The sequence below is a fragment of the Dermochelys coriacea genome, chromosome 23 (assembly GCF_009764565.3).
Source record: "Dermochelys coriacea isolate rDerCor1 chromosome 23, rDerCor1.pri.v4, whole genome shotgun sequence".
NCBI classification, from domain to species: Eukaryota; Metazoa; Chordata; order Testudines; family Dermochelyidae; genus Dermochelys; species Dermochelys coriacea.
In genome coordinates this window covers 5,510,722-5,790,556 of record NC_050090.1, presented here as the reverse complement: position 1 = coordinate 5,790,556, position 279,835 = coordinate 5,510,722, and the positions used below count along the sequence as shown (strand labels likewise).

The following is a 279,835-nucleotide window of genomic DNA, read 5'->3' as shown; positions in this document are numbered from 1 at the left end:
AAATGATGGTGGAGGGCTGGGGCTGCTAGAGATAGGGTGAAGAATTCCTTCCTCCTTCGGGGTCGACTCTGAACCCTGCCGGTGACTCATATTGCTTTGTGTGAGCTGTAGGACGTTACAACCCTAAGCCCCAGTATCTAGTCACATGCAAGACTGAACTGCCTGGAGTCCTAGGCCTTTGGGAAGCCAAAAATTAAAGAGAGAAATGTGCCAGCCCTTCTTTCGGAGAGGGCTCTGCTGGCCAAGGCCTGTAAGCTGTGTCCAGGGGCTGAGTTGCAGTCCTGCCCCTTCAGAGTGCCCCACCAGCGGGGGGCATGGTAGGTTTAGCAATCCAGATCTGGAGTCATTTAACTAAGGGTTTCCTGAGACATAGCCCCCCCTAAAATCTCCCCTGCATTTCTTAATGCTGACAGATTCCACCTATGGTTTTCGTGCAGACCTAGTGATCAAACCATGGTTCTGATCATGCCCTAAATGGCCCCAAATGTGCGACATTTACCCCAGCTAGCTGATGCTGTGTGCAGAAAAGAGTTTGGCTTTCCAGATAGGTGCAGGCCTAATGCTCCCATGCCAAAGAGATTGCCCAGGGCATGTGTCGGCAGAGCACCCCAGAGGGGTCTAGCCAGGAACGACTCACATCAACCACTGGCTCAATGGGCCATGGCTGTGAGTTCAAATCCACCAGCTCAGGCATGTCACTGCGACCTGTCTCTGTCGTGACGGGTGGGGTTCAACTGTAGGGGAAGGGAATCTGGGGGCGCTCAAACTGGATTTGGAAATAGAGTAAGTCACATGCCCACTTGTGCTGGAAGGGGAGGAGGTCTTAGGGGCTGCAGTGAAGGGAAGGGCAATTATGGGGAGGGGGATGAGTAAGGGTGGGGAACATCCACTGAGATGGAGGGAACAGTCCATCCCTCTCAGAGCTATTCTGTCAGGCTACATCCTCCCCATGGTGTGGTCTTCTTCAGCAGAGGCCATTGCACTGAGATGAATGGACCCCCTCACATCTCTCCGATCCTCCTATATTTCCAGGCTCTAGATCCAGCAAAGCCGTCGCGGTGGGTTAATGCACAGACGGCTCCAGGACTGGCCCTGGTTGAGTCTCACTCCGAAGTCAGCAGGCCTGTTGAGTCAGTTGTTTGCAGTGTTGGGGTAGCCGTGTGGGTCCCAGGATATGAGAGAGACAAGCCGGGTGAGGTCAGATCTTTCACTGTCGGGGTGAAGTGATGGAGGCAGCTACCAGCATGGGTGGCGGGTGAACCCCCATTTCGAGGAGGCTAATGTGCTGGCCCCGCCACTTCTGCCTGCCGGAGCCCTGAGCCTCTCCCCCTCCCCGAACACACATGGCTGGAGTGCCCTGACCCATCCAACTGTGCTGGGCCGAGCCACCAGCCACCTCAGCACCAGGCTGAGCCACTGGCCACAGCGTCGGGCCCAGCTCAGTTGCAATCAGTTGAGAGAGCCCCCCACCTCTGGCGTCAGAGTGGAGGTGGGCTTTGGGGCAGAAGATGGGCAGGGCTGTGGCAGAGTTTGCCCTGGCTTATGACACCAGCCGCCCATGGCTACAAGCGTGGCTGAGACACTGTCACGTGGCCTGTAGTCCTCCAATTTTGAAGATCCCGGCCATGTCCAGGTTATGAATGGCACCCGTGCGGTGCCCCGCGGCAGCGGGACCCATGTCTGTGCCAAGTGCCCTACCCCAGCGTGACAGCTGTTGGCTTGGCGGAATCTCCTTACCATGTCGATGGACCCTCGCAAGGTTTATTTGTAAGCATTTTTTTTTAGATTTTTATTGATTTAAACGTTAATAGTTGGAAGAAATTGGGGGGTGGGGGGAAGGGTCCGGACCATTATTTAATGACAGTGGACGTTGAGATTCAAAAAAGTTAAAGCTTTATAACCATTAAAATACAAGTTGTCAACGTCACATGTCAGAATATACCAAGTAGACCTTGTTAAATCAACGGCTCCTGGCTGGCTTTGCTTTTCATTCACTAAGAGAGACAAAGGGGGGAAGGGATATCTGTTGTTGGACCTACTTCTGCTGGCGAGAGAGACCAGCTTTCCCGCCCCACAGAGCTCTTCTGGGGATGGGGGACATACGGAAGCAGAGTGTGTAGGCTACATACAAATTGGGACCGATTATTTAACACATTGGAGGTGGTCATTTGAAATGACGTGAGCAATTGGGGTGAAGATCAGGGGTGCTGGAACAGAGAGGGCTGGGGAAAGAGGGGTCCACAGCCCCCCCCATTTTTTACTGGCAGTAAGGGCAAGCGATGAGAGGAGTGGGCGGAGAGGAGCGAGTGCGGTGATGGAGCCTAGGAAGGGGCAGTGCGAGGGCGGGAGCTTGGGAAGAAGGGCAGGGCCTTGGGGTGTGCGGAGGTGCGAGGGGGGGCTCAGGGGATGTGGCAGTGCGAGGGTGGGGGTTCGGGGGAAGGGGCAGCAGGAGTGTGGGGGCTTTGGCCAATGGGTGGTGCAGGGCTGGGGCCTCAGGGGGTGCGGCAGTGCGAGGGTGGGGCTCAGGGGATGTGGCGGTGCAAGGGTGGGGCTCAGGGGATGTGGCGGTGCAAGGGTGAGTTTTCGGGGGAAGGGGCAGCAGGAGGGTGGGGGCTCTGGCCAATAGGCAGTGCAGGGCTGGGGTCTTGGGGGGTGTGGTGTGGCATGTGGGGGCCTATGGCCCCTCACTTTTAGGGCGCTTCCACCGCCTTTTGTTAAGATGGTTACGCATAAAGGGTTTGAAGCAGGCAATCAAGGGTAGCCGGCAGGGTGGTGGGTCCGGCTCGTTGTACTGTAATGAGCCATGAAACCAGCGTCCCTGGTAAGTCCACGGCTTTTCGCATCTCGCGGACTTGTGAATGTTAAGTTCCCCCACTTGTCTTTTGCAGGTGTTGGGCAGGTTTCCCTGGGGGACGAGTACCGAAATACCAGTGAGGGAGTGATCGCTTTGTGCAAAGTGTCTGCCCCCGGGGATGCGATGTTTTCATCTTGCAAGTTCATTCGAGAACTTGTTCGTTCGCCAGCCTGTCTGCAAGAAGCCTAATTCAAACATCTAAATCGCTAGATTTTGACTCTAATAAATTCTCAAGCAGCCTTTTGCTTCCGTTGCCTATCTGTAAATTTAGCCTGTTATCGATGGAAATATCTTTCCCTCGGTTTGCGTGTGTACCGTGAAATAGATGTTTACAGATACTTACCGCAAAATATCTAATCCTTGCAAGCCGAGATATCGTGTAATTCCACCAATCATGGGCCTCGCTCACTTTACATCTAATTTGTATGCAACAGTTTCATTGGCTATGTGAGGGAGACTGCACAGATCGCAGATTACTTGGGCCAGTTGCCACATACACGGACTTGTAGCTACCAGTTTCAGGCAATATTTTAGTGGCGAACTCGCTTGGCCACAGTTTATATTGAGAAGTCTTTTCTGTTTAAAGGTTGATTTTTTTCCCTCAAAGTGCTCTAAAACACACATGCTTATGCGGTTTGTCTTGAAATCTGTTATTCCTCCTGGAGGTCTGGGGTGGAATTAGTCACCAAAATTTGGGGTCGTTTGAGAAAGAGGTTCCGGAAATACAGCCCCATCAAATAACAGCTTTACTTGAAGGTCACAGAGTCTATCAAATTTTTTGGCGCTCACCTGGCTTCTACAGCTCTAATGACTTAATGGGATGAGATGGGGAGGGTAAGCTGCGAAATGCTCACCTAGGACAGGTCCCCTCACTGCCTCAGTTTCCCTAGCTAGATGAAGATACTGACCAGCCTCACAAAGGCTTTGCAATGCATGACATTCCCTTCTACCCTAAAGGGGATGAAGATACAACAGGCCAGCGCTAAGTGCTGTCAAGTGGCCCCCTTTAATGAGACTAATTGCTACATGTCCCCCAGGCTCCAGGCATCTCCCCACCAGGCCGGGATCAGCTCCAGGGCAGGACCTGGCTCCTCAAGAGTTGTCACCGCAGGGGAAGCCTCAGGGCCAATCTATGCTGGGAGCTCACATTGGCATGACTACTTCTCTCGGGGGGGGAGGGGTGTGCGTGTGAAAACTCTGCACCCTTCGGAGACGTATTTAAACTGGCCTAACCCCTGGTGTAGACAGTGCTTCGCCAATGGGAGAATTCTCCCACCACTGCTGCCGCTTCTCGTAGCACTGTAGCATTTTAAGCATCGACACACACCCTCAGCCGCAGTTCAGCTCCTAAGGGCATGGCTACACTGGAAACTTCAAAGCGCTGTCGCGGGAACGCTCCCACGGCAGTGCTTTGAAGTGCGAGTGTGGCCACACGCCACCTCCTGGTAATCCACCTCCACGAGGGGATTAGCTCCGAGCGCTTGGAGCCTGTCTACACTAGCGCTTTAAAGCGCTCAGACTTGCTGTACTCGGGGGAGGTGATTTTTCACACCCCCGAGCCAGCAAGTTAAAGTACTATAAAATGTAAGTGTAGACAAGCCCTAAGACAAGGCACACACCGATGCCTACAGGGTGGGGTGGCCTGCTAGTTAAAGCCGGACTGGACTTAAGGGGACCTGGGTTTGAGGCCTCACCCCGCCCGGGACTCTCTGCCTGACCCTCACACTTCACTCAGGCCCATCTCTGAGGTCTCCCGTTGGTTTGGGCCCTGGGTCTAGGGTCCTGCTCTGTAGCATGGGGCTCATGGCCCGTCCATGAGTGACCCCTTTCTGCCTAAGGAGGTCACAGTTTGGCCCAAAGCACCCCCACGTTTGGGGCCAGGCTTTGAACAGGGCTCAGCTCTCCAGAAAACCTGGCCATGGATTTCGGGTGCCTAACGGGTGCTGCTGAATCCTTCTGAAGATCTGCCCTCAAGTGTGAGTGGCCCATGTTTTCACTCCCTCGGCCGGCTTCCTTCCCCTCCTTTCCTGCTGCCCTTGGAGCCAGCGGTGTGAAACCAAACCAATCCCCCCCTGCAGCACCCACCTTTACCTCCAGGGGCGGGGCACTTTCAGAGAGTCCCAGACCACCAGGGAAGCCCAGCCAGCCGGTGGTGCCTTCAGCTTGTCGCTGGGGGTTGAGCTGGAACGTGCCTTTTAGACAGACTCCAAGGGGTGGAGACTTGCCTCCGGCCATAGGGCAGTTGTGCCGATGCTTTGTTTCCATCGCCGCGACGAGCTTTCCCCTATTGCCAGTCTGAATTCGGCCAGCTTCGGCTCCAGGCGCTGGATCCCCCTCTGCCCTTGTCTGCTGGATTAAAGGGCCCTCTGCTCTCAGAGATCTCCCCCCGTGGCAGGGACTGGGCAGAGGCTGGCCCTGTAAAGAGTGTTTTTTCTCAGGCTTTCAGCTGATCTCCCGCCATCCTCGAAGCCTCCTGGCATTTTCCTCTCACCCCAGCCTGAAGGGAGTTTCTGGCCAGTTTGCAGCTGATCCAGGGTAGCCCTCTCTGACAGCCTGGCCTGCCGCCTCATATCCCAGCTGCTGCTGCTGGTCAACCATTTATCCACAGCTGCGGAGGTAGCTCCTTCATCCTGCCACAGCCTCCAAGCGGGGAAAGACAGAGTCTCAGGACTTATAGACCCTGACCAAATCCCCTCGCAACCTCCCCTTGGGCAACCTGAACAAATCAAGGTCTTTGCCCTCTGTGGAGTACAAGGCATCTTCTCCGAGCCCTTTCCAGTCGGGAGCATCCAGGCCGGGTACGGAGCCATGACTGGGCATGGCAGTCAGTAACAGTGCTTGGAGAGCCCAGGGGGATACGCACCGGGGACAGCCGTCCTACAGGCTGAAGGACCATTTCCCCTGCTGTATCCACACAAGTCCAGTGAGGGGGCCCATCACTTGGGAGCTGGATGGTCCTGCACTGGAAAGCAGGCGACGTTAAGAGAAGAAATAAAACCTTTAGCGCCCGATACTTTGTCCTCTTCCTTACATCAGTGCGACTCCACAGCTGCCAGTGTGGTCACGCCCCATTCAATGGGGGAGCCAATGGGACTCCTGTGGAATTACTGCTAACATCTGGTCTACGCTGAAAACATATCCCAGCGTATAGTGGTTAGGGGTGTGAAACTGCCCCGGCCCCTAGCCGGCACAGCTCTGCCACCAAAACCCGCCGTGTGAATGCAGCTGTGTGGATGGAAGAGGGCTTGTGCCGGCACAGCTAGCATGGTTCAGGGAGGCGGTGTTCCCACACAGCAGAACTCCTCTGTCTGTCAGCGGACACTGCGTCTTCGCTAGGGGGCTCTGCCTGATCCCCAGCCGGTGTCAATCGGCCGTAGCTCCATTGGAGTCAATGGGCCAGATCCCAGCCAGTGTCAATGGGCCGTAGCTCTGTTGGAGTCAATGGGCCAGATCCCAGCCAGTGTCAATCGGCCATAGCTCCATTGGAGCCAATGGGCCAGATCCCAGCCAGTGTCAATGGGCCGTAGCTCCATGGGAGTCAATGTGCTGGATCCCAGCTGATGTCAATGGGCCGTAGCTCCATTGGAGTCAATGGGCCGGATCCCAGCTGGTGTCAATCGACCGTAGCTCCATTGGAGTCAGTGAGCTGGATCCCAGCTGGTGTCAATGGGCCGTAGCTCCATTGGAGTCAATGGGCCAGATCCCAGTTGGGGTCAATCGGCTGTAGCTCCATTGGAGTCAATGGTCTGGATCTCAGCTGGTGTAAACTCTCATAGCTCCACTGATGTCACTGGAGCACCACCGCTCTAGACCAGCTCAGGATCAGGGCGTAGGTGTGTAAAGTGACTGGTTAAAAGTAACCTTCACCTGCAGGTAAATTAGTAACTTCTCACTGAGCTGCCGCTCCCTCCCTCCTGCTGGGGAATGGGAAGAGGAGACTAGGGGAGGGCGGCTGTATTGGATCCCTTTGCTGCCAAAGCCAGGAACAGAAATCCACATTTAGGCAACGAACTAAGGCCTTGTTCCAAAGTCCCCTGGAGCCAGCAGGCCTCCTTCCATCCGGTGAGCTGTGCATCAGGTCCCCTGCATGCTCTGATAGCCGGGGTCCAGGGGTCTGAACTCTCCCGGCTCCAGTCAAGCCAATGGGCCAGGTGGCTGCTCAGCACTGCAGAACACAAGAGCCCCTCTGAATGGCCCTTCAAGTGCAACATCCTGGCTCCAGCCCTGGGGCGAGGACTGGAGAAGGAAAGTGCAGCTTATGCCCCTGAATGGGTGATAGTGGGGTAACCTGCCTCCAGGGGATTTGGCCCCTCTGGCGCCTCAGAGCAGGAGGGGTTAGAGCCCTTCCATACTAAAAAAATCCTGACTGATGTTCTCACCCTCTGTGTAAGTGTCGGGTCCTCTTGTGAATCCTGCTCTGTTCCTGGCCCGGCTGCTGCCCTGTGGTGGGGAGTTCTGCAGGCTCATGGGACATGGGGGAGAAAAGTACGTGAAAGCCACGATGGGGCCCTGAGTCTGGTGGCTCAGCTTGTCAAAAGAGCCCAGAGCCCACGGTGAGCAATGGAGCATCCCTCCCCCCACACCCATGGGGAGCAATGGAGCATCCCCCTTCCCCCCCGTCCCATAAGGAGCAATGGAACATCCCCCCCTCCCTCTGTGGGGAGCAATGTAGCATCCCCGCCACCCATGGGGAGCAAGGGGAGCTAAGTGCTCTCGAAATCCTGGCTTTGGGCATTGCCAGTGGGGTGCCCGGAATAGGTGGCCATTCCCCCCAAGGTTGCTCTGTCCCTTTGAAATGATAAACTCCAGTTGCTGCCTTCCCCAGTGAGCCTCCTGCTCCGGGGCTGGAGCTGATCGCTAACTATCAGAGAGCAGGATGGGACCGATGTGTGGGGAGATTAGCCCCACGTGCTCCTGAAGGGTTCTCACACCTTCCTCTAAAGCAGCTGGGGCTAAACCCTGTCAGAGACAGGACACTGGGCTAGATGGGCCTCGGGTCTGGTTCCTAGCAGCCCTCAATGACTGACGGGAGACGGACCAATGGGCCAGAGACTCTTGAAATCAGAGGGTTAAAACTTTCCCTCTGTCCTAGCCGGTCCCTCCCTCTCCTCTGGTCAGAGCAGGGCTGCTCCCTCTTTCTCCCAGTGCTGAGCTCCCACCTACCCCCAGCCCCTTCTTTTCTCATCTGTGCTGCTGACTTAATCCCCACCAATGGAAGTCCAGTGGTGGGAGCGAGCACAGGACAGGGGTTAGGAGCCTGGCTTCAGGGATTTCCTTACACACTCACACACCCCAAACTCTCCCATCACCCCCTTCCTGGTGTGCTCAAACCATCCAAGATGAAGAATATACCTAGAACCAAGAATATACCAACATGTCATCTGAAGGTTCAAGTGGTGTATCAACATCTGACCAGCCCAAAGCACAAATCCAGCTACCTACTGAGGAAACAGCGTCTCCACAGCCTTCCCGATGTTTGTTGGTCAAACTTTGCTCATTTATTGAAGTTACAAAAGATTGACTGGCGCACCTCTTGCAAAAAAGCTGACGTAGAAGAAAAGCTTCCCAATGCTATAATTGGTAAACGTGGAGGAGCTTGGTTTGCCAGGCTGATCAGCAAAACCAATGCTGACAAGCTGCGTGAAGAAGCTACAAAACACCAAGCCTCTGGACTGCATGGATATGCAGAAAGCCTGATAAACCAGTCACTGTCACAGCCAATTTTAGAAGTACTTTATGAGGCTGTTAAGAATGCTGGAAACACGACACAGTTTATGGGAACACACAGGGCTGTCACATCATACTTCCTATTTAAGCAAGAGATACCACACCCTACAAACTGGAGGCCAATGTTAAATGCACTGACATTTGTTAACCCTGGAGTTAGACACTGATTCCAAACAAGACCTGCAAATGCTCACTATCTTTCTGTAAGAAACTTAACTGACTGGTTAGAAGCATGTGGTGCGACAGTGAAAGATGCAGCAGTTGGAAAAGTGAAGGACTCTCTCACAACATTCAGAAAGTGTGCCTACATGGCTGATGAATGCACCCATGCAAATGGGCACCAAGTATTAAGTCATTGTGTATGTTATCTTGATGTCAGTGTAGCCAGTAGATGCATTTCTAGATGTTCAGGTTATAGAAGACACATAGGCTGCATTTGTGACAACCCACATCTTAGAAGAGTTAAAAGCTTGTCAGTGGGACCCCAGATGGCTGCTTGTGCATTTGATGGAGTTAGAAACTTCTCTGGAAGACCTGGTGGATACAAGCTTCACGCAGAGAAAAGTGTAACCCTCATCTCTCCTAGCCACACTGCAGAGGACATCTTAACTTCAGTACCCGGAAAGAGAATGGAGCAAATAATAAAGCAATCAGTTTGCAAACATCTAGAAGATAATAAGGTGATAAGAAACAGTCAGCATGGATTTGTCAGGAAGAAAACATATCAAAGCAACCTAATAGCTAGGGCCCTACCAAATTCAGGGTCCGATTTGATCAATTTCATGGCCAAAGGGTTTTTTAGTTGGTCAGTTTCACATTTTCAGATGTTTACCTCTGAAATGTCATCGTCTTGTAACTGTGGCAGTCCTGACACGAAAGGGGGCCATGAGGGTCACAAAGCTGTTGTAGGGGGGTCGCGGGATTGCCATCCTCACTTTTGCACTGCCTTCAAAGTTTCCTGCAGGCAGGGGAGGTTCCCAGAGGTGGGTCTGATCTCCCCTGTATGGCTGGGGGCTCCTAGCTGCTAGTCCCAGCTGGGCTGGGGAGGGACGGGACCTTCCTCTTCCCCTGCATGGCTCTCGGGGGAGATCAGACCCAACTCCGGGTACCTCCCCTGGCTGCAGGAAACTCCGTGTCTGTGCTGCCTTCAGAGCTGGATTCTGAAGAGCGCGGAGTTTTCTGCAGCCGGAGGAGGTACCCCAAGAGGGGTCTGATCTCCCCCAAGAGCCATGCAGGGGAAGAGGAAGGTCCCGTCCCTCCCCAGCCAAGCAGACTAGCAGCTGGAGCCCAGTGAATGGTAGGATCCCCCAGCTGGGGTGCCCCCAGCTCTGCTCATCCCTCTTCCCTCCAGTAGCTAGATTTCACAGAGGTGGTCTGATTTCATGGTCCGTGAAGTGTTTTTCACATACAGGAATTTGGTAGGGCCCTACTAATAGATTTCTTTGACAGAGTAACAAGTCTTGTGGATGGGAGGAAGCGGTAGACGTGGCATATCGTGACTTTAGTAAGGCTCTTAATACTGTCTCGCATGACCCCCTCATAAACAAACTAGGCAATTATTACCTAGATGGAGCTACTATAAGGTGGATGCATTACTAGTTGGAAAATCATTCCCAGAGAGTAATTATCAGTGGTTCACAATCATGCTGGAAGGGCATAATGACTGGGGTCCCACAGGAATCGGTTCTGGATCTGGTTCTGTTCAATATTTTCATTAATGATTTAGATAATGGCAGAGAGTACACTTATGAAGTTTGAGGACAACACCAAGCTGGGAGGAATTGCAAGTGCTTTGGAGGATAGGCTCTAAATTCAAAATGATCTGGACAAACTGGGGAAATGGTCTGACGTAAATAGGAAAAAATACACTAGGGACAAATGCAAAGTACCACACTTAGGAAGGAACCATGAGTTGCACACATACAAACTGGGAAATGACTGCTTAGGAAGGAGTACTGCGGAAAGGGATCTGGGGGTCATAGTGGATCACAAGCTAAATATGAATGAACAGTGTAACACTGTTGCAAAAATAGCAAACATCATTCTGGGATGTATTAGCAGGAGTGTTGTAAGCAAGACACGAGAAGTAATTCTTCCACTCTACTCCAGCTTCAGCTTGAGTATTGTGTCCAGCTCTGGGTGCCACACTTCATGAAAGATGTGGACAAATTGGAGAGAGTCCAGAGGAGAGCAACAAAAATAATTAAAGGTCTAGAATACATGACATACAAGGAAAAATGGAAAGAATCGGGGTAGGCTGTTACAAGGAGGAGGGAGAATTGTTCTTAACCTCTGAGGCTAGGACAAGAAGCAATGAGCTTAAATTGCAGCAAGGGTGGTTTAGGTTGAACATTAGGAAAAACTTCCTAACTGTCAGGGTGGTTAAGCACTGGAATAAATTGCCTAGGGAGGTTGTGGAATCTCCATCATTGGAGATTTTGAAGAGCAGGTCAAACAACCACCTGTCAGGGATGGTCTGTATAATACTTATTCTTGCCATGAGTGCAGGGGACTGGACTAGATGACCTCTTGAGGTCCCTTCCAGTCCTGCGATTCTATGATCTACTCAACAAGCACTAATATGAGCTGCAGAATCTTCAAAATACATTTAAAAAGCCATAAATGTAATGTCTTCATTACCCTTTTTTTTTCAACAGAAGTCTAAAAGGACTGAACGTCTTGGAAGAAATAGAAGATGCTCTGGGTTTGAAGTTTAAATTAATCCAACCAGAGAAAACCTGCTGGCTTTCTCATGACTGATCCTTGGATGTTGTCTTAAAAATTACTGCAACCATTACTACTGGCTTTGGAAAGTATCTACCAAGATGGGACAGATCTAAGTCATGAGACTGGTGGGCTACTTTTGCTACTACGTTCAGAGAAGACTATCACCATTCTCTCTCTTGTAAGTCTACTGTTGAAACCACTTGGTTTAAACAACGCCACCCAGGCATCTGCTACTACAATAGCAGATCTCTGTCCAGTAATAGAATCCGCATTTGGATCAATCAGAGAGTGATCCATTGACAACATACTGGAAGAAGCAAAGACTTCCATCCAGAAGTTGACTAATGAAGGCACTTATATTGACTCCTTAAGTGAAGAGGACAAGAAGTGTTTGTTAAGCCAGCTGAAAAAACACAACAGACTTGATTCTTACAAATCTACAACAGCAACTTCTGGATTCTACTCAACCTCTAACTCGCTTTTACAGATCCCTGTCTTATAAAATATGGACAGTGGAGTGGAGTGAGGCACTACCAGCAATGGGGCTGCCATGTGCTGAGGACAGAATAGAGAATTTGAACACAGAGTGGAATATCCTATGATGAGTGAATGAAGATTTGACTTCAACTTCTTCTTTATCACTGGTGGCTCAATTCGATCTTTGTGCTACATTTCCTGGGATGAAAGAAGTAGGAATTCATCTCTTGCTATTCCTAGTCATACAGCTACAGTTGAATGCTCTTTTTCCATCACTGAATAGAATTTTGTGTTCTGAGAGAAGTCGCCTTCTGCCTGATCAAGTGAATGAACTAATGAGCATATCAATTGAAGGAATGGAAGGAGAAGCCACCAAAGATGAACACACTGCATTCGAGAATTTCATTAACAGAGCTGTGCAAAATTACCACCCGAAACCAAGAAGGATGTAGAGAGAGTGCTCCAGAGAAGGCTTGAGTAGCCAACTTTCATTTGTGTGGTGATTTTAAAATATGAGTTAGATCTAACAAAATGGTCGTGAAACATTTTTCAGTTTTTACTGTGGTGCCATACAGCCCATCTTCGCCCTCACGGTCCCACTCCTCCTCGGCCCTCACCCCCCTGTAAATTCGACCCCCACCCCCAATTCAGTTCCTGGGGAAAATACTGCGTGGCTTCGGCCACTGATCTTGGCATACTTGTGGCACCTTAGAGACTAACAAATTTATTAGAGCATAAGCTTTCGTGAGCTACAGCTCACTTCATTGGAAATGCATCCGATGAAGTGAGCTGTAGCTCACGAAAGCTTATGCTCTAATAAATTTGTTAGTCTCTAAGGTGCCACAAGTACTCCTTTTCTTTTTGCGAATACAGACTAACACGGCTGCTACTCTGAAACCTGTGATCTTGGCATAAGTCAGTTGCGCACTAAGGGCTTTGTGACCCAGCAGTAAAGGGTCCAGGGGATGGGCCACAGGCTGAGAGTCACAACTCCTGGAGGGCATTCCCAGCTCCGCTTCCCGGTGGAACCCTGGGCACCTTATTTCTGAGCAGCGTGCTTCGGTTTCCGCATACCAGCCCCCCGCTGTGAAACTGCAAGGTGCCTATGGAAAAGATGCAACAACAGCATCTGTCTAGTACTGGCAACATCTTTCTTTCTTTCTCTTTTTTCTTTCTTTCTTTCTTTCTTTCTTTCTTTCTTTCTTTCTTTCTTTCTTTGACACAAACCCCCTCCGCCCTTGCAAGGGTTAATATAAATTGACTTCACCTCCGAGACTGGCACTTGCACTGCCCAATGAGCGCCCCTGCGCCACCCCCTCCCCCGGGCACCGGCTCGGCGCGACTGGTCCCCACCGTGCGCCCTGGGCGAGGTGGCTTGGGGAGGTGCCGGGGCTCTGGCGGGACGTGCTATTGAGCTGCCGCGGGGAGGGAGAGAGCGGGATCCCGGCGAACTCCAGGGTGTCCCCCCCGCAACGCTCTTGCATCAATCCACCCCCGCCCCTTCCCCAGTCACCCAGGCGCTGCCAGCTCCAGCCGGGCGGGGGAGAGCGCCCCTTTAAACTTCGCTGCGCGCTTGGGGCAGCGGGGCTTGGGGATGGAGGCGGCGGGCGCAAGGCGGCGCTTGGCAGGAGCGCACAGGTAAGGGCTGCGTGCCCCGGGGTGCCGAGGAGCCGGGGGGCGCTGGGGAGTTCGGGGGGCGCTGGGGCCCCGGGGGTCTGGGGGGGGGGGGGGGGGGGTGGATTTCGGGGGGGGGGGTGTGTCGCCGAGGAGCCGGGGGCGCTGGGGAATTCGGGGGCGCTGGGGACCCGGGGGGCTGTGGATTCGGGGGTCGCCGAGGCCGGGGGGCGCTGGGGAGTTCGTGGGGCGCTGGGTTGGGCCCGGGCAGCGGGATCGCTTCTGCAGGGCTCTAGGGGGTTAGCAGGGCTCGGGCTGTCTGCGTTCCCACCCGGTCTCTTTAGCACAGCTAAATCCAGCCCAGGGACCTCAGAGATACTAGGTCACACTAGGGGGTCCGGTCCGTGTCCCAGGGATCAATCGGGATTCTGGTCTCTTGTGTATGGGTCAGTTTGGATCTTGATCCCCATTTCCAGCAGAGGGCATCAGATATCTGGTCTGTGTTCACAGGGATCAATCCGGACTCTGGTCTCTGTACTCAGAGATCAATCTGGATTCTGGTCTGTGTACACAGGGATCAGTCCGGATTTTGGTCTCTGTATGGGTCAGTTTGGATCCGGATCCCTGTTTCCAGACAAGGCTCTCTGGACCCTGGTCTGTGTACACAGGGATCAATCCAGATTCTGGTCTCTGTCCATGATCAGTTTGGATCTGGATCCCCCTTTCTAGCAGGGGCCACCCGGATTCTCATCTCTGTGTATGGGGGAGGTCAGTTCAGATGCTGATCTCATTTCACATGGGGCTTAATCAAGTTTTGAATGGTGGCTGTCCCCAGGGTGGAGATGAACTCTTCCATCAGCTTCTCGTGGCTCCAGTCCACAATCGCTCCCTTGACACAAGCCATGCTACTGCAGGGCAATGAGATCTGGGTTGGGCCCCGTTGATGTTTAGTTTAAAGGGGTGCACTTCCAGAAAAGGGAGCTGCCATTTATGAGGGGTTGGGGGAACTGAGGGGGTGGGGAGGGTTGAAGAATGGGGGATGGAGGCTCTCCAAACCCAGCGTCCCCATCTGGACCCCAACTGTGTGCCATGAGGAGGCATGCTGGCAGGGCCTGGGGGGCACAGGTGTGGAAAGCTTGCCTCGTGGATGAGCCTGGCCTTCTCTGGGGCTGTCAACCAGGCACCGCTGCCAAGTGCTGGCCACCGGGTGGGATTAAAACAGATTAGAATTCACTGCCAAAACCTGACTATCCCAGCTCATGGGGTAGGCATGTGGGGTCATACCCCTCCAGAGGGGCAGGGGCCCCCAGATCCTGGCACACACCCAAATGCCAGGAAAGGGGCTCAGACCCTGCAAGAGAGACTAGAATAAAGCCTTTACCTTGTAGTCAATGGAGTTTCTCTGGCTTTATACCAGAATCGGGCCCAGAGCAGAATCAAGCCCCTGCTCAGTTTCCTGGCCCTTGCCATCCATTAGCATAATGAGGATGGGGGCCCATAATGAGGCTGGGCGGGGGACTGTTCAGCGCTTGGCTCCCATTCCCAATTGCAGCTGGGCTTTTTAATCAAATCAGAATCTTTTTATTTAGTTTATAAATGAGGAGAACGGTAGCCGCAGAACACGGCTCTGCCAAGGGGCCAACATGGGAGGCAAAGCTGGGCTGGCCAGGGTTCAGGCAATGAGTCATGTGTATGAAAGAGACTGAGACCAGAGCAGAAGCCCCCCTTAGAGCTGGGAACAGAACTCAGGTGTCCTGGCACCCAGCCCCCGCTGCTCTGATCACTAGTCCCCACTCCCCTCCTGGAGTAGAACCCAGGAGTCCTGACTCTCCGTGCAGTGCCCTGTCCCCCCAGACCATATTGCCAATCCTTCACCTCCAACACATGGCTGCGTGATTTGGCTGGGAGCTGGGGATCTTCACATACGGAATGGGGAAGGGGGAGGAGACTTCCACTCCCAGGCCTTGGTGTGAGAGGGACTCTAAGGGCTGGAGTAGACTCTGGCCCGAGCACTCCCTTGTTTCCCAGGGGAGGGGACTGGGCAGGATTCCTCCCTCGGAGATTGATGGCTCTGATCCTTTAGAAGGAGCTGGAGGTTAGGGTGAGGGGGAATTGGTCTCTCTCTCTTCTGGGTTCCCAGCCCCTCATCCCCCCCCCCCCCCCTCGTACCCCGCTTCAGCTCGGCTCTCTCTGATGTGAGTGGCCAGATGCTGGGAGACGCTGAGAAGTTAACATTGATTTTTTTTTTAGCTTCCCTGGTGGCTTTTAGCCAAGTAAATATTATTGCACAGTGTCCAGGGAGCTGGCAGGTAATTGATTAGACGGGAACATGGAGCAGCTGGTTTGCATGGCTGGCTCCATGCTGTTCCTGCGGCTGATTTCCTCCACTGCCACCTCCTCAATGGTGGGGGCCTAAGAGAAGTAATGTCTAGGGGTTAAAGCACAGGATTGGGCATTAGGAGTTCCATCCATCTCCTTATACAACCATCCATCCATCCATCCACCATCCCCACATGGACCTGTCCATCCATCTCCTTATACATCTATCTGTCCATCCATCTCCCTGTACACCCATCCATTTATTCATCTATCCCCATACACCTCTACCCATCCATCCCCAGATCTACCTGTCCATCCATCTCCATATACACCCATCCATTTATCCATCCATCCCCATACACATCCATCCATCCATCCATGCATCCATTCCCATATGTACCTGTCCATCCATCCCATACACATCCATCCATCCATCCATCCATCCATCCATCACCTTACACATCTATCTATCCATCCACCCATCCCCTTATATACCTGTCCATCTATCTTCATATGCACCCATCCATTTATCCATCCATCCATCCCCATACACCTCTGTCCATCCATCCATCATATATACCTATCAATCTCTCCATCCCCATACATACCCTGCTGTCTGTTTGTAGTATCTGGGGGTGTACATAGGTTACATGTTGAAGCAAAGCCCATCGACATAGAGCCATCAGCTGGCTGGCTTTGCTGGCGGGTTCTGACCTGGGGCGTGCTCACCGGGACCCCTTTGCTCAACTCTCATTGATCCCTTTTCACCCAAGCACTTTCTGCTACTCCTTGCTGAAGCATGGGGCAGTGGGGCCTGTGGTTAGATCACTTCCCTGGCAGTCAGGACAGTCCAGAGGCTAATCCCAGCGCTGATACTCAGAGGCCGTGGGACCACAGTAAACCACATGCCCTCTTTGTGCCTCGGTATCTCCGGCTGTACAACAGGGATAATGATAATTGATGAAATTCCCCAAGACGCTGACAGCCCTCAGGAGATCCAGCCATTGGGACTCTGGGGAGCCGTGTCATAGAGTCCAAGTTGGAGACTGATCAAGAGCCATCTCCAAGCTAGGTTAGGAGTTTGCCCCCTGCTACTGCTATGAGGAGGCTGTCCCAGACCCTCCCTCCTCTGATGGTTAGAACCCATCTCCTTTCCAGCCTCCATTATTCCTGGTCAGTTTATCCCCATTTGACTCCCTGGGGTGCCCTTAACCTTTGCAAAGTGCTTTGGGATCCCCAGTGGAGAGGGGCTCGCAAAGTGCCATAGGGCAAGAGGAGACAGGAGTTTCTTTGCTGTGCGCATGGTGCTCGTGTCATGGGCCATTGTCCAGGGACGCCCCCTGCCCCCCGCCGGCCTCCATGGGTCACGACTCCTTCTGCTTGTCTGAATGACCCTCCACAGGGGCCCAGGGTCTGGGGCTGGTTCTTACCAGACTCGAGCCCCCCGGTCCTTGGTTCCAAAGAGAAGCAGCCATATAGCCACTGCTCTGGGTATTCTCCCCGCTGCCGACCCAGCATCCCCAACAGCCAGCACCTGGGCCAGGCATCCCAGGGCTGCCCTGACTCCGGGTTTCCACAGGGCAGACACTGGGGGGCGGGTTGGAGTGGCCCACACTAGGGGAAGAGGGTCTTTGCCTCCCCACTTGTGGCTGCTGCACTGTTTCTGGGTCAGATCCAGCAGCCCACTCCGGGGCTTGGCTCTTCAGTTCTGCTGCAGGGGTGTTCAGCACAGGGGGTTGCAGGTTCAAACCCCACTGTCAGCCCAAGCGGGGCCAGTTCCCTCACCACCAGGTCTCCAGCAACCTTTGCTGCTTTCTCCATGGGCATTCTGGGCAGGGCGGGGTCCCCCGGGTCTGCCAATCCCAGGCAGTCCCACCCACCCGCTGCATCTCACCAGCCTATCCCGGGAGCAAAGTCCAAGGCCAGCTGTGATGCTCCGCTCCCTGTGTGTCCTGAATCTCAGACAGGGACACACAGGGCCTCTCCCGGCCAAGCCCCAGGATGTGTCATTCCCTTCCCCAGCCATAGTGATATATCCTGGTGTCTGCACCAGAAGGACTAGCAGGGGCCAGACACTGTGGTCACATGCGTGGGGCACAGAGGGTCTTTGGTTTTCCCACCCCCTAGGGCATCTGATCCCTTTAGAACAGTGGTTTTCAACCTGGGGTCCTCACACCCTGTGTCTAAGATTTCCAAAGGGGACCGCACCTCCATTCAAAATATTTAGGGGCCCGCAAATGAAAAAAGTTTCAAAACCACCGTACCAGAGCTTCCGCCCTCTGTCTCGGTACAGGCTCCCCGCCACCAGAGGGTGACATCCCAACCACTTGGGGAGCTGCTTCTCTTCCGCAGGGGGTGTCAGCCCCAGGCAGCGTGCCCAGGGTGGGGGGACCTGGTAACCGTGGGGCAGAACCTGCTGGGGGAGTCCGCCTGAGTAATACCCTGGCTTCCCAGCCCTCAGCCAGGGCAACACCGGCTGCTGACCCAGAGCTGGAGGGGTGTCAGCTCTGCGAGGGCCACCTCCTTTGAGGTGTAAAGCCCCAGGGTGTCTGGGGTGGTTCTGAGCTCGTCCAGCTGGCACTGGGCACCGTACCAATTTCCCAGCGCAGCTACCCCCAAAAAGGGCTAGGCAAAGCTGGCCAGGCAGCAACCCTCACTCAGGCTGTAGGGGATTGTGCCTTGGCTGCTGAAGGGTGAGGGTTCAAATCTCCACACACACATACCCCCCACACTTGTGGGTTTGACACTGTCTGGATTTCCTCTGGGATTCATTTTTCTAGCATTATTTCCAGGCCTTTGTCAAGAGGCGGGGTTGTTACAGGACAAGGCCAGTGGGAATTTGCTACCCAATTAATTAGACCCCTCTCAGAGCCTGGGAAAGAACCCAGGAGTCCTGACTCCCAGTTCCAACCACTGGCCCCGTCCCCCAGTACTAGGGAAGAAGACAGACAAGTGGCCTAGAAGGAGATGTTCCCCTGGATCTACCCCCCCAGGCCAGCCCCCGCAGGCTAACAATGCCTTGGGAGTGCGAAGAAGCCAGGGAAGGGTTTGCACGGGGAAGCACGGACCTCGCCTGAGGTCTGGCGAACTCAGGACTGGGATGGGCTCATCGGCTTGGGAGCTGAGGGAGCTTCTGGCCCATGTGGTGGGGGGGCAGAAGGGAGGGTTGGTCGGGGACAGTGATGCCAGGCTGGGGCTGGCTCTTTCTTTAGGCCTGCGTCCCCCCACAGGGAGCTGGGGGGAGAGAGCGGCTTCCCGCTCCGAGGCCCCAGGGCCCCCCAAGCACCATGGGAACCATGGTTATGTCAACACCAGTCACTCTGTGGCAAAGAGCCTCTGGTCTCTTGTCGGGGCAGCGGAGGGGAGCAGCACTGGGGGCTGGGGGTCAATGGCCCATCGACACCTCCCAATTGGTGTGAGCTTCCCCAGCACCAGGAAATGCAGCTATTCCGAGAAGGGTGCGGATGCGTAATGAAATTCCAGCCTCCTGCAGTTTCAGCAGGAGACAGGAGACATCCTGTCCTCAACTGGGCTGCAGGACAGCGGTTGAGCAGTTGCTGTGCCCCACCCCAGAGGTGGCTGCATCTCAGGAACCTTATTAGGGTGACCAGATAGCAAATGTGAAAAATCAGGACACTTTTTTTGTGGAGGAGGGGGGGTATAGTTGCCTATATAAGACAAAACCCCTTATATCGGGATGGTCCCCGGAAATCCTATAGACTGTTTGGGAGGAAAACCTCTTATTGTTGCCCCCCCGTAGAAGCGGCCTGCTCCCCTGCCCCCAGGCCTGTCTGTGGACAGTGTACTGGAGACACTTCCCCGCCCCGATCTCCCTCCCTCCGGGGAGCTTCCTCCCACTGTCAGGTCTCAGGCGCTGTATTTATCCCGGGCTCCCTGCTGAACGTCCCACCCACCCGAACCCGGCTCACTCGGTCAGGGCCCTGGATTACAGCAGGACGACACGTCTAATGTGCCCTATATATAGTCCCTTCCCACCAGCTGCTGCTGCCTGCAGGTTCTCACGGGAACCAGGTCCTGCTCAGGAGGGCGGGGGGAAGCAGGGGGGGGTGAGAGCCTTGCATGAGGGTGGGATCTATCTGTGTCCATCCCTGTGGCATCAGATCCCTCTGCTTGAGGGCTGGGAGGGCAGAGCTCATGGCTTTTCCGATGGGGGATCTGTTGGAGAGGGGGACAAGGAACAGGTGCCCTGGCCTCTGCTCTGCAGCTGAGACCAGCAGGGAGCCCCATTGCCAATCCATCCGGGTTGCTTCTCCCTAGGGCGCCTCTCCCCGGGTGCACCCCAGCTCCGCTGGAGAGGGACAGAGACAACTACCAGCGCCTGCAGGATCCCTGAGCCGGATGCCGCTCGCTGGCCTCATGTCTGCACTGCAGCCGAAGCATGTGGAAGCCTCTTACTCTCTTCCTGCTGCTTGCATCGCTCCAGGAAACAGTGGAGGTGAGACTGTGCCCCAGTGTCCCCCGCCAACGGCTGGCACTCAGCTCAGTGCCCCCCCAGATGGCACCTCAGACCCCCATTATTCCATCTCAGTGCAATACCATCCCCTGCAGTAGCTGCACTGCAGCTGGGAGTGGCGGCCCCACAGCCAGCTCCTGCCCCACTCCCCACAGCTCCCCATACAGGGTGAGACTGAGGCTGGAGTAGCCAGGAGCTCCCCCCACCGCCAGCTCCAGTCCTGCTCCCCACAGTGCCCCCTGCTGGGAGAGGCTGGGACTGGAGTATCCAGGAAGTTGTATTTTCCCCCACGTGAGCCCTGGGGCTGCAGTCTAGTCAGGGGAACAGGGACCCGGCTGCGCCCCAAGCGCTTTGCCCTGACACCCATCCCGTTGCAGGCGAGCTCCTCAGAGAAGTCAGCCAAGGATACGTTTGCGGCCTGGAGGCAGTACCAGCAGGACTGTGAGCGCAGCATGGCCGAGGAGCCGTATCCCGCAGGTGAGAGGAGTGGGTTGTTCCTTCTGGGCTCGGGCTGGGGTGGGGCCAGTGGGTCTCATGAGTGCACCCGGTGCTCGCTCGTGCATCCCAGCCCCTCCTCTCGGCACGTGCTGCCATGTTTGCGAACCCACATTGTGTGTGCTTCCATGGGATAGCGTGTTGGTGTGGCTCATATGTATGCCTGAATGTCGTGTCTATGTGTGTGTCTTCTTTTGCGTGGGCATGCGTGTGGTTGGCATGGGCATGGGGGAGCTGCCTGGATAGGGGGTGGCTGTGCAAGCGCGTTTCTATGCATGTGTGTGATTTGTGTATGTCTGTGTTTGCAGAGGCGAGTTTGTGCATGTGTGGTTTGCACATGTGCATGTGATTTGCACGTCTGTGTTTGCAGAGGGAAATTTGTGTGTGTGTGAGTTGCACACGTGCACATGATTTGCACATATTTGTGTAGGTGAGTTTGTGTGTGTGGCTTGCATATGTGCGCGTGACTCACAGGCACTGACTGTGGTTTTTCCCAGTGGGTGCTTTGCCCCCACTCCGCCCTGAGGCCCCGCCCTCACTTGGCCTCTTCCTCCATGACCCCCTCTCACTCCACCTCTTCCCGCCCCTGCTCTGCCCCTTTCCCGGAGGTCCCCCCGCCCGCCACTCGCACCTTTCTGCCCCCCAACCTGAGTGTCTCCCGCCAGCTACTTGCTGCTTCGCGGCCAGCCCCTGTGCCTGCTGAACAGCTGATCAATGGCCAGCTCCCAGGGCAGAGCCACTGTGGCTGGTGGGTGCTGACCCCTGTTTTTTTCTGTGGGTGCTTGAGCCCCGGAGCACCCCCGGAGTTGGCGCCTATGGCGTGACTTGCCCATGTCTGTGGTCGTTTAGGCCTGCTTGCCGTGCGTGGGTCACACATGCGTGAATGTGATTTGCACATGTGTGCCTCCGTGCTTGGCGTTTGCCCGGCTCTGTGACGTGCGAGGGTTTTAAACAGCCTCTTATCTTCGTCCCCTCCCAGGCCTGGTGTGTAACCGGACCTTCGACATGTACGCCTGCTGGAGGGACACGCTGCCCAACACCACCGCCATGGTGCCCTGCCCGTGGTACCTGCCCTGGCATCACCACGGTAAATATCCCTTCCTCCGGGGCTCCTTCCAGCCACACCCCCTTCCCCGCCCACCCCCTTGGCCCGCCCTGCTGGGACCCACTCCCTGGGTGGAAGCCGTCCCTGAGCTATGGGGCCCGATTCTGATCTTAGCTACATGCTGGTGGGGCTCCAGGGTAGGGGCCTGGGGCTGCCTTGCAGAGGGCCAGGCCTGCAGGTGTCAGCTCCGAGCTCAGGCCCACGCAGGGGACGGTGACGTTAACCTTTGCGTCCCCACACCCCCATGACGGAGGCCGCGGGGGCCACTTTAAGGGCAGGGCGGGGGACCTCTGTGGGCGGTGGTGGTGTGGCTGTGGCTGACCCGCCCTGCCTGCGACTTGGCTCCCTCTGGTCTCCTCCCCGGCAGTTCGTGGCGGGTTCGTGATGCGGCTCTGCGGCCCGGCTGGCCAGTGGGTGACGGACGAGTCGGGGCTGCCCTGGAGGGACCACTCGCAGTGCGAGGATCTCAGTACAGACCACCCCTTCCAGGTCAGTGCCCCTGCCAGCCACAGGCTGCTTCCCAGCCTGGCTTTCAGCCCTCCAGTCCCAGCTCCCCAGCTACGCAGCTTTCTCTCCTGCTGCTCCCACTCAGGCTCCAGCTCCCTCCTGAGCCAGATTCCCTCCGAGCTCCTGCTGGCTCCGTCCCTCCAGCGCCGGAGGGATCTGTTGGCTGGATGCGCCGCTGGACGGAAGGAGCCAGCAGCTGGGGCCCCGCTCTCAGTTTGCAGATCAATGCCCGTGCCAGTCCCTGATTGTCCCAGCTGGGGGCGCCCTCCCCTGTAAATGCTCCGAGTGGCCGGGGTGGGGCGGAGGGAGGGGTCAAAGGAAGGGGCAAGGAGCCCGGAGCTGACCCTCCGCTGTGTCTCTTTGCAGAAGCAGGTGCGGCTCCTGGAGCAGTTCCGGCTCATGTACACTGTGGGCTACTCCCTCTCGCTGGTCTCTCTGCTGCTCGCCCTGGTGCTGCTCCTGGCTTTCAGGTACTGCAGAGCCAGTGGGCATGATGGAGTTCATGGTCCAGATCCTGATGTCAGTGGCTCTTGGGGAAGTGCAGATGGCCAGGCACTGAGGTCACTCGGGATTTGCACCCAGGTCGCGGGGCAGGGTACAGACCCGTTGGGTTTTATCTGTACTGTCTGTCTCTTAAAAAAGCAAGTTTCCTTTAGTAATGAAGGGCCTGATCCTGGATTGGGCCCGATGGGGTGCCACTCCCCAGTCTGACCCTCCCTTTACTGGAGGAGTCACTCCTCCATTTGCTCTTGGTTTGCTCCGTGTGGATGGGGCGCATGGAGCTGGGCCTGCAGAGTTACCCACTATAAAACCAGAGTGAGCGAGACTGGGATCAGGCCTGGACAGCTCCTCTTGATTTTTAGTTACTGGGCTGTCCGTTTCTGGCATTGGCCAGTTTCACTCCTGGTTAGTCAGTGTCATGGCCAGGGCCCCAGCACTGGGTTACGTGATGCACAGAGCCCGGCGCTGTACAGTCCAGCTGTCTTCGTGCGCTGGCTCAGTGCTTGTGCACATCTCCCTCGAGGGCTTGCTGCACGTCTCTCTCGGCGTAAGGGCCCAGCCCGGGGTCGGTGCCCGGTGACGCTTGCAGGCGCTCGGTGTAGACGGCCACAGCTGATTCGTTTCAGTGCTGCCCATGCAGCCCTAGGCAGCCCCCCATCCCCCTGACTGATGGTCCCACCCCCTCTGCAGGAAGCTGAGGTGTACCCGCAACTACATCCACGTGAACCTCTTCCTCTCGTTCATGCTGCGGGCCGTCTCCATCCTCACCCGGGACGCCCTGCTCCGCGTGCGCTTCTCCAAGGACCTGCAGCACGAGGGGGAGCTCTTCCATCTCCTCGGAGACCAGGTACTGCCCGGCCCTGGGCATGGCTCCAGCAGCTTCACTCCCAGAGGGGGAAGATCCAGCCAGCTGGGCTGAGGGCTGAGCCCCTTTCTGACCCTGGGGAGGCGGGGCAGGGGGAATCCCTACCTCCAAGCAGGGCACTGCAGGGAGCACCCCATACATTGGGAGTGAAAGCCCGGGGACCCCCAAGATCAGCAGCTAGGCAGTATGGGGCATATCCCAGCTGGCTTAAATCAGCATTGAAATTCCTGGAGCCGCATCAGCTGTGATCCAGCCCCAGAGGAGCTCTGGCCCGTTTACACCAGCTAGGGACTTGGCCCCAGGCTGATCCACTCCCAACAGGTACCGTGGGCAGTGGGGTTAGGCGTGGGATCAGCGAGGAAATCCAGGGGTGGGAGGGATCCACCTATGTATCCGTAGGGTGTCCCCCCCACAGAGGAAGGGGAATTACTCAGAGCGATGGGATGAAAGGCAGTATAGGGAAACTGGGGCTGGATTCTGGGCAAAGCTTCCTGACTCGAAAATCTGTGGGGCAGGGGAGTTGCCTCCCCAGAGAAAGGGCTGGCTGTGACCTGATGGGGCTCCTCCATCCGCCACCCTCCAGCATTCCCATCTCTCCCTCCCTCTCTCTCCTCTTCTCCCCGCTTCCCCGGGGGCTCAGGCTGCCGCCGGCTGCCGCCTGGCTCAGGTCCTGACTCAATACTGCGTGGGAGCCAACTACTACTGGCTATTGGTGGAAGGGCTCTACCTCCACAACCTGCTTGTGCTGATGGCCATCTCGGAGGAGAGCTGCTTTGTGGGCTACCTGCTTGTCGGATGGGGTGAGTGGGGCTGCGCGGGCATGGCCGGGAAGGGGCATGATGGAGGTACTGCAGTGCTGGCCGGGACATAGGAAGACCCCTCTGATGACCCTAGGCCAGTGGCGGCCAGCCTGCGTTGCTTTCCACAGCTCCCGTTGGCCGGGAACAGCAAACCGCAGCCACTGGGCTCTGCGGGCGGCCGCACCTGCAGACGGTCAATGTAAACAACTGTCTCACAGCCCGCCAGTGGATGACCCTGATGGGTCGCAAGTGGCCCATGGGCTGCAGGTTGCCCACCACTGCCCTAGGCAGTGCAGGCTGGGAGCTGGAAAGGACCCCAGGGTATGTCTGCATCTGGCAGCCCCCTGAAAGAATCCCCTTTAGATGCTTGCCCCAGCCTGGCTCTGCTCCACTGCGAAGGGCAGCTGGGGCTCCACCCACAACTTCTGTGGTGTTTCACAGCAGGTCTAGGCATCCCGGTGGGTAACGCGCCGGAGTCCTGTCTCCACTACCACTAGCACTCGCACCAGTGGCAGAGATGCGCCCACCGGAGAGGAGAGGGAAAATCCTAGAGTGCATGACACTATACACAGGGGGAAATCTTGCGGGTGGAGCTGGAGAACAAAACCCTAACTGCTGCATCTGTCTGTCCATCTAGGAACCCCCATCCTCTTTGTCATTCCCTGGGTGATCATCAGATACCTCTATGAAAACAACCAGTAAGTCCGGCCAGCGAAATCTCTCCAGCCGGGGTCCAGCACAGAAAGAAAGTGCTTGGAAATCCTCAAACTTGGGGTGACCTTGTCAGAGGGGTCTCCGGGGAGTAGGGCAGGAAACGAGGGGTTTGGTGCCAGGAAACATTTTGAGGGGGAAAGTTTAAAAATCCGGTTTTTGTTTTCTTCAAAAACGTCCAGGTTTTCGTTGAAAATCCAAACCCTGATGTTTAAAAAAGGAACGAGTTGAGGATTTCAGCCAAAATTTCTCAGCCTTCAGTTGCCAAAAACACGAGGGGGGAAATTGGCTAAAAACAAATGTTTCCATTTTCATGGAAAAGTCACTTCTTGTCCAAAACCCCATGTCGACTGAAACACCCTGAGTGACTCCAGCCCGAGACGGACACCGGTTTCACCACCCCGCTTCACACCCATGTAAACGTGTGCGTGTGACCTCGCTGCATTCACAGCGCTTTGCGACCCCAGATCCACGCGTGAGCATCGTTTGTAGGGCTTGACCCAGCCATCTCTGGTGTCTCAGATAACAGGCTAATTCTGCTAGCCAGCGCGAGTAACAGGTCCGAGGCTCTTACGTGCTCCAGCCAGGGGTCCTCAACCTTTTTCTTGCAGTCCTGCATGGCAGGACTTCGGCTTTCTGCCCCGGGTCTGAATGAGTCAAACGCCGACCATGCTTGGCGGACCCCCTGAAGCCTGGTTGAGAACCACTGGCTCCAGCCACCTGATTTCCCCCCTCCCTCCGGTGTATTCTGGATTTGGGGTTTTTTAGTCTCCTTCCTCTGAAGCATCATGTACACAGCTGGAGATGGGACCCTGGACTGGGTGGCTCAGGGCGACGCTGAGAATTCCCTCTCAGGTGCTTGGCTGGCTGGTTCTTGATCAGGGTCGGATTTGGGGTGTGGAAGGAATTTGCCCCCAGGTCAGACTGGCTGTGGCCTTGGGGGACTTTTTCCCCTTCCTGGGCAGCATGGGGCATGGATTGCCCAATCAGTCCCCTGACATTGGCAGGGCCCCCATGCCCATTGGTCCCTGCTATTCTCTGCCGGTGGCCCATGGGCATTTAGTCTCCTGGGGGCTGTAATACTTTGATCTAACGGAGGTTGTCGGGCTTGGGGCGGGGGCAGCTGGGTGGGGTTTAGTGCTCACAGGAGCTCAGGCCGGATGATCTGATGGCCCTTTCTGTCCTTAAATTCTGTGGCACTGGCGGGGAGCAAAGGCCGGCCCTCAGCGGATCTGGGTCACAGACAGAACTGTGCTCACAGGGGGAGAGAGAAGATTGGTGCCACTTGGAAAGCTGCTAAGTCCTGTCACCACCCTACCTGGCTGTGCGGGTTCCTCCCTCCCAGCCAGTTTGATGTGAGTTGGTTTTCCAGGTGCTGGGAGAGAAATGATAACATGGCCTATTGGTGGATTATCCGCTGCCCCATCCTGCTGGCCATCCTGGTGAGTTACAAACACCCACTGCCCTTCAGACAGCCAAGAGGCAGCTACTCCAGTCCTGGTCTCGCCCAGCAGGGGGTGCTGTGGGGGGAACTTCTGGCTTCTCCATTCCCAGTCTCACCCAGAAGGGGGCGCTGTGGGGCGCAAGGCGAGGGTTCTGGCTGTGCGGGGATCTCCCGGCTACTCCAGTCCTGGTCTTGCCCAGCACACGGCGCTGTGCGGAGCGGGGTGGGAACGCTGGCACCTGCGGGGTGATGCTTTCTCCTCCCCATGTATAAAGAACCACTGTCCCTCCCCTATGTAAACACCAGCCCTGCTTCAGGGGCTCCCAGCTCATCCCCAGGGCAGAGGGTACTAGTGGGGAGTGGTGCCCCCTGACTTCCCCGTGGGTAACTTACGCTCTCTCCCCCAGGTTAATTTTGTCATATTTGTCCGCATCATTAAGATCCTGGTCTCCAAACTCCGGGCTCACCAGATGCGCTACACGGACTACAAGTTCAGGTAGGCAGGGGCTACCCCTTGCGGCGCCCCCAGCTGGGTGCCCTGGCTCCCTGCAGCAGCATTGACTCTGGCTCTTAGATTTGGCAAGCTAAGTGTGGTGGTACCACTTCCAGTGGGACAAATCCAGGGAACAGGGTAAGGGCTCACTAGGGACACTCTTCTCCAGCAGTCAGTGCTGGCCTCAATATCCCAGTGGGGCACTAGGGGGCACTGTGCTACAAGGTGGGGTGGGGGCTCACTCGGGGTCACTCTCCCCTCGCAGTCAGTACTGACCCCCGGGTTCCAGTGGGGCATTAGGAGGCGCTGTGCTGGAGGGTGGGGTGGGGGCTCAGAAGGGGACACTTGGGATGGGATCCCCAGGTACAACCTGGAACTGTGGGACCGTGGTGCCCCCTTAACTCTCCACCCAGCACTGTCACACAAAGCTATGCCAGTGGCAAACAGCAAAACCCCTCAAGGCATCGAGATCACTCAGCCACCAGCCTGTGGAGCCTACACCCAACCAAACTGCATGAATGCTCCCTGCGTCACTCATGAATCCTACAGAGAGAGGCACCAACCAGTCACCCCAACCTGGCACTCTAGAAATATACCAGCTCAAGACGCCCTTGGACAGTGCAAACTCATTAATTAGTTTGCCACTTGGTCAGAGGAAAGTGGCCAAGCACCAGCCTTTGTAATCTGAGCTGAGATTCCCCAAGCACTTCAACCGAAAGCACACTGTTCTAGGTAAAATATAAAACAGATTTTTTAACTATAGAAAGACAGATTTTAAATGATTATAGGTTTCAGAGTAGCAGCCGTGTTAGTCTGTATTCGCAAAAAGAAAAGGAGTACTTGTGGCACCTTAGAGACTAACAAATTTATTAGAGCATAAGCTTTCGTGAGCTAGCTGTAGCTCACGAAAGCTTATGCTCTAATAAATTTGTTAGTCTCTAAGGAGCCACAAGTACTCCTTTTCTTTTTTTAAATGATTATAGGTAGCAGGCAGAGAGATCCAAGTTGGTTACCTAAGAAATAAAAATAGAAACGCAGTCTAAATTCGAACTTTAACAAACTACGCAGGATTTGAATCAGTGTCTCTTGATTCAATCCTAACAGATGTTATAGGCAGTTCACAGCTCCTCAATACAAATACTGGGTTCCCTTCCAGCCTGGGACCAATCTCCCCAGTTCAAAGTCTTTGTCTTCCAGATGATCTTCCAGGTGTTGAGATGGGGGGAGGGGAGGAAGAGGCCAAGTGATGATGTCACTGTCCCTCTTTTATACTTTCTTCCAGCTATCCCTTCTGTGACATTGGGGTTAGACAGTCTCCACTGAGTACATCAGTGGTTCTCAACCTTTCCAGACTTTATACCCCTTTCAGGAGTCTGATTGGTCTTGTGTACTCCAAGTTTCACCTCACTTAAAAGCTGCTTGCTTACAAATTCAGACCTAAAAATACAGAAGTGTCACAGCACATTAATACTGACAAATCGCTGACTTTCTCATTTTTACCATACAATTATCAAATAAATCCATTGGAATATAAATATTGTACTTACATTTCAGTGTGTAGTACATAGAGCAGTAGAAACAAGTCCATCATCTGTATGAAATTTTAGTTGGTACTGACTTTGCTAGCGCTTTTTATGTAGCCTGTTGTAAAACTAGGCAAACATCTAGATGAGTTGATGTACCCCCTGGAAAGCTCTGCGTGCCCCCAGGGGTACATGTGCCCCTCGTTGAGAACCACTGGTGTCAGGGCCGGATTAACTCTCCTGTGGGCCCCTGTATACAAGTCCTTTTCCTAATTTAAAACAAAATGGTCACAATTATGGCATCGAGGCTATTAACGCTATACTAAACTTGCCTTTTAATTAACATAAAGCCGTTCTGTGATTACATTTCAGTCTTAAAACATGTAGAATATAGTTAAGTTAATTCAAAATAGCCTATTTCTTACCTTAGAACAGCTTTTATATTAGTTTCTTTCTGGGTGGGAGTTTGGGTGCAGGAGGGGGCTCTAGGCTGGGGCAGAGTGTTGTGGTGCAAGAGAGGGTGAGGGGTGCGGGTTCTGGGAGGAAGTTTGGTGCAAGAGGGGATTCTGACCTGGGGCAGGGGGTTGGGGTGCAGGAGGGAGTGTGAGGTGCAGGCTCCAGCCGGGAGATGCTTTTAAAATGATACCTCACAAGGCATTGCACAAAACACATCATAATCATCTCACAGTGGTGAATATGGGGGTTCCAGCTGGGAGGTACGGAGTGTCACAGCACCCTTCCCTGGCAGTCAGTGCTGGCACCAGAGGGGCACTAGGGGACGCTGTGCTGCAGGGAGTGAGACAGGAGCTCAGTACAGGGTGCTCTGCCTTCATAGTCAGTGCTGACCCTATGCCCCAGTGTGGTGCTGGGGGGCGCTGGGCTGCAGGGAGGGGGCAGGGGCTCAGCAGGGGACGCTGTAGCAGAGAGGGGGCAGGGGCTCAGCAGGGGGTGCTGTAGCAGGGAGGGGGTGGGGGTTCAGCAGGGGGCGCTGTAGCAGGGAGCAGGGCAGGGGCTCAGTAGGGGGCGCTGTAGCAGGGAGGGGGTGGGGGCTCAGTAGGGGGTGCTGTAGCAGGGAGGGGGTGGGGGCTCAGTAGGGGGCGCTGGCCTGCAGGGAGCAGGGCGGGGGCTCAGCAGGGGGCACTGGGTTGCAGGGAGCAGGGCAGGGGTTCAGCAGGGGGCGCTGGGCTGCAGGGAGCCAGGCGGGGGCTCAGTAGGGGGCGCTGGGTTGCAGGGAGCAGGGCGGGGGGCTCAGCAGGGGGCGCTGGGCTGCGGGGAGCAGGGCGGGGGGCTCAGCAGGGGGCACTGGGCTGCGGGGAGCAGGGCGGGGGTTCAGCAGGGGGCGCTGGGCTGCGGGGAGCAGGGCGGGGGTTCAGCAGGGGGCACTGGGCTGCGGGGAGCAGGGTGGGGGCTCAGCAGGGGGCGCTGGGCTGCGGGGAGCCGGGCGGGGGTTCAGCAGGGGGCGCTGGGCTGCGGGGAGCCGGGCGGGGGTTCAGCAGGGGGCGCTGGGCTGCGGGGAGCAGGGCGAGGGCTCAGCAGGAGGCGCTGGGCTGCAGGGAGCCGGGCGGGGGTTCAGTAGGGGGCGCTGGGATGCAGGGAGCAGGGCGGGGGTTCAGCAGGGGGCGCTGGGCTGCAGGGAGCCAGGCGGCGGCTCAGCAGGAGGTGCTGGGCTGCAGGGAGCCGGGCGGGGGTTCAGCAGGGGGCGCTGGGCTGCAGGGAGCAGGGCAGGGGTTCAGCAGGGGGCGCTGGGCTGCAGGGAGACAGGTGGGGGTTCAGCAGGGGGCGCTGGGCTGCGGGGAGCCGGGCGGGGGTTCAGCAGGGGGCGCTGGGCTGCGGGGAGCCGGGCGGGGGTTCAGCAGGGGGCGCTGGGCTGCGGGGAGCAGGGCGAGGGCTCAGCAGGAGGCGCTGGGCTGCAGGGAGCCGGGCGGGGGTTCAGTAGGGGGCGCTGGGATGCAGGGAGCAGGGCGGGGGTTCAGCAGGGGGCGCTGGGCTGCAGGGAGCCAGGCGGCGGCTCAGCAGGAGGTGCTGGGCTGCAGGGAGCCGGGCGGGGGTTCAGCAGGGGGCGCTGGGCTGCAGGGAGCAGGGCAGGGGTTCAGCAGGGGGCGCTGGGCTGCAGGGAGACAGGTGGGGGTTCAGCAGGGGGCGCTGGGCTGCTGGAAGTTCGATCTCATGGCCAAGACACAGAAAGCCTGGTCCATCCCCCAGGGGCTGTCCCATGACACCGTGGGAACCAGGAGTATCAGCTGGGTGCCCTGCACTGCGTGGTCTGAGAACTGGCCCTGCCACCTGGGGGGCTGGGAAGACGCCAGGCTAGGATCCCAGCCCCGCTGGGGAAGACCCACACCCTGCGGCTGGTTCCCTTGGCATTGTCCCCGGGGGATGGCTCTGGGGCTTGGCAGGGGGGCAATTCATCCTCCCTCCCCCGCTTCCCTATTGCTCTCTCCCAGGTTGGCCAAGTCGACGCTGACCCTGATTCCGCTGCTGGGCATCCATGAGGTGGTGTTTGCTCTGGTGATGGAGGAGCAGGCCCAGGGCACGCTGCGCTATGTCAAGCTCTTCTTTGAGCTCCTCCTCAGCTCCTTCCAGGTAGGGAGCAGAGACGGGGACCCCCAGGGCTGGTGGGGTGGGGTCTGGGGAAGAGGGGTGCCAGGGCCACCCTGCCCCAGAGGCACAGCGGTGAGGGCACAGGATGCCCTACGCAGCAGCTGGGCTTCAGCTTTGGGGATTGTTTGCAGGTGCCCCCCTTAGCCTGAGGCCCTTAGCCAGAGATGTGTCCCCAGCATCCCCCACTCAAGCCATGTGGGGCACTATAGGGTCAGCCCCGCCCCATGGCACCCAGAGGCCTGCGGGGCGCAGTGCTGCCAGCTGAGTAGGGAGCCGGCCGAGGGCAGTTCCACGCTAAGCAGCCATGGGATCCCATCTGGGCATGGAGTCTCCCCAAAGGCAGCCACACCCCACCTCTCCACCCCTTGTGTGTCCCAGGAGAGCTGGGCCCAGCCCTGCCTTTATCTGCTCTTGTCTTGCAGGGTCTTCTGGTGAGCATCCTCTACTGCTTTGTCAACAAGGAGGTAGGTTCCCCCCAACACACCCCAACAGGGGCTAAGCCGTTTCTGATTCCCCTTAACCCTTCATACGCCACAGTGCTGGCTCCTGGGTGAAAGGGTGGGGGACAGCGCCCTTCCCAGAGACTGGCGGGTGAGGGATCACGAGGTGCAGGCATGCCACAGGGAGCTGGCAGCAGAGCTGGGCTAGGGAGTGGAGGCAAGGTATTGCACAGCAGCTGATGCATTATTATTTATGGTGGGTGGAGGGGCTGATGGTCTCAGTGATGACCCCTTTGCAGGGCTAAAGTGGATCTATTCCATCCAGATCCTCCGCTGGTGTAAATAAGCAGAGCTCTGGTGAACTTCAAGGGAGCTCTGCTCATTTACACCAGCTGGGATCTGGCCCCAGTGACTCCAATGGAGCTATGGCCAATTGACACCAGCGGGGGATCTGGCCCATTGACTCCAATGGATCTATGGTCCATTGACACCAGCTGGGATCTGGCCCCATTGACTCCAATGGAGTTACGGCCCATTGACTTGACTTTAGCAAAGCTTTTGATACGGTCTCCCGCAGTATTCTTGTCAGCAAGTTAAAGAAGTATGGGCTGGATGAATGGACTATAAGGTGGATAGAAAGCTGGCTAGATCATTGGGTTCAACGGGTAGCGATCAATGGCTCCATGTCTAGTTGGCAGCCGGTATCAAGCGGAGTGCCCCAAGGGTCGGTCCTGGGGCCAGTTTTGTTCAATATCTTCATTAATGATCTGGAGGATATCATGGATTGCACCCTCAGCAAGTTTGCAGATGACACTAAACTGGGAGGAGAGGTAGATACGCTGGAGGGTAGGGATAGGATACAGAGGGCCCTAGACAAATTGGAGGTTTGGGCCAAAAGGAATCTGATGAGGTTCAACAAGGACCAGTGCAGAGTCCTATACTTAGGACGGAAGAATCCCATGCACCGCTACAGACTAGGGACCGAGCGGCTCGGCAGCAGTTCTGCAGAAAAGGACCTAGGGGTTACAGTGGACAAGAAGCTGGATATGAGTCACCAGTGTGCCCTTGTTGCCAAGAAGGCTAACAGCATTTTGGGCTGTATAAGTAGGAGCATTGCCAGCAGATCGAGGGGCGTGATCGTTCCCCTCTATATGGCATTGGTGAGGCCTCATCTGGAGTACTGTGTCCAGTTTTGGGCCCCACACTACAAGAAGGAGGTGAAAAAATTGGAAAGAGTCCTGCAGAGGGCAACAAAAATGATTAGGGGGCTGGAGCACATGATTCATGAGGAGAAGCTGAGGGAACTGAGATTGTTTAGTCTGCGGAAGAGAAGAATGAGGGGGGATTTGATAGTTGCTTTCAGTTACCTGAAAGGGGGTTTCAAAGAGGATGCATCTAGGCTGTTTTCAGTGGTGGCAGATGACACAACGAGGAGCAATGGTCTCAAGTTGCAGTGGGGGAGGTTTCGGTTGGATATTAGGAAAAAACTATTTCACTGGGAGGGTGGTGAAGCACTGGAATGGGTTACCTAGGGAGGTGGTGGAATCTCCTTCCTTAGAGGTTTTTAAGGCCGGCTTGACATAGCCCTGGCTGGGATGATTTAGTTGGGATTGGTCCTGCTTTGAGGAGGAGGTTGGACTAGATACCTCCTGAGGTCCCTTCCAACCCTGAGATTCCATGATTCTATGACCCCAGCTGGGATCTGGCCATTGATAGCGAACCCCTTTCTTTGCATACAGCTCACTTTCTCTCCATTTACAAGACACAGTGGGATATCAATATCACACCATCATTTAACTTCACACTGGTTTGTGTGAAGCCTCTTGCACTGCTATGGCCTCCCCCTGTCCCTCATGAACCAAGGGTCTCATTCTGTCCCCTGGGCATCAACTGACCCCCGCTCCTGCCTCCTTTTTTCTGCCCTGCTCCAGGTCCAGTCTGAGATCAGGAGGAAGTGGCAGAGGTGCCAGCTGAGCGCGGACCTGCTGGAGAAGCATGGCCACAGCTGCAGCCACGGGCCGTCCTGCTGCTGCCAGCATGGCAAGGCCTCTGAGGTGGGCTGCCCTCGGCGCCCCAGCCACCCAGGGAAGAGGGAGGCCGAGGCAGACTCCAACTGCAGCTCGGAGAACTCCATGGGTGGCTCCCAGCAGCAGCGCCTCCCCTACGCCGGTACCATGGGCAGTAAATCCTACTGCTACATCCCGGTCCAGACACAGCCAGCGGGCAGGCTAGGGGGCAAGGAGCTGCTCACCGGTGCCAGGGAGCCTGGGGACAACAAGATCTTGGAGAGCTGTTGCTAAAATCAAACTCGGGGCCCTTCCCACCTGCTGGCCCAGGGGCCAGGAGAAAGGAGCCGGGTTGTGGACTCCTTCAGACTTTCCCTGCCTTGGGCAGGGGGCAGCCACTGAACCACTAGGGATGGAGGGAAGGGGGTGCTGAGGGTGGGGCATGGTGCACAGGGCCTGCAGGACCAGCGGACCCACACCACCTGGTATCCTTTCCGCAGGGCACGGTGCCCCCCTGGAGTGCCCATGGACAAACGACGTGGGCGTGTATGAGTCCACTGTGGCCCACAGCTGTTGCCGAGACTATGGGGATGTCCAGCTGGGGTCAGTGCAGAGGCATGTCTCCTTGGGCCTGAGATGGCATAAGGGCCCTGCTCTCAACCTCCTGTGTAGAGGAGACTCAGGGCACAGCCAGAGAACACTGCACTGTGGCTATTCTCCACCCCCACACCAGGGCCCATAGGGGGTGGATCGGGGCACGGCCAGAGAGCACTGTGCTGTGGCTTTTCTCCACCCCCACACCAGGGCCCATAGGGGGTGGATTGGGGCACGGCCAGAGAGCACTGTGCTGTGGCTATTCTCCACCCCCACACCAGGGCCCATAGGGGGTGGATCGGGGCATGGCCAGAGAGCACTGTGCTGTGGCTATTCTCTGCTCCTCCCCCCAGGCCTATAGAAAGAGTGTGGAGCCGGAATCCACTGTGCTGTAGCTATCGGGCCCTTAGGACGTGGAGCAGCAGTTGGAGACCTCAGGGATGATCTCTGACAGAGAATAGGGCCAGGCAGGGCCTAGAGAGTGCACTGGAGCTTAAATCCACCTCCCGCCATCCTTGCCTCAAGTGCAGAGATGGGGAAACGGACCCCTGATGTGTGTCCACCTGTTTTGAATGGACTGTGGCTCTTGGCCTCGGTGACACCTTTTGGCAGCGAGTTCCACAGGTAAACTGTATGTGGTATTAAAAAAGCATTGATTTTCTTGTATGTGTTGCCTTTGAATTTGATGGGATTTGAACCCACAGAGGTGTGGGGTGCTGCCTGTGTAAGTGCAAGGCTTATAGAGTTGAGTGGGAGGAGAATCCAACCCAAAGTGTTGGGGGCTGGTCGCCACTTTATCCCTGTCTCCTGCTGGACCAGGTCGATTAGCTTATCTCGCCTGGTGTCCTCCCTCCTGCAGTAGCTCAGACAAGCAATGGGCAAGCCTGCGACCAACCCCCACTCTATTCGTGTGCCGTACTCCAGAGCCTCAGACATGGGGGCGGGTGTGTGGAAGAGCTTCCAGAAATTTCACCTGCCCCTGCTGTATTTAATGGAATAAAATGAAACCATGGCGACAGCGTCTCATTGCCACGGCAGCAAAACTGCAGCAACGAGGCGTGGTGCTGCCTTCTACCTCACCCACAAGGCAGGGGCTGCATACCTCCGCTGCGGGGCCATCTGATCTGGGTCAGGATGGGCCCTGCTGGCTTTAACCCAGTGGCTGGTCAGACAGAGGGAGGATACAAGGCCTACTCCTGGCATCCCGGGGAGCTCCATCCTTAGCTCCAGCAGCAGAGCCTGGTGGGGGGGAGCTGGGTTTGGAGGAGGTGGGATCTAAGCCTTGTTCCCCGGGTGTGGCTCACAGCTGCAGTGCCCCGGCAGATTCCCAGCCGTGGCTCTCCGGTGTCCTGTGCCGGCCACTTCCCCGTCCCACCCACCCGATGATGGGACAGTGGGCCCCAGGATGTGGGATCTGCCCTGCCATGCCCCCACCTCGGAGGGGAAACTCCTGCCTATAGATCGAGTTCAATCCTTGAGGGGGCCATTTAGGGATCTGGGACAAAAATTGGGGATTGGTCCTGCTTTGAGCCAGGGGTTGGACTAGGTGAGCTCCTGAGGTCCCTTCCAACCCTGATCTTCTATGCTTCGAGGTAGCCCAGTATAGGGAGGGGCTGCGAGGAGAGGGCCAGAGACTACAGCCCCCCGGATGCCCCTAGTTGGACCAGAGACTACAGCCCCCAGAATGCCCCTGGTTGGACCAGAGACTACAGTCCCCAGAATGCAGTGCGGGGCGGCGGCAGACGCGCTGGGAACCCCTGGGCGTGCAGAGGGCAGGAGCGCCTGCGCAGTTTAACCCGGAAGCGTTGGGAGGAGGAGGAGCTGCTGCTGGGGGAGGGGGCAGCGCGCCTGGCCCCTGTCCAGGGGTAAGAGCTGGGGAGCGAGGAGAGGGGTGGGGGCTGTGGATAGAGGGGGAGGGGCACATAGGGATGGGGCTGGGAGGGCAGGCCGGGCTGGGGTTAGAGGCTGTGGGGGTGGGGGCTGTGGCTATAGGGGATGGGGCTGTGGATATAGGGGATGGGGCTGGGAGGGTGGGGGAGGGGCGCATGGGGATGGGAGGGCAGGCCGGGCTGGGGTTAGAGGCTGTGGGGGTGGGGGCTGTGGATATAGGGGATGGGGCTGGGAGGGTGGGGGAGGGGCGCATGGGGATGGGAGGTTAGGCCGGGCTGGGGTTAGAGGCTGTGGGGGTGGGGGCTCATGGGGCTATGGAGCGTCCGAAGGGATGAGCTGTGGGGGATCTGGGGCAGAGGGGAGGGGCTCCTGGGGAATGGGGTAGAGGAGGGGGATAGGTGAGGGAGGGTCTGACTTTTGACGGTGAGTTACAAGGACTGCGCCCTTACGTGTGTGTTGCTCACTGAGCATCCTGTGGTCAAGGCCCTACCAGGCTGGCACTTCCTTGGTGGCCTGCAAGCCCCTTGCTACCCCCGCCCCCCCCCCCGTGACCCGGTCACTGGTTTCCATCAGTAATGCACGGTGTGGTGGGGAATTGTGCCTCCTGAAACCCGAACCTCCCCTCACCCCTGCTCATTGGTAAGTGGTTTCCTGCTGGTGGGCAGCGAATGAGATGGGGATTTCTCTGTCTGGTCTGGTTCAATTTAAGTGTTTTGGGGAAAGGGCCATCTGTTTATACAGCGCCTTGTACAACGGGGCCCTGTTCTTGGTTGGTCTTTAGATACGACCGTACTAAGCATCATGATTACTAACAAGGATCCAGTTGTGAAGCGGCACCCAGAGAGCCATCCCATTGCAGGGAGGACCCCCTCTGTACAACTCTGGGGAGACCTCACCTGGGATCCTATTCTGCTTTGGGCACCTCCTTACCAGAAAGCTATTAATGCATTGGAGGGAATTCAGCCATAGGGAGCTGAAAGGATAGACGTACGGGGCAGCGACGCTGAAAATCAAATATTTGGCTTGACTAAATGAAGACTAAGACCTCAGTTTTTCCTACAGCTCCATGCGGATGAAGGGGTCTACTGGCAGGGAGTTCCCTGCAGGATTGGGGGATGGAGAGCAATGGGGTCTAGTGGATAAAGCACTGGGGTGGGAGTCAGGATAACTTTTCCTGGCTCTGCCACTGTTCTGCTGGATGACTTTGGGCCAAGTCACAGCCCTTTAGGTGCCTTGGTTTCCCATCTGTAAAACGGGGGAAAGGATTCGGACATCCTCTGTAAAACAGTTGGAGATTTACTCATGAAAAGTGCTAAGTAACAAGGTGGGATTACGAATTAAACCCTGAAGTGCTGAAATGCCCAAGGAGGGAAAGGACTAATTTAGGCTGTTACAGATGGGTATAACGAGTGGTAAGGGGATTAAATGAAATTTAGGTTGAGTATGAGGGGAAGCTTCTCACCCATCAGACGTTTCTGACTGCGGAGGCCTCTCCCCAAGTGGGGCCTTTAAAACTAGGGCTGGGCAAAGCACTCAGAGCAATTGCAAGGTGCAGGCCTGGAACAGGAATGGCTCAGGTGTGATCAAACTCACTGGTCTTCCCATCCTATGCTGAGGCTGTCCTAGGGAGTTTGAAACCAATCTTCAAAAGGCAGGGCTGCAAAGGTGGGTGGGCTCCCCGAAGGGATGTCATCGCTGTGAGCCACGGACTGTGCTGAGCATGGTGTGGTCCAGAGCCCTGTCATTCTGAGGCTGGGGCGCTGAGTAGGACCGAATGCAGGGCTGTGTGGAGCTGGGGCAGCTGCTGTTTGTCTGTAAATGAAGCTGTGGCAGGGTGTCAATTTGCCCCACAGTAGCTAGGGAAGGGATGGTGGGTGGATTACACAGAATACTGGCACTGAATTTTCCTCAGGCCAGGTCTACACTGCAGACCTATGTCAGTGTAACTATATCATTCGGGGTGTGAAAAATCCACACCCTTGAGCCACGTCACTATATTGACCTTAACCCCCTGTGTAGACAGCACTATGCTGACGGGAGACCTTCTTCTACTGACATAGCTACTGCCTCTCAGGGAGGTGGATTAACTGTGCCGACGGGAGAACTCTCTCCTGTTGGTGTAAGAGCGTCTTCACTTAAGTGCTATAGCGGCACAGCTGCATCGGTGCAGTGTTTTCAGTGTAGACGTGCTTTCAGCCAATTGGAGGGGCTGTACAGTTACCTGTACACCAATTGTGCAGTTCCCTGAGCAGGGGCTGCACACCTGGGCTGCTGGGCCATCTGGTCTGGGTCAGGATAGGCCCTGCTGGCTTTAACCCAGTGGCAGGGAGGATTGGCTATGGAGATCTGATTTGCATGACAGTTATGTGGTTGTTTCTCAGTAACTGTACAGTAATTATATAAATCCTGGGAGTCTGGAAACTGACCTCACCCTCCTGTCCATGTGCCCATAACAAACATGGCCTCCTCCACTTCTGGCAACCCTCCCCTCCCTCTCAGCTTCTTGGCCATATTCCCATGACAAACATGGCTCCTCCAGCTTCTGTCAGCCCTTGTTTGGCACTGCAGTGCCCCCTCTCATCTGAAAGTACATGTAATCCATCCCCCGAAAAAGTGGTCTTTAAGCTGTTGGAGTGGAGAGTGTGAAATGGAGCAGAGGCAATGTGGTGCAGTGGTTAGAGCAGGACACTTGGGTTCTTTCTATTCTTCTGCCGCCGAGGCAATGTCACTTCATTTCTGCTCATTGATTTCTCTCATCTGTATAATGGAGACCCCAGTTGCCCTACCTCCTGAAGCCCTTTGCCTGAAAAAACACTACCTAATGTTTAGTAGTGTATTGATCAGGGTGGGATCAAGTGGAGCGCCAGGGTCCAAAGTGGGGTAGCCATGTTTGGTGAGGACGTATGGCTGGTGAGTTCTCGGGGCAGCAGGCAAGGAGGCGAAAGGAAAGAAGCTCAGTATAACAACTGGGAAGTGAACCAGGTAACAGCCTTATGCCAAGCTAACCTGCATCTTGGCCTCAGAGTTCATTCAGCTTAGGACATGGGGGACATTAGCTGCTCAGGTACCTCAGTAATGGCACAGGCTATGAGCTTAAACAAGAATCAGCGGGATAGAAATGCCATAAACAGTTCCTCCACCCCACCCCATGAGTACAGGGAAATTAGACTCTCTTGTGTGTGTGCTTCCTCCTTCACAGCTCAGCTTGCTTCGTCCATGCCCCACAGTTGGGCTGGGGTTTGAAAGGTGGGTGCTGCCCCCGAAGCATGAATGGGTTGTGTAGGCCTTACACAAACAAATCAAAAGAGCTTGAAATGTTCCTGGAACCCAGCTTGTATTTCAGACTAGGCAAAGGTGCTGCCTTCTGGCTGAGTCCTGAGGCGCTCAAGCTGGATGATCTGAGGGCGTTTCCTAGTAGGAAGTGGGTTTTCTTACCGGAGGCGGGGTTCGTACGCGCACTAACCCTCTGGTTTGGCCTGAGGTCATGAGGTTAGCTGGAAGGAGGAAGGCACGCTGATGCTAATGGGTTGCCCAGAAAAGCTCTGGGGAAGTGCTGGCCCAAAAGGGGAACCCACTCCTCAGTTGGAGGAAGGAGACTGTCCAAATAGCAACCAGCATTTGCTCTGCTTCAGGACCTTTGCTGCAAATACTCATCAGCCAGGCCTGGCCAGCCTCCTGCAAGGCAGGTATTATCCCCTTTTATAGACGGGGAAACTGAGGTTCAGGGACGGGAAGGGGCTTGCTCAAGTCGATGCCATAGCTGGGAGCGGAACCCAGGAGTTCTGACTCCAGCATATTCTCCCGGAGCTCGGAGTCGAGCTTGTGAGTTCATTTCTCCGGACATTTCTGCACCTAGATGTCCTTTTGGCCTCTTCTGCTACTGCAGCAGGTGGGGCACTGGGCTAGCTGCACCATTGGTCGGTTCCAGTTCAGTCCTGATTCCAGCAGTAGCCTGTCCTATTTGGTTCAAGAAGAGGTAAACCCCTCCTCCCCCACTATTCAACTGACCAATCAGATAGCACTGTACCATTCTCTCCCACTGGAGAGGGAGGATACTCTCCTTCCTACCCTCAAAAAACTGGTGTTGAAGGGTTCCCTGAAAATACCTGAGCTAGATCAAACTGTTTGGCAAATGCGCTGGTACTCGAGGTTCAGTAGCCCTTGTGACTTTCATCCTAGTGGATGCTTTCCTTACCCTTAGTGCCTAATCCCTTTCTGAGTTCTTTGCTTCGGTAATACCCTGCTGCAGTGAGTTCCATAGGTGAATGACACATGGTGCGTTAAGCATGCTCAGAGATATGCCCTGGGGTTACCATTTTTGATCTCCAGCTTTCCACCACCCCTCTGCTTTCCAGCCCCTGTGTGCTAGATGCCTGGGGAGCTGATGGGGTGTGCAGCTGCGTGCATCAAATGGGTGGGAGTTCATAAATGTCAAATTCCTACCTACGCCTTGGCTATAAAACAATTGTCACCTGGCAAGGAAAGGCCTCTGCTGAGCATCACAAGACCAGCCCAGGTTCAGCAGAGTCAGACGCTCCCGTAGGTGTGGCTGGGATTGAGGCTAATCGAAACTCTGGGCTAGGATGATCTTGTGCAAAGAGGTGGCATTTGGTGTCATTGTGCAGTTCAGGGCAGCTGAGATACTGAATAGGGAGAGGTTTCAGAGGAGAGAGAGGATCCCTTTGCTTTGAAGCGTCAGGCCTAATTGCAAGGGGCATGACGCTATCCCTCCATCTGGTACTTATAACACCCTCTTCATCACAGTCTCTGACGTGTCCAGGGGTGGGTTGTCTGAATGGCTGGCTTTGGGTTGAGGAGAGGTGGCCGCACGACCAAGGCTTTGAAAACACAGCAAACCATGAGCATTGTTCTAGGACTGCAGCAGAAAGCGCTACACCTCTCACGCTGCATCTGCTGCTTTCAGCCACCCCGTTCCTAGAGCCGGGAGCCCACTTCTCACTGGGTGCCCAGCTACGGAGAAGCAACGAGATGCTGCAGCAGTGGGCACCCTGGAAATTCATTGATTGCTGGAGCTTGGGGGGACCTGGGCTGAGTTTGAGAGCAGAGCTGGGATGCTCAAGCAGCTTCCTGTCTGATCTAACTATGCCGCTGGCTACAGGTGTCGGCAGCCAGCTTTTGTCATGGGGGGACCCACTGTGGAGTGGTGGGCGAGGAGCCAGGTGTGGAGAGCAGGGCTGGTAAATCCCCCTCATTTGGAAGCTTAGGGCGTCGGCTCTGCCCTTGCAAGGTCTTTTGGGGGGGAGTGTTTCAATTCTTAGATCTATGGAGCCCTCTCCTCTCAGGCATCCCAGACACTCCTCCCTGAGCTACTTGCCTGTGTACCAGGGGCTGCTGTCCCTTTAAATGCAGCTTGTCAATCAGTGCAGGGAGGCAAGGGAACATCTCAAATTGGTAAGTGAAAGTGCAGAAGTGAAACGCTCAGGAGGCGTCTAAAGGCAAGGGAGACTGGCAGATGGCACCATCTTGGCTTAAAGGGGCGTCGCAGAACTCACTAGCCCGGTCCTTAACCCTGCTGAGATCTCGTGCCTTGTCATAACTCCTGGCGTTCGGAATTTGGGGGTCCAGAATACTGCGTCTACGCTAGGCTCACTTGGGACCATCTTGCCTCCCTCACCTGCTTTCCTCTCTAGCCTTCCTCTCCAGCCCTATCTGCTTCTCGGTTCCTTTCCTCTGAGTTGCGGTTCTAATGGCACAGGAGCAGACCTGGCTTGGAGGAAAGTTGGGGATGGAGGAATCCCAGAGAGCAGTGAAAATTCAGGGTAACTTTGAATTGGACTTGGAGAGAGGAAGAAAACCAGTGAAAGGAAGCGGGGATGTTGGAACGGGGGAAGCTGGCACAGGGGGTGTTGTATTTGGGAGTGGTTGGAGGTGTCTTCTAAGGCTTTGTTTGTATCCTGTTCAGATTTTTTCCTGACTAGCCCCCCTTGGCAAACAGGTGGATGTGATACCTACACAGTGACCTCTTCAGGGCTCTCTCTTTGTTACTTGCCTACCATGCTGGGGAACTGATCCACCACTAAGGGGTGCTACTGTAATAACGAAAATCTCAGGAGAGGGCACTGGGTCTAATTCTGGCTCAGCCACGGACTTGCTGGGGGACCTGGTGCCTCCAAGCTGGGGTGTGAGGATGATGAATTTTTTGCAGAGGTTTCTCTAGAAGCATTGGCTGGGCGCTGAAGGGGCTTGGGTGGCAATTCTCCATAAGCTGGTGTTCAGGCCGTAATTGACCTGCTCCTCCTTTCCTTGCGTATCTTTATCTTTGCTTTGTGGCGACCCTGAACCGCAAGCTGCCAGTGTCTCCCCCTTCCACAGAGCTGCTGTGCAGCTCCAGGGGCAGCTTGTGCCCCGGACCCATTCGCAGTCTGTGCCCTCTTCGGGTGAGTTTCCAATGGAAAGATGCCCAGAGAGGGACACCAAAGTCCCAGACTGACCGGGACTGAAACCGTGCAAAGTTCCATATTTGCCAACATCTCTCCAGCCAGGCCGGCCTGGCTGCGGCTCTTCCGCAACCCCTTCATCATCCCGGGAAGCAGGGGTTTCTTTGGAGCTCAGAAGTGTGCCCAGACATGGGCAGAGGGGGGGTACAATTAAGACAGGCACAGAAGCCTGGAATCCTCCTTGTTCAGGGTACATCCTACCTCTGGCTCTGCCATTTCTGTATGGCCGCATTAGAGGGATTGGTCTGATGGACAGAGACTGTGTAATCCCACCGGGGGCTTGTGTATGGCCTAGAGAGGGAAAAGGAGATTTTACTGCTGCCGGCTCCAGGAGGTCAAGTGTTTACAGAATGAAAGGACCAGGGTTCTAATCTGGGTTCCCTCTGTGCGTGGGTGGGATGGTGGCTATAGGTCAAGGGGAGCTAGCTGAGGTGTGTGCTGTAGAGGTATCTGCCGGGTATTGCCGTACAGCTGAGATTTGGGGGCTCAGGCAGTGGATCTAGCTCCCTGTGGATGTAGTATGAGCATAAGCAGTATGAAGGTGGCGTCAGCCCTGAGGCCAAGGAGCGTGTCTGCTGCTGCAGAAAGGCTGGTAGAGGAAGGAGGACACCCCAGGATAACGGGCTGGAGGATTCTCCGTTGCTTGGAGTCTTTCCAGCAGCTGGGGTGTATCTATTTCTAGCTCCCCCAAAATTACTATCCGCTGGGTACATTCTCTACTCTGGGTTATGAAGGAGATCGGGCTGGGTGATCCGAGCAGCCTTCCCATCTACAATTAACGTGCACTGGGCCAGCATGCAAGTGCTGAGTGGATCACACCTCGCCATCCTTCCAGGCTGTCTGCAGAGTCAGGTGGACGTTGCGGCATCAGGTCACGTGTGGACCATGAAGAGATAAGGCCCCCCAGCTTTCCAGGGGAGGTTTGCCCGCTGCGGGTCCCCAGCTGGCTTGCCAAACCGAACCAGGGAGCTCCAGGAAACCGAGATGGGGAAAGACCCTAAAATTTGGATGCTGCCTCTACAGCCCATGGAAGCAGCACTGGGGTTTGGTCTGTGCCGCTGTCCCGGGCCCTCTGGGCTCCTGCTTCCAACTCTGCCCTGACCCAGGAGCGCTGAGAGGTGCGCATGGCTCACAGTGGGGTTCGTGCTGGAGATTTTCACCTCGAGGTCACCCGACCCAGCTCCGCGGTGACCCCCGGCCTAGTGAGGCTTCATCCGAAGCCAGAGGGTGGCAGGCAGACCCTCCCTGGCAGGGCGGGTGTTGGCAGGGCAAGCTGTGTCTCCAGGCTGGCGCCGAGGCCAAGGAGGGGGCGTTGGCGCTGGATTCTCCATGTGTTCAGCTACTGGGATAATCCCTCACCCTCCAGCGGCCCGGCCCGGCCCTGCGCCTGCTGCCAGGCTGGGGAACAGCGCCACGCTCCCTAAGCGGGAAGCCCCTGGGTAGGCTGAGGTTCTGCTGTCATCCATATATGGGCATGCCCCAAACTCGGCCTTCTGATTGGCTGCCAGCTCCATGCATATGTCTGTCAACAAATGGCTGGCGCGGGCGGGCGCGGGGGGGGGGAGGTCGGGATCAAAGGCCCCTATTGTACTGTAGGGACCGGCGGGCCCGAGTGATGGGGACGCGGCCCCTTTAAGGACCGGGCGGCCCCCCCCCCCCCGGCAGCCGGAGCTCGGCGGCCCTTGGGGGGCAGATGCCGGCACAGCCCAGCCCTGGGTGGCTCCGGTGCCGACCCCCCCGCCCCCTCCCCCCGCCCGCGGAGGCTGCGCTGCAACCTGTGGCTGGGCGGGCCCCAGCAGGGAGGGGGCCGCAGCTGGGAGCGGGCGCGGATCGGACCCCCCCCCCCGGCCTTGGGGGGCTCGGGTAAGGGGGCCTGGCGGGGCGGGGGTTGGGGGCGCGCTGGGAGCTCGGGCTTTGAACCCTCCCCGGGGCCCGCCTCGCGGGGCACACGCCGGGCTCGTAACTCGCCACTTCCCGGCCTGGGCCTGTTGTGCCGTGAGGGTGCAGCTCCCCCCACCCCCCCCCCGAAGGAAGATTAGCCCCATTCTACAGGTGAGGGGGGAAACTGAGGCACGCGGCGACTAAGTGACTTGCCCAAGGTTGCCCCCCTGGGGGGAGGGGGGCGCTGTGTGGTGGAGCACCCAGGACTCCCAGCGCGGTGCGTTATCCGCCAGACGCCCCCCCAGCGCCGGGGGCTGGGTCCCTATTAGCCCCCTGCGGGAAGCTGAGGCAGACCCAGCTGGATCTCTGGCATGGGCCTGATCCTTGGGGTTGGTTTCTTCCCAAATTCTGGCTTTTAGTACCAGAGCCAGAGTAGCAGCCGTGTTAGTCTGTACTCGCAAAAAGAAAAGGAGGACTTGTGGCACCTTCATCAGATGCATTATGAAGTGAGCTGTAGCTCACAAAAGCTTATGCGCTAATTTGTTAGTCTCTAAGATGCCACAAGTCCTCCTTTTCTTTTTGCGAGTACCAGAGCCGTTTGTTTGTTTTTAACTTCAAATGGACCCCCCACCCCCCAAATCCAGTCTGCTTCAGAACCAGGGAAAGGGGAAGGGAAATGCATTGCTCCTCTTAGGGGAGGGATGCCCCAGCTGGAGACCCTGGGTCCCTCAGGGTGGGGCAGACAGGTGCAACAACCGGCCCCTCTGAGCTCGAAAAGCAAGTCAGCTTGGGAGAGGCAAGGGGGAAATCGGGCAAGGTCTGAGCGGGGGCCCAAGTCGTACCCTCATCCCCCACCCCCAAACCACTCTCCTGCCTGCAGCATGGCACCTCCCAAGTTTTAGGGTGGTGTGGATGAAAGGGCCCAGCAGATAAGCCCTTTGGGGGGCAGGTCTGGGGCCTGTCCCATCTCCTGTCCATCAGGATCATGCTGCTCTGTGCATGGTTAAAATAACGCTGCCTGAAGTGCGGGAGTCAAACCTGGTTCTGCTGGGCGGGGGGGCGGCTTGGTGTTCTGTGGGGCAGTTTTTGCCCCTGTCCCAGCTGTAGGAGTCAAACAATCGCCATTCAGCTGAACATAGGGATAGCTGCAGGCTGGCTAGCTAAAGGATCTAGTCCCCAGCTTCAGAGCCAGAGCCAAAGCCAGCCCTACGCTGCCCCGGGTCAGGCAGAGCCTCCGCCATGGGTCGGTTATTGCACGTTCTCCGCTCAGGTTTCTGGGAGTGTCTGGTGCTGGCCGTGGCCATGCGCAGGACTCGATGCCTTTCTCCGCTGCTCTGATCTGTTATGGCAGCGCCTGTCTGTGATCCAAAGGGCGCCGCTAGCTATGCTCCCTCCAGAGCCCAGTGGAAGGCCGGCTTGCAGGCTGCTCTGGCCAGTGGCAGTGAGTCCCATGGACTCCTGTTGCTGAGGTGAGCATGGTCTGTGGACCCTCAGCATAACAGTACCTAGAACCACTGTGCCATACCTCTTCAAAGGCTTGATGCCCCCATTTTACAAATGGAGAAACTGAGGCGCAGAGGGGCAGTGACATGCTAAGAGTCTCACTTTGAGTTGGGGCAAAGCTAGGAATGGAACCCAGGAGTCCTGGGCCCCATCCGCTGGAGCAGTCTGCCTGGCTTGGGGTGTTGGTGGGATGCTCCAGCTGCCCCAGTGGCTCCCCAGCTCTTGCTTTTAAATGCTTCTCTGACGTCTCCTTCTTTTAATTCCAGTGACAGATCAGACTCCTTGCCGCCCTCCCCCGGCCTGCCTCTTCGGCTGATGCCCATGGCTGTCAATGCTGCATGGATTTCTGCATCCCCACCCCCCCATACACACACCTGGCAGGCTGGGTCTCTGTCTTGCTGGCAGTGTAACCCACCGCACAGGGAGGAGTTTAACTGGCCGTCTCTGAGTGCTTCGGACGCGCCATGCAGCTGAGTGGCCAAGGGAACCTGGGCAGGTGCCTTTCCTGGCTCCCATGTATTCAGATTTGCCACCTTAAGTGTCACGTTGACACGGATTTTTTTTTTTGGCATTATGTTTTCTTTCTTGGAAGCCCATCCGTGCCCTCAAATCCTTGCTTTGAAGTCACCTTTCTTTGACTGGCCCAAGCTCCTGTGAGGGCTCCTGGCTGCTACCCCTTGATCCGCCTGAGTTTATGAGAGGAGACGGCTACTCAGTAGAGCTTTGTCCCCGGCTCCTGCAGTGCCCCCAACCTGTGAAGCGTCAAATGCAAGTTTCTTTTCCCCAGTCCCACCCCTCCCTAGCAGGGGCAGGATAGTGAAACTGAATGTGTAATGAAAGGAATTTAGGTTACACCTGATGAGCTTGTGGAACTCATTGCCACATGAACCCGTTGAAGGCAAGTGTTCGGATGACTCCAGACAAGGATTGGGCATCTGTGTGGATAAAGGCACCGCCTACAGATAGATATGGTAGGATATAGGTGCAAGTTTTGGAGGGGTCTAAGATCTGGTGCCTCAGAGAATTAACTGATCATTAACTGATGGGCTGGTGGAAGGAGGAAACTTTCCCGAAGCAGCTATTCCATAATCGTCCACTGGGGGTTTCTTGCACCTCCCTGTGAAGCAGCCGGTGTAGGCCACTCTTGGAGCCAGGATACCAGGGTAGATGGGCTCCTGGTCTGATTAATTCTTCTGTGCGTCTCTAGCCCCGCTGGCCCAGGGAGCGGGTTCTTTGTTCAGTCTGTCTCCTAGGAACTCGTCCCAACGAACAGGCAGCTGCCTCAGACACGGGCATTTGGTTGATGTGCAAATCGCTTCTGCGACCATGCCCGGGATAAGTGAGGCTCGATGCGGCCTCAGGAGCACAACCCGACTTCAAACCGCCTCCCCTCTCTCCTCCCCACCTGCCTGCTCTGGCTCCCCCAGAGGTACTGAAAGAGCCAGTTGGTTCTGGTGGGTCAAAGCGCCTCACCCCATCTATGGCCCGCCCCGCAGGAACAGATTAGGCCCAGCGGGCAACTTTGGCTGCTCCCAGTATTTTATTTTGTCAAATGAAGATACCATCAGGTCAAAGGATAACTCACCCCCATCCTTTCCCCAGCATTTGGAAATGGGGGTGAAGACATGGGACTTGGGGTTCTGTTTTTGGCTCTGGGATGGGGGGAGTGGGGTCTAGTGGTTAGAGCTGTGGGGGCTGAGAGTCAGGACTCCTGCCTTCTTGGCTCTGGAGGGGGAGTGGGGCCTAGTGGTTAGTCGTGGGGGGGCCGGGTGTCCGGACTCTTGCGTTCTACTGGCTCTGCCGTGGAGTCACCATGTCCCTGCGCCAAGTCTTGTCTCCCTTCCCTTGTGGATCGTGCTGGGCTGTGCTTGCGCTCGCTGGAAGCGAGTGACTTACTCCTCTGGACGTGTAGGGAGCAGCATCGACTCCAAGAAGAACCCAGCCCAGCCACGGGCAGCCTCAGACTGGCACGTAGCTGGCGCTGGGCCAGTGCTCTTGTCTGGTGTCGCTTGCAGGTGGCCAGCCTCTAACCACAGTCCTGTGGCGGGGGGGCTCTGTGCCTGGCTGTCCTTGCTAGCAAGAGGTCCCTGGTTGGGGTTTGCCCAGGCGTGGCCGAATGGGTAGAGCTGGCATCAGGGAGGGGGCCCTGTAGCCTGTCCACCCTTGGGGGCATGGCCTGGGATTCTGTCCCGCCTCCCTGGGGGCTTTAGGCTGCAGAGGAAGGGATGCAGCCCTCCTTCATACCTGAATGCATCCTGGTAGGGGGGCCGCAGGCTGTGGGCATGAGCCCCTGGGGGCAGGTGGGAGCGCTTCTCCAGGGGCAGACTGCGGGCATGAGAGTTGGGGTACGTTCTCATTGGGGCCTGAGTTCCTGCCTCATCCCCGTCTGGCCTCTTGACCCCAGAGAGGGGGTCACAAGTTAGGCAGGGTCTGCCTGGTTAGTACGTGGGTAGGAGGTCGCGGCTGGTGCTCTCCCCTGGCAGTCAGTGGTGACCCCAATGCCCCAGCGTGGTGCTAGGGGGCGCTGTGCCACAAGGAGTGGGACGGGGGCTCTCCCCTGGCAGTCAGGGTGAGCCCAGTGCCAGCCCCAAGGGGCGCTGTGCTTCAGGGAGCAGAGTGGGGGCTCAGTAGGGGGCTCTCCCCTGGCAGTCAGGGCTGGCCCCGGTGCTGTGCTGCCAGAGACACCATCTTTCCGATAATACGTGAAACTGAGACCGTGGCCATTTAAAAGAAAAACCCATTGCATTTTTTGCGCTAAGTGGAAGGATTAACCCCAGTGTCTGTGCAAAATTCAGACTTGTGCCTCTGGGAGCTTGTCCTGCCATTTCAGTTTGATGGGGGATACTTCACTTCCTGTCCCACACAGCTGTCCTGTGGCTGTGTGTGGTTAAACAGCTCCCATGTTCCGCCCCAGAGGCAGCTGCATTTCAGTGGTGATATGTACTGCCTGTAACCAAGAGCAGGACTTGACCTGAGAGGCACCATGGGGACTTTTGGAGGGTGAAAGGCCCCATAGTGCAGGGAGATGGGGTGGACAGCATGTGTGGGGTAGGAGGGCATCTTCTGAGCTGTTAATGCCTGCAAAGTGCTCATTGCATGTGAGCTTCATTACGGTAACTTTGAGCTGCAAGGGTTGATTGCTCCCAGCCCTGTTTTGCACATTACTTGCTGTTCTAGCTCTGGGCACTGTTTTTTTTCCCTCATGGTAGTGACCAATCCTGTTTTGCTCTTGGCCTTAACGGTTTCCTGTGGCAGAGAGTCCCGCAGGCTCATGGCACACCGTGAGAACATGTATTCCCTCTGCCCCCTTAGGAACTTGCTGCCTTTCCATTTGGCCAGCTGCCCCCTCCTCCTCGTCTCAGGAGACTGGGCGAATGGAAGCCCCCAACCCGCTTCCCCTAGCGTGCTTGTTCCATCTTGAAAGGGGACGATCCCAAGTGCCACCCCTCCCCTTACAGAAACCTGCGCTGACAGCAGAGACCTGTGCTGTGGCAGAAGCCAGGCCTATGGGCAGCCGGGGGAGGGGGCAGGGGGTTCAGCAACGGGGTTTGGTGCTGGGCCAGGACACGTCGGTCTCCCCTCCTGCTGGTGGGCTGTGGTGGAGGCTAGGTGGCATTAGTTATGGGCTGGCTCATACTCCTAGACCCTTGAGTCTGGAGTGGGCGAACCCCTGGGCTGGTTCCCAGGCTGGCAGACCGATTCGTTTCCATCCAGCCTTGCTGATCAGTGTCTGTCTCTCCCTTTCCCCAGGTGGCTCCGAGCCGGTGAAGATCTCGGCGTCCGGCACCAGAGCGCCATGAGCTAGGGGGGCACTGCCTGTGCCATGAGCCCGGGATGGATCAGAACACCTTCTCGCACATCCAGCTGTGGTGCCCACGGCCCTTCGGCACCTACTCCCAGAATAAGCCGTGCGGCGGCAGCCTGGTGAAGAAGCCCTTTGGGGACTTTGCCTGCAAAACCAAGGAGGGGGAGGAGAGCGGGGAGGCCTGCTCCGAGAACACCCCGCCTGCCCCGGCCCCACCGCCTCCCCTGGTCTCCTCCAGCCCCAGCCAGGGGGAGGAGGGCCGGGTGCTGCTGGACACCTGGTACGTCATCAAGCCAGGGAACACCAAGGAGAAGATCGCCTTCTTTGTGGCCCACCAGTGCAGCAGCAGCAGCCGCGCCAGCACCATGAAGGTCAAGGGCAAATGGGGGAGCGACAGCTCCAAGGCCAAGCGCCGGCGGCGCTCGCACGACCCCAGCAAGGGCAAGCCGTGCCCGGGGAAGGATAAGGAGGGCAGCAAGGAGGCGGAGGACGTGTACCTGTGCCCGGAGGCCCACGCTGAGCCGGGCGGTGACACGGACCTGCTCTCCGTGGCCGAGATGGTGGCCCTGGTGGAGCAGCGCACAGCGCTGGCTCTGCAGAGCTACTCGCGGCCTTGCCCTGGGGGGGCGCCGGCAGCCCCGCCCTCCCCCGTGGTGTTCTTGTCGGCGGATCAGGAGCAGGCGGACGGGGAGAAGAACGTGGTGGGCGGAGGGGGGGGCCAGGACTGCAGCCGGGTGGCCGAGGCGGTGGCCCATTTTGAGTCACAGCAGGAGGAGCGGAGCATCCTGCGGCAGAACGGACTGTGCTCCGAGGCGGCCGAGTGCGTGACCAACTCCCAGCATAGCCCCGGCGAGGTGCGCATCGCCTTCCGCATCTCCAGCAGCCGGGACCCCCGCTCGCCCCCCGAGGTGGGCTCCGGCGCCCGCCCAAACTGCATGTTCATGAGCTGCGGCACCGGGGGCCCCGCCACCGGCTCCGGCGCCCATGCCAAGGACAAGATCACCTGCGACCTCTACCAGCTGATCAGCCCCTCCCGCGACTCCCTGCCCAACAACGTGGACTTCCTGCTGTCCAGTGCTGCGCCCAAGGGCGATGGGGCCAGCGAGCCGCCCGACTTGGAGATGAGCTGCAGTGAGAGCCAGGCCTTGCCGGGCAAGCTGGACGCCGGCCCCGAAGGCAGGGCTGGGGAGAAGCTGGGGGGGCCGGCGGCAACGCCCCGGGACTGCGTGGCCGGCTTCCACGTGGACGTGGTGGTGACGGGCGTGGTGGATCAGTGCGTCTTCTTCGGCAAGGACAGCACCAAGAACATGAAGGAGGAGACGGTGTGTCTGACGGTGGGGACCCCCACCCCAGATGGGCTGTGCTCCGCCTGCGAGGATCCGCCCCCCGGCCAGCTCTTCTTCCTTCACGCCCAGGCCCCCCGGCCCGAGGACACCCGAGAGGCTGCCGGCTCCCTCCTGGATAGCAAGAACAACAACGGCGAGGGGGGCGTGGAGTGGCCGGACGGGCCCGGGCTGGAGCCGGCGGCCTCGGACACCTCGTTGTGCCGCCTCTACCGGCACGTTTCCCACGACTTCCTGGAGATCCGCTTCAAGATCCAGCGCTTGCTGGAGCCCCGCCAGTACATGCTCCTGCTCCCCGAGCACATCATGGTGAAGATCTTCAGTTACCTCCCCACCCAGTCGCTGGCCGCCTTGAAATGCACCTGCCACTACTTCAAATCCATCATCGAGACGTTTGGCGTGCAGGCCACAGACTCCCGCTGGAACAGGGACCCGCTGTACCGGGACGACCCCTGCAAGCAGTGCAAGAAGCACTACGAGAAGGGGGACGTGTCTCTCTGCCGCTGGCACCCCAAGCCCTACCACCACGACTTGCCTTACGGACGCTCCTACTGGATGTGCTGCCGGCGCACGGACAAGGACACGCCGGGCTGCCGGGTGGGGCTACACGATAACAACTGGGTGCTGCCCTGCGACATGCTGAGGGACCGAGCGGCCAGGCGGGAGGACGGGAGGTGAGGTGGGGCGGACAGGCACTGGGGCGGGAGCCCACGAGGTCTCGTGTGTGTGTGTGTGTGTGTGTGTGTGTGTGTGCGCGCGCCTGTGTGTGTGTGGGGTTTGGTTTGTTTGCCTGGCTGTCTGGTGCTGATCTCGGCTGCAGCCCATCCTAAAAGAAATTGACTCATCCACCTACAAAACTATACAGGCCCGGGGCCAAATCGCCTCTTCCCCCAGCCATTACAATATCCAGCCCCGCCCACCTGCCTTGGGCAGGGGGTCCTTGCTGTGCCCCGGCTTTGCAGCTTGTTGGTGGCTTCGGGGAGAGCAGCTGTGAATTCTCCTGCTAGCCTCGTGTCCACCCCTTCTCATCTGCCGCTCCTACCTGCTTGGTGAGCGCTGGTAGGTTATCAGCGGTGGATTCACCCCCAATCTCCTTCCCCCCTTTCCGGAGCAGAGCTCCCCTCAGCCCATCTGTCCTGCTGCCAGCGGGCACGTGGAAGCCCCCACTGATCGGAAGGAGCGCGTGATCGGAGCCAGGCTCTGCTGTCTGAAACTGTGAAACCCCCACCACCGCTAGGGCCCGCTCCTCCCATGCCCTCGTTCGGGCGGCACCGCACCCATTCTGATCACTGATTAGCCTCTCCAAGAGAGGGCTCCCGGCCCTGCGGGCTGGCATGGCGAGCGTCACGCCGGCTGGGGGTCCTGTTTCCAATCCAAGCCATTCACACGAACACATATCGGGGGACAAGAAATCAGCCTTTGGGGAGAGAGAGAGAGAGAGAGAGAGAGAGGCAGGCCCATTGCTGCTTGGTAGAACCCATCACGAGGCCGGCCAACCCCGCCCCTGCTCAGAGCCAGTGAGTGGGTCACAGCAGCAAGGGAGCTAGAGGGGATGGCCCCCCCCCCCGAGAGAGCCCCTTTTGTCCCCATCCCTGCCTACATGCGGCAGCCTCTCTGAAGCTGAGTGGCAGCTTGTCGTGGGTTTCTTAGATGGTGGCCACCAGTTGACTTTGCCAAGCTGCTCAGACACCTGGGTTCTCAGCGAGAGGGGGTGGTGGCTGCTGGCCTCCCTCCGGCCATCAGTTGGTCCCTCCCCTTTTCTTCTCGCCAAGTTGCTTGCGGGAAGGGGGATTGTCTGTGGGGTCGGCCCCAGCCTGGCCCTGGTCGCTATTGGCCAGTGTCACTGGCTCTTTGGAGTTCTGTCCGGTAGTTCTAATCCCCATATGGACTGGTGGGCAAAGGAACCTAGCTCTCCACTCCCCACATGCCGGAGTGGCCCAGTGCTAGGGGAGGGTGGGCATTTCTGTAACCGCCGGGCCAGCCCCACAGCTGGAATGAGTTGGCCTGAGCCTGATGGCTTCAGTGGTGCCAAATGACATGCCAACTGGGGGTCTGGCCCTCGGCCTCCCCACCCGTGCCTGGAACTGGGGCTAATCGCCAGAGCAGCCTTTCACCCTGCCTCTTTGCCCCCTGGGGTCCTGATTCCTTCCCCCTACACACGGCCGTATCCCCTCATTGTTCCAACCCCATCCAGCTGGATGCTGGGCTCCCACTAACAGGGTTGGGGACGCTTCTCCCTCACCTGCTGACTGTTCCACTCCCTCCCTTTTTGCAGCCTTTTAATTTGAACCCACAGATCTTATCCCCTCTCCTTCCCGCCCCCCACCACAAGTTGCCTTGAAATCCTAGCCCTACTCTTTTGGCTTACACATGAGTATGGTGGGGTCGCACCAGTTCTTGTGTCGCTGGGCTCGTGTGGCCAACGGCTACACCTCAATTCCTGGCTAGCATCATGGTCCAAAATCAGGGGGCCATTCCCTGTCTTCCCCATCAGGCCCATTTGCATCCCCACCCCCTTGCCCTAAGGAGGCTGTCGGCCCGTGGTGCTCTAGTCCCCAGGTGCCGATCCGGTTCCGGATCCCCCGGCCCGGGCACAGCTCTGCCTGGTATTTATACACCTGTATCTGTGCATGTGTGACTTTTCAAATGACTGTTGAGTGGAAAAAAATTAAACAACAGAAAAACTGACTCGGGGAGTGATTTTTTTTTTTTTCCCCTCGTCCCATCCCCTGTCAAAAAAGGGCTTTTGAAAGATAGAGAAATTGCCTCCTCCACTTAGCTGGCTCCCTCCTCCAGAATAAAATGAATCATGTCCCCCCGTCACCCAGCCATGTGGCGTTAAAGACTGGTAATGCATTCACCATCTTAATGCCGACTTTTTCCTAGGATAGCTCTTCAGAGCATGCTTCTGCCCCATTCTTCCACGCTTGACAGGGTTAGCGGCGTTCAGAGTTGTGTCAGAGGCAGCCCCTGTTGAAATGATGCAGGCAGTCCAGCCGTCTGAGCTCTTATTTCAGGCTCTCTGCAAACTCAGGCAGCGGGTGCCTCGCTTCCCCTCAGGTCACATGTGGGAGGAGCAGCTGGAGCTGTGGTGCCATTTGATGCAAGAGGCAAACTGGTGGGAAAATTTGGATAAGAATGAAAAAAAATTATTTTGGCCAATATTTGCTCTGGGAAATTTGGAACACCCTGGGGAAAGCGGAAAGCACTGTCGTGCTGCAGTGCCTCATGGGAGTTGTAGTTTGGGTACTTCCTGCTCCTCGTCCCTGGGGATCCTGGCTGGATGATTGCTTCCAAGATGCACCATGGTCATGGAGGGGGGCCGCTGGCTGCAATGCAGGAGATGAAGTCCAGTTGGGAAGTCTGGCCCATAAAGGGGAATGGGCAAACGAGGCAGCCTCATGTGGCTCCCATGAGCCTCTCACTTTACATTATTTGGGGGGATGGGTTTTTTTGATAAACCAAATCTAAGTTGCCTGCAGGAAGCAGATGCCTTTTGTGAACAATTACATTTACTTCTTAACCAATTACCCGTCCAAAAACCAAGATTTTGGGGAAATTTCTAAGCCGCCCTTGTGGTCAGCGAGGTCTGTCCCTGCCCCCACCCTGGCTAGATTTTCACTTCCCCTGCGCTCTGGGAAATGCCCCCTGTTCTCAGTGTGTTGTGGGGGGACTTGGCTGTCCAGGCTGGGCCCTTGGGATGATGGTGGGAAGGCGCTGGAGAACTAGCCGCGCTCGTCCGGAGCTAGCCTGCATCCGCATTGCAGGGCGTGAGTTGTGCTAATGTGAATGTTAGCCCAACTGGTGTTTCTCAGGGTAAGCTGTCACCCGCCCTCCTAACGTTTGGCCCGAGGAGAAAGTCACTGCAACTTAAAGCTGCCAATTCAAAGCTGATCTAGGCTAGGTTGCTTCCCATGTTGCTCCAGTGGCCAGTGAGACTCTCTGCCACATGATGCTACAGAGGCCCAAGAGTTGAGGGGGATCCTGAAAAGGACTGGGAGCTTATATGGCTAACAAGCATCTCGAATTAGAATAGCAAATGCTGAACTAGTCCCCGAAGGGCTGTGAACCAGCCTGCTTCCGGGCAGGACCCAGCCACTGCTAGGGGTCCGGAGGGAATTCCCGGAGGGCAGGTTATCCGCTAACTGCCCCCCTGGAAGGATCTTTGCACTTTCCTCTGGCCACCGACAGGCTGGGCAGCCCCTGGTCCGATGCAGCCTGGTGGCTCTGCTCACCTGTGGGTAGGTTGCCCCAGGCTGGCTGGGCGCACAGGGTCTGGGGCCCAGCTTCATAAACCCCCTCTCTGGTCCTATTATGCCCAGCAGTTGCTGGACAGGGTGGGAGAGGCCTTGAGGGATTGGAACGCCTGCCTTATAGGGAAAGACGCCAGGAGCTCAGTCTGTTCAGCTTAACAGAGAGAAAGTTAAGAGGTGACTTGATCCCAGTCTAGAAGAACCTACCTGGGGAACAAAACTTTGCTCATGGCTCTCTTCAGTGTAGTAGGCAAAGGTCCGGCAGGATCTGAGGGCTGGAAGTTGAAGCTAGATGAATTGAGACTGGAAATTTTAACAGTGAGGGTAAAGGGCCATCCCTAAACCGTGTAACATTTGGGGAGCGATTTTCCAAGCTCCACTTGTAACATGGAAAGAAACGTGCAAAATTAAGGACACCCCCTCCAGGTGTTATCTAATGTATGGACAGCCCCTCATTAACCAATTCGCAAAAAGAAAAGGAGGACTTGTGGCACCTTAGAGACTAACAAATTTATTAGAGCATAAGCTTTCGTGAGCTACAGCTCACTTCATCGGATGCATTTGGTGGAAAAAACAGAGGGGAGATTGATATAGACACACAGAGAACATGAAACAATGGGCCCACCACATACACTGCAAGGAGAGCGACCACCCAAGATAAGCCATCACCAGCAGCAGGGGGGGAAAGGAGGAAAACCCCTCATGGTGACAAGCAAGGTAGGCCACCTCCAGCAGCCAACAAGAACACCTGAGGAATGGTGGGGTGGGGTGGGGTGGGGGGGAGAAACAACACGGGGAAACAGCCTCACTTTGTGCAATGACCCATCCACTCCCAGTCTCCACTCAAGCCCAAGTCAACCGTATCCAGTCTGCAAATTAATCCCAATTCAGCTGTCTCTCGCTGGAGTCCGCTCCCCAAGCTCCCCTGCTGAAGGACAGCCACTCCCAGGTCCACAATCGAGCGACCAGAGAGACCGAAGCGCCCTCCAACTGGCTTCCGAACGCTACAATTCTTGACGTCTGATCCGTGTCCACTCATTCTCCCACGCAGAGACTGTCCAGCCTGACCAATGCACATGGCAGAGGGGCATCGCCGGCACACGATGGCACACATCACACTGGTAGATGCGCAGGTGAACGAGCCTCCGACAGTGTGGCCGATGCGATCAGGCCCCACGATGGCGTCCCCCAAATAGACCCGTGGACAGAGCTGGCAACGGGCCCCGCCGCAAGGACAGGCTCCTGGGCCGGTGGTTCTGCTGTGCGGTGTGTGGTCGCTGGTGAGCATTTGCTTCAGACTGGGGGGCTGTCTGCAAGCAAGGACTGGCCCATCTCCCAAGATCTGTGAGAGTGATGGGTCGCCCCTCAGGACAGGTCGCAGACCCCTGATGATGCGCTGGAGAGGCTCCAGTTGGGGGCTGAAGGTGATGGCTAGTGGCGTTCTGTTATTTTCCCCGTTGGGCCCGTCCTGCAGCAGGTGACCCCCGGGCACTCCCCCGGCTCTGCCAATCTGTCTCTCCACCTCAGCAGGTGGGTACTGTAGCTGTAGGAATGCATGACAGAGACCCTGCAGGCGCCCGCCTCCGTCCGAGGGGCCGGAGCAAACGCGGCCACATTGCAGAGCTTGGCCGTAGACAATGGATCGTGCGGTATGACCCTGATGAAAGTCAGAGGCATGCAGGCAGGAACAGTGGTCAGCAGGCCTCCGATATAGGGTGGTGTTTATGTGACCATCGCTTATTAGCACCATAGTGTCCAGGAAGTGAACCTCCCGCGCGGACCGGCCCAGGTGGGCCCATTGTTTCATGTTCTCTGTGTGTGTATATCAATCTCCCTTCTGTTTTTTCCACCAAATGCATCCGATGAAGTGAGCTGTAGCTCACGAAAGCTTATGCTCTAATAAATTTGTTAGTCTCTAAGGTGCCACAAGTACTCCTTTTCTGTTTGCGAATACAGACTAACACGGCTGCTACTCTGAAACCTGTCATTAACCAGTTGTACAACTTACCCTGGGGCGTGGTGGATTCTCTGTCACTGACCACTTTTAAATCATGGTTGGCTGGTTTTCTAACAGATCTGCTCTAGAAATGGTTTGGGGCCAGTTCTGTGCTACCCAGCAGGTCAGGCTGGGAGATCACCATGCTCCCGGCTGGCCTTGGAGTTGAGCAATCATACCAGGTGGTGCAGTTTCATTAGGAAGCGCAGGGTCTCTCTGGAGCACAGACCACTTGGCCATTAGCCAGGCTGATGGCCTAGAGCCATCTCCATGTTCCTCCAGGCTCACAATGCACTTTATGTAACTGCCCTGGCACCCACACGCCGCTCATCTGCTTCCAAGGCAGTGGGCTTCCACCAGACGTGTCCCTGAGCCACGCTCCAGGCTCTTGAGTATGTGCTGTGGACGGGTGGAAACGGATGAAAAAGGTTTCTTCAGGCTGGGTCTGGCACTGTGGCTGGGCCTGGCCCCCGTGACGGCTCTGCCAAGGTTCCTAGGGGGTGGAAACGCCTCTGGGCTCCTTGCAGAGCAGGCACGGCCTGAGCCGTGCGCCATTTGGCGTAAGAATGCAGCCACCTGTTTTCCATGCCGAGGGGTGGGTTTGGCCTTTGGAGATGGCACTACCCAGCTAAGGAGAGGGCAGCATGCCATGCTGGTGCCTGCAATCTCTGTGGGTTACCTGGCCTGTCTCACAATCCCCTTCCCCATCTGGGCTCCAGAACCAACCTGGATCAAAGATGATGAGGAGTGGCGGGGGGTGGACTATTTCTAATCTCCCTACCAGTGGACGGAAGCACGTGGCTGCATGGAGTTGAGGCATCTGCCCTTGCCAGGCTCACGTGCCGTGCTTCGGGCTGGGCATGGGGAAAAGTTCTTGCCCCTGCTGTGTGTGGGGTGGCGGCAAGCGACCTGTGGGGGTTGGGTGCCCTGATTCATCACGGCATCAGCTGCGTGTCCATCCGCCCACCTCAAGGAAAACGGGGTCCTGGGGGTGAATGTGACGGGACAGCGGAACGAAGGGGGTTGGGGACTGCTGTGCGACGGGGGTTGAACTGTAGCAGCTCTGCCTCCCCATCTCCTGTCTAAGGCACCGTGCCCCCTGGGAGATGAAAAACCCTCCACTTGATGTGACAGTTCTCAGGGTACCCAGAACAGTGAGTCACCCCCCCAACTCCAGCGTGAGGGAGCCTGGCTGATGGTAACTGGGTGTGAGCAGCTCCAGCCCCCTCCTCCGAGCTATGCCAGCCCTGGCTTCACCCTGCAGGGTAACTCTGGGTGCACCCGAGTCCCTTTGCTGCATCCCTCCTGTGATATCCAGCCCATGGCTCTGGCTATCCCCAGGAATCCCAGCTCCTCTGCCCCCAAGGGTGCAGCATGCCACAGTTTAAGGTTAAACTACCACTCCGGTGATGCACAGCACTTGTAATGAACCCCAGGAAGGTTGATTTAGGAAAGGACAGAGGTTCCACTAGCAAGAGAGTGAGAGAAACAAATGGTTGCAACACAAAACAAAATCATTCAATGCAAACGGGGTCTTCGCTTTTACCTTTCCTAGCTAATACAGCAAGTCCCGCCCATCCCAACATTCAGGCCGTTGCAGAGCTGGCTGGCTCCCCGAGATCCAGACTTGCAGGAAAACCTCGCTCCCCAAGCCTCTCCTCAGTGAATGGATGCAGAGGGCATCTCCCCACGCGGTGTTCTACTGAACAATTGTTTGTCTCTATTCACTGGCAGATCCTGTCTGGTGCAATGTTCCTTTCCACCTCCACATGGTATTGGTTATTTGCAGTTGTCTTCGGTGGCTTTCTATTGACTGTTCTGGGTTGGGGCTGTGGCAGACCATCAAACTTTGTGCTACATCACCAGCAGTGAGCCAGGGAGGGTAGCCGCTCCCCCCAACAGGCCTTCACTGGGGGATCTCACTGTCCCCATCCTCTTTTTCACTGTAAGACAATAGGGGGGAGGGATAGCTCAGTGGTTTGAGCATTGGCCTGCTAAACCCAGGGTTGTGAGTTCAATCCTTGAGGGGGCCATTTAGGGATCTGGGGCAAAAATTGGGGATTGGTCCTGCTTCAAGCAGGGGGTTGAACTAGATACCTCCTGAGGTCTCTTCCAACCCTAACCTTCTATGATAATAGAAGGGCATAAATGTCAGTATAGTGACACTACTCTTCAACTCTTAGACTCATAGAGTTTAAGGTCAGAAGGGACCATTACGATCGTCTAGTCTGACCTCTTGCACAACGCAGGACACCGAATCTCACCCCCCCACCCCTGTAACAAACCCCTCACCTATGTCTGAGCTACTGAAGTCCTCAAATTGTCGTTTAAAGACGTCAAGGTGCAGAGAATCCTCCAGCAAGTGACCCATGCCTCATGCTGCAGAGGAAGGTGAAAAATGCTCAGGGCCTTCGTCAATCTGCCCTGGAGGAAAATTCCTTCCCGACCCCAAATATGGCCATCAACTAAACCCTGAGCATGTGGGCAAGACTCACCAGCCAGATACCATTGAAGAATTCTCTGTAGTAACTCAGATCCCACCCTATCTAGTGACCCATCACAGGCCCTTGGGCATATTTACTGCTAATAGTCAAAGATCAATTAATTGCCAAAATTAGGCTATCCCATCATACCATCCTCTCCATAAACTTATCAAGCTTAGTCTTGAAACCAGATATGCTTTTGCGTGCACTGGTCCCCTTGGAAGGCTGTTCCAGAACTTCACTCCTCTGATGGTTAGAAACCTTCGTCGAATTTCAAGTCTAAACTTCCTGATGGCCAGTTTATATCCATGTATTCTTGTGTCCACATTGGTACTGAGCTTAAATAATTCCTCTTCCTCCCTGGTATTTATCCCTCTCGTCCCTACACACATCCTGCCAGGATTGTGAGCATTGATAAGTTGCCAGCTTTTAGTAGAGACTTCCCATGTTACCCTTTAGGAGCAAGTACCTTGCAAGCAATGTATTTGATGTAATGAGTGTGTCTGGTCTGAGGTGAGAGTTTGCAAAGAACAGGGGACCCTTTGGCTCACCCTTGACCATGGCACATTATAGCCCTCACAGGTCCCTGATCCCCACCCCAGAGCATTGCCAAGCTCCTAGGTGCTCTCAGCTCCCCTCTCTGTATGGGCCCCCATCATTGTCACTGAGCCTCATACACGGAGGGGGGAGGGATGGGTAGGTGGGTTCCCTCCCAACAGCCCTATGAGCTGGGTGATTCTACACAGGGAAACAGAGGCTCAGAGCAATATAGTGGCTCAATGTCACAAAAGGAGTGTGCAGGAGAGTAAGGATTAGAACCCATGGCTGCTGGGTCCTAACCCAGCCATCCTACGCACCCCTTTTGGGGCTAAGTCCCCATTTGTGGCAATTAGCCTTCCACAGCAGCTGAGCCCATAGATCTGCCATTCCCTGTAGGCACGTCAGAGCCAGCCTGCCCTTCACCTTGGTTTACTCTTTCTTACATGGGCTGATTTTAGGCTTTTCTGGAGCGATAAAGGCCAAGGGGATTTAGGGGGGCTTTTCCTGGGCGCAGCAGAATTGTTTCAATCAGCCCTCAGGGCTCTTCTGCTTTGTATAATTCCCTGCCTGTTCCCCACACGCCCAAGCCACAAACATAACCTGCACCTTGTTGTCTCCAGATGACCCGAAAAAACTTCTCCCACTGCCTCAAGGGAAGTCTGGTATGAGCCTCAAGATCTGGGAGGAGAGGAGCGCCTCAGACTTTGGGAAGACAACGGCGAATTGTAGATGTGTCCTGAACTGCAATGTAGCATTGCTGTGCCCTGTATAAACAGCTGCTGTGTTGCACTCCAGAGGTGGCTGCATTTCAGTGCTGGATGAAGGATGTCCATATAAACAGCTGGTTCATCTCACAAAGAGATGTGCCATCCCACAGAGATGGCTGCATATCAGTGGGTGGGGGAGCAATCCCTAAACATGCAGGTGTCATCTGTACCCACTAGTCAGTATTGTTTGGCTAAAAGTGTTTTGAGATGGAGCATTAGCAGCCAACACACAATTCACATTGCCAGCCACTGAAAGGCAGCCACCTCTGAGGTGCGTTTTAGCTCCCTTGCATGGAGAGATCACACTTCCCAACCCCATCATTTTGCCAAAGAGAAGAGGCTCTTGTTAGATCGGCTGTGTGGTGGGAGAAGAGGTAACTAGGGCTCCCCTGGTGGTGTCCCATGCTGGGCGTGCAGGGATTGAGCTTTTCCACACCTGGGTACAGAAGAGGACAATAAAATGATGAGGAGGATGGAACAGTTTCCAGACGAGGGGAGGTTAGAAAGACGGGAACTATTCAGCTTCGAAGAGATGACTAAGGGGGGATATGACGGAGGTCTCTAAAATCATGCCTGGTGTGGAGAACATGAATAAGGAAGTGTTATTTACCCTTTCACTTACCACAAGAATCAGGGGTCACTGGAGGAAATTAACAGGCAGCAGGTTTAAAACAAACCCAAGGATGTACTTCTCCACCCAATGCACAGCCAATCTGTGGAACTCACTGCCAGGGGAAGGCCAAAAGCATAACAGGATTCAAAAAAGAATGAGATAAGCTCCTGGAGGACAGGTCCATCAGTGGCTATTAGCCAAGCTATTAGCCACAGTGGCTATTAGCCACAGCCCCATGCTCTGGGCATCCCATAACCTCTGGGACTGGACGACAGGGGTGGATCACTCGATAATGGCCCTATTCTGTTCATTCCCTCTGAAGCATCTGGCACTGGCCACTGGCAGAGGCAGGATACTGGTCCAACTGGCCCTTTGCTCTGACCCAGTCTGGCTGCTCTGATGTTGTTGAGCACAAGAATGCAATGACACAGGACTCGGAGGTGTAGCTGTGCATGGCCAAATCTCCCTAAGACTCATGATCCTTGTGCGGGATGAGTCCAGGGAAGCCAGAGCATTTGCTGGCTGCTGTGTATCAGCAGGGCAGGTGGAAGCTACTATCCTCTCCAAAGCCAGTGTGGCTTAGGGGCATTTAAACGCCAGCCACGTAAGTAGAGAGAGGCAGCAGTGGGAATACAAAACTGGCACCAGGGGATGGGATGCTCATCCTCCCAACATCCGGGCCTGGGGGGTAGTGATGGTGTGACAAAGCAGGGATTTCCTGTAATATTGGTATGAAGCCTATGCGTGCCTCAGTTTCCCCTAGCATGTATATGGTTACCTAGTTGAGGGGAAAGTGATTGTTTGCCTTGGGGCAGGCTAAGGGACACCTGGGAACTTACCAAGGAGGTCAGATAGGGAGAGACACAGAGCCTGGCCGTGGGGGGGTCACTCCAGCTTGGCTGGCCCTGGGCTGAAGAGGCTGGACGATGTTTTAACCTCCATGTCTCGGCGCTGCTGGGCTCCAGGGACCAATAAACCTGACTGGTCTGCCAATACTGCCAAGCATCCCTGCAAGTGCTGCCGGGGCGTCAGTCCCCGCGGGGGGGACAAGACTCTCCCAGGAGCCTGGCTGGTCCCGCTGGGCAGAGCTCGTGGGGCGTGGCAGGAGGGCTGGAGCCTGGGGGTTCAGTCTCAGAGGTGGGGAGGCCACATGGCCGGCCCTGGAGGATAAGTGAGACCTCTGGGGGGCCTGGCCCACTGACAGGTTCCTCCGAGAGGCTGTTCCAAAGCTGGGACGTAGCCCCAACCCCTGGGGCTCCATGACAGATGGCTCCAAGCCAGAGCCAAGGCCTCCAAAGGGCATGATGGATCCTGCAGGGTCAGAGGCCAGGAGACCTTGCCTCTCTTCTGGTTTGATTCCAGCCCAAAGGGCCAGAAGCTGGAAATTGGGTGGGATGAGTTTGTTGGGTCTCACCCACGCATCCCTGTTTTCCCCTGGCCCTAGTCTCTCCCCACTCCATTATTTCTCCTCTGTCCCATCCTAACAGCCCTGTTCGCTTTCCTCCCACTGTGCGTGTGGGGGGAGCTGCTGCTGTGGACAGTGGCAGCTGCTGATTCCCCCACCCCTGTGGCCCTGGGCGGCTCAGTGGGCGTAAGGTTGAGAAACTAAAAGGCAGCGAGTAGGCCCAAAGCGGGAGTCAGTCTCTGAACACCTCCGAGGAGCTGCCCCTAGTACGCACGAAGCTGAGGGAACCCTGCTTGCTGCCAGCCGATGGGCGACACTGCTGCGGGGCCGAGTGGGGGGACCCAGAGTCTACGGGAGGGGAGAATCCATTCCCCAGTGTCCAGCCTGGGTTTAAATCCCCCAGCAGCATCAGGGCTCCCTTCGGGAGATGCTTCTGCAGCCAGAAAGGCTCCAAGCAAACAGACTGTCGTGCTGCCCAGCAAGGACTGAATCCACCTGTCAGCTCGTGTCTTATCTGGAGATCGTCAGCTCTTTGGGGCAGGGACTGCTTTGTGTTTGTACAGCACCTAGCGCAAGGGGTCTTAGCCTGGGACTGGCGCTCTAAAGCGCTACAATAATCCGTATAATAAATAATGATTTCAAGGAGGCAGCTGGTTGCACTTGGGTCGGCCGTGGCACGGTTCTGGTCTGCAGTGTAAACCGAACCGTACCATGTCTGGTTATCCAAGCGACATGCTCCTCCGTTTCAGAACCAAGCTGTCCGGTACTAAGGCCTTAGCCTGCCTTCCCAGCCTGCCCCTGGGCCTGGAGAACTCCAGGATATCCAGCCTTCCTTTCCACTTGCCCCCTCCCCTCGTTCTCTGGCACTTTTGGATCCATGAGCCGGTCTGCTTGGGACATTTCACTGTGTCAGGGAGTTGTCAGCCTTTAGGGCTAGAAACTTACGTTTCAATGGAAGCCAAATATCTCACTCCATCCCATGACTCCGGGAGCTGATGCTTTAAGAGACACACCAAATACCAGGGGACCTGTGATGAAGCCACAAGCATTGGCCACTTGGCAGCACCCTGTATGTGTCACACAACCTCACACACTGTGCTCTTGGCCAGGTAAGTGAGGGGCAAATCCTGTGATAAAGCCTGTTATACAGCCCAGGAGAAAGGTCAAATGCAGGGACCACCCTCAGCGGGACCCATCAGGTTAGAACGTGAGCGCTACTGACCCGGCGACATCAGTGCTGCAGACGGGCCATATGCCAGTAGCAAGGGGTGTGGAGGGTCACTCCAGCTGCTGCCAGGTAGGCTCTAAGCACTGTTTTCCTTGCTGGTATATTGAGGGGCAGGGGCACCCCCTATCTAGTCACTCATCAATCCCTGTACGCTCCCCTGCCCCCAGCTTTCCAGGCCCAGTTGCAATAGTCGGTCTGTCCTTCCATGTGCTTGCTCTCTCCATATGGACCTGTCATCCATGTGCACCCATCCCCAAGTCATCGGGGCCCAGTGGGGCGAGGGGCCAAACCCTTGGATGCACTGCAGAGGGGAGATTCAGATCCATGGGTGCGTTGGCGGGGAGTCAGACCCTTGGGTGTATGGCGGGGGGGTCAAACCCATGAATGTGTTGGGAGGGGTCAGCTGCATGGCAGGGGGGAGGGGTGTCAGACCTTGGGTGTATGGGGTAGGTTGGACACATGGGTGTATTAGAGAAATGAGGCATTGGATCCAAGGGTGTGCTAGAGATGGTCAGACCCATGGGTGTGGGGGAGTCAGACCCAGGATTGTGTTACAGGAAAGGGGTCAGACCCATGGGTGTGTTGGGGGGGTTAGCTCCATGGGTGCATGGCAGGGCTCAGACCCATGGGTGTATTAGAGGAATGAGGCATTGGATCCAGGGGTGTGCTGGAGATGGTCAGACCCATGGGTGCGGGGGAGTCAGACCTAGGGGTGTGTTACAGGAAAGGGGGTCGGACCCATAGTGCACGGCAGGGTTATACCAATGGGTGTAATAGGGGAAGGGGGGTCAGACTCATGGGTTCAGTGTGTGTGTTTGGGAGTTTGTACCCAAGGGTGTGTTGGGAGGGGTTATGCCCATGGGTTTGTTAGAGGAAGGGGGGTCAGGCCCATGAGTGTGTTGTGGGGGGGTTCAGATCCAGAGGTGGTTTATGGGAAGGGGGGTCCGAGCCAGGGCAGGGGGTGCAGTGAGGGAGTAGGACCCAGGGGAGCGTTAGGGGAATGGTGGGTCAGACCAAAAGGTATGGTGGGGGGGGGTAGGACCCAGGTGCGCAGGTGGGGGTCAGACCCAGAGGTGTGTTAGGGCTGGGGGTGGTCAGACCCTGGGCTGTGCTGGGGAGGTGTTGGACCCAGCGGTGCATGGGGGGAGGAAGGGGTTGCACTGTTTAATATGCCATTATGTGATGAGGTGTCCTTACCTGGCCCCGCCCCATTGTGGGTGTGTCCTGTGGTAACCCCACCCCCAAGGGCGTGTCCCCGCCCCAGCAGGCGGCCGGGGGCTTTATCTGGGACCCGCTGCGTGGGGGCGTGGCTTCAGTTCGCCACGCCCCTCTGGCGGCGGGCTCCCCTCGGGTCCTCCCCCCGTGGGCGGGGCCTGGACGTGCCCCTCCCCGTGGGCGGGGCTCGCTGTCTCTCCGCCGGCGGCGCCATGCGGAAAGGGCTGGGTGTTGGGGCCCGGCGCGGCCGGGGAGGGGGGGGCCCGGAGCCCAGCGCCCCCCCGCGCCTCCTCGTCCTTCTGCTGCTGCTGCTGCTGGCGGTCGGCGCCGGCCTGTACCTGGGCTGGGGGTCCGGGGCCGGCGGGGGGCAGCCGCGGGGCCCGCCCAGCGCGCAGGTGAGGGGCGCGGGGCAGGGGGTGCGGGCCTGGGGCAGGTGCCCGGGGGCGGCGCAGGGTGTCTGGGGGCGGGAGTGCGGAGCATGGGGGGCAGGGTGCCCAGGGAGAGGCAAGAAAGTTGGGCTAGGGAGCGTGGGGCGTGGGGGGGCAGGGGAATTGGGGTATGGGGCGTGGGGAATGGGGGGGCAGGGGAGTTGGCGTGTGGGGCGTGGGGGGGCAGGGGAATTGGGGTATGGGGCGTGGGGAATGGGGGGGTAGGGGGTGTGGGGCGTGGGGGGGCAGGGGAGTTGGGGTAGGGGGTGTGGGGCGTGGGGGGGGCAGGGGAATTGGGATAGGGAGCTTGAGGCGTGGGGGGGGGGTAGGGTGCCTGGGAGGGATGGGGTGTACCTGCAGGACGGGCGTGGGGGCAGGGTGCCAGGTAATGGGGGTTGCAGTGAGGCATGGAAGGGGCAGGGTGATTGGGAGGGATGGGGTGTGGGGGCAGGGTGCCTGGGGGTGAGGGGGTGTTGCAGTGAGGCGTGGAATGTGCAGGGGGGGGCTGGGCAATGGTACAGCCATGTAGAGCTAAGATGGGGTGCAGTGTCGCTGAGTCCTAGGGGATGCTGATATGGGGCTGGCAGGCTGGGGGAGGCCCTGGGTGCCCAGAGCCCTCGGAGAGGCAGTAGCAACACCAGTGCTGGCATCTCCCCCCAACCCTTCCCTCCACTGACTCTAGTGGGGGCAGGAAGAGGCCCTTGAATTCTCACTGGCTCTTGTGCTCTGTTCTCAGTCACCCTAGCGGGGTCGTGCAGCACAGGGGGACGCAGTGGGAGGGCACCCCCCGTTCGCAGCTACTGCCTGTACTGGGGACGGGATGCCCGGCGAGCCCTAGTCACGGTGCAGAGCCCCATTGTGCTGGATGCTGTACGAACATGAGAAAGGAGACAACCGCTGGCTCGAGACCCGGACCACAGGACCCCTCTGCTGTCGCTTGGATGCCCTGGGTCTGTTCCTGGTGCCGGGGGTGTTTTGAATGGTCCATTGGATTCCAGCGCTGTTCCTCTCCGCAGCTTGGCCACAAGCCCCGGAGCCTCTCCAGCAGCCAGGTGAAGCGGCTGGCCTCCCTGGTGGACCTCCGGCGCCTCTGGAACTCCTTCCTGAAGCCCATGCTGATCGAGCGGTACCCGGGCAGCCCCGGGAACAGGAAGGTGCGGCAGGTGAGTGTGGGCTGTGGCCGGGCGAAGCCTTGGGATGTGTGGTCCTTGTGCTGTGCCAGAGATTGGGGCACATCCCGGGCTCAGAGGACACCCTGGAATATGGGACCCCAGAGTTAGCTCAGGCCCTGAAAACCCAAGAGGTTTGCACCAGCTGCAGCCAGTGGCTCAAGTCCAGGAATTGCTCTAGGGCAGCTTTGTCTGGTTTCAGGCTCCGGTGCAAATGACAGCTTTGCCTCCCTGCACCGGGGACCCTGGGCAGTCACTGCCATTGGTGCGAAGTGGGCGCGAGAGACCAGCTAACTCGGTATCCGCATGGCACTGGTGTTTGTGATTGCACAAGGACACGGCCCTGGCTGCAATGGGGCAGGGTTAGTCTGTGACCTTGTCTACGCTACACAAGCGCTATGGATATCGCTTTACTGGTATAGCTGTCCCAGCAGTGCCCCTAGTGTAGACCCAATGGACATTGACAAAAGAGTTTTGCCCGTGTAGGAACAATTTCCCTGAATGACACTATGCCAGCAGAAGTGCTCTTCCATGGACAGCTGCATCTACACGGGTTTTTTTTGCCAGTGTAGCTATAGCAGCTAGGGGCTGTGGTTTTTTTCTTTCCACACCCCAAACAACAAAGCTGTGCTGGGTTTGTGGAGTAGCCCCGGCCTGAACTAGAGATGCAGAAGATCTTTGGGGTTGGGTCTGCAGGACCTCTTGGGGAAGCTACGCCCTGTTTGAAGTGGGTGCCAAAAGCTCAGTGCATTTTGGAAGCGTCTGTGCCAGCGACAAGTCCATTGCAGACCCAGCATGTGGGGGTTCAAGCCCTTGAGAACTGGTTTTCCCCTTCTGCAAATATTTTTGCAAGTTCCAAATATTTTCCTGTCTCAAATCAGGACAAAAATTTCAGATATTTGCAACATCCCAAGACCTTTTCTTTGCCATTTTGGGTCAATGGAAACGGTTCGTTTTGATCAGTTTGCCACATTTATTTTCAGTTTTGACCTTTTTTCAGTCTGATTCGCCGAAATTTCAGAACAAAACTTTATTTTGAGCCAGAAAACGGGACTGTTTGAAGAGGTTGAAACGTTTCATCTGCACAGTTGAAACATTTTTTCAAGGTGGGAGTGTTGTCGAGCCTGACCCTGTGTCGTGAAATGTGGATGTGTTGATGTTTTTTGATGGAAAAATTATTTGTGAGAAATGTCCCAACTGGCTGGTGCGGGGGAGAGGGGAGGATACTGGGGATTTGGCTAGTTCCCCCCACCATCCGATCTCCTGATGAATGGACCCGGAGGCAGGATCGGGGGGACCGTCCAAGCCCCCCCAATTACTGAAGCCTGACAGTTCTCCTGCTCTGTGGAGATGGCTTCAGGGGGTGGAATTGCATGGAGAGGAGAAGACAGGCTGTGGGGTAGTGGGCCGTCGGGAATGCAGACAGCCGGGAGCTGGTGACCATGAGAACAGCTGGGTGCAAAGGTCCCAAGATACCTAGATGGGGTTCTGGGGCGGAGCTCATGGTGCACGTTGGTACCAATGGTGTGGGAAATAGGAAGGAGGCTGGGGTCGAGTCCTCAGTACCAGCTTTCTCGGAGAGGCTACTGGTTCCAGGCAAGCAGAGGGAACTTCAGAGTCTCACTGCCTGACAGAGAAGATTATTTCAACTTCTAAGCGCCACTTTGGACGAAAGAAGCTAAGTTGCCAAGGCGTGAGAGGCAAAGTCTTGTCTTGGATCCAAACCTGGCCAGGAGACAGGAACCAAAGAGCTGATTAAGGGTATGTCTACACTGCAATAAGAGACCTGTGTCATGACGGCAGCTGGCCCAGCTCAGCTGATGCGGGTTGGAGCTGTGGGTTTATAAAATTGCCGTGCAGATGTTCAGGCTCTGACCCCATGAGGCGGGACGGTCTCGGAGCCCAGACTCCAGCCCAAAAGCGAACATCTACATGGCAACTTTTAGCCTTGCGGCCCGAGCCCCAAGCGCCTGACTCAGCTGGCCTGGGTCACAGTGTAGACTGTTCCCTCATCTAGTGATCGTGTATTAATTATATTGATTACGTATCTTCCCAACCACCATGCTGAGGTTTGGTGGGCTCTTGGCCCAAAAGCAGGCCCAGTGTGGTTAGAATCACTAAGATCCGATGTGCATGGTTGCGACAGAAGTTCCCTCTAAGCTGCGTGGCCGCCATCTGTATTTTCTCACCGTACTACTGTCGGGGGGCCCTTGTCCCGTAGTTCACTAGGCTTTCTACCTGAAGCTTATTAGCATATATGTTAATTAGTTGCCATTGAATTCCTATGGTTCAACAGCTGCTGATGTTCCTGTCTTAAAGCTGGTGGTTACCTGTCAGCTGTTCAGGCATTACAGGGTTCTGTCTGGTGAGATCTTGGTTGGGGGTTAGCATCGTACGCTGAGGCTTCTTGGCCCGCATGCCTTGTTTAGCTAAGCTACTGTCTCACAGGCCAGAGGCTTGTATGCTCATTGCTTATACCTGTGGTGTACCTAGCAAATACTTGTAGGCCACAAGCCGTACCTCACATGATCAGTTTCGGTCAGGGCTAAAGGTCCCGTGTTGTTTAATATCTTTGTTAATGATCTGGCAGTTGGGGTAGTGGCAAAATTATTGAAGGTAGCCAGGAGTAGAGTGGACTGTGAGGAATTTAGCGAGACCTGAGCCAGCCTGGGGGGCGGGTGATGCAATGCCGAAGGAATTCACTGGTGACGGGCAGCGTAACGCATGCTGAATGCAAACTCCTCAGACTCTTCCCGGGTGCTAACCCAGGTGGATCCACTCAGGAATGGCCCCCATCTCATGTAGGATAACACCCAACAACATGGGTCCAGAGAGGGGGGACAAGTTGAGCAGAGCCTGGAAAACCTCTTGGGTGTAGCTGGGACCGATCTGGATGGTTACTCTGGAGTGGGACAAGCAAGAGGAGTCATGGTAACAATCTATCAAGTCTGGTAAAAGGAAATACTGCTTCCTGTGATGTGTGATTAGTCAGTGGAATTCATTGCCACAGGAATTAACCAGGGCTCAGAGCTCAGTAAGATTCACAAAGGAACAGAACGTTTGTATGGAGAACAAGGATATCCAGAGCAGTGGGTGGTCAGTACCAACAATCTAGTAGAGAGAGTGAACCCACGCCAGGGCTCGAGCCAGTCTCTAACTCGGGATGAGCCCAAACACGGGAGGCAGATTATCCCATGTTGGCTACTGCAGGGTTCTGTCGCCTTCCTCTGAAGCAGCTGGTGCTGGGCAGCGTCAGAGGCGGGATGCCAGGCTAGGTGGGCTGCGGCTCTGACCCTGTCAGGCAGCGCGTGGGGTCTGTCTTGGAGCATCCTAGCCCCATTGCACTGGGCAGATCCCTTTGGAGATGATGAGCATCTCTCCGACCCTGCCCCTTGCCTTAGAAGGGTGAGACAGTTTCCCAGCCCCCTGGCCTCCCTGCTGATATCCCCAAAACCGCTGACCCCTGATGCTCCTCCCACACGGCACCTGATGCTTTCTCTGTCTTGTCCCAGTTCGTTGTGGATAGCCTGGCCACGCTGGCTGCAGGCTGGCGGGTAGAGCTGGACGCCTTCGAGGACCAAACCCCGCGGGGTGTCGTAGGCTTTGCCAATGTGGTGGCCACGCTGGACCCCACTGCCGGGCGGCGCTTGGTCCTGGCCTGCCACTATGACTCCAAGTACTTCCCCCGTGACCGGCAGGGCCGCACCTTCCTGGGGGCCACCGACTCGGCCGTGCCCTGTGCCATCCTGCTGGAACTGGCCACAGCCTTGGACGCGGAGCTGCTGAAGGCCAAGGAGCAGGTGAGAGCTTCCCAGGTTGGGGGTTCTACTCTTGGCTTGGGGAAAGGAATGGAGTCTAGTGTGTAAAACCGGGGGGGATGGGAGCCAGGACTCCTGGGTTCTATCTCTGGCTCTGGGAGGGGAATGGGGTCTAGTGCTTAGAGCAGGGAAGCTGGGAGCCAGGACTCCTGGGTTCTATCCCTAGCTCTGCTGCTGTCCTGGGTGCAGTCCCCTCACCTGTCCCGCAGTGCCAGGTATTGAGCAAGCCCTGTGTCTCTTCCCAGGGCTCCGAGGTGACGCTGCAGCTGTTGTTCCTGGACGGCGAGGAGGCCTTCGGGGAGTGGAGCGAGAGGGATTCCCTGTACGGGGCGCGCCACCTGGCTGAGCACATGGCCAAGGCTCAGCACCAGCTGGGCACCAGCCAGCTCCAGGCTATGGTGAGAGTCACCTGCCTGTCCCTCTAGGGAGTTCTGCATGGGGGATCTTTCAGGCTGGAGGGAGATGGTGGGGGTGCCTGTCCGGGGTAGGCGGGGGGCTCAATCTGTCTGCACTGGATCTTGTACCAATCCCTACCTCAGATCCTCCTGGGGTGACTGGGCTCCTACAGATTTAACCCCTCGTTGCCTCCTTGCAGAGCCTGTTTGTCTTGCTGGACCTGCTGGGGGTCCGTCACCCGACCATCCAGAACCACTTCCCCCTCACTGCCTCCTGGTTCGACCGGCTCATTGGCATCGGTACCAAACCTTCCTTTCTTCCAGGGGTGGGAGGGGGCTTGCCCCCCCAGGCACCTGTAGTGGGACAGCTACCCCCCCGTCCCTCCCCCCCATCGCCAGTCCTGATGGTCCTGCATCTGTCTGACAATGAATAAAGGTGCCTGGGTTCTAGCCCCAGCTCTGGGAGGGGAATGGGGTCTAGTGGTTAGAGCAGGGGGGCTGGGAGCCAGGACTCCTGGGTTCTATTCCCAGCTCTGGGAATAGCTGGGAGTTGGGGATTCAGTCCCCGGGGCTGTGGACCTGGCCTGGACCTGTGGATCTTTCACCAACACTTTATTTCCCTCAAACACGACTTGTCAGGTTTGAAATCCCCCCTCCCTCCCCGGTGTTTTCTCCTGCTCCCGGAGACAGCAGCATCTCTATGTCCTCAGGGAGCTCTGGTGTGAGCGGCCAGGTGTGGCCCCCTGTGGGGCTCGTCCCGCCGCGCCCCCAGCCTGGCAGGTCCCAGGAACCAGCCCATTCCTCACCCTCTGCTTTGTGTCGCCCAGAGAAGCGTCTGCACCGGCTGGGCCTGCTGCAGTCCCACCCCCGGGAGCAGACGTACTTCCAGCGGGAGCCTGCCTATGGGCCTGTCGAAGACGACCACGTCCCCTTCCTTCGCAAAGGTACCTGTCCTACCCCTTGCTACCGGGCGTCCAGGCGTAGAGCAGTGTGGGATGGACAGCTGGGGAGGCCTCCCCGGGGGAGCCAGGGCAGAATGTGTGCACACAAAGCGTGGTGAGACTCCCCCAGGCTCCCGCACAAGCCTGGCCTCATGAGTGGAGCAAGGGACTGAGACCTTGGTTCAGGTTCTGGCTTTGCCACTGCCCTGCTGGGTGACTTTGCTGCTGTCTTCCTCAGTTTCCCCATCTGTGAAGTGGGTGGAATCATTCTGACCCCCTTTGTAAAGTGGTTTGGGATTCCCTGAGGACAAGGGCTATGCAAGAGCTAGGTGTTATTTACAGGGGTAAAATGCTTTATAGATGATGTTTGCCTGCCTGGCACGCTTCACCCCAGAGGTGGCTGCATTTTGAACTTAAGCTCTGGGATCCTTGGGGGTGAAAGACTTTATGAACACATCATTGCTGTATAGCCACTTGGCCCTGACTCGCTTGATGTCTCTGGCCAATCTGGTTCCCATAATGCACTTGGCCAGCTGCTCATTGCTAGGTCAGGGGAGCACATGGCTCCTAGATATAAGGTCAGGGCGTGCCTGAGGGCCTGGCTCCATCTGAGACAGTGTGTGGGTTTAGAATGTCGCACGTCACCCTCTAGTGGCTGGGCCACATGGGGATAATAGTCTACTACTGCTGACAATAGTGGAATTACTCCTGTAGCCCCAGCAGTGGAGGCTGGTGCTTGCAGTGATGCAGATCCTGAGTTGGATCCCTGCTGAGTATCCATGTATCTGTCTGGCCGCAGGAGTGCCGGTGCTGCACCTCATCGCCACTCCTTTCCCGTGGGTCTGGCACACGATGGAGGACACAGAGCAGAACCTGCACCCCCCGACCGTGGAGAACCTCTGCAAGATCCTGGCTGCCTTCCTGGCCGAGTACCTGTGGCTGTGACTACCCAGAGCCTCCCATGGCGAGGGGACCAACCCCTCCCTGGGCCTTACAGGATCCTTCGCCCTTCCTGGGCAGAGCTCCATGGGGCCAGCGGCCAAAACACCCTGGGGACCAGGCAAGGTGGCTTGCGGGGGCCCGGGCTGTGGCAGCCCCGCAGGGGCTTGCAGAGGTGTTACAGTGCTGGGAGGATGGGAAGGGAGATTGTGCTGAGTCTGTTCCGGGGCTGCAGCGGGGCTGTGGCCGGCCCAGGAGTGAAACCTTTTGCTTGAGCCCCTTGAGGCTGGGCCTTCCTGGGCTTTACATGCCCTCCAGAGCTCCAGCCGCCGGGGCCTGGACTAGCCTCTTCCCAGCGGGGGGCCTGGATCCCAGCTGGTTGCGTCCCCTGGGGTCCACGGCTCAGAAGCAGGAATAACTGGGCTGAACCTGGACTGTGCCAGGGGCAGGATACAGGGGGCTGCGGGGGGGCCAGACCTACGCTCTCTGCAGCGCGGCCTCCAGCTGCCGGCCCATCAGGGGGTTGCTCCTGTTTACAGGGCCCATCCAGCCCTGGGGTGCTGGGCTCCCAGCCTCGCTTGGGGGCTAATCCACTGTTACTCTCGTAACAAAGAGCTGCCCCATCAGTGCTGCTGCCCCCTTCCCATAGCGCCCCCACATGCTGGGCAGCCCTGGAAACTGTGGGGATGGGACGCTGCTGCTGGCATGGCTGTTCCCTCTGCTCCGGCCCCCTCCCGCCGGTCTCCAGCCGCAGCCCCAGCTCCCATCACCGGGAGCAAGCCCCAGCTCCCCTTCCCTTCCTGCCGGGCCTGTCTGTGTGTGACCCATGTGGAACCAGCACCGCCTTGGTTTCTCTCCACCTCCTTCCTCTGGACTGAGAGGTAGCACAGCCTAGTGGGCAGAGCACTTGACTGCACCCATGGGATCTGTTCCATGCTCTGACACTAACTGGCCCTGTGAATTTGGGTAAAACCCTTTCCCCTCCCTGTGCCTCAGTTTCCCCTCCCACCCAGTGTCTAGTTAGACTGGGAGCTCTTAGGGCAGGGACTGTCTGTCTCATGCTCTGTGTGTACAGCACCTGCTGCAAGGGGGCTTCTTAGTGCTAATCTGACAGACCATAATCACACCCTCTGAGCTCGCCCAGCCCAGCCCAGCGGTGGGGGGGTAGTTATGGTTTAACAGGAGATGAAATGATTCCTGGTGCTTCAACTTTTTATGGACTGGAAGCTGGTTTATTTTCACTGCTCAGTAGCTCCCAAGTAAAGCAAGTGCTAAGCCGCAGGGGCACTGGGTTAAAGGCAAATTGCACTTGAATTAAAAACCCCTTTGTGGGACTCTGCAACCCTCCCGCCGGGTCCTTCGCAGGCTGGTGGGTGAGAAGCGGGAGGCTGCCCCTTGCTGGGGGCCGGAGGTGCTGCTCAAGCAGGTAGAAGCCGCGGGCGGGGTCAGCGATGGGTGCAGGGGCTGCCCCGAGGCTGCAGGGACTCAGGCTTCAAACTCAGGCCACTGGCTTATGGCCTCGTAGAGAGCGTTCCTGGGGCATTCGGTTGACTTCACATCGCAATGCCCCTTCAGGGTGTAGGTTTCACTCAGGAAGCCCCCGGAGACAGCACATTGGATCAGGCTCTTGGCAGCGGTCGGGATGATGTCGGGCTGTTTCTGCAGGACACCAGCAGCCCCCTGTTAATTTCACACACCCCAGTCCCTCTCTGCTGTTCAGGGGTTGTGAAGGTGGCCTGAGTAAATAAACACCCTCTGGCCACGTTCTTGATTGGCCATTTCACAGTCTCTCCCCCCCAACCCCCCATTGCGTCTCCCCCACCCTTCCACGCACACATTTGCTTTGCCACGCTCCCCCTCCTCCTCCCTTTCCTGACCCTGTGCCCCAGCCCAGTGCCCCACCATGGTAGAACCAAGAGCAGCTGTGGACTTCCTAGTTCCCCTGGGGGCCTAGCAGGGAAATCTGTACAGACGGGACCCACGTATTGGAGATGCTGCCCAGGAAGCTGGTTCCCAGCGACTTGTCGTTCCAGTTCTTGGCATGGGCCCCCCTCGTTCTCCAGCCTCTGCCCTCGTAGACTGTCGTCTTTGCCGGTTAGGAAGCGGTGGGCAGAGCGCAGTGTGAGACCCGCCCAAGCATGTCGGCCGCACCCTCCCCTCCCCATCCCTCTTGGCAGCTCCCCCAAGGTTGTCGCTGGCCCTGCCCGGGTTTGAACCTGGGACCATCGGAGCTAGAAGCTCAATCCTCTGCCATGGAGCCAAAGACCCACTGAGGAAAAGGACTGGAATCGAGGGGCCCTAACCTGTATTGCACTGTTTGGCCATTAGGTGGCGCTGTGTAACACCCCTTATGGAAGGCACCGAGGGCCTCACCTGGACAGAGCTGGGGGTCGAGTGAGGGCTGTAACGGGCCCAGATGTGGGGCAGCAGAACAGCGCTGGGAGCTGCTGCCCTGCTGGAAATTCCCAGCTGGGTTTCCATCCCCTGATGTCACCATCTCAAAACGTTTCACGGAGCAAAATCTCTGGCCAGCTTTTTGTTGCGGGGCGTCAGGCCAGCTGCAGGGAAACACGTCAATAACGCCGGCACGGGGCGGTGTCACAGACGAGGAGGGCCCTGCGGCGTCTGTCAGCTGAGCTCCTGGCACAGCCCAGGGGCTCCCTGTGGCCCTCCATCCCCCCCCCCCACCAGCTCCATCACTTCCCCCCCTATCTCCCCCTGCCAGGGACTCTATGCCCCCACCCCCCTCCCCTCTTGCCAGGGTCCCATTCTCCCCCCACAGCTGGGGCTCTGGGCGCACCCTCCCCAATTCCATTTTTTCAGCCAAAAATATTAAATATAAAAATCAGATCTCTTCTCTGGAGCATCCCTACGGTGACCAGACAGCAAGTGTGGAAAAATCAGGGCAGGTGGGAGGTAATAGGTGTGTATATAAGGAAAAGTCCCAAACATCAGGACTGTCCCTATAAAATCAGGACATCTGGTCACCCTAAGAATCCTCCCTCCCCCAGCTGTCCCCCTGAGTGTGGTCTCTGCGGCTCCCCCACCCCCCAGCTACCTCGGTGCAATGGCCTGGAGTCTGTCTATCTGCTGAAAGGAGACCCCAGTCGCACCCCGCCCCCACTCACTTGTAGCTGATGTCAGACCAGCCCTCTTGTCCATGTGGTAGCTCTGGATGCCCCTGACTTCCCGGCTGCAGGAGTCCTGTGAGGTGCAACGGTTCCCTGCCCTGTGGTGGATGATGACATAGGGCACCAGGGTCCTCAGCGGGTCCCTGCTTCTTGGGGCCTGGGCCTCCCACTGGGAGCAGGAGATGATGGGGGGGGGCAGCCTGTCCCATGAAGGGGAGGGGAGAAAGGGTTGGATTAATGGGGGTGCCCCCACCTGCCCCAGCCTACACAGCAGGATCGGGCCCAGAGCTGGTGCTTTGGGTGGGGCTGGAGCCGTGGCGGTGGGGTGAGGGCCAGCAAAGGCTGCACACAGTGCATGGGGGATGCATAGCCCTGCATTAAATGTGACGGGGGTAGAGAGAGGCCTGGCCAGGAGCCTGCTCACCCCGCAGCAGCACCCGCCGCTGGCAGCAAAGGGGTGAACGGGGAGCCAGGCCAGGCTGGAGGGAGGCCAAGCAAGGGCTGGGCTGGAGATGGCGGGTGGGGCTGGTGCCCTGAAGTCACCCTGGGCTGGGGAAGCTCCCAGCCAGGGTGTGCGGCTCTGAACCCGTTTGTCCTCTATCCCCTCCGGTCATTTGCATCCCTCCAGCCTGTCCCCTCCACCCCGCAGCCTTTCTGCTCTCTCTGCATCTGGGAGGCCCCTGATCCTTCTGGTTTCCCACTGCTGACCCCCCTGCCCCTCTGCCAGATCCTTTCAGAGGTGGGGAGACCAGGATGGAGTCCAGTGCCCCAGGAACTGGAAGGTCAGAACATCTGACCGTGAGAAAAGGCTCATTGGGTACAATCAGACTGGGGAACTCCCTGCCACTGGCTGTCACTGGGCCAACAGCAGGATCCAGCAACGGATCAGAGATTTCTATGGGGAACGAGGACAGCCAGCGTCACAGTGGGTGGGACTGGATGGTCTCCTGCCCCAGGACTTGGTGCCGCTAACTGATGGGAACAGAAAGGAAATTCCCCAGTAGCCAGGTTATTCCATCATGAGCCACTAGGGGGTGTCTGGTGCCTCCCTCTGGAGCATCTGGCACTGGCTGCTGCTGGAGCCGGGACACCGGGGTAGATGGGCCCTGCTCTGATCCAGGGGGCGATTTCTAGGCTGCAGGGACATTCCCAGCACAAAATCTGCTAACGGGGCCTTGGTGGGAGCTGGGGACCAGCTCATGTTGTTACTGCTCCCCCCTCCCCACCCCTTTGCCCCTGCTCTCCCCCACCCTCTTTCTGCCCCTGCTTCCCCCTCCCCAGTCCCCTTTCCCCTGCCCTCCCCAAACCGCCTCAGGGCCAGGTAGTTGGTCAGTAAACCGTCGTGGCGGGAGCCCAGCCACCGAGGAGGAAGGAGTGGGGGGGATTTCACCAGGGGGCTGTAGTTGCTGAAGACCCAGCCGAGCTCGTGCAGCAGGGCTCAGGGCCGACAGACTGCGCTCTGAGTGGAGGGAGCGATTCTGGCCTGGCAGCGCAACCCTAGGGGCAGAACCTTCATCCCAACGTGGGCAAGGCTGGGCACAGAGCACAACCTGGCCGGGAGAGTTGGGGAACACTGCACGGGGGGGACAGCATGTCAGCCACCGTCCGTGCCGCCATTTCCTGCTCCAACTGATCCAGACACGCCGCCTGCCCCAGCTCCCCTGAACTCCACTGCAGGGCACTAAGGCAGCTCCTGGAGATCCCAACCTAGATCTGGGCCCCGTCGTGCCAGCTGCTGTGCAGATACACAGAGACTGGGAGGGGGCCCCATCGCACCGGGTGCTGCACAGACACACAGTAACTGAGCTTGGGGCTCTGTCATAACAGATGCTGCAGCGAGAGCCAGTCCCTGCCCCAAAGTTTCCAGCTTTTGTCCTGATGTAACTGTGGGGTGGTGGGGCTGGTTTTGCTGATAGTTATACCAGTACAACAGCAGTGTGTGTGCGATGACACCAGGATATAGGTGCCTGGTACCAGGGTCAGACCCGTCTACCCTTCTCGTCCAGGAATAGTTCTAGCTGGGTTGCAGGGCTATAATTGTACCCCCACCGGGGCTGTAATGTGTTAGCTAGCTGGTACAGTTACACTCCTATAGCATTTGTGTGTGGATGCAGCCGGCCCATGGGGTGACCTTGGCAAAGTCCCGGCCCCGCCCACTAACTCAGTTTCCCTCTCTGAAGTGGGGATAATGACACAGCCTCCCCTGCACAGCGCAGTGAGATAGAATCATAGAAGATCAGGGTTGGAAGAGCCCTCAGGAGGTATCTAGTCCAACTCCCTGCTCAAAGCAGGACCAACCCCAACTAAATCATCCCAGCCAGGGCTTTGTCAAGCCTGACCTTAAAAACCTCTAAGGATGGAGATTCCACCACTTCCCTAGGGAACCCTCCTAGTGAAATAGTGTTTCCTAATATCCAACCTACACCTCCCCCACTGCAACTTGAGACCATTGCTCCTTCATCTGCTGGGGAGAAGGGCAGTCGAGTGCCAGGTGCTGTGAGCCTCATGGCCCCGCATGGGGGGGCTGTAGCCGCCCCAGGCTAGGAGATGGCGGGAGCTCCGTGTAGCTGAGGAAGGGGCGATGATGGTGTCACCGCTTAGGGCAACTGCACCGGTCCTGCCCCTCCGTGGGCTGGCCAGGGCACCTGCCCTGGGCTCCTGGCACGCCAGTCGCCGCCTCTCGGGGGCGGGACCTGCCTCACTCTCCCTCCTGCCGGGTGCTCCAGGCTGCCTGGTTTTCTGTTGGCACGGTGATATCCCCAGCAAGTCAGACTGGCTGAGCCGGCTGCTTTCCTGCCCCCTACGAGGCTACAAGCCCCGTGAGCTCCACAACTCCGGCCCCACCAAGCTTCCCCCAAGCAGCTTACGGTGACAGCACTGCCGAGAACACGGGTTAAACCAATCAGGGAACCCACCCGCCTGCTACTGGGCTTACCAGGGATCCCTCCCCTGACTCCAGCCAGGGCTCCGGCCAGGATGCAGCCCCTCAAACCCACCCAGGGGCTTTTCAGTGCTTCCAAGCTTGGCACAGCTTCTGCTGCAAACACGTCCCCTGGGAATCTGTGAGTGCCACAGGCTGGTTCCTTGATCTGGGAACAGATCATTCGCAGCCAGTGGCTCACTCCTCAGGGCATCGCTTCGAAAGGCCAGGGGCAGAGGTGGGAATTTGCATCCCCGCCTTGGCCGGTCGGTTGTTTTACAAGTGTCCTGTGATGGTCCTGACCCTTCCCAGGGTTTGCTGGAGTCACATCTCCCCCAGAGGAATCACATCCCATCCCCCCAGACTCCAGACCCATTCGTGTTTGTAATACAATGAACTCCGAAAATACCCACACTTTGTCCAGCCTGCTTTGTGCAGGGTCTGGGAGGGAACGGCTGTCACTGGCCCATCTCCCGCTTCAGAACTGGGTGGAACCAGATGCTGTCTGGCACCCTTGGGGAACCCATTGACTTAGTGCCTGGACAGGTTTCTCCCCTGCCTGGCGTTTCTGCCATGGCCTGTCACAATGTCACGTTTCGATGTTGCGTTTAAAAAGCATTCTGCCATCACGAAGCACCCGGCCTTCACAAACCTGCCCGGTCGGCTAGCAGCCTCCTGCCCCAGTTCTCTCTAGAGCCCCTGGGCCGATCTCTCCCACACCCCTCCTTACCCTGGGTGCCCCCAAATCTTTTCCTTCCAGCACCCAGTTTATTTTCTTGACTTGTGACACGGCTTGGCTGCCTTATTAACGCTGAGGCGTGTCCTGCTCCATCACATTCTTCGGGTCTTCCTTGCACTCAGCCAGCTTCCCCGGTGCTCCCAGCATCCCCGCAGCCAATAGCTCCTGTGCTGGCCGATGAGTGATTCCACCATCCTCCACCCGTTTCTGACAACCCCACGTCTGCACCGTCTCCTCGGCTCCTTCCCCTCGCCCGCCTTCACCTTTCCTTGCAGCGCTCACCAGCCACCCGTTGACTTCCCCATTCTGCGGCTTCCCTTTCTGAGCATTTTCTGTCACTTCCTTAAGCTTCTGATTAAAAGCCTCGCGCGCCCGATGCTGAGCTGCCGCCCCGGGTCACGCTTTCCCCTCTACTCTCTGGTCAGCCTCAGAGACAAGCAGCGCACACGTGTGATCCCGCGGGCTGGCCGTACCCGGTGCGGCCCCAGAACCTCAGTGCATAACAGCACATTTCTTTACAAACAATCCAAGCGCTCCTTTACTACTTCGGCCATTCTTCGCCCGCATTTCACTCTTGATGGCATTAACGTTTCTCTGGATCTAGTCTTACATCTCTTCTTCAAACTTTTCCCCTCCCCTGTAGGCCCCTAGACTGTCCCAGTCAGAGTCTCCCCACATGGCTAGGTCTTTACTCCCAACACAGAGGTTGTGACCCTGCCCTGTTCGGTTCCAGCCAGTAAACTTGGGTCGGAGGATACCCCAGGGAAGCAGATTTATTACCAATTCAGCTTCAATCTTACTTCCTACTTAAAGAGACCTCAAGGACCCAAGCACCGGCCAATATTTATTAGTTATTAGTACAGCAAACAAACAGAAAGGCAGATCCATTACCAAGTCTGCTAAACCAAACCTTGCAGCCGTTGACGTAAACGACAGACTGATCCCCGTAATGTCTTTTGCCACTGCTTGCGTACAGCTTGGACTACTTATAGGTAATTTAGTTCCAGCTTATCACTTCCTCTTGCCCAATGCAAGACTACAAATCCATCGGTATCTGGTAAATTTCATAGACTTCCCAGCACACAATCACACATCTGCTGCTTAAACATAAACTTTTACCATCACTATGTTATTTATACATTTTCATTTGTTTGCGGTTGGTACATTTCTCGCACAGTCGCGTGGCAACGCAAATAACAGGGCGCTAGACTAAAAATTTTAGCAAATTGGCATTTTTCACAGCTGGTGAGAGTTTAGCAGCATTCCCAAAGCATCTTGGGAGTTTGGGTCACCAATAGGCCTGAGGTCTGATAGTAATTTGGCCTCTATCAGTCAACAAACCTTTGTACTAGTATAACGGCATCCCCATGGAGGGGTTGGGGGGGTGCTGTAATGTTTTAACTAGACCGATACAGTTAAAATCCTCAGGCTTTTGCATACAGACATGGCTGGCCTGCGGAGTGACCTTGGTTAAATCATGTTCCCCTTGTGTGCCTCAGTTTCCCCATCTATAAAGTGGGGATAGTGATGCCAACTTCCTTTGTGAAGGGCGTTGAGATCTGCTGGAGAAAGGGGCTAGCTCAGGGCCAGGTGTTATAACTAGGGAGCAAGAGGGTCTGTCACTGCCCCAGGCTAGCAGATCGTGGGAGCTCTGCAGAGTGGAGAGACGGTGGCAGACATGGGCAGCAGAGGGCGCTGTGCTGGGCTCCTGTGGGGCAGGTTGGTGGCAGAAGGGGAGAATCCAGCAACGCACCCAACAGCCAGTTTCCCCGATGCCTGCCCCTGTTGTCCCCGATGCCTGCCCCTGTTGTCCCCTTTACTGGGCAACACAGTATGGGTAGGAGTTGAGCAGCACTAGTGGTGAAAGAACAGATTAAGGACTATTTAGAAAAGCTGGACGTGCACAAGCCCATGGGTCCAGATCTAATGCATCCAGGGTGCTGAGGGAGTTGGTTGATGTGATTGCAGAGCCATTGGCCAATATCTTTGAAAATTTGTGATGATCGGGGGAGGTCCTGGACGATTGGAAAAAGACAAATATAGTGCCCATCTTTAAAAAAGGGAAAAAAGAGAACCCAGGGAACTACAGACTGGTCAGCCTCACTTCAGTCCCCGGCAAAAACATGGAGCAGGTCCACAAGAAATCCATTTTGAACCACTTGGAAAAGAGGAAGGTGATAAGGAACAGTCAACGTGGATACACCAAGGGCAAGTCATGCCTGACCAACCTGATTGCCTTCTATAATGAGATAACTGGCTCTGTGGATATGGGGAAAGTGTAGGGTTGTGATATATCTTGACTTTAGCAAAGCTTTTGATACGGTCTCCCACAGTATTCTTGCCAGCAAGTTAAAAAAGTATGGATTGGATGAATGGACTATAAGGTAGATAGAAAGCTGGCTAGATTGTGTGGCTCAATGGGTAGTGATCAACGGCTTGATGTCTAGCTGGCAGCCGGTATCAAGTGGAGTGCCCCAGGGGTCGATCCTGGGCCCAGTTTTGTTCAACATCTTTATCAATGATCTGGATGATGGGATTAATTGCACCTTCAGCAAATTCACAGATGACACTAAACTGGGGGAAGAGGTAGATATGCTGGAGGGTAGGGATAGGGTCCAGAGTGACCTAGACAAATTGGAGGACTGGGCCAAAAGAAATCTGATGAGGTTCAACAAGGATAAGTGCAGAGTCCTGCACTTAGGAAGGAAGAATCCCAGGCACTGCTACAGGCTGGAGACCGACTGGCTAACAGCAGTTCTACAGAAAAGGACCTAGGGGTTACAGTGGATGAGAAGCTGGAAATGAGTCACCAGTGTACCCTTTTTGCCAAGAAGGCCAATGGCATATTGGGATGTATAAGTAAGGGCATTGCCAGCAGATCGTCAGGGTGGGAGACCACGCCCCTCTCTACGATACTTCCGGGGTATCTTGGTTCAGGGGAAAATTAGCTCAGCGTTACTGGTTCAGGCCTGCAGTCAAGTCGAGCAATGGTAGAGAGTCTGTTTGTCCGGGGCCTTCATTCAGGGCAGGGCTGCCGTCGAGTAGGGGCTCTGGCCTACAGTCAGGGAGGCAGAGCAGCAGAAGGTCCATTTGCTTGGCCCTTGATCAGGGTGGAGCAGCAATCAAGTAGGGGGGCTCTGGCCTACAGTCCGGCAGAGCCGTCGCAGTCTAGGGGAGGTTAGCTCTCTGGTGGGAGAGTCAGCACAACCATCTGGCATCCTGATTCAGGCGGGTGCCAGACCAATCAGGCCTCCTGACAACGAGGTGGGGAGGCTGCCACTCCTAACGGTGGGATGGCGGTGGTAGGGGAACCCAGGCCCTCTCGCTCCACTGCGTCCCAGCCCAGGGCCCTAAACAGCGGCAGAGTGGTCCGCCACTGGGTCAGCGGGGAAAATCCGACCGCAACACGCTGGCCGGCTTGTAGTCAATAACACAGCTGAACCCGATTCGGCTGCCCTGGGCTCCTTGCTACATGCCCAGTCCATGTGTACATGGGTTCCAGGGTTGTTGTTCACTTTGCTGGGGTAGATGGCTAGTGGCAACCCCACCAGCTCCTCGGAGTCCCCGGCGTCTGGCAGCTCCGGCACCCCTCTGGCTCTCTGTCAGGATAGCGCTCTCCATTAGCGGAGCAGGGAAGAGACGTCCTGCTCCTCCGGCAGCTCTCTCCCAACTGAGCTGGAGGGCCGGCCTTTTATAGTTCTGCTTCCTGTCCCGCCCCTCTGCTTCCGGCAGGTGGCATGTGGTGGGAGACAAGCCTGCTTTCTGCAACCCTCCTGCCCCCAACAATCCACTTCAGCAAGTCCCAAAATCAAATCCACTTACCGGGGCCTCCTCTCCTCTTTGCGCTTCGCCAACATCCAGGGTAGAAAAGAGCTCCTGGCCTGCATGCATCTCTGACCTCCGAGTCATCTCCTGCCTCTGGGTCCCCCTCCACATCCTCGTCCAAGATTTCCTCCTCCTGGCTCGGTCCACTCTCGACTGGAACGCGAGCCACTGAAGTATCCACAGTGGTGTTAGCAATGGAGGTGGGGTTGCCGCGGAGTATCATGTCCAGCTCTTTGGAGATCCAGCAGCTCATAGGAGCAGCACCGGAGTGGCGGTTTGCCTCCCGCGCCCTGTGGTAGGCGTTCCGCAGCTCCTTCACTTTGATCCTAAACTGCAATGTGTCCCGGTCATTGCCCCTTTCTGTCACACATCGTGAAATCTGTCCGTAGGTGTAATGATGCTGGTTCTGGCGGGACCCAACTGAGAGTGCCAATTCAGGACAAACTGCTTCAAGCAGGGCAGTTACAGCCGAAGGCTGGGGGTTTTCCACCTCTAAGGCAAACCAAACCAGTCAAACAGAGCAGACTTTGGTCTCACCCCACTGGCTCACCACAACTCACACAAGCAATTCCCTCAGACACTCCAGTTTCCTAGTATCACCACCAGTACCACTTGTTATGGGGACAAATGGTTATGAAAACCAATACCCCAGTAAAAGAAAAAAGGTTCTCCTGATCCCAAAGGACCAAGCCCCAGACCCAGGTCAATATACAAATCAGGTCTTATCCCAAATCACGCTGTTGCCAATCCTTTAGAATCTAAAATCTAAAGGTTTATTCCTAAAAGGAAAAAGATATAGATGAGAGCTAGAATTGGTTAAATGGAATCAATGACATACAGTCATGGCAAAAAGAAAAGGAGTACTTGTGGCACCTTAGAGACTAACAAATTTATTAGAGCATAAGCTTTTGTGAGATGCATCCGATGAAGTGAGCTGTAGCTCACGAAAGCTTATGCTCTAATAAATTTGTTAGTCTCTAAGGTGCCACAAGTACTCCTTTTCTTTTTGCAAATACAGACTAACACGGCTGCTACTCTGAAACCTGTAGTCATGGCAAAGTTCTTGGTTCAGGCTTGCAGCAGTGATTGAATAAACTGCAGGTTCAAATCAAGTCTCTGGAGAACATTCACAGCTGGGATGCGTCTTTCAGTTCTTGGTTCAAAGCTTCAGTGTAGCAAAGTCCCTCCAGAGAGATGAAGCAGGATTGAAGACAAGATGGAGGAGCTGCAGCAGCTTTTTATAGTCTCTGGCCATGTGGTCTTTCTTTCTTTGTCCCAAAGACAAGCTGTCCATCACGTGGCCTGGAAAAACCTCTGAGTTCTGTCCATAGGCAGGTCCCTGCATACCTTGCTGAGTCGCAAGGTGTGTCTGCCTTCTCTCAATGGGTCAATTGTGTAGCTGATGGTCCTTAATCAGCCATCAAGCAGCTAGGCATTGCATTCGATGAAATGAGCTGTAGCTCACGAAAGCTTATGCTCAAATAAATTTGTTAGTCTCTAAGGTGCCACGCAGGGAAGAAAGGTAAGCAGCAGGATACGGACCCTGGACTTCAGGAAAGCAGACTTTGACTCCCTCAGGGAACAGATGGCCAGGATCCCCTGGGGGACTAACATGAAAGGGAAGGGAGTCCAGGAGAGCTGGCTGTATTTCAAGGAATCCCTGTTGAGGTTACAGGGACAAACCATCCCGATGAGTCGAAAGAATAGTAAATATGGCAGGCGACCAGCTTGGCTTAGTGGTGAAATCCTAGCGGATCTTAAACATAAAAAAGAAGCTTACAAGAAGTGGAAGGTTGGACATATGACCAGGGAAGAGTATAAAAATATTGCTCGGGCATGTAGGAAAGATATCAGGAGGGCCAAATCGCACCTGGAGCTGCAGCTAGCAAGAGATGTCAAGAGTAACAAGAAGGGTTTCTTCAGGTATGTTGGCAACAAGAAGAAAGCCAAGGAAAGTGTGGGCCCCTTACTGAATGAGGGAGGCAAGCTAGTGACAGAGGATGTGGAAAAAGCTAATGTACTCAATGCTTTTTTTGCCTCTGTTTTCACTAACAAGGTCAGCTCCCAGACTGCTGTGCTGGGCATCACAAAATGGGGAAGAGATGGCCAGCCCTCTGTAGAGATAGAGGTGGTTAGGGACTATTTAGAAAAGCTGGACGTGCACAAGTCCATGGGGCCGGACGAATTGCATCCGAGAGTGCTGAGGGAATTGGCGGCTGTGATTGCAGAGCCCTTGGCCATTATCTTTGAAAACTCGTGGCGAACGGGGGAAGTCCCGGATGACTGGAAAAAGGCTAATGTAGTGCCCATCTTTAAAAAAGGGAAGAAGGAGGATCCTGGGAACTACAGGCCGGTCAGCCTCACCTCAGTCCCTGGAAAAATCATGGAGCAGGTCCTCAAAGAATCAATCCTGAAGCACTTAGAGGAGAGGAAAGTGATCAGGAACAGTCAGCATGGATTCACCAAGGGAAGGTCATGCCTGACTAATCTAATCGCCTTTTATGATGAGATTACTGGTTCTGTGGATGAAGGGAAAGCAGTGGATGTATTGTTTCTTGACTTTAGCAAAGCTTTTGACACGGTCTCCCACAGCATTCTTGTCAGCAAGTTAAGGAAGTATGGGCTGGATGAATGCACTATAAGGTGGGTAGAAAGCTGGCTAGATTGTCGGGCTCAACGGGTAGTGATCAATGGCTCCATGTCTAGTTGGCAGCCGGTGTCAAGTGGAGTGCCCCAGGGGTCGGTCCTGGGGCCCGTTTTGTTCAATATCTTCATAAATGATCTGGAGGATGGTGTGGATTGCACTCTCAGCAAATTTGCGGATGATACTAAACTGGGAGGAGTGGTAGATACGCTGGAGGGGAGGGATAGGATACAGAAGGACCTAGACAAATTGGAAGATTGGGCCAAAAGAAATCTAATGAGGTTCAATAAGGATAAGTGCAGGGTCCTGCACTTAGGATGGAAGAATCCAATGCACCGCTACAGACTAGGGACCGAGTGGCTCGGCAGCAGTTCTGCGGAAAAGGACCTAGGGGTGACAGTGGACGAGAAGCTGGATATGAGTCAGCAGTGTGCCCTTGTTGCCAAGAAGGCCAATGGCATTTTGGGATGTATAAGTAGGGGCATAGCGAGCAGATCGAGGGACGTGATCGTTCCCCTCTATTCGACACTGGTGAGGCCTCATCTGGAGTACTGTGTCCAGTTTTGGGCCCCACACTACAAGAAGGATGTGGATAAATTGGAAAGAGTACAGCGAAGGGCAACAAAAATGATTAGGGGTCTAGAGCACATGACTTACGAGGAGAGGCTGAGGGAGCTGGGATTGTTTAGTCTGCAGAAGAGAAGAATGAGGGGGGATTTGATAGCTGCTTTCAACTACCTGAAAGGGGGTTTCAAAGAGGATGGCTCTAGACTGTTCTCAATGGTAGCAGATGACAGAACGAGGAGTAATGGTCTCAAGTTGCAATGGGGGAGGTTTAGATTGGATATTAGGAAAAACTTTTTCACTAAGAGGGTGGTGAAACACTGGAATGCGTTACCAAGGGAGGTGGTAGAATCTCCTTCCTTAGAGGTTTTGAAGGTCAGGCTTGACAAAGCCCTGGCTAGGATGATTTAACTGGGACTTGGTCCTGCTTTGAGCAGGGGGTTGGACTAGATGACCTTCTGGGGTCCCTTCCAACCCTGATATTCTATGATTCTATGATTCTAAGTCCTCCTTTTCAACTTGTCTGGGGTGTCACCCAGAAGCATAGTACAAGTTTGAACTACAGACAGTAGAGAGCCAATACTTATAACTTAAAATACAAAAATGATACAAGCATATAGACAGCATAATCATAACCAGCAAACCATAACCATGCCTTAGACACCTTATTTGACCCCCTTTATACAAGATTTGGTGCCACTACAGAACCTTGGTTGCAACAATGTTCTATATGGTCCCAGTTCAAGTCAATAACGTCACAGTAGGTATCATAATTTCTACGTCCGGAGTGCAGCTGGGACTGCACAGCCTCCTCTCTCCAAATGCTGATGAGGTCCAGCAGCTCAGCATAGCTCCAAGCAGGAGGATCGCCTGGTGCGGGGAGCGGGCCTGGCCACCTGGAAAGATGTGCTGAGACCACTGCACGCATCACCAAGCAAACAGGAAGGGGACTTTCAAAATGGCAAAGGAGTTTACGGGGTGGGGATGATGGATGGTCACCTGAGGGCAAGGCAGTAGAGTTCAAACCGATGACCAGAGAGGCGAGAGCAGGCATTGTGGGACACCTCCTGGAGGCCAATCGCAGTGCCGTAATCGACCTCGGTGTCTACACTGGCACCGCAGCCCTGTAGCCCCGGTGGAGAAAGTTTTTTAAACTGTGCAGTGCTTTTTTTAAAGCACTGCAACTGCACTTTTTCCGCGCACTAAGTGGCTTGGCCGTGTGTACACCTCACCACTTGCAGCGCAGAAAGAATTACTGTGCAGAAACTTGCCAGTGTAGACAGGGCCTAAGGAAACAGTGCCATGACTTTAAACCTCCTGTTTACAGGAAAAAAACAAGGATGTGTTTTGGAGTGGAATAAAAATGCACCTTTTAAAAATGCTGTAACAGTTTTAACACATAATGAAAATTATATTAAGCTTAAACATTTTAGATTTTTGTTGCATTATCAGACTGGTTTTGTTCTTAAATGTTTGCAGCCCACAGGCTGAGACATAGATACATGCTTCTGAGTTTGTTTTGGGTCTAGAAGCTGTATTAAAAATAATGCTTTATAAAAACAAAAAGGTTTTTTCGTTTGTACTTTGTGTTTGTAAGAAGACAAAAAGCATTTTAGTAATAAGTTTGACAGGGGCATTTTTGAATTAGCAAGTTTGTTTTCAAAAGATGTCTAGTTACCATTAAGCAAAAGCCAGGGCCGTAAAGTTAATTAAAGGAAACAAGCATGTAGATTTCAAAGCCTCCGGGTTACAGAAATGTGAATGGCCATATCACCATTTACAAAATCTTTTTATTAATTGGTTTCAGAGTAGCAGCCGTGTTAGTCTGTATTCGCAAAAAGAAAAGGAGTACTTGTGGCACCTTAGAGACTAACAAATTTATTACTGTATAAAAGAATACAAAAAGAGACCCAAACCAAAACAGCTTTACATTTAAATTGTAAAAAAAGCTTTAAAATCAGGGTACAGTTAAAACCCTCATGTTTTTAAAGTATGGATTTAGACAAAAAACAAGAAAAAGCAGCTTATGTGAACCAGGTAACTATTTCTTTTTTTTTTTTTAAACAAGAGGTAAGGCATTTGCTTTTTCTTACCGCACATGATTCTTTTTACATGTAAACCAAAATCAAGCAAACTTGTGTCTGTTTTTCCCATCTTTTGAATGTGCTTTTAAAATAAACCAAGCCAAATGGTAAGAGAGGTTCGCTTTTTTCCCATCACACATTAATCTTGTTAAAGTGCTTTTAAATGTAATCCGAGAGCAAGCAAACATGCTTTAGGAATGCCACGTGTGAAGCAGGGAGAGAAACATGCTTTCTTGTTATTTGAAGCTGTTTTACAATATAACTAAATATTTTATTAGAAATAAGTAAAATACAAAAGCTTTGTGTAGTTACTCTAATTAACTGCAAGGTGTGCTAACATAGCTTTAGGTTTATTAAAAAAACACACAAGAAAACCAGCTTATGTGAAAAAGTTCTGACAGAGATAAGGGGCTTGTTCTGTTCCCAACATACACACACATACGTTCTTCTTCTTTTCTCATGTTTTTTTGAAATGTAAACCAGGACAAAGAAATTTGCTTTAGGCCTGTTATATAAAATCTGCCTGAAGCAGTATTTAAAAATAGCTCCCTTCCTCTGTTTAGCTAGCATGTTCTGTGACAAAAGTTGTTTCACTGTAAAGATGGCCAGAACATGTATGAATTTAAAACAAACAAGAACCCAGAGCAGATTGCTTTTTAAAAGACACCCTTTGAACTTATTAACAGTGTAAAATAAAGAAACACCTTGGGGTTAAAACCACAGGCAGTTTACAAAAGTAATTTGTGAAAGATAAATTAAGTTTTTATTGACTTAGAGATTTTAGTCTGAATTTTTTGTTGCATTATCAGACTGTCTTTGTTTCTAAATGTTTGCAGTCCATATGCTGAGACCCAGGTACAAGCTCTTTTTAAACTGTTTAAATGGACTTAACATATAAAAGAATGCAAAAAGATAAAGCTGTTTTTGTTTGGTTAGCTTGAAATTGTAAAGAAAGCTTTAAAAATCAGGGTACAGTTAAAAACCTCACGTTTTTAAATAATGGATTTATAAAAAACACAAGAAAAAGCAGCTTATGTGAACCAGAGTAGCAGCCATGTTAGTCTGCATTCGCAAAAAGAAAAGGAGTACTTGTGGCATCTTAGAGACTAACAAATTTATTTGAGCATAAGCTTTCATGAGCTACAGCTCACTTCATTGGATGCATTCAGTGGAAAATACAGTGGGGAGGTGTATTTTCCACTGAATGCATCCAATGAAGTGAGCTGTAGCTCACGAAAGCTCACGAAAGCTTAGTCTCTAAGGTGCTACAAGTACTCCTTTTCTTTATGTGAACCAGTTAGCTTTTTTGTTTAAACTGGAGAAAAGGTATTTGTCGTTCCCCCCCCACACATATTTCTTTTCTAATGATTTTTTAAATGTAAACCAAAGGCAAACAAACTTGGAAGGGTTTTAAAATAATAAAAGGAAACATAAAAAGACATGATTAAAGGTTTTTTTTTTAAAAAGTGTTAGTTTGCTTTTCAGAGTTTTGCCCAAGTCAATTGACCAGAGTACAAAAATATAGTGTTAGTTTGTTTTTAAAACATTTGCCTACGAGTGCTTTTGTATGATTTCTTGAAGATGTGACCAAGCAATGCAGTGGCTCCTGCCCCTTATGAAAATTCCTAATTAATTTAATAAACCTTTCCAGAGGTTTTTTAAACACCTGATAGAAAATAAGAGAAAAAATATATTTGTGGTATAGAATTGAATGCTAATTTTTATCCTGGCTACAAAATTTTGTTGGCTGTATTTTTTAGAAACCTACAAAAAGGATCACACTCTTTATTAAACCCCTTAAGTGTTTTTAGCATAGACATAGAACCCCACTGGCTTTAATCCTTTTTAAATTTTATCTGATGAATATGCATCCGATGAAGTGAGCTGTAGCTCACGAAAGCGTATGCTCAAATAAATTTGTTAGTCTCTAAGGTGCCACAAGTACTCCTTTTCTTTTTGTGAATACAGACTAACACGGCTGCTACTCTGAAACCTTTAAATTTTATGGGACTTTTCCCACTGGGGCTGACAGACGAACAACAGAAATGATTTTAGGGGTTTTTAGAGAGAGTTCCCTGTTTTAAAATTTCACAGTTTAATTAGATTCTGTAAACTCAGCTCCTTGAACTTTTTCATGGTCCAAGCCCACGAATTTCACAACTGTTAGGGTAGAAGCATCCAGCATTCTTTGTTTACTTCTCCTCTGAATGCTGGTTTCTACCGGGAGAGGGCCCTACTACAGTACATTTTATAGCCTGTGGTCACAAGTTGTTATATCTACTGGTAGCTGATAGGCACAAGAAACAGCCCTCTGACTAGTTTCAGAGTAGCAGCCCTGTTAGTCTGTATTCGCAAAAAAGAAGAGTACTTGTGGCACCTTAGAGACTAACAAATTTATTTGAGCATAAGCTTTCGTCAGCTACAGCTCACTTCGTCGGATGCATTCGGTGGAAAATACAGTGGGGAGATTTATATACACACACAGAGGACATGAAACAATGGGTTTATCATACACACTGTAAGGCGAGTGATCACTTAAGATGAGCTATTACCAGCAGGAAGGAGGGGGGGAAAGGAGGAAAACTTTTTGTGGTGATAATCAAGGTGGGCCATTTCCAGCAGTTAACAAGAACGTCTGAAGAAAAGGAGTACTTGTGGCACCTTAGAGACAAACAAATTCATTTGAGCATAAGCTTTCGTGAGCTACAGCTCACTTCATCGGATGCATTCGGTGGAAAAACAAATATGCATCCGATGAAGTGAGCTGTAGCTCATGAAAGCTTATGCTCAAATAAATTTGTTAGTCTCTAAGGTGCCACAAGTCCTCCTTTTCTTTTTGCGAATACAGACTAACACGGCTGCTACTTTTAAAGCCAATGGGGTTCTCTGTCTATCTGTCTATCTATCTAGTGGGAAAGATGCTTGGGGCCTGTTTTTTTAGATAAGAATAAGGCAGTTAAAGGGGGTGGGTGGGGAGGGGAGGGGAGGGAGATGGCTCTTGTTTAAAAATCTTGGGTTGATAGGATTGGTTCAGGAAAATGCATTCTATGATACAGCTGTAGAACAGTTTCTGATTGGTCCGCCCAAGAGGCAGAGATAACCATGCTGGGGGCTGTGAACCTTGGGAGCTCCCTCTTTTCCCGGGGGCAGCCGCAAGGGTAAGTTCTCTTCCCCCCCCTCCGCCCCCCCCTGCAGCTAGCTATACTTTCCTTGCATAATGACAGGTTTCAGAGTAGCAGCTGTGTTAGTCTGTATTTGCAAAAAGAACAGGAGGACTTGTGGCACCTTAGAGACTAACATATTTATTTGAGCATAAGCTTTTGGGAGCTACAGCTCACTTCATCGGATGCTCACGAAAGCTTATGCTCAAATAAATGTGTTAGTCTCTAAGGTGCCACAAGGACTCCTTTTCTTTATACTTTCCTTGTCTCACTAACCAAAGAGGATCTCTTGCTGTTTTCTATACTGTCCTTCTCTCAATAACCAAAAAAAGGATCTTTCTCTCTTTTGCACAGCTCTGTGTTCCGCTTACTAACAAAAAAGGATCTTTCTCTCTCTTTTTGTTTTCTGTACTTTACACAGTCCTGTGTCACTGACACAGGATCTCTAGCTCATTTTTCGGCCATGTGATTTCTTTCACCCGACCTTCTCAACCTTCCTTTAGAGTTTCCTCTTTTCTTTAATTAGCCTTTGCTTTTTAAAATTTATTTCAATTTTTTTACTCTTATTCTTTTTTAGTCCCAACAAAAATAACCCTTTGCCACATTCTTACTAATCTATAATAATCTATATACACACTCCTCTCTCTTGTTGCTTTCTATAGTTTCCTCTCTTCCTTCTATTTAAAATAACCTTTCTTTCCTTTTTTCTTCTAAGGCTAAGCAATCTTTCTTTTCTTAAAACTCCTTTCCTTTAAGGCCTGTGTCGCGAGGGGGCGAGGTCTCCTGCCCTGACAGCCTGGGAGGGAGCCGCGAATGCCCCCTGGGGGCCAGAACCAGGACACCCCTGGCAGCAGAGGGGTGGGGCAGGAAGCGGCACTATAAAAGGCCGGCCCTCCAGCTCACATGGGAGAGAGCTGCCAGGTGAGCAGCACGTCTCTTCCCTGCTGTGGAAGCACAGACCTAAGGGAGAGCGCTATCCTGAGAGAGACCCAGAGGGGCTGCCAGACGCTGAGGACGCCAGGGAGCTGGTGGGGCTGCCACTCGCCGTCTACCCCAGCGAAGCGAACAACAACCCTGGAACCCATCGCATAGGTGGCGAGTTATATCTCCACATGGTGCCTTGGCACCAGCAATATTCAGAGCCCAGGGGCCCAGCTTCACCAATATTTGGGGCTGGGTGTCCCCCCCCGGCTCCACCTGCCGCCCCCTGTGCCTCCCCCGAGTGTCTCCCAGTCCCCTCTTGCTGCCCCTGGCCCCCCGTGCACCTCCCAGGGCCCTGGAGCAGAGCATCCCTGCCCCTGCCTCTTCCGTGCAGCTCCATGCTACCTCCCTGCAGTCCTACTGCCCCCCATCTCGACTGCCAGGGCAGATTGACTGAGCCTGCCCTTCCACCTCAGACCCTTCCCTTTTCTGGCGGGACCCTCCACCAGCACAGGGGGACCCCTGCCCACAGTCATCGCTCCTGCCCCATCCTGGGCAAGGAGGCAGCCCCATCCCTCACCCCCAGTGAGGCTACAGTCAGAGCCACAGCAGGGGAAGAGGCGCACGCAGCACCCCCCATGGGGGAGGCGAGGGAGATTCCTGGACCTGAGAGGGGCTCTAGGAGCACATGCAGTGACAGTGGTGGGGGTGAGTGTGCTGCTGGGGGGGGCAAGAAAGGGGGGCTCCTCCCCCAGAGCTCACTGCTGCCATCAGGGAAAGGGCTGGGGGAGTCCTCCTCTCTGGCCCCTGTCCCGGAGCAGCCTGCCTGCACCCCAAACTCACCCCCAGCCCTGCCCCACCTCAGAGCCCACACTCCCAGCCAGAGCTTTCACCCCCCCACCGCACCTTCAACCCTCTACTGTAGCCCTGAGCCCCTCCAACACCCCAAACACCTTATCCCCAGTCCCAGCCAGAGCCCTCATCCCCCCACACCCCAACCCTCTGCCCCTGCCCTGAGCCCCCTCCAACCCCACAAACCCATCATCTTCAGTCCCAGCTAGAGCCCTCATCCCCCAAACCTCTGCCCGAGCCCTGAGCCCCCTCCCACCACAAACCCCTCATCTCCAGTCCCAGCCAGAGCCGTCATTCCCCCGCACCCTAACCCTCTCCCTGAGCCCCTTCCAACACCACAAACCCCTCATCTCCAGCGCTAGACAGAGCCCTCATCCCCCTGTACTCCAACCCTCTGCCCCAGCCCTGAACCTCTCTAACCCCCCAAACCTCCCAGCCCCAGAAAGAGCCCTCATCCACGACACTCCTACTCTCACCCGGAGCCCCTCCCACACCCCAAACCCCACAGCCCTCATCCCTGCACCCCCTCCCATCCCCAAACTCCCTCCCAGAGCCTGCAGCCTGCACCCTAATCCCCTGACCCCAGACATCCTTCCCCACCCAAACTCCCTCCCGGAGCCTTGGGCAGGTGGGGGGGGGGGTGGAGTAGGGGCAGGTTCTGGGCACCACCAAAATTTCTACAAACCAGCCACCCCTGAACCCATGTACATACGGACTGGGCATGTAGCAAGGAGCCCAAGGCAGCCAAATCGGGTTCAGCTGTGCTATTGACTACAAGCCGGCCAGCGTGTTGCGGTCAGATTTTCCCTGCTGACCCAGTGGCGGACCACTCTGCCGCTGTTTAGGACCCTGGGCTGGGACGCAGTGGAGCGAGAGGGCCTGGGTTCCCCTACCACCGCCACCCCACCGTCAGGAGTGGCAGCCTCCCCACCTGGTTGTCAGGAGGCTTGCATTGGTCTGGCACCTGCCTGAATCAGGACACCAGATGGTTGTGCTGACTCTCCCACCAGAGAGCTAACCTCCCCTAGACTGCGACGGCTCTGCCGAACTATAGGCCAGAGCCCCCCTACTTGATTGCTGCCCCGCCCTGATCAAGGGCCAGGCAAATGGACCTTCTGCTGCTCTGCCTGCCTGACTGTAGCACAAGCACGCAACCTTCCCCCAGCCAAACACAGAAAAATAATACAAAATAAATGTTCAAAAGGGCCGATGGTGCCAAAAATGTACACGACCGGAAACAGGGACGGAGGGCGGGACGTAAACGCTACACGGGGCATGGAAACCTGTCAAAAAGTACATGGTGATAAAAGCTATCGAGCGGTTAACTACTCACATGGCTGGGCAGGGCAGGCGGCCAATGGGGAAGAAGCCATGGTTGGGCATGATGTGTTCCACCCCGCTCCAGGTGGGCTCTGGTGCACCAAACCCCCAAAGAAGGGAGGCTTTTACTAGGGCAGCTGGGCAGCTCCAATGACTGGGTTCTCCCTAGTGCACATCAGTCTCATGCTGTACAAGAATGTCCGTAGGCTGGAGCGGGCTGGACGGTGTTTCTTGAAAGCATTGAGGATGAGGATGGTCTGTGAAGCCAGGCATCTGACGGAGGACTTGCTGTCCTGCTGCAAGCCTTTGAGGACTAAGATTGAAAGGAAGGAAATGGAGGTCAGAGCCACGGTGCTCTGGAAAGCCCTGGCAGACCAAGCCAGCGCTGTACCTCTCGGCCCGCGACAAGGAGGCAGCAGGCTGGGAGGCGGGAGGCAGGGGACTAGCGGGAACAACCACCAACCCTCACTAAACATCCCCGCCGCCCTCCACAGCTGGGGGAGCCCCCAGACACAGGCAAGAAGTCACAATGAACCCCATTCACTCACTATTTCTAGGACTGCCCCGTCCCTGCAGTATCTGATCTGCCTCATCCCTGCCTGTATTTACCCTCCCCCTTCCCCCCAGTGCACGGATGGCCACTTAAGCCCAGAGAGGGGGAGATTCACAAAGGGGCTTGGACATTGTTAGGCTACGCCTAACTTCGGGTGCCCTGCTGCCCTCCAGGAAATGCCGAGGAGGGAGCTCAGCCATTCTCTAGCTCAGGTTGGGGCCCAGCTGTGAACCTGCTCTGGGAGTGAGGAGCCTGAGCTATGTCACCCCCCCTCCCTCTTTTCCCCAACAAATGTGGAGGAGATGCTGCTCTGCCCTGCACTGGCCCAGGGGTCCGGGCACGCAGCAGGGAGGTAGATGACCGGACGTCACCTCAGTCTCATTTGGAGCAGTGGCTTGACCCCAGGCACTCCACATGGAGGTGACTGCCCCAAACACTGGGCTAGTGAGTGCAAGGGGGGGAGGCAGGACCCCACCTTTGCTGTGTTGAGGGGGGCATCGTCTGCGAAAGCCAGGCAGCTAAGGCCCAGGCCGCAACTCTGAGGTCAGGGCTAAGAGCCTGGGCACATGCCAACTAGCAGACAGGGTGAGGGGGAAGCTGATCAGGGGTTTGGGAATCTACATTTTGCAACCCTTTTGGGTCCCTCCCAGGATCACATTGCTGGCATCGGAGATTGAATCCAGCCCGCAGCCCTGGGCCATTCGTCCCCCTAGCGCTCAGTGCTCAAAGTGGGTACCACTCACCTTTGCAGATGGCATCCCACTTGTCCTGGCTCCTCTGGTCCAGCTGCTGGGCAGTGAGCCCTACATACACAAACAGCTCGTCACATCCCTGCATCCCCAGCGAGAGTGTCAAAGCGTCTGTCACCCTCCAAGCAGCGGGGCTTTCCCCTGCCCCTCGCTGACCAGGACGCGCTCCTGAGTCCCCAGGGGAAAGGACAAGTCCCCAGGGATGGCTGTGGGGCTGGTTGCCAAAGGAGAGCATAGCGCCTTGAGCTTCCACTACCAAGAGCCCATGGTGGGGTGGGGGGAGGAGGGGTGGGGACGGCATGGGGAGCAGTGGGGCTAGAGGGGGCCCATCTGCTGATCAGAGCAGTTTGGGGTGAGCTTGCTCCTGCGGGTTTCTGACACCCCTGAGCCTTCATTCGGCAATCAGCAGCCCAGGGGTTACTTCTCGCTGCTGCCAGGGACTGAGAGCCTGGGACTGGATCCAGCCCCCCTGCTAAAGGGACCCCTCTGCTCTGTGGTTACCTAGAAACCTGATGGCCGCTTCTCTAATTGGAGCCTGTGGGTTTTCCAGAAAGGCCATGGTCTGGCAGAGGAAGGTTTCTGCCCTCCCCTTGTAGCATGCCACCTAGGAGCCAGAACAAGGGAGCACAAGGTTATTAAAGGCCTTTCCATCCTGCAGGCCAGGTTCCAGGTCTGTGGAGTGTCCTGCTTTCACCCCTCCTTCCTGTGCCGGGGGAGGATCACGCAGAGGGACTACACCCCGGGCAAGGTGTGGTCCCGGGGCCGGGGCTCGGTGTGGGCACAGAGCTGGGCAATGGAGGGCTCTCTCACCAGGCAGTCACAGCCTCGCCAAAGCTCCTTTTGCCGGCCGAGGACACCGAGCTGGCACCACCTTAGGAATTCCACAGCACTGCTGAGGGTGTCCCAACACACCTGCAAAACAAGAGGGGCCGGGGCGAGCCAGCCACGGTTACGGGAGCTGGAAGCCAGGGCCGTCCCTCGGCATACACGGCTGCGTAGGGCACCATGAAATTTGGGGCACCAAATTGCCCCAAATTTCATGGTGCCCCTAGGCGGCTGCAGCCCCGGCGACCAGCCCTATCCCTCGGCCAGGGCCCCCGCGGGCTGCGCCCACTACAAAGGGCAGAGCCGTCCCTGGGGGGGGTGGGGGGGCGGCCCAGACAACTCCCTCCACCCTGCCTCTTCCCCTTCCCCCCTGCTCCGTCCCCGGCCCGCCCCCATTCCACCTCTTCTCCGCAAGCCTCTTCCCCCAGCGACCCCACACTCACCGGCAGTGGCAGGAAGTGGAGCAACCCGGTCCCAGCCCGCTCTACTCCGAAAGGATTGCTCCCCGCACTCACCGGCGGAGGGAAGCGGAGCGCCGCGGCGGGGAGCTGGCAGAGTAGAGCGGGCTGGGGCCAGGCTGCTCCGCTTCCCGCTGCTGTCAGTGAGTGTGTGTGCGGGGGGATCCCTTTCCCCAAACCCCCTCCCTCGAGCGACATGGCTGGAGCCGGGGCAAGGGAAGCAGAGCGGGCTGCTCCCAGCCCTCCGCTAATCCCCCAGGCCACTCTGGGCCTGTGGGCCCCCCAAACGTGGCCCCCCCCACAGCTCCTGCCTCCCAGACCCTGGTGGCAGGGAGGGGGAGGCCTGGGGCCCCACACAGCCCCACCGCGGGAGGGGGGCTGGATAGGGCACCCAAATGGCTAGGGACGGCCCGGCTGGAAGCCACTAGCCTAGTTACCGGAGGCCGTGCGCGCTGAACGGCTCCCGGCCCGCGGCTGCTCGCGGAAGGGCAGTGGTGTGGCTAAGGCAATGGCTGGAGACCTGACTCAATTCCCAGCTCTTCCTGCAGGAACTCAGGCAAGTGGCTTAGGCCCAGGGGCTACAAAGGGATTTAGGTTCCTAATGCCCATGGGCGTTCAATACTTCTGAGGCGCTAGGCCTTACGCTGTGCCTTAGCTCCCCACCTCATGCGGGGTAGGAGGGTGGATCCATTACTGCTGGGGGCATTTGGCTCCCAAGCGATGGGGGCCGTGAGAGCGAGCCTGTGCACAGACACCTGGGGCGGGGCGGAGGGGGGGCTTGGGCATGTCGTGGCCAGTAAGAGCTGTCCGGGCTGCTTGGCCAAGGGCACATTGGGTCTTGGGCACCATCCGGAGGCTGGGTAGCTCTGCTCCTGGTAGAGGCCATGGCCAGGGTTGTGCTCTTCCCACCAGCACAGCCAGGGGAATGTGCAGAGGCCTGTGGCTATAGGAGTGGTGAGCTGGCCCCTCCGCCCACCCAATCTCTCAGCCTGGCTGCAGGGGGGGGGAGTGTTGGGCTCAGAGGTGGCAGGGAAGACTCAGCAGTTGGGTGGGGCGCCATGGTCATGGTGCTACTGGACTCAGCGTTCATGTGATTTTGAGCACCTGATTGTCCCAGCACTGAGCACCTGCCCTCTGCTGGCCAGACCCTTTAAAGGGGGGTGTCGCACGTTGCCCCCCCCAACACATTACTGGTCACTCTGTAACGATCTCAGCTGCAGGCTCCAGCTCGTGGCCTCACCTGGGACACATTGGGACGCTCATCGTGCAGGAGAAGAAGCTGCGGGACCAGGCTCCGGAGGACGTGCTCCTTCATCTGCCTCTTGTTGGGCCCCCTCACAAGCTTCAGCAGGTGTTTAAAGAGGGTAATGGAGAGCACCCGGAGTTCGCTGGACTCCTGCAAGAGACGATGTGGGGAGGAGATGTTGTGATGGTCATGCTCACCCAGTGGGATGAGCACTCACTGTGACAGAGATGTCTGCCCTGCAGGGGGTATTGCTAACTCACCCCCAGTCGTACAGGCACAGCTGGGGCCAGAGTCTCATGGGCATAGCACCACTGAAGGCAATAGAGATGCAGATTTCCACCAGCTGAGGGGCTGGCCTGGTAACTTCTTGGCCAGAGAGAGCAGTAAGGTGGGGTGAGACTGCCCCTGGGATCTCACAGCCAGCTCTGGGCGCACTGACATTAGCACCCGCCTGTCTCAGCCAAGGGGAAACGCTCAGGGCAGAGCAGTGCCAGGACAGGGGCGGCAGAGAGAGAGCAATGAGGAAAGATTCAAAGAGCGAAGGGGTGGTGTGTACTTTGTCCTCCCGCGTTGCGGGCCCGACTCACACTGATGCTGACCCACAGCGACCCTCTAGTGAGGCCAAGGGGGCCAGGCATGGGGGGCAAATTCCTACACTGGTGTTTGTTCGGGCCATGCACAGGGACCTGGGGGCGGATTTAACCAGGACCAAGGGGTGGTAAATGTGCAGGAGCTCCCAAATAGTGGGTCTTGGAAGTCATGACTGGAAACCACCCAGCTTCCAGGGGTTTGGGGTGGGGTGAGGGCTGCCCCACTCCTGCACATGGGTTTCTTGTTAACTCAGAGCCGGCCCCACTTGGTCACATGATGCCCCCTCGCTGCATGGCAGCTGGCAGAGCCGGAGCAGTCCAGTGACCTGGGAGGCCGGGCGAGCTGTGCCCAGCAGGGAGAACCAGGAGCAACAGCTGGGTGCTGTAGGGAGGGGCCACTGCTTTCTGGGAGATGAGGCTGAGGGTAAGGGGGGGCAGCCTGTGGGGCGGGTTGACTTGAGCTGTTCTGAGAGTGGCTGAACCTTTAAATGGCGCCACCCCCAATCAGCAGTTACATGTCGCCTCTGGGCACCAGGTTCTAAACCAGGCAGTTCTCTGAGTGATGTCTGTTGTAAAATTGTTCATAAGTTCTTTTAGCCTGTTTGTCTGATTTGGCTGTGCTCTCCTGTCTAGCCACTTTGGAGACAGGTTCTTGGAACAGTAGTTCTGAGTTGTCTTTTCATCCGGAGTGGGTGTTGGACTAGATGCAGGAGCTGCTGTTGGTGTTGATCTGTAACTCAGAGGAGGAAGGAATGGATCTTGCTGCTGTCAGATGTTCTTGGCTGTCTGAATGGCTCTCTCAGCCTCTCCATTCACTTATGGGTAATGTGGGTTGCCAGTGATGTGATCAATATCATATTTCATTCAGACTGACTTAAATTGTGCTGCAGTGAATTGTGGGCCATTGTCCATCACAAGTTGTTCTGGATACCGACTGAGCAAATGTACACTTTAGTTTCTCAATAACACTGCAACATGTTATATCTTTCAAGTACATTATTTCTATATAGCTGGAAAAATAGTCCACAATGACCTGGCAATGACGTCCTCTGAATTCACAAAAATCTGCAGCTAGTCCCTTCCCAGTTCTCTCTCTTGTAGAGGTGGTTGTCCAGTGGTTCAGTATTGCCTCTTAAGTTGATTTGGACTAGATCACCTTTCAAAAGCCCAATAACATCAGATCCTCAAGTTCTTCTGTCTTTCTCACTAGAGCCATGATGGCTGCCACTCTGCAGCTGAGAAGGTTGTTGGTCTTTGATCACATAGAAACTGAATGCAAAGCTTTTGTCTTTGTAAACTGGTTCAGTGATGAACTGGCCCATGCAGTTCAGAATCCCTTCAAGGAGGGTCACAGCTGTGTCAGAGCTCTGGGCGGGGTTGACGGTGATAGTAAATCCCTTCTGAGATGACTGTGACATCAGCTCTTGAGTCAATTTTAAAGTCAATTGTCTTGCTTTGAATATTCAGTGTCACTCTCCAGGCAGGCGCCGTGTCATCACAAGTGATAGATCCCAGAAACAATGGGTCTTGATTGTCTGCCATATGAGTCAACTCCCTGACTGTTTCAGTGAAACAAACAGCTGCAAAATGTCTGTATTTCATGCATTTATTACAGCATGCGCCTCTGGCTGGACACGCATCATCCCTTGGGATATGACTTTTCCACACCTTGTACATGGAGACTGGCATTTGTCCCTCTTAGCCTGGGAATTCTCTCTCCTTACCTCAGGGGTTTTAGGAGAAAGACTTTTAACACTTAAGTGTCTTTTTGTAGCTTTTAAGCTACTTGCAGGTTTTTCAATTTACTTTTGCCTGTTGTTTGACTAATTCTGACTCTTGCTAGTTGTATAGCTGTAGGTAGAGTTTAATCCCTCTTTGGTTGTAGCTGCTGTGAAAGGTTTTTTGCAGTGTTATTGTAGCTGTGTTGGTCCCAGGATATTAGAGTGACAAGGTAGGTGAGGGAATATGTTTTCTACCTCACCTGGCTTGTCTCTGTGAAAGATTTTTATCTTTTAACCCAATAATCATCCTGTTTCTGATATTTTCATGTTTTACAGTCCGAAAATCAGTTTTCAGCCAAGGGATGCAGAGATCTTATACAACTTTCAACATTTTCCCCTGGTTCTTGAATTCTCTGCTGAAAACATGCTCTTTCATAAACCACATTTCCCTTAATTATAAAGTTTGCATCAGTCCTAACCACAACCCTTTCATAGTCGTCTTTGTGACGGTCTTCAGTAAAGTCAGAGGAGGTAAAGATATGCTCTACCTGCTTCTCCATAGCATAAATTAAACTGCCAACTGTATATCGCCAGTTCCTTTGCAGCTTGTTTGCAATGCGAAATTGTACAAAACATTGTTTCCAGTCTGTCCTTTTGTGAAGGGTTGTGAAAGATGACGTTCTCTGGGGCATCAGAGAGGGGTATGTTGATGAGGTCCTGCAAACTTTGTTGTGTTCCTTCCTTCTGCAACCTGTGTTCCTCTTGTTTCTCTTTTTAGTTTACTCCTGACACCATATCATGTTCCTGTACCAGATATGGACTGGCTACAGAGCTTGCTTACACACACCAGATTGGCAGTGCTTAATTTGTAATGAAAGAAGTGCCCGGGCTCAAGCAATTTTTTAAAATTCATAACTGATGCAGCAACCCTAGAGGTGCCGGGGCTCTGACCTGCCAAGCCCAGAAGTGCTGGGGCTCAGCCCTGGCAAGCCCTGGCACACATTGAGCACTGAAGATGCGTTCATCACAAGAACCATTAATGCTCTGCCGGATACAGCTGAGGTTCATTTAAATAAGGTATTTTACAGAGTGTCACCTAGTAGCTGAACAGTATAATACAGGGTAACATGACATTATACAGGCAGCCTGGCTTGTTTGCTAGACTCCATCCCATGTCAATCTTACTAGTCAGCCGCCCCTGCCCCCAGTGCTAGCTCAGAGCAGCAGGGCAGGCTGTGCACAAACACATGGGAGGGCTCTGGGAGCATCAGGGCTGCACTGCTGCGGGCATAGGCAGACGTTGAACTGGCACCTCTCTGCTTTTCCCTCCAGTTGTTGAGTCCTGTTTGCCTTTCCCTGGTGATGGGTGTTGTGTTCATTAACACTATTTGGATTTAACATTCCCCACCATAAAGAACATCTTCTGTTCCCCCCGGACCCCACAGGGCTTTGATTTAAAGGGCTCACCCCAGGGCGAGATCCTACATCTTCGGTCTGGGCTGCCCTGTCCCTTCCGACATCTGGGGATCCAGGAGACCCTGGGAACAGCTTTAGCTGGGCCTGTGCCACTACTAAATAAAGAGCGGACGGGTCCCAGCAGAGTTCGGGAGGGCTGAGGGTAGGATTTAACGTTGTGAGAGCTGGGGAGGTGGGTGGTCCCTCCAGGAGCCCCCACTGGGGCGTTACCCCTGGAAGGCAGTAATGGATGGGTCCCTTTCTCCCGCCCACTTTGCTGGATCTCGCCGTGCAATGGGGGACTGAACATCAGTCTGGTGAACACCCTGGCGGGGGCTAGTTTGTGGTTACAAAAGGCCTAGGGAGAACTAGCCCTTCCTTTGATGCTGCCCTGCCATGAGAACGAAGGGGAGAGGAAAGGGTGGTAGCTGCAGAACCTACAAACGGAGCCATTTCCTTATGGAGCCGATAGGCCAGCTGTGGGATTCCTGGCCAGGAAGTGGAGGGGCGGGGCAGGATTTTCATCAGGGTACCATCACTTGTTTCCCTGGAAGCCAGCAAGAGCATTGCAGCACCTTGTGCTGCAGAGGCTCCCTTGCTGCATGCAGGCTCAGAAATGCATGTCCTTCCCCAAGGGGAGCCTCGTCCCCAGGCTGCCCTGATCCTTGTCAGCAGGCCTGCAGGACACCAGGGTTCCCACCCTTACTGCGATACGCTCTGATGGAGAATGGGGTAGCAGAGGAAGGCAGGAATGGGTCCACGTCATTTATGACAATCCTTTTTCTGGCTAGGGTCATAGCATAGGTCCCACTAGCCCACCCGCCAGCCCCCATTCACACGTCCGCGGCTTGAAGGGTCTCCCGTGGGTCGCCAGGCCTTACATCATGAAAGAACGACAGGAGTTTCTCAGCCACTTGCACAGCCACGGGGCTGGTGCTCTGCCTGTCCATGCCAGCGAGGATGTCTTTCAGCACGGTGATGGCATTGGAGATGATGTCCCTGTCTGCCTCGTGTAGCTGCTCCAGGATGTCTGGCAGCAGACGCTGGAGTTTCCCCACCTGTGTGAAACGAGGAGCTGCTTTACAAAACACCCTCCGGTGACCCAACAAGCCATTTCCAAAACAACATCTGCCTCCCCTGCAGACAGAGGCACGGGAACTAGGAGTGCGGGGGGTGCTGCAGCACTCCAAGGTTTTACAAGGGGCTCTGCTCCTGGCCCCACACACAAGGTCCCAGCTGCCGGCCCTGCAACAACTCCCCGCTGTGGCCCCAATCTCAGCCCCCTTGCTTCATCCACCTCCCGCCCCCCTGGAGCCATGGCCCTGCTCCTGACACCAGCTCTAGGGGTGGCGGGATGTGTGGACAGGTGTAAGGGGGGGGCAGCACCTCCACTATAAAAAGTCTTCTAGTGCCCCACCTCCGGATGACATGTTAGAGCCTCAAAGCCCTTGCACAGCCAGCTAGGATCACAGGCAGCAGGGGCCAGCTACCTGCAACATAAGCAGCTGCTTCCTTGTACCCCAGATCTCAGGGGGTGGTATTTATTAGCAGGTATCATCTGTGGAAACTTCTCTGCACAACACCTTGACCCCAAACAAATCAAGTGTATGATTGTTATAGGGATTAGAATAGCACCTCAAGGGCCTATCTGCAATCAGGACATGTGCTGGGGGCTTTCCAGGCATGGTAAGAGACATTCCCTGGCCTAGAGCTCACAGGCTAGACACACAAAGGAAGGATTTCTATCCCCGTTGTACAAACATGGAACTCAGGCACAGAGAGGCTACGTGACTCACCCATGGTCACCCAGGTTGTCTGGCAGAGGCAGGAACTGAACCTGGGTTCTCCTGAGTCCTGGGCCTTACAGCTCAGCCTCGGGGAGGGAGCCGATTTTGTAAATGAGTTCTAGGGTTGGTCTGTTACTAAAAGCCAGATTCAATCATTTCTGTATTTGGCTTTTGAACCGTTCAAAGACAGCTCCACAAAACCTCAACCGGCATCAGGGGAAAAAAGTGTCCAATACAGGCTAACTGGTTCCGGAAGGAAAAATAAAACACAAGTAAATGAAAACCAGGCTAAGGCGCATGGAACAATGGGAATGGTGGATAACAAAGAGAATTACAGTCATGCCCTCTCCATGTCTGATGTATTCATAGTCCGGGTTTAATAAACCAGACTTACCCGCTATTCTCAGGGTAAGTAAATTATCATTAGGGAGAGTTGCCTTCAGATTGTCTCCTTTTTGACCAGGTTGCCAGATCTGTGTATTTAAGTCCCAAGGATTTTCTCTGCCTTCACTATACTGTGTGTATCACACTTGTTATGAGGTCTGAGCAGCCAAAGGCCCTTCTCAAGCTCTTCAGAGGAGTGAGTGCTGCAGGACAGAGCCGTGACATCAACAGTTAAAACGTACAAGGCTTAAAAAGGGGATTCGTAAGAAAAAATGGTTCCTAATTGAAGCAAAATGGCTCTGTCCGGGCGTCCCGGATCACTGGTGTCACCAGCATTCCCTGGGGGTCTAGAGTCCACAGTTCTGCTGCTACTCTAATGCTAGGGTTCTTTGGATCACACACTCAGAGACGCACCCTGCAGGAGTCAGGCCCTGCCCTGCAGAACAACAGACAAAGGCCAGGCAGGGACTTGCCCAAGGTCACCCAGCAGGTCAGTGGCAGAGCCAGGAATAGAAGCCAGAGCTCCTGACTCCAGGCCAGGGCCATGTCCCCTGGGAAGGTTTCAATGACCCCAGCCCTGCAGCAGCTCCCTGCGGCGGAAAACAAACAGTATGTATTTTCATGTGGCTCATTGTAAATGAATACATCTAGGAACAGGACGGGGGACTCTTTCCTGGGAAGCAGAGACTCTGAAAAGGACTTGGGAGTCCTGGTGGAGAATCAGCTGACCAGGAGCTCCCAGTATGGTTCTGTGGCCAAAAGAGTTCATGTCATCCTGGGATAAATAATAGAAGAATCTGGAGTGGGAGTATTTGGCACTGGTGTGACCAACTGCTGGGATCCTGGGTCCAATTCCAGTGCCCACAATGCAAGACCAATGTTGATAAATTGCAGAGGGTTCAGAGAAGAGTCATGAGAATGATTAAAGGATTAGAAACCAAGTCTTATAGTGAGAGAGTCAAGAAGCTCCATCTATTCAGCTTAACAAAGAGAAGGTTGAGGAGTGCCTTGATTACTGGTATAAGTATCTCCCTGGAGAACAAATATTTAGTATAGTCAAGAAAGTCATGCTAGGCATTGATCATTCCTATCACTGGTAGACCACTTCGGTTGCACAGCTGCCCTACCTCCTTTTCACTTTGTCCAAGAATAATGGGTCACTACAAAAAATAATTTGCCCTCTGCTGATACTCACACCTTCTTGTCAATGTTGGAAACAGGCCACCTTGATTGCATTGGCCTCAGCACTACAAAAGTAATTTTTCCCTCCCTTGGTATTCACCCCTTCTTGTCAACTATTGAGAATAGGCCACTTCCACCTTAATTGAATTGGCCTGTTAGTACTGATCCCCCACTTGGTAAGGCAACTCCCATCTTTTCATGTGCTATATATATATATATATATATATATATATATATATATATTCTGCTTACTGTATTTTTCACTCCATGCATCTGATGAAGTGGGTTTTAGCCCACGAAAGCTTATGCCCAAATAAATTTGTTAGTCTCTAAGGTGCAACAAGGACCCCTCGTTGTTTTTGCTGATACAGACTAACACGGCTACCACTCTGAAACCTACCTAGTGTCTGGTTCTCTTTGTCAGCAATGGAGAACTGCTTTAGCCCAATTGGCATATCGCCTCTCTCCCTTAGTAGCAACACCATCACCGGGGTCTCTATACTTTGACGAGGTGCTGCAGAATAATGGGGTGTTCATATTATTGATCCAACTTGTCAGAAATTATTTGTCATTACTTTTCACAAGCTTCAGGTTTTCAGCCAGTGTGCTGGTCCTGAGCTTCAGGTTTTCAGCTGCGCAGTTGGCTTGAAATGACTTTGTGCCAGGTTTTTCTCTCACGGTTTCCAGCATGTGGATGGTACCGTGTGTCAATTTATATGCAGATGCCAACAAAGTATCTCAATGCTGAAGTCTCAGAGAGACTTGACAGCTCAAACAACGTGTCATACATTATATCAAGATCCATCAAGAATTCAGGGGATTGACTTCTTTTCAGCAGCCCAACAAACACAGACCTCTCCTTGTTGTCTCTTTGTGTGTCATGAGATGCAGCCTGAAGGGGAAGGCCCAATTGACTGCGATTATGCCAGACAGCAAATACAGTGCAATATGAACTTGACACCCCCAATCTTTCTCAGCTGCTCAGCCACATTGTTCTGTCTTGGTTTTAGGTGAGCAGCTGTAAAGCGTATACAGTTTGTCAAAGATTTCCAAGTGATTTACAGCTCTTACTTCACTTAACGTTTCAGCAGCTGCCAAATCCAAGCTGTGATTCAAACACTACCTCACTAGAACATTTGGGTACTTCTTCACAATACAGCTCGCTATGCCAAAGTTCTTTCCAAGCATAACACCAGCACCATCACTTGCAAATGCTACACGAGTAATTGTAATCGGAATTCTATTTCTTGAGGCATTTCAGCCCACAATCTACAGTGCCTGAAGCTGTCGGATGTGGAAGTACAATCAGATCAAGAAACATGAAGTGAGGATCATCATCTTCAAAGTGTCACATTTTAAATAGTTTCTAAATTGTCGATTCATTGCTCAGAGTAGTTGATTCATCAATAGACATGCAATCTTTCCGTCACTCTCCGGCATCTGAGCACACATTCGTCATTTGCAATGCTTTCGGTGTATTGCAGACGAGATACGGACTAGCATGTCTGTAGCACTGAATTATGAGCGCAGACCGATACCAACATCTACACCATGTAGTATCTGGAATTCAGTTAAATCAGGGTGATCAGAGTAGGATCTGCCAAGTTTAGCAATGTAATATGCCATTCGCTTTACCTGCACAGTTGTGTCAAGTTCTGGTTTTGTCATGTTAACCGCTTCAACTTCAAAAGTTGTGGTTTCTGCTTCTTTTGAAAGCTGTAAAACTAATGCAGAGGCAGTTAAATCTTTCTCTTCCTTTATCTTCATTGGCAGAGATGTTAATTTGGACTTTCAGCTAGGTCCATAAGGAGAAACACCCTACTGCTATGGAGAGAACTTGGTGAAACTTTGCTACAGATAAGGCATCCAAGCTTACCATCATGGCAGGACAACCAAGGATAATCCCTCTTCTTCGGCATCCACTAACCAGATTTCATGCCAGCTGGTCTTTGGCTGTTGAAGGGTAATCTTCATGGTTCGCTCTCACTGCAATAGTCACCTCAATGCACTCCATTCCAGGAAGAGCTCTGTTTTTGTGTTTGTGTCTGCAGTCGATGCACAGCTGCTGCTGTCTTCATCAGCATCTTTAGCCTTCTCAAAGAAGTAGTTAGGAATAGAAAATTTCCTAATGCTCTTTTCACTGCATCAGAGGGCTGCTGACTGTAACAGACAGTTGCGCCGGAGATGTGAATCATGTGATTTAGCTTACTTACTATGTGTGTACTGAATCGACTACAATATTGTTGTCTGGTGTTGTTTAACATCTTTATTAATGACTTGGATGTATATAGAGAGAGCAGAGTGGTCAAGTTTGCAGATGACACAAAACTAAGAGGAGTTGCTAATACTTTGAAGGAAAGAGCTAAAATTCAGAGGGATCATGGTAAATTGGAGGACTGGGCTATAGACAACAAAATGAAATTCACCAAAGACAAATGCGAGGTGCTACATTTAGAGAAGAAAAAGCAAATGCACAGATACAGAAGGGGGGATAACCGGCTTGGCAGCAGCGCTGCTGAGAAGGATCTGGGAGCTGCGGTGGATCACAGCCTCAGCATGAGTCAGCAAAGCGATGCTGTTGAAAAAAAAGCAAATGCAATTTTAGGTTGCATTAACAGAGGTATAGCCTGCAAGTCATGGGAGGTGATAGTACCGCTCTACTCAGTGCTGGTTAGGCCTCAGCTGGAGTACGGTGTCCAGTTTTGGTCACCAATGTCTAGAAAGGATGTGGAGAAACTGTAATGGATCCAGAGGCGAGTGACAAAGATGATCAGAGGGATGAAACACAAGCCATACGAGCAAAGGTTGAAAGAACTGGCTATGTTTAGTTTGGAAGAGAGGAGATTAAGGGGGGACTTGATAATGGTCTTCAGATTCTTGGAAGGCTGCCAAAAAAAAGATAACAAAAAGTTGTTCTCTCTTGCCACAGAAGTCAGGACAAGAGGTGATGCATTCAAACTACAGCACTGTAGATTTAAATTAAATCTCAGGAAAACCTTCCTAACTGTAAGAAGAGTAGGACAATGGGACAGACGACTAGGGAGCTTGTGGAAGCTCCTTTGCTGGAGGTTTACAGAAGGAGGCTGGAGCCATCTGTCTGGGCTGGGACAGACACAACAAATCCTGCATCTGGGCAGGGGGCTGGACGAGCTGACCTTGCGATCCCTTCTCACCCTGTGGTTCTATGAGTGCTGCCCAAGAGCACCAGGAGAGGGTTTCGGCATGTTCTGGCTCGACTATAGCACTGGCTAGAGTCACGCTGTCTCTCTTCGGCCCTATGACTATACCCAGTGGGAGACTGAGAGACACTCTCAGGCCGTGGTGGGGACACACGGCACTCTTTCCCTTGCTGCAGGGGCTGGAACCTACAGCCCAGGGGCAAGGCCAGCCTCTTTCTGAGAGACGTCGTGATGCTGGCACAGCGGCTGCTCCTGCAGCCTGTTGAGCAGCTCCCTTAGGACCTTTTCTGCGGTCTTGGGGTGGGATATCAGTGTCCTCCACATCTCCACAGCAACTCTGCAAAGGGAGAGAGACAATTTCACCTGGTCAGAGCCCCGCCAGCCTCCTGCACCCACCCGCACCCGCACCCTGCTGGGGCTCCCGCCACCGGCCGGCCCTTTATTGCCCTCCTGCTGCAGCAAGGGCCCCCATTGGCTGGTGCAGGCTGCACGGGGGCCGGGTCTGAGTGTCAGCCCAAGGGGAGGCCGAGGGATGCCATATGGGGTTTTGTAGGCTAGCCTGGCTCCACGGCATGTCAGCCTGCAAAACCCTCCAGAACAAGCAGAAGCTCTGCAGGGAGCAGGAGACCTCTGGAAGGTTCTGCACTCCCCTGTCCCTGGCAGCGGGACCAGTCCGGGGGACCCGGAGCGCAAGCGACAGCAGCCCCAGCCCCATACCTGTCACATGACAGCGAGCAGCCCAGCAGGGTTGTGACCACCTCCTCGCTATACTGGTCGCCCAGCAGGACAAGGGCCCTGAGCAGCTGCTGCTGGGCCAGCGGCTCGCTGATGGAGTCCAGGTTGTGGTACATGCTCGTCACAGCCTCCGACACCTGGAAGGGAAATGGGGAGATGGGGGCCTTGGCTTCCTCGTGCTGCTATTGATCTGGGGTGCCAGGGAACTGCCGCACCTGAGAACCATCTGCCCTCCCAGATCCTCTTCTCCAGCTCCAGGCCTAGAACACAGAGCCAATTCCCAGCCTATCGATTCATAGACTGCAAGGCCACAAGTGGCCATGGAGATCACCTAGACTGACCCCCCACATTGCACAGGCCAGAGACCTGCCCCCCAATAATGCCTAGTACCCAGAGACAGAGTCTCCCACGGATGGGCTCCCCCAGCAGGCTGTTCTCACTGCAGCTCTTACGCTCTCCAAGCTTGGGCGGGGGACCCACAGGACCACATGCAGCATGTGCCTGGCCGCCACCGAGTCATGGACGCTGGTGTCTCTCACCCTTGACAGCAGTGAGGAGGAAGTCCATGCACTTGGATGGGTTGAAGTACTTCCCAAACATCTGAAACAAACCAGCCAGTGAAACCCCTTTTGCTGCCCACCGTGGTTCTAGTCGGGCCGAGCAGCCAGGTGTACCCCAAGGATCTGTGTTGATACCAGTGTAGTTCAACATAGTCATAAATGATCCAGAAAAAGGGGTAACCAGTGATGTAGCAAAATTTGCAGATGATACAAAATGACTCAAGATAGTTAAATCCAAAGCAGACTGCGAAGAGCTACAAAGGGATCTCACAAAACTGGGGGACTGGGCAATAAAATGGCAGATGAAATTCAATATTGATAAATGCAAACTGAAAACCACAATCCCAACTATACATACAAAATTATGGAGTTTAAATTACCACTCAAGAAAGAGATTTTGGAGTCATCGTAAATAGTTCTCTGAAAACCTCCACTCACCGTGCAGTGGCAGTTAAAAAAGCTAACAGAATGTTGGGAACCATTAGGAAAGTGATAGATAATAAACCAGAAAAATATCATAATGCCTCTATACAAATCCATGGTGCGCACCCACACCTTGAATACCGCGTGCAGTTCTGATCGCCCCATCTCAAAACAGATATACCAGAATTGTAAAAGTTGCAGAGAAGGGCGACCCAAATGATTAGGGGTATGGAACAGCTTCCATATGAGGAAAGATTAAAAAGACTGGGGGCAAGTCTACACTTAAAACACTCTATTGCCATAGCTGCACCGGCGCTGTAGCGTTTAAGAGAAGATGCTCCTCTGCCAACAAGCTCTTAATCCACCTCCCGGAGAGGCGCTAGCTATGTCAGTGGGAGAGGTGCTCCTGCCAACAGGGGTGTGGATTTTTCACACCCCTGAGCAATGTAGTTATAACAATATAGGTCTGCAGTGTAGACCTGGGACCATTTAGTTTAGAAAAGAGATGACTAAGGGGGGATATGATAGAGGTCTATAAAATCAGGACTGGTGTGGAGAAAGTGAATAGGGAAGTGTTATTTACCCCTGCACATAACACGGGAACTAGGGGTCACTTTATGAAATTAATAGGCAGCAAGTTAAAAGCAAAGAAAAGAAGGTATTTCTGCACACAATGCACAGGCAACCTGTGGAAATTGTTGCCGTGGGATGTTGTGAAGCCTAAAAATATAATTGGGTTCAAGATAATCAGGGCATGCAACCCCAGACTCTGCATGTCCCTAAACCTCTGACTACCAGAAGCTGGGACTGGATGTGAGGGGATGGATCACTCAAAATTTCCCTTTTCAGTTCATTCTCTCTGAAGCATGAGGCACTGGCCATTATCAGAAGACAATACTGGGCTAGATGAACCATTGATCTGAGTCAGTATGTCCATTCTTATGTGAGTTATGAAGAGTAGAATATGGATAGGGGAAGCTAAAGACATCATGGGAAACTCCATGGCTTGAAGGACTATGGATAATAAGGAGGTTTTTTTTAAAAAAGTGTATTAGGACCAAAAGAAATCCTAGCAATGGTGTAGGCTCATTACTAGATGGAGACTGTTTAAAAGGATGCAGAAAAGGCAGAAGTGTTCAATAAATATGTTTTCCATGTTTGGAAACCCCATGTCAGTGTATTTAGGAAGGACAAGGGTCTCCAGTGCTCTTACATTTTTGCCGCATGAAGGCGTAGAGGTGGTGAAGTCCCTCCATAGCCGATCGGCAGATCTCCTGCTCCTGCTCAGCACAGCACAGAGTGAGACACTCCACCAGCCGGCCCAGGACTCTGAACTCCTCCACGCCCTGACGGAGAGAGAGAGCAAAGGGAGTCACTTGCCCCTGCAGGCCCAGCGCAGCATGTCCCCCTGCCATTGCACTAGCAATGGGTTAGAACCGGGGGAGGCAGAGCCCAGCGCAGAGAGACTGGGGACAATGAGAGCAGAAGGAGCCATGGGGCCCATCACCAGGGGCTGAGGGAAGCTCAGCAGGGATGGGAAGTCTGGGTAGCAAAGTCAGCAAACGTTGCCCTCGAGTGGGGACCCGCATAACGAATGAACTAACGTCCAGTCTCCGTCCCAAGGGCAAGCTCCTAATCCCAGCCCCTTCTCCCATCCCCTTCCCTCCACTGACCTCAGGTCCAGGAGCATGAGGTCACCTTGGACTCCTCTACTCTGCATCCCGCCTCTCTCACTCCATCCTGGAGCTCCCCACAACCCCCACTTTCTGCGCCGCACCCAGCCTGCCGGCTCTCTCCTGCCGGCTCTCTCCTGCAGCCTTGTCCTCTCGCCTCCCCCTCCTGCCAGACCTTCTCTTGCCCCTCCTGCAGCCCCTGCGCTCGCTCCCTGCTCTTCCCCATGGTGCACCAAGCCCTTTGCCCTCCCTTCCTGGGATCTGCACAGCCTCCCCTGACCCACTCCCCATTGCTCTGGCTCCTTTGGCCCCTCCCGTCCCTTTCACTGTGTCCCCTCCCACCTCCCTCCTTCTGTTCTGCTGCCCCAGCCTCTGGGGGCCTATCATCCAAGTGCCCCCCTCCAGCTGCCAGAGGGGAGGCCCTGCCACAGAGGGGATGGAGCAGCTGGAGCAGCTCAATAGCCCTGAGCACTCAGAGCAGGGGGTGTTCATCTGGCAGCCTGGCAGGGGCTGATGCCAAAAAGCATCCTGGGGGCAACTGACAAAGGGGGTGAACAGACACCTGGGTTCAGAGGGTGCTCTCAGGGCGATTCTGTGTAAATGCGCTGACCCTGCGGAACAGACTTGGGTCCTAGAGGAACAGCGGGGAGAGTCCTTGGAGATAGAATTATGGGACTTGACCCAAGGCCCACTGGAGTCAGAGGACAGACCTGTCCACATCAGTGCTCATTAGATTGGACTCCTACCAAGGATCTTGCTGAGTCACTATTCGAGACCCGGGTTTTCCCTGCCAGGGAGCGCTGCACCGCGAGGCTGCTCAGTGCAGGTAGGAGGTGGCCAGAGTCACAGGCTGCTCTCCTTGAATTTGTGATGACCAGAGATGAATTTGGTCAGCCAGGTGATCCTTACCACTGCCCTCAGCCGCACATGCACTTCCTTGGATGCGGTCCAGGGGAGCAGGACCTGAGAGAAACAGATTGGGACAAATTGCTAAGGAGAAGTACCAAAAAATAGCACAAGCACATAGAGTGAAAATCAGAAAGGCTAAGGCAAAAATGAGTTCTAACTGGCAAGGGACATAAAAGGCAATCAGAAGCAGCTCTATACATGCATTAGGAGCAAGAGAAAGAAAAAGGAAAGTGTGGGGCCACTACTCAGCAGGGAAGGAGAGCAAATAATGGATGAAACAGACAAAGCCAAGGTGTGTAATGCCTTTTTTGCTTCAGTTTTCACTAAAAAGGTTAATGGCGACTAGATGATGAACACAATATTAACAACAAAGGGGAAGGAATACAGGCCAGACTAGGGAGAGAACAGGTAAAAGACAATTTAGGTCAGTTAGATGTATTCAAGTTGGCAGAGCCTCATGATATTCACACTAGATGGAGCCTTTAAGAGGGCTGAGGTCTCTGAACCTTTAAGAGGGCTGAGGTCCCAGAGGACTGGAGAAGGGCAGCGACAGAGCCTATCTTCAGAAAGGGGAACAAGGAGGCCCCAAGGAATTTTCGACCTGTCAGCCTATCTTTGGTACCCAGAAAGATTATTGAACAAATTATTAAACAGTTTGTAAGAACCTAGAGGAGATAATAAGGTGATAAGGAATAGCACCATGGATTTGTCCAGAACAAACCACGCCAAACAAATCTAATTTCCTTCTTTGACCGGGTTACTTGCCTAGTGGAGGGAGGGAGGCAGTATATGATGATGTATATGAAGTTTCTTAAGGCTTTTGACACAGTTCCACAAGACATTCTCATAAGCAAACTAAGCCGATATGATCCAGAGGAGATTACTATAAAGTGGGCACACAACTGATGGAAAGGCAATACTCAAAAAAGAGTTATCAGACTCGCTGGCAAACTGGGAGGGTGTCTCAAGTGGAGTCCCCCGGGGTGTGCCTGGGTCCAGTACTGGTCAATATTTTCATGAAGAACTTGGTTAACAGAGAGGAGAGTATGCTTGTAAAGTTTGCGGATGACACCAAGCTGGGGGGAGTTGCAAGTACTTTGGAGGACAGATTAGAATTCAGAATGAGCTTGCTAAATTGGAGAGTTGGTCTGAAGTCAACAAGATGAAATTCAGTCAAAACAAATGTGACGTAACGCACTTAGGAAGGAAAAATCAAATGCATAAAAACAAAGTGGGGGATAACCGGCTAGGTGGCAGTACTGCAGAAAAGGATCTGGGGGTTATCGTGAGTTTCACACTGAACAGGAATCAAGAGTGTGATGCTGCTGTGAAAGAAGGAAATGTCATTCTGAGGCGTATTAGCTTGGAGCACTGTGTCCAATTCTTGGCACCATGCTTTAAGAAAGATGTGAACAAACTGGGGCCTGTCCAGAGGACAGTGACAAAAATGATCAGCGGTTTAGAAAACCTGATCTATGAAGAAAGGGTGAACAAATTGGGCATGTTTCGTCTTGAAAAGATGGAGGGGACACCTGCCAACAGTCTTCCAATACGTTAAGGGCTGTTATACAGATGATGGTGACCAATTGTTCTCCACGTCCCCTGAAGGTAGGACAAGAAGTAATGGGCTTAATCTGCAGCAAGGGAGATTGAGGTTAAATATTAGGAAAAAGTCTAAGGGTGGCTAAGCATTGGAACAGGTGACCTAGGGAAGTGGTGGACTCCCCATCATGGACGTTTTAAAAAACAGGCTGGACAAACACTCCTCAGGGACGGTCAAGGAATGCTTGGCCCTGACTCAGTGCAGGGGGTGGAGTAGATGACCTCTTGAGATCCCTTCCAGCCCTGCACTTCTGTGATTCCCTCTTTCCAGGCTCTGGGATCGAGAAGACCGAATATCTGCTGAGGACATTTCCCTCTTTTTGGAGCACAAACCACCCACAGAGTCTACTTCCTGTGGCCCCAGAACTAGAACGTTGGGGGACTCTAGCTCTGGGCTCTGGCCAGTATTGGTGGGGCCCATGGTGAACACAAATGAATCCCAGGGTCAGATGAGGCTCAGTGGAGAACATGGCAGATCCCGCGCTCCTCCACCCCCACCCCATGCAGACGTATTTCAGATATAGCGGGGGCACTTGGTCCTCCAGCCCAATAACCTTTGTATAGAACGTACTCTGAGGAGCAGAAGGCAGGGGGTGTCCCATGCTTGGGATTAAATGGAGCCTTGGTCCCAGAGCCCCATCCCAGCTACAGGATTAGTCCCCTTCCTGCCCCCATGCCTCCAGACCTCCAAGATGTTCTGCAGCACCACAAGGTTGGGCTTCTGATCCTCGCACACCAAGGCCTTCAGCATCTCATCCATGGCGTTCAGAGTCTGCGTGCAGAGCAGAGGAGAAACCAGAGCAAGTGGTGTTACCCAGCCAGGCGATGAACCAATACCCTGGCGTGTGACATGCCCCAGGCCATGGCAGCCCCTGGTATTCCAGCTCATCCACTCACTTGCACCCGCAGGGGATCTACTGCAAACTCCTCCTGGCAACAGGACCTCACCCGCTTTTGCTGTCCCCAGGAAGGCCACTGCACACAGTCTAACCCACTGGAAGAGTCAGGAAGGACTCCGCATTTGAGGGGGAGGGAAGATTTCCAGCCAAACTTCAGTTCCCCTGGCCTGTGTGCATCTGAAGCAGCTGATCTCAGGTCTGTGCCCCCAGCCATGCACTGGGGATGAATGTGCTTGTGAAGGGAGTGTCTGTTCCCCACTAACTGCTGGTGCATGTGAAGGATAAATGCCTACTACTGCTACCCTATGAGGGAGTTACTCCTTTATCTGCGGAGGTGGGGCTTGTGCTTTGGGGCTGCAGGTCCCGAGCTGAAGCGCTGCCAAGGAGCTGTGATCATTACACTCTTATGCCAGCGACAGGTATGCCAGGGCAGGGACACGAGCGACTTGCAGGATTCCCACTTGGTTTGGGGCGGCTCCTCAAGGCCAGTTTGGGGCTTACGTTGTTGTATAGAGCAGCCTCCATGCCCTGGTTGGTGTCTGCTGGAGGCAGGGAGAAGATGCTGGAGAAGCAGACAGTAAGCAGGCTGGATTCCTCCATTCCCCGCAGCAGTGGCTTCACTTTGCTAAGAGAAGAGACACGCGTGGATTGGAGGACTGAGGTGAGACTGATGCACTGATGTTGGCCTCAAGCTCCCAGGACATGATGGGCAGGCTTCTGGGAAGCTCAGAGCAGGCAGCACTGAGAGAGAGCCCCCCATGGCACAGGCTATGCCACTTGCCAGGGCTCAGCCTGCCCAGCCTCTCAGCCACAGGGAGTCGCTGAGCTGCTGGTGTGATGCAGCTGGCACAGCTGGCGGCAACTCCGGGGGCTCTGCTCCAGCAGTGCCCAACTGCCCCTCTCCCCCCGGAGCCATCGCCTGCGGGTCCCAGAGGGGACCGGTCCTAATCCCCTCGCTCCCTCCCCCACATCTTCATAATGCCACTTGGAGAGGTCGCCAAGCACCAAAGGATCCTCCACCACCAACCCACTGGTGCCAACGCACATGCACCAGCACCATCGCTTGGGTGCCAAGTGTCTGGAGGAATCAGAAGATGGGGGAGGAGCAGAGGGGGGAGGAGGACTGGCTGGGGCTGGGCAGGCAGGCCGGGTACCTCAGCTCCATGATGGTGAGCATCACTTGCTGACGCACCCCGCTGGTCAGGTAGTTGATGGACTCAAGATCAATCAGCTCCTGGGGAGACAACGTGGGGAAGTGCAGCCAGGCTCCAAGCTCCCGCAAGGCTCCGACCGGGGAGCAAAGCGCAGGGCCTGCAACACGTGGGCTCGGCAGGTCGTCCTACTGTGGGCTTTATGGTGTGCAGGGCTCCAGCTTGGGAGCGCAGTGCAGGGCCTGTGGTCAGTGCCCCAGCATCACGCGCCAGTGCACTGCAAAGGCTCCATCAGCATTAGCACCCAGGGACTCCACCTGAGATCAGGCCCCCTTGTGCCAGGTGCTACACACACACAGTGAGAGCCAGTCCCGGCCCCAGAAAACTCATGAGCTATCTGGACGATACAAGGCATGGGAGGGAAACTGAGGCACAGAGGGGGAAGTGATTTGCCCAAAGGTCTCACTGAGGAACTGAGCCGCAGCCCACTGGACCATCCACCAGCCCACGCTGTCCCATGTTCAGGGAAGGGAGGTAAGTTCCGGAAAGCTTTCTGCAGTGTCCCGTAGATTTCCAAATCTACGGAGCAGATTTGTTGCTAGTTCCCTAGTGGGCACTGACTGCGGAGTGTTGGGGCTCTGTGCAGGGAGACTGACGTATACAGAGCGACCTGGTGACTTGGGAAGCTGGGTGCAAGGGAACAATCTACGTTTCAATACAGTTACATGCTTAGGAACAAAGAACGCAGGCCACACTCACAGCATGGGGAGCTCTAACCTGGGAAGCGGTGACTCTGGAAAAGACTTGGCAGTCATGGTATTCAGCTGCACATGAGCTTCCAGTGCGCGGCTGGTGCCAAAAGGGCTTATGCCATCCTGGGCTGTACAAACAGGGCAATCTCCAGTTGTTAGAGAGGTTATTTCCCTTCTGTATTTGGCACTGGTGCAACCACTACTGGGATCCTATGTCCAGGTCTGGTGCCCACAATTCAAGGAGAATGTTGATAAATTGGAGAGGGGTCAGAGAAGAGCCACAAGAGTGATTGAAGGACTGGGAAACATGCCTTATAGTGAGAGACTCCAGAAATCAATCAGTTCAGCTTAACAAAGAGAAGGTTACAGGGTGACTTGATGACAGTCTGTAAGTACCTACACAGAGAGCAAATACTTGATAATGGGCTCTTCAGTCTAACAGACAAACATCCAACCTGATCCAATGATTGGCAGTTGAAGTTAGACAAATCTGCAGAGCTCTCCAGGCCAATCACTAAACCCGCCAAGTAACATAACCCTAGTGTGTGTTTTACTCACCTTTATCTTCTCCACAAGGAGAGCTTTGCCGAGAAAAGCAGCCAGGTTTCTCTCTGGGCTCCTAGTGAGGACGGCTCTGCTGATGGTGCTCACACAATCCAAGAATTTAAGTTTCTTGGCCTCCTCCTATGGCCCCGCAGAGATTAGACCAAAACAGGAAGGTTAGCGTGGAAAGGAGCTGCCAGTGGGAGTGATGTCAGAAAGCTTCCCCTCTAGCGCTGCTCAGGTTTTGATATGACAGGGCAGCTCTGTGTGAAACCGGACTAGAGAGGGAGCAAATCTCATGGGGTAGGTGTCCAAAGAGGAACTGCAACATGGGGGCTAAGCAGCCAGACAGTCTTACTGGGGGCTTGATAGAGTGGGAGGAACATCTGGGTGTGACACCCTGACAGCCCAATATTCGCCACTGTCATGTAATTGGGATATGTTTTGTACAAGGTATGTCTTGTAAGTATCATTCTAAAAGTCTTTATCTGCTAAACATTAATGTCTCATTGGATTGCATGTGCTATCGTTGTATGTGACGTTCTGAAGTTCAGCTATGTATGTGTTCCTGAAAAACACTGTGAGGTTCAAAACAGCCTTTCAGGTAGAACAGTAAAAAAGCCAAACAATGGCTTATCGAGGAAATGCACAAGCACCAGGGCTACCCCAGGTCCTATGTGCAACAGAAACCTCCCCGAGATAATGCGACACAATGTGACCTGTTGGACCCAGGTCACAGCAAAAGAGTTTTCCAGCAGGTGGGAAGAGGAGATAAAAGGGGAACAATGACATTGCGGGGGGGTGGGGGGGGGGAAACCTCAGAGTCCCTGCAATAAGATACCTGGAAACACCTGAGGGACAAAGATTGAACCATGAGAAGTGATGGTCCCCGGCTAGAGAGAGATTCCTAGCCTGTGTAAGAAAACCTGGGAAATCCAAGCTGCAAAACCAAGGCAGCTTCTGCCTTAAGAATCTGCCAACCTGTTTATCACTCGGAGAGAATTTGCTAATGTATATCCTATCTATCTGGTGTGTAAAGCTTCGTTTGCGTGTTTTGTTTATTTACTAAGATAATCTGCTTTGTTCTGTTTGCTATCTCTTATAACCGCTTAAAATCTACCTCTTCTAGTTAATAATCTTATTTCTTGTTTATACCACAACCCAGTTTGTGCAATGAGTAACTGGGAGGAGGGGCAAAGAGTTGTTCATACCTCTCTCCACATCGAGGAGGTGAATGTCATAAAACCTTTGGGTCTGTACTCCAAAGGAGGTGGGCACCAGAGTACTGGGACAAGCCCCTTCACCTGAGTCTTCCCAGAGCTAATCTCAGTGTCTGTGTCTTTCTGCAGCTGGGCATAGCCCTGCCTGTGTGTACGGCTTGTGAGCCTAGCCAACAAGACAAGGTAAAGGGGGCCCAGGCTGGCAGAACAGGTGGGCTCAGTGATATCCCAGTACATCAGGTGGCACCTCAAAGGGGGGCAACCCATCACACTGGGGACTGGCCAGATCCAGTGGGCACAAGTCCACAAGAGGCTGGAAGTTGACGCTAGACACATTCAAACTGGAAATGTACGTTTTTAACAGAAAGTAATAGACCATTGGAACAACTGAGCAAGGGGCATGGTGGGTGACCTTTTGTAACTCAAGACAGGATGTTTTTAAGATGCTCTAGTTTAAACAGGAATTATTTGGGGGCAGGTCTCTGGCCTGTGTTATACAGGAGGTCACAGTGGTCCCGTCCGACCTTAGAATCCATGCCTCATCTGGAGAAGGGCGGATGGTGCATGTGGACAGGGCACTAGCTGACAGATCAGAGGAGGGCTCTTGGTACCTGTTCATTGCCCTTGAGAAAGGCATTGATGTTGTCCAGGGACTCTTTCTCCTCCGAGTCTGGCCCCATAAAACAGGAGGCATTCCCAGGTGATGGTGAATCTTATCAAAGACAGAGCAGTGGTAATACCTGGGGCTGCCAAGCTGCAGGCTGGGTGACAGAGATCTTAGCGGAAACCCTTGCCCCCCCCCGCTCCTGCCCCAGCAGGGTAGCGGCCCCGATGCATAACAGGGTCTGGCACAGCCATCCCTGGTTTCCCCAACTCTTTGCTGCCCAGCCCAGCAAAGATCCAGTCAGAGCCCTGGTTCCCAGAAGCCACCCCACTTCCCTGCCTGCACCCAGCATGCAGGCTCAGCCTGGGGATTTGGGGAGCGCCACACCTGGAAGGAGGCATGATGTCAGGCTCTGAGTGGTGTCCCCCTCTCCGGGCCATTGCTGGAGGGGGAAGAGGGCCTGGCAGTGAATCGGTCTGCTCCCCGCTGCGGGAGAGGGAAGAGCTGCCCAGTCTGCGCAGGATACGGGGACCCAGGGCCTGCCCGTTCTGCTTCCTCTGACTGCCTCTCCTGCCATCGACAGCCACCTGGTGTAACCTGGGCAGGCCCTGGGCTCCCATCATCAACCCCCCCACCCAAATGCCCTGTGCTGTGACATACGTGGCCCCCCTGCAAAGGAGCCAGCAGATGGGGCTGCAACATCAGGGGGCATCTCATGCTCTGGCCGGCGCCCAGCAATCCTAGGCTTAACAACTCACCATGCACCGAGTATCCCCTTGGACCGGTGGAAAATATCTTCCGACCCTGCAGTGTGACAGATCGGGGTGGGCAATTCAGTCAGTCTCCACCTGATGCTTCTGCTGCCACCCCTAATGCCCCGATCAGCTGTAGAGGCTGCAGTGCTGCCAGCAGGAGGGGCCATTCCCCCCTGCCTGGGTTTTCCTGTCTCTCCATCTCATGGCAGCCCAGAGTTGTACAAAGGCTATGGAGTCTTCTCCCCCCACTGACACCCTGGTCTTGCAACCCCAACCCTCAGAGGGGCCAAGCCCCACCGCAATGCAGGGCCACGGCCCCTGCCATTTTTGCAGCCCCCTCCGCCCACCCAGGAGGTGCCCACTCACCAGCATGGAATGGCTGAGGCACACACAGCTCCTGCTGCTGCTGTGGGCTCTTCCGCTGACTCTTCCCTGGAGGAGGTCTCATCTCCTCCCAGGCACTGATGGGCTTCAAGGGGACCTTGGGGACTTCCTCAGCCATCCTGCAGGAAGCCAGGACAAGGCATTGCTTGTGAGTGATGAGAAGCGATTGCCCCGTTCAGCATCAGGGCCAGTCCACTTATTTCTGTTCCACCAGCGCCTACAGCTGCCAGCTGAGATCAGGGCCTATTGCACCAGGTGCTGCAGACAATCCCTGGGCTGTAGGGCTCAGACTCTAACTAGCCAAGGCAGCCAGCAGGGAAACAAGCCAATGGATGTGCTCAAAGTCTCTCAGTCTGTCAGCAGTACAGGCAGGATTAGAACCCAGGTCTCCGGACTCCCAGGCCAGCACCCCATCCCGCAGGCCAAACGGCCTCCTCCGGGTCACTTCTGCTGGGTCACAAACTGCACAGCACACAGGCTGAATCCAACCACTCAGGATTCTTCCTGCCCAGGGAAATTACCCTGATCCCTTCTCCCAGGAATATTGGGGCCATGGCAGGTCCCAGGTGTGGGAGGCCAGCGGGGTGGGGGAGCTAGGGGTGGGCTCATGAGCAGCAGGAGTTGCTCTGACACCACTGTGAAGGGGAAGGAGCAGAAGGCGGGGGAGCGGCAGGAAGGCAGGCTGTGCCGGGGCAGCGCTTTGTGGGGGTTTCCCAGCTCCTATCTCCAAGGCCTGTGTGGCAGCAGCCGTTGCAGAGAATCCCAGGCCTGATTTCCCCCCACGCTGGGTCTCCTGAATGGGCCCTTCCCTGGGGGGCTCCATTCCTCGCCCAGTGTCTCCTGCTGACTCTCCAGCAGCTGCACGGCAGGTGTCCTAAGGCAGCTCTAGTCCTCTCCAGAGCTCAGGGGGACTGGCCTGGCATCGGACTGGCCTGGTGAATGGAACAATGGCTCCGGGCAACCGGAGATGCCTGTTCCCCCGACAACCTCAGTGCCCATCCCTCTGGAAGTGATGGTGTCAGCAACGGTGCTGGAGGTGGTCAGGCCTTGTGGTTGGAGCTGGACTCAGGAGGCCAGGGCGTGGGTGGAGCGAGGTTGGAGCGAGAGCAGGGCTGGAGTAGGACTAGGAGCAGGGCTGGAGCAGCCTAAGACTGTTGCCAATGTCAGGCAGGAGCGAGTTCCTGGCCCTGGAGTCGTGTTGAGCAGACTGAGCGGCTGCTGTGAGGCTGATATACCTGCTCTGGGAGTCACGGGCCAGTTCCTGGCTTGTGGATTGGCAGGAGCCCGGCACAGGAGGAACTCAGGGCTGACACATGGCTCCAGGGTGGCGCTTGGCTCCCGGCCCTGCTGGGCACTGACAGGCCAGGTGCAGGGGGCCAGGTGCTGCGCCAGGGAGGAGATTGGGGAGGCAGGAGCGCTGAGGTGGGGCTGAGCGGGCAGGTGCTGAGGAGCTGCGGCCAGCTGGCCAGCAGGGAGGAGGGGCAGCACCCAGCTGTGGAGGGCCCAGCTGCAGCTCCATACAGGGCACTGCCAGAGCCTGGTAGGCAGCTGGCTGAAGTGGCACTTTGTGATCTGGTGCGGGCGGGAGCTGGCTCCCCACATGTGAACTCTCTGCAGCGCCGGCGGATTCAGATCCAAACCCAGATCTGGCTCCCAATTCACAGCTGGCCCCTCCCCCCTGATCTGGAGCAGCTGAGACTCCGGCGCTCTGTGGAAGAGGCCAACAAATGCCAGCTCCTGGGGTGGGCTTCCCCCGGAGACAATCTCGTGCTGGGAAGGGAGGTTCCCAGAGCCAGCAGCTCCACCACTCACACTCCCAGCTCCTGGGAATGAGCCAGGAACAGAGCTCAGGGTAGCGCACAAAGCCCGGATCAGCGCCAGCAGCTACCTCCCGGTCTGGGCACTAACCTGGCCCCATCATGCCAGTGACTGAGCACATGGGTGTTGTGGTATTTAGGCTCTCAACCCGCCCGCAGAGCATGGACCTGTTCTCCCTAGTTACTGACATGCCAGGCACCCCAGGGCATTATCACCAGCCCGTTCCCCGTCTTGGCATGGCAGTACATTTCCTTCCCGGTTGCCGTCCCCTGGCATTAAACCACCTGGCAGCACGCAGCCTCCTGAGAACAGACAGGCCAGGATGCAGGGCGAGGGTTCCCAGAGAGAAACAGCAGGAGGGCAATGCTGGGAACCCCCAGGCCGTCTTCAGCTAGAGCATGAGGGTGCCCCGGCATCCTGGAGAGCATGAATCTAGCTTCAGCTCAGCCTTTGTGTCCCCCCATTCTCTGCGCTAGATGGGTCTCCTGGAGGAACGAAAGCTCATGGGGGGATGGAGGGCCGCAGGGACCCCCTGGGTTGTGCCATGAGCTCGACCAACAGACGCTGCATGGCCTGCACCCTGCATATCTGTGACACTGCCCCGTGCCAGCGTCATCAATGCCTTTCACTGGGGCTGGAGGGGGCAGAGTGACATTGACATGGCCAATCGAGAGAGTGGGCAGAGGGGGGGCTATTTATTCAGGCCACAGTAACATCCCCTGAGCAGCAGAGAGGGGCCAGGCTGAGATTAACAGGGGGCTGCTCTATCCTACAGGGAGAGTCCCCACAATGCCACCCTGAACGCCGCCAGGCGCTTGATCCAATGCGCCATCTCCAGGGGCTTCCTGAGAAGCAGATACACCCTGAAGGGGCATCGCAACATGAAGGCGACTGAATCACCTGGGGAAGCCCTCTATAGGGTCATCACCCAGTGGCCTATGGGTCATCACCCAGTGGCCTATGTTTGAAGCCTGAGTCCCTGCAGCCTCAGGGCAGCCCCTGCACCCATCACTGACCCCGTCCACGGCTTCTGCCTGCTCGAGCAGCACCTCTGCCCCCCAGCAGGGGGCAGCCTCCTGCTTCTCGCCCACCTGCTGCCTCCTGGGGCCCAGAGAGCAGGGGTCTGAGAGTTGGGGTTACGCTCCCGTCTCCCCTGGGCTCTGCTGCCCCCCTCCCCCGGGGCTCAGATTTCTAATGGTGCCTGGGAGCCACCTGCTTCCCCCAGGCTGCTTCCTTCGGCAGACGCCAGGCCTAGCCCCTCGCTCCCGCCCGCAATGGGCACGTCAGCTTAGCCCGGGTCCACACACAGCCAGGCCCAGGGTCTTCCAGCGTCCGGGGGGTGGGGCCAAGCCTCAGCCGAGCTCCGTGGCGATGGCCCTGCCAATCCCTGGGCAGCTCAGGAAATGTCGCCTCCATTCCCGTGTTAAGCGTCTGAGCAATTATCAATTCCAGAGTCAAACCTGCCTCTGCCCCCAGCCCCCCGAGATCTGCAGCGAAGATCTGACCTGGAATCCCCCAGAAATCGGTCGCTATTGAACCCCTCCACAAAGGGAACCCAAGTGTCCCCGAGCCCTGACACTCAGCTCTGCCTGGCCCCCAGGGTCTGGCTCTCAAAGCTTTCAGCCCTCGCCCCTTTCACCTCGACAATCCGTTCCCGCGAGCCGCTCTCTCTCGTGGGGGGGCAAAGTGTTTGGATCTTCACACAGCAGGTACCTGGGAAGGACCCGGCGGGGGGGTCGCAGAGTCCCACAAAGGGGTTTTTAATTCAAGTGCCATTTGCCTTTAACCCAGCACCCCTGCGGCTTAGCGCTTGCTTTGCTTGGGAGCTACTGAGCAGTGAAAATAAACCAGCTTCCAGCCCATGAAAAGTTGAAGCACCGGGAATCATTTCATCTCCTGTTAAACCATAACCACCCCCCACCGCTGGGCTGGGCTGGGAGAGCTCAGAGGGTGTGATTATGGTCTGTCAGATTAGCACTAAGAAGCCCCCATGCGGCAGGTGCTGTACACACAGAACATGAGACAGACAGTCCCTGCCCTAAAGAGTCCCAGTCTAACTAGATACAGGGTGGGAGGGGAAACTGAGGCACATGGAGGGGAAAAGGGACTTGTCCAAGCTCACAGGCCAGTCAGTGGCAGAGCGGGCAACAGACCCCATGGCTGCAATCCAGTGCTCTGCCCACTAGGCTATGCTGCCTCTCAATCCAACGGTCAGGAAAATAAGGAAAAAATGGAAAGAGTTAAGGGACACAAGGGCCCTCCCGGTGGGCCCAGGGACACCCCAACCACCCATCTCTGGGATGAAAGGCAATTTCCCAGTCTGCTCTTCACCCATCCCAGACCTCCCTGCTAGGCCCTGGCTGAACTGTGGTGACACCGTGGGTCGGACACCTGCCCTGGTGGTGCCCACAGACACTCAGGCTCAGGTGGCAGGATGCTTCTCCCCAGTGTCAGCCCCTGCTCCCCCATCAGGGTCACACCCCGCTCCGAGACAGCCTGCAAGGTCTCTTGTCTGGCCACATCTCCCTGTGCTGGGCCCTCTGCCCAGGTCCCCCTGGCTGTCCTCAGCCGCTCGCTGCGCTGGGCTGCAGGGTCCCATGTGGCACGGCCAGCGCCCGCTGTCCTAGCTCTGGCCCCGCAGCTCCGCCTGCAGCTCAGCCCTGGCTTCCCGTTGGCGCGGCTGGTCTGCGCTGCCCCAGCTCCTGGCTCCCGGCTGCTCCAGCCCAGCTTGGTCCCCTGGCTCTTCTCTGCCCCAGCCCAGCTGCGCTCCCCTTAGCTCTGCCCTGCCCTGCCTCAAGCAGCCCCAGCTCACACAGAGGATGGGCCCCCGGGCTCCTGGCTCTCTCATTAGTCTGCTTCCCTGTCAGTCGGGAAGACAAGGTCATTGGCTGATCCCCATTGGCCCTGGGCACTGTCAGTCTGAGGATCCTGATTTCTCTTTGGCCTTTCCCTGGCACTGGGACAAGGCAGCCGCGCTGCTGAGCCGCGGTTTCCCATGGAATTGGGCTATTGGTGGCTGCCAGGGGTCATGGCTGGCAACTAGCCCAAAGCACCGCACCCCGCGACGGCTCATTAAATCCCACAGCTGGCACTCCCCAGTACCCCCGTACCCTGCAAATGTGCCCTGCGTGGGCAGTAGGGTTCCCAGGTGTCTGGTTTTCGACCAAAATGCCCGGTTAAAAGGGACCCTGGCGGCTCCATTCAGCCCCGCTGACTGGACCATTAAAAGTCCAGTCAGCGGTGCTGCAGAGCTGAGGCAGGCTAGTGCCTACCTATCCTGGCACCGCGCTGCGCCCCGAAAGTGGCCAGTAAGTCTGGCTCCTCGTCAGTGGGGCCACGGGCTCCGCGCGCTGCCCCTGCCCCGAGCACCGGCTCCATCCTCCCATTGGCCGGGAACCGCGGCCAATGGAAGCTGCGGGGACGGTACCCGTGGGCGAGAGCAGCACGTGGAGCCTCCTGCCCCTCTCCCACCGCCTGCCTAGTAGCTGGACCTGCTGGCCGCTTCTGGAGCCCAGCACAGAGCCAGGACAGGCAGGGAGCCTGCCTTAGCCCCGCTGCACTGCTGACCAGGAGCCGCCCAGGGTAAGCCTGCACCCCAATCCCCTGCCCCAACCCTGAGCCCCCCCACAAACCCGGAGCCCCCTCCTGTCCCCCAAACCTTTCATCCTGGATCCACCCCAGAGCCTGCACCCCCAGCCAGAGCCCTGACCCCTCCCGCACCCCAACCCCCAGCCCCGAGCCCCCTCTTGCCCCCTGAACCCTGCATTTCTGGCCCCACCCCAGAGCCCGCTCCCCCAGTTAAAGCCCTCCCCCCCCCGCCTCCCAGCCCCCTGCTCCAGCCCTGAGCCCTAGTAAGTGGGGGCAACCTGGCCCAACCTCCAGGATCCGGCCGCCAGGCTCTTGCTGTGCCCTGATGGGTCCCTCCCCTGCACCCACAGCTGCCGGATCCCACCTGCTCTGGCCCGGCCCCCTAGGCAAGCAGAGCTGCCAAATGCCTCTTGGCTGGGCTGCCTGTTCCACCATGGGACCTCAGAGCCCAGCCGGGACAGGTGACAGGAAGGGGAGAGGCCAGCACAGAGGCGCTGATTGATGGGCTGGTGCTGCATCCCAGGTCCACACCAGCCACCCCACCACCATGACAGGGAGTGCGACACTGCCCCCCACCTCGAGATTTAGGCTGCAGATACCCCCTCCAGCACCCCCAACTACCCCCTCCAGCACCCCCCAAATACCCTCTCCAGCACTCCCCAGGCACCCCCTCCAGCACCCCGCTATACCACCCTCCCAGTAGACACCCTCCAATCTGTTGCCCTGGATTTGAGGGGGGTGTACCCCAGAATTTGATCAAGCTAAGTGCAACCATAATATGTGCATTCAGACACTGCGAATTAATGAAGTTAAACACCACATATTTAAGGGTTAATTTGAACAAGCAGGGCTTCTGAAGGTAAGGTCAAACACATTTGCAGGCTTGCAGTTTCTGCTCATCAAAATTAAAAAAAATCAACCATTTAAAATAAAAAAAAACAAATAAATGAAAACCTTCAGTTTTGTGTGCCTTTAATGTCAAAGTTTATTAAAACAAAACGTATGAAGCATGGTTAATAAATAGTTTATTAAAATTAAAAAAGGTAAGGCCCTAGCAGAGCTCACTATAATCTGTGTTTCATAAAAGTTAGTTATAGAAAACTAAATATTAAAGTGTACTTACGAGCAGTTGGTGCTGCCCCCTGTGGGGACGGATGGGCAGCAGTGACCCTGTTGCTGCAGCTGAATAAATGGGGGCGCGGGGCAACGGGCTGCCCAGTTCCCCCCATCAGGGCAACACATTAAATGAGCAAATGGAGGAACAACCTGGGGAGCCCCAGCGTATGGCAGGATCCTGGCAAGGCGCCGGGTTGCTAGGATTTTGTGGCACAGAGAGGACCCTGCCCAGCAGAAACTCACACAGGAAACGTCTGAACTTTGAGAGGGTCTGACCCTAACCACTAGGTCCCCCTCCTCTCCCAGAGCCAGAAATAGAACCCCGGCATCCGGGACGCCAGGCCTCCCCCAACAACTTCTAATCCCCTGCTCCCTTCCCAGAGCAGAGACTGCAACCCAGGAGTCCTGGTTTCCAGCCCCACATATGGTTTGAGCCCCATGGCTTTGAGCCAGGATCAGTCAGGGGCCACAGGGATAAAGACTGTGATTCCCCAGTGCACCCAGGGATGCAGAGGGAAGGGTCTGGCTAGTTTGAAGGTAGCCCTTTAGCATGTTCTGTTTTCCTTTAGCATGTTCTGTTAAGCATTTTTAACTTCAGGTGCCATCCGGTGAAATGCCCCGGGGGATTGTTCCCTGTTCTGGAGCTACTGAGCTTAATGCACTGAAAGAACTGCCCCAATTTTAATCAGATGAGAAGAAAAGTGCAGTGAATCTTCCCATCTGCATAAAACTAAGGATAGGCTGTGGGTGTGAAATGGGAGGGGCCAGGGAATTAGCAATAAAACAACATCCTCAGGCCCCATCCTGCAGGTGTAAGTAATACTCAGCTCTCACACAGTGCCTTTCGCCAGCACAGCTCAGAGTGCTTCATAAAGAACCATTATCCACCTCTTATACATGGGGAAACTGAGGCACAGAATGGGGTCACCTGCCCAAGGTCACCCAGCAGATGAGTAACTATACACAGGGCTCCTGAGTGCCATGCCACTGCTCTACCCACTGGGCAACACTCCCTCCCACTGAGGCTACGGTGCCCTTCACGTCTGGGTCACTGGGGTTATTACCTGTACACATTAGGGCTCCATGTGAAAAGCTCCTACCCTTACCCAATCCATAGGGCTCAGGGCCACCCATACTCAATTTGTAAGGCTCATGATGTAACTAACCTGGTCAATTTAAGTACCCACACCCTTTCCCAATATGTAGGGCTACGGGTGTAATTACTTCTGCAGGTGTGCAGGACCTTTTACCAGTGAAAGAACCTTACACAATAATATCCTACATAACCTCTATTTATTAACAATCACCAAAACCAGACTGCACACGCTACACATACGTGCTCACCACTCCCAATAAGACACATGAACTTTTCCCTGCTGGCCAGTCAGGATCAGGTTCATCTCGGGGACTCCCGTTTCTGCACCATGTCATTGGCAGTGTTGAGGTCTGGCAGCTTTTATCTTTGGGTCCGTGTCCTGGAGTTGGTTCCCCAAGAACTTCCTTTTGGACCCCAGTTTATAGAGTGAAATTTGAGTCCTTTTTAGCTTTTCCTTAATCGATCTTGGATAATCGATCATTATCCTAAAATTTTACTAACCAATCCTAACATAGTGTAACAAAATTCTCTAACCAATCCTACTCCACCACCTTAATTCATTTACACCTAGCAAAATTAATTATGTAACAGACAGAAATAATCAAAGAACCAGACAGAGATCATACAGACAAACAACAGGGAACTTTGTGACTTTGTCCTCACCTATAACTATTTCACATTTGGGGACACTGTATACCTTCAAATCAGCGGCATTGCGATGGGTACCCGCATGGCCCCACAGTATGCCAACATTTTTATGGCTGACTTAGAACAAGGCTTCCTCAGCTCTCGTCCCCTAATGCCCCTACTCTATTTGCGCTACATTGATGACATCTTCATCATCTGGACCCTTGGAAAAGAAGCCCTTGAGGAATTCCACCATGATTTCAACAATTTCCATCCCACCATCAACCTCAGCCTTGAACAATCCACACAAGAGATCCACTTCCTGGACACTACGGTGTTAATAAGCGATGGTCACATAAACACCACCCTATACCGGAAACCTATTGACCGCTATTCCTACCTACATGCCTCCAGCTTTCACCCAGATCACACCACACGATCCATTGTCTACAGCCAAGCTCTACGATACAACCCCATTTGCTCCAACCCCTCAGACAGAGGCAAACACCTACAAGATCTCTATCATGCATTCCTACAACTACAATACCCACCTGCTGAAGTGAAGAAACAGACTGACAGAGCCAGAAGAGTACCCAGAAGTCACCTACTACAGGACAGGCCAACAAAGAAAATAACAGAACGCCACTAGCCATCACCTTCAGCCCCCAACTAAAACCTCTCCAATGCATCATCAAGGATCTACAACCTATCCTGAAGGACGACCCATCACTCTCACAGATCTTGGGAGATAGGCCAGTCCTTGCTTACAGACAGCCCCCCAACATGAAGCAAATACTCACCAGCAACCGCATACCACACAACAGAGCCACTAACTCAGGAACCTATCCTTGCAACAAAGCCCGTTGCCAACTCTGTCCTCATATCTATTCAGGGGACACCATCATAGGGCCTAATCACATCAGCCACACTATCAGAGGCTCGTTCACCTGCGCATCTACCAATGTGATATATGCCATCATGTGCCAGCAATGCCCCTCTGCCATGTACATTGGCCAAACTGGACAGTCTCTATGTAAAAGAATAAATGGACACAAATCAGACGTCAAGAATTATAACATTCAAAAACCAGTCGGAGAACACTTCAATTTCTCTGGTCACTCGATTACAGACCTAAGAGTAACTATTCTTCAACAAAAAAACTTCAAAAACAGACTCCAACGAGAGACTGCTGAATTGGAATTAATTTGCAAACTGGATACAATTAACTTAGGTTTGAATAGAGACTGGGAGTGGATGGGTCATTACGCAAAGTAAAACTATTTCCCCTGTTATTTCCCCCCCACACCCCTCACTGTTCCTCAGACGTTCTTGTCAACTACTGGAAATGGCCTACCTTGATTATCACCACATAAGGTTTTCTTCCTCCCCCACGCTGGTAACAGCTCATCTTAAGTGATCACTCTCCTTACAGTGTGTATGATAAAACCCATTGTGTCATGTTCTCTGTGTGTGTATATAAATCTCCCCACTATATTTTCCACTGAATGCAGCCGATGAAGTGAGCTGTAGCTCACAAAAGCTTATGCTCAAATAAATTTGTTAGTCTCTAAGATGCCACAAGTACTCCTTTTCTTTTTGCAAATACAGACTAACACGGCTGCTACTCTGAAACCTGTCATTATGCAAAAATTTAAAAGTAGCCATCCTTCAAAAAAAAACTTCAAAAACTGAGAAAGAGAAACCGCAGCGCTACAATTCATTCACAGATTTAACACCATTAATTTGGGCTTGAATAGGACGTGGGAGTGGCTGGCTCACTACAAAAGCAATTTTCCCGTTTTTGGAATTGACACCTCCTCATCAATTATTGGCAGTGGACCACATCCATCCTGAATGAACTGGCCTTGTCAGCACTGGTTCTCCCCTGGGAAGGGAACTCCCTTCTCTTCCTGTGCCAGTATATTTATGCCTGGTTTCAGAGTACTTGTGGCACCTTAGAGACTAACAAATTTATTTGAGCATAAGCTTTCGTGAGCAACAGCTCACTTAGTCGCTAAGGTGCCACAAGTCCTCCTTTTCTTTTTGCGAATACAGACTAACACAGCTGCTACTCTGAACAGGGAAGTGGGGACCATAATGAGAAAACAATAAAGAAATGAGGATTTCCCAACCACAACTATTGATAAGTGACAGGATGCTGTCAAACTAAGCTTTTTTTAACCATCTTAAGATCTGTTTCTTTATCTGGTGATAGTGGGGGTCATTAGGACGGGGTCTCCTTCTTAACAGCCTGATATTACATTGTTTTAATGTAATTTAGATGGAATGTGAGGATGTGACTTCCTGCTTCTCAGCTAATGGCTGCTTCTCAGCTGCTCTTTTAATCTGCAAAAAGAAAAGGAGTACTTGTGGCACCTTAGAGACTAACAAATTTATTAGAGCATAAGCTTTCGTGAGCTACAGCTCACTTCATCGGATGCATCCAATGAAGTGAGCTGTAGCTCGCGAAAGCTTATGCTCTAATAAATTTGTTAGTCTCTAAGGTGCCACAAGTACTCCTTTTCTTTTTGCGAATACAGACTAACACGGCTGCTACTCTGAAACCTGTCTTTTAATCTGGCTGCAGACGAAGGCCTTAGGCTTTAGGCCTTACAGTATGGCTGCAGACAAAGACCTTATCCTTACAGGGTGTGTCCGGCTCAGCTCAGCAGGGCCCCAGAAACCCTCCAAGAAGCGTCAGAGCCAGGCGACAATTTCAAATCCCCAGACTTTGTTTCGTTTGTAATTTCAAAGGGGGTTGGGCAATTTCCTTCCAACTCTGCAGCAAAAGCCTCCTGCTCTACCCACAAGGCCCCACTCCCCTCCCAGGTTCTCTCACCCCCAAGCTGCTGCCCCCGGTATTGCTCCACACACGTGAGCCCTGGTGCAAGACCCTGCCTCTGTCTTAAACAACTGCCCCTTGCCCCCTCTGCAGTGACATTCCTTACCCCGTCCTCCCCCTCTCGGAGACCCCGGCATCCTGCTGCCGTGAGGGTTATGTGGGGGGCAGGGGAAGCCGCAGCTTCTAGTGAGCAAAGCACAAGCTTTGGTCTGATCTTTTTTTTATTTGCTTTAAACCTAAAGATCACAAAATGAGAAGGCTGGAAAACTCAGCAGCCCCGTCTCTGAGCACTGCTCCCAGCTTCCTCTAGCCCAGGAGTGGCCAACCCGAGCCTGAGAAGGAGCCAGAATTTACCAATGTACATTGCCAAAGAGCCACAGTAATACGTCAGCAGCCCCGCATCAGCCCCCGCCCCCAGCACCTCCCGCCCACCAGCAGCCCCACCGATCAGCTCTCCCCCTCCCTCCCCGATCAGCTGTTTCGTGGGGAGGCTCTGGGGTGAGAGGGGAGAGGAGCGAGGGCACAGCAGGCTCGGGGGAGGAGGCGGGAAGGGGTGCAGTGGCGGCAGGGCCTGTGGCAGAGCCAGGAGTGGAGCAATGAGCAACCCCTGGCACATTGGAAAGTTGGCACCTGTAGCTCCAGCCCCGGGGTCAGTGCCTATACAAGGAGCCCATATTAACTTCTGCAGAGCTGCATGTGGCTGCGGAGCCACAGGTTGGCCACCCCTGCTCTAGCCCATCCGGGGGTCCCCTTGGCCAGCAATGGGAGCCAGACTGTGCCCCAGATTCTCCCAGGGATTAAAGACCTTCACCGACTGGGCAGCAAACGCCTCCTCGAGCTTCAGAGCAAACCTTTTTGCTGACAAAAGTTACAGAGCAGTCAATAGAAGCCCCTGGACAGACAGATCCAACCTTCTGCAGCTCCCAGGGCTGATGGCGGACGCTGGCTGCACCTTTAACCCTGGGGAGACAGCAAGAAATGCTGCCATGTTTCCATCCCTCCTGACAGCAGTGTGTAAGTGCTGGCCCCTGGTGGGGATGGGTATGCAACCCTACAGCTGACTGGCAGCTAGGAGGCTGGCATGGGGGTGGGGAACTGCTGCCTGTCAGGAGCAAGAGACGCAGGGAGTGACTGGAGCAATCGTCACCTTGTGGCCAGTGAGTGCCAGAGTTATGTGAGGGCACCCCCAGTGTGAGGGTTCTTGCGGGCACGGCCAAGGCACTGTTACAAGGAAGCTCACAGCCGAGGGATCCTAGCTCGTACAGGCCAAATTCCTCGGCCAGACTCTTCTTAGAACCAGAAATGGAACCCAGGAGTCCGAACTCCCTCTCCCCTGCCTCCCCACTCACTAACCACTAGACCCCACTCCCCTCTCGGAACTGGGGATAGAACCCAGGAGTCCTGGCATGATATCACTCACCCACCCCTGGCTCTAACCACTTGACCCCACTCCCCTCCCAGGTTCTCATGGCTCCAAAACATCCATCCCTGTTATTGCAACAGCTACATGAACCCTGATGCAAGAACCTGTCTTGTTCTTAAACAAATGCCCCTTGCCACAGCTGCAGTGACATTCCTCAGCCCGTTGCCTCCTCTCGGAGACCCCGGCATCCTGCCGCCGTGACAGTTATGTGGGGGCAGGGGAAGCTGTAGCCTCCAGTGAGCAAAGCACAAGATGTTTTTCTTTAAATCCAAAGATTACAAACCGACAAGCCAGGAAAACACAAATACCCCCTCTGTCCACACGACAGCCACTTCCTCCAGCTCAAAAAGAAAAGGAGTACTTGTGGCACCTTAGAGACTAACAAATTTATTAGAGCATAAGCTTTCGTGAGCTACAGCTCACTTCATCGGATGCATTTGGTGGAAAAAACAGAGGAGAGATTTATATACACACACACAGAGAACATGAAACAATGGGTTTATCATACACACTGTAAGGAGAGTGATCACTTAAGATAAGCCATCACCAACAGCAGGGGGGGGAAAGGAGGAAAACCTTTCATGGTGACAAGCAGGTAGGCTAATTCCAGCAGTTAACAAGAATATCAGAGGAACAGTGGGGGGTGGGGTGGGGAGGGGAGAAATACCATGGGGAAATAGTTTTACTTTGTGTAATGACTCATCCATTCCCAGTCTCTATTCAAGCCTAAGTTAATTGTATCCAGTTTGCAAATTAATTCCAATTCAGCAGTCTCTCGTTGGAGTCTGTTTTTGAAGCTTTTTTGTTGAAGTATAGCCACTCTTAGGTCTGTGATCGAGTGACCAGAGAGATTGAAGTGTTCTCCAACTGGTTTTTGAATGTTATAATTCTTAACGTCTGATTTGTGTCCATTCATTCTTTTACGTAGAGACTGTCCAGTTTGGCCAATGTCCATGGCAGAGGGGCATTGCTGGCACATGATGGCATATATCACATTGGTAGATGCGCAGGTGAACGAGCCTCTGATAGTGTGGCTGATGTGATTAGGCCCTATGATGGTATCCCCTGAATAGATATGTGGACAGAGTTGGCAACGGGCTTTGTTGCAAGGATAGGTTCCTGGGTTAGTGGTTCTGTTGTGTGGTGTGTGGTTGCTGGTGAATATTTGCTTCAGATTGGGGGGCTGTCTGTAAGCAAGGACTGGTCTGTCTCCCAAGATCTGAGAGAGCGATGGCTCGTCCTTCAGGATAGGTTGTAGATCCTTGATGATGCGTTGGAGAGGTTTTAGTTGGGGGCTGAAGGTGATGGCTAGTGGCGTTCTGTTGTTTTCTTTGTTGGGCCTGTCCTGTAGTAGGTGACTTCTGGGTACTCTTCTGGCTCTGTCAATCTGTTTCTTCACTTCAGCAGGTGGGTATTGTAGTTGTAGGAATTCATGATAGAGATCTTGTAGGTGTTTGTCTCTGTCTGAGGGGTTGGAGCAAATGCGGTTATATCGTAGCGCTTGGCTGTAGACAATGGATCGAGTGGTATGATCTGGATGAAAGCTAGAGGCATGTAGGTAGGAATAGCGGTCAGTAGGTTTCCGATATAGGGTGGTGTTTATGTGACCATCGCTTATTAGCACCGTAGTGTCCAGGAAGTGGATCTCTTGTGTGGACTGGTCCAGGCTGAGGTTGATGGTGGGATGGAAATTGTTGAAATCATGGCGTTTCATTGGTCCCCAATTGCTCAGGCAGCTTCCCCTGCACCTGCAACAGGATCAAGGTTTGGGGTCCAACCCTCAAAGGCATTCAGGTGCCTAACTCCCCTGGCATGCACACACTTAGGGATGCAAGGGGACAGGGCTGGGCACAGCGAAGGTCACTGTCTTCACACTGTTGCGCTTTCTTTCCATGGAAGCGTTTCTTCTTCTAAGGCAATTTCCCCTCAGTGAATTTCCACCATCGACTGTTGTCAGAGTTTAACTGACTGATTGTAATGAATTGAAAAAAAATTACCTGATTGTAACAAATAAACTAACGGAAGAGCTGGGAATCTTCCACCCGACTTTTAATACCAGTCATTTTTAGTGAGCTGCAGGGTTGCCAACTCCATATAGCAGGAAATCACCAGACAAACCCTGAAAAGTCACTAGATGTCGCTATTTAAGCACTCAAAAGGAGTCCAAAATGTGACTGAACAAAATGTCCAGATAATTATATATAATATATATATATATATAGTATGTGGAATTATATATATATATATATATATATATATATATATATATAACAGAGGATGTGGAAAAAGCTAATGTACTCAATGCTTTTTTTGCCTCGGTCTTCACAGACAAGGTCAGCTCAGCATGGGGAGAGGTGACCAACTGGAAAAAGGCTAATGTAGTGCCCATCTTTAAAAAAGGGAAGAAGAAGGATCTGGGGAACTACAGGCCCGTCAGCCTCACCTCAGTCCCTGGAAAAATAATGGAGCAGGTTCTCAAGGAATCAATTCTGAAGCACTTCGAAGAGAGGAAGGTGATCAGAAACAGTCAGCATGGATTCATCAAGGGCAAGTCATGCCTGACTAATCTAATTGCCTTCTATGACGAGATAACTGGCTCTGAGGAGGAGGGGAAAGCAGTGGACGTGTTATTCCTTGACTTTGGCAAAGCTTTTGATACGGTCTCCCACAGTATTCTTTCCGGCAAGTTAAAGAAGTATGGGCTGGATGAATGGACTATAAGGTGGATAGAAAGCTGGCTAGATTGTCAGGCTCAACAGGTAGTCATCAATGGCTCTCTGTCTCGTTGGCAGCCGGCTCCATGTCTAGGGTCGGTCCTGGGGCTGGTTTAGTTCAATATCTTCATTAATGATTTGGAGGATGGCGTGGATTGCACCCTCAGCTTTCATTCTCATTTGTTTAAAATTGGGGCAGTTCTTTCAGTGCATTAAGCTCAGTCGCTCCAGAGCAGGGACCCTTCCCTCTTCATCCCCTGGGTGCGCTGGGGAATCACATTCTTTATCCGCATCGCTGGGAGAGGGGCCAGCAGAGCAGACTGGAAATGACACCGGAATGGGAGATCAGTAGGCACTCGAGGCCCAGCTGAGATCTAAACTCCAGACCTGGGCCTGGAGCCTGACAGCTGCGGCTGGGCTCCGTAGCCAAGCCCCCAGATTCCACCTCCTAACCAGAGACCGCGCCCAGCTGCTCCAATGCAGCTGGCAGATCCCAGGCCAGACTGGCACGGCAGTGCCGCAGGAACGTGGATCTGCCACACGGATGCTGCTGGGACCTGCCAAGCTTTGCCCACAAGCGAGGGCAGCCAGTGTTAGAATGGACCCTGACTGATCCTGGCTCAAAGCAGTTGGGAACTGCGTGTGGGGCTGGGAACCAGGATTCCTGGATTGCAGTCCCAGCTCTGGGAGGGGAGTGGGGGTTTAGGGCAGTTGTTAGGAGGGAAGCCTGGGGTCCCGGACACTGGGTTTCTATTTCTGGCTCTGGGAGGATGGTGCGGGTGTTTCTAGTGGTTAGGGTCAGACTCTATCCAAGTTCAGACCCTTCTAGTGTGAGCTTCTGCTGGGTAGTGCCCTCTCCGTGACACAAAATCCTAGCGATGGGACGCCCTGCCTGGATCCTGCCAATCGCTGGGGCTGCCAGCGCAACGGGACATGCCCCATGTTGTTGCTCCGTTCGCTGGTTTCATTTCTTACCCTGACGGGGGCAGCTGGTCACCTCAACACCCCCATTTATGCACTGCAGCAACAGAGTCACCGCTGCCCGTGTGTCCCCACAGGGGGGCAGCACCGACACAGGGTACTACTGAGGCTGGTCAAACGGGGTGGGGCTGGGGAAGTGGTTTCCTTTGCTGGCTGGTGCCAGTGATGCTGAAGGCTCTGATGGGTCCTTGAGCTGTGCCAGCCTCTTCCCTTATGCTCTGGGCTTGTCTCACCCATTCGGGGCTGGGGGCCAGCAAGTGTGGGGTGAAACCCAGAGGAACCCCCTGCACATGTGTCAGGGGCTCCTGGCCCCTCACTGACACTTAGTGGGGCTTTGGCTGTCCTGCAGGGCTGGCAGATTTCTACTGCATTAATAGCCCAAAGTCACTTATAAATTAACCCCACAGTAGCCCAATCTATTTATTGAAACAAAGTTTTTTAACAACACATTGGTCTGTTCATCATAGAACAAACGGGAGTGTCCAGAGATCCCTGGTACGATTTGATTTTAAAAAATGCTAAAAGGCCCAGCAGGAGTTTGTCCACGTTAGCAACAAAGTTGTGAGATGACACTCCAATTAAAATCAGCCCGCAATACGCGGGGCTGCTGGAAGGCTGTGTGTGTCCTGGGACAGGAGAGTGTACTTGGGGATTGCTGTGGTGGTATTTGGGAAGTGCTGGAGGGAGTTTTGGGGGTGTTGGAGGGGGTATTTGGGGGGTGGTGGAGGGGTGTGTGTGTGTGTATGTGTGTAGTAGGACAGGAGGGAGTATTTGGGGGGCTACTGAAGAGTGTATTTGGGGATTGCTATGGTGGTATTTGGGAAGTGCAGGAGGGAGTTTTGGGGGTATTGGAGGGGGTATGTGGGGATATCTGCAGCCTCATCCTCGAGGTGGGGGGCCATGTCACACTCCCTGTCATGGTTGGCGCAGCCCGGGACACAGCGCCAGCCCGTCAGTCAGCACCTCCCTGCCGGCCTCTCCCCCTCCTCAGGGCGGGGAGCCGGGGCCTGGTCTGTCACCCCTCCCAGCTGGACCCTGGGGTCCCATGGCGGGGCAGATGGCCTAGCCAAGAGTCGTTTGGCGGCCCCACTTATCTCGCGGGCTGGGCCAGGCTGGGTGGGATCTGGCAGCTGCAGGTGCAGGGGAGGGACCCATTGAGATGCGGTGAGAGTCTGGCAGCCAGAACGCATAGGGAGCAGAGCCAGGGGGCCAAGCTCAGCTGGAGCAGCTGGGAGCTGGAGCAACACAAACAAGCCACGCCAACGGGGAGCCAGGGCTGAGATGCAGGGGGAGCCACGGGCCCAGAGCAGGGACACAGGGCACCGGCCGTGCCACACGTAACCCTGCAGCCGAGCGGCTAGGGTGAGCCAGGGGGACCTGGGCAGGGAGATGTGGCCAGACAAGAGGCTTTGCAGGCCAGCTCGGAAGGGGTGTGACTCCAATGGGGTGGGGCTGACGCTGGTGAGAAGGGTCCTGCCACTTAAGCCTGAGGGTCTGTGCCCGCCACCAGGGCAGGTGTCCAACCCACAGTGTCACCACAGTGGAGCCAGGGCCGGGCGGGGAGGCCTGGGATGGGTGAGGAGCAGACTGGGAAATTGCCTTTCATCCCAGAGATGGGTGGTTGGGGTGTCCCTGGGCCCACCGGGAGGGCCCTTGTGTCCCTTAACTCTTTCCATTTTTTCCTTATTTTCCTGACCGTTGGATTGAGAGGCAGCATAGCCTAGTGGGCAGAGCACTGGATTGCAGCCATGGGGTCTGTTGCCCGCTCTGCCACTGACTGGCCTGTGAGCTTGGACAAGTCCCTTTTCCCCTCCATGTGCCTCAGTTTCCCCTCCCACCCTGTATCTAGTTAGACTGGGACTCTTTAGGGCAGGGACTGTCTGTCTCATGTTCTATGTGTACAGCACCTGCCGCATTCTTAGTGCTAATCTGACAGACCATAATCACACCCTCTGAGCTCTCCCACCCCAACCATAACCAGGTGGGGGTGGTTATGGTTTAACAGGAGATGAAATGATTCCCGGTGCTTCAACTTTTCATGGGCTGGAAGCTGGTTTATTTTCACTGCTCAGTAGCTCCCAAGCAAAGCAAGCGCTAAGCCGCAGGGGTGCTGGGTTAAAGGCAAATTGCACTTGAATTAAAAACCCCTTTGTGGGACTCTGCGACCCCCCCGCTGGGTCCTTCCCAGGCACCTGCTGTGTGAAGATCCAAACACTTTGCCCCCCCACGAGAGAGAGCGGCTCGCGGGAACGGATTGTCGAGGTGAAAGGGGCGAGGGCTGAAAGCTTTGAGAGCCAGACCCTGGGGGCAAGGCAGAGCTGAGTGTCAGGGCTCGGGGACACTTGGGTTCCCTTTGTGGAGGGGTTCAATAGCGACCGATTTCTGGGGGATTCCAGGTCAGATCTTCGCTGCAGATCTCAGGGGGGCTGGGGGCAGAGGCGGGTTTGACTCTGGAATTGATAATTGCTCAGACGCTTAACACGGGAATGGAGGCGACATTTCCTGAGCTGCCCAGGGATTGGCAGGGCCATCGCCACGGAGCTCGGCTGAGGCTTGGCCCCACCCCCCGGACGCTGGAAGACCCTGGGCCTGGCTGTGTGTGGACCCGGGCTAAGCTGACGTGCCCATTGCGGGCGGGAGCGAGGGGCTAGGCCTGGCGTCTGCCGAAGGAAGCAGCCTGGGGGAGGCAGGTGGCTCCAGGCACCATTAGAAATCTGAGCCCCGGGGGAGGGGGGCAGCAGAGCCCAGGGGAGACGGGAGCGTAACCCCAACTCTCAGACCCCTGCTCTCTGGGCCCCAGGAGGCAGCAGGTGGGCGAGAAGCGGGAGGCTGCCCCCTGCTGGGGGGCGGAGGTGCTGCTCGAGCAGGCAGAACCTGCAGGCGGGGTCAGTGATGGGCGCAGCGGCTGCCCCGTGGCTGCAGGGACTCAGGGTTTAAACCTGGCCCACCGTCTGATGACCCTGTAAAGGGCGTTCCTAGGGCAGCTGGTCAGGTTCACGTTGTGATGCCCTTCAGAGTGTATCTGCGGCTCAGGAAGCCCCTGGAGACCACGCATTGGATCAGGTGCCTGGCAGTGTTCAGGGCAGCAGTGCTGGGGACTCTTCCTGCAGGACAGAGCAGCCCCCTCTTAATCTCACCCTGGCCCATGACCCCACTCTGCTGCTCAGGGGATGCGACTGTGGCCTGAATAAATAACCCCCCTCTGCCCATGCTCTTGATTGGCCACATCAATGTCACTCCCCCCAACACACATTAGGTAATGCATTCCCCCCCATTCAGCTGCATTTGCTTAGCCAAGATCCCTCCCCCTCCCTTTCCTGGCCCTTGCCCCATGCAGGGGGAACTCAACCGTGGCAGAGCCCAGTGGGATGGCGCTGTAGCCAGCTGGGTTAGCCCAGAGGCAGATCTCTCGCTGAATCCCAATCCCTCCCCCACAAGCTCTCAGCTGGGAGGGGGCACAGGGTGCCCAGTGGCCGCAGCTGCAGCCGCCCTGTGAGTGCCCAAAGGATTCCCACCATATGTAAAGCTATTTAAGGCAGGGGAGTGGCATAATCAATGCTTGTTCTTCTCTAAATCCCTGCCCAGGATGACTGCTGGAAACACCTAAGAAACAAAGACTGGGGGCGGGGGGCAGGAGAAGTGCTGAGCCCAGGCCGGAAGATTGTCTAGCCTGTGAATGAAATATCTGAAGTTTTAAGCTGCAGGCCAGTGCAGCCGGCCTTGAAAAATCTCTGCAATCTGCCTAAAACATTTAGGGTGAGAAATTACTGCTTGTAGCCAGTTTCTTTCGTATTTTAGGCTTATCTTGCATGTTTGTTTTATTTGCTTGGTAATCTCCTTTGATCTGTTTGCTATCCCTTATAATCACTTCAAATGTATCATTTGTAGTTAATAAGCTTGTTTGTGTTTGGTCTAAAACCAGAGTGTGGAAATCATAACTGGGGGGCAAAAGCTGTGCATGTCTTCCTCCACATTGAGGGAGGGGGCAGATTTCATGAACTTGCCCTGTATTGTTCCTTGTGCAGCTCAAGGCAGTACAATTTTGGGTTTATCCTCTAGAGGGGGGTGTGCACTTGAGTGCTGGGCAATCCCTTAGCTGAGCATTGCCATACAGAGCTGATCTCACCATCTGTGTGTGTTTCTGCAGCTACCTGTGTCCCTACCTGCATGTGTGCTGGAGTGGGCTTGAGAGACTGTCACAGCAGCACAGTGTAAAGGGAACCCAGGCTGGTGGGTCAGGCGGACTCAGTGGTACCCCAGTTCCAAGTGGCACCCCGGAGGGAACCTGTCACAGGGGCCACAGGGTGCTCAGTATCCCCACCTGCAGCCACCCTGTGAATGCCCAGCTCAGGTGCTCTCTGCCAGGTGAGGCCAGGGCCGCAGGCCCCACCTCCAGGCTAGCGGCTGAACCCTGGAGAGTGAGGCTCCGGGCAGGATCTAGGGGTCACAAGTCACACCCGAGCTCCCAGGGCAACACGAGGATATACAGGGCTCATGGGATCCTGGGTAGGACAAACAGGGAAGGGGATTTTCCCCCTGTGTCTGGCCGTGGGGAGAAGGATGCTGGATCCTGCGCCCGGCTCTGGGGCCCACGTGATAAAAGGGACATGGAAAAAGAGCCACAAACACAATCCCTGGGCTGGAGAAATGGCTGCCAGGGCGGGACGGGCAGAGCTCAGCCCATCCAGGTGATCAACCGGGGAGGAAATGCAGGACCTGGCGGGCGCGTTAGCCACATGGAGAAAGGCAGAAGAGGAGCCAGGGACCGGGAGCTGAAGCCACACATGGTCCCCAGCCCAATGTCGAAGAGGGAGGGTGATTAGCCAGTGGAGCAAATTCCCCTGGGCCACCAGAGCCAGCCAGGGGATCCAGCGACGGGCCCCCTGATGCTGTACACAGGTGACCCTCCCACTCCCCCGCTCCTACTCGCTCTCCCCCTCCCTGTACAGCCAAAGGTCACTACAGCTCCAGGGTCCTACGGGCTGCTCCTGCTCAGCTGCTTTCCCTGGCCCTAGATCTTTTTTGGGTCACTGCTTTCCAGGCTCCAGGCCGTAGGTCTGGCCTGTGTTCCTTGGGCCCGATCCCGGCCCTTCTGCTTGGCTGGATTAAAACCCCTTGTTTGCTCGCAGCCAGCCAGGTTGCTCGACAGCAGTGACCCCTCGTCATTAGTCACCAATTCCTACATCACCGGAAATGGTCCCTGCTGCAGAATCCCCCGTCCTGGGTGTCAGGGCAGCAGGGGAGCACAGGTGTCGGCGGGAGCCCTGCAAACGGGATTCCCAGCTCCCGGCTGGGCCTAGTAGGGTTGCCAACTTTCCAATTCCAGAAAACTGAACACCCTTGCCCCGAGGCCTCGCCCCTGCCCTGCCCCTTTTCTGAGCCCCCCCCCCCCTCACTCCATCCCCTCTCCCTCTTTCGTTCTCTCTCCCTCACCCTCACTCATCGCTCATTTTCACTGGGCTGGGGCAGGGAGTTGGGGGGCAGGGAGTGTGAGGGCTCGGGCTTAGGGCTTAGGGCTTGGGCTCTGGGGAGGAGCCAGGGATGAGGGGTTTGGGGTGCAGGAGGAGGCTCTGGACTGTGACCGAGGGGTTCAGAGTGTGGGAGGGGACTCAGGCGAACTGCAGCCAATGGGAGCTGCGGAGCCAGAGCTTGGAGTGGGTGCAGCGTGCAGAGCCCTGTGGCTGCCCCCAAGCTGGAAGGACATGCCAGCTGGCTCCTGGGAGCTGCACAGAGCTGGGTAGTGAGCTTGCCAGCCCTGCGCCAACTGGACTTTTAATGGCCCAGTCAGCAGTGCTGACCAGAGCTGCCATTGTCCCTTTTCAACCGGGCACCTGGCAACCCTAGCAGGGAAATCTGTACAGAGGGGACCCACATATTGGAGAAGTTGCCCATGAAGCTGATTCCCAGCGACTTACGGCTCCAGTTTCTGTCATGGACCCGCCTCGTTCTCCAGCCTCTGCCCTTGTAAACTCTGCTGTCCTCGCCGATCAGGAAGCTGCGGGCAGAGCGCAGTGTGAGACCCGCATGGGCATGTCGGCCGCACCCTCCCCTCCCCATCGCTCCTGGCAGCTCCCCCAGGGTCGTCGCTGACCCTGCCCGGGTTTGAACCTGGGACCATTGGAGCTAGAAGCTCAATCCTCTGCCATGAAGCTAAAGACCCACTGAGGAAAGGGACTGGAATGGCAGGCCACGTGGCATCTGTTGTCCGAGCCCAGGGCACAACCCAGGGGCTCCCTGTGGCCCTCCATCCCCCCACGAGCTCCATGACTGCCCCCTTCCCATCCCCCGCTCTTCAGGGACTCCCTCGGCCCCCCTCCCCCCATCTCCCCCTGCCAGGGGCTCTGTGCCCCTCATCCCCCTCCAGGGCAGGCAGGGCTGGCAGAGCTGGGGGTGCAAACACATCTCTGCACCCGCCATGTTTTCCACCTGCCCCCCACCCCCAGTGCCTCATGGGGGTGACAGCAGGACCCAGGGGAGGGTCTGAAGCAGCCACCACAGAGCTTGAGGCTGGGTCGGGCACTGGGAAACAGGCCCACAGCCTAGCCTGGTCCCGTTTTCCAGCCTAGGGGAGGGGCAGGAGCACATGCGGCAGCTGCTGGGGTGGGGCAGGGGATGGGAAATTGCACCAGCACTTGGGCAGGGCTTGGGGGGGCGCACAGGGTGCCAGCTGCCAAGGAACTGCCTGAGAAACAGGATCAGGAACTACTGGGTTGGCCCTTCCCAGCCTAGATCCGGTTCCCCACTTCCAAGTGTCAGCACCTCCCCTGGCTCCCCATCATCCCTCAGCCCCCCCTTCACAGGGTGCTTACCCCCCCGTCCAATGGAAAGGGGGCTCTGTATAACCTCTATTTCACCTTCCCCCCTGCCAGGGGCACTCTGTGCCCCCGCCTCACCCCTTTCCCACAGCTGGGGTGCTGGATTCCTCCCTCCCCCATTCCCACTTTTCGGCCATAATATTAAATTCCCACCCATCTCGGATCTACCCCTGAGTGTGGTTACTGCTGCCCCCCATGGCTGCTTGGGGGCAGTAGCCCCGAAACTGCCCCTCAGCTCTGGGGAGGCCCTCACCTGCCGCACTCACTTGTAGCCGATGTCGGGCCAGCACTGGTAGTTCATGTGGTAATTCTGGATGGCCCTGACCTGCCAGCTGCAGGAGGCCTGTGTGTAGCAGCGATTCCCTGCCATGTGGTGGATGATGATGTAGGACACCGGCGTCCTCAGCGGGACCCTGCTTTTTGGGGGCTGGGCCCTCCACTGTTGGCATGAGACAATGCGGGGGCAGCCTGTGCCATGCAGGGGAGGGGAGAAACAGATCGATTAATGTGGGTGCCCCCCACCTGCCCCAACCCACGCAGCAGGATCGGGCCCAGAACTGGTGCTCTGAGTGGGGTCGGGGCCGCGGCAATGGGGTGGGGTGGGGACCAGCAAAGGCCGTGAACGGCGCAGGGGGGACACGTGGCCCTGCATTAAATGTGACGGGGGTGGAGAGAGGCCTGGCCAGGGGCCTGCTCACCCCGCAGCAGCACCCGCCGCTGGCAGCAACGGGGTGAACGGGGAGCCAGGCCAGGCTGGAGGGAGGCCAAGCAAGGGCTGGGCTGGAGATGGCGAGTGGGGCTGGTGCTCCAAACTCAGCCCGGGCTGGGGAAGCTCCCGCCCAGGTTGTGTGCGGCTCTGAGCCTGTCTGTCTCCTCTGCCCCCTCCGGTCATTTGCATCCCTCCAACCTGTCCCCTCCGCTCCGCAGCATTTCTGCTCTCTCTGCATCTGGGAAGCCCCTGATCCTTCTGGCCTCCCACTGCTGACCCCCCTGCCCCTTTGCCAGATCCTTTCAGAGGTGGGGGGACCAGGATGGAGTCCAGTGCCCCAGAAACTGGAAGGTCAGAACATCTGACTGTGAGAAAAGGCTCATTGGGCACAATCAGCCTGGGGAAGTTGCTGCCACTGGCTTTCACTGGGCCAAGAGCAGGATCCAGCAACGGATCAGAGGTTTCTATGGAGAACGAGGACAGCCAGCATCACAGGGGGTGTGACTGGATGGGTTCCTGCCCCGGGGCTTGGGGCCACTACCTGGGGGGAACAGAAAGAAAATTGCCCTGTGGCTGGGGTATTCCATCATGGGCCACTAGGGGGTGTCTGGCAGCTCCCTCTGGAGCATCTGGCACTGGCCACTGTTGGAGCCGGGACACCGGGGTAGATGGGCCCTGCTCTGATCCTGGGGGCAATTTCTAGGCTGCAGGGCCAGCATGATTCCTGCTAACAGGGCCTTGGTGGGAGCTGGGGCCAGCTAGTGTTGTTACTGCTCCCCCCACTCCAGCCCCCTTTCCCCTGCCCTCCCCACACCACCTCAGCTCGCTGCCCCTCTGCATGCTGGGAGCTGGCACTTTCTGGCTCTTGGGTGCCCCAGGGCAGTTCGGATGGCGCAGGGCTGGCAGGGGATATGGCCTGGGCCGGGGGTGTGCGACACTCTGGGGCTCTTCGTGGGCAGGGCCAGGGGCCTTGTCCCTTGGGCCAATGAACACTAGGGCTCTGGGGAATGGGCAGCAGGGGACAACTCAGCCCTGCCTCGCGGAGGGATGGGCTGGATGGGAGCAGAGGACATCTCCAGCTCTGCAGGGGAAGTTCCAGCCCTGGGCGCCAGGCCAGGGGGCATGTTAGTCGGGTGTCTCCATTGTTAATTTTCCATGCCTGTGTTTTTGCCCCTCATCTCAGCTGCATCAGGGATTCCCCAGACCAGCTCCCCCCCTGGCCTTGGGGGATCTGAACTCACCAAGGGCCACATGACCCGCATTAGCAGCAGCAAGAAGAAAAGGAGTTCTTGTGGCACCTTAGAGACTAATAAATTTATTTGAGCACAAGCTTTTGTGAGCTATAGCTCACTTCATCAGATGCATTCAGTGGAAAATACAGTGGGGAGATTTATATACATAGAGAACATGAAACAATGGGTGTTAGTGTATCAGGTAAGATGAGCTATTACCAGCAGGAGAGTTGGGGTCGGGGAGGGAAGAAAAAACTTTTGTAGTGATAATCAAGGTGGGCCATTTCCAGCAGTTGACAAGAATGTCTGAGGAACAGCGGGGGAACGTGGGGGGGAGGGGAGGGAGAAATAAACATGGGGAAATAGTTTTACTTTTTGTAATGACACATCCACTCTCGGTCTCTATTCAAGCCTAAATTAATTGTATCCAGTTTGTAAATTAATTCCAATTCAGCAGTCTCTCGTTGGAGTCTGTTTTTGAAGTTTTTTTTGTTGAACAATTGCCACTTTTAGGTCTGTAATCGAGTGATCAGGGAGATTGAAGTGTTCTCCAACTGGTTTTTAAATGTTATAATTCTTGACGTCTGATTTGTGTCCATTTATTCTTTTGCGTAGAGACTGTCTGGTTTGGCCAATGTACATGGTAGAGGGGCATTGCTGGCACATGGTGGCAGATATCACATTAGTAGATATGCAGCAGCATCTTCCTATCGCTCGGCCCTGTGGAGACACGTGCCCATCACGAGGAGGCGCTGCTAGGCCCGAGCCAAACACCCCCAGAGCTCCTGGGTAGCAGATCCCCCTGCGATCAGGCTGCCCTAGGCTCCAAGCCCGGACTGTCGCCTGAGGGCAGCGTCCCAGCCCCACCCAGATACCCCTTCCCCATGAGCTCCCTGGTCCCCATGGCAGCCCCTTGAGCAGCAGGCTCGGCGGTGGCTCTGGCTGTACTAACAGCCCCCTGCCCAGCTGGGGCTGTGGGGAGAAGAGCCATGCTGGGGGGCAGAGCTGGTACATGGAGACTGGCGCCCCGTGGGTTGCAGAGACGGGCTGGCATGTGCCCACCTGGATTCCTGCAGAGCTGGGAGGAGAGTGAGCTCCAGGCACTGGCACCTGCTGCTCTCTATAAGCGCCTGGGAGGGCGACGGGGGATGGGGCCAGGTAGTTGGTCAATAAACCGTTGTGCCAATGCTGACGGGAGCCCAGCCACCGAGGAGGAAGGAGGGGGGATTTCACCAGGGGGCTGCAGTTGCTTAAGATGAAGCCGGGCTCGTGCAACAGGGCTCAGGGGTCTGTAGCAGCACCCGGGCTGCCAGACTGCGCTCCGAGGGGAGGGAGCGATTCTGGCCCGGCAGCGTGATCCCGGGGCAGAACCCAATGTGGGCAAGGCTGGGTACAGAGCACAACCCAGCCTGGAGAGCTGGGAAACACTGCACCGGGGGGACAGCATGTCAGCTACCGTCCGTGCCATCATTTCCTGCTCCAACTAATCCAGACATGCCGCCTGCCCCAGCTCCCCTGAACTCCAGCTGCAGGGCACTAAGGCAGCGCCTGGAGATCCCAACCTAGATCGAGGCCCTGATGTGTCAAGTGTTGTTAAATGCTGAAGGCTGGAATGTCATTGCCTCAGTAACACTGTTTAGGCTGCCTGGAGTTTCTGTTCTTGGAGCTCAAATGTTATCAACACGCACAGCAGACAAGGCAGGTTGTGAATCCAGCAGACCTCAAGGGTACTTACAAAGAAAGACCACAGCACGGTCTGTCTGGTGAGAAAGGCCCTCGGCCAGGTTCATTGCCCTGAAGGCACAGTCCTGGCGCCCTGGCTCCGTGGTTACAGGTTCACTAACACGAGTGCCCAGTGGCAAGGAGTGGCTCAGTCAGCAGCGGGAGTTGCCCTGTCCCCTCAGCCACACAAAGGCTGACGGCGAGGTACCCCGAGAGTGATAGACTGAGACAAACAGCTTACGTCCCCCCTTCCGTGTGTCACAACATTCGTCTGTTACCTCCCCTGGGTCCTGAGATCTTGGGCAAAACCTTCCTCTTCATTATTTTGTCCAACCACTTTATTTGGCACTAAATTGAATGTATTTGTCCCAGCTAAGCTACATTTACGTAAATCTCTAGTGCCTAGGACACGAGCGACAAGTTTGCCCCATACATGTACCAGACAGTAAACTCGTCAGCATTTGCTTTAACCCATGGCCTGACTTTGGTTCACAGCCTCTGGTTCAGGCCTCACATCTTGCCCCAAGCCCAGTGCTCCAGGCTCTCTGTACTACCCCAGTCGCTGCCCAGACACACAGTGACCGAGATCGGGACCAGGGAAGGGATCTGCACCCACAGCTCCCACCTAGTGCTCAGGTGAGGGCATGACAGACACTCTCTGTCCAGGTGCCCCCTGTAGGTAGCCGCTCCCACCCTGCGGCTGTCTGTCCCCTCCTGTCTCGCCTTCTGGCTGGGTCACAGGCCGTGTCCAGCCCCTCCAGGGTACGTAAAGGGTCCAACAAATCCTAGTTCTGCTGTCCAGCAAAGGGCTTCGGGCATCGCCCGGCCAAAGCCCCAGAGTCAGGACTCTCAGGGATGGGGGATCTTCCTAGTCCTGAATCGCTAGTGTCAGGGACAGGCTGTGTGCCTCCAGCCCTGGCCGGGGAGCCCTGGACCATCCTCTTCCCCGGGCTCCAGCAGGGCCCCAAGGCTGGCAGCTGAGACTTGTGTCTGGAGTGCTCTGCGTCATCCCCTGCCCCCCTGCCCTTCCCCGTCCTCACGGGTCACTTCCCATCGACCTCCCCAAGCCAGAGGGAAAAGCAAAGACTGGAACAAACCCAAGGAGACCTCTCTGACCCTGTAAATGCCCAGAGTCCTTTCCCTTCAGCAGCTCAGGTAGAGCATCAGCTGGGTCTGCCACAGGGCTCCTTCTGCAGAGCTGCCGATCCCAGCTGAGCTCCGATCCCAACCTCCGCTGGCACTCTTTGCTCCCTGCCTAGCTCCTTCTTTGGCTGTGCAGGGCCCTGTGGGTGTGGCTGGGCAGAGCTGCCAGGAAGGGTGGCTGAGGGCTCATGGCCTACATTGTATTTAACAAGCAAGGGGTGTTTCCTTAGTACCCCTGCACCACCTCGCCTCCTGAGATTATCATCAACATCATCGACATGCAGGACTCACCTACCTTCTCCAGGCGTCTTTCTTACTGCTTTTTGCAGCACTCAGCAGTTCCTGGTCTTGTTGGATGGAGATAGAATCATAGAATCATAGAATCATAGAATATCAGGGTTGGAAGGGACCCCAGAAGGTCATCTAGTCCAACCCCCTGCTCAAAGCAGGACCAAGTCCCAGTTAAATCATCCTAGCCAGGGCTTTGTCAAGCCTGACCTTAAAAACCTCTAAGGAAGGAGATTCTACCACCTCCCTAGGTAACGCATTCCAGTGTTTCACCACCCTCTTAGTGAAAAAGTTTTTCCTAATATCCAATCTAAACCTCCCCCATTGCAACTTGAGACCATTACTCCTCGTTCTGTCATCTGCTACCATTGAGAACAGTCTAGAGCCATCCTCTTTGAAACCCCCTTTCAGGTAGTTGAAAGCAGCTATCAAATCCCCCCTCATTCTTCTCTTCTGCAGACTAAACAATCCCAGCTCCCTCAGCCTCTCCTCATAAGTCATGTGCTCTAGACCCCTAATCATTTTTGTTGCCCTTCGCTGTACTCTTTCCAACTTATCCACATCCTTCTTGTAGTGTGGGGCCCAAAACTGGACACAGTACTCCAGATGAGGCCTCACCAGTGTCGAATAGAGGGGAACGATCACGTCCCTCGATCTGCTCGCTATGCCCCTACTTATACATCCCAAAATGCCATTGGCCTTCTTGGCAACAAGGGCACACTGCTGACTCATATCCAGCTTCTCGTCCACTGTCACCCCTAGGTCCTTTTCCGCAGAACTGCTGCCGAGCCATTCGGTCCCTAGTCTGTAGCGGTGCATTGGATTCTTCCATCCTAAGTGCAGGACCCTGCACTTATCCTTATTGAACCTCATTAGATTTCTTTTGGCCCAATCTTCCAATTTGTCTAGGTCCTTCTGTATCCTATCCCTCCCCTCCAGCGTATCTACCACTCCTCCCAGTTTAGTATCATCCGCAAATTTGCTGAGAGTGCAATCCACACCATCCTCCAGATCATTTATGAAGATATTGAACAAAACGGGCCCCAGGACCGACCCCTGGGGCACTCCACTAGACACCGGCTGCCAACTAGACATGGAGCCATTGATCACTACCCGTTGAGCCCGACAATCTAGCCAGCTTTCTACCCACCTTATAGTGCATTCATCCAGCCCATACTTCCTTAACTTGCTGACAAGAATGCTGTGGGAGACCGTGTCAAAAGCTTTGCTAAAGTCAAGAAACAATACATCCACTGCTTTCCCTTCATCCACAGAACCAGTAATCTCATCATAAAAGGCGATTAGATTAGTCAGGCATGACCTTCCCTTGGTGAATCCATGCTGACTGTTCCTGATCACTTTCCTCTCCTCTAAGTGCTTCAGGATTGATTCTTTGAGGACCTGCTCCATGATTTTTCCAGGGACTGAGGTGAGGCTGACCGGCCTGTAGTTCCCAGGATCCTCCTTCTTCCCTTTTTTAAAGATGGGCACTACATTAGCCTTTTTCCAGTCATCCGGGACTTCCCCCGTTCGCCACGAGTTTTCAAAGATAATGGCCAAGGGCTCTGCAATCACAGCCGGATTGATTGACAGATGGAACAATAAGGGATGTTCCTTGTAATAAGGACTGTTGGCAACTCTGTCACCTGGGCCCAGGGCAGTTCCCTAACCTCTCCCTCTCTGGGGGCAGTTTGTGCGCCAGTCACAGGGCCCTGTCACACCAGGCGCTGCCAAGACACACAGTGACCAAGATCGGCCCAGTTGTGCCAGGCGCTGCCCAGACACATAGTGACCGAGATCAGGGCCATGTCTCGCCGGGCACTGCCCAGACACACAGTGACTGAGATCAGGACCCCGTCACGTTGCGCTGCCCACACACACAGTGACCAAGATCAGGGCCCCGTCGCGCCAGGTGCTGCCCAGACACACAGTGACCGAGATCAGGGCCCCATCATGCTGGGTGCTGCACAGACACTGTCCATGCCATGGACAGTTTACAATCTTAATAGGCAGGACAGATTATTACCCTGTTTTACCAATGGACACTGAGACACTTGAGACACAGGGAAGTTTAAGTTACTCAAACAAAGAGTACATTTCAGAGCCAGGAAATTGGCACTAGCTCTCCTGAGCTAGGTGGATTGATACAATTCAATGTGATTTAAATCAAGAATTTTATTCATGGTTTAAATCAAGTGGGAGAAAAACCTGGTTGAATCACTGATCTTAATCTTGTTTTGCATTAGTATCTTTGAGCTATTTTCCTAAAAAAAAGGTTGATTTTCATTGCTTGGTAACCATTAAAACATGTTGATTTGCAACTAAGTATAGCCTTTACATTACATTTTGTACCTTTTGTCATAACCAGGAGGACAGGTTATATCTATATGCATTTATTCAAGCAATTATATAGCAGGATAAACATTTATTCAAATTCTTAATTTTTTTATATTATGGCAAATGACTAATTTCTGATTGACGAGATGCTTACTTTTTTTTGACAAGCTGCATTTGCATGGAAATTGGAATTCAATTAAAAATCCACAAAAAACTAGCATTTTAAAATTGTTTTCCATTAGTTAAATAAAACGTCATTAAGTATGCTGATTACACACACACCCAAACCCAGTAACTTTGTCAAAACATATTTTGCATTTTAAATTAACTGACTTATTGAACAAAGGAAGGCTTAGCTGTAGTTAATGAATTGTATTGATTGTTTCTGGTCCACAGGTCCTTCAAGATTTTAAGAATAGTAGATGTCACCCTCTCCCACCTAGTTGATATTCACATGTTTGTAAGGAGGGTCTGAATGAGCTCGCCCCTGACATCTAAAGATGGGCTGGGGAAAAAGACTTTGGGAACCGCCTTTGTTTGCACAGACACATGTCTGCTCTGCCTAGGTGCACAGCATGATGGAGCTGCTTTGCCCAAATGGTCACTGTTGGATTGCAAGTCACTTTGGTGTTGGGTGCAGGGGTGATGAAAGCGGTTGTCATTGTTCTGTGAGAGGGGCGGGTGGCAGGGCTGCGCTTGACCTGTGTCATCCCCAACAAAACTGCACTTGCTAAGCAGAGGGTAGGTGTGACGGGACCCCCGGGGTGCAACCTGGAAGTGTGGGGCTTCTGTGCCCCCTTAACATTCCAGTCTGGGCTGTCTCTCACAATAGTCTACTAGTGACAAGCAGCAAAACCTTCCAGGGGCCGTGATCACACAGTCACCAGCATACAGAGACACCCAGTTAAGCTCTCTAAGCCACTCATGAACTACACAGAGGGAGACACCAGCAAAGCCCCCAAGCCTTGCACCCCAGAAATGTACCGTCTTACACTGCTCACAACCGTCACTTGAACAACACAAGCTCATTCATTAGTTTGCCACTTTGTCAAAGGAAAGCGGACATGCACCTGCTTTTGTAATCGGAGCGCAGATTCCCCAACCACTTTAGACAAACTCACTAGTAAGAATAAAACATTAAAATAAGTTTATTAACTACAGAAAGAGATTTTAAGTGCTTATAAGTGGTAGGCATAAAGGTCAGAGATAGTTACCTAAGAAAATAGAACGTAAACACACATTCTAAATCCTAAACTTTCAGACTAAGCAAGATTTGAATCAAGCAGCTTTTCGTGATGCTGGCAGGTTACAACTGCTGGGAGTGGGGTATGGCGGAGGGAAAGGGGAGTGAGGTGTTAAAGGGACTTTCTTTCGTCAGCCTCTCACACCATGAGGTGAGAAACTGAGGCTAAGGACACGACCCAACATGCTCAGGGGTGGGTGCTTTGCTCACGGGCATATGCTTGAGAATCTTGCCTGTGGCATTTCCCCAGATTAATGCTGGTTTCCTTTCCCCTTTTCCTACCTACACTCGGTGCTTGTGAGAGCTTGTTGCCTCACAGAGGCGGCGTGGAGTGGTGTGTAATTTTCCCAGGCTCAAGCCAGCTCTGTGTTGGGCTGTTAAGAGGAACCGCTAGATCTTGAACCCGGCTCTTGTTGCTGTCAACTCCACCTGGCAAAAGAGTTACAGATGGGAAGAGAAAAACAAGCGTTTCTACGTGCTCTGCTCCCAACCAGCTTCTTCACTTTGATTGAACGAGTCATTGCACTGAACTAGCTGAATACACTGGAATAAGAAACACATTCTCTCTGCTCCTGCGACTGCAGGCAGACGTGCAGTCCTTCCACAACCCCCAGGTCACTGGCTTGGTTTTCTGTAAAACTTCATCAGCAAACCCATCCGGCTTGACTAGTATTCTTTTAAAATTTCATTTCAATGATTTTAATAATGATCATCAGTTAAGCCTTAGTAGGTGTCATTGTTTCAAATTTACATTCAGATGGGTTTATTTTTTTAAAAGAAAAATGTCTTTAATGTATATTAAAAGAATCTTATTTAAATAAAAAATCTGATTGAATAAATACATAAATAAAAAATCAGATTTATTTTTTAAAAAATCCTTAGTTTTTCTCCACCCTGCTACTGAGTCCTAACTCACCCCTCCCCAGAAGTTGTTTCCTTTATGTTCCTTGAGCTGAGATTCTCACAATCACCCTCCTCCAGGAGCTGAGGCTTTCAGAAATACGCCCAAATTGGGAGATTTGTGATAAAATCCTGAGAATTGGCCACACCAGAAGGTTTCTGATTTTCCCCATTTTAAAAAAAACCCTCTAGTTCTTGATTTTTCCCTTTAGATTTTTCAACTTCCCATCCCCACAAAAATAAACAGACCAAAAAAATTACATCATCAACGATATTTTTCATTTTTCAGGTTGGAGGGGGGTGGTTTGCATTGTCAATTTTGAATGGTCTTCTTAGTCACCCGGGGACAAAAAGTTTTCCAAAGAGCTGCGGCCAGACTTTCAAATGCTTGGCACCCAGGAGGCAAGCAGTATATCAAGAGTGGGGCACATTTTTTCCTCCCAAATAAAAAATAAAGAGATCATTTTCGAGAAGCTTTGGATATGCAAATTGGGGCTCCTCTGCAAAGGAAGAAGAAAAAAACATGATGGCAGGAAAAATTGAGCTGAAGGAATTCCAACAGCTTTGAAATTCCAGGGATATTTTTTTCTTACATTTCTCTCCCAATCAATTGGTCTCCCAAACCAAAGTGAGCTAGAGGCACCATGGCAGATGATCAGTGAAGACTGAATCTAACTGTGAGGATTACAGATTTTATCAGCCATAACTGACCAGGTGAACATAAAGCCAAAATCTATTTTCAGGACAAATGCTGATAGATTGGCAGGATCAAAGTTAGCTTTGCATTCCCATTGTGTGGTGTATATGTGTGATAAAATTTCAAGCTATCATTTGAAATTCTCGGGGGGTTCCTGATCCTGCTGGCAGGTTAAAGGACTCTGTAGGGCAGCGTGCAATCTGATTCAGACTGCAGAGAGACAGCTTAGAGTTAGGTGGGGTGAGTTGGGCCTCTCTTCGTCAGGGAGCAGCCTGCTTTGTCTCCTTTGTTTTTGGTTCCTGATTGTCGGGGTTCTGGGTTTTAGAAAATAAAGTTGTGTTATGTTGCAACTTTCCAGGAAGAGCATTGCACGTTTTTTTCTAACTTCTCTGTGCATACGCCATGATCTGGAGGTCACAGTGGACCACAAGTTAATATGGTGTAACACTGTTGCAAAAAAAGCTAACATCATTCTGGGATATATTAGCGGGAGTGTTGTAAGCAAGACACAAGAAGTAATTCTTCCGCTCTACTCTGCGCTGATTCAGCCTCAACTGGAGTATTGTGTCCAGTTCTGGGTGACACATTTCAGGAAGGATGTAGACAAATTGGAGAAAGTCCAGAGAAGAGTTTCAAAAATGATTAAAGGTCTAGGAAACATGACCTATGAAGGAAGATTGAAAAAATTGGGTTTATTTAGTATGGAAAAGAGAAGTCTGAGAGGGGACATGAAAACAGTTTTCAAGTACATAAAAGGTTGTTACAAGGAGGGAGAAAAATTGTTCTCCTTAACCTCTGAGGATAGGACAAGAAGCAATGGGCTTATTTGCAGCAAGAGTGATTTAGGTTGGACATTAGGAAAAACTTCCTAACTGACAGAATGGTTAACCCCTGGAATAAATTGCCTAGGGAGGTTGTGGAATCTTCATCATTGTGGATTTTTAAGAGCAGGTTGGACAAACACCTGTCAGGGATGGTATAGATAATACTTAGTCCTGCCATGAGTGCAGGGGACTGGACTAGATGACCTCTCGAGATCCCTTCCAGTCCTATGATTCTATAACTCATGGCTTAGGGTTTAACAATTGTCCTCAAACACAAGGGCTTCTCTGGGGCAGGAAATTCAAAAGGGTCACTGACCGTTAGCTTTGTTAGGCGTTGTACGGGAGAAGATACTAACAAGACGGGGCTTTTACTGGGGCTTGATGGGTTGTGGCGCTGCAGACGATCGATTCCAAAATGTCAGGGGATGTTCTTGTCATCAAGAAGCGGCACCCCATAGATTCTGGTGAAAACCAGAAGTCCGATTTTCACTCAGGCCAGCTCTACACTCAAAAGTTCAGTCGACCCAGTGGATTTTTCACACCCCTGAGGGACATAATTACACCCACCCAGCTCCTGGAGTAGACAGCACCATTGACCTAGCTAGCGCCTCTCGGGGAGGTGAACTAACCATGGTGAATGATGTACCACAGTGGCGCAGCTGTAACATTTTAACTGCAGTCCTAGCCTGTGATTAGCACTCTGAGTCCTGCAGGGGAAAGAATTGCTCCCGCGTCCCCGTTGCCTACACATATCACAGACAGCAGCTCAATATTCTGCTCTCTCTCATGGGGTGGATGCCACTCCAAAAAAGTGTGAAAATGCCCCCGAGGGATGTGACCGCTTCAATATTTTGCTTTTTAAAGGAAAACATCCACGACAAAGTCTTTAATACAAAAAATAATCACCATTGTAGCTAGTCAATTTCAAGGATGGAAGGAATGTTACAACGAAATCGAGTCAGTTTCAAGGACCTTACTTGTAACATTCCTTCTGTCCTTGAGACTGGCTCAATTTAGTTGTAAAATCCATTCCCTGCAATCTCGGCGAAATTCAACAGCCTGCCGATTACGTGGTCATGAATTTTCTAACGATCAATGAATCAGTCATGATTTCCTAGAGCTCAGTCCATAAATAACAACGAAAGCAAACATTTATTACACCCCCTGGGAGGGAGGGCAAAACTATTGGAGGCATTTCCAGTAGGGATAAGGAGGTTTTAGTACCATTATACAAGGCACTGGTGAGACCTCACCTTGAATACTGTGTGCAGTTCTGGTCTCCCATGTTTAAAAAGGATGAATTCAAACTGGAGCAGGTACAGAGAAGGGCTACTAGGGTGATCCAAGGAATGGAAAACTTGTCTTATGAAAGGAGACTTAAGGAGCTTGGCTTGTTTAGCCTAACTAAACGAAGGTTGAGGGGAGATATGATTGCTCTCTATAAATATATCAGAGGGATAAATACAGGAGAGGGAGAGGAATTATTTAAGCTCAGCACCAATGTGGACACAAGAACAAATGGGTATAAACTGGCCACCAGGAAGTTTAGACTTGAAATCAGACGAAGGTTTTTAACCATCAGAGGAGTGAAGTTTTGGAATAGCCTTCCAAGGGAAGCAGTGGGGGCAAAAGATCTATCTGGTTTTAAGATTCTACTTGATAAGTTTATGGAAGAGATGGTATGATGGGATAATGGGATTTTGGTAAGTAATTGATCTTTAAATATTCAGGGTAAATAGGCCAAATCCCCTGAGATGGGATATTAGATGGATGGGATCTGAGTTACCCAGGAAAGAATTTTCTGTAGTATCTGGCTGGTGAATCTTGCCCATATGCTCAGGGTTTAGCTGATTGCCATATTTGGGGTCAGGAAGGAATTTTCCTCCAGGGCAGATTGGAGAGGCCCTGGAGGTTTTTCGCCTTCCTCTGTATCATGGGGCATGGTTGACTTGAGGGAGGCTTCTCTGCTCCTTGAAGTCTTTAAACCATGATTTAAGGACTTCAATAGCTCAGACATGGGCGAGGTTTTTCATAGGAGTGGGTGGGTGAGATTCTGTGGCCTGCGCTGTGCAGGAGGTCGGACTAGATGATCAGAATGGTCCCTTCTGACCTTAGTATCTATGAATCTATTGTCCTTAGTGTACCGCTGGGAAACTGAGATACAGACAGGCTAAATGACTTGGCCAATGCCACACAGTGCAGCTGTAGCAGAGCAGAGGTTTGAGCCTACTCCTCCTGAGTGTCCAGCTAGCCCCCTAACCACTTGGCCACACTGCTAGTTAGTGGCTGCTTGTGATTAGCTGTGAGATATTTCACTCTGTTCCCCTTTCCCACATAGCTATGGGGTGTTACCATGCCGGAGCGCCAGAGGCTCCCTAGAAGTGGGGGGGGGCCACCAGCACCCAAACTGTGACCCTGCCCTCCATTCTTCCCCTTCCCCCAAGGCTCCACCCTCATTCCGCCCCTTCCCCCAAGGCCACACCCCCACCCATTCCTCCCCTTCCCCCCATCACTCACCCTTAAGGCAGGTAGAGGGTGGCATGTGTGGAAGGGGAATATGAACTTGTGTTCAATGCACCCATCTCACCTACGGAGGCTAGGATTTATGCCAGACAAGGACCTTCCCTTCAGCACCCCAGCCCTCAGCTGTACCCCTCCTTTTGTGTCCATGCAGGTGCTGAGCTCTCTGGGCCCAGGAGCTGCCTTGCAAAGTGGGTCTGGAGTGCGACGGGACCCCCATCTCAATGTGGAGTCTCTCTGCGCTACTGCAGTTGGAATAATAATTCCCCAAGTGCACTGCTCAGCCTGAGACCCTCCATCAGAGACCTGCCATCAGAGATTCAGTCCTGGAGAACAAAGCCTCAGTAGCATGATGAGCCGAAGACAGGCCTGAGACAGCTCAGCTGTGGCTATTGAGCACTGGAGTGGTGCAATTACACCTTGTTTCCTATTGAACGCCGAACATGTCACCTAGAGCGGCTTTTCTGCCTTTCGCTCCAAACCTTTTGCCCGCCCACACACCCACATCTTGCTGAGTGCAGCAATTCACATTTAAACCCATTTGTCTGTCTCAGTCTCCCTCTGTGCGTTGAGCACAGGATAATCAACCCATTGCTGCCGCAGCAGCACCAGGGCCCTTCGCCAGGCTGGGCGAAGAGCAATTTCAATCATCGTTCATCCTCCAAGTGCCTTTCGCCGTCATTACTGATGGCATTTTTAATGACATCTTTAAAGAGTTTTGTTAAAAGAGCCATTTTTGGTGGGGAGGGGGAAACTGTAACTGCAACATGTGTCTCTTTAAAAAGTTTTGCAGCATTGCATGCTGGGAATTCTTCTAACTCCAAGCTCCACCTTGTGGGATTCAACTGCGGATCGGTGGTGTCCCCGGACCAACCAAATAATAGAATCATAGAAAATCAGGGTTGGAAGGGACCTCAAGAGGTATCTATTCCAATCCCCTGCTCAAAACAGGACCAACCCCCAACTAAATCATCCCAGCCAGGGCTTTGTCAAGCCTGACCTTAAAAACTTCTAAGGAAGGAGATTCCACCAGCTCCCTAGGTAACCCATTCCAGTGCTTCACCACCCTCCTAGTGAAAAAGTTTTTCCTAATATCCAACCTAAACCTCCCCCACTGCAAAGTGAGACCATTGCTCCTCGTTCTGTCATCTGCCACCACTGAGAACAGTCTAGATCCATCCTCTTTGGAACCCCCCTTTTAGGTAGTTAAAAGCAGCTATCAAATCCCCCCTCATACTTCTCTTTCGCAGACTAAACAATCCCAGTTCCCTCAGCCTCTCCTCATAAGTCATGTATTCCAGCCCCCTAATCATTTTTGTTGCCCTCTGCTGGACATTTTCCAATTTTTCTACATCGTTCTTGTAGTGTGGGGCCCAAAACTGGACACAGTACTCCAGATGAGGCCTCACCAATGTCGAATAGAGGGGAACGATCACGTCCCTCGATCTGCTGGCAATGCCCCTACTTATACATCCCAAAATGCCATTGGCCTTCTTGGCAACAAGGGCACACTGGTGACTCATATCCAGCTTCTTGTCCACTGTAACCCATAGGTCCTTTTTTGTAGAACTGCTGTTGAGCCATTCGGTCCCTAGTCTTTAGCGGTGCATGGGAATCTTCCATCCTAAGTGCAGGACTCTGCACTTGTCCTTGTTGAACCTCATCAGATTTCTTTTAGCTCAGTCCTCTAATTTGTCTAGGTCCCTCTGTATCCTATCCCTATCCTCCAGCATATCTACCTCTCCTCCCAGTTAATGTCATCTGCAAACTTGCTGAGGGTGCAGCCCACGCCATCCTCCAGATCATTAATGAAGATATTGAACAAAACCAACCCGAGGACCGACCCTTGGGGCACTCCGCTTGATACCGGCTGCCAACTAGACATGGAGCCATTGCTCACTACCCGTTGAGCCCGACAATCTAGCCAGCTTTCTATCCACCTTATAGTCCATTCATCCAGCCCATACTTCTTTAACTTACTGGCAAGAGTACTGTGGGAGACCATGTCAAAAGCTTTGCTAAAGTCAAGGAACAACACATCCACTGCTTTCCCCTCATCCACAGAGCCAGTTATCTCGTCATAGAAGGCAATTAGATTAGTCAGGCATGACTTGCCCTTGGTGAATCCATGCTGACTGTTCCTGATCACTTTCCTCTCCTCTAAGTGCTTCAGAATTGATTCCTTGAGGACCTGCTCCATGATTTTTCCAGGACTGAGGTGAGGCTGACTGGCCTGTAGTTCCCAGGATCCTCCTTCTTCCCTTTTTTAAAGATGGGTACTACATTAGCCTTTTTCCAGTCGTCTGGGACCTCCCCCGATCGCCATGAGTTTTCAAAGACAATGGCCAATGGCTCTGCAATCACATCCGCCATCTCCTTTAGCACTCTCGGATGCAGCGCATCCAGCCCCATGGACTTGAGCTCGTCCAGCTTTTCTAAATAGTCCCGAACCACTTCTTTCTCCACAGAGGGCTGGTCACCTCCTCCCCATGCTGTGCTGCCCAGTGCAGCAGTCTGGGAGCTGACCTTGTTCATGAAGACAGAGGCAAAAAAAGCATTGAGTACATTAGCTTTTTCCACATCCTCTGTCACTAGGTTGCCTCCTTCATTTAGTAAGAGGCCCACACTTTCCTTGACTTTCTTCTTGTTGCTAACATACCTGATGAAACCCTTCTTGACAATGCACCCCCAGTCCCCCCCCCCCCCGACAATGCACCGACCAGCCCCATAGGAGGGCAGAGCCCGGCTCCCATGGGGCGCGGCTCTGCCCAGTCTCTGCCCGGATCGTCCCAACTCCATCCCCCTTCAGAAACCTTCCCACAGCCGGGCCGATGCTGATTGACAGCTGTCAATCACACCCCAAGTTTCCTGGATCCCCGGAGCTGGGGAAGCTCCGGAGACTCTCCCCGCGGCTCCGTACCTGGGCTGCTGCCTCCGGGCCCGGCAGGAGCTGGGCTCTCGGGGCTGGGGCTGGGGTGGGTCCGGGTCCTGCCCGGTTGAGCAGCCCCAGGCAGGTTCCAAGCATCCCGCTGGCTGCAGCGGCTCCGGCATCGGGCCCCTCCACTGCTTGGGAACCAGACTCGTTAACTCATTCAGCGCTGGCTGCGCCTGGGGCGGGGGCGAGGGACCCGGCACACGGGGCATCCCCATCCCCACAATGCCCTGGGTGGGGCAGGGACCAGGCCAGGCCCTGGGCTCGGGGCCGGTTGCTCAGCCGGGGTCAATCCGCCTCGCTCTGTTATTGGTATTTACCACCCATATCCAGCAGTGCCGGCGGGCAGCAGCTGGGCATCAGGGGCTGAGTGTGGGCGAGGGAGGGAGAGTCTCCGAACAGCTGGGAAATGGAATTGTTCCTTCTCGTCATCTCACAATTCCCCCCCCCCACCCCTGCTGCTGGTAGAGTCAGGCCGGCCCAGGGGGAACACGGAGACCAAGGGGCTGGGGATGGCTTGTGGGGCTGCAGTGACCTGTCCGGAGGGACAGACCCTCCCCTGGGCCGACATTCTGCCCAATTTACCTCTGGCACCACTTATGTCCCACTTCACCCCGGTGGGGTTAGGAGTAGAGGAATTCCCATGATACCTAAACGCCCCACATTAGAACAGAGCCCCGTGTCGCGCCAGGTGCTGCCCAGACACACAGTGACCTAGATCAGGGCCCCATCGTGCCAGGCACTGTCCAGACACACAGTGACCGAGATCAGGGCCCCGTCGCGCCAGGCGCTGCCCAGACACACACTGACCGAGATCAGAGCCCTGTCAGGCCGGGCGTTGCCCAGACACACAGTGACCGAGATCGGGGCCCCGTCGCGCCGGGTGCTGCACAACAGCTCCTGGCATGACAGGGCCCTGACCTTGATTGCTGTGTGGCTGGGAAGAATCCACCACAGTGGGGTTAACATAAGAACGGCCAGACTGGGTCAGACCTAAAGTCCATCCAGCCCAGTATCCTGTCTACTGACAGTGGCCAATGCCAGGTGCCCCAGAGGGAGTGAACCTAACAGGTAATGTTCAAGTGATCTCTCTCCTGCCATCCATCTCCACCCTCTGACAAACAGAGGCTAGGGACACCATTCCTTACCCATCCTGGCTAATAGCCATTAATGGACTTAGCCTCCGTGAATTTATCCAGTTCTCTTTTAAACCCTGTCATAGACCTAACCCTCACAACCTCCTCAGGCAAGGAGTTCCACAGGTTGACTGTGCGCTGAGTGAAGAAGAACTTCCTTTTATTTGTTTTAAACGTGCTACCCATTAATCTCATTTGGTGGCCCCTAGTTCTTATATTATGGGAACAAGTAAATAACTTTTCCTTATTCACTTTCTCCACACCATTCATGACTTTAGATACCTCTATCATATCTCCCCTTAGTCTCCTCTTTTCCAAGATGAAAAGTCCTAGACTCTTTCATCTCTCCTCATATAGGACCCGTTCCAAACCCCTAATCATTTTAGTTGCCCTTCTCTGAACCTTTTCTAATGCCAGTATATCTTTTTTGAGATGAGGGGACCATATCTGTATGCAGTATTCAAGATGTGGGTGCACCATGGGTTTATATAAGGGCAATAAGATATTCTCCATCTTATTCTCTATCCCTTTTTTAATGATTCCTAACATCCCGTTTGCTTTTTTGACTGCCACTGCACACTGCGTGGACGTTTTCAGAGAACTATCCACAATGACTCCAAGATCTTTCTCCTGATTAGTTGTAGCTAAATTAGCCCCCATCATATTGTATGTATAGTTGGGGTTATTTTTTCCAATGTGCATTACTTTACATTTATCTACATTAAATTTCATTTGCCATTTTGTTGCCCAATCACTTAGTTTTGTGAGATCTTTTTGAAGTTCTTCACAGTCTGCTTTGGTCTTAACTATCTTGAACAGTTTAGTATCATCTGCAAACTTTGCCACCTCACTGTTTACCCCTTTCTCCAGATCATTTATGAATAAGTTGAATTGGATTGGTCCTAGGACTGACCCTTGGGGAACACCACTAGTTACCACTCCCCATTCTGAAAATTTACCATTTATTCCTACCCTTTGTTCCCTGTCTTTTAACCAGTTCTCAATCCATGAAAGGATCTTCCCTCTTATCCCATGACAACTTAATTTACGTAAGAGCCTTTGGTGAGGGACCTTGTCAAAGGCTTTCTGGAAATCTAAGTACACTATATCCACTGGATCCCCCTTGTCCATGTTTGTTTACCCCCTCAAAGAACTCCAATAGATTAGGAAGACACGATCTCCCATTACAGAAACCCTGCTGACTTTTGCCCAACAATTTATGTTCTTCTATGTGTCTGACAATTTTATTCTTTACTATTGTCTCAACTAATTTGCCCAGTACTGACGTTAGACTGCCCGGTCTATAATTGCCGGGATCACCTCTCAAGCCCTTCTTAAATATTGAGTCCTGATTCTGGTTCTTGTGGCCCACATCCACAAAGGTATTTAGGTGGCTAAACCACAGACTCAGGTGCCTAAGTTCCAGTTTTGGCTTTACTGAGATCCATGAAACTCTAGCTGAACACTGTAGGGGCCTAAACTCACTCATCGCCTCAGATTTTAGTTCTAGGTCCCCCTCCCCCCTGCTCTAACCACCAGACCCGCCCCCCAGCTAGGAATAGAACCCAGGTGTCCTGGCTCCCAGCCCCCTGCTCTAACCACTAGAATTCTCTCTCCCCTCCCACAGCCAAGCCCCTGTATTCAGTGGCCAGACGGATGCAATAACAGCAGAAGGCAGGGCGGTGGCAGGGCCACGAGTTTTCTCCTGTGGATACAGATGTCAATAGCCTTTGGGCCAGGGAGAGAAAGAGCGCACCTGGCTCTGTAGCCCAGTGGCTAGGGCACCCCTGGGAGGTGGGCGGCCCAGAGTCCAGTCCCCCACCTCCAATCGTTCTGTCTTTATTGAGCCCCAGGGGACTGGCTCCAACAGGAGTCCCACAGCAGATAACCCCCTGGCTCCGTGGTGAGAGCCTCTGCTCAGATCCTTGCTCCCCCTCTATTATTGCTACAGCTACATGAGCCCTGAGGCAAGAACCTGCCTTGGTCTTAAGCAGCTGCCCCTCGCCACCGCTGCAGTGACATTCCTCACGCCGACCTCATCCCCCCTGAATTCCCGGCATCTTGCCATGGCGACGGTTATGTGAGGTGCAGAGGAAGTTGGGAAAACCTCAAGGTTTGGTCTGATCAGTTTTTTCTTTAACCTCTTATATTACCAGATTACAAGCCTGGAAAACTCAGATGCCCCCTCTCTCCAAATGCCAATCGCTTCATCTATCTCCATGGTTCTCAGCCAGGGTACATGGACCCTGGGGACACACAGAGGTTTCCGGGAGAGGGGTGGGGGGGATGTCAACTCATCGAGATATTTGCCTAGTTTTACAACAGGCTCCATAAACACCACTAGCAATGAGGTTTATGCTGCTCTCTGTCCTATATTCAGCGGTTCTCAAACAGTGGGTTGTGACCCCAAAGTGGATCCTGAGTTCATTTTTATGGGGTTGAAATTAGACTCGCTGTGGCCTGGGGCAGAAAGCCAAAGCCCCAGCCCCGCCACGCTAGGCTGAAGCCGGCGCTCGAACAACTTAGCTTCACGGGGACCCCTGCTTGTCCCCCCTAACACCAGCTCTGAGCTCAGAGGAAGGACACTGACCTTGGGAACCAGGCTTTGGATGGTCTGTTACCTTTTGGGTCAACATCTCTGTGAACTCTCTTTTTCAGCTCTGACTGCCAGCCAGCCAAAGAGCAGGAATAGACTCATTGTTGCTGTCGCTCCACCGCCTTGTAAGCAAGTTTGTGAGCTAGTTGTTTGTAAGTGAGATGAAACTTGGGGTACACAAGACAAATCCCCAAGAAAACCTGTTTTATGAAAGGAGATTCAAGGAGCTTGGCTTGTTTAGTCTAACCAAAAGAAGGTTGAGGGGAGATCTGATTGCTCTCTATAAATATATCAGAGGGATAAATACTGGAGAGGGAGAGGAATTATTTAAGCTCAGTACCAATGTGGACACAAGAATAAATGGATATGAACTGGTCATCAGGAAGTTTAGACTTGAAATTAAACGAAGGTTTCTAACCATCAAAGGAGTGAAGTTTTGGAATAGCCTTCCAACGGGAGCAGTGGGGGCAAAAGACCTATCTGGCTTTAAGATTAAACTTGATAAATTTATGGAGGAGATGGTATGATGGGATAACATGATTTTGGCAAATAATTGATCTTTAACTATTCATGGTAAATAGGCCCAATGGCCTGTGATGGGATGTTAGATGGGATGGGATCTGAGTTACTACAGAGAATTCTTTCCTGGGTAACTGACTGGTGAATCTTGCCCATACGCTCAGGGTTTAGCTGATTGCCACATTTGGGGTCGGGAAGGAATTTTCCTCCAGGGCAGATTGGAAGAGGCCCTGGAGGTTTTTCACCTTCCTCTGCAGAGTGGGGCACGGGTCACTTGCTGGAGGATTCTCTGCACCTTGAAGTCTTTAAACCATGATTTGAGGACTTCAGTGGCTCCGACATAGGTGGGAGGTTTATCGCAGGACTGGGTGGGTGAGATTCTGTGGCCTGCATTGTGCAGGAGGTCAGATTAGATGATCATAATGGTCCTTCTGACCGTAATATCTATGAATCTATGAATCTGTGAAATCAGGCTCCTGAAAGGGGCACAGGAGCCTGGAAAGGCAGAGAACCACTGATCTAGCTCGTCTCATTGTTCCCCAATTGCTCAGGCAGCAGCAATGGGATCCGGATTCTGGGCCCAATCCTCAAAAGTATTTTGATGCCGAACTCCCATGGTATCCACACACCTAGGGGCTGCCAGGGGACAGGGCTGAGCAGTGGGAAAGTCCCCCCGTTCCTCTCCCCCGGCTTGGCTTTTTCTTATGCTAATGCAATGTGCCCGTAGTGAGGTTCACAGTTGATTGGTGCCTGAGCTTAAGTGCTGCATTTTAAGGAAGTGAAAAAAATGAAACTGCTTTGCACAAATAAAATAATCGAGGAACTGGGAATCCTCCCACCTGGTTTTTCATACCAATACTTTATAAAGCGCTGTGGGAGCGGGATGGGAGGAGACAGGTGTGATGTTATCTGATTAAAATATAACCATTGTGACAGGATCAGGCCAGATGGCTACAGGAGAATGACAGAAGGTAGATATATTAGCTCCAAATTAAGCAGATCCCTTTTCCCTTAGTAAGATAATGGGCTGTTCCAGAACAATCAGGAAGTTGCTGGAACCAATTAAGGCAAGCTAATTAGAACACCTGGAGCCAATTAAGAAGCTACTAGAATCAATTAGGACAGGCAGGCTAATCAGGGCACCTGGTTTTAAAAAGGACCTCACTTCAGTTAGTGAGGTGTGTGCGAGGAGCTGAGAGTGAGTAGGTGTACTGCTGGAGGACTGAGAAGTACAAGCGTTATCAGGCATCAGGAGGAAGGTCCGGTGGTGTGGACAAAGAAGGTGTTGGGAGGAGGCCATGGGGAAGTAGCCCAGGGAGTTGTAGCTGTCACGCAGCTGTTACAGGAGACACTATAGACAGCTGCATTCCACAGGGCCCTGGGCTGGAACCCGGAGTAGAGGGCAGGCCTGGGTTTCCCACCCACCCCCCCAACTCCCTTTTTGATATAAGAGGAGTTGATCTGGACTGTGGGTCCCACCAGAGGGGAGGGTCTCTGGCCTGTCCCCCGACCCATCAGGCAGGCCAGCAGAGACTGCGGGGATTGTTCTCCTCCTTTTCCCCATGCTGGCCAGTGATGAGGTTAACCCAGGTTTGTGCCACTAACAAAAGGAGCCAAACTGAGGACTGCTGTAAACCTCTGAGGAAAGCAAATCTTCCAGAAAGCGCAAAACCCACCAAGGCAGAGAAGGAACTTTATCACACCATATAGATCATTGTTGTAACCACTGTTATATATTTGCAGCAAATCTTGTACAAAGATTGTCAAGTGAGGTGTCTATGACGAGGTTATGATTTGCTGGTTATGATTATACTATCTGTATGCATGTATCATTTTTGTATTTGAAGTTATAAGTGTGACGTTGCACTCTATATGATTTATAAAAATATGCTAATGAGTATGAATATAACGTAACTGGAATATATTTAATGCAAAAGGTCTCTTGTAAGGTGTCATTACAAAGCTTATAATCTACTGAGTGTGGTCATCCTGTTTGTATAAATGTATCACTCTTGTATCTGAAACTAGATTTATGAAATATAACTCTGAGATCCTATTGTTGTTATGCAAAGTGTGGGCCATTAATGGTGGTTTGGAATCTTAATGACTTCCATTAACCAGGACAATTGACTGTAGATGGCTCTGTTTACTTGTAAGTCTTCCTGTATACCTGTGTGCTGGCAAGTGGGTAATAAGTCTTACAGTGACATGTGATCATGTCATCTGAACTGGAATCCATCTTTAACCTGGTGTTTTTCCACTGAGAAGGAGGGGTGGGAGCCCAGAGGGACAAAGGATTCCCTCCTTATACAAAAGATATATAAATGGGTGGAACAGAACAAAGGGGGCAGCCATCATGAGAAATCCCCTAGCTACCACCTGAGCTGGAACAAGGGCTGTACCAGGGGAAAGGATGGTGCCCAGACTAGGAAGGCGTCCAGTCTGTGAAAGAAACTTGTTGAAACATCTTTGAGGGTGAGATTTTATCTGTATTCAGTTTTATTACTGTACTAGACTTAGACTGGTATGTTTTATTTTATTTTGCTTGGTAATTCACTTTGTTCGGTCTGCTATTACTTGGAACCACTTAAATCCTACTTTCTGTATTTAATAAAATCACTTTTTACTTATTAATTAACCCAGAATATGTATTAATACCTGGGGGGGGGGGGGGCAAACAGCTGTGCATATCTCTCTATCAGTGTTATAGAGGGTGAACAATTTATGAGTTTACCCTTTATAAGCTTTATACAGGGTAAAATGGATTTTTTTGGGGTTTGGACCCCATTGGGAGTTGGGCATCTAAGTTTCAAAGACAGGAACATTTCTTAAGTTGCTTTCAGTTAAGTCTGCAGCTTTGGGGAACATGGATCAGACCCTGGGTCTGTGCTGGAGCAGATTGGCGTGTCTGGCTCTACAAGACAGGGTGCTGGAGTCCCAAGCTGGCAGGGAAAACAGGGCAGAAGTTGTCTTGGCACATCGGTTGGCAGCCCCAAGGGGGTTTCTGTGATCCAACCCATCACGATAAGTATTGGCTCTGTACTTGGAACTCAAATGTTTGCTCCTGGGGTAACACCCAGCATGCCTTGGAAGGACTATTTGAATTAAGTGGCTCATCAAAAGAACATTTAACTGGCAATGGACCATGGGAGACTCCTGTCTACACTTAATGAAATTCCCTGATGTGATAGGCAAAATGCAGGGACATGGGACTTGCCCAGGTGACTCCAAACTCCATCTTGTTGCTGTAATTTTCCACAGTAAAAACAATGTGTTGCCCTCCACATGGCAAAAGCTATAAAAGGCCCTGGAAACCCCTCCATTTTGTCTTCAGTCCTGCTTCTTACCTCTGGAGGAACTTTGCTACAAACTGAAGCTCTGAACAAAGGACTGAATGACTGTGACAAAGTGGGACTGTTCTTAATGTTTCCTCTGAATACTGTAGAGTGCCTCAGTTTCCCCTATGCATTTCTTAAGTCTCTAGGAGGTGGGATAAGGGGGTGTAATTGTTGCAGAGCAAAGGGCCAGGGTACATAAATGGCCAACACTCTGTCTCCTGGCAGCTGATGGCCTGGGACCTTCCCCTCTGCAAGGTGATAGCTAAAGGGTTGGAGAACAAAGGAATCGGGTGCCCTCCTGGCCTGGGAAAGGGACAAAGCCCAGAGGAGGAGGGGCTGGAGGGTGAGTCATTTGGGGCTGGCTGGGGACGAATATGAAGTGCAGGTGTGTCTGGCTCACTGCCCCCCAAAATGGACCCGGCTGAGGGGTCCTGTTCTCTGTACCTACAAGCTCTGTTTCAGACCATGTTCCTGTCATCTAATAAACCTCTGTTTTACTGGCTGGCTGAGAGTCACATCTGACTTCAAAGTTGGGGTGAAGGACCCTCTGGCTTCCCCAGGACCCCGCCTGGGAGGACTCGCTGTGGCAAGCACACGGAGGGGCAGAGGATGCTGGATGCTCCGAGATCAGACCCAGGAAGGTGGAAGCCGTGTGAGCTTTTTGCCCTGAAGACAGTCTGCTCACAGAGAGGAGACTTCACCAAAGTCCTGCCTGGCTTCATAGGGAGCAGTTCCAGAGCATCGCCTGGGGACTCCATGACAATGACCCATCCCAGCTGTGGATGTTCTCCAGAGACTTGATCTGAACCTGCAGTTTATTCTCCACTGCTACAAGCCTGAACCAAGAACTTTGCCATTACTGTATGTAATTGATTCCATTTAACCAATTTTAACTCTCTTCTTTCTTTCTTTCTTTCTTTCAATAAACCTTTAGATTTTAGATACTAAAGGATGGGCATCAGCATGACTTTGGGTAAGATCTAAATTATACATTGACCTTGGTGTGTGGCTGGTCCTTTGGGATCAGAAAAACCTATTATTTGATGAGACTGGTTGTAAAGAACCACTCATCTCTGAATCCAGTGTTTTTGGTGGTAAAATAAAAACTGGAATGCCTGAAGAAATTGCCTTTATGTTCTCTTGTTAGCCAGTGTGGTGAAACAGGAGTTTACTTTTGTGGCTGGTTTGGTAAATCTTATAAAAGAAAAACCACCAGTTGTGGGTTGTTTGCCCTATTTCTCACCAGTTTGTCCTGAATTTGGCATCCTCAGTTGTGACCCACTAAGGCACAGTTACAACTGGGAATTAGGACTACGAATACATCTACACAGCAAGAAAACAAACAAACCCCACAGCGGTGAGTCTCAGGGCCCCAATCAACTGCCTGTGGCTGGCGGGGCTCACAGTAGCATTGTAGATGTTCGGGTTTGGGCTGGGCCCCGGGCTCTGAAACCTGCCCCCTTGCTGGATTTTACAGCCCCAGCTTCAGCCCCAGCCCAAATGCTGGACTGGCTATTTTAGCCCCAGCTGACTCTGAGACTCGCTGAGTAGATGTACTGCCATCGCAGTGTGTCAGGCCCCAATCCTCAGGTGGCCAAAATCAGCCTTGCTCCATTGACTGCACGACAGTGGATTCCCCCAGCTGTGGATCGGGCGCTTGGACTTTCGCCTCTGGGTCACTGCGGGGATCCAACTATGGCCAGGAGAGGCAGCATCAGCACCTTGTGGGAGCTGTTATGGGGTCTGTATGAAATAAGTTGGTCTAGTGGTTAGAGAAGAGAGCTGGGATTCCTGGGTTTTATTCCAGCCCTGGGAGGGGAGTGGGGTCTAGTGGTTAGAACAGGGGGGCTGGGAGCCAGGACTCCTGGGTTCTATCCCCAGCCCTGGGAGGGGAATAGGAAGCCCCTACCTGGATACGGCACCATATCACAAAACCCACCGCTCCTGGCTCAGATTGAGTGCCCCAGTGTGGATGCTGCCTTGGATTTCCACTCACCAGGGCGCCATCTCACTGTTATCTCGCACCACTTGCATTTGTCACTGCACCAGTGCGTAGGGGCAGCCCCAGCAGAAATCCCCTCCTGCACCCAACACACACAAGAGGTGCTGGGGGCTGTGCCAGGGGCAATGACAACAGGGGCAGGCATCGGGGAAAGTGGCTGTTGGGTGCGTTGCTGGATTCTGGAGAGACCTCCCGTTCTGCCACCAACCTGCCCCACAAGAGCCCAGCACAGCGCCCTCTGCTGCCTATGTCTGCCACCGTCTCTCCGCTCCACAGAGCTCCCACGATCTGCTAGCCTGGGGCAGTGACAGACCCTCTTGCTCCCCAGTTATAACACCTGGCCCTGAGCTAGCCCCTTTCTCCAGCAGATCTCAACGCCCTTCACAAAGGAAGTTGGCATCGCTATCCCCACTTTATAGATGGGGAAACTGAGGCACACATGGAGGAACTGACTTAACCAAGGTCACCCTGCAGGCCAGGCATGTCTGTATGCAAAAGCCTGAGGATTTTAACTGTACCAGTCTAGTTAAAACATTACAAACCCCCGCCCCACCCAATGGGGATGCCGTTATACCAGTACAAAGGTTTGTTGACTGATAGAGGCCAAATTACTATCAGACCTCAGGCCTATTGGTGACCTAAACTCCCAAGATGCTTTGGGAATGCTGCTAAACTCTCACCGGCTGTGAAAAATGCCAATTTGCTAAAATTTTTAGCCTAGCGCCCTGTAATTTGCGTTGCCACGTGATTGTGCGAGAAATGTACTAACCGCAAACAAATGGAAATGTATAAATAACATAGTGATGGTAGGTTTCAGAGTAGCAGCCGTGTTAGTCTGTATTCGCAAAAAGAAAAGGAGTACCCATGGCACCTTAGAGACTAACAAATTTATTAGAGCATAAGCTTTCGTGAGCTACAGCTCACTTCATTGGATGCATTTAGTGATGGTAAAAGTTTATGTTTAAGCAGCAGATGTGTGATTGTGTGCTGGGAAGTCTATGAAATTTACCAGACACCGATGGATTTGTAGTCTTGCATTGGGCAAGAGGAAGTGATAAGCTGGAACTAAATTACCTATAAGTAGTCCAAGCTGTACGCAAGCAGTGGCAAAAGACATCACGGGGATCAGTCTGTCGTTTACGTCAACGGCTGCAAGGTTTGGTTTAGCAGACTTGGTAATGGATCTGCCTTTCTGTTTGTTTGCTGTACTAATAACTAATAAATATTGGCCGGTGCTTGGGTGCTTGAGGTCTCTTTAAGTAGGAAGTAAGATTGAAGCTGAATTGGTAATAAATCTGCTTCCCTGGGGGATCCTCCGACCCAAGTTTACTGTCTGGAACCATACAGGGCAGGGTCACAACCTCTGTGTTGGGAATAAAGACCTAGCCGTGTGGGGAGACTCTGGCTGGGATGGTCTAGGGGCCTACAGGGGAGGGGAAAAGTTTGAAGAAGAGATGTAAGACTAGATCCAGCGAAATGTTTACGCCATCAAGAGTGAAATGCGGGCGAAGAATGGCCGAAGTAGTAAAGGAGCGCTTGGATTGTTTGTAAAGAAATGTGCTGTTATGCACTGAGGTTCTGGGGCCGCACCGGGTACGGCCGGCCCGCGGGATCACACGTGTGCGCTGCTTGTCTCTGAGGCTGACCAGAGAGTAGAGGGGAAAGCGTGACCCGGGGCGGCAGCTCAGCATCGGGCACGCGAGGCTTTTAATCAGAAGCTTAAGGAAGTGACAGAAAATGCTCAGAAAGGGAAGCCGCAGAATGGGGAAGTCAACGGGTGGCTGGTGAGCGCCGCAAGGAAAGGGGAAGGCGGGCGAGGGGAAGGAGCTGAGGAGACGGTGCAGACGCGGGGTTGTCAGAAACGGGCGGAGGATGGTGGAAGCGCTCATTGGCCAGCACAGGAGCAATTGGCTGCGGGGACGCTGGGAGCACCGGGGAAGCCGGCTGAGTGCAAGGAGGACCTGGAGGATGTGATGGAGCAGGACAAGCCTCAGTGTTAATAAGGCAGCCAAGCCGTGTCAGAAGTTAAGAAAATGAACTGAGTGCTGGAAGGAAAAGATCTGGGGGCTCCCAGGTTAAGGAGGGGCATGGGAGAGATTGGCCCAGGGGCTCTAGAGAGAACTGGGGCAGACGGCAGTTCCCTCCCAGACCCTGCACAAAGCAGGTTGGACAAAGTGTGGGTATTTTCAGAGTTCATTGTATTACAAACGCGAATGGGTCTGGAGTCTGGGGGGATGGGACATGATTCTTCTGGGGGAGATGTGACTCCAGCAAACCCTGGGAAGGGTCAGGACCATCACAGGACACTTGTAAAACAACCGACCGGCCAAGGCGGGGATGCAAATTCCCACCTCTGCCCCCAGACTTTCAAAGTGATGCCCTGAGGAGTGAGCCACTGGCTGCGAATGATCTGTTCCCAGATCAAGGAACCAGCCTGCGGCACTCACAGATTCCCAGGGGACGTGTTCACAGCAGAAGCTGTGCCGAGCTTGGAAGCACTGAAAAGTCCCTGGGTCAGTTTGAGGGGCTGCATCCCGGCCGGAGCCCTGGCTGGAGTCGGGGGAGGGATCCCTGGTAAGCCCAGTAGCAGGCGGGTGGGTTTGCTGATTGGTTTAACCCGTGTTCTCGGCAGTGCTGTCACCGTAAGCACCGACGTGCTGCTTGGGGAGAGCTTGGTGGAGCCGGAGCTGTGAAGCTCACGGGGCTTATAGCCTCGGAGGGGGCAGGAAAGTGGCCGGCTCGGCCAGTCTGATTTGGTGGGGATATCACCGTGCCAACAGGAAACCGGGCAGCCTGGAGCACCCAACAGGAGGGAGAGAGAGGCGGGTCCAGCCCATGAGAGGTGGTGGCTGGCATGCCAGGAGCCCAGAGCGGGTACCCTGGCTGGCCCATGGAGGGGCAGGACTGGTGCAGTTGCCCTGAGTGGTGACACCGTCATCACCCCTTCCTCAGCTACATGGAGCTCCGGCCATCTCCTAGCCTGCGGCGGATACAGCCCCCCTGCTGGGCAGTGAGGCTCACAGGGTCTGGTGCTCATCTGCCCTTCTCCCCAACAATCTCACTGCGTTGTGCAAGGGAGGCCGTGTTGTTATTTCCACTTCAGAGAGGGAAACTGAGGCATTGGGCGGGGCCGAGACTTGGCCAAGGTCACCCCACGGGCAGGCCACGTCCATACACAAACGCTGTAGGAGTGTAACTGTACCAGGCTAGTTAACACATTACAGCCCCGGTGGGGATACAATTATAGCCCTGCAACCCGGCTAGAACTATTCCCGGACGAGAAGGGTAGACGGGTCTGACCCTGGTACCAGGCATCTATATCCTGGTGCCATCGCACACACACTGCTTTTGTACTGCTATAACTGTATCAGCAAAACTGACCCCACCCGGACAAAAGTGTATGGGGTAGACTGGAAACTTTGGGACAGGGACTGTCTCTCTCTCTCTGTGTCTGCAGAGCCCGGCACAACAGGACCATTATCTTGGTCACTGTGTGTTTGTGCAGCACCCGGCACGACGGGGCCCTGATCTCGGTCACTGCGTGTCTGTGCAGTGCCTGGCATGTCCGGGCCTTGATCTCAGTCAGTGCGTGTCTGTGCAGCGCCTGGCGTGACAGGGCCCTGATCTCGATCAGTGTGTGTCTGGGCAGCGCCCAGCCCGACGGGGCCTCGATCTTGGTCACTGTGTGTCTGGGCAGCGCCCAGCGCGACGGGGCCCTGATCTTGGTCACTGTGTGTCTGTGCAGCGCCTGGCGCGACGGGGCCGATTTCAGTCAGTATGTGTCTGGGCAGAGCCCAGTGCGACGGGGCCCTGATCTTGGTCACTGTGTGTTTGTGCAGCGCCTGGCGCAATGGGGCCCTGATCTCAGTCACTGTGTGTCTGGGCAGTGCGCGGCCCAATGGGGCCCTGATCTTGGTCACGGTGTATCTGGGCAGTGCCTGGCCCAATCGAGCCCTGTGATAGGTGCACAAACTAGCCCCGCAGAGGGAGGGTTTAGGGAACTGCCCTGGGTCCTGGTGACAGAGTTGTCAACAGTCCTTATTACAAAGAACATCCCTTATCTTTCCATCTCCATCCAACAAGACCAGGAACTGCTGAGTGCTGCAAAAGCAGTAAGAAAGACGCCTGGAGAAGGTAGGTGAGTCCTGCATGTCGATGATGTTGATGATAATCTCAGGAGATGAGGTGGTGCAGGGATACTAAGGAAACACCCCTTGCTTGTTAAATACAATGTAGGCCATGAGCCCTCAGCCACCCTTCCTGGCAGCTCTGCCCTGCAACACCCACAGGGCCCTGCCCGGCTGGAGGAGGAGCTTGGCAGGGAGCAGAGAGCAGCTCCCTTGAAAGGCGCCAGCGGACATGAGCAGGGCAGCTCTGCAGAAGGAGCCTGGTAGCAGGCCCAGCTGTTGCTCTACCTGAGCTGCTGAGAGGGAAGGACTCTGTTTGCTGTGCAGTTCAGGTACTTGGCAAACTTGTCGCTAGTGTTCTAGGCACTAGAGATTTACATAAATGTAGCTTAGCTGGGACAAATGCATTCAATTTAGTGCCAAATAAAATGGCTGGACAAAATAATGAAGAGGAAGGTTTTGCCCAAGATCTCAGGACCCAGGGGAGGTAACAGACGAATGGTGTGACACACGGAAGGGGGGACGTAAGCTGTTTGTCTCAGTCTATCACTCTCGGAGTACCTCGCCGTCAGCCTTTGTGTGGCCGAGGGGACAGGGCGACTCCTGCTGCTGACTGAGCCACTCCTTGCCACTGGGCACTCGTGTTAGTGAACCTGTAACCACGGAGCCAGGGCGCCAGGACTGTGCCTTCAGGGCAATGAACCTGGCCGAGGGCCTTTCTCACCAGACAGACCGTGCTGTGGTCTTTCTTTGTAAGTACCCTTGAGGTCTGCTGGATTCACAACCTGCCTTGTCTGCTGTGCGTGTTGATAACATTTGAGCTCCAAGAACAGAAACTCCAGGCAGCCTAAACAGTGTTACTGAGGCAATGACATTCCAGCCTCAAACATTTGAGCTCCAAGAACAGATGTTCTGGGCAGCCTAAACAGCATCACAGAGGAAACGACATTCCAGCCTTCAGCACTTAACAATACCTGGCTTGACGGGGCCCTGATCCCGGTCACTGTGTGTCTGGGCAGTGCCCATCCCAATGGGGGACTGATGTAGGTTTGGACCGGACCTACAGGCGCTGTCTTAATGAAGCGGGATCTGGGGCAGGTGGCAGTTCTGGATCGGTCGGAGCAGGAAATGGTGGCCTGGACGGTGGCTGATGTGCTGTCCCCCCGGTGTGGCGTCCCCCAGCTCTCCAGGCTGGGTTGTGCTCTGTGCCCAGCCTTGCCCACGTTGGGTTGAAGGTTCTGCCTCTGGCGCAGTCTGTCGGCCCCATTGGTGCTACAGACCCGAGCCCTGCTGCATGAGCTCGGCTGGGTCTTCAGCAACTGCAACCCCCTGGTGAAATCCCCCCCGACTCCTTCCTCCTCAGTGGCTGGGCTCCCAAACAGCATTGGCAAGACAGTTTATTAACCAGCTACCTGGCCCCACACCCTGTCGCCTGCCTAGGTGCTTATAGAGAGAAGCAGGTGCTGGTACCCGGAGCTCACTCTGCTCCCAGCTATGCAGGAATGCAGGTGGGCACATGACAGCCCCTCTCAGCACCCCACGGGGCGCTGGTCTCCATGAAGCAGCTCTGCCCCCCGAGCACGGATCTTCTCCCCCAGCCCAGCTGCGTAGGGGGCTGTTAGTACAGCCAGAGCCACCACTATGCCTGCTGCTCATGGGGCTGCCATGGGGACCCAGGGAGCTCGGGGGGAAGGGGGATCTAGGCAGGGACAGGATGCTGCCCCTAGATGATAATCCCGGCTTGGAGCCCGGGGCAGCCTGAGTGCAGGGGGATCTGCTACCCAGGGGCTCTGAGGGTGTTTGGCTCCAGCCCAGCAGCGCCTCCTCCTGGAATCATAGAATCATAGAATCATAGAATATCAGGGTTGGAAGGGACCCCAGAAGGTCATCTAGTCCAACCCCCTGCTCAAAGCAGGACCAAGTCCCAGTTAAATCATCCTAGCCAGGGCTTTGTCAAGCCTGACCTTAAAAACCTCTAAGGAAGGAGATTCTACCACCTCCCTAGGTAACGCATTCCAGTGTTTCACCACCCTCTTAGTGAAAAAGTTTTTCCTAATATCCAATCTAAACCTCCCCCATTGCAACTTGAGACCATTACTCCTCGTTCTGTCATCTGCTACCATTGAGAACAGTCTAGAGCCATCCTCTTTGAAACCCCCTTTCAGGTAGTTGAAAGCAGCTATCAAATCCCCCCTCATTCTTCTCTTCTGCAGGCTAAACAATCCCAGCTCCCTCAGCCTCTCCTCATAAGTCATGTGCTCTAGACCCCTAATCATTTTTGTTGCCCTTCGCTGTACTCTTTCCAATTTATCCACATCCTTCTTGTAGTGTGGGGCCCAAAACTGGACACAGTACTCCAGATGAGGCCTCACCAGTGTCGAATAGAGGGGAACGATCACGTCCCTCGATCTGCTCGCTATGCCCCTACTTATACATCCCAAAATGCCATTGGCCTTCTTGGCAACAAGGGCACACTGCTGACTCATATCCAGCTTCTCGTCCACTGTCACCCCTAGGTCCTTTTCCGCAGAACTGCTGCCGAGCCATTCGGTCCCTAGTCTGTAGCGGTGCATTGGATTCTTCCATCCTAAGTGCAGGACCCTGCACTTATCCTTATTGAACCTCATTAGATTTCTTTTGGCCCAATCCTCCAATTTGTCTAGGTCCTTCTGTATCCTATCCCTCCCCTCCAGCGTATCTACCACTCCTCCCAGTTTAGTATCATCCGCAAATTTGCTGAGAGTGCAATCCACACCATCCTCCAGATCATTTATGAAGATATTGAACAAAACGGGCCCCAGGACCGACCCCTGTATCCGAGGTGGAGGTGGAGGTGGCAAGCCGGCAGTGACGGGCTCGTGTCCCCACAGGGCCGAGAGAGAGGAAGATGATGCTGCAGACGTCAGTTGTGTGGCTCTTAGCGCTGTGCGCCATGGCGCTCGGTGAGTTTGAATCCCCAGGGCTGGGGGTGTGGAGCAGGGCTGGGAATCCCTGATGCAGCTGAGAACCCAGGGGGCGGAAATGCAAGCATGGGAAATTAACAATGGAGACGCCCGACTAGCCCCCTGGCCTGGTGCTGGGGCTGTGCCTGCCCCTGCAGATCCAGAGATGCCCCTCAGCTCCCGTTCAGCCCATCCCTCTGTGAGGCAGGGCTGGGTTGTCCCCTGCCGCCCGTTCCCAAGAGCTCTAGGGTTCATCAGCCCAAGTGACGAAGCTCCTGGCCCTGCCCACGGGGAGCTGATCCCAGAGTGTCGTGTCCCGTCCCCCCCACCCAGGCCGTGTCCCCTGCCAGCCCAGCGCCATCCGAACTGCCCTGGGGCACCCAAGAGCCAGAAAGTGCCAGCATCCAGCATGCAGAGGGGCAGCAAGCTGAGGCTGAGTGGGGAGGGCAGGGGAAATGGGGCTGGGGTGGGGAAGAGCAGGGACAGAGGGGTGGGGTGGGAGGAGCAGTGGCAACACCAGCTGATCCCCAGCTTCTACCAACTCCCCGTTAGGAGGTTTCATGGTGAGAATGTCCCTGCAGCATAGACGTCGCCCCCAGGATCAGAGCAGGGCCCATCTACCCCGGTGTCCCGGCTGCAGCAGTGGCCAGTGCCAGATGCTCCAGAGGGAAGTGCCAGGCACCCCCTAGTGGCTCATGATGGAATAACCTGGCTACTGGGGAATTTCCTTTCTGTTCCCCCCCATTAGTGGCTCCAAGCTCTGGTGCGGGAGCCCGTCCAGTCCCACCCACTGTGACGCTGGCTATTCTTGTTCTCCGTAGAAACCTCTGATCCATTGCTGGATCCTGCTCTTGGCCCAGAGACAGCCAGTGGCAGTGAGTTCCATAGGCTGATTGTGCCCAATGAGCCTTTTCTCAGGGTCAGATGTTCTTACTTTCCAGTTTCTGGGGCGCTGCACTCCATCCTGTTTGTCCCATCTCTGAAGGGACCAGGCGGAAGTGGGACGGAGGTCAACAGTGGGAGACCAGAAGGATCAGGGGCCTCCCAGATGGAGAGAGAGCAGAAAGGCTGCGAGCAGAGGGGACAGGCTAGAGGGATGCAAATGACCCAAGGGGGCAGAGGAGACAGACTGGCTCAGAGCAGCACATCCTGGGCAGGAGCTTCCCCAGCCCCACCTGTGATCTCCAGCTCAGTCCTTGCTTGCTGTCCCTCCAGCCTGGCCTGGCTTCCCGTTCACCCCTTTGCTGCCAGCGGCAGGTGCTGCTGCGGGGTGAGCAGGCTCCCAGCCAGGCCTCTCTTCAGCCCTGTCACATTTAACACAGGCTGCGCATCCCCCCTGCGCTGTGCACGGCCTTTGCTGGCCCCCACCCCATCCCATTGCCGCGGGCCACGGCCCCACTCAACGCACCAATCCTAGGCCCGATCCTGCTGCTTGGGCTGGGGCAAGTGGGGGGGCACCCACATTAATCCAGCCCTTTGTCCACTTCCCCTCATGGCACAGGCTGCCCCCACATCGTCTCCCGCTCCCAGTGGGGGGCCCGAGTCCCAAAAAACAAGGTCCATCTGAAAACCCCGGTGCCCTATGTCATCGTCCACTACTCAGCAGGGAGTTGCTGCTTCACACCAGCCTCCTGCAGCTGGCTGGTCAGAATCATCCAGAGATACCACATGGACAACTGGCTCCTTGCCGACATTGCCTACAAGTGAGTGGGGTGGGGCCCTCCCCATAGTTATGGGCAGACTCAGGGCCGCTGCCTCCAAACAGCCACATGGGGGCAGCAGAGACCATACTTGGGGTAGAGGGGACTTGTCCACAGCAAAGATTTGATTTTTATATTTAATATTTTTTGGCTGAAAAGGGGGGAATTGGGGAGGGGTGCACACAGAGTCTCTGTTGTGTGTGTGGGGGGGGAAGATAGGGAGCTTAGCACCCCTGGCAGGGGGAGACGGGGGGGGCTGAGGGAGTCCCTGAAGAGCGGTGGATGGGACGGGGCAGTGACGGAGCTGGTGGGGGGATGGAGGGGCGCAGGGAGCCCCTAGGTTGTGCTACGAGCTTGGCTGACAGACGCCGCGTGGCCTGCGCCCTGCTGGTCTGTGACACTGCCCCCATTCCAGCATTATCGACGCGTTTCCCTGGGGCCGGCCTGACGCCCTGGAACGAAAACCTGGCCAGAGATTTTGCTCCGTGAAACGTTTTGAGATGGTGAAGTCGGGGGATGGAAACCCAGTTAGGAGTTTCCCACGGGGCGGCAGGTCCCTGCACTGTCTTTCTGCCCCAGATCTGAGCCAGCTACAGCCCTCACTTGGCCCCAAGCTGTGTCCCGGAGGGGCCCGGGGCAGCTTCCATAAGGGATGTTACGCACAGCACCCACCTAATGTCCAAAGAGCACGATGCATGTTAGCCCCCCATTCCAGTCCCTTTCCTGAATGGGTCTTTAGCTGCATGGCTGGATTGAGCTTCTAGCTCCAATGGTCCCAGGTTCAAACCTGGGCAGGGTCAGCGACGACCCTGGGGGAGCTGACGAGAGCGATGGGGAGGGGAGGGTGCGGCTGACAGGCCTGTGCGGGTCTCACACTGCGCTCTGCCTGCAGCTTCCTGATCGGTGAGGACGGCAGAATCTACGAGGGCAGAGGCTGGAGAACGAGGGGGGCCCATGCCGAGAACTGGAACAATAAGTCCCTGGGAATCAGCTTCCTGGGCAACTTCTCCAGTACGTGGGTCCTGTCTGTACAGATTTCCCCAGCTAGGCCCTGCCGGGAGCTGGGAATCCCTCCTGCCGGGCTCCCACTGCTGACCTGACGCCCAGGGAGGGGGGTTCTGCCGCAGGGACCTTCTCCAGGTGACCTAGGAATTGGTGACTAATGACAAGGGGTCGCTGTTGTTGAGCGACCTGGCTGGCTGTGAGCAAACAAGGTGGGGTTTTAATCCAGCCAAGCAGAAGGGCCAGGATTGGGCCCAAGGAACACAGGCCAGTCCTACAGCCCGGAGGCTGGAAAGCAGCGACCCAGAAAAGATCTAGGGACAGGGAAAGCAGCTGAGCAGGAGCAGCCCGTAGGACCCTGGAGCTGTAGCGACCTTCAGCTGTACAGGGAGGGGGAGAGCAAGTAGAAGCGGGGGGTGGGGGGATCACCTGTGTACGGCATCATGGGGCCCGTCGCTGGATCCCCTGGCTGGCTCTGGTGGCCCAGGGGAGTTTGCTCCACTGTTTAATCGCCCTCCCTGTTCAACATTTGCACTGGGGACCATGTCTGGCTTCAGCCCCTGGCCCCTCTTCTGCCTTTCTCCATGCGGCTAACGCACCCTCCAGGTCCTGTATTTCCTCCCCAGGTGATCACCTGGATGGGCTGAGCTCTGCCCGTCCCACCCTGGCAGCCATTTCTCCAGCCCAGGAATTGTGTTTGTGGCTCTTTTCTGCCCCCTAGACAATTTTTCTACATCCCTTTTATCATGTGGGCCCCAGAGCTGTGCGCAGGATCCAGCATCCGTCTCCCCATGGCTGGACACAGGGGGAAAATCCCCTTCCCGCCATTTCCCTGATCTCATGAGCCCTGCGTGTCCCCACATCACCCTGGGAGCTAGGCTGTTGCTTGTCAGTTGTGACTCCTAGATCCTGCCCAGAGCCCAGCTTTCCAAGTGCAGCCCCCGGGCTGGAGGTGGGGCCTGCATCCCTCAAGCTGTAACTGTCCATGGGGCTGGATAAAATGCATTTGGTTTGCCTAGGCCCAGCTCACGCTGTAGAACGGTCCTGGCCTCACCGGGCAGAGAGAGCCTGAGCTGGGCACTTGCAGGAGGGCTGCAGCTGGGGGCGCTGGGCACACGGTGCCCCCTCCCAGCTGAGAGCTTGGAGAGGAGGATGGGATTCAGTGAGAGATCTGCCCCTGGCTAACCCAGCTGGCCTCACCACCATTCCGCTGGGCAACGCCACGGTCGAGCTCCCCGCGCGAGGGGCACCAGGCTGGGGCATGGGGCCAGGAAATGCAGCAGGAGAGAGGTTGCATTACCCAGCGCAATACGGGGCGGAGGGGGGGTGACATTGACACGGCCAATCGAGAGCATGGGCAGAGGGGAGTTATTTATTCAGGCCACAGTCACATCCCCTTATCAGAGAGGGGCCAGGGGCCAGGGCGAGATTAACAGAGGCTGCTCTGTCCTGCAGAAATAGGCCCCAGACGTGCCGCGCTGAACGCCGCCAAGCGCCTGATCCAATGTGCCGTCTCCAGGAACTTCCTGAGCCGCAAATACATCCTGAAGGGGCTTCGCAACGTGAAACTGACCCGCTGCCCCGGGAATGCCCTCCACGGGGTCATCAAATGGTGGCCCAGGTTCAAAGCCTGAGTCCCTGCAGCCTCAGGGCAGACCCTGCACCCATCGCTGACCCCACCCGTGGCTTCTGCCTGTTCGAGCAGCACCTCTGCCCCCCACCAGGGGGCAGCCTCCTGCTTCTCACCCACCAGCCTGCAAAGGACCCGGCGGGGGGTCGCAGAGTCCCACAAAGGGGTTTTTAATTCAAGTGCCATTTGCCTTTAACCCAGCGCCCCTGTGGCTTAGCGCTTGGTTTGCTTGGGAGCTACTGAGCAGTGAAAATAAACCAGCTTCTAGCACATGAAAAGTTGAAATGCTGGGAATCATTTCATCTCCTGTTAAACCATAACCACCCCCCACTGCTGGGCTGGGCTGGGCAAGCTCAGAGGGTGTGATTATGGTCTGTCGGATTGGCACTAAGAGGCCCCACTGCGCTAGGTGCTGTACACACAGAGCATGAGACAGACAATCCATGCCCTAAAGAGCTCCCAGTCTAACTAGACAAAGGTGTGGAAGGGGAAACTGAGGCATGGGTGGGGAAAAGGGACTTGCCCAAGCTCACAGCCAATCAGCCCCATGGCTGCAATCCACTGCTCTGCCCACTAGCCTGTGCTGCCTCTCAGTCCAACTGTAATACAAATAAGGGGAAAAAAGAAAAGGTTAAGGCAGGGGTTCTCAAACTGGGGGTCGGGACCCCTCAGGGGGTCACAAGGCTATCACATGGGGGGGTGGCAAGCTGTCAACCTCCACCCCGAAACCCCGGTTTGCCTGCAGCATTTATAATGGTGTTAAATATATAAAAACCTGTTTTTAATTTATAAGTGGGGGTCGCAGTCAGAGGCTTGCTATGAGTGCTATGAAAGGGGTCACCAGTACAAAAGTTTGAGAGCCTCTGGGTTAAGGGAAACAAGGGCCCCACACCATGGGCCGGGCCAGCCCTCGACCAAACGGCGCCACAAATGAGCAGCGTCTTCAGCTTCATTTTTGTCTAAGCTGATAGACACTGGTATGATTTTCAGACTAACTGCAGTGCTCTACCATGAAGAAATTGATCTGTTCCCCAACCTGGGGTGGGCCAGTATTAAATAGTGTTACCGCAGGTGAGGGCGTTAGAATGGGAACCCTCGTCCTTTAGTTCCCAAGGGTGCTTCTCTCGCCTCTGCGCTCACAAACTGACGCTCACCACTCGCGATTGCGAGCGGCCGTGTGAGCAGAATCCTGGACGCTCCCCACACGTTAGGAACGGTGTCCTGCGGCTCTGCATCATGCATGAATTGGAGAACTGGGAGGACACAGCGCTTCCCGTGTGGCAAAGTGTGATGGGTGTTGGCCAGTTCAACATAGGACCTTTATCACTGACGGCCAAACATTCCCCATGTGTCAGTGTCCGGTGAATTGTTCAAGAGTGTTTTCCTGTCCGCCGACAGCTTACTAAGGTCACGCAACCCCCACCCCTCCTCTCCCCCAAGGTCTTTTCATGGTGCTTCATTTGTCCAAACCCTTCTTCGATGGACACTCAAGCAGTGTCCCCCGATGGAATCGCGCCCCCCTCCGAGCCTGGCCTGCAAGGCCTCTTGCCTGGTGACATTACCCTGTGCTGGGCCCTCTGCCCAGGCCCCCCCCAGCTCTCCTCAGCCGCTTGCCGCGCTGGGCTGCAGGGTCCCGTGTGGCACGTCCGGCGCCCGCTGTCCCGGCTCTGGGCCCGCAGCTCCGCCTGCAGCTCGGCCCTGGCTCCCCGTCGGCACGGCTGGTCTGCGCTGCCCCAGCTCCTGGCTCCAGCCCAGCTCAGCCCCCTGGCTCTGCTCTGCCCCCAGCCCAGCTGCACTCCCCTTAGCTCTGCCCTACCCTGCCTCAGGCAGTCCCAGCTCACACAGAGGATGGGCCCAGGGCGCCTGACTCTCTCTCTGCTGCCCTGTAAATCAGGAAGGCAAGGTCGTTGGCTGCTCCCCATTGGTCCTGGGCACTGTCAGTCCCAGGATCCTGATTTTTCTTCAGCCTTTCCTCTTTCTCCTGGCGTTGGGACAGGGCAGCCAAAGCCCCACTAAGTGTCGGTGAGGGGCCAGCAGCCTGTGACACATGGGCAGGGGGTTCCTCTGGGTTTCATCGCACACTTGCTGGCCCCCAGCCCCGAATGGGTGAGACGAGCCCAGAGTATGAGGGAAGAGGCTGGCGCAGCTCAAGGACCCATCAGAGCCTTCAGCGTCGCTGGCACCAGCCAGCAAAGGAAACCACTTCCCCAGCCCCACCCCGTTTGACAAGCCTCAGTAGTACCCTGTGTCGGTGCTGCCCCCCTGTGGGGACACACGGGCAGCGGCGACCCCGTTGCTGCAGTGAATAAATGGGGGTGTTGGGGTGACCAGCTGCCCCCATCAGGGTAAAAAATGAAATGAGCGAACGGAGCAACAACCTAGGGTGTGTCCCGTTGCGCTGGCAGCCCCAGCGATTGGCAGGATCCAGGCAGGGCGTCCCATCGCTAGGATTTTGTGTCACGGAGAGGGCACTACCCAGCAGAAGCTCACACTAGAAGGGTCTGAACTTGGATAGAGTCTGACCCTAACCACTAGAAACACCCGCACCATCCTCCCAGAGCCAGAAATAGAAACCCAGTGTCCGGGACCCCAGGCTTCCCTCCTAACAACTGCCCTAAACCCCCACTCCCCTCCCAGAGCTGGGACTGCAATCCAGGAATCCTGGTTCCCAGCCCCACACGTGGTTCCCCACTGCTTTGAGCCAGGATCAGTCAGGGGCCATTCTAACACTGGCTGCCCTCGCTTGTGGGCAAAGCTTGGCAGGTCCCAGCAGCATCCGTGTGGCAGATCCACGTTCCTGCGGCACTGCCGTGCCAGTCTGGCCTGGGATCTGCCAGCTGCATTGGAGCAGCTGGGCGCGGTCTCTGGTTAGGAGGTGGAATCTGGGGGCTTGGCTACGGAGCCCAGCCGCAGCTGTCAGGCTCCAGGCCCAGGTCTGGAGTTTAGATCTCAGCTGGGCCTCGAGTGCCTACTGATCTCCCATTCCGGTGTCATTTCCAGTCTGCGCCGCTGGCCCCTCTCCCAGGCAGATGGCAGTGCCAGCGCAGGGCAGCAATAGTCATTCCTCCGAGCCTTCCCTGCCCCAACTGTGTGACCCAGGGGTTCAGGCAGTGGCAGGGGAGCCAGGACTCTTGGTTTCTACTCCCAGCTCCGCCACTGGCTTTTTGCTCCTATGTGCTTCAGTTTCCCCTCTGCCCGATGGAGGCTAACGCTCCTGGCCTGGGCGCAACGCTATGGGCACTGCGTGGCTGAGCCGAGCAATGTCTACACAGGGGGTTACGCCGGTCTGGCTAGAGCTGTATAACAACTGTGTTGGTTGGTTTCCCCCTGCAGACCAGCCTTTCCCAGCACCCCGCAGGGACGAAATCCGTTCCCAAGAGACGCTTTTGTGCAAACGATCAGAGGTGCTGATCCCCATGTGACTCTTTGTGCTACGAATTCAGGGGAGGGCCTTAGCTAACCTTTGATCTTGACACCTCTAGCGGAGGTCAAAGGTCAGCTCAGTCTCCTGTCCCTCCCTCTCCTGCCCCAGTAGATCCCTCCCCCTCCCCCTCCCCCTTCAGTCACAGCCTCTCAGGGGCTCTGCAGCCCTGGGGTCATGCTGGTCTATGGGGCCGGGGCCAACTGGACACAGATCAGTACCCTCCTTCCCTTGGTCAGGCTAAGCCAAAAGGATGGGGTTCTGGGTTACTTGCCTCCAGCCCCAGACACCCCTCCCTTCTCCCAGGGAGCGGCCACAGACTCATTCCCTCCAACCCCTTCTGTTGCCAGCCTCCTGCTTACATAGGCCCCTCCAGCTGAGTCTGCTTCCAGTCATTTCCCTGCTCCCTTCTCCAGGTGCTGCCTGTGCAATCAATTGGACCTAAATTACCCTGTCAGGGCCAGCATGGGGACCACACCCCAACACCCCTCCCAATCACTAGACTCCCCTCCAGAGCTGGGAATAGAACCCAGGAGTCCTGGCTCCCAGCCCTGCCTGCTTTAACCAGTGTACCTCACCCCCCACCCAGGCCTGAGAATAGAACCCAGGACTCCTGGCTCCCTGCTCTCACCACTAGACCAACTCATTTCATGGTGGCCATGGAGCAGCTCTCACCAGGTGCTGACACTGGCCCTCCTGCCCTTGGCTGGGTCCCCCCAGTGACCTAGAGGTGACAGTCCAAGCTCCAGATACACCTCTGGGGGATATCAGCTGCCATGGGTCAGCAGAGCGACACTGATTTCCACCAGCTCAGAAGATGGGCCTGACAAACTCTGTCTTGTTTCTGCCCCAGCTTCTTCCACCTCACCCACCCTCCTCCCCAGCTCGCTAAAAATTCCTGGTATTAAAAGTTGGGTGGAAGATTCCCAGTTCTTCCATTTGTTACAATCAGGCAATTTTTTTCAGTTCATTACAATCAGTCAGTTAAACCCTAACAATAATCAATGGTGGAAATTCACTCAGGGTAAATTGCCTTAGAAGAATCATAGAAGTGTAGGACTGAAAGGGACCTCAAGAGGTCATCTAGTCCAGTCCCCTGCACTCAAGGCAGGATTAAGTATTCTAGGCCATCCCTGACAGGTGTTTGTCCAACCTGCTTTTAAAAATCTCTAATGATGGAGATTCCACAACCTCCCTAGGCAATTTATTCCAGTGCTTAACCACCCTGACAGTTAGGAAGTTTTTTCTAATGTCCAACCTAAACCACCCTTGCTGCAATTGCTTCTTGTCCTGTCTTCAGAAGTTAAGGAGGACAATTTTTCTCCCTCCTCCTTGTAACAATCTTTTATGTACTTGAAAACTGTTATCATGTCCCCGCTCAGTCTTCTCTTCTCCAGACTAAAAAAACCCAATTTTTTCAATCTTCCTTCATAGGTCATGTTTTCTAGACCCTTTATCACTTTTGTTGCTTTTCTCTGATTTTCTCCAATTTATCCACATCTTTCTTGAAATATGGCGCCCCGAACACAATACTCCAGGTGAGGCCTAATCAGCTCTGAGTAGAGCGGAAGAATTACTTCTCGTGTCTTGCTTACAACTCTCCTGCTAATACATCCCAGAATGATGTTTGCTTTTTTTGCAACAGAGTTACACTGTTGACTCATATTTAGCTTGTGGTCCACTATGGCCCCCAGATCCCTTTCCGCAGCACTCCTTCCTAGGTAGTCATTTCCCATTTTGGTGTATCTGACTTCCTTCCTAAGTGGAGTACTTTGCATTTGTCCTTATTAAATTTCATCCTATTTACTTCAGACCATTTCTCCAGTTTGTCCAGATCATTTTGAATTATAATCCTCTCCTCCAAAGCACTTGTAATCCCTCCCAGCTTGATATCATCTGCAAACTTTATAAGTGTACTCTCTATGCCATTATCTAAATCAGTGATGAAGATATTGAACAGAACTAGACCCAGAACCCACTCCCTGCAGGATCCCACTCATTATGCCCTTCCAGCATGACCATGAATCACTGATAACTATTCTCTGGGAACAGTTTTCCAACCAGTTCTACACCCACCTTACAGTAGCTCCGTCTAGGTTGCATTTCCCTGGTTTGTTTATGAGAAGGTCATGCAAGACAGTATCAAAATTAAAGTCAAGATATACCACATCTACCACTTTCCCCCTATCCACAAGGCTTGTTATCCTGTCAAAGAAAGCTATCAGGTTGGTTTGACATGATTTGTTCTTGACAAATACAGGCTGACTCTTACTTAATTATCTTCTAGGTGTTTGCAAATTGATTGCTTAATTATTTGCTCCATTATCTTTCTGGGTACAAAAGTTAAGCTGATTGGTCTGTAATTCTCCACGTTGTCCTTATTTCCCTTTTTGTAGCTGGGCACTATATTTGCCCTTTTGCAGTCCTCTGGAATCTCTCCCATCTTCCATGACTGTTTGAAGATAATTGCTAATGGCTCAGATATCTCCTCGGTCAGCTTCTTGAATATTCTAGGATGCATTTCATCAGGTCCTGCTGACTCGAAAACATCTAACTTGTCTAAATAATTTTTAACTTGTTCTTTCCTTATTTTAGCCTCTGATCCTACCTCATTTTCACTGGCATTCACTAGGTTTGACATCCAATCACTGCTAATGTTTTTGGTGAAAACTGAAACAAAAAAAGTCATTAAACACCTCTGCCATTTCCACATTTTCTGTTATTATCCCCCCTCCACTCCATTGAGTAATGGCCCTATCCTGTCCTTGGTCTTCATCTTGCTTCTAATGTATTTGTAGAATATTTTCTTGTCACCCTTTATGTCTCTAGCTAGTTTACTCTTGTTTTGTGCCTTGGCCTTTCTAATTTTGTCCCTACATACTTCTGTTAGTTGTTTATATTATTCCTTTTTGATTTGACCGAGTTTCCACTTTTTGTAGGACTCTTTTTTGAGTTTCAGATCATTGAAGATCTCCTGGTTAAGACAGTGTGGTCTCTTGCCATACATTCTATCTTTCCTACACAGTGGGATAGTTTGTTATTGTGCCCTTAATAACATCTCTTTGAAAAATTGCCAACTCTCTTGAACTGTTTTTCCCTTTAGACTTGCTTCCCCTGCGATCTTAGCTACCCAACTCACTGAGTTTGCTAAAGTCTGCCTTCTGGAAATCCATTATCTTTATTTTTCAGTTTTCCTTCCTACCATTCTTTAGAATCATGAACTCTGTCATCTCTTGATCACTTTCACCTAAACTTGCCTTCCACTGTCGCCACCCCATTGCCATCTGGTGCACTGCCTCGTGGGAGATTTACACAGGACATTGTGAGATACCAGCCCGCCCAGGAAACGGAGGGAGCTTCAGGGGCAATTTCTCTGCTCCATCCCCTGATCTGCCCCTTTTGGGCTGTTTTTAGGATCCCCGCAGTTCCACGCTCCCCCCGGCTCGCTGGCAGAGGCCTGGGTGTTGGACGGGCCAGCAGAGTTCCAATGGCTGGGCTAGAGAGAGGTGAGTCCTCAGTCTCCCACGGGCGCGCAGCCGTGAATCTGAGACAACCGAGGCAGGGCCAATGCCCACTCTGACCCCTGCCCGGCAGCTCTGTTCCCCATGTGCCCGCCAGAGCCAGACCTGCCGGCTCCTCCCACGATCATTTCCGCCCGTCAGCAGCACAGTGCGAATCCAGCTCTGGCAGGGTGAGGCAGAGCACAGCCTGGCTCAGGCATCCCCACTCTGGAGCTGCACCCAAAATCCTCAGGAAAGTAAGAACAAAATCCAGGGCTGCCCAAGCTTTTCCAAGTCATCTGAGCTTTTGGGGGCCTCCCATTTCCTCTGCAGCTTCCAGGGCTAGAAGCTTCCCTTATGAGCTGGGTGCATCCTTGTTATGGGCTGGGTTAAACCCCCATTAAGATTGGTGGGGGCGAGTGTGTGTGTGTGTGTGTGAGACACACCCTGGAAAAAGCTGGAGAGAGTGATTTTGGGTCTGGTGTTAGCTAAAGAGGCCTGTGTATATTCTTGGTCAGAAACAAGGCTGCATCAAAGAAAATCCCAGACTCCATCAATTTCTACTTCCAGCTGGAAGGTCCCCAGGGCCCCGAACTTTGACGAGCCACTTGACTTCCTTCGTTAAAAAAGGGACAACTCAGGCCTCCCCAGGATCCCAGGAATCCGGGAGCCAGGGCTTTTCAACACCCCTCCCCCCACCCGAATAACAGCACCATGAAACCCATAAGAGTCGGCGACGCGGCCCCCATCAGGATGGTTGGCTGAGTCCTTGGTCGCTGGGCACAGGGATGTGTGATGGGGGTCTCAGACCTTTCCTGGGATAACCAGCCGCTGGGGCGAAATGCAGCCTGGCACAGACAGCTCAAATGGGACTTGCTGGCACATCTGGTTTAAATGGGACCTAAGCAGCGTCAAGCTCTTCTGCTGGCTTTTGCCATGGTGCGGCAGGGAGAGTTTTGCCAGGGTGAGCTGAGTGCATTGCGATCTGGGGTGGCCTCTTATCAGTGGGGAATGAGCATGGGGACGCAGTTCCCTCCTGACTCCACCAGGGGGCGACAGCCCATTGCAGGACAAGAGCCTTTGGTGACAGCTGCTGAGCCGGTGCATGTGGGCAGGTGGGGGCCACCCGCTAACCCGCCTGATGCATTTAACAGCCCAGCCTGGCACTAGTGCCCGTCTGCCTAGAGCTGGATCCCCCTGAGTGCTAAGGCCCAATCCAGCCGGGCACCCGTTTCTCCTCACTCTTAGCCCTTTCAGTGCGGGGAAATGAAGAGTTAATCTGGGCTGTGCAGGGGCGGGCCACCATCTGTTCCCTTATCTCTACATGTCCTTGGCCCGCACCGGTCAGTGCGGTGCGTCCAGGGTTAACCATTAACCAGGACTTCCTGTTTGCCGCCAAACGCAGCAGGACTGAACAGGGGAATTAGTAGGGTTGTTAGGGGTCCAGTTCTCAACCAGTATGCCTGGTCGAAAAGGGACCCTGGAGGCTCCGGTCAGCACTGCTGATCGGGCCATTAAAAGTCCTGTCGATAGTGCAGCGGGCCTAAGGCAGGCTCCCTGCCTTTCGTGGCTCTGCGCAGCTTCCAAAAGTGGCCAGCTCCTAAGCAGAGGGGCAGCCAGGGAAGTTCCGCATCGCATCCACAGCTCCCATGGCCAGGAACCACAGCCAATGGAAGCTGCATGGGCGGGGTGTGGGCAGTGCACATTGCGCAGAGCCGCCTGACCACATCTCCACCTAGGAGTTGGACGTGACGTCCGCTTCCAGGAGCAGCGTGTAGCCAGAGGAGGCAGGGAGCCTGCCTTAGCCCCACTGTGCTGCCAACCGGGAGCTGCCTGATGTAAATGCTGCCCGCATCCTGAACCCTCTGCCCCAGGTCAGAACCCCCTTCCACAACCTAACTCCCTCCCAGACCCCACAGCCCCTGCCCAGCCCTGAGCCTAGGGTGACCAGATGTCCTAATTTTCTAGGGACAGTCCAAATATTGAGGGCTTTTTCTTCTGTAGGAGCCTATTACCCCCTACCCCCATCCCAATTTTTCACCCTTGCTAGCTGGGCACCGAACCTGAGCCCCATCCCACACCCAAACTCCCTCCCAGAGCCCGCACCCTGAACCTTCTCCTGCACCCCAATCCCATGTCCCAGTCCTGAGCCCTTCCTGTACCCCAAACCCCTCATCCCCAGCCCCACCCTCAGCCAGAGCCCTCACCCCCTCCCACACCCTAACCCCCTGCCCAGCCCAGAGCCCCTTCCCTCTGAAATCCTCATTTTTGGCCCCACCCTGGAGCCTGCACCCCCAGCTGAAGCCCACATCGCCCTGCACCCAAACCCCCTGCCCCAGCTCAGTGAAAGTGAGTGAGGCTGGGGGAGAGTGAGTGATAGAGGGAGGGGGGCTGGAGTGAGTGGGGGCTGGGGCCTCAGAGAGGGGAGGGGTGGGGCCGCAGGAAGAGGCGGGGCATGGGGTGGGACAAGGATGTTGGGTTTTGTGCAATTACAAAGTTGGCAACCCTAGGAATGAGAAAGAGAAAAAGGAGAAGAAAGACCAATGCAAAGCTGGTGGGGGGTGCTTGTCCAGCTGGAACCCACTGGCATCACTGGCCCAGGGACTGGAATCCATAATACCCTATAATAGGGCTTGGAGACATGGAAACAACGCTGCCAGCTTGAGACTGGCAAGCAAATAGAAAGGTGTCAGATGCTGAGATACAGAAAAGTCCACGGTTTTCCCCAGGAATTGAAATGGGGGAGGGGGGTGTTTGAATTTTCAGAGGGGTGAGGGCCGATGAGTGGTGAGATTGTGAGGGTGGACTGCATGTCACCATAGTGAAAACTGAAAAACGTTTCACACTCATTTTATTAGATTTAACTCATGTTTTAAAATCATCACACAAATTAAAGTTGGCTACTCAAGCACTACATCTACATCCTCCTTGGTTTCTTCTTGTAATTTTGCACGACTCTGTTAATGAACTTCATACAGTGTGTTCATCTTTGGTGGCTTCTTGTGTGTCTGGTGTGACATTCTATACCTTGGGGGAGTGACCTATAACCCCCATACTCCTTATTTATATACAATTGTGATCTTGCATATAAAGCATGGCATGTAAGGTATCAGGGTAAATGTTATGATCTGCTGAAACCCACTGTTCCATCTAAATATATGGTTTCAGAGTAGCAGCCGTGTTAGTCTGTATTCGCAAAAAGAAAAGGAGTACCCGTGGCACCTTAGAGACTAACAAATTTATTAGAGCATAAGCTTTCGTGAGCTACAGCTCATTAATTCATATGAAGTTATGAGATTGTGTTGTATGGTTGTCAGTAAAATATGCTGCAAGTTGGGGAATCGGCCAGATATTAGCTCCTGTGACAGGGTCGGGCTAGATGGCTACAGGAGAGTGATCCTATTGGGATCCGGGAAGTGGGCGGGCAAAGCCCGTCCACTGTTAAAGGATCCCCACCCCAGCCTAAGAGGGGGATCCACAGGACCTGGACACCAAATAAATCCGGGGGACAACTAATGAAATAACAGGGACAGGAGTGTGATCAAATGGTCAAACGAAGGGAACCGGACGGGGACACCGAGCAGAGAACCCCGGACAGCGCCCACTGTTCCTCTAAGGTGTCAAGGGAGTCAGTGGACACCGCCCAGAGGAACTCTGCCCTGATACGTGAACGGACCGAGGATTGGAAATAGGCCCCACAGTCACAGGAGACTCCATCGGCCAACCTCCTCACTCTGGTTTTATAGATGGCCATTTTAGCTAGGGCCAGGAGGAGGTTGACCAGGAGATCCCGTGACTTTGTGGGGCCACGGATAGGGAGTGCATAAATAAGAAGGTGAGGGGAAAAGTGCAACCAAAAACATAATAAAATATTAGTGAGGAGCCAGAATAGGGGCTGCAGCCTGGCGCACTCCAGATATATGTGTACCAGGATTTCCCTCACGCCACAAAAGGGGCAGGTGTCTGGGATAGAGGTGAACTGCGCCAAGAACACACCCGTGCTCATGGCTCCGTGAAGGAGCTGCCAACTGATATTCCCGGCAGGCCTCAGGACCAAGGTGGAATATAGGCTGGCCCACCGGGGCTCCTCATGCTCCAAAGGTGGCAGAAGATCCCACCATTTTGTATCGGGGCAGGACACGAGGGTGAGGGCGTGAAGGGTGTGAAGCCCGAGCATGTACAGATGTTTCCTTGGTGCGGTTTGGAAGCAGACCGGCTGCAGCTTGTGCAGCCGGCTCACAGTGAAGGGGTGAAGGGGTCAGTTGGGTCCACGGGGCAGGGGCCCAATTAAAAGGTCCGGCAGGCCTGGGGTAGAGGGTGGGCAGGGCGCGCCCTCGTGCAGGACCCAGTCGAGATAAACCCGAGCAGCGGGTGGCAAAGCGGCCTTCATCTCCTGAAGTACGCGCCGGGGAATACAAGGTCTGGAGCACCCCAAGCACTGAGCAAGCGTCAGGGGATCCAGCCAGTCTCCCCGGTCGTAGTCCAGGAGGTCTCTGACTCTTGTGACTTCTGCCAGGACCAACCTCTGGCGCACCGAGGGGGACTCCGCCACCTGCACGCAGAGCTGGGGGTTGTGTAGCAGGGGCTCCATGAGGAGATCTGTCCCCTCGGTGGCCGCCACGGACCTGGTCGTTGAAAACAGTTTCCAGGTCTGCAGGAGGTCCTGGTAAAAGACCGGCAGTCCAGAGAGGTCTTGTGGAAGACCTCTCAGATGGAGATAAAGGAGCTGCCGGTCGTATCGGAGTCCTCGGAAATGACGCAGGAGGGCGTGCGCCAGCATGCTCCACGCCAGACTACCTGCACCATAAAGGAGCCTCTGCAGGGCCTGGAGGCGGAAGACATGGACCTGAGTGTGCAGACATTTCAGGCTCTGCCCTCCCTCGTCCAGGTTACAGGAGAGCAATCGAAGGGAGAGCTATGGGTCCCCGATTAACCAGGTCCCTTTTCCCTGGGTAAGGGAACAGGGAAGGTTCCAGAACAATCAGGAACCTTCTGGAGACAATTAAGACAGGCTGATTAGAACACCTGCAGCCAATCAAGAAGCTGCTAGAATCAATTAAGGCAGGCTAATCAGGGCACCTGGGTTTTAAAAAGGAGCTCACTTCAGTTTGTGGTGTGCATGTGAGGAGCTGGGAGCAAGTGGTACTAGGAGCTGAGAGTGAGAATGCGGAGTGCTGGAGGACTGAGGTGTGCAAGCATTATCAGACACCAGGAGGAAGGTCCTATGGTGAGGATAAAGAAAGGTGTTGGGAGGAGGCCATGGGGAAGTAGCCCAGGGAGTTGTAGCTGTCACACAGTTGTTCCAGGAGGCTCTCTAGACAGTTGCATTCCACAGGGCCCTGGGCTGGAACCCGGAGTAGAGGGTGGGCCCGGCTTCCCCCCAAATCCTCCCAACTCCTGGTCAGACACAGGAGGAGTCGACCTGGACTGTGAATTAAGAAAAATGGTCAGCTGAGGGCTGTGCAGCTCTAAGGTGAGCAAATCAGCGCAAGACCCACCAAGGTAGAGCAGGAACTGTGTCACAATGACAACAGCAAGGAAAGTAATCAATGCCTGGGCAGGTGTCAAAGAGCCATCAACAGCCATTGTCCAGCAAGGGAGCTACAATTCAATGACTCACCTGCATAAGGCCAAGCATTGTGAGAGACAGCCCTGGCTGGGGAGTTAAGGAGGCACAGTGATCCCAGACTGCACCCCGGGGATCCCATCACAGTGGCGCAGCGAGCAGGATGAAATACACTGCTTGTTGTACTGAGCATGATTTGCACTTCACACACTGGTATAAATATTTTAAGTGAGGCTTTAAGTGTGGTGGCTAAGGACAGTCAGGAGGAGGCTACAGCTTTGTTATTTTCTGTTTGCTTATTTTGGGAAAGGGAAGTAGGGACAGAAAAGCAGGAAAATGAGTGAAAGCAGTGAAGCCATTACAAAGTTGGAATTTTTGGAGTGCGGGTTGCAGAAAAAGAGAGAAAGAGGACCAGAGACTATTGTAAATGAAAGAACTAGAGATAAAGGAGAAGGGAAGTGAGCAGGAGGAAAGAGAAACAGGGCAAAAACACTAACAGGACCTGCTAGATTTCAGAGTAGCAGCCGTGTTAGTCTGTATTCGCAAAAAGAAAAGGAGTACTTGTGGCACCTTAGAGACTAACAAATTTATTAGAGCATAAGCTTTCGTGAGCTGCATCCGATGAAGTGAGCTGTAGCTCACGAAAGCTTATGCTCTAATAAATTTGTTAGTCTCTAAGGTGCCACAAGTACTCCTTTTCTTTTTGCGAGGACCTGCTAGAGAAACAGACCCAGAATCCACCGAATCCAGTGATTCCCATCACACCAAAAATCCACAACTGGGACCATTTATGTTTTGCATACAATGAGGCAGACGATATTGCTGAATATCTGACTACTTTTTGAAAGGCTATGTGCAGTGCATGAAATCCCTGATGCTAAGACAGCTCCTACCCTGATTGCAACCAGTGGTTCTCAAAATGTGGATCGGGACTCCAAAGCGGGTCACAACCCCTTTGAATGGGGTTGCCAGGGCTGGCTTACACTTGCTGGGGCCCGGGACTGAAGCCTGAGCCCCACTACCCAGGGCCAAAGCCAAAGCCTGAGAGCTTCAGCCGTAGGTATCAGGACTCAGGTTGCAGGCCCCCTGCCTGAGGCTGAAGTCCTTCAGCTTCAGCTTTGCCCGTCCCCTCACCTGGAGCAGGGGGGCTCAGGCTTTTCCCCCTCCCCCCGCACCTGGGGCAGTGGAACTCGGGCAGGCTCAGACTTCGGTCCCCACTCCTGGAGTTGTGAAGTAATTTTTGTTGTCAGAAAGGGGTCCCGGTGCAATGAAGTTTGAGAACCCCTGTTTTCAGACGATTGTAAATTCAAAACCACTGTTTTACAAAGGTTTCAGAGTAGCAGCCGTGTTAGTCTGTATTCGCAAAAAGAAAAGGAGTACTTGTGGCACCTTAGAGACTAACAAATTTATTAGAGCATAAGCTTTTGTGAGCTACAGCTCACTTCCACCAAATGCATCCGATGAAGTGAGCTGTAGCTCATGAAAGCTTATGCTCTAATAAATTTGTTAGTCTCTAAGGTGCCACAAATACTCCTTTTCTTTTTTGTTTTACAAAGGTTTCAGATTAGTATAGAGTTAAATTTAGGACTCTTAGAGGGATATTGGTATGAGTAATGGGGAATATGTGAACAAAATGAAAGATCATATGGGAAAGTGGGTGAGGGACAAAGGTGTTACAGGCGTTGAAGGAATGTTTGATCTTGTTGCTCAAGAGCATTTCCTAGGCGTGTGTAAGGCTGATGTAAACCAGTGTCTATGGGACAAAATTTTAAAATTTTGGAGGAAGCAGACAACCAAGAGCTCCTGTTAGTTCCTGTCCTCAACACAGACACCACCACCACCCCCCCCCCGGTGATCAAAACTTATGATATTGGTTTTGTGAGATTAGCCTCTGCAGAACCAGATATGGAGCACGTTCAGGTTGTCCAAATTAATTGCAGGGCATACTTGTGGCAGAAGGATACAGGGGCCAGATCTCTCTGGTGAAGCAGATTGTGGTCCCAAAGGCTACTATTTACCTGGCCAAATGGCAGAGATTGTGGGGGTGGACAAAACCAGATTCCTCATGCCCCTAGCTAAAATCCATGTGGGGTGGGAAGATTTGGAAAGTATTTTGACTGTGCGGGATATAGAACACCTCCTAGTTGAGATGCTTCTTGGTAATGATTTTTTACGTGTAGCTCAGGTTAAGGTATTTGCCCGCAACAAGAAGGAGTCTTATGCTGGGACCCCCCCGAGGGAAAGGGTAAGGTCTCAGGAACTGCTGAGAGAATGGGAGACAGTGTCCTTGATTCTTCTGCCGCAGGGGGAAGCCACATGCTTCCAGGTGTGGGAGTGGTTGAGACCAACTCCTGCATTGCAGCTGGTGGCAACACCATCTCAGGAAGGGGTGCGGGTGTAATGCCTTCCAGGGAGAGAATTCTCCAGGTTGTTAGCTGCCAGCAATCTGCAGATGAACTAGAGACAGACCATAGGGAGATGTGTCCCAGAGGAGAGCCCTGGGAATGGTGATGGAATCTCAGAAACCACAGGAGTGGGTGAGGATTCCCAAGACACTGTAACACAGGGAAGCAGGCTGCTTCCAAGTATGGGAGGGGCTGAAACTAGCTCCTTTCCAAAAATAGGCAACACACCCTCAGGATCGGGGACAGGAGAGGTGTTGTCAGTGATTAAGGAAGCTATTCCAGTTGTTAGCTGGCAGAATTTTGCAGATGAAGAAGGGATGGACCCCTTCCTAAGGAGCACAGAGAGATGTCTTGGGGCGGGGCCCTGAGGAGGAAACTGGGGAAGGAATAATGGGAGTACAGGAATGTCTCCTCCTTGGTCACTTGGGAGAGGAGACTCTGGACTAAACGGGTGAGTCAGGATTTGTGCACCCAGGCACTCAGCCTGTGACCCAGGTTTTGAGGGGGAATTGTGTAACCGGCCTCCTGGAGGGGAGCAGTGACACAGCTGACTTCTCAGGGACAGTGAAAGGGGTGAGGGTTCAGGTTCTCAGCATGCTATTTTGGATACATTTTTGAAAGGTAACTGCATCTCTTTAAACCAAGAAGCAGCTCCAACACCTGGGACAGCAGAGGAGTTGAGACCAGAAAATTGCCAGGTGGTGGTTTGTGAGAATGCAAATGACTGGAATGACAGAGGTGGGTGGTGTGTTCCCCCAGGCTGGTGAGACACAGAAATCAGGGGTGGATGAAAAAGACACACCTGATCAAAGGGTAAATACACGTAGCCCAGAGAACACAGATCACAGCCCTCTAGGAAAAGGGGGCAGGGAAAGACTCAGTGCTGGGAGGGGGAAACCTAGGGTAACCCCAAAAAGGGAGCTGAATTTTTTGCATGTGTACTGTTCTGGAGTTGGGAGACAGCTCCCCAGAGGGTCAGTCAATGTGAATGATCCCCCTGGATCCATACCTTGCCAGACCCTGAGGTACCAAAATCCCAGGAACATGATTAAATTAAGAGTCCACATGGAAGGGAATGCTGGAGGGAAAGAGAAGTCAGTGACTGATGACATGAGAGAGAGTCAAAGGACATCATGGGTGACGGACAAACCTACTTCAAACCAGACTGTCTGAACAGACGACGCAGTATCATAAAGATACTTGTAAACACCCATCTGTGATACAAATTAATGTTTTTTAATGTTATTAATGTATTAATGTTAAGTCTTGGGAGAAGAATGTTGATACTGATTTTAACATAAGAATGGCCATACTGGGTCAGACCAAAGGTCCATCCAGCCCAGTATCTTGTCTACGGACAGTGGCCAATGCCAGATGCCTCAGAAGGAGTGAACCTAACAGGTAATGATCTAGTGATCTCTCTCCTGCCATCCATCTCCACCCTCTGACAAACAGAGGCTAGGGACACCATTCCTTACCCATCCTGGCTAATAGCCATTAATGGACTTAGCCTCCATGAATTTATCCAGTTCTCTTTTAAACCCTGTTATACTCCTAGCCTTCACAACCTCCTCAGACAAGGAGTTCCACAGGTTGACTGTGCGCTGAGTGAAGAAGAACTTCCTTTTATTTGTTTTAAACCTGCTACCCATTAATTTCATTTGGTGGCCCCTAGTTCTTATATATGGGAACAAGTAAATAACTTTTCCTTATTCACTTTCTCCACACCACTCATGACTTTATATATCTCTATCACAACCATCCTTAGTCTCCTCTTTTCCAAGCTGAAAAGTCCTAGCCTCTTTAATCTCTCCTCATATGGGACCCAGTCCAACCCCCTAATCATTTTGGTTGCCCTTTTCTGAACTGTTGCTAATGCCAGTATATCTTTTTTGAGATGAGGAGACCACATCTATACGCAGTATTCAAGATGTGGGCGTATCATGGCTTTATATAAGGGCAATAAGATGCTCTGGTCTGTTAGTGCGCTGATCGGCCTCCAGAAGTGTCCAACAATGCCTGTTCTAGCCACTCTGGTCATCAGTTTGAACCCTACTGCCCTGCCCTCAGATGACCAACCTTCAGACCTGCCCTTTAAATTCTCTGGGACTTTTGAAAATCCGCTTCCTGTTTGCTCAGCCAGGTGTGGAGTGCTCTCAGTGAAACTTTCCATGTGACCAGGCCTCCACGCGCCAGGCAAGCCCCAGTATAGAGCCATGGCGAGGTGCTGGACCTCATCAGTGTTTGGAGGGAGGAAGCTGTCCAGTCCCAGCTGCGCTCCAGCTGAAGGAATTTGATACCTGTAGGCAGATATCAAGGGGCATGATGGAAGGGGCCACGACCGGGATGCTCTGCAGTGCAGGGTTAAAGTGAAGGAGCTGCGGAATGCCTACCACAAAGCCCGCGAGGCAAACAGCCGCTCTGGTGCTGCTCCCACGACCTGCCTTTTCTACAAAGAGCTGGACGCGATACTTGGGGGCGACCCCACCGACTCCGACTCCGAGGACCACCATGGACACTTCAGAGCCCAGTTCAACAAGGCGGGAGGAGAAGGAGGAGCAGCAAAGTGGGAGTGAGGGTGCTGAGAAGGAGAAAGACACCCCGGCATCCCTAGAGGCAGGCAGGAGCTGTTCTCAAGCCAGGAGGAAGGTAGTCAGTTACCGTGGCCAGTGCTTGGGGAAGGACAAACACCAGAGGAGGTTCCTGGTAAGTGGCTTTTATTTTGGGAAGGAAGTTATTCGGTGTGGGCTCTTGGGGCAAGAAGGGTTAGGGCTGCATGCATGCCTAGATGCGGAATAAAGCGTTGACGTGCTCTTTCACATCGTGGTAATTGGCTTCAGTGATCTCTTCAAGGTCTCATCCAGAACTTGGGCAATGCACTTGCGCAGGTTTCTCAGGAGAGCCACTGTGGTCTTTGTCCCAGTAAGGCTAACTTGTCCACGCCACTGTGCCGTGAGGGGCAGGGGGACTATTGCTGCACACAGGCAAGCTGCATATGGGCCAGGGTAGAAGCTGCATTGCAGTAGAAGATCCTCCCTGCTTCCCAGGTCACCCTCAGCAGTGAGATATCTTCCAAGACAAACTCATCCTGTGGAAAATGTGGGGACAGTGTTCAGTATAGGGGCCCCCTGCCGCTGTTGGCTCTCCCCAGAGGCACAGAAACCCAGAGGACAGTACAGCTGTGAAACAATCAGTCACCCTTGACCCTGTGCTTACTCACCATTTTGGGGCTCCCATGGGTTATGTGCGCTCGCTTTGGGACGGGCAAATTATGCTATTGTGTAGACTGTGCTTGCCCTTAAGTACGGGGGAATCATTTCTCTGTCTGGTGTGAACAATGTTGCCTCTGTTAAGTGCTGCATTTTGCCTTTACAGATGCAACCTTGAGATCTCAGCCGTCCGTATTATCACCGGCCGAAAGACTCCGAAGAATCAGAAAGAGGCCACGTAGAAGCAAGGTAGACATGTTGCATGAAGTAATGCAGCATTCAAGTAATGAAAATCAAAAAGTGAAGGAGTTGGGGGACAGTGAAAGGAGGATCCGCCAGCAGAATGAGGAGCGCTGGCACAAAAGCGCGGATCACCTGATAAGCATAATGGAGTGCCAAGCGGACTCTATCCAGGCGCTCATAGCCATGCAGGAGAAGCAATACCATGCCCACCTGCCCACCCCACCCCGCCCCTGCAGCCCTTGTCCCAAAACTCTTTTCCTTGTGCTCCCATGTCACCACTTTCCCCAACATCTGGGTTCTTACCACCACCAGCTGCCTACACACGTGTAGCTTCACCGCCCAGCACTGAAAACTATGACCCTTACCCACTGCACTCAACCCCCATCACCATGCAGTATAGCCATCCTGAAGTGCAGCACTCATTGCATAGCGCTCCTGACAGGAAGGCTGAGTATGATAACAGGACATAAGCAAATCTGTGATTGTACCGTTCCCCACCCCACCCCCTTGCCCTTTCTGTTTCCCAATTAGTTGTTTCTTTTCAAAAAATTTATTTTTTGGTTTTGAAAACATTATTATTGCATAAAGTAAAAGAGACCTTAGCCCAGGAAAGAAACAGGCACTGCAAGTCAGTGTAGAAAACACAGATTCCTACTAACATTCGAACTACTGCACTTCATTCCCGTGCAGGGCACCAGACATTACTGGTGGCTTTCAGCCTCAAATTGCTCCCTCAAGACATCCCTAATCCTTGCAGCCCTGCGCTGGGCCCCTCTAATAGCCCTGCTCTCTGGTTGTTCAAATTCAGCCTCCAGGTGTTGAACCTCCGAGTTCCACGCTTGAGTGAATCATTCACCCTTACCTTCACAAATGTTATGGAGGGTACAGCACACGGATATAACTGCGTGGATGCTGTCATCAGTCAGGTCCAGCTTCCCATACAGAGAGCGCCAGCGGCCCTTTAAATGGCCAAAAGCACACTCCACAGTCATTCTGTACCGGCTAAGCCTGTTGAACCGCTTCTTGCTGCTGTCAAGGCTCCCTGTATGGGGTTTCATGATCCATGGCATTAAAGGGTAAGCGGGATCTCCAAGGATCACAATGGGCATTTCGACTTCCCCTACTTTGATCTTCTGGTCTGGGAAAAAAATCCCAGCTTGCAGCTTCCTGAACAGGCCAGTGTTCCGAAAGATGCATGCGTCATGCACCTTTCCAGGCCAGCCTGCATTAATGTCAATGAAACACCCATGGTGATCCACAAGCGCCTGGAGAACCATAGAGAAATAGCCCTTCTGATTAACATGCTTAGAGGCTAGGTGGGCTGGTGCCAGAATTGGAATATGCGTGCCATCTATCAGCCCTCCGCAGTTAGGGAAACCCATTTGTGCAAAGCCATCCACAATGTCATGCACGTTACCCAGAGTCACAGTTCTTCTGAGCAGGATGCGATTAATGGCCCTGCAAACTTGCATCAACACGATTCCAATGGTCAACTTCCCCACTCCAAACGGGTTAGCGACCGATCGGTAGCTGTCTGGAGTTGTGTCTCCAGGGATGAAGCCCTTACTACAAGATCAAAGATGGAACTACCTTGATTTCGGCTTCCCTTTACTCCTTCCCCCGGCTGGCCTGGGATTAGCTACCCAGTTGTTTTCAGACATCAAATCCTGGAAACAAGGGGATTGGGAAGGGGACCGGCTAGTGGATTTTTGTTTTTAAATCTACTTTCTTGGCTCCCTGCAGTGCCTAGCTCAGGTCAGGTTCCCCCGGCTCTGGGCTCTCCCTTTCACTAACCCTTTGGCTCAACTCCAGGCTGGAAGAAAGACGTCAGCTGAAATTAACCCACGTGGCTGACCTGGGCTGCAGGGTACAGAGCGCCCTTCCCAGTGAGCAGAGGGCACATATCACAAAGAACATTTGGGTAAAAACAAGCCCTGGCTAATGTGCTGCTCTCTCCAAAGCACGCCTGGCTTTAGCAAAATGTTTAATTAGCCCCCACAAACATCTTTTTGAGCCAAAAAAAGCTTTGGCCAAAATGTTGTTGCAGTTCTGCCTTTTGCCCACCAGAGGACGCTGTATAAAAAAAACAGCGAGGTGGCCGGTGGCACCTTAAAGATGACCAGATTTATTTGGGCGTAAGCTTTCGTGGGTAAAACCCCACTTCTTCAGATGCATGGAGTGAAAATTACAGATACAGGCATAAATATACTGGCACATGAAGAGAAGGGAGTTCCCTTCCCAGGGGAGAACCAGTGCTGACAAGGCCAGTTCATTCAAAGTGGATGTGGTCCTCTGCCAATAATTGAGGAGGAGGTGTCAATTCCAAGAATGAGAAAATTGCTTTTGTAATGAGCCAGCCACTCCCACATCCTACTCAAGCCCAAATTAATGGTGTTAAGTTTGCAAATGAATTGTAGCACTGTGGTTTCTTTTTCTCTGTTTTTGAAGGTTTTTTTGTTGAAGGATGACTACTTTTAAATCTGTTATAGAATGCTCCTGGAGATTGAAGTGTTCTCCTAGTGGCTTTTGTATGTTACCATTCCTGATGTTTGATTTGTGTCCATTTATCTTTTTACGTAGGGACTGTCCGGTTTGGCCAATGTACATGGACTAGAGAACTGAGCGTCAACCCTGCATTGCATCAGAGAAAATGAAGATTTTCTGGGTAGAAGTCAGTGTTGGGTTCTGGGAGCACAACATTCTGAAGAATCAGAGGATGGTGCAGAACGGGGAAGAATACTGGCAGCATGTGACCTCCAGAGGAAGAAAGAGAAGAACCTATGAACCCCCAATACGGGCAGAGGTGCAAAACCTTTTTCAGGCTCTCTGCACAGGTACTACGGCGGAGAAGGATTTGGAAGAGACCTCTGGGGGAAGGGATCAGAAGGAGACCCCATCGGCCGGAAGGCATGGAATGCATTGTCCTAGGGATGGGGGTTCCATGACCACCACTCCCAAGAGGAGGAGACGGGTGATGGTGGTGGTGGTTGGGAACTCCCTCCTAAGGGGGATGGAGTCATCCATCTGCCAACCAGACCAGGAGATTCGAGCAGTGTGCTGCTTGCCTGGAGCTAGAATCCAGGATATGACAGAGTGTCTGCCGAGACTGATCAAGATCTCGGACCACTACCCCTTCCTACTTCTCCACATGGGCACCGATGATACTGCCAAGAATGACCTTGAGCGGATCACTGAGGACTACATGGCTCTGGGAAGAAGTATAAAGGAGATTGAGGCGCAAGTCGTGTTCTCATCCATTATCCCTATTGAAGGAAAAGGTCCAGGTAGGGACCGTCGATTTGTGGAGGTAAATGCCTGATTATGCAGGTGGTGTCGGAGACAGGGCTTTGGATTCTTTGACTATGGGATGCTGTTCTGGGAAGAAGGATTGCTAGAAAGATATGGGATCCACCTGACGAAGAGAGGGAAGAGCATCTTCGCAGGCAGGCTTACTAACCTAGTGAGGAAGGCTTTAAACTCGGTTCGCCGGGGGATGGTGACCTAAGCCCAGAGGTAAGTGGTGGAGTGGGATACCGGGAGGAAACATAAGGAGGAGGTTTCAGAGTAGCAGCCGTGTTAGTCTGTATCAGCAAAAAGAACGAGTACTTGTGGCACCTTAGAGACTAACAAATTTATTTGAGCATAAGCTTTTGTGGGCTACAGCCCACTTCATCGGATGCATGCAGTGGAAAATACAGTAGGAAGATATATATACACAGAGAGAACATGAAAAAAATGGGTGTTGTCATGCACACTATAGTGAGAGTGATCAATTAAGGTGAGCTATTAGCAGCAGGAAAAAAAACCTTTTGTAGTGATAATCAGGATGGCCCATTTCCAACAGCTGACAAGAAGGTAAGAATAACAGTGGGGCGGGGAGGGGAATAAGCACGGGGAAATAGTTTTACTTTGTGTAATGACCCATCCATGCCCAGTCTTTATTCAAACCTGATTTAATGGTGCCCAGTTTGCAAATTAATTCCAATTCAGCAGTCTCTCATTGGAGTCTGTTTTGGAAGGTTTTTTTCTTGTAATATTGCCACTTTTAGGTCTGTAATCGAGTGACCAGGGAGATTGAAGTGTCCTCAGACTGGTTTTTGAATGTTATCATTCTTGATGTCCATTTATTCTTTTACATAGACTGTCCGATTTGGTCAATGTACATGGCAAAGGGGCATTGCTAGCACATGGTGGCATATATGACATTGGTAGATGTGCAGGTGAATGAGCCTCTGATAGTGTGGCTGATGTGATTACATCCTATGATGATGTCCCCTGAATAGATATGTGGACACAGTTGGCAACGGGCTTGTTACAGGGATAGGTTCCTAGGTTAGTGTTTTTGTTGTGTTGTGTGTAGTTGCTGGTGAGTATTTGCTTCAGGTTGGGGGGCTGTCTGTAAGCAAGGACTGGCCTGTCTCCCAAGATCTGTGAGAGTGAGGGATTGTCCTTCAGGATAGGTTGTAGATCCTTGATGATGCACTGGAGAAGTTTTAATTGGGGGCTGAAGGTGATGGCTAGTGGCGTTCTGTTACTTTCTTTGTTGGGCCTGTCCTGGAGTAGGTGACTTCTGGGTACTCTTCTGGCTCTGTCAATCCATTTCTTCACTTCAGCAGGTGGGTATTGTACTTGTAAGAAAGCTTGATAGAGATCTTGTAGGGGTTTGTCTCTGTCTTAGGGATTGGAGCAAATGCGGTTGTATCTTAGAGCTTGGCTGTAGACAGTGGATCGTGTAGTGTGGTCTGGATGAAAGCTGGAGGCATGTAGCTAGGCATAGAGGTCAGTAGGTTTCTGGTATAGGGTGGTGTTTATGTGACCATCGCTTATTAGCACTGTAGTGTCCAGGAAATGGATCTCTTGTGTGGACTGGTCCAGGCTGAGGTTGATGGTGGGATGGAAATTGTTGAAATCATGGTGGAATTCCTCAAGGGCTTCTTTTCCATGGGTCAAGATGATGAATATGTCATCAGTGTAGCACAAGTAGAGTAGGGGCATTAGGGGACGAGAGCTGAGGAAGCATTGTTCTAAATCAGCCATAAAAATGTTGGCATACTGTGGGGCCATGCATACCCATAGCAGTGGGAAGCCTCCTGATTCATACTGAAAAAGTAGGGCAATCAACAGGTTATATTAGGAGCTTATTAGGAGCTTAAACGAATGCAAGAAGCCTGGGAAAAAAAGCAGGAAGAACTAGAAGTCCTGGCACAGTCAAGGAGCTATGATGTGATTGGAATAACAGAGACTTGGTGGGGTATCTCACATGACTGGAGCACTTTCATGGATGGGTACAAACTGTTCGGGAAGGACAGGTACGGGAGGAAAGGGGGAGGAGTTGCACTGTATGTAAGGGAGCAGTATGATTGCTCAGAGCTCCCGTTTGAAACTGGAGAAAAGCCTGTTGAGAGTCTCTGGGTTAAGTTTAGAGGCGAGAGCAACAAGGCTGATGTTGTGATGGGCGTGTGCTATAGACCACCGGACCAGGGGGATGAGGTAGATGAGGCTTTCTTCGGACAACTAACTGAAGTCTCCAGGTCACAGGCCCTGGTTCTCATGGGGGACTTCAATTGCCCTGACATCTGCTGGGAGAGCAATACAGCAGTGCACAGACAATCCAGGAAGTTTTTGGAGAGTGTTGGGGACAACTTCCTGGTGCAAGTGCTGGTGGAATCGACTAGGGGATGTGCTCCTCTTGACCTGCTGCTGATAAACAGGGAAGAATTGGTAGGGGAAGTAGAAGTGGGTGGCAACCTAGGCAGCAGTGACCATGAGATGGTTGATTTCAGGATCCTGACAAAAGGAAGAAAGGAGAATAGCAAAATACGGACCCTGGACTTCAGAAACCCAGACTTAGACTCCCTTAGGGAGCTGATGGGCAGGATCCCCTGGGAAGCTAATGAGGGGGAAAGGAGTCCAGGAGAATTGGCTGTATTTTAAAAAAAAGAGTACTTGTGGCACCTTAGAGACTAACAAATTTATTAGAGCATAAGCTTTCGTGAGCTACAGCTCACTTCATCGGATGCATTCGATGAAGTGAGCTGTAGCTCACGAAAGCTTATGCTCTAATAAATTTGTTAGTCTCTAAGGTGCCACAAGTACTCCTTTTCTTTTTGCGAATACAGACTAACACGGCTGCTACTCTGAAACCTGTATTTTAAAGAAGCCTTATTGAGGGCTCAGGAACAAACCATCCTGATGTGCAGAAAGAATAGCAAATATGGCAGGCGACCAGCTTGACTTAACAGTGAAATCTTTGGTGAGCTTAAACTCCAAAAGAAAGCTTACAAGAAGAGGAAATTTGGACAGATGACGAAGGAGGAGTATAAAAATATTGCTCGAGCATGCAGGAGTGAAATCAGGAAGGCCAAAGCACAACTGGAGTTGCAGCTAGCAAGGGATGTGAAGGGTAACAAGAATGGTTTTTACAGGTATGTTAGCAACAAGAAGAAGGTCAGGGAAAGTGTGGGCCCCTTACTGAATGGGGGAGGCAACCTAGTGCCAGATGATGTGGAAAAAGCTGAAGTACTCAATGCTTTTTTTGCCTCTGTCTTCACAGACAAGGTCAGCTCCCAGAGTGCTGCACTCGGCAACACAGTATGGGGACAAGGTGAGGAGCCCTCAGTGGGGAAAGAACAGGTTAAGGACTATTTAGAAAATCTGGACGTGCAGAAATCCATGGTGTGATGGGTTGGATCACAGAAACCACCTTGGGAACAGCCAACTGATGTGCCAAGACTACTTCTGCTCTGCTTTCCCTGGCAGCTTGGGACTCCAGTACCCTGCCGTGCTGAGCCAGACCCACTAGCCTGCTCCAACACAGACCCAGGGTCTGAACCACATGCCCCAAAGCTTCCCCAAAACTGAAAGCAACTTAAGAAGTGTTTCTGTCTTAAACACTTAGATGCCCAACTTTCAATGGGGTCCAAACCCCAAATAAATCTGTTTTATCCTGTATAAAGCTTATACAGGGTAAACTCATAAATTGTTCACCCTCAATAACACTCATAGAGAGATATGCACAGCTGTTTGACCCCCCTCCCTTCCTCCCAGGTATTAATACATACTCTGGGTTAATTAATAAGTAAAAAGTGATTTTATTAAATACCGAAAATAGGATTTAAATGGTTTCAGGTAGTAACAGACAGAACAAAGTGAATTACCAAGCAAAATAAAATAGAACACGCAAGTCTAAGTCTAGTGCAGTAATAAAACTGAAAACAGATTAAAATCTCACCCTCAAAGATGTTTCAATAAGTTTCTTTCACAGACTGGACACCTTCCTAGTCTGGGCACCATCCTTTCCCCTGGTACAGCCCTTGACCAGCTCAGCTGGTAGCTAGGGAATTTTTCATAATGGCCATCCTTTGTTTTGTTTTACCTACTTACACATCTTTTGCATAAGGCAGGAATCCTTTGTTCCCCTGGGTTCCACCCCTCCTTCTCAGTGGAAAAGCACCAGGTTAAAGATGGATTCCAGTTCAGGTGACATGATCACATGTCACTAAGATTTCATTACCCACTTGACAGTTGGCAGGTATATAGGAAGACTTACAAGTAAAAGAGATTTCAGAGTAGCAGCCGTGTTAGTCTGTATTCGCAAAAAAGAAAAGGAGTACTTGTGGCACCTTAGAGACTAACAAATTTATTAGAGCATAAGCTTTCGTGAGCTACAGCTCACTTCATCGAAGCCATTACCCTCTGATCCCACTGAGAGTTACCAAAAGAAACTACAGCATTTGCTCAAGAAACTCCCTGGAAAAGCCCAAGAACAAATCCGCACAGACACACCCCTAGAACCCGGACCTGGGGTATTCTATCTGCTACCCAAGATCCATAAACCTGGAAATCCTGGACGCCCCATCATCTCAGGCATTGGCACCCTGACAGCAGGATTGTCTGGCTATGTAGACTCCCTCCTCAGGCCCTTCGTTACCAGCACTCCCAGCTATCTTCGAGACACCACTGATTTCCTGAGGAAACTACAGTCCATTGGTGATCTTCCTAAAAACACCATCCTAGCCACTATGGATGTAGAAGCCTCTACACCAACATTCCACACAAAGATGGACTACAAGCCGTCAGGAACAGTATCCCCGATACTGTCACGGCTAACCTGGTGGCTGAACTTTGTGACTTTGTCCTCACCCATAACTATTTCACATTTGGTGACAATATATACCTTCAAATCAGCGGCACTGTGATGGGTACCCGCATGGCCCCACAGTATGCCAACATTTTTATGGCTGACTTAGAACAACGCTTCCTCAGCTCTCGTCCCCTAATGCCCCTACTCTACTTGCGCTACATTGATGACATCTTCATCATCTGGACCCATGGAAAAGAAGCTCTTGAGGAATTCCACCATGATTTCAACAATTTCCATCCCACCATCAACCTCAGCCTGGACCAGTCCACACAAGAGATCCACTTCCTGGACACTACGGTGCTAATAAGCGATGGTCACATAAACACCACCCTATATCGGAAACCTACTGACCGCTATTCCTACCTACATGCCTCTAGCTTTCATCCAGATCATACCACTCGATCCATTGTCTACAGCCAAGCGCTACGATATAACCGCATTTGCTCCAACCCCTCAGACAGACAAACACCTACAAGATCTCTATCATGCATTCCTACAACTACAATACCCACCTGCTGAAGTGAAGAAACAGATTGACATAGCCAGAAGAGTACCCAGAAGTCACCTACTACAGGACAGGCCCAACAAAGAAAACAGAACGCCACTAGCCATCACCTTCAGCCCCCAACTAAAACCTCTCCAACGCATCATCAAGGATCTACAACCTATCCTGAAGGACGACCCATCACTCTCACAGATCTTGGGAGACAGACCTGTCCTTGCTTACAGACAGCCCCCCAATCTGAAGCAAATACTCACCAGCAACCACACACCACACAACAGAACCACTAACCCAGGAACCTATCCTTGCAACAAAGCCCGTTGCCAACTCTGTCCACATATCTATTCAGGGGATACCATCATAGGGCCTAATCACATCAGCCACACTATCAGAGGCTCGTTCACCTGCGCATCTACCAATGTGATATGCCATCATATGCCAGCAATGCCCCTCTGCCATGTACATTGGCCAAACTGGACAGTCTCTACGTAAAAGAATGAATGGACACAAATCAGACGTCAAGAATTATAACATTCAAAAACCAGTTGGAGAACACTTCAATCTCTCTGGTCACTCGATCACAGACCTAAGAGTGGCTATCCTTCAACAAAAAAGCTTCAAAAACAGACTCCAACGAGAGACTGCTGAATTGGAATTAATTTGCAAACTGGATACAATTAATTTAGGCTTGAATAGAGACTGGGAATGGATGAGTCATTACACAAAGTAAAACTATTTCCCCATGGTATTTCTCCCCCCCACCCCACCCCCCACTGTTCCTCTGATATTCTTGTTAACTGCTGGAATTAGCCTACCTTGCTTGTCACCATGAAAGGTTTTCCTCCTCTCCCTCCCCCCCCCCCCCGCTGCTGGTGATGGCTTATCTTAAGTGATCACTCTCCTTACAGTGTGTATGATAAACCCATTGTTTCATGTTCTCTGTGTGTGTATATAAATCTCTCCTCTGTTTTTTCCACCAAATTCATCCGATGAAGTGAGCTGTAGCTCACAAAAGCTTATGCTCTAATAAATTTGTTAGTCTCTAAGGTGCCACAAGTACTCCTTTTCTTTTTGCGAATACAGACTAACACGGCTGCTACTCTGAAACCCATGATTCCTGATGTCAGATTTGTGTCCATTTATTCTTTTGCATAGAGACTGTTTCTAGTTTTAGATACAAAAGTGATACATTTATACAAATAGGATAACCACCCTCAGTAGATTATAAACTTTGTAATAATACCTTACAAAAAACCTTTTGCACGAAGCATATTCCAGTTACATTATATTCACACTCATTAGCATATTTTTATAAAATCATATAGAATGCAACATCACACATGGGTCCAGATCTAATGCATCCAAGGGTAGTGAGGGAGTTGGCTGATGTGATTGCAGAGCCATTGGCCATTATCTTTGGAAATTTGTGGTGATCGGGGGACGTCCCGGACGATTGGAAAAAGGCAAATATAGTGCCCATCTTTAAAAAAGGAAAGAAAGAGAACCCGGGGAACTACAGACCAGTCAGCCTCACTTCAGTCCCCGGCAAAATCATGAAGCAGATCCTCAAGGAATCCATTTTGAAGCATTTGGAGGAGAGGAAGGTGATCAGGAACAGTCAACATGCATTCTCCAAGGGCAAGTCATGCCTCACCAACCTGATTGCCTTCTGTGATGAGATAACTGGAACTGTGGATATGGGGGAAATGGTGGATTTGATATATCTTGACTTTAGCAAAGCTTTTGGTATGGTCTCCCACAGTATTCTTGCCAGCAAGTTAAAAAAGTATGGATTGGATGAATGGACTATAAGGTGGATAGAAAGCTGGCTAGATTGTCATGCTCAACACGTAGTGACCAACGGCTCGATGGCTAGTTGGCAGCCGGTATCAAGCAGAGTGCCCCAGGGGTCAGTCCTGGGGCCGGTTTTGTTCAACATCTTCATTAATGATCTGGATGATGGGATTAATTGCACCCTCAGCAAGTTCGCAGGTAACACTAAGCTGGGGGGAGAGGTAGACAGGCTGGAGGGTAGAGATAGGGTCCAGAGTGATCTAGACAAATTGGAGGATTGGGCCAAAAGAAATCTGAGGTTCAACTAGGAAAAATGCAGAGTCCTACACTTAGGACAGAAGAATCCCATGCACCGCTACAGGCTGGGGACTGACTGGCTAAGCAGCAGTTCTGCAGAAAGGGACCTGGGGATTACAGTGGACGAGAAGCTGGATATAAGTCAGCAGTGTGCCCTCGTTGCCAAGAAGGCCAATGGCATATTGGGCTGTATTAGTAGGAGCATTGCCAGCAGATCAAGGGAAGTGATTATTCCCCTCTGCTCCACACTGGTGAGGCCACACCTGGAGTATTGTGTTCAGTTTTGGTCCCCCCACTACAGAAGGGATGTGGACAAATTGGAGAGAGCCCAACAGAGGACAATGAAAATGATTAGGGGCTTGGGCACATGATTTATGAGGAGAGGCTGAGGGAACTGTGCTTATTTAGTCTGCAGAAGAGAAGAGTGAGGGGGGATTTGATAGCAGCCTTCAACTACCTGAAGGGGGGTTCCAAAGAGGATGGAGCTCGGCTGTTCTCAGTGGTGGCAGATGACAGAACAAGGAGCAATGGTCTCAAGCTGCATTGGGGGAGGTCTAGGTGGGATATTAGTAAACACTATTGCACTGGGAGGGTGGTGAAGAACTGGAATGCATTACCTAGGGAGGTGGTGGAATCTCCATCCTTAGAGGTTTTTAAGGCTTGGCTTGACAAAGCCCTGCCTGGGATGATTTAGTGGGTGTTGGTGGGATTGGACTAGATGGCCTCTTACTAGATCTCTTCCAACCCTAATATTCTATTTTCTATTCTATGATTCTATGGCAGAGGGGCATTGCTGGCACATGATGGCCTATAACACGTTAGTATATGTGCAGGTGAATGAGCCCCTGATGGTGTGGCTGATGTGGTTCGGTCCTATGATGGTGTCGCTAGAGTAAATATGGGGACAGAGAAGGTAATGGGATTTGTTGCAGGGATTGGTTCCTGGGTTAGTCTTTCTGTGGTGTGGTATGTAGTTGTTGGTGAGTATTTGCTTCAGGTTAGGGGACTGTTTGTAAGTGAGGATTGGCCTACCTCCTAAGGCCTTTGAGAGTGCAGGATCATTTTCCAGGATAGTTTGTAGATCCCTGATGATGCGTTGGAGAGGTTTTAGCTGGGGGCTGTACATGACGGCCAGTGGTGTTCTGTTATTTTCCTTGTTGAGCCTGTCCTGTAGTAGGTGACTTCTGGATATCTGTCTCGCTCTGTCAATCTCTTTTCTCACTTCTCCAGGTGGGTATTGTAGTTTTAAGAATGCTTGATAAAGATCTTGTAGGTGTTTGTCTCTGTCTGAGGGACTGGAGCAAATGCAGTTGTATCTTAAGTCTTGGCTGTAGACAATGGATCGTGAGGTGTGGTCTGGATGAAAACTGGAGGCATGTAGGTAAGTATAGAGGTCAGTAGGTTTCTGGTATAGGGTTGTGTTTATGTGACCATCACTTATTTGCACTGTAGTGTCCAGGAAGTGAATCTCTTGTGTGGACTGGTCCAGGCTGAGGTTGATGGTGGGGTGGAAATTGTTGAAATCCAGGTGGAATTCTTCAAGGGCCTCCTTCCCATGGGTCCATATGATGATGTCATCAGTGTAGCACAAGTAGAGGAGCGGCACTAGGGGATGAGAGCTGAGGAAGTGTTGTTCTAAGTCGGCCATAAAAATGTTGGCATACTGTGTGGCCATGCGGGTGCACATAGCAGTGCTGCTGACTTGAAGGTATAAGTTGTCCCCAAATCTGAAATGGTTATGGGTGAGGACAAAGTCACAAAGCTCAGCCACCAGGTGCGCCGTGGCCTCCTCAGGGATTGGCCTGCCTCCCAAGGCCTGTGAGAGTGGGGGATCGTTTTCCAGGATAGGTTCCTAACAGCTTGTAGTCCATCCTCATGTGGAATGTTGGTGTAGAGGGCTTCTACATCCATGGTGGATAGGATGGTGTTTTCAGGAAGATCACCAATGCATTGTAGTTTCCTCAGGAAGTTGTTGGTGTCTCGAAGATAGCTAGGAGTGCTGGTCACATAGGGCCCAAGGAGAGAGTACAAATAACCAGATAATCCTTCTGTAAGAGTGCCAATGCCTGAGATGACGGGGCATCCAGGATTCCCAGGTTTGTGGATCTTGGGTAGCAGATAGAATACCCCTGGTCGGGGCTCTGGGGGTGTGTCTGTGTAGATTTGTTCCTGTGCTCTAGCCGGGAGTTTCTTGAGCAGATGGTGTAGTTTCTTTTGGTACTCAGTGGGATCGGAGGATAGTAGCCAGTAGAATGTGGTGTTGGAGAGTTACCTGGTAACCTCCTGTTCATAATCTGACCTGTTCATGATGACTACAGCACCTCCTTTGTCAGCCCCTTTGTTTATAATGTCAGAGTTGTTTCTGAAGCTGTGGATGGCATTGCGTTCTGTATGGCTGAGGTTACGGGGCAAGTGATGCTGTTTGTTCACAATTTCAGCCTGTGCACGATTGTGGAAGCACTCTATCCCTGGTCTACACTAGGCGTTGAGGTCGAATTTAGCAGTGTTAAATTGATGTAACCCTGCGCCCATCCACATGACGAAGCCCTTTTTTTTGACATAAAAGGGCTCTTATAATCGATTTCTTTACTCCACCCCCGACAAGGGGATTAGCAGTGAAATCGGTTTTGCTGGGTCGAATTTGGGGTACTGTGGACGCAATTAGATGGTATTGGCCTCCGGGAGCTATCCCAGAGTGCTCCATTATGACCGCTCTGGACAGCACTCTCAACTCAAATGCACTGACCAGGTAGACAGGAAAAGGCCCACGAACTTTTGAATTTCAATTTCCTGTTTGGCCAGCATGGCAAGCTGCAGGTGACCATGCAGAGCTCATCAGCAGAGGTGACCATGATGGAATCCCAGAATGGCAAAAGAGCTCCAGCATGGACCGAACGGGAGGTACAGGATCTGATCGCTGTATGGGGAGAGGAATCCGTGCTATCAGAACTATGTTCCAGTTTTCTAAATGCCAAAACATTTGTGAAAATCTCCCAGGGCATGAAGGACAGAGGCCATAACAGGGACCCAAAGCAGTGCCGCGTGAAACTTAAGGAGCTGAGGCAAGCCTACCGGAAAACCAGAGAGGCGAACAGCCGCTCCGGGTCAGAGCCCCAAACATGCCGCTTCTATGATGAGCTGCATGCCAATTTAGGGGGTTCAGCCACCACTACCCCAGCCGTGTTGTTTGACTCCTTCAATGGAGATGGAGGCAACACGGAAGCAGGTTTTGGGGACGAGGAAGACTATGAGGAGGAGGCTGTAGATAGCTCACAGCAAACAAGTGGAGAAACCGGTTTTCCCGACAGCCAGGAACTGTTTCTCACCCTGGACCTGGAGCCAGTACCCCCCAAACCCACCCAAGGCTGCCTCCCAGACCCACCAGGTGGAGAAGGGACCTCTGGTGAGTGTACCTTTTAAAATACTATAAAAGGTTTCAAAGCCAGCATGTTTAATGATTAATTTGCCCTGGCATTCGTGGCTCTCCTGGATGTACTCCCAAAGCCTTTGCAAAAGTTTTCTGGGGAGGGCAGCCTTATTCCATCCACCATGGTAGGACACTTTACCACTCCGGGCCAGTAGCACGTACTCGGGAATCATTGTAGAACAAAGCATTGCAGTGTATGTTTGCTGGCGTTCAAACAACATCCGTTCTTTATCTTTCTGTGTTATCCTCAGGAGAGTGATATCATTCATGGTCACCTGGTTGAAATAGGGTGCTTTTCTTAAGGGGACATTCAGAGGAGGCTGTTCCTGCTGGGCTGTTTGCCTATGGCTGAACAGAAATGTTCCCTGCTGTTAGCCACGCGGGGGGGGGGGGGCGGGGGAGGCAAAATGCGACCTTGTAACGAAAGCACATGTGCTATGTATGTAATGTTAACAGCAAGGTTTACCGTGAAAGAGAGTGTACCCATTGTTCTATAAAAATGTCTTTTTAAATACCACTGTCCCTTTTTTTTTCTCCACCAGCTGCATGTGTTTCAAGGATCACAGGATCTTCTCCTTCCCAGAGGCTAGTGAAGATTAGAAGGCGAAAAAAACACACTCGAGATGAAATGTTCTCTGAGCTCATGCTGTCCTCCCACACTGACATAGCACAGACGAATGCGTGGAGGCAGACAATGTCAGAGTGCAGAAAAGCACAAAATGACCAGGAGGAGAGGTGGTGGGCTGAAGAGAAGGCTGAAGCTGAAAGGTGGCAGCAGCGTGATGAGAGGAGGCAGGATGCAATGCTGAGACTGCTGGAGGATCAAACTAATATGCTCCAGCGTATGGTTGAGCTGCAGGAAAGGCAGCAGGAGCACAGACTGCTGCTACAGCCCCTGTGTAACCAACCGCCCTCCTCCCCAAGTTCCATAGCCTCCTCACCCAGACACCCAAGAACGTGGGGGGGGGGGCCTCCAGCCACCCAGCCACTCCACCCCAGGGGATTGCCCAAGTAACAAAAGGCTGGCATTCAATAAGTTTTAAACTTTTAAAGTGCTGTGTGGCCTTGTCCTTCCCTCCTCCACCACCCCTCCTGGGCTACTTTGGTAATTATCCCCCTATTAGTGTGATGAATTAATAAAGAATGCATGAATGTGAAGCAACAATGACTTTACTGCCTCTGCAAGTGGTGATCGAAGGGAGGTGGGGAGGGGGGTTAGCTTACAGGGAAGTAGAGTGAACCAAGGGGCCGGGGGGTTTCATCAAGGAGGAACAAACAGAACGTTCACGCCGTAGCCTGGCCAGTCATGAAACTGGTTTTCAAAGCTTCTCTGATGCGCACCACACCCTCCTGTGCTCTTCTAACCGCCCTCGTGTCTGGCTGTACATAACCAGCAGCCAGGCGATTTGCCTCAACCTCCCACCCCACCATAAACGTCTCCCCCTTACTCTCACAGATATTGTGGAGCGCACAGCAAGCAGTAACCACAGTGGGAATATTGGTTTCACTGAGATCTAACCGAGTCAGTAAACTGCGCCAGCATGCTTTTAAATGTCCAAATGCACATTCTACCACCATTCTGCACTTGCTCAGCCTGTAGTTGAACAGCTCCTGACTACTCTCCAGGCTGCCTATGTATGGCTTCATGAGCCATGGCATTAAGGGGTAGGCTGGGTCCCCAAGGATAACTATAGGCATTTCAACATCCCCAACAGTTATTTTCTGGTCTGGGAAGAAAGTCCCTTCCTGCAGCTTTTGAAACAGACCAGAGTTCCTGAAGATGCGAGCGTCATGTACCTTTCCCGGCCATCCCACGTTGATGTTGGTGAAACGTCCCTTGTGATCCACCAGTGCTTGCAGCACTATTGAAAAGTACCCCTTGCGGTTTATGTACTCGCTGGCTTGGTGCTCCGGTGCCAAGATAGGGATATGGGTTCCGTCTATGGTACCACAGTTAGGGAATCCCATTGCAGCAAAGCCATCCACTATGACCTGCATATTTCCCAGGGTCACTACCCTTGATATCAGCAGATCTTTGATTGCGTTGGCTACTTGCATCACAGCAGCCCCCACAGTAGATTTGCCCACTCCAAATTGATTCCCGACTGACGGGAAGCTGTCTGGCATTGCAAGCTTCTACAGGGCTATTGCCACTCGCTTCTCAACTGTGAGGGCTGCTCTCATCTTGGTATTCTTGTGCCTCAAGGCAGGGGAAAGCAAGTCACAAAGTTCCATGAAAGTGCCCTTACGCATGCGAAAGTTTCGCAGCCACTGGGAATCATCCCAGACCTGCAACACTATGCAGTCCCACCAGTCTGAGCTTGTTTCCCGAGCCCAGAATCGGCATTCCACCGCATGAACCTGCCCCATTAGCACCATGATGCCCACATTGGCAAGACCCATGCTTTGAGAAGTCTGTGTCCATGTACTCATCACTCTTGTCACCACGCTGATGTCGCCTACTTGCCCGGTTTCGCTTTGCCAGGTTCTGGTACTGCATATACTGCTGGATAATGCACGTGGTGTTTAATGTGCTCCTAATTGCCAAAGTGATCTGAGCGGGCTCCATGCTTGCCGTGGTATGGCGTCTGCACAGAAAAAAGGCACGGAACGATTGTTTGCTGTTGCCCTGATGGAGGTGGGGCGGCTGACAACATGGCTTACAGTGAATTAAAATCAACAAAGGGGGTGGCTTTGTGAGAAACTGAATGGCCACCTCAAGGATAGAACTCAAAACCTCAAGGAAAGAACTCAAAACTGGGTTTAGCAGGCCGTCAATTTCACAGAGGGAGGGAGGAGAAAATGAATACAAAACAAATCTTATCTATTTCTTGTTTTGAGCCACTTCATCTATCTTTATACATCATGCTGGCAACAGACTGTGCAGTACGACCGCTAGCCATCGTCACCTCCTGGGTGCTCGGCAGAAGACGGTGCAGTATGACTACTGGCCATCATCGTCTGCTGGCTGCAGATTAAAAGACAGTGCACTGCCGGTAGGACTCAATCGCCATGAGCCGAAACAAGGGAAATGACCTGGCTGAGTCACTCTCATGTTTGCCCAGGCACCCGGTTAAAAGAGCACCCAGGACTACGTCAACGACGGCTACCAGTCATACTGCACTGTCTGCTGCCAAAAGGCAATAAACTGCTGCTGTGTAGCAATGCAGGTACCACGTCTGCCAGCACCCAGGAGACATATGGTGACGGTTAGCTGAGCGGGCTCCATGCTTGCCCTGGTATGGCATCTGCACAGGTAACTCAAGGAAAAAGGTACAAAACGATTGTCTGCCCTTGCTTTTACGGAGGGAGGGAGGGAATGGGGGCCTGATGATATGTTCCCAGAACCACCCGCGACAATGTTTTAGCTCCATCAGGCACTGGGATTTCTACCCAGAATTCAAATGGGCGGTGGAGACTGCGGGAACTGTGGGATAGCTACCCACAGTACAAAGCTCCAGAAGTCGACTGTTGCCTCGGTACTGTGGACACAGTCCGCCGACTACACACACTTAGAGCATTTGTGTGGGGACACACACACTCGACTGTATAAAAACGCTTTCTACAAAACCGACTTCTATAAATTTGACCTAATTTCGTAGTGTAGACATACCGTATGTAGAAGTCCAGTCTGTCATTTCGACTGTCAGGAGCAGTCCATGCAGAATTCTTCTTCTTGTAGTATTGGTAGGAGGGTTCCTATGGGTGAATGTGCTGTTCAGTGGTGTGTTGAAATATTCCTTGAGTCGGAGACAGCAAAAATAGGCTTCCAGATCACCGCAGGTGCATGGGGGTGGTGGGGCAGAAAGAGAGTCCCCAAGATAGGATGGACTCTTCTGCTGGGCTAAGTGTGTGGTTGGATAGATTAACCATATTGTTGGGTGAGTTAAGGGTACCACTGTTGTAGCCCCCTGTGGCATGTAGGAGTTTAGATGGTTTACTGTCCTTTTCCCTCTGGAGAGAAGTAAAGTGTGCATTGTAAATGGCTTGTCTTGTTTTTGTAAAGTCCAGCCACATGGAAGTTTGTGTGGAAGATTGGTTTTGCTTACTCTGTCCCCATATCTACTCTAGTAACACCATCATAGGCCCCAACCGCATGAGCCACACCATCAGGGGCTCATTCACCTGCAGATCTATCTACTAATGTGATATATGCCATCATATGCAGGCAATGCTCCCTGCCATGTACAGTGGCCAAACCGGACAGTCTCTACATAAAAGAATAAATGGACACAAACCAGACATCAGGAATGGTAACATACAAAAGCCACTAGGAGAACACTTCAATCTCCCTGGGCATTCTATAACAGATTTAAAAGTAGCCATCCTTCAACAAAAAAACTTCAAAAACAGAGAAAGAGAAACCGCAGCGCTACAATTCATTCACAGATTTAATACCATTAATTTGGTCTTGAATAGGACGTGGGAGTGGCTGGCTCACTACAAAAGCAATTTTCCCATTCTTGGAATTGACACCTCCTCGACAATTATTGGCAGTAGACCACATCCATTCTGAATGAACTGGCCTTGTCAGCACTGGTTCTCCCCTGGGAAGGCAACTCCCTTCTCTTCATGTGCCAGTATATTTATGCCTGGTTTCAGAGTAGCAGCCGTGTTAGTCTGTATTCGCAAAAAGAAAAGCAGTACTTGTGGCACCTTAGAGACTAACAAATTTATTTGAGCATAAGCTTTCGTGAGCTACGAAATCACTTCGGATGCATGAAGTGAGCTGTAGCTCACGAAAGCTTATGCTCAAATAAATTTGTTAGTCTCTAAGACGCCACAAGTACTCCTTATATTTATGCCTGTATCTGTAATTTTCTGATATATACTGAACGAAAATTAAATAAATAGACCCATTCAGCCCGAATACTAACATGTTCTGATATCTTGTGTCAAGTCACTTAAAGGACCCTGGTTAGTTTAACATTGGAATGTCTATTCTTACTCTTCAATACAACAATTGAAATAGGGGCTCCAGTTTCTGGTGTATTCTGAACAGGGCTGAGCACACAAATGATGCCCAGTGAACAATCCAAATGGAAGAGTGTCGGCATGCTGTCTCTACGTTCAGACAGATTAGGGGCAACGGGGGCACAGGAAGGGGGGCAGGGACACAGTGCAGGGGTTCGGGAGTCCACGGGGGCCAGGGGGCGCCAAAATACAAATTTGCCCAGGTGCCATTTTCCATAAGGCCGGCCCTGATTTCAGCTGGCCGTGGGGGAGCCTCCCTGCTAGCGCAGGCTGGGCAGGCTCTATCACCAGAAACACTGTCCCACGGCAGCTGTAACGCTTCGACCCGATGACCAGCGATCTCAGCTCTACTGAGCTGCAGCAAAAGTCTCTGGACGGAGACTAAACAGTTTAGTCATCACACACTGGAGAAAGGAGGGGTCCAAAGTTGTCTAGGACTCTTAGGCAGAACCCGCAGCCCCAAACACCTGCTGACCTCTGGCTCTCCCTCTTCTGGGCCTGCCAAGCATCACTCCCTCATCCCAGGGAGTAGCTGTGGCCTACTTGCCTCCCGGCCTAGATTGTTGCCAGCCTCCTGGTTATGTAGGACTCTCCAGCTGAGCCTCCTACCAGTCAATTCCCTGCTCCCTGTCTCCTTCTCCAGGTGCAGCTGGTGCAGTTAATTGGGCCTAATTTATCCTCTCAGGGCCAGGTTAGTCCCCACAAACTTCTTTTCCTTGCCTGCAAATTATAGTGAGTTCAGCCCAAGCAGCCCGGGAATGCAATTTCTTCCAAGGACATGCTCAGCCGAGACGTCATGACATTGACTTGTTGGGCAACAGAATGTCGTAAGAAGAGCATGGCATGGATTTTATTAACACTGCTTGTCAATGATTTTGTGACTATACATACTGGAGACTTCTTTCTCTAATTGTCACTGTAATTGGCAGTGAAAGTCACTAGATTTGTCACTGGTCACTTTGACACTTATTTTCTCACTAGCCAAACCAAAAAGTCAGTCAATCTAGTGACAAAGTAGCTACACTAGCAACACCCGGGGGGGGGGGTGAGATGGGAGAAGCTGGGGCAGAAACAAGACAGAGTTTGATAGGCCCATCTAGCAGGGAGGCTCCCCCACAACCAGCTGAAATCATAGATTCATAGATACTAAGGTCAGAAGGGACCATTCTGATCATCTAGTCCGACCTCCTGCACAGCGCAGGCCACAGAATCTCACCCACCCACTCCTATGAAAAACCTCACCCATGTCTGAGCTATTGAAGTCCTTAAATCATGGTTCAAATACTTCAAGGAGCAGAGAAGCCTCCCTCAAGTCAACCATGCCCCATCAATCAGGGCCAGCCTTATGGAAAATGGCACCTGGGCACATTTGTATCTTGGCAAACCCTGGCCCCCGTGGGTCCCTAACCCCTGCTCTGTGCCCCTGACCCTGCCCCACTCCTGTGTCCCCTTTGCCCCCAATCTTACAGACAGCATGCCAACACACTCTTTCCCAACACACACTGTCCCTGTCACTCCCCCCGCCCCCCACCCCCACTTCAGCTGAAAAGCGACTGGCAATCTAGTAGGGTGCCCATGGAACGATGGGCTCAGGAAACCTGCATCATGTGATTCTCTGCCTGCCCCATGAGGCATTGCAAACCCTTCTCAAAGCACCCTGCAGCCAGTTGCACAGTGGGATAGCTACCCACCATGCACTGCTCTCTGTGTCGAACGACACAAGAGCTGCTAGTGCAGATGGGCTCTGCTGACACAAGGAGCACAGTGTGGGCACGCAACAGCGCTTTAATTACAGCTCTTTCATAGATTCATAGATTCATAGATACTAAGGTCAGAAGGGACCATTCTGATCATCTAGTCCGACCTCCTGCACAGCGCAGGCCACAGAATCTCACCCACCCACTCCTATGAAAAACCTCACCCATGTCTGAGCTATTGAATCCTTAAATCATGGTTCAAAGACTTCAAGGAGCAGAGAAGCCTCCCTCAGGTCAACCATGTCCCATGCTACAGAGGAAGGCGAAAAACCTCCAGGGCCTCTCCAATCTGCCCTGGAGGAAAATTCCTTCCCGACCCCAAATATGGCAATCAGCTAAACCCTGAGCATATGGGCAAGATTCACCAGCCAGATACCCAGGAAAGAATTTTCTATAGTAACTCAGATCCCATCCATCTAATATCCCATCTCAGGGGATTTGGCCTATTTACCCTGAATATTTAAAGATCAATTACTTACCAAAATCCCATTATCCCATCATACCATCTCCTCCATAAACTTATCGAGTAGAATCTTAAAGCCAGATAGATCTTTTGCCCCCACTGCTTCCCTTGGAAGGCTATTCCAAAACTTCACTCCTCTGATGGTTAAAAACCTTCGTCTGATTTCAAGTCTAAACTTCCTGGTGGCCAGTTTATACCCATTTGTTCTTGTGTCCACATTGGTGCTGAGGTTAAATAATTCCTCTCCCTCTCCTGTATTTATCCCTCTGATATATTTATAGAGAGCAATCATATCTCCCCTCAACCTTCTTTTAGTTAGGCTAAACAAGCCAAGCTCTTTAAGTCTCCTTTCATAAGACAAGTTTTCCATTCCTCGGATCATCCTAGTAGCCCTTCTCTGTACCTGCTCCAGTTTGAATTCATCCTTTTTAAACATGGGAGACCAGAACTGCACACAGTATTCTAGGTGAGATCTCACCAGTGCCTTGTATAACGGTACTAAAACCTCCTTATCCCTACTGGAAATGCCTCTCCTGATGCATCCCAAAACCGCATTAGCTTTTTTCACAGCCATATCACATTGGCAGCTCATAGTCATCCTATGATCAACCAATACTCCAAGGTCCTTCTTCTCTTCCGTTACTTCTAATTGATGCGTCCCCAATTTATAGCTAAAATTCTTGTTATTAATCCCTAAATGCATAACCTTACACTTCTCACTATTAAATTTCATCCTATTACTATTACTCCAGTTTACAAGGTAATCCAGATCCTCCTGTATAATATCCCGATCCTTCTCCGAATTGGCAATACCTCCCAGCTTTGTATCATCTGCAAACTTTATTAGCACACTCCCACTTTTTGTGCCAAGGTCAGTAATAAAAAGATTAAATAAGATTGGTCCCAAAACCGATCCCTGAGGAACTCCACTGGTAACCTCCCTCCAACCTGACAGTTCGCCTTTCAGTAGGACCCGTTGCAGTCTCCCCTTTAACCAATTCCTTATCCACCTTTTGATGTTCATATTGATCCCCATCTTCTCCAATTTAACTAATAATTCCCCATGTGGCACGGTATCAAATGCCTTACTGAAATCTAGGTAAATTAGATCCACTGCATTTCCTTTATCTAAAAAATCTGTTACTTTTTCAAAAAAGGAGATTAGGTTGGTTTGGCACGATCTATCTTTTGTAAAACCATGTTGTATTTTGTCCCATTTACCATTGACTTCAATGTCCTTAACTAATTTCTCCTTCAAAATTTTTTCCAGGACCTTGCATACTACAGATGTCAAACTAACTGGCCTGTAGTTACCCGGATCACTTTTTTTTCCTTTCTTAAAAATAGGAACTATATTAGCAATTCTCCAATCATTCGGTACTATTCCTGAGTTTACAGATACATTAAAAATTCTTGCTAATGGGCTTGCAATTTCAGGTGCCAATTCCTTTAATATTCTTGGATGAAGATTATCTGGGCCCCCTGATTTAGTCCCATTAAGCTGTTTCAGTTTCGCTTCTACCTCTGATATGGTAATATCTACCTCTATATCCTCCTTCCCATTTGTCATGCTACCATTATCCCCAAGATCCTCTTTAGCCTTATTAAAGACTGAGGCAAAGTATTTGTTTAGATATTGGGCCATGCCTAGATTATCTTTAACCTCCACTCCATCCTCAGTGTTAAGCGGCCCCACTTCTTCCTTTTTAGTTTTCTTCTTATTTATACGGCTATAGAACCTTTTACTATTGGTTTTAATTCCCTTTGCAAGGTCCAACTCTACTCGACTTTTAGCCTGTCTCACTTGATCCCTACATGTTCTGACCTCAATTAGGTAACTTTCCTTGCTGATCCCTCCCATCTTCCACTCCCTGTATGCTTTCTGCTTCTTCTTAATCACCTCTCTAAGATGCTTGCTCATCCAGCTTGGTCTACAACTCCTTCCTATGAATTTTTTCCCCTTTCTTGGGATACAGGCTTCCGATAGCTTCTGCAGTTTTGATTTAAAGTAATCCCAGGCCTCCTCTACCTTTAGATCCATAAGTTCTTCAGTCCAATCCACTTCCCTAACTAATTTCCTTAATTTTTGAAAGTCAGCCCTTTTGAAATCAAAAACCCTAGTTGCAGATTTATTTTTGTTAATCCTTCCATTTAGTTTGAACTGAATTAGCTCATGATCACTTGAGCCAAGATTGTCCCCTACAACCATTTCTTCTATGAGGTCCTCGCTACTCACCAAAATTAAATCTAAAATGGCATCCCCTCTAGTCGGTTCAGCAACTACTTGATGAAGGAATCCATCAGCTATCGCATCTAGGAAAATCTGAGCCCTATTATTATTACTAGCACTGGTCCTCCAGTCTATATCTGGGAAGTTAAAGTCTCCCATGATCATGCAGTTTCCATTAGTATTTACTTTATTAAAGACATTAAAAAGGGCTGTATCCATATCCAAATTAGATCCCGGAGGTCTATAGCACACCCCAAGCACTATCGTAGGAGAGGCTTTACTAGTTTTCTTCTCCAATGTAATTTTTGCCCAGACAGACTCTGTCTTATCCATTGCATCGCTTCTTATTTCTTTACATTCTACCTCATCATTGATATACAATGCTACTCCACCCCCTTTACCTTTGTTTCTGTCTTTCCTAAACAGCACATACCCTTCAATACCTGTAGTCCAGTCATGACTACTATTCCACCATGTTTCTGTTATCCCTATAATATCTGGTTTCACTTCCTGCACCAGTAGCTCTAGTTCCTCCATTTTGTTACCTAGACTCCTCGCATTGGTGTACAAACATCTTAATTTTTGCTGTTTGGCCTCGCTCACATTTTGTACCCTATTAGGCACAGTCATTCTACATCCAGTATAACCTATTAGACTAGTATCCACACCGCCCTCACTCCTTATATACATTCTCCTACCCACGGCTGTATCCATTCTTACTTCATCTTCTTCCCTCTCAATGCTAAAATCTGGCGTGGAGATTTTCTGGACATCTCCCATCCATCTCCCCCCAATTCCTAGTTTAAAGCTCTCTTTATCAGTTGTGCCAGCCTCGATCCTAGAAGTCTATTTCCTTCCCTACTGAGATGAAGTCCATCCCGAGAGAACTGACCTCTGTCCATGAATGCTTCCCAGTGGTCATACATCCCAAAGCCCTCCTTATAGCACCACTGCCTAAGCCATCTGTTGACAGTCATAATCTTGTCAGACCTTTGTTGCCCTTCTCTAGGAACAGGAAGGATCCCGCTAAAGATCACCTGAGCCTCAATTTCCTTAAGCATCTTCCCCAGCCTAGCATAGTCTCCCTTAATACTTTCCAGCGAGAATCTAGCCGTATCATTTGTTCCCACATGAAGGATAATTAGGGGATTCTTTCCCGCTCCCTTTAGGATCCTTTTCAACCTCAGGTCTACATCCCGTATCTTAGCACCCGGAAGACAGCACACCCTTCTATTCTCAGGATCAGCTCTAGTTACAGGCCCCGATCACATAGACCTGCCTTTTCCTGGTGACAGTGCTATTCTCCAGTGTCTCCCCTGTTCTCTCTGGCTGCAAGTTCTTTCCATTCCTATTTTCCCTTACAATCTTCTTCAACCCATCCTGTATCCTCCTGGGGCTCATATTTGGTGTAGTCTCCCTTGACTCTTCCCCTTTTTCTATAGGGCTAGCCTCTCTTCTCTTCTTCCTTACCCTTCCACCTTCAGCGACTACCTGCTGAGCCCCTTCATTTTCCAACTCTGCAAACCTGTTCCTAAGCTCTATTTCTCCTTCACTAGCCCGTCTTTTTCTCTGCCTGGTTCTTTGAGTCACATGTTTCCACTGACCACTTTCCTCATCCAGTCTCCCCTCAAAATTCCCCAGCCCTGCTTCCATCCGTGAGTCTGAGCTTTTCCCTTCAGATACCTCATATCTTTGCTCCATCATCTGCTCAACCCCCTTCCTAAACTCAACCAGACTTTCCACCTGCATCTCCAAACCTCGAATCTTTTCCTCCATCAGCTCTATCAGACGGCATTTCATGCAGACAAAACTCTTACCGGTTCCCCCCTCCAGGATCATGTACATACCACAGCTTCCACATCCAGTCATCCTCAATGTGTCTTTCACTGCAGGAGTCACTCCCACAGCTGCCTCTGTATCTGTCATCTCCTTCCCACCTAAATCCTGTTAATCTGGGAAACAGGAGCCACACCAAAAAGACCACACACACCCCAGCAAAAGCAAACCCCAAACAAGCACCACAAGCCAAACTCCCCTTGCAAACTCCCACTCAAACTCCCCTGTTTAGAGCTCTGTTTGCTAGCTCCTGTGCCGCTGCAGCTGTCTTTCATTACAGTAACATAACTTTTGGTGACAAAACTCTGCAGTGTCGACATAGCCCAAGAGAATAATGGAAGGAAAAACCAGGAGCCCTGTCATAAATATAAAGGGAAGGGCAATACCTTTAAAATCCCCCCTGGCCAGAGGAAAAACCCTTGCACCTGTAAAGGGTTAAGAAGCTAGGATAACCTCGCTGGCACCTGACCACAATGACCAATGAGGAGATAAGATACTTTCAAAGCTGGAGGGAGGTGATTCTTTTTACCTTTTCTTATATTCAGTTTCTTACAAAAAGAATTTTAATATAAGAAAAGGTAAAAAGAATAACCTCTGTAAAATCAGGAGGATGGTTAATACCTTACAGGGTAATTAGATTCAAAACATAGAGAACCCCTCTAGGCAAAACCTTAAGTTACAAAAAGACACAAAGACAGGAATATCCATTCCATTCAGCACAGTCTAATTTCTCAGCCATTTAAAGAAATCATAATCTAATGCATATCTAGCTAGATTACTTAATAAGTTCTAAGACTCCATTCCTGTTCTGTCCCCTGCAAAAGCATCACACAGACGGACAGACCCTTTGTTTTTCCCTCCCTCCAGCTTTGAAAGTATCTTGTCTCCTCATTGGTCATTGTGGTCAGGAGCCAGCAAGGTTATTCTAGCTTCTTAACCCTTTACAGGTGCAAAGGTTTTTCCTCTGGCCAGGAGGGATTTTATAAGGGATTTTCCCTTTATATTTATGACAAACCCATTTACAGGACACCTCCTAGCCCCAGGTGGAGTCTTCACTGGGTGTGAAATGTGAGCGCTGCAGAGGACAGATGCTGCTCCCAGCCTGTACAAGGGAGTCAGGATTTTGTTTGCACACAGAGGCCGGGTGATGAAGATAAGAGAGGGCTGGTGATTATATTAAGGATCTGGAAGCTTTTTATGAGGCTGGGCAACCGGAATCCCTGGGCGGGAAGGGGAGGGGTTGGGAGACAGATCACAGAGGACTCAGAAGACCTACAGCCAAGGCTACGCTGAGAAAAGGGGGAGATTTGGGGGCAAAGGTGAAAAGAAGGGGCCAAAGCCCAAGGAAGGGTTACCCATGTATAGAGAAGTTCCCAGTCTGCCTGTGGTACTTATGTGGCCCCTTCACAGTAGTGTCTGAGCCTCACAAGATCTAACCAATTTCTCCTCCCAGCCCCGGTGAGGTCGAGCCGGGCTGCTCTCCCCATTGTACAGATGGGGCACTGAGGCCCACACAGACCAAAGGCCAGATCTGCAAAGGTATTTTGTCACCTAGTGGGATTTTCAAAAGCACTTAGAAGGTTTTGGTGCTTTGTAAACCCCACTAGATACCGAGCTGCATCTTTGGGTGCCTAAAAGCCTTTGAAACTCTGCCCTTAAAGCCCTGGCCTGAGCTCAGACAGGAAGCCCATTGGGGAATTAGAACCAGGTCTCTCAGTGCTAGCTCCCTATGCACTGGGCAAGCCTCTCTCTGCTGCATGCTGCAAAACAAGGACTCAGATAGATGGGAGCGAACCCAAGGTGGCCAGTTCTCTGAGCCTGCAGCAATCAGTGTGGGGCTATTGGGAAGGATGTCGTGGTTTACAACGTGAAAAGCAGCCCAGATGTCAGAAAGGATGAAGAAAGAGAGAGAATGATAGATCACTGAGCCCCCATGGGTGGCAGGTTCTGCCCCAGGCTGGGCTGCAGAGCAACAGCTGCTGTGCAATTTTCCATTTACCTGGAAACCATTATGTTTTGTCATTCTGTGTTCTGAGTGTGAGAGTTGGAAGGAATGAGAAGGTGCCAGATGAGGATCAGAGGTGATTATGCCTCAAATTCTTAGAGTTTCTGCTGTATTTAGGCCAATTCCAGAACAAAGACCAGAAATTGCATCCACAGAGTCCATAAAGTCAATGATTATTGTCATGATTTGTATTATTCACTGGACACCATCTGTGTGCTCAGCCCTGTTCAGAATATGCTAGAAACTGGAGCCCCGATTTCAATTGTTGTATTAAAGAATAAGAATAGACATTCCAATGTTAAATCTAACCAGGATCCCTTAAGTGGCTTGACACAAGATATCAGAACATGTTAGTATTCGGGCTGAATGGGTCTATTTATTTAATTTTCTTTCTTTATACAGGAATTAGATACAGTGCTCCTGTAGGCTCATTTCTAAGTTATTCTCTGCAAAAATACCAGCGTTTTCAGGTGCCTAAGTAGCCCTGGAATCAGGGTTAAAGTTGCCCCCCAGATCCCCACCTACCAAAATCTGAAATGGTGACCCTGGGAAAAGTGCCTCGAATAGATGGAGGAGCTCAATAGAAGTATGGGGGCAGCTTCCAGGAAATCCCAGCAAGCAGAGAGGCAATTGTGGGTGGCTGCCGTGAAGGAGACATTGTGATATTATTGACAGAATCTGAAACAGTATAGATCGCTGTTGTAACCACTGTTATATATTTGCAGCAAATATTGTACAAAGGTTGTCGTGTGAGGTGTCTATGGGAAGGTTATGATTTGCTGGTTATAATTATGCTATCTGTATGTGTGTATCATTTTTGTATTTGAAGTTATGAATATTGGCTCTACACTGTCTGTATTTCAAAATGATTATCCTATTTGTATGCATGTATCCTTATTATATGTAAAGTTAGGAATATGGACTATGTATCAATTACAAAAGTGTTTGCACCTGGGGAATGCGCTCCAGATAAAATGCGATCAGTCTGGCCGGTTAGTCAATGAGCCATTAGGGAAAACAATAGGACTCTGAAGATGCTAATCTCCCATCTTGCTGAGAAGCTTCCTGAGAAGTTGCTTTGACACTGCAGGGCCATGTGATCATGTCACCTCATACTGGTCCCCATCTTGGCCTACTAGTATTTTTCCACTAATAGGGGGTCAGGACCAAACTGGGAAACAAAGGATTCCCACCATGTGTAAATACTATTTAAGGTAGGGACGTGAGTAAACCCTGACCAAGATGACTGCCGGAAACATCTGAGAATCAAAGACAACAGGGGAAAGAAGTGCTGAGCCTGGGATGGAAAAGGTGTCTGGCCGGTGAAAGAAATACCTGGAGTTCTAAGCTGCAAGCAAGAGCAGTTTGTCATCAAGAAACTCTGCAAAACTGCTTAAAACAACATTTTACGGTGAGAAATTACTACTTGTAACCAGTTTCTTTAGTGTATTAACCTTAGTTTGCGTGTTTGCTTTATTTGCTCAGTGATCTGCTTTGATCCGTTTGCTATCCCGTATCATCACTTTAAATCTACCTGTTTTAGTTAATAAACATGTTTTTGTTTATTATAAAACCCAGTTTGTGGAATTCATAACTGGGGGGGAGGGGCAATAAGCTGTGCATATCTTCCTCCACATTGAGGGAGGGAGCAAATTTCATGAGCTTACGCTATACAGTTCTCTGTGCAGCCCAAGACAACACAATTTTGGGTTTGCACCCAGAGGGGGTGTGTACTTGAGTGCTGGGCAATTCTTGAGCTGAGTCTTCCCAAGCAGAGCTGATTTCAGGGTCTGTGTCTTTCTGCAGCTGGATGTGTCCCTCCTTGTGTGTATGTGCTGGAGGAGGTTGAGGGCCTGGCTCAGCAGGACAGTGTAAGGGAGCCCAGGCTGGTGCAACAGGTAGGCTCAGTGGTATCCCAGTACATCAGTTGGCACCGCAGGAGGAAGGGGGGACAACCTATCACATAGGTCACTGTGTGTCTGTGCAGCACCTGGCACGATGGGGCCCTGATGTCGGTTACTGTGTCTCTCTGTAGTGCCCGGCACGATGGGGCCCTGATCTTGATCACTGTGTGTCTGTGCAGCACCTGGCATGACGGGGCCCTGTGATGGGTGTACAAATCGTCCCCAGAGAGGGAGGGGTTAGGGAACTACCTGAGCCCAGGTAGTAGGGTTGCCAACAGTCCCTTATTACAAGGGACGTCCTTTATCTTTTCATCTCTGTCCAACTAGATTGGGAGCTGCTGAGTGATGCAAAAACCAGCAAGAAAGATGCTGGTGAATGTAGGTGAGTCCTGCTTTTTGATTATGCTGATGATAATCTCAGAAGGTGGGGCAGGGCAGAGGTGCTAAAAAAACAGCCCCTTGTTTGGGAAACACAATATAGGCATGAGCCACCCTTCCTGGCAGCTCTGCACTGCCATACCTGCAGGGCCCTGCCCGGCTGGAGGAGGAGCTTGGCAGGGAGCAGAGAGCAGCTCCCTTGAAAGGCACCAGTGGACATGAGCAGGGCTGGGATCTGCAGCTCTGCAGAAGGAGCCTGGTAGCAGGCCCAGCTGATGCTCTACCTGAGCTGCTGAGAGGGCAGGACTCTGGGCATTTGCAAGGTCGGAGACATCGACACAGGTTTGTTCAGGTCTGTGCTTTTCCCTCTGGCTTGGGGAGGCCGGTCGGAAGTGACCCGGGAGGGGGGGAGGGCGGGTGACGCAGAGCTCTCCGGGGCAGGTTTCAGCTGCCTGCATTTTGGCCCTGCTGGAGCCCGGGGAAGAGGATGGTCCAGGGCTCCCCAGCCAGGGCTGGAGGCACACGGCCTATCCCTGACACTAGCGACTCAGGACTAGGGAGATCCCCCATCCCAGAGAGTCCTGACACTGGGGCTTTGGCCGGGCGATGCCCGAAGCCCTTTGCTGGACAGTGGAACTAGGATTTGTTGGACCCTTTACGTACCCTGGAGGGGCTGGACACGGCCTGTGACCCAGCCAGAAGGCGAGACAGGAGGGGACAGACAGCCGCAGGGTGGGAGCGGCTACCTACAGGGGGCACCTGGACAGAGAGTGTCTGTCATGCCCTCACCTGAGCACTAGGTGGGAGCTGTGGGTGCAGATCCCTTCCCTGGTCCCGATCTCGGTCACTGTGTGTCTGAGCAGCGACTGGGGTAGTACAGAGAGCCTGGAGCACTGGGCTTGGGGCAAGATGTGAGGCCTGAACCAGAGGCTGTGAACCAAAGTCAGGCCATGGGTTAAAGCAAATGCTGACGAGTTTACTGTCCGGTACGTGTACTGGGCAAACTTGTCGCTCGTGTCCTAGGCACTAGGGATTTACGTAAATGTAGCTTAGCTGGGACAAATGCATTCAATTTAGTGCCAAATAAAGTGGTTGGACAAAATAATGAAGAGGAAGGTTTTGCCCAAGATCTCAGGACCCAGGGGAGGTAACAGACGAATGGTGTGACACACGGAAGGGGGGACGTAAGCTGTTTGTCTCAGTCTATCACTCTCGGAGTACCTCGCCGTCAGCCTTTGTGTGGCCGAGGGGACAGGGCGACTCCTGCTGCTGACTGAGCCACTCCTTGCCACTGGGCACTCGTGTTAGTGAACCTGTAACCACGGAGCCAGGGCGCCAGGACTGTGCCTTCAGGGCAATGAACCTGGCCGAGGGCCTTTCTCACCAGACAGACCGTGCTGTGGTCTTTCTTTGTAAGTACCATTGAGGTCTGCTGGATTCACATCCTGCCTTGTCTGCTGTGCGTGTTGGTAACATTTGAGCTCCAAGAACAGAAACTCCAGGCAGCCTAAACAGTGTTACTGAGGCAATGACATTCCAGCCTTCAGCACTTAACAACGCCTGGCGTGACGGGGCCCCGATCCCAGTCACTGTGTGTCTGGGCAACACCCAGCACGACGGGGCCCAGATCTAGGTTGGGATCTCCAGGTGCTGTCTTAGTGCCCTGCAGCTGGAGTTCAGGGGAACTGGGGCAGGCAGCGTGTCTGGATCAGTCGGAGCAAGAAATAGTGGCCCGGACGGTGGCTGAGATGCTGTCCCCCTGGTGCGGTATTCCCCAGCTCTCCAGGCTGGGTTGTGCTCTGTGCTCAGCCTTGCCCACGTTGGGATGAAGGTTCTGCCCCTGGGGTCATGCTGCCAGGCTAGAATTGCTCCCTCCCACTTGGAGCACAGTCTGTCGGCCCGGGTGCTGTACGAGCCCAGCTTGGTCTTTAGCAACTGCAGCCGCTTGGTGAAATCCCCCCCACACTCCTTCCTCCTCCATGGCTGGGCTCCCGCCAGCATCGGCACAACGGTTTACTGACCAACTACCCGGCCCCAGCCCCCTTCACCCTCCCAGGCACTTATAGAGAGCAGCAGGTGCCAGTGCCTGGAGCTCACTCTCCTTCCAGCTCTGCAGGAAATCAGGTGGGCATATGCCAGCCCCCCGTCTGTGGCGCCACAGGGCGCCGGTCTCCATGGACCAGCTCTGCCCCCCAGCACAGCTCTTCTCCCTGCAGCCCCAGCTGGGCAGGGGGCTCTTAGTACATCTGGGGCCACCGCCAAGCCTGCTGCTCAAGGGGCTGCCATGGGGATCTGGGAGCTCAGGAGGAAGGGGGGTCTGGGCAGGGCTGGGACATTGCCCTCAGCCAACAGTCCGGGCTTGGAGCCCAGGGCAGCCTGATCACAGGGGGATCTGCTACCCAAGGACTCTGGGGGTGTTTGGCTTCAGCCCAGCAGTGCCCCCTCCTGGGGGTGGCAGGCTGGCTGAGACGGGCACGTGTCCCCACAGGGCCGAGCGAGAGGAAGATGCTGCTGCTGACGCGGGTTGTGTGGCTCTTAGTGCTCTGCGCCATGGCGCTCGGTGAGTTCAGATCCCCAGGGCTGGGGGTGCGGGGCAGAGCTGGGAATCCCTGATGTAGCTGAGAACCAAGGGGGTGGAAACACAGGTGTGGGAAATTAACGATGGAGGTGCCCAACTAACTCGCCCCCTGGCCTGATGCCCAGGAATGGGCCTGCCCCTGCAGATCAGGAGACGCCCCTCGGCTCCAGTCCAGCCCATCCCTCTGCATGGCAGGGCTGGGTCATCCCCTGCCACCCATTCCCCAGAGCCCTAGTGTTCATCAGCCCAAGGGACGAGGCCCCTGGCCCTGCTCACAGGGAGCCAATCCCAGAGTGTCCCCCCCCCCAACCAAGGCCGTGTCCCCTGCCAGCCCAGTGCCATCTGAACTGCCCTGGAGCACCCAAGAGCTAGAAAGTGCCAGCTCTCAGCATGCAGAGGGGCAGTGAGCTGAGGCTGAGTGGGGAGGGCAGGGGAAAGGGGACTGGGGAGGGGGGAGCAGTAACAACACGAGCTGGTCCCCAGCTCCCACCAAGGCCCCGTTAGCAGGTTTTGTGCTGGGAATGTCCCTGCAGCCTAGAAATCGCCCCCTGGATCAGAGCAGGGCCCATCTACCCCGGTGTCCCGGCTCCAGCAGCAGCCAGTGCCAGACGCTCCAGAGGGAGGCACCAGACACCCCCTAGTGGCTCATGATGGAATAACCTGGCTACTGGGGAATTTCCTTTCTGTTCCCATCAGTTAGCGGCACCAAGTCCTGGGGCAGGAGACCATCCAGTCCCACCCACTGTGACGCTGGCTGTCCTCGTTCTCCATAGAAACCTCTGATTCGTTGCTGGATCCTACTCTTGGCCCAGTGACAGCCAGTGGCAGGGAGTTCCCCAGTCTGATTGTACCCAATGAGCCTTTTCTCTGCGTCAGATGTTCTGACCTTCCAGTTTCTGGGGCACTGGACTCCATGCTGGTCACCCTGTCTCTGAAAGGATCTGGCAGGAGGTGCAGGGGGCTGAGCAGTGGGAGGCCTGAAGGATCAGGGGGCTCCCAGATGCAGAGAGAGCAGAAATGCTGCGGAGCGGAGGGGACAGGTTGGAGGGATGCAAATGACCGGAGGGGGCAGAGGAGACAGACAGGCTCAGAGCCGCACACCCTGGCTGGGAGCTTCCCCAGCCCGGGCTGAGTTCGGAGCACCAGCCCCACTCGCCATCTCCAGCCTAGTCCTTGCTTGGCCTCCCTCCAGCCTGGCCTGGCTCCCCGTTCACCCCTTTGCTGCCAGTGGCGGGTGCTGCTGCGGGGTGAGCAGGCTCCTGGCCAGGCCTCTCTCCACCCCCGTCACATTTAACGCAGGGCTGCGCATCCCCCCTGCGCCGTGCACGGCCTTTGCTGGCCCCCACCCCATTGCCGCGGCCCCGACCCCACTCAGCGCACCAGCCCTGGGCCCGATCCTGCTGCTTGGGCTGGGGCAGGTGGGGGGCACCCACATTAATCGTAGCCCTTTCACCCCTTCCCTGCATGGCACAGGCTGCCCCCGCATTATCTCACGCAAAGTGTGGAGTGCCCGGCCCCCGAAAAGCAGGGTCCTGCTGAGGACCCCAGTGTCCTACGTCATCTTCCACCACACGCGACAGAAGTGGTGCTACTCAGCGTTCACCTGCATCCAGAAGGTCAAAACCATCCAGAACTACCACATGGACAAGAGGGGCTTGGCCGACATCAGCTACAAGTGAGGGGGCAGGATGGGGTGGGGGGCCTCCCCACAGCTGAGGGCAGACTTGGTGCCATTACCCCCAGGCAGCCACAGGGGGGGTAGCAGAAACCACACTCAGGGGAGAGCTGGGGCTGGTGGGAATTTAATATTTTTGACCAAAAAGAGGGAATGGGGGAGGGGTGCACCCAGAGCCCCAGCTGTGGGGGAGGGGTGATGGGGGGCACAGAGCACCCCTGGCAGGGGGAAGGTAAAATGGGGTTTATACAGAGACCCTTCCATTGTGGGGGCGGGGAAACACCCTGTGAAGTGGGGGAGGGAGCAAGGGAAGGTGCTGAGACTTGGGGGGTGGGAACCAGGTCCAGGCTCGGAAGGACCAACTCAGAAGCTCCTATCGCTGTTTCTCAGGCAGTTCCTCGGCAGCTAGGACCCCGTGTGCCCCCCCCCCATGCCCTGCCCAAGTGCTGGTGCCCTGTCCCATCCCCTGCCCCATCCCAGCAGCTGCCGCCAGTGCTACGGCCCCTCCCCCAGGCCGGGACCCACAGGGGCTGGAAGACGGGACCAGGCTGGGCTGTGGGCCTGCTTCCCAGTGGCCAGCACTGCCGTGGCTGCTCCAGCCCCTCCCCCAAGTCCTACCCCCCCATGTGACACTGGGGGTCAGCGGCGGGTGGAAAACATGGCCGGTGCAGAGATGTGTTTGCACCTTCAGCTCTCCCAGTTCTGCCAACCCTGCCCGCTATGAAGCTGGGAATTTCCCGGGGGGCGGCAGGTCCCTGCACTGTTCTCCTGCCCCAGATCTGGGCCAGCTACTGCCCTCGCTTGGCCCCCAGCTGGGTCCTGGAGAGGCCCAGGGCTGCTTCCATAAGGGGAGTTACACACAGCGCCACCTAATGGCCAAACAGTCCAATACCGGTTAGAGCCCCACACACATTCCAGGCCCTTTCCTCAGTGGGTTTTTACCTCCATGGCAGAGGATTGAGCTTCTAGCTCCAAGAGTCCCAGGTTCAAACCCGGGCAGGGTCAGCGACGACCCTGGGGGAGCTGCCGAGAGCGATGGGGAGGGGAGGGTGCGGCCGACGTGCCTGTGCGGGACTCACACTGCGCTCTGCCCGCAGCTTCCTGATCGGTGAGGACGGCAGAATCTACGAGGGCAGAGGCTGGAGAACGAGGGGGGCCCACATCAAAGGCTTCAACTATGAGTCCCTGGAACTTGCCTTCCTGGGCACCTTTTCCAGTACGTGGATCCCTTCTATAGAGATTTCCCCAGCTAGGCCCCGAGGGAAGCTGGGAATCCCTCCTGCCGGGCTCCCACCCACAGCGGCTCTCCCCTGCTGACCTGATGCCCAGGGAGGGGGGTTCTGCCGCGGGGACCATCTCCAGGTGACCTAGGAATTGGTGACTAATGACGAGGGGTCGCTGCTGTCGAGCGACCTGGCTGGCTGCGAGCAAACAAGGTGGAGTTTTAATCCAGCGAAGCAGAAGGGCCGGGATCGGGCCCAAGGAACACAGGCCAGACCTATAGCCCGGAGCCTGGAAAGCAGCGACCCAGAGAGGATCTAGGGCCAGGGAAAGCAACTGAGCAGAAGCAGCTCATAGGACCCTGGAGCTGTAGCGACCTTTGGCTGTACAGGGAGGGGGAGAGCGAGTAGAAGCGGGGGGGGGGGGTTACCTGTGTACGGCATCATGGGGCCCGTCACTGGATCCCCTGACTGGCTCTGGTGGCCATGAGGAGTTTGCTCCGCTGGCTAATCGCCCTCCCTGTTCAACATTTGCACTGGGGACCATGTCTGGCTTCAGCTCCCAGACCCTGGCCCCTCTTCTGCCTTTCTCCACGCGGCTAACGCACCCACCAGGTCCTGTATTTCCTCCCCGGGTGATCACCTGGATGGGCTGAGCTCTGCCGTCCCACCCTGGCAGCCATTTCTCCAGCCCAGGGATTGTGTTTGTGGCTCTTTTGTGGGCCCCAGAGCCGGGCACAGGATCCAACATCCGTCTCCCCACGGCCGGACACAGGGGGAAAATCCCCTCCCCGCCGTTTCTCTGATCTCATGGGCCCTGCGTGTCCCCACATCACCCTGGGAGCTAGGCTGTTGCTTGTCCATTGTGACCCCTAGATCTTGCCCAGAGCCCGGCTCTCCAGGGTGCAGCCCCTGGCCTGGAGCTGGGGCCTGCATCCCTCAAGCTGTAACTGTCCATGGGGCTGGATAAAATGCATTTGGTTTGCCGGGGCCCAGCTCGCGCTGTAAGATGGCCCTGGCCTCACCGGGCAGAGAGAGCCTGAGCTGGGAACTCGCAAGAGGGCTGCAGCTGGGGGCGCTGGGCACACGGTGCCCCCTCCCAGCTGAGAGCTTGGGGGTGGGGGATGGGATTCAGTGAGAGATCTGTCCCTGGGCTAACCCAGCTGGCCTCACTGCCATACCGCTGGGCTCCGCCACGGTCAAGCTCCCCGTGTAAGGGGCACCAGGAAATGCAGCAGGTGGGTGGGGGGGAGTGACATTGACGTGGCCAATCGAGACCGGGAGTATGGGGGCGTTATTTATTCAGGCCACAGTCACATCCCCTGAGCAGCAGACACGGGACAGAGATCAGGGTGAGATTAACAGGGGGATGCTTTATCCAGCAGGTACAAAGCCCAGCGCCGTCGCCCTGAACCTCAGCAAGAAACTGATTCAATGCGCCATCTCCAAGGGCATCCTGAGCCCCAACTACGTCGTGATGTACTAACTGACTAACCTGGCACTGACCTCTCCAGGATCATCAGCAGGGGGCCCAGGTTCAACACCCGAGTCCCTGCAGCCTCGGGGCAGCCCCTGTGCCCATCGCTGACCCCACCCGTGGCTTCTACCTGCTTGAGCAACACCTCCTCCCCCCAGCAGGGGGCAGCCTCCTGCTTCTCACCCACCTGCTGCCTCCTGGGGCCCAGAGAGCAGGGGTCTGAGAGTTGGGGTTACGCTCCCCTCTCCCCTGGGCTCTGCTGCCCCCCTCCCCCGGGGCTCAGATTTCTAATGGTGCCTGGAGCCACCTGCTTCCCCCAGGCTGCTTCCTTCGGCAGACGCCAGGCCTAGCCCCTCGCTCCCGCCCGCAATGGGCACGTCAGCTTAGCCCGGGTCCACACACAGCCAGGCCCAGGGTCTTCCAGCGTCCGGGGGGTGGGGCCAAGCCTCAGCTGAGCTCCGTGGCGATGGCCCTGCCAATCCCTGGGCAGCTCAGGAAATGTCGCCTCCATTCCCGTGTTAAGCATCTGAGCAATTATCAATTCCAGAGTCAAACCCGCCTCTGCCCCCAGCCCCCCTGAGATCTGCAGCGAAGATCTGACCTGGAATCCCCCAGAAATTGGTCGCTATTGAACCCCCCCACAAAGGGAACCCAAGTGTCCCCGAGCCCTGACACTCAGCTCTGCCTGGCCCCCAGGGTCTGGCTCTCAAAGCTTTCAGCCCTCGCCCCTTTCACCTCGACAATCCGTTCCCGCGAGCCGCTCTCTCTCGTGGGGGGGCAAAGTGTTTGGATCTTCACACAGCAGGTGCCTGGGAAGGACCCAGCGGGGGGGTCGCAGAGTCCCACAAAGGGGTTTTTAATTCAAGTGCAATTTGCCTTTAACCCAGCACCCCTGCGGCTTAGCGCTTGCTTTGCTTGGGAGCTTCTGAGCAGTGAAAATAAACCAGCTTCCAGCCCATGAAAAGTTGAAGCACCGGGAATCATTTCATCTCCTGTTAAACCATAACCACCCCCCACCGCTGGGCTGGGCTGGGAGAGCTCAGAGGGTGTGATTATGGTCTGTCAGATTAGCACTAAGAAGCCCCCTTGCGGCAGGTGCTGTACACACAGAGCATGAGACAGACAGTCCCTGCCCTAAGAGCTCCCAGTCTAACTAGACACAGGGTGGAAGGGAAACTGAGGCACAGGGAGGGGAAAGGGTTTTACCCAAACTCACAGGGCCAGTTAGTGGCAGAGCGTGGAACAGATCCCATGGGTGCAGTCAAGTGCTCTGCCCACTAGGCTGTGCTGCCTCTCAGTCCAGAGGGAGGAGGTGGAGAGAAACCAAGGGGGCGCTGGTTCCACATGGGTCACACACAGGCCCGGCAGGAAGGGAAGAGGAGCTGGGGTTTGCTCCTGTTGATGGGAGCTGGGGCTGCGGCTGGAGACCGGTGGGAGGGGGCTGGAGCAGAGGGAACAGCCATGCCAGCAGCAGTGTCCCATCCGCACAGTGCCCAGGGCTGCCCAGCATGTGGGGGCGCTATGGGAAGGGGGCAGCAGCACTGACGGGGCAGCTCTTTGTTACGAGAGGCGCCCCAGGGCTGGATGGGCCCCATAAACAGGAGCACCCCTGGTGGGCCGGCAGCTGGAGGCCACACTACAGAGAGCGCAGGCCTTCCTCCCTGCAGCCCCCGGTGTCCTGCCCCTGGCACAGTCCAGGTTCAGCCCAGTTATTCCGGCTTCTGAGCCATGGGCCCCAGGGGACACGACCAGCTGGGATTGAGGCCCCCCTCTGGGGCAGCTGGAGCTGCAAAGAATATGTGAAAGCCCCCAGGAAGGGAAGGCCCAGCCCACTGGGCATCAGCCTCTTCAGAGAGTGAGACCTCCAGGGGCTCAAGCAAGAGGTTTCATTTCTGGGCCAGCCCCAGTCCTGCTGCAGCCACCGACCCTGGCCAAGGCAGGGTCTCAACACAATCTCCCTTCCCGTCCTTTCATCATAACACCTCTTCCGGCCCCTGCAGGGCTGCCACAGCCCAGAGCCCTCAAGCCACAAGCTGCCTTGCCTGGACCCTGGGGTGTTTTGGCCACTGGCTCCATGGAGCTCTGCCCAGGAAGAGCGAAGGATCCTGTAAGGCCCAGGGAGGGGCTGGTCCCCTTGCCAGGGGAGGCTCTGAGTAGTCACAGCCACAGGTACTCGGCCAGGAAGGCAGCCAGGATCTTGCAGAGGTTCTCCACGGTCGGGGGGTGCAGGTTCTGCTCCGTGTCCTTTATCATGAGTCAGACCCACAGGAAGGGGGTTGTGATGAGGTGTAGCACCGGCACTCCTGTGGCCAGACAGATACCCGGACGGTCAGCGGGGATCCAACCTGGGACCTGCAGCGCTGGAAGTGCATCTCCAATAGCTGTCAGCAGTAGTAGGCTGTTATCTCCATGTGGCCCAGCCACTAGAGGGCGACTTGTGCCACATTCTAAACCCACACACGGCCTCAGCAGATGTAGCCAGACCCTCAGGCACCAGGCCACGACCTGACCTTACATCCAGGAGCCGCCTGCTCCCCTGACCTCGCATGGAACAGATAGCCAGGTGCATTATGGGACAGGGTGGCCAGGCCCAGAGACTAGATAGCAATAATGTAACTATAAAGTGTTTTGCGTCCCAGGAGCCCAGAGCCCACATTAATAACACCACCACCTACCTCTTTTCAAGAGGGGATCCCAAAGCACTTTACAAAGGAGGGCGGTCTCATTATCCCCATTTTACTCATGGGGAAACTGAGGCACAGTGAAGGGAAGGGTTTTGATCAAGGTCATCCAGCAGATCAGTGTCAGTGCTGGGACTAGGACCCAGATTTCCTGAGTCCCAGACCATTGCTCCATCCACTAGGCCACCCTGTCAGCATTCACACACAGCCACCTCTGGGGTGGTGTGTGCCAGGCAGGCCCACAGTAATGCTTATCAATCGCACTGCACTTGTCCCCAGTGGGTCCCAAAGCCAGCTCAGCCTTGGGCTCAGCGAGCGGGCGGAGCTGCAGGGACTGATGGGGTGGGGAGGGCTGTGGAGTGGGATTGGAAAGCACCAGGTCAGTGCCTGGAGCTACATGGGACTTTTCAGCCATAACTTTTCTCACACATTTTTAAAATGAAGGTTTCTTCCCCTGCCTCCCCCCCTGTCCCCACCAGCTCACATTCCTCCCAAGGGCAAATTTCACCCTGCCCTTGGTCTCTCCTTCACAGCAGCTACCCCCAAGAGGCCATAGGTAGGTCAACGGACGAATTCTTTCATCAGCCTAGCGCTGTCTACATTAGGGCACAGAGCAGGTTTACTACCATGCTCAGGGGTATGAATTTTTCACACCCCTGAGCAATGCAGCTGGGCTGACCTACCTTTCTAGTGTGGAGCAGCCCTCAGGCCCTCTGCAGACTCAGGCAGTTTTGCTGTGTCGGTCACACCCGGGGCAGCTTCCCAGCAACGGGTTCAGGCTGGATGCAGACTCAGGCAGTGTCCATCACACCAGGTCAGGGTTGGAAGGTTTTCTTTGCAACTGTGAGGGTTGGAAACTTCCTCTTTGAAGTGAAAGCCGAGATTCTGACGACGTCACACCAGCCACATAAAAGGATCCCCGGGCTGGATCCAGACGACACCCCCTACAGACACCTGGCTGCTAAGTGAGGCAGTGCCTTCTGGTTATCCCTCCACCCGGCATGCTGTGGTGTGACTCCTGGGAGCCAGGACAAGCCTTGCTCCTTTACTGGGGGAGCAATGGCGAGCAACTTCCGGAGACACCAGACATCCAGTCTCTGTAACTGAACATACACACAGCAATGCCTTATCCATACCAACTGCTCACCCAGGCACCCGATGGTGCTTTCTTCCGAGCAAGCATATGCAGCCACCATCAATATCCCACCGCATTTTTTAAGACAAAGAAAAATGCAGCTAGTGCCACCCCATCCAACATACTTCAACGCTTAGCCGAGCGGCAGCCATAGGGATTGTTCGCCATTTGGTCTGTTTCTGCACGGCCGCAAGGGCTCGATGGCCTGCATGGGCGCTGGGTGAACCAGGCTTGGGGAGGCTAGCCCCTAGTCCAGCCCACTCCTTCTGCCCAAGGCCCTGCCCCTCCTGCTGAAGCCCAGAGCCCCACCCCCCAGCCCCGAGCCCACCTGGCTCCCTCCACAGCCCACTGAGTGGACACCACAGCCCTCCTCCCCCAACCCTGGAGCGCCCGGTGGGTGGGTGGGTGGTGTGCTCTCATCTCCCACACACACGCCAGTTGGGCGGTGCGGTCCTGCTCCTCCAGCCCCAGAGTGCCAGGCGGTTGGCCATGCTCTCCCCCACCAGCACACCGGGCGGGTGAAGCAGCCCCCTTCCCCAGCCCTGGAATGGGCAGGAGGCACAGCCCACCCCCAAGGCCCAGAGTGCAGGCCAGCCCTCATTAGCTCCAGCCATGGGGGAAGAGCCTCCCTACAGCACAGCGCTGGGAAGCAGAAAGGAGCCTGGGGGCAGGGCAAAGGTGGGGCCATGCAAGGATATTTGGGGAGGCTCAGCCTTCCCTGCCTTCAATACCCACCGTCCATGATGGCCTGAGAGTCCAACATTGGAACAGAGTTGATGCACCCATGTACTAGGGGGTCTGCCTCTGGGCCACCTCCACCCCTTGCTTGGTGGAATTTTATCCCGGATGTTACAAGCCACCCAGAGAACGGCGTTCGCTGGAATGTCTTGTGGCATTCTCACGACATGGGTGAAAAGCGTAAGACACCGACTGTCTGTAGACCGGAGTGACCATAAACATCTGCGTTATGAATAAAGTCGTTCGACTTTATGCCCAGCATATAATGTTGACATTTTGTGCCCAGTCTGAGCGGTAGTGTTTCTGTGTTTCACAGCGGTACAGCAGTACGGGGAGGACACAGCTCCAGTGGATCCTCCGCTTGGCTGTCATGCTGAGATGATGTTGATTCATTGCAGATGACCCTTGGCAGACGCTGCGCTGCCAATCCAATGGAGACCCTCCAGCGGCGAGTTGGAGGAATTAGTGAGAATCAAACCCAAAGCTGGAGACGGCATCGCCAATTCTGTTATTCAAAAAGCTCGGAGTCACAGATGGACCCGATCCTAGATTTGTCAGCTTTGTCTTTGGCACACACAGCCCAGCTCCAGCTCTTTCGAAAAGCAGGAGACCAGTGGCTTTTCCACATTCCTTAAAGCACACACCCCAACCAGAGAAATAGTCTTCACCCACTTACCAACAATGTGTTATCTCTGCCTGGCTTCCCGGCCCTGCCCCAGGACACCCGACCCGCCCTGGCAAACATTATGTCCCATCAGGGTGAGCACCCAGCCCATTAGTCTCCATCAGAGGTTCTCAAACTGCCGGTCAGGACCCTTCAGGGGGTCGCAAAGTTATTACATAGGGGGTCGTGAGCTGTCAGCCTCCATCCCAAACCCCACTTTGCCTCCAGCATTAATAATGGTGTTAAATACGTTAAAAAGTGGTTTTAATGTATAAGGGGGGGGGTCGCACTCAGAGGCTTGCTATGTTAAAGAGGTCACCAGTGCAAAAGTTTGAGAAACACTTCTCCGGGCTTCATTGAAAAATCAGCGCTGCTCTCTTCCGCCCTCTGCTGGAGAGCGAGGGGAGGCGTCTGAGTGACGTACTAGCTCATTGAAAAATATCAGCGCCGCTCTCTGCCGCCCTCTGCTGGAGAGCGCGGGGAGGCGGCAGCACCTGACTTGCGGCTAGCAAGCCAAGAATGTTTTTCTGGGGGGTTTGGTGGGCGAGCCCCTGGTTTCCTCTTCTCCTCTGACAGCTAATCCCAGCCACCGAGGGGGGGCCCTTGAACACTCCCTGCCCTGTGTCCCAGAGACCCCTGGCTGTGTGTGTGTGTGTGTGTGTGTGTGTGTGGAGGGGGATTCTGGATGAGATTCCCCCGGGGGGACTGGGGTGCAATTAGCCCCCACGCCAGCTTGGCCCCACTTTGCTGCATGTTGGACCCCCATTGTTGTGAGGAAAGGGCTTAACCCCAACCCAAGGCTCGAGTCCCCTCCCCCCGGGGGTCCCGATCCTTCTCCCCTTACTCCGGGGGCCTGATCCTGGCCTTCCTCCTGCCCCCCAAAAAGCCAGATAAATCCTGTCCCCCATTAACCCTGGTACAGTGACTAGGTATATGGCTGCTGCTGGGCTGGCTACCAGGATGGCTGGGCCAGGGGACTACCCAGGGGGCTGCAGGTTGGAGCAGGCGAGGCAGAGCCTGCCCTCTATGTCCTGTCCTCAATGCGGGTTGCAGTTGCAGGAGAAGCACCATAGCTAGAGACCCAGCCCCATCTGTATAAGCCCCGCCCCAAATATGCATAAGCCCCGCCCACATCCTAATAAATCCCTCCCCGGAGAGCCATAGGCTGCTCCCACCTACGTCTCTCCCCCTCATTTTCAGGCTTTGCCCCTTCCTACAAAGGCCCCTCCCCGCCCCCAAGAAACCCCGCCCTATCTGCTTCTGTCCCCTACCCATCTCGCTCAAAGCCCCGCCCCTTTTCTTCCTACCGAGACCACGCCCCCAGTCCCAGTCCCGGCCCCGCCCTATCGCCTGCCTGCCCCGCCTCTGAGCGCGGAGCCTCGACAGCACCGATCATGGAGAGGCCGAACGGGGCCGCCCAGAGCTCGGGGTGAGGGGCGGGGTGCTGCCCTCCATCCCATAGACCTCCCCGGCCTCCCATGGACCCCCCCCACTTCCACCGTATAGACTCCCAAGCCCCGCATGGGATCCCCCTCCACTCTATAAATCCTACAGTCACTCATGGGACTCCCCTGCACCCATTAAACCCGCAGTCCTCCATGGGAACCCCCAGTCAGGAACCTCCAGCCCCTCATGGGTCCCCCTTCCACCTCATAGACCCCCCCAACCCCATAAATCCCACAGTCACCCATGGGACCCGCCCTTGCACCCAATAAACCTCCAGTACTTCATGGGACCCCCTTCCCCCCAGCCCCCAACAGGATCTCCTCCTCCACCACATAGACCCCCCCAACCATAGACCACCTGACCCCCATGAAAACCTGCTTCCAGCTTTATAGACCTCCCAATGGGATCCCCCTCTCCAGCCCCATAGACCCTCAGCCAGGGACTCCCTGCCCTGCATGGGACCCCCTTCCTCCACCCCATAGACCTCCTGTCAGCCCTAGGATTCCCCCTTCTCCAACCCATAGACCCCCCCAACCATGGACCACCTGCATCCCATGGGTACCCACTTCCAGCCCCGATAGATCCCCCCATGGGACCCTCCCCTCCATCCCCAGAGACCTCGCTGCCCCCCATCAGAACTCTCATCCTGCCCCATAGATCCCAAACCCCCTGCCCCACATGGGAACCCCCACCTTCCAGCTTCATAGACTCCCCTCCTCCAGCCCTACCCAGCCAGGCCACCGCCTCCCACAACCCCCCTTTGGTTATGGTGTTTGATGATTTTTTTTTTTAAAAAAGCACTGGGATTGTGCATGTGGTTTGCCTCAAGAAACAGCCTCAGATCTTTGGAGTGAAAGCCCAGGAGTTGAATTGGGTGTTTTGTCTTGAAAGGGGACCAGTGTCAGATCCCTCAGGATGGGAGATGGGGACCACAGTGGGACCCCCGCGTGTGAACATCGGCTGGGTGCCTATGTGCTGAGGAAGCTCCCTAATAACTGCTATTTAATGTAACTGAGGACTGGTTGGCATCTGTTGAGTTCTTTCCTTTTGTGAATAAAGGTTTTGTTCATACATCGGCTGCGTTGGGGGGTTGAGGGATTATAGTTTGGTGGAATTTTACTTAGAGGATTAGAGAATGGGACATGGGGCCTTTCCCCTCTAGGGGGCGCTGGTTCTGATCCAGCCCCCCGATGCGGGCCTGGCTGACTCAGGGGTGCCAGGACTGAGATGAAAATCTGCCCATATTTTCAACAGGCCGCTTCCTATAGAAGGAGCAATGGACTTTCTTGTAGCGCTGGCTCCTACGCAGCCCCCGTCACTGAGCTGGTGTCTCTGTAGAGCAAGGAGAAGAAAAAGTGTTTGGGATCAAATTAGCACTGTACAGAGAAGATTGAAGGGTATCAGGAGGGGTTCTGTGGGAGAGGGATCCCAGTATAAACCACCTCCACCCCAGAAGCGGCAGCATCTCAGCACCTGGTGAGGGGTCCCTGTATGAAACCTGGACACCAGCTCCTTTCTCCACCACACTGTCCAGGGGTGGCTCTGTCTGGCCACACGAGGCTCTCAATGGAACAGACCAAGTCCCCATCCCCACCCTGGCGCCCTGGTGGCATTATTAAGTCCGTGTAGTGGGCTACATCGGTGGGAGCTATATTTTAGTGCAGATGCTTACGGAATTAGGTTGACATATGCTGCCTTACATAGACCTAACTGTAGTGTAGACCAGGCCTGTGTGTCTGTGCAGTGCCTGGGGTGACAGGCCCCCGGTCTTGGTCACTGTGTGTCTGGACAGCGCCCGGCGTGATGGGGCCTTGATCTCGATCACTGTCTGTCCAGCGCCCAGCACAACGGGCCCCTGGTCTTGGTCACTGTGTGTCTGGACAGTGCCCAGCGTGATGGGGCTCTAAACTCGGTTACTGTGTCTGGACAGCACCCGGCATGATGGGGCCCTGATCTCGATCACTGTGTGTCTGTCCAGCGCCCAGCACGATGGGCCCCTGGTCTTGGTCACTATAAGTCTGGACAGCGCCCGGCGTGATGGGGCTCTAAACTCGGTTACTGTGTCTGGACAGCGCCCGGCATGACGGGGCTCTGATCTCGATCACTGTGTGTCTGTCCAGCGCCCAGCACGATGGGCCCCTGGTCTTGGTCACTATAAGTCTGGACAGCGCCCGGCGTGATGGGGCTCTAAACTCGGTTACTGTGTCTGGACAGCGCCCGGCATGACGGGGCTCTGAACTTGGTTACTGTGTCTGGGCAGCACCCAGTGCGACGGGGCCCTGATCTCGATCACTGTGTGTCTGTCCAGCGCCCAGCATGATGGGCCCCCGGTCTCGGTCACTGTGTGTCTGGGCAGCACCTGGCGTGACGGGGCCTTGATCTCGATCACTGTGTCTGTGCAGCGCTTGGCGCAATGGGGCCCTGATCTTGGTCACCATGTGTCTGTCCAGTGCCCAGCACGACAGGCCCCCGGTCTCGGTCACTTGTGTCTGGGCAGTGCCTGGCCCGATGGGGTCATGTCAGTTGGGGTCTCCAGGTGCTACTATAATTAATGAGATTTATGCACCTGTTGGGTAGCCTTGAGCTAGTCCCTTCCCCCTCCGTGCCTCAGCCACCTCATCTACAAAGTGGGACAGTGACACCGGCCATCGCTGAGAAGTGCTAGATCCTCAGCAGGGCCAGTTGTTTTGGCATCAGTGATGTCTGACCCTTGCACTGGCACCTCTGTCCCAAGGCTCATTTCTGACCAAGCAAAGTGTTCTTCCACTGCTGGACTAAATCCACCTCTCCCAGAGGCACTAGCTGGGTTAACAGAAGAATTCTTCATCAACCTAGCGCTGTCTACACTAGGGCTTAGAGCAGTTTAACTACACCAATCAAGGGTATGAATTTTTCACACCCCTACCGATGCAGCTGGGTCGACCTACCTTTCTAGTGTAAATCAGCCCTCAGGCCCCGTGCAGACTCAGTCACTGTTGCTGTGTTGGTCACACCCAGGGCAGCTTCCCCTTCTCAGAGCGATGGGCTCAGGCTGGCTGCAGACTCAGGCAGCATCGCTGTGTCGCTCACACCAGGCCAGGGTTGGAAAATTTCCTTTGCAACTCTTGAAGGTAGGAAACTTCCTCTTTGCAATGCAAGCCGAGATTCTATGTCATACCAGCCCCATAAAGGCATCCCAGGGTCCGGATCCAGGCTGCACGCCATATGGATACCTCTGTGCCAGAGGGGTGGTGGAAGATCATCTGGGACTTGAATGCCCACGTCGGTTTCTCTGCATGTATTCTCAGCAGCACCGTGGAGAGCTGCAGTGAAGGCGGGTGGCTCTAAAGCTGTTAGAAACGGGGCTTGGCAGAATTCCCTTTTTTAAATAACTTGACTGGATCAGACAGATGTTTATTTTTAAGCATTTTAAAAGATTTGGATCAACTGAACTGTCCAGTTGCAGGACGTTACGGGGGGACTGTCAGACAATAATTATTGAATGATGGTAGATGTTGAGATTCAAGAAGTTAAATCAACCCAAATGGCATCCCTGGGCCAGCTCTGCTAACACGGGCATTGCCATGTGTTTTAGCACGTTAAGGTGGGACTCGAGTTCTCAAGCAGAATTTGTCTTGAGTTGCCTTTAAACTTCAATTTTCATCCACCCAAATGGTTTTTCGGGGGTTTGCGTGTGTACGCGGAAATCGACGCTTCCTGACATTTACGGATAAAAATCTAACCTTTCCAAGCCCAGGCATAAGTCAGGTTTAGGCTTTAAAACTCATCAGATCTCGCAGCCCCGACACTCCGTTCCCACAGCCCCTTCACTTCATTGGAAAAGGCTTTGCAAAATCTCCTGCCTGTACGGCCTTCAATAATCAGGAGTCACTGCGACCCACCACCAAAATGCAGCCAACTCTAAGGTGGGACAAGGCAGCTATATAACAAGCCCATGACACAGCAGTTTAGGACAGGAAGTGAAAAATACCAGATCTGAAGCCGCAAGGGGAGTTTAAAGAGGTAGGATAGAATCACCCTGGTTGGTAATTGGCTGGCAACGGGCTGACACCCTGCATCGTACAAGGAGAGAGAGATCTTTAACCTTAAACAGCGAACACCGCTAATCTCAGTGTCTCCGGGTTTGACTAATTTTGTTTCAAAACTTGTTTTGAAAAATACTTCACAATTCTCAGAGCATCCCACAGCAGGGATGAAAGGTGGAAAGTTCCTTTTTTTGGTTCATACTGACTTCATTTAAGTTAATTTATAGACAAAAATCTAAACCAGGGGCATCCTTGCCTCCCCATCTGTAAAGTGCCTCCCCAACACAGTGGTCGTGAGGATTAACCGGTGTCTGGGAAGCGTTTTGTAAATGTAGAGTCCTGTACCATGGGTAAGTACAAACAACTTTCAAAGTAATTAAATGATCAACATGTCGCTTGACCCGAATGGAATTTTCCCCCCGATTTTTGTTGGGCAACATTTTTCAAAATTTCAACTTCTCTTCCCGATTTGGGACAGGGAAACGTTTTTGAAACCTCACAAATTTTCCCACCCCAGACCTGTTTCCCATCCAGTGCTGAGAGGATGGTCTGTGGGATTGTTCTCTCTTGATTCTAACCACACTTATTCCTACTCTCTACGTCAAAGCCAAGCTGTTAGCAGCTGCTGGCAGCAGCTAACACAAGGCCGCTGATCCGGAGGGAATCCATGCAGATGCTAAAGAAGTGGCAGCCCCAGGGATGCGCTGGGCAGACAGGGTGAAGCCCACCCTGAGGGAAGAGCCTAGAGGGCAAAGAACTAAAGCCAGCCCCTGCAAGCGCCTCAGGAGCGGCTCATCCACCCTCCTCTGGCGGCCCAGGAGAGGTCCCTGGGATGGGTCACGCTGCGTGTGTATAGCCGGGAGCGCATTGTGAATGCACCCAGGGAAGGATGGGGCTATCCTACATTCACCCAGCGAGGCTGCAGCCCCCTCACGCCCGTTAGCCACACCCTGCTGCCGTCACAGGGCCAGCCCAGCTCAGCCTGGCCATCTCTAGCCACTGCTGCCCTGCGGTATCTGAAATAAAGGAGGGTACAGACCACGGCCAGAAAGACACCCGGTGATCACCCAGGCCGGAGAACCCCAACCCAGCCGTTCCAGCAGCCAGCCCCTAGCTGGGGGTCGAGCTAGGGCTGAATGCTGAGACGTGTTCAGTCTTGATGGAGAGAATCCAAGTGATGGAGAAATCCCCCCTCCACCTGGAAGAATTGTTCCAATGGTTAATCACCCTCATTATTAAAAATTTGCCCCTTATTTCCACTCTGCATTTGTCTTGTCAGCTCCCATCATTGGATCCCATTTTACCTTTGTCTGCTGGGTTGAGGAGCCTTCTACTCTCAGAAATCTCCTCCTCATGGAGTGCAGACAAACTGGGAAACCAAGTCACCTCCGAACCGTCCCTTGGCTAAATTAAATCGATTGAACTTCTTTGGTGTCTTGCTAGGTGGCAGGTTTCTCAGTAACATGGAGCCACGCTAGAGGATGGTGGTTCAAAGCCTGCATCCCTATCACAAAACCACAGCCCCGGAGACTGACTTACACCCCCACAAGACAGGCTGAGACAGGCTGGAGGCTCACTGCGCTTTGGGTTTGAGGCTTTTAACTTTCACTAGCCCTCACATTCTCTGCAGACGCGTAAGTGGAATGAGAACTAGCCTGCTGTGTGTCTCATCCCCTCTACTGTTCCAGGCTGATGGCGATTCTCCTTTGGCTCAAGGGATGGGGCTTTGGTGGCATGAGCCAAATTCCATCCCCACCATCGCTGGCGCAGGGTGGAGCAGAGGCGTGGGAGGGGATCAGCAGCCGGCGGGAAGTTAGAAAGGTTTATTTACAACAGGGATCATCACACAACACAGCAGAGCAACATCATGTAAGGGGATGGGGCGCATACAGGATCACAACACAAACACCTGCTGCCCACTGGGGCGCTGAGAGAAACCAGATACCACTCAGGGGCCAGCACTGCCGGATTAACCGTGGATGCCGCAACTGGCTTGATCTTGGAGTGAACTGGAGAAGTGGGGGGACCAGATCCCATAGCAGACAGGGCTGCTGAAGCATGGGGCTTTTAGCTCTAACAGCTGAATGCCCAGCGCTGAGCTAGTCCGAGGCTCCTCCAGGCCCATCAACCAGGCAGGAGGCTTAGAGCAGCTGAGGGACCAATGGCCAAAGATCTCCTGAAGCCCCGTGTGCTGCCATGAAACCAGATGAGGGGAAGCACAGGGGACGCTCCCCCAGCCGCTCAGACACAGGAGATTTCACGCACCAACGTTAAAACCAGTTCAAGCCGCTGGAACAGCCAGAGACTGAACAACAGCTCGCTCATTTCACTGCCTCCAGGCACGACCAGCTCAAGGAGCCGGGGGCTGGTGCCTTTCCCTGCTCGCTCTCTCCCGGGTGCTCAGAGCAGGGGACTGAGCGCAGGGCAGCCTGCTCGGCTAGGCAGGCAAACTGGCCGCAAGGCATCCTACCCTCTCGGCTGCCGTGGTGGGACGTGGTTAGCTAGGAGCAGCTGGTGCAGGGAGAGGGCTTGGCAAGATCAGACCGTGCCACAGAAGCAGGTAAGTGCCGTCCCTGTCTGGAGCTGGCTTGGCCTGCGTGTTAAGAGGCTGCCCCCACCGATTGCAGGATTCCAGCCTCCCCCCATCAGGCTGCTAAAACTGAGCTAAACAGGAGAGAGAAGGTGGGGGGTGTGGTTGGGGGGCTAGAAGAGGGTCCTATCAGCCTGTTGAGATCTCCATAGGACCCTCCACTCCGCAGTGGCCTTCCCCTTCCCAGAAGGGGTCAGAAATCCACAAGCCACAGTGGGGCAGGCACCTCCTAGCTGCCACCAATGTGAAGGGAGTCACTCGCAGGAAGAAATGTCCCATGATCCTTTGCTCCTGGGCTACTTGGGTACAACTACAAAGCCACCTGCCTTCTGTCCAGCCCATGGGGGTGGGGATTTCTGATGGGAACAAGCTATGGGGGAACTAAGATCCTGAGCCCCCTCTCCCAAATATCCACCTTGCTAATCTTCTATTGTCCAGCCTGGAGAAGAGCCCTGTCCTGCCCAGAGACGGCAGGGCAAAGGGTCCCTGTGGGAGAGAGAGGTCTTGGCTTGGCCCATGGGAGCAGCAGGGAGGGCTCCAAGGCCTGGTTGCTTGGCCCACCTCTCCAGGCCCCCCTGTGAGCAGTGTGCAGGACTCCGAGCCTGGGCCGCGTGCCCGCCCTCCCCCACCCAGATTCCACTGGCTACGTCCTGGTGTCCAGGTTGTTCATGTACTCCTGCAGGGCCTGCAGCCGGGCGTCGATCTCAGACAGGTCGGCCGACGGCTCATCATACAGGTTCTCTGTCGGAGGAGACGAGCATTCGTTGGCTGGGCCCTGCGATCACCGGGCCAGCCCCACACTCTAGCTCCCGGTCCCCTGGCGAGCCGGGACCACGAACTCCATAGCCTCAGGAGTGGGGAACTGCTCAGCAGGGAGCCTCTCTCCGGCCCTGTGAGCTGCATCAGAGGGCTCAAGGCCAGGCAGAGGGAAGCTGGGTATGGAGAGGGAAATTCTGAGGGAGGAGAGGTTTGGGGGAAGACGAGGCATATGTGAAGGGATCGAAGAAACCGTATCACAGAATATCAGGGTTGGAAAGGACCTCAGGAGGCCATCTAAGTCCAACCCCCTGCTCAAAGTAGGACCAATCCCCAATTTTTGCCCCCGATCTCTAAATGGCCCCCTTCAAGGATTGAACTCACAACCCTGGGTTTAGCAGGCCAATGCTCAAACCACTGAGCTATCCCTCCCCCATAGTCTGCAGAGAACCTTGGGCTGCTCCAGAAGGATTTGCCTGCTGCTGAAATGCAGCCACCTCTGGGGTGGAGTGTGGCAGCTGTTTATATCGGGGGTGGGAATGAAAGTAGCTTGTCCAGTTGAAGCTTCAAGGCACATGGAATTTGGCAGCACTCTGGGGCTAAGAGTCCTGCTCATGGGAAAAGGGCCAGAGGCCTCAGTAACCGTGGTGGGGACAAACTGAGTGAAATGAGGCATCCATATGACAGAACGTCTAAGCAGCAGGGCAACTGCTAGTGCCATGACGGGGCACTGGGGTCAGCCCAGACTGCAAGGGGAGAGCGCCCCCGGCTGAGCCCACACTGCAGCACAGCCCAGCTCACCTTTATCCGCTCGCTTGCTCGCGGTGGGGGTGCTGGCCAGGCATTTCCTGCGGCCGGCATCTGCTTGAGGAGCCTGCAGGGAGAGGAGAAAGCTGCAGGGTCGTCTCCCAGCTGGTTCCCCCACCCCCACCCCGTCCCTGTCCCCATCCCAGCCAGCGCCACACTTCAGCCAGGAATTACCAGGGCTGTCTGAGATGAAACCAAGCTGACTGGGGCAGAGTCCTGTTCCCGGCTGACACATTTATTCCCAGGATGCAGGGAAAACAGGACACCTGGGCTCTGGACCGCAGCAAGTCAGTGGCAGAGGTGGGAACAGCCTCCAGGTGTCCTGGCTCCCAGCCCCCCTGCTCTAACCACAAGACTCCACTCCCCTCCCAGAGCCAGGGATAGAACCCAGGAGTCCTGGCCCCCTGATCTAATCATGAGACCCCACTCCCCTCCTATAGCTGAGGCTAGACCCCAGGAGACCAGGCACCCAACCCCCGCTTTAACCACTCAGCCCCTCCCTCTCCCAGATTTGCCCGATGCTCTCTGACCTACTCCAGGTCATTTAGCACTGAAGGCAGAGGCACTGCCTCGTGGCAGCTGGGTGGGGAGGGAGACCCCGGTGCCCCCCACGGCCCCAGCCTCTCCTGACTGGCGGCGACTTGGAGCCCTGAGCTGGCTTCCTGCAGGAGGGAAAAGGAACCCATTGTCTCCACATCGCCCCCCTCTGGCTGGAGCACACCATGGAGCTGTGAGGAATCATGTCCTCAGCCAGTGGCTCTGAGCAGGGAGAGACCCAGGGGCTCCAGCATGGGCTTTGCCCCCACAAAGAACAGGCCACACCAGCCCCGGGGGCCCCCACCTTTGCCTCATGCACACAGGGATCTGGAGTAAGATGCCTGCTGCCCGGAGGGCCTGGGGGCTGCAGCACAGCCAGGGCGGTGCAATGGGGCCCGTGTCGCACCAGGCCCTGGCTTACCTCCCACCCAGGCTAGTTGAGAGGTGCCCTGACAGGGGACAAAGAACCACTTACCCCCGTGGGGCCGTTCCAGGAGGAGGAACTCAAGGGCTTCCTGCCTCTGGGTGCCCGCCGCCTGCCCCTGCTGGAGAGAGGGAAGAAGGCCGTGATGATGGCGCAGCACTCCTCCAGTTAGCAGCCTGCAGCACCGGGCAGCAGCCGGTTCGGATCCCTGCTCCTGTGGCTAGCAGGGGTGCGCTATGATGGAGAGGCCAGGAACTTGTCCCTGGGGGGAGTCATGCCACTCAGACACCTCCCTATGTGGCACCAGGGCCCCACCGTGGCAGCTCCCGGGTAAGCCAGCTCCCGTACCCCCAGGCATCAATCTCTAATCTCTGGCATCTCAGGAGTCCCCACAGCCACCAGCTCCCACCCGCCAGGAAGGCCTGGCCCAGCTTCCAAGAGAGGCCTCCAACTGTGGGTGCCCACCCTCGGCGTCCCTGAGTGCAGCGTGCTGAAGTGCTGAGTGGCCTGCATGCCAGACGGAGGCAATGGGAGCTGCTGCTGCTGTACCCTCCAATAATCAGGTCCCAAAGCAGAGATCACGTCTCAAAAGTTGGATCAAAATGACTTGCCAAAGCAGAGCTGGGATAGAACCCACGGGTCCTGGCTTCCAGCCACACCACGCCCCCCATTCTAACCACTAGATCCCACTCCCCTCCCAGAGCCAGGGAGAGAACCCAGGCATCCTGGCTCCCAGCCCCCCTGCTCTAACCACTAGATCCCACTCCCCTCCCAGAGCCAGGGAGAGAACCCAGGCATCCTGGCTCCCAGCCCCCCTGCTCTAACCACTAGATCCCACTCCCCTCCCAGAGCCAGGGAGAGAACCCAGGCATCCTGACTCCCAGCCCCCCTGCCCTCCCTGTCCCAGCAGCAGATTGTGATTTCGTTACTTTAGGGGTACCGGCTCGGAGTAATCATCCGCTTCACTGCCCGAGCTTGCTGAAGAGCGCTGGCTGCGGAAGCTCTCCACTGTGGGAGTGAGAGACAATAAAGGGGAGCTCAGTCCTGGGAGGGGGATCCCCAGAGCCCAGCATCCCTGCCCCCCAAGCCCTCCCACACACATGCACTCCTACAACGCACCTCACTGGGGAAGCCCCCATCTAGGTATGGACTTTCCCAATACCTGCTCCAGCTTTGATCAGCTCGTCCCCGGAGAAGGGACGGCCCAGGGGCTGGGGGACGTGGCCATGGGGCTCCCAGGCAGTGGCAAGCCCAGTGCAGTATCCCACCCTGGAGACATTCCTGGTCCCAGGACGTACCCGACGAGCTGCGTCCGCGACTCCTGCCCAGGCTGTCTCCGCTGAAGGCTGCCAGGCCCCGGGAGTGGGAGCGGCCCCAGCTGCTGGGCGGTGCATCACCCGCGCCCCGCCGGATCCGTCGCTGGCTGCGCCCAAGGGAAGAGGGTTATGGGCAGAAGCCGGCATCTCGCAACCTGAAGCTTCCTTGCCAAAACAGGCCGCCTGCCCCTGAAATGCAGCCACCTCTTGGGTGCAGCAGGCACACAGCTTGTGGCAGGAAGGGAAGGGGACCGCAGGGAAGCAGAGGACTGGGACCCCGACGCCCCCGCCCTCGCTAAACAAGCCGGAATCCTTAAATGGGCCCTGGGGCTCCAAGATCTCGGTGGGTTTCAGAGGCCATGTGGCGTTCCTGCCACTGGAGCCGTGCCAATGCCTCCTGATTAACCCTTGTGGCTCCCACCCCCTGCCCTCCCTGAGGATGGCAGAAGGGCTCAGATTCGGGGGGGACAGTGCCCACCAGAGCACTGGCAAGAGTCCACTTCTCAGGCAGCACAAGAGCCACTGAACGTGGCGGCTAGAGGTGGAAACACATGGCCCTGAACACCCCCCAGGGACATCCTGATCTTCTGGGGGGAGGTGGAGGGGGGGGGGGGGAGACTTACTTTTTCAGTTCAGCCTCCTTCTGCTTCCGCTCTTTGGACTTCACAAAGGCCGTGGGGTCGAAGCGTGGGGGCCGGGTGCCTGGGAAAGGGGAGACCGGCAGCGGGGTCAAGGGCAGGGGCTGCTGCTGCCACACCTTGGGTCCAACAAAGGGGTGGAGTAGGGGTGCCAAAGTCAGGGGATGCTGCTGCCACACCCGAGATCTGATCACCCCGCAGCGCAGGGTGAGTAAACGGATGGTCTCCCTCCCCAGAACGGGCACAGCACGGGCAACGGCAGAGCCCCCCATCCCTCCCCAACACAGTCCCCTCCCCACCTTGATGGGCAAGATGGGTGTTTGGTCCCCCTGGTCTATTCAGCTCTCGGCCGAGGCTGCTGACTGGGGCTGCCTGAGGTGGACCCCATGCCGGTTGGCTAGGAACTGGGCTGAGGCCCCAGGCCCCCAAATCTCATGTCACACTGGGGACCAAGACCCAGCACGCTGGTCATCACAGTGAGAACTGGCTTGGAACCAGCCACCTGGAGGAGAAGGGCTGGGTAGACCCTTCCCCACCCCTCCAAACTGTTCAGCATTCAGCTGCAGGGACTGGGGGGGAGGGGGATTGCTACCTCCCCCACATCACTGCATGTGACCTAGGTTCTCACCTTGCTTGGAGACATCTCTGTCGGAGACTGGGAAGGACAACCTAGGGTCTCCAGGCCCTGTGATCTGGGCAGGGGACCCGCCCAATGGCTCCTCTCCTACCCCCTCACCTGTGGGTGATGGTGACTGGCGAGGGAGGCGGGTCTGGCTCCCGCCACGCCCTTCTCTGGACGTGGAGCGTGGCCGGTTCACTGGCCAGGCCCTGCCACAGTCCCGGGAGTTGGAGCGCTCCCCGGAGGTGGAGCGCCGCTCCTCTCGGGCCATGGCCACAGCGCTGCTCCGGCCCGGGGCAGCGTGACTGAAGCCACGGGAGGACGCCGATCGGTTCTGAGGGGACGGGCCGGTGGGGGTCAAGCGCCTGAAAAAACAGGAGGGAGCAGTCAGAGTCCTAGATGTGAAGGACAGACGGGCCTGTTCGGGTCTTCCAATCTGGCCTCCTGCCTCACACTGGCCATAGAATCCCTCCAGGTATCCCTGCATCCAGCCCAGATCTGACAGTCGAGCCTCAGCAGAGGTATCCAATGTCAGTGAAAGACGCCAAGCCCTGGAGCACTCCCTATCCCCATCACTGGGTCAGTGGTTCCAATGGTCAATTCCCCTCCCCGTTAAACACTGGCACCTTATTCCAAGCCTGAATCTGTCTAGCTTCAGCTCCAGCCATTGATCTTGTTCTGCCTTTGTCTGCCGGATTGAAGAGCCTCCGCTCTCAGAAATTCCCCGTGCCACAGGTTCACTGCTCTGTGCCGGCAGCTCTCGCCAGCCCTGACAAACTCACTGCACAGACCAGATGATCTGTGTCTAATTGGTGCCATGGGAGGTATCACGCACCAACTGGTAACACGCTGGTCCTGAAAACCAGGGTGTGGTGGGGGCACGAAGGGTTATCAAAGTGCATTAGATTTCCGAAAATGTGTTCAGCAAGCAACGCATAAACCTAATCTGCCCTAGACAAAAGAACGTGTATTTGCTTGTCTGATCAGCCTGGTGGCCAGGCAAAGGTAACACATGTTCATTTACATATAAGGTAAACAAAGCTAACGAGCAGGGAGAAGACAGCCTGACATCTAGGCTCCAGCAGAGAAAGGTGTCTGGGCTTACTCAGCGAAGAAGAGCGTGTTTCCAAGGGTTACTGGGCTCTAACAAGAGGGGGAGGAAACTCGGGCAGCCAGGCTGAAGCAAGATGGGTGAGAAAACGGCTTTGAACAAGGGACTCTCATTGCTTAAGTTAGACTGAAGCCTTAGAAGTGTATTCTTACTTCTGTTTGTTAGTAACCATTTGTGTCTTTATGCCTTAGACTTGGTATCCCTTTTCTTAATACACCTGTTTTACTTTTCCCATAACCCAGCTCAGAGCTTGGACTGAAACAGAGGATTTGTTAACCCCACTAAGGTAACAAGCGGCTGTGTACGGGCTCTTTAAAGGAGCAGCGAACTTGGTAAGATTTTGTGAGCATGACAGTAAGGAGGAAGGGGAGACGTCTCTAAGGACCTTGGGAATGGGGATCACTGGCCGGGCCCGGGTGAGTTTGCTGGCAGGGCAGACATGCCAGTGTGCCAGGGAGCTAACACAGTTTGGCAGCAGCAAAACTCCCTCTTGCTGAGGCCGAGAGGGATAACACAGTAATTTATAGCTCTGAGAACCCGAGAGGCTTGTCACACCTGCCCAGGGAGGTGCTGACAAACCGGGATCGCGTCACCTCTGAACCATCTCGGGGATAAACTAAACAGATCCAGCACACAGATCTCACGCTCATGCTCACAGGCAGGTTTTCCAGCCCTCAGCTCGTCCTCATGGCTCCTTCTGAATCGTTTAATTTTGCAGCATCCTTTTGGATGTGCGGACACCAGAATGGGACCCATGCTCCAGTGATGGGCTCTCTAATGCTGGATACAGACATAACACTGCCACCCCACTCCTCTTCAATATCCCCCCCCTTATACCACCAAGGGTCATGCTCCCCGCTTAGCCCCAGCACCGACCTGGGAGCTCCTGGTTAGCTGGTTCCCTCCATGGCCCCTTGATGCTTTTCAGAGTGATTGCTTTCCAAGACACAATCTCCCAGCTCACAACATGACCTACATTCTGTGTCCCTAGGTGCCATAAAAAAGATGCGGCCACCAGGGCTGGCTCTGCCCTGCAGAAGCCCCACTGACCCTTCAAGACGGCCATGGGTAAGGACTGATGTCCCCCATCCTCCTTACCCTGTCCCCTACCAGGAGATCTAATGCGTCAGGACATATTACAATCCCTGCAGAGTACGGGAAGGAATCTTCCAACATCGCACATCTGGCCAGGTGCATTATGGGAGTTTGATCCTTCCTCTGTAGGATCAGTGATCCGCTAATACCAGGGGACCAGTATTTAAAGGCCAGTGGGCAAAACCCGGGCTCGACTATCAACAGCAGGACCGGGATCCTTAGACAGGTGAATGAAAAGCATCTGCTTCAACCCTGCCTAGGGTCCTGATCCAGCCTAGAGCAGCTGGAGTCACTCACCCTTTCTTGTATAAGGCCAGCTCATTGGTCAGACTCTTCACTCGGACCCGGAGGCTCCTCTCCGATGCTTTCACCTCCGCCAACTGCAAGGAAGGGGAAGAAATCTCATTCCTTCAGCTGCTGGACATGCTCTGGAACAGACCCAGGAAATTGACCCAACAGACAGTCTTGCAGCACAGACAGACAATGGCATCTGGGCAGGGCTACATGATTGCCAGCAACATTTCCCTTCACTTCCTGTCCTGAACTGGGGTGCCATGGTGTTGTGTTAAACAGCTGCCATGGTCCACCCCAGAGGTGGCTGCATTTCAGTGGTGGGCAAGTGAGCCCTGTATAGAGAGTCAAGGGCTTTGGAATCGTCAGGTGTGCGGCGCTATGTAAGATCTCAGGGTAATACTTATTACTAGGGCTGTCAAACAATTTAAAAAAAATTAATCTAAGTTTTAATCCCCCTGTTAAACAATAATAGAATACCATTTATTTAAATATTTGTGGATGTTTTCTACATTTTCAAATATATTGATTTCAGTTACAACACAGAATACAAATACTTGATGTTATTTTTTATTACAAATGTTTGAACTGTAAAAAAGATAACCAAGGCATGGAGAGTGGTAGCAACTTGCCTACGGTCACACAATGAGTCAGTGGCAGAGTCAGGTTTAGAACCCAGGAGCCCTAGCTCCCAGTCCCCCTGCTCCAACCCCAATTCCCTCCCAGAGCTGGAGCTAGGATCCAGGAGCCTAATTCCCAGCCCCCTGCTCTGACAACTAGACCCCAATCCCCTCCCATGCTGCTTCCACTAAGAATCGTCTCTCCTTCAGATCTTCGTCTTTAGGAAGCTCTAGCTCCACAGCTGAGAAATTTGGAGTCCTGACTTCTCATCTATGGGGGGCGATGTCACACCAGCACTGGGGGAAGGGCAGGAGGAAGAGAAAAGGGGCTGTCGCACCAGGAGGGGTGAGGGGAGGCTGTCACACCGGCGCCAGGTTGGGTGCGGGCCCTACCTGGGCAATGCTGTTACACCGTCACCTAAATGGGGAGGAATGGGGGATTACACTGGTGCCAGGGCCCAGCCGAGGGGTTCACTACCCCACCTCATCAGCCAGCTGCCGGTTCTCCTGCAGGCGCTTGCTGGCCGCTCGCTGGTGCTTGGTTCGCTCCTTCAGCAGCTCCTCCTCCAGGCTCTGGGCAATCTTCTTCAGGATCTTCACCTCCTTCCCAGCGCTGCTCTTACTGCAGAGCTTCAACTCCTCCTGCAGACCAAGCAGGGCCGACTCCAGCTCCTGCTTCTCCTCCAGCACCCGGCCCAGCCTGGGGGGGCAGAGACACGCACAGGCAGGGGTCAGGGGGCACAGCGGCTCACAGGGCAGAGAAGGGCGCAGGGGATCAGCACTGCCAGTAGGAGGCACTTTGACACATGACACTTACTGTACATAACGAATCCCCTCATGGCAGCAGACCTCAGAGCACTGGACAAACATTAATTCACACTTAGACCCACTGAGACAGCCCAGGAGAGCTGGCTGTATTTCAAGGAATCCCTGTTGAGGTTACAGGGACAAACCATCCCGATGAGTCGAAAGAATAGTAAATATGGCAGGCGACCAGCTTGGCTTAATGGTGAAATCCTAGCGGATCTTAAACATAAAAAAGAAGCTTACAAGAAGTGGAAGGTTGGACATATGACCAGGGAAGAGTATAAAAATATTGCTCGGGCATGTAGGAAAGATATCAGGAGGGCCAAATCGCACCTGGAGCTGCAGCTAGCAAGAGATGTCAAGAGTAACAAGAAGGGTTTCTTCAGGTATGTTGGCAACAAGAAGAAAGCCAAGGAAAGTGTGGGCCCCTTACTGAATGAGGGAGGCAAGCTAGTGACAGAGGATGTGGAAAAAGCTAATGTACTCAATGCTTTTTTTGCCTCTGTTTTCACTAACAAGGTCAGCTCCCAGACTGCTGTGCTAGGCATCACAAAATGGGGAAGAGATGGCCAGCCCTCTGTAGAGATAGAGGTGGTTAGGGACTATTTAGAAAAGCTGGACGTGCACAAGTCCATGGGGCCGGACGAATTGCATCCGAGAGTGCTGAGGGAATTGGCGGCTGTGATTGCAGAGCCCTTGGCCATTATCTTTGAAAACTTGTGGCGAACGGGGGAAGTCCCGGATGACTGGAAAAAGGCTAATGTAGTGCCCATCTTTAAAAAAAGGGAAGAAGGAGGATCCTGGGAACTACAGGCCGGTCAGGCCTCACCTCAGTCCCTGGAAAAAATCATGGAGCAGGTCCTCAAAGAATCAATCCTGAAGCACTTAGAGGAGAGGAAAGTGATCAGGAACAGTCAGCATGGATTCACCAAGGGAAGGTCATGCCTGACTAATCTAATCGCCTTTTATGATGAGATTACTGGTTCTGTGGATGAGGGAAAGCAGTGGATGTATTGTTTCTTGACTTTAGCAAAGCTTTTGACACGGTCTCCCACAGCATTCTTGTCAGCAAGTTAAGGAAGTATGGGCTGGATGAATGCACTATAAGGTGGGTAGAAAGCTGGCTAGATTGTCGGGCTCAACGGGTAGTGATCAATGGCTCCATGTCTAGTTGGCAGCCGGTGTCAAGTGGAGTGCCCCAGGGGTCGGTCCTGGGGCCCGTTTTGTTCAATATCTTCATAAATGATCTGGAGGATGGTGTGGATTGCACTCTCAGCAAATTTGCGGATGATACTAAACTGGGAGGAGTGGTAGATAACGCTGGAGGGGAGGGATAGGATACAGAAGGACCTAGACAATTGGAAGATTGGGCCAAAAGAAATCTAATGAGGTTCAATAAGGATAAGTGCAGGGTCCTGCACTTAGGATGGAAGAATCCAATGCACCGCTACAGACTAGGGACCGAATGGCTCGGCAGCAGTTCTGCGGAAAAGGACCTAGGGGTGACAGTGGACGAGAAGCTGGATATGAGTCAGCAGTGTGCCCTTGTTGCCAAGAAGGCCAATGGCATTTTGGGATGTATAAGTAGGGGCATAGCGAGCAGATCGAGGGACGTGATCGTTCCCCTCTATTCGACACTGGTGAGGCCTCATCTGGAGTACTGTGTCCAGTTTTGGGCCCCACACTACAAGAAGGATGTGGATAATTGGAAAGAGTACAGCGAAGGGCAACAAAAATGATTAGGGGTCTAGAGCACATGACTTATGAGGAGAGGCTGAGGGAGCTGGGATTGTTTAGTCTGCAGAAGAGAAGAATGAGGGGGGGATTTGATAGCTGCTTTCAACTACCTGAAAGGGGGTTTCAAAGAGGATGGCTCTAGACTGTTCTCAATGGTAGCAGATGACAGAACGAGGAGTAATGGTCTCAAGTTGCAATGGGGGAGGTTTAGATTGGATATTAGGAAAAACTTTTTCACTAAGAGGGTGGTGAAACACTGGAATGCGTTACCTAGGGAGGTGGTAGAATCTCCTTCCTTAGAGGTTTTTTAAGGTCAGGCTTGACAAAGCCCTGGCTAGGATGATTTAACTGGGACTGGTCCTGCTTTGAGCAGGGGGTTGGACTAGATGACCTTCTGGGGTCCCTTCCAACCCTGATATTCTATGATTCTATGAGATGAAAAGATAAGTCCCGTTTTACAGAGGGGAAACTGAGTCACGGAGAGAAGTGGTTTACTCCAGGTCACCCAATGAGTCAGTGGCAGAGCCCAGAACAGAACCCAGGAGTCCTGGCTCCCAGGCCCTCTGTAGTAATACCCAGACCCTCTCTCCTCCCTTAGCGTCAGTCTGAAGCATGGAGCTGGTATTCTCATTTGCATAGTGGATCAGCTGGGACAGCTGATTGCGCCCCATGTAGTCCACAGGGGCAGATGCTCGAGACAGCCTGGGGGGAGGAACCAGCTCAACGCTGAGGCTCCTGTCACCCCGTCCCTCCCCTCACTCACTCGTCCCGCAGCCGGCGGATCTCCGAGTCCCGGAAATCCCTGCCTGGTTTGGCCTTCAGCACAGCCAGCTCCTCCTTCAGCTCCCTGATGACCTTCTGCAGCGCTACAGGGTCTGGCTTGCCCACATAGGGCAACGGGAGGGGGTAGTGGATCCTGTGGAAAAGCAAGAGGCAGGGGCAGCTGGGATCAGCACGTGCCCTGAGGTTGCTACAGTCACATGGCTACACATCCCTCTCTATCACCCCTCCCCTCCAGTTAGATTAATAGCTAGAATTAATTAGACTAGAAGATCACAATGGTCCCTTCTGCTATTAATCTGACCGCCTAGATAACCCAGCCAGAAACCTGCCCTGAATTAATTCCGCTTTGAGCTAGAGCAGATCTCTCTGACAAACATCCAATTGTGATTGAAAATTGCCAGGGATGGAGAATCCACCATGACCCTTGCCAAGCTGTTCCAATGGCTAATTACTGTTAACAGTTTGAGCCTGATTTCCTGCCTGAATTTGTCTAGCTTCAGCTTCCAGCCACTGGATCCTGTAAGACCTCTGTCTGCTACCTTGAAGAGTCCTGAACAAATATTTGTTCCCCAGGTAGGTACCGATAAGACTGGGATCAAGTCACCATTAACCTTCTCTTTGTTAGGCTAAACAGATGAAGCTCCTGGAGTCTCTCACTATAAGGCAGGGTTTCTAAGCCTTCAATCATCCTTGTGGCTCTTCTCTGACCTTTCTCGATTTATCAACATCCTTCTCGAGTTGCGGACACCAGAGAGGGACACAGGATTTCAGCAGCGATCGCATCAGAGCTAAATCCAGAGGGAAAATAACCTCTCTGCTCCTACGTGAGATCCCCCTGGTGATGCAGCCCAGGACTGCGTCAGCCGTTTTGGCCAAGGTGTTGCACTGAGAGATGCCTTCACCTGATGATCCACCACGACGCCCAAGCTGCTGCTGTCTTCCTAGTCCACCCGCCGCTCCGAGCTTCCCTTACCTGTCAAACTCAACGGAGTAGATGAGGATGAGATAGCGCTTGGAGCTCAGCAGCGAGGACTTGGAGGCAGAGGGCGCGTGCCTCGGGCCCACCCCAATCTTCCGGCTCCTCAGCGCCTCCAGGTCAGTGTAGGTGAGGAGGTCCAAGGTGACTGACTCGCTACTCTGGGGGGGGGGGAGACGCGCTGACTCAGAGGAATGCACCAACCCAGCCCTTCGCGCTGCACTCACAGTGAGGGAGGAGGTGATAGAGTGTGGCTGGCCATGGGGCTGTCCTTAAAGACTACAGTTCCCACCATGCTGCTCTGCACTAGAGCGAGTGACAGCAGTCCAGCGGGATGGGGAGGGCATGCGAGGCAGCTGGCTGTTACAGCCAGCTCCATTTTTCCACAGAATAGGAAAGACCCTTGGGCTCCTAGCGAGCTGTCCAGTGAGACCCGTGGCAGCCCAGATCCCCTTCTCCCATTGCCCTTGGGCCAGGTGCATGTGCCCGGGGGGGAATGTTAGCCATGAGCTCTGCAGGCCTCACCTGGCTCAGGGCAGACTCCAGCATGCTGCAGAAGATCCCAAACTGCTTGAAGTTCCCGGTCTTGTGAGTTAAATCTTCAATGACTGGGAACAAACGAAACAGGGAGAGACCCTTGTCAGGCAAGGTCAGGCTCAGCTCCCCCCAGGAGTCTGGGACTCCCAGCCCTATGAGCATATCACTGGACTGCACTTCTTCTGGGAACCGGAAGGAAACCCAAGAGTCCTAGACACTCCCCTGCTCTATCCACTAGACCCCACTCCCTCTCAGAGCTGGGGATAGAACCCAGGAGTCCTGGACTCCCAGCCCACCTACTCTAACCACGAGCCACTACTCCCCCCACCCCCCGCAGCTGGGGATAGAACCCAGGTGTCCTGAACTCCCGGTCCCCCGGCCCTTGTTGCTCCCTCCCCCAGCTGATACAGCCCTCACAGGGGGTGACCCATGTTACGGGCTTGGCAGGACACTCACAGGCAGCGTCAAACTCTCCTCTCCACTGATCGGTGGTGAGCCGGTCCTCCACTTCCACCTCCAGGACGCTCCCATTCACGGTCATCCTCACAACGTGCTCCGTGCCGCGGAAGACACAGTCAGCCTGAAGCCCCTGCAGCTTGGCCATGGTGAGTCCTCAGCGCTCTGGCCCTGCGTCCCCAGGCAACCCTGCGGCAGGAGAGGGAGTTCATAGGCATTGGGATTGACACTCAGGAGCCCGGGACTAGGATGGCAGGGGGCTGTGGGGTGGGAATGAGAAGCATGAGCAGAGTGGGGGGCGAAGCCCAAGGCTGCGGGTCAGCATTGTGGGGCATTGGCAATGTAGGGAGCCCAGGGCTGGGATGGTGGGGGGAATGTGGGTCAGGATTGAAGGGCATGGAAGAGCTGGGTGTGGAGGGAGCCCAGGGCTTGGGGCACAGGTGGCTGCAGATTGGGTCTGAGGGGCATTGGCAGAGCTGGGGGGGGGGGGAGCCCAAGGCTGGGATAGCACCAATTGAGTCAGGGAACAGGGTCGGGACTGAGGGGCAGCAGCCCGTACAGCACCACACTGCAAGTTACACTATCCCGTGGGAAATGATCAGATTTCAGGCCTAGCTGGGCCTGCATGCCCGTCTCCTTCCTCTGTTAGTTCAGGACTTGCTCCAGCCACCCATGGCAGAGGACCCCATGCTGGGGAATTCCATCCCTCAGATCCAGAGTGCTTTCCACATAGACTCAGATAACACACACGAGCCCCGGACTGTCCTGTCACTGGGTATGTACAGCCTACTCCATGATCCTTGGAGGTGCAAGCAGGGGAATAGCAAGGTAGAGTCTCTAGGTGATGTCTTTGGCTTTAGTGAGACCAAAAGGATGCTCACAAATTGGAGAGGGTTCAGAAGAGAGCTGCTGGACTGTTTCCAGATCTGGGGAAACCTGCCTCATAGCAAAAGATGAAGGGCTTCTCTCCGCAGGGACACTCACCGAAATAGCTCTTCTGGTGTAGTTATTTGAATATAAGTCTCCCCATCAACACTTTTATTTCCAAAATACAAATGCCTTATTCCAATATATCTTAATCCACTCTTATTCCAGAATACGAGTGTCCACATGGGGATTTACACCAAAGTCACTACTCCAGAATCAGTATTTCAGTAAGTTTCCAAGTGCAGACAAGCCCGAAGGAAGCTCAGTCTGTTTAATCCAAGATTAAGCGGTGATTTGACCCTGGTGGTTGGCACCTCCAAGGGGAGGAGACCTCAGAGAGTAGGCCACTCTTTATACCAATTGACAAAGGCAGCACGAGCTCCAATGGCTGAAGCTGGACAAATTCAGGCTAGAAATAAGGCACAATCTTTTAACAAGGAAGTTAACTACTCACTGGGACAACAGACCCAGAGACAGGAGAGTTTCTCCATCATTTGGGGTCTTTTAATCAAGCGTGGGTATCTTCTTGAAAGAGCTGCTGTAGCGCACACCGAAATGGTGGGCTTGATACAGAGATTACTGGGGATGTGATGCTCCAGCCAGGGCTCAGCAGGAAGTCACACTGGATGAACTGAATGGTCCTTTCTGGACACAAAATCTACAATCCTGTTTACTAGCAGGATGCACAGGTCAAGCCGATGAGCAGGTGCAGCGACAACGTATATTAGAACCACTGTGCACATGCACTGGGGAGCAGAATTCCCTGACAGCGAGTGTTGTAGCACAGGCAGGGCTCAGGTGTTTTTCAAACTGTGTTGTCTGACTGTACTATAGCTCCCACCGCTGGTCCTGGGAAGCGACAGCAATGGTACTGCAGATCCCGTTAACGGCAGTACAGAATCATAGGATTGGAAGGGACCTCGAGAAGTCATCCAGTCCCCTGCAATCAAGGCAGGACTAAGACCATCCCTGACAGGTGTTTGTCCAGCCTGCTCTTAAAAATCTCCAAATGATGGAGATTCCACAACCTCCCTAGGCAATTTATTCCAGTGCTTAAGCACCCTGAAACACAGCCTGGTGCAACAGCACTGACCCATTGCTCTAGGACAGAGGTTCTCAAACTGTGGTCCGCAAGCTCCATTCAGGTGGTCAATGGATAGTTCCCTCTAAGGTGCATGCCTGGGTGACGCACACAAGAGAATGAAGGGTGGGGGAGAGAGGGAGAGACTTCTCTCCTTCCCAGCCCCAGCTCAGGGGCTGCTGTGGTGGTGGAAGAGGGCAAGACGCCCCTCCTTTCCAGCCCCAGCTCGGGGGCTGCTGTGGTGGGGGAGAGAGGGTACATCCATCGCATTAGAAAGGTAAGACTACGGAGATTAAAATACGAGTTGTGTGCTTTTATTTGTAGAACCAAGAAACTTTAATTATTATTAAGGTTTTTTTTATATAGCACTTTTATCCAAAGCGCTTTACAATAATTAGCTAACGGTACAAACAACATTTGAGAAGATCCTTAAGTGCTCCACCGAGACCCGCAGCAATTTTCAAGTGGTCTGCGAAAAAAAAAGTTTGAGAACCACTGCTCTAGGGCAGAGGGAGTGGTTGGGTGCTTGCTGGGGCCGCTGTCCACCTGGGGAAGCGGCAGTGTTGATAGGGCTCTGCCAGAGGTTCTCAACTTTTTCTATACCAGAGTCCACCCTCCCAGTAGAGCAAGGGCCAGAGCTCCCAACCCCCTGCCGCCTCTGCTCCCAGGAGGACAACCCTTGGAGGAAGCTGGTTGCAGCTTCTCACAACTGAGAACAGGCTGGCAGCATCCGAGCTGTAGCCGTGATGGCTGCACCCGCTCTCAAAGCCAGGTACAGGAGGTGCTTGCGCAGAGGAGGCAAGCAGGGCTGCTGCTGCCCCACCACTAGGTGTAGAGGGAGGCAAATGCCACCATGGAAAGGGCAGAGCTGCTGCTCCGGGCCTGGCTCCCACCAGCCCAGAGGGGATCCGCCACACAGCACTGTCCCACATATGTCTCACAGCTCCATGCTGACCCACATGGCTCATCTCTTAGTGGACATGACTAGGAAGGTGAATGGAAGGCCACAGGTTAAACAGGGGCTTAACAAGCAGCGTGCTGGAGTCAGGATGTCTGTCATAGCTAAGATACGCAGGAGCATCCGGTGCTAAGGCCCATGGAGGAGATGAACCGGGAATGTTATACCTGGACAGAGCAGGCTGTACGGGGACCAGCTCCCCAAAAGTAACCGTGCTCACCCTGATGCGTGATGCCGTGTATCGCTCTGAACGCAGGTGTTAATAGAAAAAAGAAAAGCAGGACTTGTGGCACCTTAGAGACTAACAAATTTATTTGAGCATAAGCTTTCGTGAGCTACAGCTCCCTTCATCGAAAGCTTAGGCTCAAATAAATTTGTTGGTCTCTAAGGTGCCACAAGTCCTCCTGTTCTTTTTGCGGATACCGACTAACACGGCTGCTACTCTGAAAGGAGTAAAAATGTCGTATCAGGTGTAACTTTGGTGCGCCCTCTACCCGGCCCCTTCACTCGCGTCTGATAAGCTCAGCATAGCTTTGCAGCAGGCCAAATAAAGGCACCTGAGTCGGACCGAGTTCTTGGGGAACCTCAACAATGGCAAATGTGGGAGCAGGTGGTCAACACCCCCCACCCAAAAAATCCCCCACACCTCACCCCTGGCTGCCTTAAACCCTGGTACCATGGGGTGCGGAGAGGTGCTGAGTAAGGAACAGGGACTCTGGGGTGGGGTGGGGGGTTACCAGGCAGGGGACCCCCATGGCGGGGAGGTGCACGGGGGGGGAGCAGGAATGGGGGACCCCATGGGAAGGGGTTTAGGGAAAAGGAAGCTAGGGGACAGGAAGTAGCAGTGCCCCCCCCCCCCCGGGCAGAGCATGGAGGGAAACTCCGGGTGGGGGGTCTGGAGGTCACAGACCAGGAGGGATGTCACGTGCCAGGGAGTCCCCATGGGGGGAGGGGGTGCCGGGGAGGGCACTATGAGGGAGGGGGCACCAGGGGATCACGTGCCACGGGGTCCCCACGGGGGGAGGGGCTCGGGGAATCACGTGCCAGGGGGTCCCCGTGGGGGGAGGGGGTGCCGGGGGGGCTATGAGGGGCTATGGGGGAGGGGGCACCAGGGGATCACGTGCCAGGGGGTTCCCGTGTGGGAGGGGGTGCCGGGGGGGGGCTATGGGGGAGGGGGCTCGGGGGATCACGTGCCAGGGGGTTCCCGTGTGGGAGGGGGTGCCGGGGGGGCTATGGGGGAGGGGGCTCGGGGGATCACGTGCCGGGGGTCCCCGTGGGGGGGAGGGGGCGCTATGGGGGAGGGGGCTCGGGGGATCACGTGCCGGGGGTCCCCGTGGGGGGAGGGGGCTCGGGGGAACACGTGCCGGGGGAGAGGGTTCGGGGGGGGCCAATACAGGCCCGGGTCACTCACCGCCTCAGCCGCCGGCTCAGCCCAACCGCCGCCTCCCCTGACAGGACCCTGCCCCCCAGCGCCGCACTCCGCTCCCATTGGCTGCCGACCTACCGCCGCCGGCGGGCCATTGGCTCGAAGCCTCTGTCTGTCACAAGCAAGGCCCGCCTCTTCCGCCCAAGGCTGTGCGGCCACTGGTTCTCAGCGGCCGTCCATCAACCGCAGGACCCGCCCATCCCTCGCCGACGAGCACTCAGAGTTGCCGTTGGGTCCCCCACTGGCTGCCAATCCCCCTCACAGCCCCGCCCACTCAGAACCCGCCTCTTTCATCCAGCCCAGCCCGATCATTGGCTGTTCTTCGCCGTCAGTCCCAATGTAGTTTCTACTTCTCGGGAGCCGGGAGCCGCAGAGCGAGGGCCTCTAGTGGCTGCTCGGCGCGTTGCACCCGGCCTGGCTCTGGAGCTCCTGGCGGGCGCTTTGGTGCGCTGGGTTGTGAGTTCGAGCTAACCGAGGGGCCGCTCCTCTAAATCCCTGTCCTGGCTCCCTGGGCTGGGAAGCAAAGCGGGATCAGAGCATCAACCTCCGCGGCGCGACTGGGGACAGGATAAGAGATAGTGCAGATGATACTAAAGTGGGAGGAGTGGTGGATAGGCCGGAGGCTGCTCCCAGCTAGCAAACCCCCGGGAGGAGGGGTTTCCCACTGGGAATTCCCATGGCCAGGGCAGCCCTGTCACCCCATCACAGGCCCATTGTATGCTCAGAGATCTGAGCTTTCTTTAGTAACAAGCCTCTCACCTTCCTGGATACTGAAGACAACTTCAAAGTGTGTAACAGCTCCAGTGACCTCTGCCTGAGTCTGCAGCCAGCCTGAAACAGGAGCTCCAGCTCTCTTGTGTGAGTTGTTAACGACTTAAAAAGGTCACAGTTCTCAACTATTTTGCTGCTGATTAAACCTGCACACTATGCACATCAACGAGTGACTGGGCAAAACTTAAGCTTATAGATGGAGCTTAGGTTGTGGGGGCAGAGCACCACTTTCCTCCCCCACCATCCCATTCCCTGCATCTCTGTCACACGCAAGGATGTCCTAGCTTCGCTGTGGCCAGCACAGTATCTAGGCAATTTGCTAGGGAAATATCTCAGGTTTGAGGTTGATTCCCGTGGGAGATGCTGCTTTGGATTTGGCCCCATTGTGATCTGATCTAGCATCCTTGCAGGGACCCCTGTCACCCCTCAACCCCCACCACGCCCTTCAGAACATTAGAACAGCCATACTGAGTCAGACCAAAGGTCCATCTAACCCAGTGTCCTGTCTTCTGACCATGGCCAATGCCAGGTGCCCCAGAGGGAAGAAACAGAACAGGTCATCATCAAGTGATCCATCCCCTATCACCCATTCCCAGCTTCGGGCAAACAGAGGCTAGGGGCACCATCCCTGCCCATACTGACTGATAGCCATTGATGGACATATCCTCCATGAACTTACCTAGTTCCTTTTTGAACCCTGTTATAATGTTAGCCTTCACAAGATCCTTTGGCAAAGAGTTCCACAGGTTGACTACGCATTGACTTCCTTTTGTTTGTTTTAAATCTGCTGCCTATTTCATTGAGTGACCCCTAGTTCTTGTGTTACAAGAAGGAGTAAATAACACTTCCTTATTTCCTTTCTCCGCAGCAGTCATGATTTTATAGACGTCCATCATATCCCCCCTTGGTTGTCTCTTTTCCAAGCTGAAAAATCCCCGTCTCATTAATCTCTCCTCATGCGGAAGCTGTTCCATTCCCCTAATCATTTTTGTTGCCCTTTTCTGAACCTTTCCCAATTCCAATATATCTTTTTTGAGATGGGGCGAGCACATCTGCACGCAGTATTCAAGATGTGAGCGTACCATGGATTTGTACAGATATTTTCTGTCTTATTATCTCTCCCTTTCTTAATGATTCCCAACATTCTGTTCCCTTTTTTGATGGCCGCTGCACACTGAGTGGATGTTTTCAGGGAACTATCCACAATGACCTCAAGATCTCTTTCTTGAGTGGTAACAGCTAATTTAGACCCCATCATTTTGTATGAATAGTTGGGATTATGTTTTCCAATGTGCATCACTTTGTATTTATCACCATTGAATGTCATCTGCCATTTTCAGAATAGCAGCCGTGTTAGTCTGTATTCACAAAAAAGAAAAGGAGTACTTGTGGCACCTTAGAGACTAACAAATTTATTTGAGCATAAGCTTTCATGAGCTAGAGCTCACTTCATCGGATGCAATTGCCGATTTTTCTTATCTGCCATTTTGTTGCCCAGTCACCCGGTTTTGTGAGCTCCCTTTGTAACTCTTCACAGTCTGCTTTGGACTTAACTGTCTAGAGTAGTTTTGTATCGTCTGCAAACCTTGCCACCTCTCTGTTTACCCTTTTCCCAGATCATCTATGACTATGTTGAATAGGGCTGGTCCCAGTACAGATCCCTGGGGGACACCACTAGTTACCTCTCTCCATTCTGAAAACTAGCCATTTATTCTTACCCCTTGTTTCCTATCTTTTAACCAGCTACTGATCCGTGAGAGGATCTTCCCTCTTATTCCATGACTGCCTACTTTGTTTAAGAGCCTTTGGTGAAAGACCTTGCCTGAGAACTCACCCCTCCTTACACCTCTCTTGCTATTGGGGCAGCCGAGCCCGCAGCACCCATTAATCTTTACCTCCAATGCATGCAGCCACCCCTAATCTGGCTCTCTGTGGCAGGACACATTCAGCTCCTCTGCTGGGGCATGTTCTCTACATCACAATATGGGGTGCACAGGCTCCAGGGACCATGCTCCCTAGCAGAGCTCCCCACTCTGCCTTCCCCCTCCTCCTTGGTGTCCCCGCCCTCAGCAGCCATCCTCTCAGCATCTGCCCAGCCCCAGAGCAGCCCTGCTCCTCCGACCTCCTTGGAAAACAGTAGCCAGTTTGGGGCAGCAGGGTCACACCAGGGCAGAGGGGGCAGGGCCGGGACATGTAGGGATCGGAGAGGCAAAGCTAGGGCTCCTGTTGGGGTCTTCTGGGCATATCGGGCTTCTTAGCCAAACAGTTGGGGGCCCCCTCGTTGTAGCTGGTAGAGGAGACTGAAGAGGGTCCCGATGAGGAAGAGGAAAGCGGGCCCACAGCAGGCCAGAGCATTGAGTGTGCGGACGCTAGGACGCTGCTTCTGGCCCAAGTCCCTTCAGTTGCTTAGGGAGGGAAAGTTAGTGAGTCAGGCTGGTTTCTAGCAGGACAGGTGTCAAGATCCCCTCAAATCTCCAGGGAGTGCGAGAGGGAGTGGGGCCATGGAAACAGAAATCCCTTCCCACCAAGGGGGTCCCCAGCAGTGCAGGGCTGAGAAAGCTTCGCAGGGGGCCGTGCATGTCTGTCGGTGTATATCCCTCCCAGCCGCCACCCAGAATAAAAGCGGGGAGACAAGGGGCTCACCCTCGATTGCTAGCCAGAAAGGAGATCATTGCCAGGGGCGCTGTCCCAGAGCCCTGCAGAGGAAAAGCTGATCAAACACACAACCGGCTGCTAGAACAACAATGCTGTTTATTAAACAGAAGGGAAAGGGGATAAGGGAGTGTTTCATTTTTTAATGAAAAATAAGTCTCATAAACAAACCCTCAAATCTCATAACACCGAGAGAACAATCCCTCCCCCGCCCAACATGTTGCAATAACAAAATCAGTTAAAACATGACGTATCTGCGTATTTTAGAATTCAGTTCTTTTTCTGACATGATTTTAAAATAAAACTCACATTTAAAAGTCTTCGTGATTCCTGTGATGTGTAAAACCAAATGAATAACACTTGGTTGGGAAAAGAAGTTTCAAACAAGACAAATCTACCAAAGACAAAAGCCTTGCACCCATCTATCCTGACAGATGCTGCCTCGTCTGCAAATGCTCAAAATTAAATCTCTGCATGAGTTAGCCGGCCAAGGGCAAAACTACAAAACTCCTGGTTCGTTGGCACTGGTTCTCTTCCGCCAGAATTCACCACAAGGCAGGGATACGAAAACCAGGCGGCTGTGGGGATTTAAAGAAACCAGGGCCACTTTCTGCGTGGCTGAGTCAAATCCACCCTGGACTTGAAATGCAAACTAGGAAACAAATGGTAGAAAATAAACTTCAGTTCCAAGCCCCTTCTGGTGGCTCCCCCTGGTGAAAGGTCCCAGGCTGGAGATGGTTTCTTCCCCTGCCGTTCACCGTCTCACTATGAAGCCAGCCGAGTTGCGCCCACCTTTGCAGTAGAGGGACTGCTTCTCTTGATTGTGCGGGCAATATTTCAGAGTATGGGCCCCATCGCCCGTGGCACCACACACCGGGCAGACGTAGTTGCGCAGGATGGGACACAGCACGATGCCATCGGCTTGCTTCAGCAAGTGGGAGGAGTAGACCCTCTTGGACTCCCCGTTGTGCCTGCAGAAGTTGCATATGAGTCTGCCGGGCGTCTGAGGGGTGGCCGCCCTGCTCTGTCCAATTTGTGGACAGCCGTTGCCATCACTCCTGTCCCAGCCTGATGACTTCAGGCTCGAGGCATCCCCCGAAGGCATTTGAAGGGGGGTCCCTGGCATGCAGAGGTCTGCAGTCTCACAGGTTAGGAGGCTCCTGGACCCCCTTCTGTGCTCCTCAATGATTTCGCCAACAACCTTTGACAGGTTCAGGTAGTCCCGCCACATGTTGAAGTCATGCGCGATCGTGACAGATGGAGAAGGTGGCCCAGAAAGCCAGACGGGAAGCATGGTGCTCATCAGAGAAGCCCCCTACTCTGCAAAAAGCTCCTCGACCCCTGCTCCTTTAATAGGCGTGGCCTGCAGTAGGCAGCATTGCCAGCAGGCTGCACTGTACCCATCCAGTGCAAGGAGGTGGAGTCTCCAATTTAAAGGGCCGGAAATCAAAACAGAAAAGCATCCCCCACCGGCGATTAATGAGCTAAATATCAGGGTTCAACTATAGCAAATCTACTGGGCATCAGACGCACCGCTCTTCTAGAAAATTGAATTCCATTTTCCCTCCCTTCTGCTCCAGAAGCTCATGTCCCACCCAGGGGCAGTCCGTTATTTTTTGCCAAGGTCCAAATTTCTTGGTCCAGGTATAGTCAAGATCCAGACTCCAGAGAAAATAATAAAAATAAACCAACAATAATAATCATCATAAGTAAATAAAAAGATCTCGAGGTCCATTCAAAAGGGTCTGGTGGTCCAGAGTTGGCCCAGGGTCTGCCTATTGACTACCCCTGGCCTAGGGTAACGCTGTCAGCGGCTGTGATTGAATGTGGGATCCCTTGACCTTGATGTGGGTGCCTCTACTGCCTGAACTAAAAGCCACCCCTCTCTTAGCGGCTGTTGTAGTAGGCTCATCCCTAGAGTCCTGCAAATCTGCAGATCGCCGCTTTATAGCCACAAGACTATGTTTGCGGGCTCCTGGCTTGGATGCAGATCTACACAGGGATCTACTCGTCAATCTGTAGCTGGCCTAGCCACCACTTGAAGGGGGCAGAGCGCCACACTGAGCAGATATGGCTTACGCTGGTGTCACAAAAACATCCACAAAAGTCTCAAATGGGGCTTCTTTTTATCTCACTCAGATTTAACCATCAAACCAAGTCTGAACTGCATTAGTTGAAAACTTTTTAAAGACTTTTAAAAATGTTTAAAGAGGCCTTTTCTGCTCCAGCCTGTTAACACTTTTCTGTTTTCTTTAAAAAAAAAAAACCCCAAACCCCACACACATATCTGCTAAAACCTGCCCTCATCAGTTGCAAAGATTGACAGAAAGAAAAGGAGTACTTGTGGCACCTTAGAGACTAACAAATTTATTTGAGCATAAGCTTTCGCGAGCTACAGCTCACTTCATCGGAGCTGTAGCTCACGAAAGCTTATGCTCAAATAAATTTGTTAGTCTCTAAGGTGTCACAAGTACTCCTTTACTTTTTGCGAATACAGACTAACACGGCTGCTACTCTGAAAGATTGACAGAGATGCTAAAGGGAGGAGGTCCATAAAAAGTAATTGACATGGTCAGTTTCCCACCAGTTCCCTCCTTAAGGGAAACTGACCAGCATATCTGTACCAAAGTAGTTATTCCACTCTAAGTATTCCAGCATAACTCCAAGGCAGAGTAAATATTCTGGAATAAAGTCATAAGAACATAGAAGGGCCATACTGGGTCAGACCAAGGTACAGCTAGCCCAGTATCCTGTCGTCCGACAGTGGACAATGCCGGGTGCCCCAGAGGGAATGAACAGAACAGGTCATCACCAAGTGACCCATCCCTTGTCACCCATTCCCAGCTTCTGGCAAACAGAGGCTAGGGACACCCTCCCTGCGAATACTGACTAATAACCATTGATGGGCCTATCCTCTATGAATGTATCTAGTTCTTTATTGAACCCTGTTATAGTCTTGGTCTTCACAACATCCTCTGGCAAGAAGTTCCACAGGTTGACTGTGTATTGTTTAAAGAAATACTTCCTTTTGTTTATTTTAAACCTGCTGCCTATTAATTTCATTGGGTGACCCCTGGTTCTTGTGTTATGAGAAGGAGTAAATAACACTTCTTTATTTACTTTCTGTACACCAGTCATGATTTTGTAGACCCTCTGTCATATCCTCCCTTAATTGTCTTTTTTCCCAGCTGAAAACTCCTAATCTTATTGTGACGAAGCAGGACGGTTCTTAATGTTTCCTCTGAATAGTGTGGGGGTGCCTCAGCTTCCCCTATGCAGTTCTTAACTCTCTAGGTGGTGGGATAAGGGTGTATGATCATTGCAGAGCCCTAGAGGGCAGGTGTGTGCAGGGGTCTGGACACAGAGAATGGCCAACACCCTGTTTCCTGACAACTGATGGCCTGGCCCTTCCCCCCTGCAAGGTGAGAGCTAAAGGGTTGGAGAACAAAGGAATCAGGTGACCTCCTAGCCTGGGAAAGGGACAAAGCCCAGAGGAGGAGGGGCTGGAGAGAGTTTGGGGCTGACTGGGGGCATGGAATGAAGTGCAGATTGGGTTGTCTGGCTCACTGCCCCCCAAAATGGACCCGGCTGAGGGGTCCTGTTCTCTGTACCTACAAGCTCTGGTTTAGACCATGTTCCTATCATCTAATAAACCTTCTGTTTTATTGGCTGGCTGAGAGTCATGTCTGACTGCGAAGTTGGGGTGCAGGACCCTCTGGCTTCCCCAGTACCCCGCCTGAGCGGACTCGCTGTGGGAAGCGCATGGAGGGTCAGAGGATGCTGAATGCTCCGAAGTCAGACCCAGGAAGGTGGAAGTTGTGTGAGCTGTGTGTCTTGCAGACAGTCTGCTCACAGAAAGGAGACTTCCCCAGAGTCCTGACTGGCTTCGTAGGGAGCAGTTCCAGAGCATCACCGGGGGACTCCATGACACTTATTAATCTCTTTTCATACAGAATCTTTTCCATCCCCCTAATCATTTTCGTTGTCCTTTTCTGAACCTTTCCCAATTCCAATATATCTTTTTTGAGATGGGGTGACCAGGTCTGCCTGCCATATTCAAGATGTGGGCATACCATGGATTTACATAGAGGCAATATGATATTTTCTGTCTTATTATTAGGGCCCTACCAAATTCACGGTCCATTTTGGTCAATTTCATTGTCATAGGATTTTAAAAATGGTAAATTTCATGATTTCAGCTACTTGAATCTGAAATCTCAGGATGTTGTGATTGTAGGTGTCTAGACACAAAAAGGACTCTTGGGGGGGTTGCAAGGTTATTGTAGGGGGGTGTTGTGCTACCCTTACTTCTGCGCTGCCTTCAGAGCTGGTCAGCTGTAGAACAGTGGCTGCCGGCCGGGAACCCAGCTCTGAAGGCAGAGCCACTGCCAGTGGCAGAACAGAAGTAAGGGTGGCATGGTATGGTATTGCCACCCTTACTTCTGCCCTGCTTCTGGCAGGGTGCTGCCTTCAGAACTGGGCACCTGGCCAACAGCCGCCGCTCTCTGGCTGCCCAGCTCTGATGGCAGCGCAGAAGTAAAAGTGGCCATACTCCTAAAATAAACTTGCGACCCCCCTGCAACTCCCTTTGGGTCAAGACTCTGAATTTGAGAAACGCTGGTCTCCCTCCGTGAAATCTGTATAGTAGAGGGTAAAAGCACACAAAAGTCCAGATTTCACGGGGGGAGACCAGATTTCATGGACCATGACATGTTTTTCATGGCCATGAATTTGGTAGGGCCTTACATATTATCTACCCCTTTCTTAATAATTCCCAACATTCTGTTAACTTTTTTGACTGCCACTGCACATTGACTCCAAGATCTTTTTCTTGAGCGGTAACAGCTAATTTAGAACCCATCATTTTGTATGAATAGTTGGGATTATGTTTTCCAATGTCCATTACTTTGCATTTATCACCATTGAATTTCATCTGCCATTTTGTTGCCCAGTCACCCAGTTCGGTGAGATTTCTTCACAGTCTGCCTGAGACTTAACTATCTTGAGAAGTTTTGTATCATCTGCAAATTTTGCCACCTCCCTATTTCTCAGTTGATTTTGGAATAGAGTGTGCATACAAGGAGTTATTCCGGAACGCCTGAGTTATCCTGGAATTTCTATTGAGTGAAATAGTTATTCTGCTATAGCTATTCCAGAATAACTCCAAATCAGGGAAATATGCTGGAATAAAGTGATATTTTTGTTGTTGAATAGACTATTTGGAGGGGGCGTATTACGGAATACCTGAATTATACCAAAATTCCCCATGTGGACAATGCCTAAGAAAAAACAGGGAAATTAAATGCAAAGAAGCTCCAGAACGAATGCAGGTTAAAATATCAAGCAATCAATATTAGGACATTTGAGCAATTAAGGTTAAACCTTAAATTTAGCCAGCTCGCATAATGTGTCGTCTTGTTTTCCTCATTCAAGAGAAACTGTCCTGACCAGCTCATTAAAATGCTAACATTGCCAAGGAAAACCAGAATAGAAAAAACCACTTTTGCAGACTCACAGCTGGGCCAAGTTAGCCTCTGTGGAGCCACCTCACATTCTGGAATAGTCCAGTTTGGGGCTCAATCCTGCAAACCCACATGTATGCAACATTATGTCCAGGAAGAGCCCCATTAACTTCAGAGCAAAGTGCAGCACCCAGACCTTTGATTGGTTGGCATTTCAAGTAAGGTGAGGTGTCTTGCATTTAATTTCCCTGGTGCTGCCCTCTCAATGCTCCCTCTGCTCTACCCTGGCCTCATCCTGGTCTGTTCTATCTCCAGTGTCAGTTCTTTGGGTCAGAGACCTTTTGTTACCCTGTGCAGATCAAGTGCAAGGGGGCCCCCATCTCGGTGGGGGCCTTAGGCACGACCCTAACAAGCCGGATTAATAATTACCTGCTTTCCAGGCATTGTTTTGGGGCCTCTGGTGTTTTTCTGTTTATGTGTCTATCGCACCTGCCCCGCTGGTGCCGCTCTGTCTGGAACAAGTTGGAAGTTTGTATCTTTCCTGGCACCTCCCCTCCCACAGAGCTCTAGGGAGGTAAATTACAGGCCCCTGACTGCTGAGTGAAACTGACCAGAGCAGCTGTTCTCAACCTTTCCAGATTACTGTACCCCTTTCAGGCATCTGATTTGTCTGGCGTACCCGCAAGTTTCACCTCACTTGAAAACGACCTGCTTACAAAAGCAGACATCAAAATACAAAAGTGTCCCAGCGCTCTATTACTGACCTGCTGCTTCCTTTCTCATTGTGTCCATATGACATTTTTAGTTTGCACTGACTTCGCTAGTGCTGTTTATGTAGCCCGGTGTTGTAAAACCAGGCAAATGTCTAGATGAGTTGATGTAGCCCTGGAAGACCTCTGCATACCCCCCTGGTGGAGAACCACTGGACCAGAGCCAGGAGACGCGGACAGTTCGGGGCTGCAGGTGAACGGAGACAGCAGCTGTGGAGTGAGCAAGGGCTGACATACCTGCTCCGTCTGGGTGGGTGTGGTGAAGCTCAAAGTGTAAACAAGCCGGACAAAAAGCCCCCTGTGACGAAGTGGGAATTTTCTGTAATATGTTTATGATGCCAATGTGTGCCTCAGTTTCCCCCTAAACTTCACATTGTTACCCAGTGGAGGGCAAAGGGCTAAGTCTGCTTTTGGAGGGCAGTGTAGGACACGAGGTGAGGAGGGGGCACACTGATGGGGTTCCTCCACCAGACCGTTTATAAGCCACAGATCCTGGGGAGCCGTGACACACACAACCCCCAGTCACTTGATCTTTGAGTGTGAGGCTGGGTCAGGGCCAGTGAAAACATGGGGGGTGGAGAGGGGTGGTGTCTCATGGTTGGATTCTCCCCTGAAGATCCACTGGGAATTGCCCTGCTGCGGGGCGGGGGGGGGGAGGGGGAACAGCGCTTCCCACTCAGGGCACCCCTGTCCTTGGTCTCCCTGCCACAGGCAGTTGTAGGGTCCCTCATTTCAGGGAGAGGCCCAAAGGGGCATTCTAACCCCAGAAGATTGCTTGAGGAGCCCTGAAGGGACTACCCCCTGCCCAGACCCAGCTGATATGAGTGCACATGGGATCCAAGGGTTGCATCCGATTATAGGGGACTGTGCCAGGGCTGTGCTGTGCTGGGGGCAACGCTGCAGCGGGCAAAGCTCTTTAAAGGTGTTTGTGAGGGTCTTAGGCTTGAAGAGAGCCAGGAGAAGGCGGATCTTGCAGACTGGGCAGAAAAGGGAGCAAGGATGAGCCGTTCGGGGAAGAGGCGCGACCAGACATGCATGATCGGAGGCAGGCCTTAGAAAGGGTGATGCTGCCACAGGAGACTGACCAGAGGCAGAACCAAGTACCAGCCCCAGAGCCCTGCCCAGCGAAGCAGCCCTGGCAGGGCAGGTGGATGTCCCAGCAGACAGAGGCCAGAATGGCCGAGCGGGAGAGTTTGGGGCCCTCTCCCCGGGGAAGAGGGGGACAGGAGAGCACCCTCAGCCCCCTGCACCCCAGCCAGACCGAGCTCACTGCTGTCACAGGTACAGCTTGAGAGAGAAGTGCTGACAATACCACACTCCTGTGAATACACCCAGAATGATACTCAGCCTTGTTAGCCGCTGCTTCACAGGGTTGATTCGTTCAATTTATGATCCACTAGAACCCCCGAGGATCCTTTACAGCAGTACGATCACCTAGTCAGTTAGTCCCCATTTGGTAGCTGTGCATTTGATTTTTCCTTCCTAAGTAACAGAAACATGGGCACAAATGTCTATTTAGGGTTACTATCTGGCCGATATTTGACTGGCCTGGTTGGGTTTTTTATGGATTTGCCAGTTGCCAGAAAAAA

General features: G+C 53.6%; 10 protein-coding genes across 20 annotated transcripts; 5 read left to right on the top strand and 5 right to left on the bottom strand.

Annotated features, from left to right (window-relative positions):
- Positions 1 to 12,698: 12,698 nt before the first annotated feature.
- Positions 12,699 to 34,940, top strand: GIPR (gastric inhibitory polypeptide receptor). The gene is made up of 14 exons (XM_038381719.2): positions 12,699 to 13,423; positions 19,997 to 20,174; positions 20,570 to 20,669; positions 21,667 to 21,774; positions 22,160 to 22,281; positions 22,666 to 22,769; positions 23,491 to 23,647; positions 24,306 to 24,465; positions 25,103 to 25,163; positions 26,549 to 26,618; positions 27,028 to 27,116; positions 31,081 to 31,219; positions 31,660 to 31,701; positions 33,609 to 34,940. Exons 2-14 carry the CDS (start codon positions 20,118 to 20,120, stop codon positions 33,975 to 33,977), a joined length of 1,578 nt encoding a protein of 525 aa, XP_038237647.1. The 5' UTR covers positions 12,699 to 13,423; positions 19,997 to 20,117; the 3' UTR covers positions 33,978 to 34,940.
- Positions 34,941 to 35,948: 1,008 nt separating this feature from the next.
- FBXO46 (F-box protein 46) lies at positions 35,949 to 53,845 on the top strand. 6 transcript variants are annotated; one of them, XM_038381923.2, is made up of 3 exons: positions 44,169 to 44,488; positions 46,276 to 46,980; positions 49,760 to 53,845. In XM_038381923.2, the coding sequence occupies exon 3, from the start codon at positions 49,844 to 49,846 to the stop codon at positions 51,833 to 51,835; it is 1,992 nt and encodes a 663-aa protein (XP_038237851.1). In that variant the 5' UTR covers positions 44,169 to 44,488; positions 46,276 to 46,980; positions 49,760 to 49,843; the 3' UTR covers positions 51,836 to 53,845. The 6 variants fall into 6 exon arrangements, with proteins under 6 accessions (XP_038237853.1, XP_038237856.1, XP_038237851.1 ...); XM_038381924.2 differs by lacking the exon at positions 44,169 to 44,488 and adding an exon at positions 44,544 to 44,677; XM_038381925.2 differs by lacking the exons at positions 44,169 to 44,488; positions 46,276 to 46,980 and adding an exon at positions 35,949 to 36,142.
- Positions 53,846 to 65,854: 12,009 nt separating this feature from the next.
- On the top strand, positions 65,855 to 75,113 carry QPCTL (glutaminyl-peptide cyclotransferase like). 2 transcript variants are annotated; one of them, XM_038382205.1, is made up of 7 exons: positions 65,855 to 66,052; positions 67,102 to 67,248; positions 70,767 to 71,054; positions 71,318 to 71,470; positions 71,668 to 71,767; positions 72,295 to 72,411; positions 73,208 to 75,113. In XM_038382205.1, exons 1-7 carry the CDS (start codon positions 65,870 to 65,872, stop codon positions 73,351 to 73,353), a joined length of 1,134 nt encoding a protein of 377 aa, XP_038238133.1. In that variant the 5' UTR covers positions 65,855 to 65,869; the 3' UTR covers positions 73,354 to 75,113. The 2 variants fall into 2 exon arrangements, with proteins under 2 accessions (XP_038238133.1, XP_038238131.1); XM_038382203.2 differs by having other exon boundaries at positions 72,178 to 72,411.
- On the bottom strand, positions 74,833 to 83,994 carry LOC119847409 (peptidoglycan-recognition protein SC2-like). The gene is made up of 4 exons (XM_043501667.1): positions 83,960 to 83,994; positions 76,476 to 76,678; positions 75,284 to 75,444; positions 74,833 to 75,027 (listed from the first exon to the last, which is right to left on the bottom strand). The coding sequence occupies exons 1-4, from the start codon at positions 83,992 to 83,994 to the stop codon at positions 74,833 to 74,835; spliced, it is 594 nt and encodes a 197-aa protein (XP_043357602.1).
- LOC122457314 lies at positions 83,561 to 122,085 on the bottom strand. Its single transcript, XM_043501666.1, is given in 19 exon segments — positions 83,561 to 83,573; positions 95,016 to 95,821; positions 96,805 to 96,864; positions 97,312 to 97,414; positions 97,621 to 97,722; positions 99,334 to 99,489; positions 103,987 to 104,281; positions 109,828 to 109,974; positions 110,355 to 110,509; positions 110,825 to 110,909; positions 110,911 to 111,055; positions 112,569 to 112,698; positions 113,884 to 113,991; positions 116,225 to 116,311; positions 116,940 to 117,063; positions 117,593 to 117,672; positions 118,900 to 119,025; positions 120,716 to 120,816; positions 121,830 to 122,085. Coding segments are annotated over 18 exon segments (2,325 nt in total). The 5' UTR covers positions 121,966 to 122,085; the 3' UTR covers positions 83,561 to 83,573; positions 95,016 to 95,636.
- Positions 122,086 to 140,085: 18,000 nt separating this feature from the next.
- On the bottom strand, positions 140,086 to 161,533 carry LOC119847408 (peptidoglycan recognition protein 1-like). Its single transcript, XM_043501665.1, has 5 exons — positions 161,403 to 161,533; positions 148,544 to 148,647; positions 145,134 to 145,335; positions 143,968 to 144,047; positions 140,086 to 141,156 (listed from the first exon to the last, which is right to left on the bottom strand). Exons 1-5 carry the CDS (start codon positions 161,531 to 161,533, stop codon positions 141,047 to 141,049), a joined length of 627 nt encoding a protein of 208 aa, XP_043357600.1. The 3' UTR covers positions 140,086 to 141,046.
- A 10,836-nt stretch (positions 161,534 to 172,369) lies between these two features.
- On the top strand, positions 172,370 to 237,705 carry LOC119847405 (peptidoglycan recognition protein 3-like). Of its 3 annotated transcripts, none has more exons than XM_043501311.1 (5): positions 172,370 to 173,080; positions 232,949 to 233,020; positions 234,512 to 234,713; positions 235,811 to 235,929; positions 237,316 to 237,705. In XM_043501311.1, exons 2-5 carry the CDS (start codon positions 232,966 to 232,968, stop codon positions 237,417 to 237,419), a joined length of 480 nt encoding a protein of 159 aa, XP_043357246.1. In that variant the 5' UTR covers positions 172,370 to 173,080; positions 232,949 to 232,965; the 3' UTR covers positions 237,420 to 237,705. The 3 variants fall into 3 exon arrangements, with proteins under 3 accessions (XP_043357246.1, XP_043357247.1, XP_043357248.1); XM_043501312.1 differs by lacking the exon at positions 172,370 to 173,080 and adding an exon at positions 230,575 to 230,802; XM_043501313.1 differs by lacking the exon at positions 172,370 to 173,080 and adding an exon at positions 230,575 to 230,812.
- Positions 177,986 to 182,684, top strand: LOC119847349 (peptidoglycan-recognition protein SC2-like). The gene is made up of 4 exons (XM_038382069.2): positions 177,986 to 178,074; positions 179,576 to 179,777; positions 180,667 to 180,785; positions 182,232 to 182,684. Exons 1-4 carry the CDS (start codon positions 178,020 to 178,022, stop codon positions 182,408 to 182,410), a joined length of 555 nt encoding a protein of 184 aa, XP_038237997.1. The 5' UTR covers positions 177,986 to 178,019; the 3' UTR covers positions 182,411 to 182,684.
- A 12,203-nt stretch (positions 237,706 to 249,908) lies between the features above and the next one.
- On the bottom strand, positions 249,909 to 268,663 carry CCDC61 (coiled-coil domain containing 61). Of its 3 annotated transcripts, none has more exons than XM_038382292.2 (14): positions 268,577 to 268,663; positions 264,200 to 264,388; positions 263,732 to 263,814; positions 263,204 to 263,367; positions 262,211 to 262,363; positions 259,387 to 259,603; positions 258,290 to 258,372; positions 255,904 to 256,151; positions 255,153 to 255,231; positions 254,512 to 254,636; positions 254,143 to 254,221; positions 253,265 to 253,334; positions 252,247 to 252,319; positions 249,909 to 251,430 (listed from the first exon to the last, which is right to left on the bottom strand). In XM_038382292.2, exons 2-14 carry the CDS (start codon positions 264,345 to 264,347, stop codon positions 251,333 to 251,335), a joined length of 1,620 nt encoding a protein of 539 aa, XP_038238220.1. In that variant the 5' UTR covers positions 264,348 to 264,388; positions 268,577 to 268,663; the 3' UTR covers positions 249,909 to 251,332. The 3 variants fall into 3 exon arrangements, with proteins under 3 accessions (XP_038238220.1, XP_043357308.1, XP_043357307.1); XM_043501373.1 differs by having other exon boundaries at positions 253,265 to 253,331; positions 264,200 to 264,459; positions 268,577 to 268,633; XM_043501372.1 differs by lacking the exon at positions 268,577 to 268,663 and adding an exon at positions 265,184 to 265,778.
- Positions 268,664 to 272,768: 4,105 nt separating this feature from the next.
- NANOS2 (nanos C2HC-type zinc finger 2) lies at positions 272,769 to 273,573 on the bottom strand. Its single transcript, XM_038382188.2, has one exon. The coding sequence runs from the start codon at positions 273,315 to 273,317 to the stop codon at positions 272,769 to 272,771; it is 549 nt and encodes a 182-aa protein (XP_038238116.2). The 5' UTR covers positions 273,318 to 273,573.
- Positions 273,574 to 279,835: the final 6,262 nt, after the last annotated feature.

Coding starts and splice junctions, on each gene's coding strand:
- GIPR (XM_038381719.2), top strand. CDS start 20,118: ATGTGGAAGCCTCTTACTCTCTTCCTGCTGCTTGCATCGCTCCAGGAA. Junction 22,282..22,665: donor GTACAGACCACCCCTTCCAG/GTCAGTGCCCCT, acceptor GTCTCTTTGCAG/AAGCAGGTGCGGCTCCTGGA. Junction 31,220..31,659: donor TCCTCCTCAGCTCCTTCCAG/GTAGGGAGCAGA, acceptor CTTGTCTTGCAG/GGTCTTCTGGTGAGCATCCT.
- FBXO46 (XM_038381925.2), top strand. CDS start 49,844: ATGGATCAGAACACCTTCTCGCACATCCAGCTGTGGTGCCCACGGCCC.
- QPCTL (XM_038382203.2), top strand. CDS start 65,870: ATGCGGAAAGGGCTGGGTGTTGGGGCCCGGCGCGGCCGGGGAGGGGGG. Junction 67,249..70,766: donor GGAACAGGAAGGTGCGGCAG/GTGAGTGTGGGC, acceptor GTCTTGTCCCAG/TTCGTTGTGGATAGCCTGGC. Junction 71,055..71,317: donor TGCTGAAGGCCAAGGAGCAG/GTGAGAGCTTCC, acceptor GTCTCTTCCCAG/GGCTCCGAGGTGACGCTGCA.
- LOC119847409 (XM_043501667.1), bottom strand. CDS start 83,994: ATGTTGGCGAAGCGCAAAGAGGAGAGGAGGCCCCG. Junction 75,445..76,475: donor TGGTCTGACATCAGCTACAA/GTGAGTGGGGGC, acceptor CCACCGCTTCCT/AACCGGCAAAGACGACAGTC. Junction 75,028..75,283: donor TGCTAGGCCCCCAGGGGAAC/TAGGAAGTCCAC, acceptor TGAAATTAACAG/GGGGCTGCTGGTGTCCTGCA.
- LOC119847408 (XM_043501665.1), bottom strand. CDS start 161,533: ATGCCGGAGCCGCTGCAGCCAGCGGGATGCTTGGAACCTGCCTGGGGC. Junction 148,648..161,402: donor GCCCGGAGGCAGCAGCCCAG/GTACGGAGCCGC, acceptor CACTCGTGTTAG/TGAACCTGTAACCACGGAGC. Junction 145,336..148,543: donor CCGTGCTGTGGTCTTTCTTT/GTAAGTACCCTT, acceptor TGCATGGCACAG/GCTGCCCCCGCATTGTCTCA.
- LOC119847349 (XM_038382069.2), top strand. CDS start 178,020: ATGATGCTGCAGACGTCAGTTGTGTGGCTCTTAGCGCTGTGCGCCATG. Junction 179,778..180,666: donor CTTGCCGACATTGCCTACAA/GTGAGTGGGGTG, acceptor CTCTGCCTGCAG/CTTCCTGATCGGTGAGGACG. Junction 180,786..182,231: donor CTTCCTGGGCAACTTCTCCA/GTACGTGGGTCC, acceptor TCTGTCCTGCAG/AAATAGGCCCCAGACGTGCC.
- LOC119847405 (XM_043501311.1), top strand. CDS start 232,966: ATGCTGCTGCTGACGCGGGTTGTGTGGCTCTTAGTGCTCTGCGCCATG. Junction 234,714..235,810: donor TTGGCCGACATCAGCTACAA/GTGAGGGGGCAG, acceptor CTCTGCCCGCAG/CTTCCTGATCGGTGAGGACG. Junction 235,930..237,315: donor CTTCCTGGGCACCTTTTCCA/GTACGTGGATCC, acceptor TGCTTTATCCAG/CAGGTACAAAGCCCAGCGCC.
- CCDC61 (XM_038382292.2), bottom strand. CDS start 264,347: ATGGCCAAGCTGCAGGGGCTTCAGGCTGACTGTGTCTTCCGCGGCACG. Junction 256,152..258,289: donor CTGGCCTTATACAAGAAAGG/GTGAGTGACTCC, acceptor CTGTTTTTTCAG/GCGCTTGACCCCCACCGGCC. Junction 251,431..252,246: donor GAGCAAGCGAGCGGATAAAG/GTGAGCTGGGCT, acceptor CTCCTCCGACAG/AGAACCTGTATGATGAGCCG.
- NANOS2 (XM_038382188.2), bottom strand. CDS start 273,317: ATGAGCACCATGCTTCCCGTCTGGCTTTCTGGGCCACCTTCTCCATCT.